At 39.6% G+C, this 254,589-nt stretch overlaps 16 protein-coding genes and 2 long non-coding RNA genes across 36 annotated transcripts; 8 read left to right on the top strand and 10 right to left on the bottom strand.

Annotated features, from left to right (window-relative positions):
• Window positions 1-1,297: 1,297 nt before the first annotated feature.
• Window positions 1,298-18,369, bottom strand: sec24d (SEC24 homolog D, COPII coat complex component). Of its 3 annotated transcripts, none has more exons than XM_027015033.2 (24): window positions 18,291-18,369; window positions 17,435-17,654; window positions 16,066-16,262; window positions 15,488-15,590; window positions 15,226-15,371; window positions 14,851-15,120; window positions 14,380-14,519; window positions 14,076-14,187; window positions 13,757-13,884; window positions 12,437-12,575; window positions 12,247-12,362; window positions 10,759-10,883; window positions 6,364-6,555; window positions 5,886-5,979; window positions 5,483-5,599; window positions 5,177-5,347; window positions 4,871-4,967; window positions 4,613-4,758; window positions 4,299-4,437; window positions 4,036-4,154; window positions 3,662-3,841; window positions 3,174-3,365; window positions 2,745-2,834; window positions 1,298-2,509 (listed from the first exon to the last, which is right to left on the bottom strand). In XM_027015033.2, the coding sequence occupies exons 3-24, from the start codon at window positions 16,214-16,216 to the stop codon at window positions 2,369-2,371; spliced, it is 3,108 nt and encodes a 1,035-aa protein (XP_026870834.2). In that variant the 5' UTR covers window positions 16,217-16,262; window positions 17,435-17,654; window positions 18,291-18,369; the 3' UTR covers window positions 1,298-2,368. The 3 variants fall into 3 exon arrangements, with proteins under 3 accessions (XP_026870834.2, XP_026870833.2, XP_026870835.2); XM_027015032.2 differs by lacking the exon at window positions 18,291-18,369 and adding an exon at window positions 18,002-18,221; XM_027015034.2 differs by lacking the exons at window positions 16,066-16,262; window positions 17,435-17,654; window positions 18,291-18,369 and having other exon boundaries at window positions 15,226-15,351; window positions 15,488-15,586.
• On the top strand, window positions 18,319-37,399 carry LOC113580471 (synaptopodin-2-like). 2 transcript variants are annotated; one of them, XM_027015031.2, is made up of 5 exons: window positions 18,319-18,490; window positions 26,017-26,168; window positions 26,787-27,508; window positions 29,082-31,807; window positions 35,546-37,399. In XM_027015031.2, the coding sequence occupies exons 1-5, from the start codon at window positions 18,383-18,385 to the stop codon at window positions 36,113-36,115; spliced, it is 4,278 nt and encodes a 1,425-aa protein (XP_026870832.2). In that variant the 5' UTR covers window positions 18,319-18,382; the 3' UTR covers window positions 36,116-37,399. The 2 variants fall into 2 exon arrangements, with proteins under 2 accessions (XP_026870832.2, XP_026870831.2); XM_027015030.2 differs by lacking the exon at window positions 35,546-37,399 and having other exon boundaries at window positions 18,321-18,490; window positions 29,082-33,890.
• Window positions 37,400-37,948: 549 nt separating this feature from the next.
• LOC113580479 (myozenin-2-like) lies at window positions 37,949-47,350 on the top strand. Its single transcript, XM_027015056.2, has 6 exons — window positions 37,949-38,224; window positions 39,109-39,196; window positions 40,684-40,850; window positions 41,056-41,203; window positions 46,168-46,351; window positions 46,733-47,350. Exons 1-6 carry the CDS (start codon window positions 37,964-37,966, stop codon window positions 46,986-46,988), a joined length of 1,104 nt encoding a protein of 367 aa, XP_026870857.2. The 5' UTR covers window positions 37,949-37,963; the 3' UTR covers window positions 46,989-47,350.
• A 5,402-nt stretch (window positions 47,351-52,752) lies between these two features.
• LOC113580468 (inactive ubiquitin carboxyl-terminal hydrolase 53) lies at window positions 52,753-87,353 on the top strand. 3 transcript variants are annotated; one of them, XM_035519809.1, is made up of 18 exons: window positions 52,753-52,917; window positions 53,173-53,289; window positions 61,358-62,016; window positions 62,894-62,986; window positions 63,110-63,244; window positions 64,469-64,582; window positions 65,123-65,205; window positions 65,382-65,466; window positions 66,018-66,164; window positions 67,413-67,562; window positions 68,856-69,024; window positions 70,500-70,649; window positions 72,324-72,446; window positions 75,325-76,048; window positions 79,722-79,789; window positions 86,003-86,054; window positions 86,228-86,856; window positions 86,957-87,051. In XM_035519809.1, the coding sequence occupies exons 3-18, from the start codon at window positions 61,873-61,875 to the stop codon at window positions 87,028-87,030; spliced, it is 2,940 nt and encodes a 979-aa protein (XP_035375702.1). In that variant the 5' UTR covers window positions 52,753-52,917; window positions 53,173-53,289; window positions 61,358-61,872; the 3' UTR covers window positions 87,031-87,051. The 3 variants fall into 3 exon arrangements, with proteins under 3 accessions (XP_035375702.1, XP_035375703.1, XP_035375704.1); XM_035519810.1 differs by having other exon boundaries at window positions 52,835-52,917; window positions 53,176-53,289; XM_035519811.1 differs by lacking the exon at window positions 52,753-52,917 and adding an exon at window positions 87,288-87,353 and having other exon boundaries at window positions 52,953-53,289; window positions 86,957-87,060.
• A 1,849-nt stretch (window positions 87,354-89,202) lies between these two features.
• frem1a (Fras1 related extracellular matrix 1a) lies at window positions 89,203-111,916 on the bottom strand. 4 transcript variants are annotated; one of them, XM_027015053.2, is made up of 38 exons: window positions 111,680-111,916; window positions 103,323-103,439; window positions 102,980-103,238; window positions 101,615-101,709; window positions 101,167-101,480; window positions 100,694-100,890; window positions 100,232-100,555; window positions 99,932-100,040; window positions 99,699-99,830; window positions 99,243-99,587; window positions 98,993-99,135; window positions 98,617-98,813; window positions 98,373-98,463; window positions 98,121-98,288; window positions 97,707-97,915; window positions 97,456-97,549; window positions 97,114-97,366; window positions 96,639-96,842; window positions 95,522-95,707; window positions 95,055-95,251; window positions 94,641-94,863; window positions 94,209-94,353; window positions 93,856-93,997; window positions 93,449-93,644; window positions 93,074-93,338; window positions 92,379-92,796; window positions 92,074-92,275; window positions 91,813-91,957; window positions 91,605-91,734; window positions 91,309-91,381; window positions 91,021-91,170; window positions 90,700-90,905; window positions 90,519-90,566; window positions 90,245-90,415; window positions 89,947-90,078; window positions 89,677-89,792; window positions 89,509-89,594; window positions 89,203-89,415 (listed from the first exon to the last, which is right to left on the bottom strand). In XM_027015053.2, exons 3-38 carry the CDS (start codon window positions 103,220-103,222, stop codon window positions 89,213-89,215), a joined length of 6,552 nt encoding a protein of 2,183 aa, XP_026870854.2. In that variant the 5' UTR covers window positions 103,223-103,238; window positions 103,323-103,439; window positions 111,680-111,916; the 3' UTR covers window positions 89,203-89,212. The 4 variants fall into 4 exon arrangements, with proteins under 4 accessions (XP_026870854.2, XP_035375699.1, XP_035375700.1 ...); XM_035519806.1 differs by lacking the exons at window positions 89,203-89,415; window positions 89,509-89,594; window positions 89,677-89,792; ... (5 more) ...; window positions 91,309-91,381; window positions 91,813-91,957 and having other exon boundaries at window positions 91,611-91,734; window positions 92,066-92,275; XM_035519807.1 differs by lacking the exons at window positions 89,203-89,415; window positions 89,509-89,594; window positions 89,677-89,792; ... (13 more) ...; window positions 94,209-94,353; window positions 94,641-94,863 and having other exon boundaries at window positions 95,202-95,235.
• A 3,572-nt stretch (window positions 111,917-115,488) lies between these two features.
• On the top strand, window positions 115,489-116,998 carry LOC113580478. Its single transcript, XM_035519972.1, is given in 5 exon segments — window positions 115,489-115,768; window positions 115,970-116,445; window positions 116,448-116,578; window positions 116,710-116,781; window positions 116,881-116,998. Coding segments are annotated over 5 exon segments (1,008 nt in total). The 5' UTR covers window positions 115,489-115,557.
• A 111-nt stretch (window positions 116,999-117,109) lies between these two features.
• On the bottom strand, window positions 117,110-117,593 carry LOC113580481. The gene is made up of 3 exons (XR_003410967.1): window positions 117,503-117,593; window positions 117,331-117,368; window positions 117,110-117,199 (listed from the first exon to the last, which is right to left on the bottom strand). It is a non-coding gene; the product is annotated as an uncharacterized LOC113580481 (long non-coding RNA).
• A 90-nt stretch (window positions 117,594-117,683) lies between these two features.
• Window positions 117,684-138,292, top strand: tspan5a (tetraspanin 5a). Of its 3 annotated transcripts, none has more exons than XM_035519927.1 (10): window positions 117,684-118,077; window positions 129,833-129,883; window positions 131,504-131,650; window positions 131,927-132,097; window positions 133,288-133,413; window positions 133,940-133,987; window positions 134,537-134,653; window positions 134,834-134,895; window positions 136,630-136,675; window positions 136,773-138,292. In XM_035519927.1, exons 1-9 carry the CDS (start codon window positions 117,994-117,996, stop codon window positions 136,640-136,642), a joined length of 819 nt encoding a protein of 272 aa, XP_035375820.1. In that variant the 5' UTR covers window positions 117,684-117,993; the 3' UTR covers window positions 136,643-136,675; window positions 136,773-138,292. The 3 variants fall into 3 exon arrangements, with proteins under 3 accessions (XP_035375820.1, XP_035375819.1, XP_035375821.1); XM_035519926.1 differs by having other exon boundaries at window positions 136,776-138,292; XM_035519928.1 differs by lacking the exon at window positions 133,940-133,987 and having other exon boundaries at window positions 136,776-138,292.
• A 1,056-nt stretch (window positions 138,293-139,348) lies between these two features.
• Window positions 139,349-172,163, bottom strand: rap1gds1 (RAP1, GTP-GDP dissociation stimulator 1). 4 transcript variants are annotated; one of them, XM_035519942.1, is made up of 15 exons: window positions 171,752-172,163; window positions 167,674-167,781; window positions 164,815-164,937; window positions 162,388-162,513; window positions 157,468-157,614; window positions 152,868-152,996; window positions 149,760-149,885; window positions 147,676-147,819; window positions 146,174-146,305; window positions 145,385-145,519; window positions 145,105-145,230; window positions 142,039-142,178; window positions 141,788-141,914; window positions 141,349-141,477; window positions 139,349-141,148 (listed from the first exon to the last, which is right to left on the bottom strand). In XM_035519942.1, exons 1-15 carry the CDS (start codon window positions 171,753-171,755, stop codon window positions 141,021-141,023), a joined length of 1,824 nt encoding a protein of 607 aa, XP_035375835.1. In that variant the 5' UTR covers window positions 171,756-172,163; the 3' UTR covers window positions 139,349-141,020. The 4 variants fall into 4 exon arrangements, with proteins under 4 accessions (XP_035375835.1, XP_035375834.1, XP_035375836.1 ...); XM_035519941.1 differs by having other exon boundaries at window positions 167,674-167,784; XM_035519943.1 differs by lacking the exon at window positions 171,752-172,163 and adding an exon at window positions 171,365-171,473.
• Window positions 172,164-177,002: 4,839 nt separating this feature from the next.
• On the top strand, window positions 177,003-185,847 carry slc1a1 (solute carrier family 1 member 1). The gene is made up of 12 exons (XM_027015591.2): window positions 177,003-177,250; window positions 179,611-179,751; window positions 180,852-180,944; window positions 181,034-181,148; window positions 181,308-181,350; window positions 181,449-181,556; window positions 181,654-181,838; window positions 182,011-182,118; window positions 182,652-182,774; window positions 183,028-183,222; window positions 183,681-183,815; window positions 184,197-185,847. Exons 1-12 carry the CDS (start codon window positions 177,151-177,153, stop codon window positions 184,435-184,437), a joined length of 1,587 nt encoding a protein of 528 aa, XP_026871392.2. The 5' UTR covers window positions 177,003-177,150; the 3' UTR covers window positions 184,438-185,847.
• A 454-nt stretch (window positions 185,848-186,301) lies between these two features.
• spata6l (spermatogenesis associated 6-like) lies at window positions 186,302-191,412 on the bottom strand. Its single transcript, XM_027015592.2, has 13 exons — window positions 191,200-191,412; window positions 190,741-190,878; window positions 190,566-190,614; window positions 190,358-190,399; window positions 190,106-190,230; window positions 189,763-189,846; window positions 189,309-189,503; window positions 188,801-188,897; window positions 188,640-188,671; window positions 188,348-188,490; window positions 186,979-187,072; window positions 186,759-186,856; window positions 186,302-186,562 (listed from the first exon to the last, which is right to left on the bottom strand). Coding segments are annotated over exons 1-13 (1,146 nt in total). The 5' UTR covers window positions 191,248-191,412; the 3' UTR covers window positions 186,302-186,561.
• A 2,130-nt stretch (window positions 191,413-193,542) lies between these two features.
• On the bottom strand, window positions 193,543-197,740 carry gabarapb (GABA(A) receptor-associated protein b). Its single transcript, XM_027015596.2, has 4 exons — window positions 197,498-197,740; window positions 195,725-195,803; window positions 195,132-195,250; window positions 193,543-194,967 (listed from the first exon to the last, which is right to left on the bottom strand). Exons 1-4 carry the CDS (start codon window positions 197,585-197,587, stop codon window positions 194,902-194,904), a joined length of 354 nt encoding a protein of 117 aa, XP_026871397.1. The 5' UTR covers window positions 197,588-197,740; the 3' UTR covers window positions 193,543-194,901.
• A 1,211-nt stretch (window positions 197,741-198,951) lies between these two features.
• Window positions 198,952-206,634, bottom strand: ctdnep1b (CTD nuclear envelope phosphatase 1b). Of its 2 annotated transcripts, none has more exons than XM_027015554.2 (7): window positions 205,966-206,634; window positions 204,494-204,551; window positions 202,453-202,571; window positions 201,825-202,013; window positions 201,591-201,702; window positions 200,378-200,462; window positions 198,952-200,279 (listed from the first exon to the last, which is right to left on the bottom strand). In XM_027015554.2, exons 1-7 carry the CDS (start codon window positions 206,077-206,079, stop codon window positions 200,219-200,221), a joined length of 738 nt encoding a protein of 245 aa, XP_026871355.1. In that variant the 5' UTR covers window positions 206,080-206,634; the 3' UTR covers window positions 198,952-200,218. The 2 variants fall into 2 exon arrangements, with proteins under 2 accessions (XP_026871355.1, XP_026871354.1); XM_027015553.2 differs by having other exon boundaries at window positions 204,494-204,560.
• A 426-nt stretch (window positions 206,635-207,060) lies between these two features.
• On the bottom strand, window positions 207,061-210,071 carry elp5 (elongator acetyltransferase complex subunit 5). Of its 3 annotated transcripts, none has more exons than XM_027015605.2 (8): window positions 209,813-210,071; window positions 209,608-209,668; window positions 209,004-209,084; window positions 208,588-208,799; window positions 208,002-208,057; window positions 207,819-207,914; window positions 207,616-207,716; window positions 207,061-207,483 (listed from the first exon to the last, which is right to left on the bottom strand). In XM_027015605.2, exons 1-8 carry the CDS (start codon window positions 209,865-209,867, stop codon window positions 207,375-207,377), a joined length of 771 nt encoding a protein of 256 aa, XP_026871406.2. In that variant the 5' UTR covers window positions 209,868-210,071; the 3' UTR covers window positions 207,061-207,374. The 3 variants fall into 3 exon arrangements, with proteins under 3 accessions (XP_026871406.2, XP_026871405.2, XP_026871404.2); XM_027015604.2 differs by having other exon boundaries at window positions 208,002-208,177; XM_027015603.2 differs by having other exon boundaries at window positions 208,002-208,180.
• Window positions 210,072-210,594: 523 nt separating this feature from the next.
• phf23b (PHD finger protein 23b) lies at window positions 210,595-217,479 on the top strand. Its single transcript, XM_027015626.2, has 5 exons — window positions 210,595-211,202; window positions 212,592-212,623; window positions 212,722-212,814; window positions 213,002-213,617; window positions 215,963-217,479. Exons 1-5 carry the CDS (start codon window positions 211,175-211,177, stop codon window positions 216,154-216,156), a joined length of 963 nt encoding a protein of 320 aa, XP_026871427.1. The 5' UTR covers window positions 210,595-211,174; the 3' UTR covers window positions 216,157-217,479.
• Window positions 217,023-218,170, bottom strand: LOC113580818. Its single transcript, XR_003411002.2, has 2 exons — window positions 218,052-218,170; window positions 217,023-217,860 (listed from the first exon to the last, which is right to left on the bottom strand). It is a non-coding gene; the product is annotated as an uncharacterized LOC113580818 (long non-coding RNA).
• An 8,302-nt stretch (window positions 218,171-226,472) lies between these two features.
• Window positions 226,473-236,176, top strand: LOC113580820 (phospholipid scramblase 2-like). 2 transcript variants are annotated; one of them, XM_027015629.2, is made up of 9 exons: window positions 226,473-226,634; window positions 227,605-227,675; window positions 230,118-230,360; window positions 230,795-230,895; window positions 230,981-231,023; window positions 231,286-231,506; window positions 232,977-233,138; window positions 233,488-233,649; window positions 234,912-236,176. In XM_027015629.2, exons 2-9 carry the CDS (start codon window positions 227,663-227,665, stop codon window positions 234,969-234,971), a joined length of 1,005 nt encoding a protein of 334 aa, XP_026871430.2. In that variant the 5' UTR covers window positions 226,473-226,634; window positions 227,605-227,662; the 3' UTR covers window positions 234,972-236,176. The 2 variants fall into 2 exon arrangements, with proteins under 2 accessions (XP_026871430.2, XP_026871431.2); XM_027015630.2 differs by having other exon boundaries at window positions 230,139-230,360.
• Window positions 236,177-237,921: 1,745 nt separating this feature from the next.
• On the bottom strand, window positions 237,922-249,513 carry tnk1 (tyrosine kinase, non-receptor, 1). 2 transcript variants are annotated; one of them, XM_027015607.2, is made up of 14 exons: window positions 249,424-249,513; window positions 245,382-245,572; window positions 245,142-245,212; window positions 244,856-245,047; window positions 244,261-244,413; window positions 243,453-243,730; window positions 242,607-242,733; window positions 242,257-242,403; window positions 241,825-241,919; window positions 240,400-240,618; window positions 240,216-240,280; window positions 239,542-240,002; window positions 238,810-238,905; window positions 237,922-238,730 (listed from the first exon to the last, which is right to left on the bottom strand). In XM_027015607.2, exons 2-14 carry the CDS (start codon window positions 245,539-245,541, stop codon window positions 238,581-238,583), a joined length of 2,214 nt encoding a protein of 737 aa, XP_026871408.2. In that variant the 5' UTR covers window positions 245,542-245,572; window positions 249,424-249,513; the 3' UTR covers window positions 237,922-238,580. The 2 variants fall into 2 exon arrangements, with proteins under 2 accessions (XP_026871408.2, XP_026871409.2); XM_027015608.2 differs by lacking the exon at window positions 249,424-249,513 and having other exon boundaries at window positions 245,382-245,658.
• Window positions 249,514-254,589: the final 5,076 nt, after the last annotated feature.

The raw sequence follows: 254,589 nt of genomic DNA on the forward strand, positions 1-254,589 counted from the left end.
TGTGGCTTTGAAAACAATGAACAATGAACACTGCTCTTTCATGATGTTCTGTAGTAGGACTGCGCTTTCACGTCTACCCTTTTACATCTAACCAAGGCAGATTCATATGCCTTTTCCACCCTCTGCCTTCTTATTTCTCTTTTTCATTCCTCCTGTTTTCCAGCATTAGCACTGATTAGCTTGCACTGTCTAAATCATAGATGCAGGGCTGTGATAGTCTACAGCACAGAGAGAGCAGCAAGCATGCTGGGTAGCAGGTGTAAGCGCTGCATCGCCCAGTTGTATCCACAATCCACCTGGCAAGTCCAAAGGCGTCATTCCCCACTACTTCAATTACCACCAGCAACATTGTGTGCACTGGGCTCTCTTGAGCAAATAACTTGGATGTTAGTATATGTGTCAAAATCACTTATGGTTCTTTTGCCAGTACAGTCTATATAGAATGATCCTATTTGTAATTTTAAATGTAGAAAAATCAACTGTCCTTTTTTATTTACATTCAAAAATACATCTTTTAATGATTTACTTTTAGATAATAAATCACTTGATTAGTAGTTAGTTATATCAGATCAGTTATAGTTAAATTGTTTTCTTTAACTAAAAGGGCCATGCAATTACCTAAAACCCCCATTAATGACATAATTGTATGTTGAAAGGTCCACAGTATGTGACTGACGTAGTATTATATGAACGTGGTGCCATCTAGTGGCCGCACATATACGCAGGTTCATCCTGTTCAGCGTAATCTTGCATGGGATTTGTGTCCCACCAAATTTAAAGCTTATCATATTTAATTAAAATAAAAGAACCAAATGGAAAACGTATATGAAGCATATATGACACGTATTTGGGCTTGGAGTTTGTTTACATTATTTTGGTGTACATTACATCCTTTCTTGTATAAATCTTCCAACAGCCTTTGGAAACCTAATATAGCATATATGCTGTTAGAGATACTGCGATAGTGTAGATGGAAGATACACAACACACACTTTGTGAAGCCCTGGCCGCTGCATGTTTTGTGACTGAGGCTGAACACTCCACCACGCTAAAGACTGGCCACCGGTGAGGGGCAGTACTGAATAAAGCAGATCTAGTGCTCTCTGCATTGCCTGTCTCTATGATACTAGAGTACATAGAGTCATTCTGTGACATAGATTCAATAAACGGCTCCGAATGTATGTGAATGTGTTTTGTTTGCACATTAATTTGCATCTGTTTTATAAATCAGTGAAACTTACTCTTAAGCATGTGCAAAGGTAAGCATGTGCCCGCAAGAAAGAAGTTTCACATCTAATTAAGAGTACACTTTTAATCAAAATGTTTTATAAAGGCTTTAAGCAGAAATGTAAATGGAACATTATGCTCTCCACAAATGTATCCACCTTTCATAAAATAAAAAGCAAAGAAAAAGAACAACCTATACAACCACCCAGCATCAGTTCTTAGAATCAGGTACATGGCACATGAATGGCTCTGCCTAGGCTCCACCATGGTAGTACATGGATTACCTGAGGTATGTCTGCAAACAAATCAGACTGTTTCAAATATATCCCAAGTCGTAATAAAATATTGAGAAAGAGAAGTACCATTCTTAAAAAAGCATTAAGGCAGATTTAATATGATAAACAGCTGTCGCCAGCTTCATTGCCAGACTGCTAGAGCAGCACTACAAGCACAAACTCCATGAGTTTTGCTTATGGCTGTCTTGCTTTTGGTTCTTAGTTCTTAAGATTGTAGGGTTTTTGTCATGATGCTAAACACAGAAAATAAATATTCATGGTTTACAAAGTTACTGTATAATTAGCTGTAAAAAGATGAAGACAGTTCCAGAATAGAGTGTGAGGAGTTAGGCATGCAAATGGGTTCCCTCTTTGTAGTGAATAAATATCACTTTTGCATTATGTCTTTTTCAGATTGGGTAACTATCCAGTGGTGTCATCTATTAATTTAATAGACATAGCATTATCTTTCATGGTAAGTTAAAGAAAAAAACTTTTTTTCTTGCTTTCATGAGGAGGTTTTCTTTATATAGTCATGATATTAAAATATAATGTTCATTTTAATTATCACCTTCATTAAAAAAAAACAGGATATTTTTCCCTTCTTTTTTTCCTTACCATTTTTTCTGTATCCTATGTTACACATCAGAAGACCATAATATATAACAGTACACACAAGAATGCCAAGAATGGAACCACTTATTTCCAAACTTGAATTCTGATTGAAATGGAGAAAATAAGCACGCGTGCACCCAGGAGGGGAGTACAGTCATTTGAAGGGACCAGAGAGAAGCAAGTTCAAGATGTGCGTTGTGTTAAGACACATTCTCTTTGTATATAAGTGTGTATGTGCGCGTGCACACATATTAAGTGAGAAGCTGTCTGATCTCCCGGTGGACATAACACAAGAAGTCCATGTAGGATGCTCCTCCATACAGACCCTTATCCTCCACTAGATGCTGACGGAACAGCATTTCTGATCTGTCCTTCTGCTTCACAATCACCATCTGCAAACAAGCCCAGTGCACATAACTGGAAGCACTCCCACTAGTCCTTTACAATACATAGAGATTTTCATATTTCAGCAAATCGCATTTAAAAAAAATCTTTTTAGCTTTGCCCGTCAAGCCTTTTAACTGTATGCATTTGAGACAAACATTTTCTAAAGGAACATTTTTCTCTTTGGTCTTGTGACCCCATGGCAGTAACAAACATATGAATGTAAGGGAAGAAGGTGTGTACCTTTGTGGAGCTGGAACGCTGCTGGGAGATGGCACAGATGATGGAGTGAAGCTTCTTGGAGTGGCCGTTGTCCAACTCTGGTAATGAACTCTGCAATAACATTACAACTCATCAGTGATCAACTGGAACATGACACAGACGTGGATTCTTACATGTTTGTTATCTATAGCTAGGGGTGATAAGGGTATGAATTCTTGTCTTGAATTTCATTCCAACTACAATTCAGTGGTTGCCAGTTCAAACAAAGGCAATTTTGTGTGGTTTGGAATGACTCGGTCCAATTCGGAACGCCCAAATGTGATTCCAATAAAGAAAAATAGCTGGGATCAGTTTAGCGAGTGGCAACATGATTCAGCAACATCGAGGGAAATCGCACTGTGCGTGATGAACATTTGTTGCGTGAGTGTGCGCGACAGTGCCGTCACTGACCATGTCGGTGCCGAGGTGGGCCAGGGAGGGTACGTTGAAGAAGTTCTGGATGATGTCTGGAGGGCAGGCCTGACCCAGCCACAGGAATATGCACTGGCCGTTCTCCAGCAGGAAGGCCCCGGTGTCACTCAGGCGCTCCTCGGAGCAGCGCACCGCACTGGGCACCGCCTCGCTCGCTACATCCATGGAGTGCTGAGGGGTGGACCGAAGCCAAGCGATTCACACTGGTTTAACAGTAGTTTCAGTCTTTCGGGGAAATACTAACATAGGTAAAAGTGGATACATATGAGGTCTATATAAGAAATGTTCAGCTGAACAAAAATGCAGTCTATGTCAGGCTGTGTGTGTTTGTGTGCGTGTGCGCACGTGTGTGCGTGGTGCGTGTGTGTGTGTGTGTGTGCGTGCGCGCATCGTTATGTTATTCCGAAGCAGCGCAAACTCTTCCCTGCCCCTTTGCCCTGTGTGTGCTTGTGTGAACGTGCCCTCACCACAGGAATGAGTCGAGGGTAGAACAGGACCTGGCTCTCCTCCACCCCCATGGCCATGACGCTGAGGCGATGAAAGGCCCTGTCGTCGGTCGAGAGCTCGGCACTGCCCACCAGCGCTGGGGTCTTCAGCAGGCTGTTCATGTACACGGGGAATACCTTCATGGCATCGGGCAGGATCAGCTGTGTGTGATGACAGCGGCAGGTGGCAGGAATCTCATCATGTCATTGCTCCAATTATGCTAAATGTTTATTAACATTAGAATTATGTAGCAAAGCTGGGAGTTCACTTGACGACAGAACGCAACGTTTCTCCCCTAATTGCTGGTCCCATAACATAAGCGTGGCTCTGCGTGCCTGCGCCCTCTCGCTTATACCTGACTCGCGGCGGAGGGGCTGGCGCAGTTCTTCCTGTAGCAGGCCAGCATATGGGCCGTCTGCTTCACCAGGATCTCCCTGACCACCTTCACAGGCTGGGCCAGCATGGCGTGGTACGCTGGGGCACAAGCAGAGACAGACAGAGTTATGTGAGAACACGCACACAAGAGTGGTGTTTCTGCTCCACTGTAATGCTGGAAAGCTGTTGTTGTTGTTGTTGTTGTTGTTGTAGGGAAAGGGGCACGTGGGACAGTGGGGTCACCTGACTTGGCGAAGAAGTTGATGAGGGCATCTGTCTCACAGCTCTTGTAGAGGTCAGACAGCTGAGAACTGCAGGCCAGGCTGAGGTTGTGGACACGCAGACGTCTCTGCCCACTGATGGAGGTGTACAGTAGAGCACACTGGGAGAACGGCACAGGAACGTGTCACAGCTCAGTAAAGGATCTTCTGGGTTTGGTTCAGGTTTTTTTGGGGGGGGGGTTCTTGATTCTTAATTGTCACAAACACTGCAAGCTAATCTGCATCATGTGGAGTTGGTACACAGGGGCCACTGATTTGTAGCATAAGCTCACCGACCTGTATAAGTGCCCCAACGTCCTCGCTGAGTGTGTCGTCATGTTTGAATTCCACCGTAACAGCCTTTTCACAGTCCACTGCGGCCATCTCCACATCTGTGGTGTTGTTCATATAGATGGCACCATAGAAGTCTGTGGCCCTGAAACCTTAAGAATGCAACTCACGATCACATACAGTTTCTTCAAATCTCTGACTCTGCCTTTAACAAGCCAATGCTTAATTGCTGACTTGTTTACTGCTTGGCAGTGGCTGTCGTACCTGTGCTGGTTCGTACACGCATCATGGCATCGAATCCTATAGACTTCTTCACATCTTGCCTCAGATCACTGAGGAAATGTTGACCATCTACCTGGACCTGAAAGGAGTGATGTTGGACACTAGATCACAAGGGGGCAGTGTTTCACAACACTACAATTACAATGGGGAAACAACTTATTCAAAGCTTCACTGTGGACTAACCCAAGCGTGGCTTTAACCTATGATAACTGAGTCAGGGTGAATGTTTAACTAGCCTATTTGAATGGCGTGTGTCGATGACACTTGTGTGGTTGTGAAGACACAAACCTGGAAGTTGCTGTACTTATACACTGAGCCGCCAGTGTGCGCAGGAACGTCGGCCATTGTGGCCAAGTCCACATACTGGTTTGGGAACAGGAAAAGATCCACACAACAACCCTGGTTCACACACTCTTTAGTCAGCTGCTCATAGATGCCACGCTGTGCCTGGAACAGGGTCTGCAAACACACACGCACATACGTTAGCCTTGCGTTCCAAAAGTACTTTAACAAATGTGCTTCCTTTTGTAAGACCATTTTTCCTGCTGTGCTGTGTTCAAAATGTAATTTCGATGGAATTAATTAATGGGCCACCTTTTCCTTCTCTGTGTTCACCAGCTTTCTGTCATCCCTGTTCTTCAGTTTGCCCGGAGCTTCCGCCATGGGGAGCGAGGAGTGGAAGATAAAGAGCTTACCGCTGCACTCAGCTGCCTGAGGACAGAGAGTGGGTTCAGCTGCCATCAATGGTAATTGTGCTTTACATTAGCTTCAAGGCTGTGGGAGGTTAGTGGGACATTGCATATTATAAAAATCTGTCACACAACAGCAGAACACTCTCCAAATCCACAGAGCTGGGGGAGGGCTGAGTAAAAGTTTATTTCATAAAGGAACCAAATAAGCATTTTGGTTAGCTAAAACAAAGAATCTGCTATATAAATGAAGCATCCCAAATCATTTTGAAGTTGGAATATCAAATTGCATGGATGTTTGGTTCTACCTTTAGTGCCTCCACTCCGGCCTGGATGACTGGGGCAAAAACAGTCTCACTCTCGTTGGTGTCAGAAAACATGTCTGGGATCTGCTCCAACAAGCTATAAAAAAACAAACACAAAAAATATAAGATTCTCAACAATTAGTATGATAATTCTATTCCAAGTGATATTTATTGCTTCTATTCTAACAGCTTTGACACAGCAAGAAGATCTTGTATTTTATATTTAGAATTGACCAATTTGGTATTGGCTTGGAGTGAAATCACATTCTTGCTTCATATCTACAAAGGTATGCAAAAAGTAAGGCTTGCTTTTAACAAGAAAGTTATGTTTTAGTACCCTACAACAGTATAATGCTTCTACCACTGCCCAGAAACATTTAAGACGCTACAGTGGCTGTTTTTGCAAGCCTCACAACACTTGTCATGTCTACCTAATGTATCCAGCACCTTAAAGTTAAGAAGAATAGTTTTAAGACCCTACTTGTTGATGACAGCTCGTGACTCCTGAAAGTTGACAAGGAACCCGTCGAGCAGTGGCACAAACATCTCAGCCACGTCCGAGACCACCATCATCTGGGGTTGAGCCAGGGCACTCTTCACATTGTAGAAGTGCAGGATCTTGTTGTAGGTGACGAAGCCCACCTTGATGGCTGAACCCTCAGCCCCCTCCTCTCTAAAAACCAAATGTCCCAAAGAACCGTCTGTCATAAGTGTGCGCGTGCACAAACAATATATTTTCATGGATTCTCCAGTCCTCATCCTAGAGTTCAAGGTGTGTTAGAAGAATGGGGGGGAAAACGTGCAGGGCAGTGTTACTACCAAGGTCAGGACGGGAAAACGCCAGATTGTGTAATTGTATATATGCCATATACATTTTTATTAGAACAAACGATGATGTCTGTCATTAAAAAGATCTTAGAGATCACTGTGGGTCTTAGAGGTCCTTTGGTGACTTGTCCTGCATTTAATTCCATTGGTTTGAACCGATTCCATTTAAATCCATGTAATTCCATCCGATCCGACATCATACAGTTAAACATCCGCAGATATAGATACTGATATGATATCAAGCTGTTTGTTCAGTTGTTTGGGGGAAAGGCATGTTTTTTTTTTTTATTGCCTTACAGTTAGTGTCTCTCTTAGTGAGACTGCCTTATTCATCACCTTGGTTCACAGCTGTACTGTACTCACCCCTAACACACACGAACACACGCACTCACTCACTCTCACCCTCACTGCTCAATACGGCTGCCTCACTCACTCGTGAAATTGAGTTTTTTCCACTGCCTTACAGTCAGTGTCTGTCAGTGAGATATTATTGCCTTATTCATCACTTTGGTTCACAGTTGCACTGTACATACCCCCCCAACACACACACACACACACACACACACACACACACACACACACACATATACACACATACACACACACACTCATTTCACTCTCACCTGCACTGCTCAATACAGCTGCCTACCTGTACTCTGAGTGTCTCTTCACTTGACCTCTGCTTAAAACCAATAGAAATTTAATTCTGATAACGATTACAAGATGGCTATTCTTTTTAGTCAAAAAAATACAAAGCTATGGATAGTTAGCTTATTCTCTAGCTTCTTATTCAAAATTTCCAGTTCACCTTAAAACTAACTAGGCTAACGACAAACAGCAGTTTTAATGTTTTTTTCATGTGGTTTGAATACACTAAAGCCATACAGTAACTGACTTTATGAATTTAAGAAAGGGAGTGCTTTATATGTTCGTTTATAAACCGAATCAGTTTCTGGCAGGTTTGTTTTCTCTTTCTCCTTTTCCAGACTCTGAACTTCCTTTACATCACGGTCAAACTGGAAACATATTCGTTTGTCCTTTTAAAGAACAGATTAATACCTAAATCACTGCTGGTCGCGGATCCATGGCAGTGAACGGTGTTAAAACCCAATTTTGTCTCGTTGAAATGCGCTCACTAGAAGGCAGATAACGTGTTCTCCAAACTTGATTGTCAAAAGGATTAGCAATGGAAAGCAGGACACACGTGCGAATGCATGGATATTTGTAATTTGTAATAATTGTTTCTGATCGTCACATGTGAAGAAAACTACCATTACAACAGTGTATAAACTGTGCTCAAACTAGCCTGCTGATGTGTGACCTGCTCTAACCTGACTGCTATCACATACGGTGCGCTGCTACAAAGCACTGATGTCCTATTTTCATGCTGGATTTCGGATAGCAGTTTCCTTAAAAAATGTCTTTACTGATATACATTTCAGCATTTTTTGCTGTTATAGATCCAATTCCCATACGTGGTATCAGATCGGTGCCATCTCTAATCCATTCCATAAAATGTCAACATCTTGTGCTAATAGCACAAAATGAGCCAATAAATGAATTCAGTGAACTCAATTAAACAAATGTACCAGCGCTTTGATCACATCTAACCAGAATATCAAAGCTTGTTTCAAATCATGTCCTGCAAGGAAGCTAGGTTTCTGGGATTGATTATGGTGGTTATCATCGTGGTCTTGAGTTCCATAAAACCTAAGAAACAGGCAGCGCCAAACAATTTCATGGAGAAAACATTAGTGGACAGAGCAAGGTAGACTGGGAAATATTTGTCAATATGATCTATTTGTCAGAATGATGTCAGATTTGAAGTCAGGGTCAAAGAGAAATGTTTTCTTTCATACTAAGGCCAGTTCAGAGAGGCTTGTGTATGTGTAGTGTTGAAAGCCACTTCCTTAACATAAATCATTGCTTGAACGCTAACTTAAGACAACGTGCCCAAGAACACATTCCAAGAACAGCAAAAAAAAAAAAAAAAAAAAAAGGAAAAAAAGAAGTGAGGTCATTTGGATAAGCAGCTCTTAGATTTGACTCCCAATTAGACAAGCCACTAGGACAACATGCCCACAGCAACAGAAAGCCAGAGCACATACGAGCTGGTTTATGCTGTTACACGATATGGCAAAAATGAGAACAAACCTTTTACGAAGGAAAAATAATTACGTGAAGAACGTGATCACTTGTATGCTTTCAATTACAAATCACTCTTATCTCTTCTGCCTTATCACTGAAACAGAGAGCAAAAGTCAAAAGTACACGCACACACACCATGTAGAAAGTAAGAAAATGTCAAATAATATAGTGTTAACAACTGCATAACTGCTTCAAAATGGTTCTGCAAATGGTCAAAATGTTTTGCAGTATAAATTTGATTTATTAGGCTACCTGATGTTCAGGATGTATACACTGTATTAACTGGTAGAGTTAACAAGTCTCATGTGAGCAGAACAAGGCTGCAATTATTTGAGCTTACACCCTGTGCATGATATAGTAGTCATCCAAGAATTCTGTTTCTTTTAAGAAAACTATGCAAAAGTGACTGACTTATGCCCTGTTATCATGTAGCTAATATCCAGAGAGCAGAGACTGCATTTGACCTCTTCAAGTAAGAACATAAAAGATTTCCAAATACAAATGACATCTGTGTCTGAGATTTGCATTTTTCTCTGGCTTAAATTTGTAAGATTGTAAAATGCAACTGACTGGAGTCACACATGTCCACAGGCCAATCCTGCCATTATCCATACAAAGAACAGATTCAAAACCAATGCAACTCCAAAACTGGGAATATCAGCCCCTATCAGCTCAGCACATTTTCAGGCTCAAGTCCAGATGAGAAATGAAATTGCCGACATAAGTTGTACTACCGAGTTCAGCTCCCAGCTGCCTGCCCTTTCTAATGTACTCTATTCCTTACTGTTGATTCTTGGGGCAAACCCCGAGTCACAGAAAGACATTTGGTGTTCAATGTGGTTTTCATTAAATGCAAGCGCTCTAGTGAGCAAAGCCAGAAACAGAGGGGAGAAATCAGATTTAATACCGCAGGCTTATTTGGAGTGCACTACCGGAGTGCTTTTGGGGTGAGGTCAGTTTTCCAAACAAATATGGACGTACCCGCAGGAGCTGGCGGAGGACGAAAAGGGGGTTTCACAGGAGAGAAATACACACTCCTGGATCAAAAGGCCACTTTCCCGCAGGCCGGAGGAAGCGGCACGGACCATTCAATGCTTTGAGCTAGCTGCAGAACCTCCACCCACACCATTTACACACCCCTACCTTCCTTTGTCATCCCCCGCAAAACAAACAAACAAACAAACAAACAATAACCTTGCAGGCAGGAATTGTCGAACGATGAGATACTGGAACACTCAGCTGCATGGATTTGGTATTTGTTGTGTCTTATTGCTCTCTGTCTTTTTTTTTTTTTTTTTTTTTTTTATGTATGCTCTTGTGACCATATTTGGCATGGAACCGGCTGCCTTTTCCTGGTGGACTTGGTTGCGTTCCAAGCGGACAACAACCGAGACGCAGCCCCGTTCCACCTGAGAAAATGTTGGCATGACAGTGAGGGCTTTCTCTGGGCAACGCAGCAGAAGTGTGCTCAACAGCCCGCACGCTGGCTTTGTGAGTGGGGAGTGCAACGATGACAGCAACGCTTGATAAGGCTAATGTTATGCTGATAGGCATCGCTGCATGAGCAATGCTGGACTGGTGTTAAGAAAGCAGACCCTGGACAGTTAAGGTTGAGAGATGACCAGGACTTTTGATGAAGTGCTTAAGTTGAGGATGATGAGGGCACGAGCAGACCCATTGTGAATAGCAGCTCAATGCGAGCTATTGGTCAGTGAAGTGTTTCTTCAGATTACATGCTGAAACCACACTTAAACAACAAGTTCCACTTCTGTTACCTATGGCAATGGATATGCTTCACATACAGTTTTGCTTCGTAGTGAAACACCTACTCCAGCCTGTCTGAACGGATCAACTCAAAGTAACTGTAACAAACAACAGTAAAAAGAGCCCCCTCACTCACTTTGGAAGTTGATCCAAAAGTGTCTTCAGTTCATCGCATATCAGTTTGACAAGGCCACTCTTTATGTTGTTGTAGGAGACGTCAATCACGAAGATGTAAGCCGGAGGATTGGGAGGCTTATTGTTCTGAGAAAGGGAAGACGAAGACATAAAAATCACCACATACATACACAGAAGCTGAACCTTCCAAAAGACCTAATTACAATCCTGACAAAAACCGGAAATGCACATTCATTATAATAAATTCTAACTGGCTTTGACACACCATCAGACCTGCAAAGGCCAATGGGCCATACCACTTTTTGAGACCATATTTACAGACCTGCTGCTGATACAGACAAAGAACACAGGACCTTCTAAGCCATATTCAGTGAACTGCAACGGCTTACAAATATTTTTGGCCCTGAAATCTGCAATCTACCTGAAACATTAAAGAGATATTAAAAGTTCCTATTAGGCCAAAACATAAGCAAGCATGGACACGGATGAAGCCATCTGACCATACACATTCCAACCTCGACATTCTTATCAAAAGGAGAACAGTGGGAGGAGGCCTAACTGCACACTGTTTTGTTTCCTGGGTAACGGTGTGCAGCAGGGACCACCTCCAAGGTTTTTGTTTAATACAGGACTCAAGCAGAATTCTAAACATTAATAAACAGCAGAGAGGGAGAGAGACAGGCAGCTAGGATCAGGCAGGAGGAGTGGGGTCATTTAAGACTCTTAAGAGAAGGAGCAAACCCAAAACCTTGACTAGTCAGCTTTTAGATTTGTTGCAAGTACATTTTAATTGTACAATTGCCAATGGAATCAATTTGCAGTTGCTGACAGTAGTTTAAAAGAAGACAATGCTTCAGCAAATATGCTTCATGGAGCTTCAAACTCACTAACAAGACATTTAAATCAGTTTATTGATACTTAAACTGCCAAAATTTACTAACAAATGTTGTCAAATGTGTAATTTTGTGCATGGCCACTGTGTGAAAGCTTGTAATAAGATACCTAGGGCATTCTTTATGAAAATAATCCTTTGTAGGCTGTAAACTGCTACAGTGCTGGGCCTTGGATTTAATCACCCATCCTTGAGTAAAAAATGACTGACAGCCAAGAAATTAAGTTCCTTCAGTTACCTCCCAGGGCATACCGACTGTGTGCAGGAGAATCAAAGAATCCAACTGTTTTCTCAAATGTTTTCTTGTCTGAATCCCTTTTGTTGATATTTGCTGATTAATATCAGATGTAATTCACGGAAACATTTTCGATGTCCAGCGTATATGTCACATTCTACACTCACAAACAGTATTCATTATCTATCCTAAAATATACCTGTATTAGCCATATTTTATCTGTACAAAGCTTTAACATTATAATAGTATGTGAAACATGGGTGATGCCATAAACGTTATTTAGTATTAGGTTTATCCAGAGCCTCAGTGTCCATGCTCATGTGTAAGGTATTGTTTAGAGGGGGCTGAAAACAGAGTGTTACCTTGCAGTAATCCAGAGTAGCGGTAAACTCATAAGAGCCCAGGGATAGCTCGGGCCTTTCATACATGTCCAGTCTGCGGCCCATGTGGTCCAGGTGCTGGAAGTACTGGACAGGAACTGGGGGGGGGGAATACAGGTTTTTGCTCTACAGTCTTTAAATTGTTAAAGCTGAAATACTGAGCAGTACCCACCTTCATTAACACAGTTACAGAAACCACACTGGTAGCGTCGCCCACCGTCGATGAACAGCATGAAGGGACACATGTAGGCCTTACAGCGGTTACAGCGTATGGGCCCTGCCTCTCCATGATTTACAATGTACAGGGGAGTCTGGAACAGAAAAACAGAACCGAGAGAAGACACAGACATACGTTTATTGCTTTGAACTGCAATGCACATTCTCTCAGTGCTTATTATTACTATATATAATGTCGCATATGAGGTACCACTGCCTGTAATGCAGTCTATGAGGCATTTATCCACACTCATATGGTTCTTATATCTGGTAACTAAAATGCAATCATAAGTTTAAGAAGCAGATGCAAAACTAATTGGTATAGGCTGTTTCCTGCATAAAAAAAGAGGAGAGGACATCTTTCAGTTGATTCTGGAAGACATGCAGCTGATTAACATCACTTGTTTTAAAGTATCGTCATGCAGTGCACATTTCTGAGATGAAACAGAGATGGGTGAGGCAAAGTCAAAGGGAAAATGAACAGAAATCAGTGTTTACAATAGGCAAGACAAAAGCCCCCCCCTGCCCCCCCAATGTCTATGCATGCATAATATACCGTGTGGCTGTAATGTTGTTGTAACTGTAGCATAAGTAAGAAGTAATGTAATATAGCCACAGTCTAACATCATAATCCCTGTGTATTAACCATGCTTGCACTGTCTTCTTCTGGCCGGTGGCTGGTGCTGAAAGAGTGGGATGCAAGCCTGATTTAGCTCTGTTTTTATTGACAGAGCTGGAAAACTTTCATCTGACGTGTTCTCCAGACACTGAAGATTAGACTAATTAAGGCTCTTCAGTCCGAACACAATAACATTTCCTAAAAAGGCTGTGTGGCACGGAGCTGTCACATCCAGAATGGTGAGACTGACTGAGAAAAGACTCCTGGACCACACAACACCTGCAAACCTCAACAATACATGGATGATGGAACAAAACCATCATACTGTCACATACAAGTCACAAGCCCGTTAGCAGAAATGGTAGTAGCAGTGGTGGTAGGAGAAATGATAGCAGTAGTAGTAGATGTAGAAGTGGTGGTAGTAGTTTTAATAATAGTAGTAGTATTATTAATGGTAGTAGTATTAATAGTAGTAGTAGTATTAATAATAGTAATAGTATTATTAATGGTGGTAATATTAATAATAGTAAGAGTAGTATTAATGGTAGTAGTATTAATGGTAGTAGTAGTAATGACGACACATTCTTTTTGACGAACTTCAGAGAAACAAACCAGTTTAAGGTAAAACATAAGAACCACTGAAAAGCAACTACGTACTTCATTCTTGGGGACACTGGCTAAAGGTTTGATGATGGTTGCCAGAGGCACCTGGCACTGCTTGGCAAGGTCTGAGGTACAGGGGAACGAATAGGTGGTGCACCGCATAAACCTGGGGCTAGCATTTCCTGTAACAACAGTAAAACATTTTACCCAAAAATAGGTTATTTTAACTTTTTATAAGATGTCCTGCAACTGTTTAAATCATATAAAATTTGAATCATATAACCTTTTTACATTATTATAATTAATCTAGGTCTTCAAATGTTTCATGGTTATAGCTGGATCTGAGAGTCAGGCACTTTGCCACAGCACTCACCTTGATCCTGGACTGAGAAACTGGTCGTGACAAAGGGTGGCACCTGACCCCTGAGGTTTGTGGTGTAGAGCTGACCGCCTCTCTTAACCTGGTCATCTTCAATCACTTGAGTCTGTTTAGCAGAGAGTAACATCATTTTAAAGGGCCATTGTAAATACTGGACTTCTTACCAATCAAAATGATATTTTACACAATCTACCCGGCTCATCACAAATTAATTCAACATTTTCAACTCCAATCATGATACTACCACCATAAAACCACACTTTACTGATCATTATATATTTTTGACAAATGTTCTTACTGTGCTAGGTATGGAGTCGGGATCCAGTTTCTTTTGAGGAGGTCCAGCCATCTGAGCAGCACCTCCAGGAAATGCTCCTGGGAAAGCGCCTGCCGGTGGCCCTGCCATCTGAGACCCTGGGACCTGGCCGCCATACGACCCTACAGCCAGAGCAACACTTAGGCTGGATGACAGAGAATCTGCCGCACCTCATGAGTGTATTATCAGGCTTCGCTGTTATCCGATAATGATTACGCAACATCTGGGTATATAACAGTGGTTATGACGGTGAATGAATGTTGATGACACATTGATTGCATTTTCCAAGGTAGAACACGTAGTTGCCAACATGCACTTTTAAAAATTTAAGGTATTCAAATCAATCATGTTTTTACATTTAGTATTACATTTGTTCACATACATGATCCCAATAGAGTATGCTGCATTTGCAATGACACTTAAAGTTTTGTAAAACTATCAAGCCCCTGTTACCTGGCTGCTGAGGAAATCCCTGAGGTCCTGCTTGTGGCTGGAATCCGCCTCCACCCATGAGGGGAGAGCCTGGCTGACAGTTAGGCATTACCATTGGTGGAACACCCACAGGTGGGCTAGCAGCCATTGGTGGACATGCACTTAATGGAGGAAGCTGAGGGCCTTGTGGAGACAAGGGTGCATGTCCCATTGGTGTTGGTGGAGACATTTGGAAAGGCTGCGGTGCTGCTGAACTGGTGGGTGACTGAGGAGACTGAATGGGGTTTGGGGCTAGATAAAGAAAACAGATACATGTTCAGAAATCACGTGTGCAAAAACTGTACATTTCATCAGAAAGGAAAAAAGTGCAAGGAAAAAGAGTGTCACTAAACCTACCATATCCACCAATGTTCATTGCACTCATCTGATTGGTGATCTGCTGTGTTGGAGGTGTGGCCTGTGGCATGCTGTGGTACGGTCGTTGAGGGGGCTGTCCATAGGGAGACATGGCAGGGGCAGAGTCTGCAGGAAGAGGTGGATACCTAAAGGTAGGAAAAGCTTATTTGAGATTTTAATCAAATCTCCAAAGCGGTCACCTTAACACAAGAGGAAAAAACCATGGATGAAACTGTTCAAACTGAGGGCAGAGTTAAGTTACTTCTGAGGGTGTGCGCCATTCTGCTGAATGGAAGACCCATGTTGGACAGACACGAGAGATGGAGGCATCCCAGATGGACCGGATGCTGCAGTCTTGAGCATACCTAGAACACATTTATGGAAAGGGCCATAAGATAACCACATCACCAAGGGATTACTGCCTACTAAAATTCAACTTGAAAACTTTTCCAGCAGCAAGCAATTAGGCTATGGTGAGAAAGTGAAAATTTAACAGATTACAAGTTTAAAGATTAGTGTTTTATGTTTTAAAATGATTCTCGTAATCTGTGTTCAGTCTGAGTAGTGTAGCATGGGGAAATGAGAGAAGACTTTTATACATCATGGGAGGAGGGCTTTTTAAGTATATAGTTAGCATATCTGAAATTGAAATATATTAATATGTAAAATATGTATATTTATTATAATATAACTATAATACATATGTAATGTGTGTATAAATACATAAATATGAAAGCACAGCCAGCTTGTATCAGGTTAGTCTGCACAGTCACATTTCAAACGTGTAAGGACAAGACGAGACCTGTCTGAAGTAAGTACGAGACTTGGGGAACTTCATACCTGCTGCCTGGGGAGCAAAGGGCTGTGCTGGGGCTCCGTAGTGGCCATAGTGAGACTGCGGAGGGGGAGCCCCAAATCCAGTGGGGTATCCTCCCATTCCCGGCTGGGCCTGGGAATAAGGCGGTGTAGCAACATAACCCTGCTGGCTCATCTCCTGTTAGAGTTCGCTCATTCCAGACTCCGAGAAAAACAGCAACCTGTAGTGAGGTTTTGAATACATGTTTAGTTTTGAACACTTTTAAACTTGCAATAATACACATACTGTTTTGTGTTAAGGAGAGCTGTATGATATTGTCAGTACCAATGGCACGGTACACTGTTTATGGCTTTTACATTTACATTAATTACATTAATATCTAGACATCCACTCTACCTTTAGTGGTGATGCTCTCTTTGTGTTGCAATGCTGAAGTTTCTACAACTTGAGTAAATATCAGGTTATTCCATCTGTACTCTGAAATTACAACCTTCCGAATTGCTCTAGTTCCGCTCATACCATATTTTATACCAGGTCTTGGTGATATGCAAGAGGGACTTTTACCAATGGACTATTCAGAGATAATGGAAGTGAAAACATTGCCTGTCAATCTGTTTGACAACGTTCAATTTTTTTTCTTTAAGGGGGGGGTGAGGGAATGATTATGGTTCATCTTCTCTGTCGTCCTCTGTGCAGATTTAATATGTCATCTAAACCACAGGCCTGCAAATTGGTTTTTAAATTCAAGTCCTCCAGTGTGGCTACAAATTTAGTCAACAACTGTCATAACTCACAAACCAAATAACACCTTTCCACAAACATAAACATATGCCAAAACATTTACATTAATAAATAAAATAATTAATCAGTTAATTCGCCTTGTCACGTATGAATCGAGTCCTCTAGAATAGTGGCCTGTGCAGATGTTTCACACATCAAGCTGCCATCAGCTGAGTGAAGGTCCAAACACATAGCTAGGTAAAGTTTATCCAAGAAAACCATATAAAAAATTGTTTCCTGGGAGGTAACAGTAGATTGAATCACGCTTTCGGTATACTTCAACAACAAAATAAGAGCATCGTTTTGCCAGGACTGCCACGTCAAAGAAGACTTTAAGCCCAATTGCGGGTTTAAACAACAATAACACTGCCACATATGTATATGGTTGTCATTAAAAGCGTTTTGCATCCGTTCAAACACTGCTATACGGATAAAATTGGATTGCAGAAAGTTGAAGTTAGCTAACATAACCTATCTACCACAGACGGAAATGAACAAAAGCCTTAAACTTTCCTAATAATTTACTGCTGGAAGACGAACGATCTTATACTGCCTAAAATGAATGAACCGTGTGTCTAATATTACAAAAAAAGAAAAGAAAAGAAAACTTACCTGAAAGGTAAAACAATGTCGAACGGCCTTTCTGGTGGCAGGCTCGAACAGCGTAACGGGAATGCCACGTCAAGCCCACGGCACCGGTCTCTGCGTACGAGCCAGCGTTAGTCTGCTGCTGCTACTGCGCACGCGCACAGTGATGAGACCCGCTACACGTCAGCAAAGATGCAGAAGTACGTAGTAAAACCATCGACAAAACGGAGCGGAAGATAAAATCCTGGACAACAAATATAAAACATAATTACTCGTCTTACGAGTCGTTTTAATTACGCCTAACACAAACTCTTAGGGAAAATGTGTAAGAATTTCGAGATGTTACGCTTACGTTAAAAACTAAAACGAATGTACTAAGTTTAGTCTAATGACATATAAAGCAATGCAATGCAATGCATGAAAATAAAAACATTTCAGTGTAGTCGTCTTACTATTCACATTTCACTAGCAGATGTAGCTTTGCAAACGTAAAGACCTGATGTAGGAAGTAACGAGCCGTAGCCTAAATGTAGGCTATGTATTTCTATAAATACTGGTCTGCCAACAGTTTAATAACAACGCTAACCTTACCGTAACCAAAGCTATATTCTGAAGTTCAGTTACTCTTTCAGGTGAAAGCTGTATTTTTTCCCATGGGTATCATCAAAACATTCCCTGCTGATTAAGTTTTTGTTTACCACACAGAGTATGCCTTCATAACCAAACGTTTATCTGATTTGATTTAATGTGATTCCGAAATTCCCTTAGATTTTCCAGGCTCTCAAGTTCAAGCTTGGCCGATAGACTTCTATATGGGCAGGCCTCAGAGTAATGACGCTAAAAGTGGGCTGGACATGATGTGTTGTGGCTGTATACTTACCTAAACCACTTGAGAGATTCTTCCGAACAAACTTCATTCTTCCTAGGCTTGTGAACAGCGCAAAGGTGGAAGCCGGGGGTGCGTCTTAAGGAATGGGAACAGGGGACTACGTCTGTATAACGGTGCGCGGCCGAGCGCCCTGGGGGTTTCTTCTGCGTCAAAGCGACGCAGAACCTCACCATCCTCTCCAGGTGTATCAGGTGAGATGAAGTTAATGGTAATAATAACGTAGAACATCTGGCATTTGCTTAGCGATGAGCAACACAGGTTCAAAAATTTACAATTTCAGAGCGAGATAATTATGACTGACATTGCTGTATTGCTTCTTGGAGTTTTAAAAGTACAGCGGATGAACTCTTGGTTTATTCAAATGATACCTTTTTGTTACACGGTGCAAAACAATTCGTACCCGCTAAATTGGAGTTGAGGCAACTATGACAAAGTCAGTATTGCTTACAGGAAAACTAAGCCTACCTAAATGACTGCGTAGTTATGGATACTACGCAAAATGCACTACAAGGTATAATACTTTAACAAAATGTTAGGTAATATGAACTTGAGATGTGAGCCTGCGCTGGTATATCTTGCGTATGTATCCTTCAGCAGTTTCAGCTACTTTTAAAAATATAATGCAACTCTAGTATTAGTAGGAAAGTGAAGTAGTAACGGTACAGTTATAAGCGCTCTTTTTCAGGCTTGAGCAGGGCTCCTTATATGGTAATGGAACAGCTGTTCGTCAGTCCAGTGCTGACTGTCTGTTATCACTCCCAAGGATATGATCAAAAAAAATCTAAACACGTAAAAACTGTTAGTACTCGTGGGGGGGGGGGGGGGGGGGGGGAAATTATTAATGGACTTTAGGAGTTAAAGATATGCCTTAGTACTGGAGTATTTACTTTAGTGCAAAACAGTTATGCCAGAGATTTTACATGCACACTAGATATCCTAATAAATTACAGACTGATAGGGTATGACAGATATGACAGATTTTGTTGTTTTCTCTCCACGATTCTCATCTTGTATAGTTACTTATCTGGACAATGAAGTCAGTTTTGTTGTATATGTTGTATACCCAAGCAGATATGGTTTGACCTGAAAAGAGAAATATGAAAAACATGTTCAAAGTATGACTGTTTATTTTGGGTCTACTTTGGATATGACTTCACTGTCCCAATTCTTTGGCAAAGTACTAGGCTACAAGCAATGAAGGTGTTTAGATTTCAGGATTGTCTTTAGCCAAAATTTAACGCATGACAATTGAATAAAGAGAGAGCTGACAGAGAGTGCAAAACTCAGACTTTATAAAGAGCAGCTCAGGCAGTTTGGGAGAGTTGGCAAAAGATCCTGATATTAACCCAAACTGTAGTGCATAGGAAAATACACATTTGGGAGACCAAAGCTGATTACAGCTGAGCAGTTTGAAACAAAACAAGGAACAATCTCTTTTCACATAGCTTTATGGGCTGCTCCAGAATGTTTACACCAAATATTGCATTTTTTTTGTAACCCAACATCTTAAATGTCTGCAGTAGTTGCCCAGCGTACTCCACTCTGAGTGTAATGGTTTCCACACTTTAGTTTGGTGCCATGATTCTTCCTTCATTCCGTTTCTTTAGTAATGCTCAAATAAATTTGGAAGGCATATTCTAACTAGCAGAATTTGCCTGAATAAAACCTGAAAAAGGTTCAATACATTAAAAGACCTTTTATTAAAACATATCTTAAACTTATGGAGGATATTGTGCAGTTCCTTAGAGGGAGCACCATTTGGTGTTACATGGAACTCTTTCACAACAATTTATTCATCCACCAAACAATAGTTTGATCAGGCAGCACTCCAACCATAAACTGTGATCACTGAATGTGATGATCTCATTGTGGCCTTGTGTTTATAGATTTGAAGCTTCATTAAATAGTATCATTCTAATACTGGTATTAGGTATTGTTCTTTCAGGCTGAGGACCCCACGATGGATAAAAGGCTTTCTATGTTTAACTGGTTGAATGTGCACAATTGCATTCCTACAATGACTCGTTAAGGCTTCTGTGTAGTAATTTTGTTTTGTTCTGTATCAGAATTTAGGTTTTTCTTCTAATCTCAACCTCCAGAATCTTATATTATTAAAAATCGTGTCGTTCCAGATGGCCAAGGCTGCTGTGTGAGGGATACCTTGCTTAATGAGTCTGACCTAATGCCTTAAGTGCTTGGTTTAGAACAGCTGTCATCAGCTCGTCAACACCAGAGAATGCTAACACTTTTCAAAAACATCTGCATTCCACTGAGTTGAAAGCTGGACAAGGCTGAAAGCAAAACACTCTTTAACAGTGCAAAATGGCAAAACTTTGGGGTGTTTGGTTTATATTCACATTGCGTATCTTGAGAGAGTGCATTTAGGCGCATTGTTCTGAAAATTGTCTGCAGTAGCACTAATGTTATTGACAATGTTAATGACCAATGTTAAGAGGTCCTAAATAGCAATGTTTTTCTCCCCAACTTTAAGTGTTAGAAATGTCATCCTACATTTTGCTGAATCATCTCCTTGATTCTGAACTGAAGGATTACCAGAACTATTAAGTGTTGTTCTGCAGTATTTTACTGCAAGGCTGAAGAGAAGAGATCCTCTATTATCTGTTTTATTACTATGTGGTTACTTAAACATAACTACACCCAGTGTTGAATTGACTCCTAAAGCAATTACATAAGTTTGTCACATACATTGTTGAATATAATTGGATGCAGACCTATTACACATATATAGCAAATCTGTGAGAAGCATGCTGTCTTCTTGAGGAACCAAAAGGGCATTTCCATATAGTGCCTACCTTAGTGCCATTGCTTTCTGGAACTGCACCGCAAATGTTGTCCCTCATATTATTAATAGTAGCAAAGCCTCAATACTTTTAAGTACCTGATCACTTAACATTGCCACTAAGGCTTTACAGTACCAAAAGAATTGTGCATACACTAATGACAAATCTGATGATAATGAATGCAATTGTTGGTCTGGGCTTGAAATGTTCACTGGTGAAAAAACTGCAGCATGGTGTAAGCAGTTGACCTCAAAATCAAACTGAAATGGTGGTTCAGCTCTAAGCCAGCCAACTGTGAAAGAATCCATTCTCTTTTTACAAAGCAAGGCACATGCAAAATGAAAGGCAAGTTGAATTTGGGGATAAAAATGGATCTTTTCAAAAGACCAGTTATAAACTGACATCTCTACACGATTTGTTTAGTCACCCACCACATTTATTCATTACTGAGACTAGTAGTTTAGTTTTTTCTATTCTAGAGCTAAGGGTGCTGAACTGAAACTGGAACTTGACTCTCATTTAACTCACTCTTCTAAGTCCTGTGTGCATGCAGACATTTTAGCTGAGAAGTTAAATATTTGCCGGCACTTCTAAGAAGGGCCTTGAAGTGATGTGATGACATCTCTCACAGATATTTGCTTCTGCAGAATGGGTCTGTGGGGTGATTCTTCTCTTCCAGCAAGTCATCTGGAAGACATAACTTTACCTGGACTGAGGATTTTTTAAGGAGATGAAATGCAAATCTGTCAGGAAAAAAAGAATATCTGAGAAAGGCATGGGAAGAACATGAAAAATGTTTTCTAAGAAAGGCCAGTTCTGATTATGATAAGCAACTTCTGATGCAGTGTTATCATTTCAGAAGGACGTTGACCATGTAAGGGTTGGCATTTATGTTCTGTGCATGTGCGTGTGTGTGCATGCATACGTGTGTGTGCATGCATGCGTGCGTGTGTGCATGCGTGCATGTGTGTTTATCTGTCTGTGTGTATCCATGTATGTCTGAGTGTGTGCTGTGTGCATGTGTGTCTGTGTGCATAGAGGAGGCTGTTTGCCTTATAAGGTAGTTGTTGTTTTTTTTTCTTTGTCATCAGTCTTTGGGGGAATTCTGGCTTCATCACAGAGCTGGTGAAGTCAGATCTCTTCAAATTCTTAAAGGTGCAGAACCACTTGACTTTTTGCCAAAATAAATATGACCTTTGGACACAAGGAATGCCCCCAAGGAGGAAGACAGAACCCTGAAATTATCTGCTACCACCTCACATGGACCTGTACATATGATCAATTTGTTTCGGTTATCTTCACTACGCATACAATGTATGCAGTATTGTTAAAATACCGGTGTGTCCATATCGTGCATATCATGTGTATATCATGAACGAGCGTTTTGCAGAGCTCTTTAATTTGCAGATGCACATCAGTGCTCAGTAAGATCAAGCAATGATACCATTCCAGTACAGGTACAAAATAAACTTAAAAGAGCTTGTTTACTAGGTAGAAACATCGGCCTTACACTTATGATGTTATCCATTTTGAATACATCCACATACGAATTCTTACTAGAAATTTTTTCTTATTCAGCAGAAAATGTAAAATTACCTTAGCAATACACAAGAGCAACTAAAAGAATAAATGAAGTACCTGGGAATGTGATGTGATTAAGCAAATGAAAAACTGGTCCTGGATGCCTTGGAGACTGCTGAAGAGCCCGTTGCACGCCACCAGCTTTCCCGCTCGACTGGATTTAGATGTTTACTGTGCAGACTCTGAATTAGTTCTCACTGAATAATCCAAGTGTCAAATATTAGTCATTTCTTAAGGCTTATAAGGTACTTTTATAAATAGTTAAAGTTAAAAGCAAAATACATTTTATTCACTGCATACAATTAGTTTGCCATCTGGTGTTGACCAGAGGAAGATGGGTTCCTCTCAACGTTTCTTATTGGTGTTATCAGCGAGTATTTCCTTGCCACCGTCTCCATGCCTTGCTCATTCGATGGCTGTAAACGGATTGTTTGTATATGATTTCTGTAAAAAGCTACTTTGTGACAACATATGTTGCAAAAACCGCTACACACATCTATTTGAATTTGAATAGCTAGTGTTGCTGAATGGGTTGTTTACATGTGTGCATAAAACAAGTTCCCAATGGCAGCCACCCTAGAGCTAAAAAGCTGCCATCGCTAGGGTTTCCAAAATGAGATTAAAAATGATTGGCCAAGGTGGTGGAGAGTTCAGGTAAACACAGATGGCAACTATTATCAATGCCCTAGCCATCTAAATAACGGTCAGTATCACAGTTTTACATCTCCTGTTAGCGTTATGCCACCATCAGATGTCGTGTTTTATATATCCCCTATAGCAACACTGCAGTTAAAAGCTAATATAAATTTAATGGGAGCTTTTGCTTGGGAACTGAATGGTTCGTTACCTGTACTATTCCGAGAGCGAGAGAGATATTTTTTTCTGTGGGCAAGAGATTAAACAGATGCTTATGATTTTGGTATCATTATTTAATATTTTCTTTCAAGATGATGTTGTTTATGTCATTAGTTGGGCCCTTGACCGCGTTCATTACACGATAGTTTGGAAAATCTGAAAACGGGTCACGTCTTTCTCTAATGGTCACCGCCGAGAGGCTTCACGCTGCCATTAGGCGTGCTACGTCCCACTCAAAGAATCGGCTCCGTTTCCTTTTCATATTTTTAGGGGGGAGGGAAGGCCGGAGGGCTTCTCCTTCTCACCATTCCCGTGTGTCCGTTTGAGCAGTCTCCCTACAGGCAGCGGAAACGCTGTGAGCGATCCATATACGGGTAGACGAAACTCTTTAAAGCTGTTAAATCCAATCCCACATCATCTCGGTTTTATTGCTCCCTCACGTTCCTTGGTGCCCATAAAACAACCATATAAAGCTGTCTAAACAATTCCCTGTAAATAACTGTGGTTCATCCGTTATGGCTAAAGATGTTATAGTTACTTTACTGTACTGCTGTAACAGGGCATATTCCAAATCATTAGCTTGAGCCTCGCGGCCGTTTACCATGTTGAAAGTACGGTTGGTTATTGTGAAAAAAAGTTCAGTTTAATTATACTGCTATGCAACTCGCACAGCACTTTATCCTAATGTAGTAATATTTTCGCTAGGAAATAACCGAGTAATTCGTAATCCTAGGAGTCATGAGACATTTGTAATAACGTACGTCTGTGTTGAAGTTCAAAGGATCTGACTGTCCGATGTCAAACTTGTGAATGTTTCATTGACGGAACACTGCCCTCTTGTGTTACCGTAGAGAAAGTACCATGCAAAGTTAATATACCGTGAGGAGTGAAGTGTAGCAATTTGTCTCATGCAAGTCATGTCAGATGGCACTAAAATGTAAAATTATAAAGGATGTCTATAAATGTGCTGAAAAGACACCTACCCAGTGATTCATCAAGGAATAATGAAGCCAAAATAATAAAGAGTAATAAAGAATACCTGCATAACTACAAATAGTAATTTGAATATTCATAGATATTAAACATACTGTAATACTGTTCTTTGCTTCTTGAAAACCCAGCCAAATAATAAATGTATAAGAATTATTGGTAAACTCACTTATACCTGAAGTACTTTCAATCGAGGGATGATTCTCTTCATGCATTCTCTTTATGGTGTGACCTGATCCAGTGTAGAACAGAATGTATGTATATGTGTGTGTGTGTGTGTGTGTGTGTGTGTGTGTGTGTGTGTGTGTGTGTGTGTGTGTGTGTGTATATATATATATATATATATATATATATATATATATATATATATATATATATATATATATATATATATGGGTGTCATTATATAATATATATACTTGGCCAGAGTTGGACAATTATATATTAGAGTTAACGTTAGAGTTGATATTGTGCTTTTAATGCTCCTGACCTTCATGGTGACTAAACTGCCTAAAGTGCAATTACTTTAAATAAGAGTTGCTTTAAAAAAAAAAAAAAAAAAACTCATCAAAAAAGCCATTTACACTGCCACTTTCACGATCATTTGGCCATCATACAGTGAGTAGCCTATATGATCCACAGTAGAATACTTAGTAAGAAGAGCTAATCCAATGACAGCTACACATTTGCATTACACATACACAAACCCCCATACATCTCTCTCTCTCTCTCTCACTCTTAACTGCTTTAACTGGTTAATGGCTGTTGTACCTAAGGCAGTATATGCTTACCAAAATGTCTTTGAATTGCATTGGGTGAAACTGGTTTTAAAAAGGTTGCTTCTACTTGTTTATATTGTTATACTAAAGCAAACATGGCAATGTGGTAGCTGACAAATCCTTGACAAATCGTTGTTTTTGTGTTCAAAGCTGACCTCATTTCAGGATTGATTTGTGATATGTACAGAGTCAAAGTAAAGGTCAGTGTTAAATCTTACACTAGACTGCCACCATTAGTCCCTATTCTGGACTTGAAGCTGACAGCCTTCCATAACCATGAGCATTGTATGGTCTTGCAGCTGTTGTGCTGTGTATAGCTCTGAACACTGACTCACTGGTGCTCGGCAAGAGCTTGGATTATATAAAAAGTGTCATGCACTGCCTATATGAATCTGTTTGCATTGGTTTTTTTCAGGCAAATGTTGTGTTGCTGATTCAGTTTACCAAAGATGGATCAAACCATAATCTACATTTTCTAGACTTGAGCTGCTCTGAATGATGTTTGCCTCAGTCTTACCTTTTTTATTTCATCTCCTCAGCAGTATAATGGTGACAAAGCTAGTCAGTTTGGATAAATGTTGTTTTGGCCTTAAAAAAATACAAATGGCATTCTCAAGAAAGCATTCTACTCAATCAATATAAAAATGGTGTCTCTGTTATTGTAGATAAAAGGCTTACCTATTGCTGTGATTGCTCTGATCCTTTCTTCAGGTTGAAACAAACAGCCATGCCTCCCTGGCTGGTTTGTGTGAGAATGATGAGCTGCTGTCTGTGAATGGAGAGCCCTGCTCCACACTAAACCTTTCAGAGGCTATCGCTCTCATCGAGGATTCAACTGACTGTCTGCAGCTACTGGTGAAGAGGTACCTCCAAATCACTTAAGTCAAATACTAAGAACTTAAATTCAACTCAGATCCAAGCAATATAGTTCATCCTATGATCAACGATTGCAGGACTAGCACAACTAATACAACAGCACAGTGTATTTTTATATTTTTCTGAGGCCCATTTATCTGTGGTCCACTTTGCATTTTGATTGCTCATTTTATAGAGCCATGGCTATCTCAGTGATGACTGATTTGACCTTTGACTGAAACAAATGGCAAAACAGTTTGTCTGTGGGTCCCAATGGTAACTATCCAGCTGAAGGTTGCTTCAATTGGTGACACACCACTGGGTTGTGCCCATTCACACAATTGAGTACAAGTCAAAAATATGGTGATTAACTGCTGAATGGCTCAATTGTCTCTCCCTTTGTTGTAATGCTGTGTGTGACTGTTCATGCAATAAATCTATTCATAAATATTGTATAATAAATCATCTTGCCCATTACAAACAGTGACCTTTCTGCATGGTGTCTCATTGGACACAGTTTATGATTCGCTTTTTCGATCCATTGCTTGCATAGATATGCTTTTGGTAGCTGTGGAAGTATTGCACGAATTACATATAACATTTTAACCAACAGTTTTCCCTTGCAGATGCTGTTCTCACCCCCAAGAGAGTTACCAGTCAGTTAGTCCCACTCTCCAGATCCCATCCCCATACCAGGATTCAAGGGAGATCTACATCTCAGAGTCTCAGGATGAGGCCTACTATGGGGAGACAGATAGTGAAGCGGAGTGCCCTGGGGGTGCTCCTATGGTGCGAACCCAATTTTGTATTACAGCTCCCAAGGACAAAGTTGGACCAGACTCCGTAGAAGGTGGAGATCCCAAGTTAGCAATCACCCCAGGGTCCATGGTGGAGTTGCAGCTGTCGCTCTCTAAGACCACCCTGGAGGACACACACTGCGCCTCCCTTGGATGTGCACGTGGAGTTGAAGGGGTCTTCCACCATAAAACAAACAATGAGAATGACAATAGTGGTGCCCCAAGTGACCCAGGCTGTTCTTTCTTTATACCTCGGCATGACAGAAAGCCCCTGGCACAGCGGGGTGTGCTCGTCAGCTCCCCTTGTGCCTTGCAGGGACAGGTGGAGGTGGTTGTGCAGTCTTCTGGGAGGGGCTCTGGGACAGAAAGGGTGGGGGCCTGTGGTGCTGAGGAAGGGACCAGTGAACGGCTGGATTCTAGTGAGGGGGAAGGAGGGCAGACAGAAGAGGCTCACGTCACCACTGTCTCCTTTGGAATTGCATCAGAAGAGGGGGACTCTGAGTCAGAGAGAGAGCAGAGCAAGCCCAACAAGCACCGGGCAAGGCACGCTAGTAAGTGACATCTTCACATTTTATTGCTATTTCTTATGCTTTATGACAGTGCAGTTTGACATCTTCATGATTTCCAAACTGGATTTGATCTCTTGTTTTGCTCCATGAGTTTAAACAATTTAGTTTCAACAATTTCTAAACAAATCATAGCTGTCAACCTGGAATGACGTGTGCCTGTAGGACTACTAACACTAATATAGTTTACAAGAGTATGAAATCCTAACCAAAGAGTGATATATTGATCATTCTCAGTATGAGCTGGACAATAAATTAAAATTTAAGATCTATCTATAAAGTAAGAAATATTACATTGCTTGTTATCAGGACTATATTTGAACAGTTGCTTTGTGTCCCATTTCCTCTTGTTGTAGACTTGTGTGCTAACAAAAGAAAATTAGAGTTAATTTTATTCTTAATCTTGACTGTAGTTCATTCTAATTCTAATTCCTTATTAAACTTGTAATCTTAATGCATGCAAGGAACGGGAATGGCGCATGGACGATGACATGTGGAGGATAAGAATAAAACTTGGGCATGCTCATGCTGCCTTGTGGAAGGGCCCTTTGACAGACACCAGCATGTGTGACACTGGCTCGTTACCTGATCCTTTAAAACTGACCATCTTAGCAGCACTGAAAAGGGAAGTGTTCTGTTCTCATCTGTGGCTATTCCCACCTTGAGGCTGTCATATTGAGTATATAAAGGAGACAGACGCTGAATGTTCCTTTGTTTTGCTTGTTGAATCTAACAAGGTCAGACTGCTTTGAAAAGAGAAGTATGTTTTATCTGTGATGTTACTTTGATGTTACTTTCCATATAAACAGACAGAATAATGTTTTTAAGAATCTATAGATAAAGGCTTTCATTGTGATTCTAATACAAGCAATTACCATGTGTTGTTGAAATCTTTTTGTGTGTGTGTTTATTTTGACTGTTTTCTGAGACTGTCTTTCCCTCAACTTCAGCAGTACTAATTTAACGCATTTTTACAGCTGTGAATGAGGTACCATGTATCATCATTCAGCAAATGAGAAAGAATTATTCATGGATCAGTGATTTTTCTGACTATGATATTAACAATTTGCCTATAGAACTGCTTTAATGGTGTAGTTGAAGGACATAGCTGAGTTACCCATTCCCTCAAGAAGAGCCCCTATTCCCTTAAGACTTGACAGAAACAATTATGGACCATGTTATCCAGTGCAGATAATTTAGCACTTGTTTCAAATATCTCTAAACAAATTGCCAGTTATAAGAGAAAACATGTTGTAATCTGAATTAAAATAACATTTCTAATACTATGTACAAAGTGTACAGTAAATAACAACAACAAAGAATAACTCTGGACCCATTTCATATGATTTGGCTTCTTAAAAGTTTAATCATAAGACATTTTTTTTCTGAAAAGATTTTTGACTGCCCATTTTTACCAATGCTATTTATACATGTCATACTGTGCATCTCAATGAACTAGATCACTATGAGTAACCATTTGTAACCAATTACTCTCCTCTCACCCCACCATCTCTACCCTCCATTTGTTCTAACCCCCTCCCATCTTTTTCTTCCCAAGGGCTTCGCCGGAGTGAGAGCCTGTCTGAGAAGCAGGTGAAGGAGGCCAAGTCTAAATGCAAACGCATTGCTCTCCTGCTCACTGCTGCTGCCCCCAACCCCAATAACAAGGGGTTGTTGATGTTTAAGAAGCACAGACAGAGGGCCAAACAGTACACTATTGTAAGCTACGGAACTGGAGATAACGAACCAGAGTTTGAGGACGAGGAGGCAGAAGAAGACAATAGGGAGACGCATGCTGTTGAGGTCACAGTTCTAGCTACCAGTGAAGCTGAACTTGATGAAGATTTCTTCACGAATCCCCCAGGCCACAAGAGCATTGTGACCTTTGACTGGGACACCGGATTGCTTGAGATAGAGCGCAAGATTAACAGTAAGGAGGATATGAACACACTCCCTGAAACCAAGGGCAAAGGTGCCCTGATGTTTGCTCAGCGCAGACAGCGCATGGATGAGATTGCAGCCGAACATGAAGAGATGAGAAGGAAGGGGATCCCTGTTGAGGGGGTGCAGGAGGTTGAGAATCATTACCAACAGGTGGAGCCGCAATCTTACATCCAGGCTGCTGAGAGCCAAAATTACATGGATGTAAATGCACCCCACCCACATCAGCACCAACACTACCAGCAATATCAAGAACAGTATTATCAGCATCAACAACAGCAACAGTATGAAGAATATCATCAGCACATGCAATACCAGCAACAACAGGAGTACCAACAGCAACAGTATCGACAGCATCAACCATATCAAGAGCAACAACAATTGCAACAGAGTTCACATCATTTGAATGGTATGTCCAGTCACCAAACCACTGTAACACAGTCATCAGTAATGAACAGAAGTGCAAAGCCATTTTCTGTTGAGAACAGAGCAGCTGCTCCATTTACTCCATCTGCAAATCAAGAGCAGTCCAGCTATTCAGTGGGACAGGGTGAACAAATTGCTTCCAGAGATGAGCGTATTTCTGTACCAGCAATCAAGACAGGAGTTCTGCAAGACAAGAGGAGGAACAAAGCTAAGCCTATGTTTACTTTTAAAGAGCCTCCAAAAGTTTCTCCAAATCCAGAGCTTCTAAATCTCCTTAACAGGGGTGACAGGAAAGCAGGGTTTGAGTCTGGTCCAGAGGAGGACTACCTAAGCTTGGGTGCAGAGGCCTGCAACTTTTTGCAGTCTCCTAAATCAAAGCACAAAATTCCACCACCAGTTGCTCCCAAACCACACATAAACCCAGCCTCTCCACCATGGTCTCCACAACCAGAAATTGCAAGCCAGCAGTTCCCCCAACATGCTGAAAATAATGTTCCAGCAACTGCTGGGGTTCCTGGGCCTGAAGCCGACCCTGCCCCTAATATAGAGTCCTCAGCCATACCAGAGCAAGAGCCCTCCCCCACACCTGCTCCTGAACGACAGGAAGCTCTCACCAAATCTCCATCACAGCAACAGCAAGAAACAATCAATGCATGGGGTACATCTGAGCCACAAATACAACCAGATCAGCAACCAGAGACTTGGCATGTAAATCAATCACAACAGCAAATGAACAACCCTATCCAACCACCTCAAGCACATGCAAAGCCAGACCCATCTGTCAGCTCATGGGGTCCATCTCCGACTCAGGCCCAGCAGCAGCCACCAATGAGTGCTTGGGGTCTATCTGAGGTGCAATCACAACCCCATGCACAGTCACAGATGCAGCCGGTTTGGGTGAAACAACCCCAAGTCATTTCAGATGTACAACCAAGCACAATCATTCAAACAAAATCACAGTCCCAGCCTCTTTGGGTGACACAGAGTCCACCTCAAGCTTTGAATCCACCGCAACCACAGCCGCAAATAAATTCATGGGCAACAGCCCAAACACAGTCACCACCACAACCTCCCTGGACCCAATCTCAAATGCCAACACAGCCACCTGTCAGCACATGGTCTCAAGATTTAAATCAGACCCAAGGAGAGGTACCCTGGTCCCATCAACAACAACAATCTCAACAATTACCATCTTGGACAGGCCCTCAACAGTCTCCCCAGAATCCTTGGGCCCAACCTCAGAGCCAGCCACAACCCCTGGCTCTGAACCAACATCAAGCTCCAACAAAGCCACCTGTAAGTGCATGGACCCAACCTCAGAGTCCAGTTCAAGCACAGCCTCCATGGGTTCAACAGGCTCATCCACCCCCTCAGTCTCCTCCACAGATGCAGCAATCACAGGGTCCTTGGCCTCCCCAATCACAATGGGCTCAACAACCTCATGAGCATCCACAACAGATGATGAACTCCTGGGTACCAGAACAGAATCAAATGCAGCCACCCTGGACTCAGCCACAGCTTCCAGCTCAGACACAACCTTCATGGTCTCAACAACCTCAGCGACAGGCTCCACCCCCATCTCAGACTCAAACACTTTTAAGTGCATGGACACCACGGCCCCAGCAAGGTCCGGTCAGCATTACATCCCCTGCTGAAACTCAGAAGATGCCCCAGCCAGTCAAACCATGGAGTCCACCTAAGAACACTCATCCCACTCCTCCACAACGAATGCACTCATACACAGTGGGGACAAAGCTACCATCACCCAGTCCCATGAGTAATACAGCATCACTCTCTGGGATGGGGTCAGCTTTTGAGATGCCAGCCTTACGAGGGAAAGGGGCTGAACTCTTTGCTAAGAGGCAGTCCAGAATGGAGAAGTATGTGGTCGATTCTGCCTCAGTGCAAGCAAACAAGGCAAGACCTTCATCACCCTCTCCTTCTTTGCCAACCTCTTGGAAATATTCAACTACTTGTCGTGCTCCTCCACCTTTGACATACAATCCAATTCAGTCACCCTCATATCCACCAGGGGCTATCAAACAACCTCCATCTTCTAGCCCTTCTTTAAAGAACAAAAATAAGGGTAAAGAGAAAGACAAACCTGCCCCTAAACCGCTTCATGTTCTGGATGTCATGAAGCATCAACCATACCAGTTAAATGCATCCCTTTTCACCTATGGTCCAGCAGCAGAGAAACTTGCTGCAGAAAAGGAGGCAGCTGAAAAGTTCGCTGCTCAGAAAGCAGCTGAAGCCCAAGCCCAAGCCCAAGCCCAAGCCCAAACCCATATCCAGGCCGGTGGTCCTGCAAACCTAAACCAGCATTTGAGTTATGATCAATCTCCTGCTTCCTATGGTTTTATACCACAGCACCCACAGCCGCCCCAGCTGCACTATGGCATGTCTGGTCCCTCCACTGCTATGCATGATGACCCTTATCACCACACTCCTCCTAATAACTACCAGCCCTGCCCTAATCCTTATCAACAAGCACCCTATCAACAAATATACAGCCCCCAGCAGGTTTACCAACAATCTCCCTCCAGTCCTTACCAACAAGCATCACGTTCTCCTTACCAGCAGCCCCCTCCATATGAAGCTGGCCCTAGCGCACCCTATTCAGCTGTTCTGACACCATGCTATCAACCAGCTTCGAGCTCCTATGTGGTACACACTTTTCCAGTAGCAGCAAGAGCAGATTCCACCTCAGGAAGTAGCATCCTAACTGCTCCAAAGCCAAAGTTCTCGGCAAATAAAAGTGCCGCCCAGGTCTGGAAGCCTAGTGCTCCTGAACGTGTTGAGAAATAGTGTTTAGTACTTTGTTGGCCTAACAAAGCTGGAATGCAAAGCTGTATATGAAGAAGTTTCACTAAAATGGTGCAGGAAATATTTTTGAAAAGTTACCATCGACAGTGAAATTCAAAACAGAGAGTTTTTTGAGACAAGCAATTACAAAACATAAATGTATCAGAAAGTATTTTCTGCATATTAAAAAGTTGTGTTTTGTAACAGTATGATATGTACATGGGGCATACGTCGATTGAGATTACACTGACATAGCTTCACTATTTAAATGTGTGTGGAACTTGAGCAGGTGAATAAATGTTTTATGTGATATGGCAAGAAAAAAATGTAGCAATGATCCATCTGGTGATGGAAGAGAAATACTCATTTATGAATGTTTGATGAAGGAAATCGAGTAATAAGTAAAAGGGAGATTGTTTGACCAGGTAGAATAGCCACAGAGTACTTTAGAATGTATTTAATATTGGCTGGCTGAATGCTCTTGACATTATTTTTATAATCTAAATGACAGAAAACCATACCTGTCTGTATATTTTATAGTATCTCAGTGGTTTGAGATAATTGATATACATCTGTATTACATCATTTGATTGACCCATAGTTTGATAGAAGGTGCAGTGCAGTTTTGGCAACTTTATAATCACATAACTTACGAAGGAGAAATCTGTTGTATTTTTAAGAACAGAAAAAAGTTTCATTTTTTTAGGAAGTAAAAAATGAATATACGTTATATTAAGTGTGGTCTGTCAAAGATCATTTTTACAATTATAAAAGCTGAGTGTGTTTGATATTACTAAATTTGTAGATATGTGATACACAGGCAGAAGGTCAGGCAAGAAGTAAGGTTTTACAAATTTTACAACTTTTAGACTTCTATTCTTTTGTTCTGCATTGTTTATTTTCAAATAGGAATTCACGCCTGTTTCTTTTCCTGCTTCACTATTTTTATTTGTTTCTACCAGCCTTGTCTTTGTGACAAATTAGTTTAAATTCCAAAATTAAACAGACAGAACAAGTATCAGGGTTGTTCTAAATATAAAAACTTCAAATTTGGGGGAAAAACTTTATATTTGCTTGCATTTTGTAGTTGTTGTCTTCTTCGTGTTCTTTTATTTTTCATTCTTTTGTGTGATTTTTCTTCATAGTGCACTTCCTGTAAAATTTGCCTCAGTGCAATTAAAATGACTCTCTGTTCTTCTGTTTTTGGTTTCTTTGGGTTCACATTTGCATGTTTCTGCCTTTTCCACCCTGTCTTACCTCAGCTTCTCACTTTGTCATATTCGTGTGCAGAGTTCTGTGTTTAATCTATTATCACAGAAAATGTAAAAAAACAAACAAACACCTACAGCATAGTCAGTAGAACAGGATGGTGGCACCCCACAGCATGAAACGAGGTATTAACAGGCAGGAAACCTCTCTGAATTATACTTCATGGATCACAAGCCATTAAACCCATTGAAAATTATTTTAAACATGTATAACTTATTACATTATTAGCTAAAATGTTGTATAGACTCTGTTAACTGAGGTAAGTAGTAGAATACCCAGTTCAGAGGAAAAGTTATTAAAAAGCAAGTTAAAAAGCAAGTTAAAATGGACTTGGATTGCATCATGCACTTGAGTGCAGAGCCTTGTAATTTGTGAAATATGGAAGTGATCTGACTAATGGCCTACTGCTAGGCTAGGCTCTGGCTATTTTTGGAAGAATTTGATACCTCATCCCATGACCTGAAAGAGCAAAGGACACTCATATGATACCTGTCTCCTGATTTTTTTTTTTTTTTTTTTTTTTTTTTTTTTGAAGAAGAAGAAGAAGAAATAGGAGTTTTCATATGTTCATTTAGGGTGAACCAAGTCATTCCTTTCAATATTATTTAAACAAGTAGTGCTGGTACATAAGATCTAAAATAAAATAAAAAAATAAAATAAAAATAAAAATAATTTAAAAAAAAAAAAACAGCTAAAATGAAAAGTGCATTTGATTTATAAACCAAAGTAAATTAGATGCAATTAGATGTGATTAGAAATAAATTAGATATGATGAGATTTGATTTTTGAAAGAGCAGTTTTTTTCTGACTAATATCACCTATTCTTTGGCATCACTGGTCATTAAAAGGATTATAATGGTTGTGCAGGTTGTTAAAGGTTGTTGAAGATCCTAGTGACTCAGTGCAGCTGGACAAAATGCAGTCTGAGTTTCCACCTCTTAAACAGCAGGTGGCAGCACAATCCTTTCTGTGTAACTTCTGAGTTTTGGCAGCAGATAACTGCTTTCTGGTTAGACGTGGCTCTGTTTGCTATTTGCAAATTTTAGTGGAAGAATTGTGGAAAGAGGTGTTATTTTTACGATTGTGGTAAGAGATCATGTCCTTCAGGAACCCTAGGTGGTTGGTACTTTACACTGAACACATCCACAAGGTCATGCAGCTCCATTAAACAGGACTAAATCTGGATTACTCAGGAATACCCTCTCCATAAGCTAGTTGTTCAGAGAAATCATGAGTGGGTGAGCAGGAGGCTAAGTGATGTGCTGACACATCCTGTATCAATGGCCACTTGATGTAATCCCTGCTCTTTCTCTTGGCCTGCAGGTGACAGACTTTTTCTTGGAGTTTAATCTGCTTTGTCTGACTCATCCATCCGTCCATTAGACAAAAATACATCTTCACGATTCCAGCCTGTCCTCGCAACAACATTTCAGCAAATTAAATGCAACTTTAAAATGTAACAATAATTTCGAGGCTCTAAGGAACCTTGACCTAAAAAAATGTTACCACTTCATTTAATTGCCACAGTTTGTCAAGTGTTGCTGCCATTTTTTTTTCGTAATGCTTTAACTTTTTTTTCAGGCCCTTGGAAGGAGTTCATCTCTATCTCCGCCAATCAGGCTCTCACCACTGGGCCTGAGTTCCAGGTCTGCCTCCGTCTCCCCCAGACCTTCCTCCCACATAACATACAGTTCGCGCACCACAGAGAGACAGGCCTTCTGGGTAGAAAAGAGCCGCAAGCCACCCACACCGTGGGAGGCGGCGTCACGCCACCCGCTGGGCCTGGTGGATGAAGCCTTCGCCCCACACGACATGCAGCAGTCGCTGGCTTCCAGCTTACGCTCTGCCGTCCATCGCAAGCTGCTGCCCGAGCCCCCACTGGAGTGGAAAGCCAAGGGGGCGCACGTGCCCCGCCCTAAGAGCCAGGGCTGGAGCACTTCTCGAGCACCTCTTCCTTTCTTTTCCCCGGCCAAAAGCACCGCCTCGGCGCCTGAGGCTTCGATGCTGTACGGTCCACCACTGGGGCAGTTCCAGCCCCCTAGGTCCATCACTGAGGCAAATCTCTTCGCCTCACAAGCTGGTCAGGGGAGCGGCAGGTTTCCGGGACAGTCGGGCAATAGGGCAATGTATAGTAGCACCTGGAGACGGTGAATCCACATTAGATCATTTTTTTGATATTCGGGCTATAAAAGTCAAATACAGCAGGTGCTGCTGAGGCATGCAGACATGAAGGAGTTGTTTTAAAAGGATTGTCGTGAAGTATGGTGGAGGTGTCAGAGAATGTGCTGATGTAGGAGTTAGAAAAATGTTGGAATGTTGACTGAGGGACTTAGAGAAGTCTGAGGAATAGAAAATTGTTCTCAAAGGTTCAGAAGAATATAAGCAGTTGATGATGATGCACAGCTAGTTAAAAAAGCTTCCACAAATTGCACCAGAGCTTTATATAACATAACTTTAACTGTTATATTGTCAAAGTAGTAAATACTGTATAACACTATCAGCTATAGTATATGTATGCTTATACACATGTAATCACACGTGAGTCATATAAATAATTATGCCTGTTGTTTAAAAAAATTTAGGAGAGAGTTCAGTAGGGATCCGTATCTCATGGCATGTTAAAATTGCAGTAATGTGGTTTATTCCAGTAAAATAATCATAAACTGTAGTGGGCTTATGGTATATGCAAATTTAACTGTACCATTCATTTAACTTTCCAAATGGCTGACGATGCATGTGTTCAATCATGTGTGCAGATGGAAAATTCAGCACCTACTTTTAAATGGCATTTTTTCAATGTGTTGTGAAGAAATACTCAAAATGCAACAGCTGAATCAGTATAATGCATTTAGTTACTTTAAGAGATTAAATCTTTCGTCTACTAAACCCATCTGTACTTTATTTACTAAACATGGTTTGACCCTGTTGCTGGGACAACATGAATGATTCATTTGAAAGCACTGCATGAATACCAAGCTATTGTGGATCTTGCTTTCGTTTATTTAGATTTTATTTCCTGATTTTACCACACATTAGGGATTTCCCTTTTGTTGAGGGGAAATAATTTGTGCTTCCCCTCCATGACTGTCATGATGTAAGTTACGGGACCAGCATCTCAAACGCTGCACGCTCTCTTGCTGTGTTCAGTTTTCTCTGCATTAACCAACTGTAAAAGAGCCACATTTGTCAATGAAACTGAGTAAATTTAATCTCGTTTTCTTTTATTTCCACTCCAATTCACAAATTAATCTGTAATCGACTGACAGAAATGATGTTTTGTGTTTTCTGCCTGGTTAACTTCCCTCTGTCCCTCTTAAATAATCCAAAGTTAATTACAAAATATTTGTTTTATGGTGACAGATCCTTTATGGTGATGATCCTGATGATCCACAAGATTTTGCTTTTCACTTTCATTAAAATGAAATATACATTAAATTCCTCATCAGCTGGTCCTTTTTTCAGCAAAACAGTTTCAAACATCTGTGTTGTCAAGAACAGGCCAGAGTGACAGAGAGAAAGACTATAAGACTGTAAGTATTCAGCCTATGATAAGGTATATAACAGCATGCTGCCAATATGAGGATTATTTTAAATAATGTGTTGCCTCAATCTGTACTGTTTATAATGTAAAAATGTTTTAACTCACTAAATGTCCTATCAAAGGAGAAAAAGAAGAGGAACAAAACTAGGATGTAACCCCACAGAATTGTATTGCATATAGTTTTTATTTTCACATTTACCTAGCTCTCTATAACTACTGCTGCATGGGCCAACAGCAGCAGTGACTAGCCATATAGTCAGCATACTGAAATGTTACCATTTACAGTTAAAATGTAAACAAAAACAAACAAAGAAAAAACCCAGAATTCCTCAAAATGCTAAGATAAACTATAAAAACGCACTACTACTACTGCTATTAAGAAAATTGCTTAATTACTTCAAAGTTTTGCACCCTGTTAATCATACAGGAATGCCTATTAATATTCCCACTCCGCTGACATGGTGAAGTCATACCTAGAGGAGACATTACACCCCAAATGCATGCCGATGTGTGTGTTCTCACTGCTATATTTAACTGTATACAGCCCCACCTTTCTCCACCCGTCCCTGCCTGCACGATCTGATCCCATCACTTCTAACAAGAGCTTGGCCAAGCACAGGTCACATTACCCTGTCTGGCTCTCACACCTCTCCCTTAAAGGATACAGGTACAACCGACAGGTACCACCTGAGACACCTACAGACACCTCCAAAGCACAGGTAAGGACCCCCTACATGTATTCAACAATGCCCCTACAGTTATCATCTATTGTCCAAACATAATACTGGGATAGGTAAAAGACCTTCCTTTATCTTAATCATTAATACATAGGTGAAATATGAATTTTATTAGCCCTTTTCATTATAGAATAAGTTGCTGCTTTGTTTTTCTGCTTTTTGCTGTATTTCCTGACATTTTCAGTAACTTTGATAAATTTCTTGCAGCATTTTGCCTATGCATGAGGTTTTTAGATACAATAAAAGTATGTTTTCTCAGTTGAAAAAAGGCATGTTTAAATGTTTAAATGCAATTCTGCTTAGACTTCATTGTTGATAATCCTACTTTGGAAATTTATATAAGAAAAATTATGAATTCTGCTGATTACTTACTTTGTGATTCTCTGGGCCAAACATTCAAGGACCCCTTGAACAGGGACATGTGTCTAAAGAAGATTTGGGACACCAATACACATGAACCCACACTGTTACCATGGCCAGGACACATGAACCCACACTATTACCATGATTTGCTGCACCATGTCTTACCTGTCTAACGTAACATCACACATTTGCCTTGGCGACATTGCTCCAGCTAGTCAAGGTTTGATCAGGCACTTAACCTGCCTAATCTCTCTGTGAAATGGTTTGTACATGAAAGATGAATGGTACACATGAGAATTGCATTTATTGTCTAAGGTTATTTAAGGAATATGCAAATTTTTCCCACCAACGGGTACTAAATAAATGTAATAAATTTTATCTGCAGAACAGTATGTACAAGCGTGTACTCGGAGGTGGTCCTGGATTAGCTGCAGAAACATAGAGTTCTCGAGTCAGTGCATGCAGTGTGTATGTAGCTGAGTGAGGCTTCCTCTGCTGTCTAGAGCACCATGTCCCAGCACTCCTTCCTGACAGAGAGGGAATGGAAGATGCAGGTGGCTGCGATTTGCAGAGAAGTTAATGCCACTGATGGTATGATGACGTCCCATCTCTTTCATTTCCCATGAACAAGAACAAACTGAATACATACTGCATGAATTTAGCCACACACTTTTGTCAAGAAACTTTTTTCCCTGAAATCCTTAGAAATAGATGGCAGTGAATGGCACTGTTAGGTCTGCTGTTAGGTCTACACAGGCTAAAAGTATTAATGGACTATATTTGCTCATAGTTCTATGTTTTGTTCCAGTTCCAGATTGTGCATGGTATCTACCTGCGCCTAGTTTGAATGGAGTTTATAACGACTGGAAGTATGTCATTCATGAGAGTGGAAGTTTGCAACATTGTCATCTCAACCTCTAAAACCTGAGACAGAAATAAAGGAAGCTATGAGTAACCTCCAAGCAAAACTAATTTTAAAATATGCAGAAACTGTCTAAGGAGAGTAAATAATCCACCTGCACTTGTATATGGACGTCTCTTTATGAGCCAGCCTTGTAGCCTCCATACAAATGCGCAACACAACACTCCTGATGACAGAGCCTTTCCGTTTGGAAGGTTTATTTTTATAATTACCCCTCTGCCCCACCCTGACTGGGCTGTAAATAAGACAGACTTTTTAGTACTGTAAGTAACTAATCCTTTTGTAGTTGTCCGTTTGAAATGCTATTCTGGGTGAGCACAGACAAGCGCCTGGGGCATGAAGATTCTTAACAGCTGTGCTAGTGAGATGCCTTTGCAACCTTTGATAGACCCCTAACATCTCCGTAATTAGCCAGCATTAGCGCATTCAGTTCGAATGGCCAAATGAGGCCAGAACCTTGACAAATGGCACACCTCCAAATTCATTGGCACTGGCTGTGACCAAGCCACTGGGAAAAACTCAGGTCAAAGGTAGTCATGTCCAAGTAAATGATTAATGTTAAAATGTGCAATGTTAATGTCATGTGAAAGAAAGCCGTGGTTATGGCGACGCATCTTCAACTATTGTGTTAAAAATTAGAGGTGAAAATGTATAAAAAATACTTTAAAGGGAATGATACATTTCTGTTTGAAACCTCTGTTTGAGAGGTGTTTTTGAAGCTTCTGTTAACTGTTCATACAGTGCATGAACCAAGGTATTTTTGGTGCAAACTTAAATAGCCTTTGCTGAGGGGAATGCACCAGATTCATAGCCACACTGCTTTATTAAATATACCCCAAGAGGAGCAATCTTTGGAGCTTTGAGTTTTGAACGACATTTTAAATAGTTTGTAATAATGTTCAATAACAATGGCTGCTCAGGCACTGAAGACAATACTAATATATCTAACTTAATTTACAACGCTGACAATTCCACATGCTTGTGTTATCAAAAGCATGTTCCATTTTATGGTCCAGAGTGTGAAATATTTAAAGTGTGACAGAAAATTTGTCTTGACTTCAGTAATAACACTGCAATGCCATTGCATGAAGAATGCTTTGCTTGATATTTTAACAGGAAACCACTCACTCAATCTAGGATTTGTTGACTCTTGCAGAGTTGGAAGCAGCCCTGGGGCGAAAGGTAAACGCTCCGAAGGACATCATGCTCGAAGAGCTGTCTTTAGCTTCTAACAGAGGCTCTCGCCTCTTCAAGATGCGTCAGAAACGTTCTGAGAAATACACCTTTGAGAGCATCCAGAATGAAGTTAACACTCAGATCAATGTAGGTATTACCAGCATGCTGACTTGTCAACCTTCTGGAGCACTACAAAATTTACAGTGAAAAAGCCATTGTGTATCTCACCTACTGTGCCATGATGTTAATGACTGAATTAATTCACCACACATTTGGAGGATCCTGCCCCTGTGACTATCCTCTCACTCTTCTTTTTGATGCTTGTTTTCATTTTTAAAAAACTTTATGGCAGAACCTTGTGATCCCGCCTGGTATCTCTGGTATTGAAACCACAGATCCGGAAAGCAGTGGTGATGGTGTCCAAGTTGATCACGCCGAAAAATGTCATCCAAACACACCCAACCCATCTGCCATGCCATGTCTCGATTGCATAGCACCAGGTCAGTGTTCATTCAAGTGAAAAGGCCTTATAACTCTAGTTATAACACTCAGATCCGGAGTGCCGTGTTTCAGGCAGCCTCACAGGAAATTCAATAAAGAGTACATTGGATTCGTATTAGTATTTTTGTATGCCTGCTATAGTTGTCTCTGTATTTGTCAATCCCTCTGTGAACATTCCTGTATAATAGCCATGTCTCCCTACAGGAAGCTTGTTGGGCATTTCCTGTGTCTTCTAAGTGCTGGCCCTAAGCCGCAGCTGTGTGTGATAGCATCTATAACAAATTCCATCTTTCCATTTCCATACCCTGATCTGGCTTTGTGCATGCATTCTCTCTCTCTAGATGAAATGATCAGTGCACTTCAGCAGAGCACACTGTTACTTTCATAACTTATACAGCGCCACGGAAATATTAGGAAGTAGTTTGGTCATTACTGTAGTGAAGCAGCATCACCTAAGAAAAATGAGATCAGCAGTGTGCAGCTACAAAGACTTCTTGTACATGTGACTGGATGAAAGTGTGAATATGCAACAATCCAAAATATGTGGCAATTCAGTAATTTATTTTTTGTATGGAATGATTTAGTGTGGAACAAGTCAAATACCTTTTGGTGTGCTGCAGATGCATGTGATTTATCAGTGACATGTTGGACATTGCACAGACATGGTGGTTTCAGGCAAGGCAAAGTTATCAGAAAACAATCTCCAGAAGGATCTATTAAAATAAACTTAGCCACATCTGGTTAGGTATGTTTTGAGTGGGCTGCAGACAAGCATTGTCAGGGATCTCTGTTTGTTTTGTCAACTTCTGGGTCCTCTTTGCGGGTGCTGTGTGATCCCTTACATAAACCTTATAATGAATTGTTCTGTGAACACTAATGCATAAAACCAGTCTTCACTACACAAAGCCATTCTCACGGGGCCCTAGAGTGCTTTGTGTTGCTTCCTTGGGGCCAATAAACTAAGGGAGGAGCTTGTCCACAGCATGAGGATGATATGTGACAGAACACCCTCTTTACATAACCACTGGGCTGCTTCCTGGTGCTGGCAGAGATTTGAGGGATAATCTATTGGATGATTCTCCCTGCTTCCCCAAACACAGTGTAATTAAAAGACTTAAAAGACTTTAAAAGATTTTTTTCACACACTTAACACTATTTCCATTTTAAATCACAGTTAGCAATGAAAATAGTGTTTCAAGACTATTCTGGATCTTAAACATCTACATGTATATTCTGTGAATGATATTAAATTTGATTAACTTATAACAGCTATTATAAGATATTATAACATCTCATTAATTTTCATATATCATTTGCCACTCATCATGTCGGACTGGACAGATATAAAACCAGAGCTTTACAATCTTGCTTATATTTTATTATACCATCTTTGGAAAGAGCGGAGAGGCAGTAGCCAGCCTCCTTGCTGTGTTGTAATTCTGCACTTGCAGGTATTTTAAAAATGTGTCATGTAGATGACTAAAAGTTTGGATACCCTTTTTATATCAGTGTTGTGCTATTCCATTAGGACTGCTGGTAAGGATGAGTTATTATAAAATGTTATTGAGCTATATAAAGTTTACACACAGTTATTCTTTTCCTGATATATGTGCAGAGTTAGATTTACAAGTAAATCTAACAAATGGATTGGAAATCGTTTCCTGTATATGACTCAGCTGGATAAATGGTATGATTGCTAAAGGAGTATCATTGATGTGGAATATCAGCTTCCAAGTATTCTTTGCTGTCATCTGCCGGTGATGGAATGTTTAATTTGTCCAAAAAAAGAAAAACCCCAAAAACCCATAAACCCATTTTAGTTCCCTTTTCCCTTTGGGATATGTACTGTTATTTATAAAACTGCATAAATTCCAAATGAATGAATTTGGGCTCTTTGATAATTGTATAATTAGTCATCTGTAATGATCTGTACAATTCTTTTTAAATTTGCCATGCCAGTAATTTTCCAATTTATCCCAGTGTTCATAGTACCACTGCTTAGTTCTAAGGACACTTTCTGCCTCTCTAGTGTGTTTCTTAAACTAATTTCAATATTGTTCGTTTTTCCAGCACAGCATCTTTAATGTTTAAAACCTAGTATAGTGTCCAATGATGTAATGATCAATTGCAAAGGCAAATGAACAGAGAGAGCACTTGCTAAATATTCATGATTCAATCAAATATTCACTTCTCTTATGAAAAAGAATGAAGTATATTCTTTAGAAGCTTTAATGAACATGAGAGTACAATGAGAACTCATTTTTAGATTTATGTAGAGATCTCCTTATATCTACCAAATGCAAGACTGTTAAGTTTTATGGCCTTAGTTGTCATACTCAAAGTTACTGGTCTGGAGGCTGGCCTATCTACTTTGTCCAGAACAAGGCACCATGTGAGCTTCCAGGGTCATGTCGTGAGTGGAACCAGTGCGGAATTCACCCCAGGAAATACGGATTTGGTGTAGTGGTAGCCCATAGCCTATGAACCGTCACTGAGCTGTGGGGCTTCCTAACAAAGGCATCAGTACTGTCCTTTCACGTGTACAGGATGAGGTTGAGAGGATTGTAGCCTACTACAGCCAGTGCTTGAGCAAGCCATTGTGCAACTACTGCGTGACTAGATGAGAGCCAATGGCTGTAGTTGCGGGGGCTACACCATTTCTGTCCATACCTCTGTCCTTACCTCTATCTCCTTCATCCAACATACTGATCACAGTTTGCGGATTTGGTTCATCCAGTCCAAAGAGCCTGGGGGTCTGGTCATGAGGTGGATTTCGATGCTACAGAAGTAGCACATCACCGTCCAGCAATGTGCTGGACACCTGCATGGTAATGCTGACACCCATGTCTTGACGTCCATGTGCTATGAAGAACACCAGTACTGACGAATGCACGTCTTGAGGAAAGAGTGGAGGCACCTGAGAGGAGTTATGCATGGTGTCTTGGTGCTGCATATGGCAAATGCTTGTTCCACACAGCCTGAGGAAAACTGTGTTGGGCACTGTTTATGCACCAGTTGGTGTGGCTGGATACTGCACACTGTAACATTTAAGTGAGCGAGACCATGGTGGTGTAGCTGTTTTTGAAGAGATGGGAAGACTTGTATCTTCTTGGAGAGAACTATAGACATGTCACAGAAGATCTTGATGTACGAATTGCAGCAAACAAGATTTTCCTCTCTTGTGCAGTATTGATTATCCTAACTGTATCCCTGTAGCAAAGCAGTCGGATCACAATACCCTGCAGCTTCTCATGTTCTGCTGGCCGTTGCTGAAGTGTGCAGTGTGCTAGCTCCATTTCAAACAGTAGATCTTGTTCTATGCTGAGGATTTTAGCTAGACACTTTTCCATGAAGGAGACTGCATCCTTCCCCCCAACTCCCTCAGGGAAGCCAGACAGGTTTTCTCGCATAGAATGATTTTCTAGATTGTCAATTTTTATCTCTCAGCATGTTCATTTTGTTCTCTGTAGTTCTTGTAATATCAACAATACCTTTGTGAAGATCCATGATGCTATTCTTGAAATCACTCTCACATTCTTTGACCTCACCCAGTTGTCTTATTTCTTGACAGTTATTGAGAAATTTCTCCACAGATTTCTCATATCTTGAATTTTCTTAAAACTTCTTTCCATCTCTGTCTGAAACTTGGGGTGTTACTCCTGCTAAATTAACAACTTTGCAGGATATTTCACCTTTTTTTTGGTTGTTTTTAAGGTAGTATCATAAGATATTACATGATAGTGTATTGGTAGCCCCCATTAGACGGCGATGGCATAGCACGTGGCTTTTGTTTGTTTTGTCTTTTGTTTCACATGGTCTTTGTTTTGAGTTCTTTCCATGCCTCCCTCAGGTGGTATGCATTGCGCCTCTTTCGCCACACCACCTGGGTGTTGTTATGTTATTATGTTGTGCCTTTTATAAGTTTTATTTCTATGGCTATTTGTCAGTCATTTTATGCTACATTGGCTTTCTTATGTTCCAGTGAGTGCACTTTTATGTTGGGTTCTATTTTCGTTAGTTTCATTAAACTCTTCAATTGGAGACTCTGATTTGGTTTCTCCTTTTTTCCAGTACTTAAATATTTTATAAAACCAAAAAGTCTTCTTTATGTTATCTATGATCTCAATGTCTGATTGGTTTGTGATGACTTGCTTGTCTGGATCTGGAGGTTCCACTAAACTTTACTATTTTTCATCATTTTCTGTGGCTCCTCCTATGTGGACATAGGGGGCATTTGGTTCATAGGTCTTGCATATGCTTATGTATATCATCCCTTCTTCTTAGCGGTGTCTCCTAGTGTATTCTCTTCCTGCCGGTTTCTTTCACCGTTCTACTAGGTTTCTTTGCACAGACTGCACATTGGGTTTTGTCTAATGTAATGCACCCCTGCTTCGATTGACTTACTGCTTTTATATACTCTATATGCAAGTATGAAATTGTATAAGAAGAATAATAATATATTGATTATGTTGAATTCATTGTGAATTTGATTTTCAGTAAGTTAGTAATGAAATTGAGATCAAATGTGATTTTAGATAAAAGGAGAACCAAGTTAAAATCACGAGACAACATTTAGTAATGTTTTCACAGAAAGCATTTTTTAAAGAAGCGAGCAGCTGTGGAGTATTCTTTTCCCATGATAGTGCAGCAGGGAATGTGTCTCCTTGACCTGTGGCGGTCTTCTCACTTAGTCTCCTAAGGCCCATTTCTCATCTCTGCTGTCCTGGGCAGAGTCTGTCCTGAACAGACCCTCCCTCTTCCACATATGAGGTCCTTTAAGACCATCTTTCTTCAAAGTGTTCGATTTACTGTCTGTCGTTTCTTCACTTCCCTCTGACTCATAATAACACAAAACCTATGACAATGGCAAATGGCTATTTCACCCCAAATAAAATCTCATCTGCCTAATGCAGCACTTTCCACAAGGTCCACGGGAGTATTCAATTTAATGTCTCCTTTTTAGGTAATGGCGGTCCATTGAAGGTGATCCCAACAGAGAAGTTCAACTGCACAGCTGTGCCCAAGTCCTACCATTCGCCCTGGGAGCAGGCCCTCATCAGTGATCCTGCTCTAGCTGAAACACTGCATGTACAAATACCTGAACTGAAGGCCCAATCCGAAAAACCAGAGTACAAGAGCTTCAACCGGTGAGCACTGCTGGCCATAAAGAATGCACAAAACCCAGCTGCCTTATTCTAGTGAAATATAGTCTCATCAGCAGTCTTTGTCTCCTCAGAAGGATAGTGCTGAATCTTGAAGTCCTTCCTTATGGGGAAAGTAGGTTGTATTTTTTAGACAAAAAAATGCAGCTCAGCAATATATGAAGTGTTTTGAAGTTTAAAGTACTGAGCAATAGGTGAGACTTTCGCTTCAGATTAACCAGGCTTGCAGTTACAATGGGTGAAAGGTTTAGGGTGGGCTATTTTTTAAGGAAACTTCCACTTTGTAGCAGCTGTGTCCTCAGGCAATTATTTCCCTGTCTTCTTAGAACAGAAGCATTAACATCTAACCTTTCATCTGATTTCTAGAGTGGCCACTCCGTTTGGCGGCTTTGGCAAAGTCCCTAAAGTCTCAGTTAAGTCCGTTAAGGAGGACATCGTCCCAAGCAACCCCAGTCTTTCGCCTCTGGCACTTCCAGCTGTCCCTATCCCCATACGTCCCTCCTTCAACAGGACAGCATTAGGGTGGGCGTCAGAAAGTGTCTCTCTGGTCCATCCCGCTGTCACCCTGGAGCCCATGCTATCCATGGTGTCCAAATTTATCCCTGAATCTGATGAGCTCTGAGTTTGCACTTCACATATGTGAAGTACTAGAGGATGTGTATGGCTCTTTACAGTGCCTCATTGCCTGATCACAACATGCAGACAATAACATCAATCCATATGTTTAGGTCCTTTTTGTATTAAGTTATTTAATTGTTATTTAATTGCAAATCTAAGTAACATTTCTCTGTCATATATGTATCATAAAAATACACCAGGAGACCTCCTCACATATATAGATCTATAGGCTTTTAAACTGCCTTGTAAATTGCAGCCACACACCCCATACACAACTGTAAATAGGCAAGTTTAACAAGCTGTGAACTTATCACTATTTATACACTGAAAAAATGAAGAAAATAAATGACTAAAGGGTGTAGACAATTGCGTCCTGTTTTTTTGTTTTGTTTTTTTTGTTTTGCTTTTCATTTACAGTACTTAAATTAGCTTAGCTACAGGCATGATATCTCAGGCCCGGATAACTCGTGCAGCACAGGCCAGCGTGTTCTGTATGTTCATGTTCTGCATCACCACACATGTTCAGCATTCTCAAGGTTACAATCTCCAGACCTGACAGATCAAATCTGTTATATGAATGGGACAGGGATGAGTGATGAGCCTCTTGCCTTTTGGCAATGCTGCTGTCACTTGCATTCCATCAGGCGGGTGCTGATGGCTTCGGTGAATGTCCGTCGCAGCCCACTGTGCTTCCAACTTAACTCTCTCCGGCACCGGCGCCGAGTCAGCAAGCTTGTCATCGTCACAGAGACGGGCAGCAGCAACAGCCCCATTCTGCTGTTTCTGCTGCAAGGACCCAGTGGTTTGCAATTGCTTTGTTCTAATATTAGAGCGATTTTGCCAATGTCCATTAAGGCAAAGATATTTTATGGTAACGTATGTAATTTTAATTGAAGGTTTCTGTGGTTTTAAGCATTACTCACTCCCTTTGGAATCACTTTTAAAATGTTTTATTTAGAGATAGATTTTTGCATTTTCTTGGTAGACCTAGACAACTGTGATAACACTTGAATATATTTTTTAAATGTTTTATAAAAATTGAGACTTCCAGTTTGTTGGTAGGCAGAGGTTGCATTTTATATCAGTTTAAATGTAATTTTATTTCTGCACATAAGGTGAAATAAAATATAATGAGCATAGCTTTTAAAATCCGTCTAACAGAATGGTTAAAGTCATTTTGCTTTGAGTGAAAGGGCCAGACCCATCATATTTTCCCTAGGATTGAGTTAACAGTCTAATTTCAATGGATAGTATAGTTATACTCAGTTCTATTTACACTCAAGAATCAAACTAACTTCATGCCAGTTTTAAAGCTCTTTTTTTCCCCCGACAGTAAGCTTGTATTTGTAACTGAACCTTTGGGCTTGAAAAATGGGGACTTTCTTTACAAATATTCACATTATTCAATGTGGTCCAGCAGCATATTTATTCTGTGACTAGGAGGGTAGCTGCTGGATTTATTCTGTGACTAGGAGGGTAGCTGCTGGATTTATTCTGTGACTAGGAGGGTAGCTGCTGGATTTATTCTGTGACTAGGAGGGTAGCTGCTGGATTTATTCTGTGGCTAGGAGGGTAGCTGCTGGATTTATTCTGTGACTAGGAGGGTAGCTGCTGGATTTATTCTGTGACTAGGAGGGTAGCTGCTGGATTTATTCTGTGGCTAGAAGGACAGCTGCTGGATAGAAGCCAACCAATTAGCCCGAGACTGCTAGCTCAGAGGAAAAGCTGCTGATCTTCGACTGCATGCTTTTTGTGTTTTGAGTGTCTTTGCATCAAAAAGAGATTGCAGATTCATGCAGCCAGATAATAAAAGCTAGATAATAAATTATGTTTCCGCACTACAGTGTGGTCTATGCTTTATACCCCCCCACACAACATACCGTAACGGACAAGTGAAAAGATGCTGAGGTTGACAGTTTGATTTGTCAGTTATCAGTCCTAGTTCTGGGTACCCAAACACTGCATATTGTTTTTGGGACTGGAAAATCACTTGATGAGTCAGGTTTGCAAAGTTATTACAGTAAAAAATTCAAACAATTGTAGCGTGCGGTCCACAAGATTAAGGACTCAGGACCAGTTGGTTTTGTACAGTCAGTGGAATACAGAGCATGGTTTTGTTATATTGCTGTCAACATCTAGTCCACAATCATTTCTAAATAACCACAGGTTAACCACAGTTAACAAGAAAACTCACAGGTATTTTGAGGAAATCCAGTAAAAGTATAAATGAACTTCATTATTTCTCAGTTATCCAGAATAGAGTGATAATAGTACCACTGCTGGTTCATTACTGACTGTCACTTTATTTGTAGCAGCTTTTTGATTCCTGTTGGGATTCCCTGGAGCTAAACGCCCTTAGAGCATATTCATCAAATCCATTCTGTTTGAACTGTTATTGCACACCATAACAGAGTATGAAAAAGAAATATTTTGAAGTATACTTTAATCTTTCAATATCACCTGGTTCTCATAAAGATGTGTTTTGGGAAACAAGCAAGCTGGGATAACCGCAGACTTACTGTGGTCTGGAGTTCTGATCTAGGCATCTCCTGTTTGGTCTGTCTGACACCAGGTCTCAGCAGTTCTTTGATCATTCCTGAACTATTCTGCACATGGACATTCTGTGCCTCTACCACACCCTTAAACATGATATTAGATATAAGGGTGGTACCAAAAAAATAAAAAGTACACCAGTGTATGGGATTTTGCTGAAAGCATGTGTCTAGTTCCTTACCACCTGTGCTTTCAGTTTATTGTTGAAGAAGTTCATTTGGCACATACAGAGACATAGATTTGAGATCTAAGTAGGGTGGGTGATTACACTTTCCATTATCAAGTCTAAATATGCTAGTCTTGAATGTGATCATTTCCCCCATTTATACAGTATACTGCCTGACTCCAAGTCTATAGTTCCCGACTGCCCGCCTTTACAGGTAATATGTAATTCAAAGGAGCAGCAGTTCTTTTGTTCTTTGCGATAAACCATGCACTTCAAGAATTAATGGCCTAGGGGTGACTGGTCCTTAGTTGGATTCTGAATAGCCACAGCAGGTGGTCAGACACATGAGAAGCAGGAGACTTCAGACAGACTTCCGGTACACCACGCATCCCAAATTGGGTTCAGCTAAAGCAAAAATATCTGTGGTGAGCATGGTGGTGTCGCATTGCTGTGGCAGTTGGCAGCAAGATGTAAGTTATCAGAGTCAGGTGAGCTGTTTTAACACTTTTAAAGCATTTTTGTTCTGAAGCTTCCTAACCTGGCATTTGTCTAGCATGACCAGGTCCAGCTAATTGCTAGTTTTATTTTTACTAACATATTTCAAAAATATTTTTAACTAATATAATCATAAGCAAATGCAAACTTCTTTGCCATTTGTTTAATCTTGCTAGTGAACAGCATTTTCTTCCTCCTGTGGCATTGTATATGAACAAATAGGATTCAGGCTGGGCAATACTGAGTCACAGTCAGAATTCTTCCCTCCTGGTTAAATGGAAACAGTGTCCTCAGGAGGTCAATTCCAGCCTGCTCAGTCACAACCAACTAGATAATAACTTGTCCTCAAGAGGTGGGGTCGATGCAATCCGTATACCTATGTTTTAGTTGGGTGAGCTGCCAAGAAGCTTTAAAGATGTATGTATATATGATATAATGACATTAGAATAGTATTTAATATTAATATTATACAATATTATTACAGCATACTGTCCCAACAAAGCACTGTATTGAAAGACTGTCGTCTAGTTTTACTCAATGTTGCGTCAATGGAAAAAAATTTATTTCTATCTTATCCTAAATGTCACAGCCTGCTTGTCTGCCCCAACTGCCAGTATCAGTGAAAGCATATGTTACTACGGCTACAGGAAACATGCAAGCAAAATACATCACTGTCACCACTTACCAATGTTCCACAAAGAATATAACTGTGACAAAAAAATAAGACATTTAGAAAAAGATGTGTTGCTACAGCTTCCAATGAGCCCCACAGCTGTTCAGAAATATAACTACTAGAACTTTGCATGCGAAGAGTAAGGAAACAGAACCTGCCTCTTAGCAATTCATTAATATCATCCACTTTGAACCAGAGTTACCTACCTAAACAAATAAAAAAGAATAGGTGCAGTCAAAACAATAATAATATGTCATATCATTTGCTGCAGAACTACAGTTTTCTTCCCACAGTCCTAGTCCTTGCAACATGTGACTTTTCGACAACATTACACCTTTGTGGTAACACCTGAGAAGTCTACATACAGGAAGATACTGCTGGTACAGAAACTTCTGGTACAGTCCATATTCCTACAGAACAAACAACAACACCTCTCTCATCTTACTCATCTGTTTCTCAGCTTTTAATCCTTAAAACATCTAACACTGAATAAGGAAAACATGTTGATTACATAACCTTTTAACCTGCCATTCTAGTTTGGAAACGTACATGCATGAACATCTGCAGAAGGTGGCCTATACCATTTCCTATGTGTATGATAGTAGTAAGCTAGTGAAATATTTACAGAATTCTTATATTAGACTGATATACCTCCCACAGATATACAATTAAGCCAATTGTTCACTTATCTCTTGTATGGACATGCCTCATGGTGTTTATAGTCAGAGTTCATCATGTTTAGAGAAAGTAGAGTGATCCCTGCATATCTAGTAGTTCACATAGGGATGGCACACTTTGAATATTGCATTTGCATCTACAATAGGGAAGATTTTGAATACTAATCATTCCATTCCATTTGTGATACAGTATATAGAGACTTATATAAGTGAAGTATAAGGCTTTATAAGGGTACACATGGACTCTTACAATCATATCCTCAATGCAAACAAGTCTCTCCCTCCTTTTCTGTCTCTAACACACTTTCACTTTCTTTCTCTCTCTCTCTCTAACACACAAATGCTGAAACATTCAACTCATGACATAACAAACATGCAGAAAAGTTGTTAAATACTAGTGGAGGAAGTATTATGTATTCCACTGGGACTGTGTCTACAGAGGGAAAATGCATTGTGCCCCCAACTGGCTTCTCAAGTACTTCCTGGTAAAGGCCTGGTCCATTCAGATATCCATTGGCCTCTCACTGAACACACTTCCTTACTTTTTCTTTAAATTAAAACAGCTTAGAGACACACACATAAAGGACAGATCGGGACACTTGCTCTAGTGTAAAAACTATTAGGCCAGGGTCTGTCTATGTAATAGAATCTGTGTATATGTAATTGTTTTAAAATAGTACAAGCTAAACTGTAATTTTGGCTATTTGAAATCACTTATACAGAGGTTTGACTGATTAACCCCTAGACAAACCTTGTAATATAAGCCTTGAATTCAACTGTGTCTCAAGAAAACTAATTAATGTTGAATATTATCTTAATCGTAGAAATAAATCAAACTAAAATAAAACTGATAAAGTTCATATCAGAACATCATATTAAAATTAGCCTCATCATAATTAACATTATCAGAAAAAACTTAAGTGTTTTGAGTATTTCTTTTCCTACATTATTTTATGCACCAAAATTAAACAGCTGCTGTTCGGATAATGTTGACCTTATATCACATCTAGTGGGCGACAGGATTTGTTTTTTTGTTTTTTTTCTTTCTTTCTTTCCTTTTTTGGAACAGTCCGATTTATCATTTTTATTACACAGCTACGTAAACCGCCACAGGCTCACCGAGCAAACTCGGTGCATCAGTCAAACTTGCCAGGAATAGGATCGCTGAACTACACAACCAAGGTATGATGTTTATTACTGAAAATAGTAAAAACGAGTGATCAAAATGCCAAAACAACTCTACCCTTGTAAGCCGTGTCTTATTTGCTTCTGTCTGAGAGTGTGTACTAGACTGCGGTGAAACACAGCTCCGTACGCCAGAGGCGGGGCTCGACCTCAGCGCTGAAACATCACTAATCCAGAAATTCAGGTGCCTGCAGTCAATTCCGACTCACTACTGCCGCACACGAACGGTCTAGATAGTGGTGGTTACACTTGCTACCAGGACGTTGCGATTCAGTGTGACATGTAATGTAAAGTTATAAGGGAAGCAGTGACATCGGAGAAGACTACCATAAGTTACTACTTGAATAAGAAAAAAAATACATTATTTTCTTGGTCATTACTTATCCTAGTAGGTTACATCTTTACGTAGCTTTCGTCTCTTCCGCCTATGACAATTCAGCAGTTGACGCCAAACTCCAGTTGAGAAACACTGTGGATACTTGGGAATTTTCGCTGATAATTTGCTTTGGAAAGAGGACAACTTATTGGAGAGCTGCTGTCATAAGCCCTTCACATGGTGAGTAGTGTATTCTGCGATGACTGTTCGCTTTGTTTTGAGTAAACTTTCATCGCCATTTTTCATTTGCCAATGCGCATGTGACGGAAATCTACCTGATTCAGGTAAAAGGCTTTGTCGGTTTCATAATCCGTGATAATAAAGGTCATTTACTACAGATATGTTATTAAAATAGAGCCAGGTGTTTAGTTTTTGTCTTTTCATTATTTTTCAAATGCATGACTTACGGAAAGGCTACTTCTACTTCTACTCAAATCTAATGTACCCTAATTGAAAAGCAGTGGTAATAGTTTACTCGCGAATGAGATGTTAAAAAGAACACGTGAGAGATTAGGGGACAATATTATGCCGCATATCTCTGGTCCAGTGTTTGCTTTTCTCTCTTCAGTAGGGTTAACAAGGTGCGTATTTCCATGGTGGAGCGAGTTTTGGAGACGGAGAGCACTGATCTAGGCTCTTCTCTATTTTAATTCGACGAATCGCACGTCGACACCCAGCAATCGTTAGATGTACATTGCGTCCAAGAATTTCAAAATGCAGGTCCTTTTTCCTTGTGTTGCAATGGCGCTGTAGTCTTAGTCACAATTACGTCGTCAAATTCTGTTTACACACTGGGCATAAAGTAAATTATAAGTAAATGTTATAAGTCTAGTCCCAAGTTGATAAAATAAAGTCTAACATTAGTAAGTACTGATGTATCTTTTAGGATACTACTGAATAGCTTATTTTTTCTACTAAAATACCGAAATCTAGTCTGGGCAACCAGTGTCAGGGTACGTTATGAAATTAGGATTTTTCCTTAAGTAGGAGAGGGATATAATCCAAACTGTCCAGTGTTTTTTTAATTGACAGATGTTTAACACAGTAAAACGCGTGTCTAAATTTCACACTGTTGGCACAAATAACCTACAGTGCATAGTTGTTTATATAATATTGTTTTTTCTAAAAACAGTTGAATAAATATTTCCACTGTCTGTTCTTCAGTCTTGTGGTAATTGTCTACACAATTAAAATGAGAAGCCTTCATTTAAACATTAAAAATGTGGTATACTTGTGCATTATACTTCAGGTGTATACATATGCATACACCTACATGTGGAAAAAATGGTACAAGCATTTAGTCATTTGCCTGGTTTTGGCTTGCCACAATTTGCCCCCTATCACTTACTAGGATGGATAAGATCCTGGAAGAATATTTTTAAGTTAACTTTAATTTCAGCTCTCTTCCCATTTTCAATACTGGCCAGCAATACAGATCACTTCAACTTAAGCTGTAATCAATTTATCCTTTCTGTAGACAGATATAGAGGAATATTTATATAACTAGAGCTTATAGAGTCATAGTTTTGTTAACCTCAAACATGCATGCTTCTTTCACGGGCTGAACTTCGCCCTGTGTTACAGTACAGAGTAGATGAAAATGTGCAGGCATGTTGAAAAACCGGCTGATGTCTGCCACACCACCACCACTGGATGAGCGATGCTTCTACTGTTTTGACCTCAGCCATGTTTAGTTGTTCCATAGTACTCATCTAGAGCAATGAGAACATGCTTACAGACCCACCCCATCGAACAGCTGCACAATGACTGTTTCCTTGTGGAAATGAATGAAATGGTGTAAGGAGGAGGGGAGGAAGGCTTTTTTTCCTCATTTTTTCTGTGGATTGCTGTGGAAAGTAGAGTGATCATACATGGGTGTTGCAGCTTTTGCTTTGAACGTATTTACCAGTGAGGACATGTGCACGTGCCATTTGAGTGCCTGTCTGTGTTAAAGTTATCAATGATACATCGCCTGTAAGCACTAGGTCTGGGGAGTGACAGAATATGGGATTTTCTCTTTTAATATGGGATACCTAGAGTAAATTATGTTAAGCATTAACTAGTAATCAATGAGACCATCTGTTTCACTCCATTTATATTTATTTATGTCCTACGGATTCATTTGTTAATAAAAGTATTAGAAAAACAGTGTATACATCATAACTAAGGCAGTCTGTATCAGAAAGTATTGAATACATACAAGGTTATTGTAAAAGAAAAACTGAGTAAATGAGCACTGTTAAAAAAGTCATGTAGAGATTGAGAGGAAAGGAAAGTCATTGGCTTTACTGAGGCTCTGGTGTTTATTGACAGGCCTCACAGAAGAGAGGATGCATTTAGGAAGTGGCTTGCCACATTGGGCACTGATATTCTACTTCCTTGAAAATGTTATAGGAAACAGGCAAGGTTTTGCTCTGTGCGCTACCGGTGAGATTATGTGTCTGTGAGAATAGCCATGTATCAGCAATGATGTCTAGATCTGCAAGGGGGTGTGCCTCACAGCTGGGGACTTTGTGATTTGAAGTGTGAGTGAGGGAGAGGGGGAGAGATTTTTTTGTGCACGTGCAAATGCATGACCTGCTCTGTCTGCTGGCCTGAAAATGCTGACCACGTGCGGGAACGCGGAGCGCAGCCGGCAGGAAGCCTACACAGGAAACGGCCGCTACATTGTTGCTGGAAGCCCGAGCCTGCCGCTGCTGTCCACTGGGAATGCCACCTCTCCTTCACCGCTGGTTGAGAGTTTCAGGAGCGTGTCACGTTTCAGACCCACACACTCCCCCTCAAGGCCTAAACATGCTTTTTGTCTTTGTATGGGGAACCAGGGTGTGAAGGAATAGGATGAGGTTGGGTTTTTTTTTTTGTTTTGTTTTGGGGTTTTTTTCCCAAGAGAGCGTTGTGCGATGGTTCCATGTACAATGTAGTTCTACTTCTTAGGATCCTTATGTTAATGTTTTGATGGAATGTAAAAACGTATGTCCTGCTTGATCACATACCGTCTTAAGGGTAGGTTCTAAGATTTCATACCAAACTTGACGTATTAATTATTCATGGCCAAACAAATTCCATACCTTGTATACTGTAATTACTTGCTTCTGACGGGTCCTTCGGTCCTCTTCTGTTTTCCAATTTGCTTTATTTTAGAAGGATGATCTCCCATCACTTCCTTGATGCAAAACAGTGAAACTTTCACTGCCTGAAGGATAGATGATAGATGTGTGTCTTGTGATGCAAATCTTGGTTATTGTTTTTATTATAATTTTAAAAAAATCTTCCATCCTGAGTCATGGATATGTTTTCACTAATCTGTATAGCACTGTGATTTTTGGTCTTTCATTAGTTACAAACTGACACTTGGAAGATTTTTTTTTTTTTTTTAGATCTGGTAATAAGTGAAGTTTGAAGATGTGGTGAAATGTAGTGGACTTCTCTGTCTGTGAAGTTGTTTATTTGGATGTATATTTCTGAGTCATTTGCTCATATGGTTTTAGCATTTGGGCAAAAAAATTTGTTAATGAGGTAGTTCATTAGGATCATGAATCGGATCAGTATGAACTTTTGAGTTGCTTTCAGAAGTGCACACCTGTTAAACTCTAAAAGAATTCTGTTTTTCAGAAGTAGTAAAATGTTACAATGAAGGAACAGATTTACGTGGGATTTCTACCTCTACAGCTTCATCATTGTGACAGCATTTAAATCATAAAAGCAAACTTTATTAATTACATTATTTAGCATGATCACTTCTGGACAGTGGGAATTCTTCTGTATAATGATGAACAGGCTTAATTGACAAGCAGCAGGAAGTGATGTCATATGCATGCTTGACTTTGGTGGGAAGGGTGTGGACAGGTTTGTTTGGGTAATGCGAGGGCTGATATGGTGACCTCATCTGGTCTGGCTGGTCTGAGCTGCTAGAAGTACACCACAGTACTGCATGTTCTGAAGCCTGCATGTTGCTTCAGGGTGGGTACTAGAAAATAAAGAACTGATTTCACGTTCATTGTATTACATTTAAGGTGCTGCACATTGTGTCTGTGGACTTGAATATATGACAAGATAATATTTTTATTTTTATGGCATTTATTTTAACCATTGTGAAATACCAAAAATACTTGTGCAATACTAAACTGGAGTGTTGTATTAAATATGCAGCAGACATTCCAAAAAAAAACAAAAAAACAAATGGATAAAACACTGGAAATATGATGGAATACTTTACTTTAAAATCTAATTGACTCATCAGCTCTAGCAGAGAAAATCTTGTGTGTTCCTAATATTTCATTGAGCATGCTTGATTGACAGCCTGCTATCACAGACTTGCCTGCTATGCTGCTAGATTAAAGTTGAATATAATGGAGCAGTCATAGTGTCGGAATCGTCCAACTATATGTGAATTATTAGCACTGACATTTTGGCACCAGTTTTCAGTGAAGTCTACTCTGGCAAAAGCTTGTAGGGTTTTCCCAACATTGTTAACCCAATTTATATCAGAAAAGTCTGGAAAATTAAATTGGTCGTTTGGGACCGTAATAACAGGACACCTTTTGTACAGTGTGTGCCCAGAAGAGCAATATTAACCCATTAAAATAATAATAATAATAATAATAATAATAATAATAATAATCTACAGTTGAATAACACTTAACTTTCCTTTAAGCACTTATTGATCAGATTTTACAGATAAAGGTAAAGCCTAGAGCTTGAATCGTTGAATTCTCAGTGGTGAGTTGACTACATAATTCAATCTTAACATTCGACATAATCAGAAAAAATGAATCAAAGAGTTTGATCTCCTCCTGTGCCCTGGACGCTGTGCAGGCCATACCCGCCTGCGAGAGGTGTATGCGGAGTTGAGCTCCATGCCTTTCTTATGCACTTGCCACGTTCTTCCCATTCGATCAGGTCAGGGTTGCATTGGACTCGTGGAGCGCAAACCGTGGCTGATAAAACGAGAAGCGCCGCTTTCGCTGTCGGTGCAGTGCTACTTTCCCCACCTGCATGAGGAGGCGCTGCCTGACTAGTGGCTATACTTTTGCCATGAGATGTCCTGCTCACAAAGTGGGGTCACCTCACAAGTGGCCTTTCTTACGGTACATCAAAACTAATTAAGCGATTAGCAATCAAATAGACTAAATAGCCTGCTAAGATGTTAGTGATTTGCCACGTTTTCGATGGGAAGGAAAATGGTTTTTGTCTCTTTGTAACCAATAAGGGCCTGGGTAAGGAAGCATTCGCAGTTTTTACACAACCATCGGAAGCCAAGATCATGGCCTGTTGCCAGTGTAATCTACACTTCTCATATTCATTAGTAATCAAAGTTTGTTGACATTTGTTGCAGGATTTAGGTCAGTGTGCATTGGAAGCTGTACCTTTTGTCTAATAAGCTTTCTCATTTTTGCAGTTTAATGTGTTTATTAACCTCTTGCACACATGTAATATCTGGTAAATGACAGCATGAATATAGTAGCAGGCTGTGTTGACAGGATTGAAAGCCCTAATGGTAGACTCAGATATTTTCTGAATTTGTGTTTCAATCACAATTGATTGCTGCTGTGTAAAACATGAATAAAGAGATGGAACATATGAAGTCACAGTTTGTAAATGGGTATCTTACAGTACATCTCTTTCTAAACTCATGCAGTCTCTCTTAATCCATTTTCACTTAGTTCTACGGCATTGTTATATGGTGAAATTAATAATGCTGTTGGTTCTGTAGCACCTATAGCACACCACTGGAAATGGAATACCTGCTCTCCAGTTTGGAGGTGTATCAGCAGCCTGAACCTTGGAGTCTAATCCCACAGGCAAGAGCGCTCTAGCAACACCAGGCTTAAGTGATCACCTTGGAATGCTGTTGCCATAGCAGGCAGTGGCCATGTTACAAATGTGCAGAGTTTCAGAGTGTCAAAGTGTGGTGGTTGTGGTGGTGAAGGGGGGGGAGGGGTGTTTTTGTTTTTTGGCTTATGGTCAAGTTTCCTATTTATTTTCCCTTCATACTTTAAGAAATGTTGAAATCTCAGTGCAGTGAAAAGATATGGCTGTGGGTTAAATCAGTGAAACTTTTGGTTTTCATTTCTGGCTTGGTTACTTGTGGGAACTTTTTAATTACCACTGAGGCAGAAATGTTGCCGAACTGGTCTTTTTTTGCACCCCTGTACAGACACGCTGAGAACAATTGAGCTGAGCTAGAATGACCTAAATAAACGCCATTTTAATTGCATATGAATTAAAACCCAAACTTACTTTGGAACTACACAGTTTCACTTAAGCTTAAAGGGGTTGCTGCAGGTTTATATTTCTCATACACTTGCAGGAAAATGCCTAATCCTAATGTTCAATAAGATGTTATTTGCTACTGCCATTGATGTTCACCAGATGTCCATTCCACAGTATCAGCCAAGACTTAACCACAAACCAATACTTGTGGATTGCATGGACATGAAGGGAAGTGCCTAAAGTCTACAGAGGACTATTTATCTCTCACAGTTTAAAAGGGCAGCTTGTAAGGGTACATGTCATACCAACATGTGGTGTAAGACAAAAGGTTTGTCAAGTTAACTTAACCTGCCAGACATGATGTTGAACTTTCAGGGGGAAAAAAAAGCAACAGTTCTGCATAGATAAATCTATTTCTAAGCCAATTTAACATGTCTTTTTTTCCCCCACACAGCAGGGTTTAGAAGGATATACCTTATTTGCATTGTTCCCCAGACTTTTACTTGGGTCAATGAGGAATGCAGACCCACTAAAATTCGAGTTCTTTTTTTTATACTCTGACAGTCCACATAGGCCTTAGCCAGCCTGTGGTTTCTTGTTCTTACAATCCTTGACCAAACACAGTATTTTATGTGTATATCTGTGCATGTGCCATGAGCATTCTGGCACACCCTGGATGTTGCTGATGTGTCTTCTGTGGGTGTTTTGATGAAAGTAATTTAAAATGTTCAGAATGTTAGTTCCTAGATATCCGTGTCACAATATATATTTATGTAGTCAGTCATGGGAAAACTCTGAGTGACCAGTAAGATTGAACTAGTCCTCTATAGCCAAACCTCAGTCCTCTCTTGCCACTCTACATTTTGTTAAGGTTTTTGTTTGTTTGTTTGTTTGTTGGAGAAAAAAAAAAATGAAAGGGGAAATCTGGCAACAAGACCCTTGACCCTTGCTCTGCCCATCTGTCTCTTCATGGAGGAACCACAAAGGTTCCATCAAATCTACTGAAAAGGCAAACTGGGGGACGATGACGGTAGTCGAACTGGCTTCAGAGTGGCTTTGTGAAACACTCTACTAGTGGCTTTTATGCACATTTAAACGTGACCAAGATGAGAATGCAAAAACTGGTAGAATGTCAAAGTGGGATATGTAAGGATATGTCTTTGAAATCAGGCCTGCTTTCTAAATCTGCACACTAAGCCGCAATTGTTGCTTGCAGTTGTGTGATACAGTTGTGTGATACTTTACCCACTCTAGCCTGTCCATCCAAATCGCTACATCTGTAGTGCAGAGGTGAGCCCTTTTGTTGTGACCTGAACTGTGTGTGACCCTTAGCCATCTGTGGCCAGGCTGCTCACTGAATGGGAAGGATGATTGGCTGATTCTATACAAAATCATGGGTGCTTAACACCATATAGTGCAGACCTGCTTTTAGGTATCTAAAATACTTCTGGCTATTTGTGAGGATTCAGTATTTTAACATTTTGCCCAGACTGCCTTTTGTTTCTATTAAACAAATGTCACAATTTATGTTCAAGCTATAAGAAATTGGAAGCTCTGCTTATTTAAGATATTTTAATAAGAACAAAATGGTTGTAATTAGATCTTGCAGTTTTGTTTGTTTGTTTGTTTGGTTTTTTACAAGTGGTTGATCTAATTTGGAAGAAACATTGACCTCACTTTCTTTTGAGAAGTTACCGAGATAAGGTTGTGTCATCAAATTAGGTCACATTTTCAGTTGGGAGGGAGGGGGGGGAGAATTTGAATAAATAAACAACTGTTTAAAATTCCTGACCTGTGTCTTGACTTTATTCAGTTTTCCTAACATCACTTGATTTGTAATAATGTCACAGGTATAGAGAGAATCAGGTGGAGCTCTTAGGAGCTCTTAGAAGTAAGAGTATATGGTTAAGTCCTTTGAGTAAAGTGAGTTACTAAGAACTGGTTATAGTTAGAGCTTCCACAATTTATATACGAGTTTGATGTAAACATTCTGTTCAAGCATAATTAACAACTTCTGCTCTCTTCTTTGTTTTAGGTTGGATTTATTTGGCTTCCATTTATGGAGTACTAATGGACCCACATGTGAGACATGGATAACCCTTTTGAAAGGTTATGTGGTTTCTACTTGCTTTCAGTCTGAGTTTTTAAAATATGATCAAAAGCAATAAATGGCCATACATGGCCAAGGACCTCTTAAAACCTCCTAAAAATCAGCTGACTTCATCCTATTCAATAAGGCAATGACAAAACACTCCAGTTCATGACGTGAGTGTCTACTTAATTTTTTTTTTTTTTCCTTTTTGAAACCTCTGTTGTTTTTGACTAGCTGGTGTTACCTTGGAGACAAATTTTAGAATACTCCCAAGAGGCATCTGCCTCATCCCTGAAGCACTTATGGGATTCTCTTCTCATGTTCAGCAACACTGCAGCTTTTGTTTGTGGAATTACATAGCCTCCCTTCAAAGAGGCTCCTAATTCAAGGAAATAACACCCTGCTATTTCAAGAGACCCTCCCTTAGCTAGAAGACATCCTTCCCCACCCAAAGTCCAATGGCATGGGTAAAGTTCTTCAGGAAACCTGGGGGCAATCTCGGCAAAGTGTACCAGCCGGGATCCATGCTGTCCCTCGCCCCCACCAAGGGACTTCTCAATGAGCCAGGCCAGAATAGTTGTTTTCTCAACAGTGCGGTACAGGTATGTGCTTTTGTTTGTTCTTGTCAATATTTTTTAGGCTTCATTTGTCTTTCTATAAAGGTTTTGCCAGGCATTTTGGCACACTTAGTGTTGCCTTTAGTCTCTTCTTGTTTCCACTTCACTAGTTTTGCTGCATCACTTTTAGGAGGTGTCATGTTCCTGAACATTTACTGCATCCTAGCCCCCACCACCACTGACTCAGACTACACTTAGTCATTTCCCCAGTCCATTTGTCTGGGCGGAAGTATTTTTCCTAGTGTGGGCTGGTGGACGTGATATTTGAGCGTCTCTCTCTCTCTCTCTCTTTCTTTATCTTTCATCACCATAACACTGAGGTCATACCAAGAGTATGATTTAGTCTGGTCTGTCTCTTAATTAGTCATAACCTTAAAATGACCTTTCTTGCACAAAAACACACACAAACAACTCCCTGTAAACTCAGCATTGTCATAGACCCTTAAGTCTTATCTGCCAAGGACGAACTGTGAATCACAATCTGGTCTTCAGAAGAGCCTTATGACCAAAGGAAAATATCGTCTGTGAGTTGTCCACTTAAATTATAAGTTTTAACCCTCAGTGCAACCAGGATGAATCCTCGGGATTGTAGCGATAGGTGTATTAGCAGGTGGACTTGCCCTGGGAGAGGACAGTCACTGTTTATAGATCTTCTGCCAGATCTATCAATAAACATCATGTATTGATCTTGACCTTGCATGCGAAGACAAGATTTCCCTAAATAATGTTCTGTTTATTTATTAAGCTCATTACTGAGGTTGGGTGGTGGTGTGCAGGGCTGCTTACCTTTTAAGTGTTGTGCTGCACATTGTGTGGTGAGTAAATTTTAAACGTTGCATCTTTCGCAATGCTTTTTGCATAGGTGCTATGGCATCTTGATATCTTCAGACGGAGTCTACGACAGCTGCCCACTCACTACTGCTTAGGGGAATCCTGCATCTTCTGTGCATTAAAGGTACTCTCTTCAGGGCAACTTTATGGGTCATTTTATCCTAAACCAGGAATTAGGGTCTCAAAAGTCAGTGGATAGTGCAGTAAGGACTTTTCTTTGGGTTGTCATTTGTTTGTTTCCCCGTAGGGAATTTTCTCTCAGTTTCAGTTCAGCAGAGAGCGTGTGCTGCCCTCAGACAACCTGCGACATGCCCTTGCAGAGACTTTCAAGGATGAGCAGCGCTTCCAGCTTGGCTTCATGGATGATGCTGCAGAGTGCTTCGTAAGTGTGTGCGCAATCTCGAAAAAGAAACATGGCAAGCATTTTACAACACTCACACATACATGCTCATGTGAATTGCTGTAGTTAACTAATGATGTGCCTGCACTTAAGCCTAATCCTAAATAGTTATTTAGATTAAATAATTTAGTTTAAATGGTTTAAGACAAATGGAAGCTACATTTTTGTGAAATGTAACCAACCATGTGTCCTCACCAGGCAAAAATGTTCATGTTTTTGCTGTCATCTTGGGAACTTTTGAGCCACCCAAGGAACCCCCCCCCCCCCCAAATTCCCTTCATTCCTACTATATGAATTTGTGTGACTATCACTGTGTCATGAGTTTTGTTCGTCATTGTGATTTGGTTCAGCAACAGCCTTATTAGTCTCGGTGCTGCAACAAGCCTACTCGCCCTCTCTTTTACGTCCGGTGTCTGCCCAAGGAGCCAATACAAGCACGGTCCTCCCGTAGGCCCGTGTAGGGTTTTTTCCTCTGGCAATATAATTGCAGGAAACCTGCTTAGTACGAGGACCTGTGATGGTTTTCTGTGTAGCACAGCAGGACGGAGGAGCAAGCCATCAGCTCAGTAAAGATTAATTCACCATGCTGCTGCCAAACAGCATGGTCAATGATGTCTCTTTATCAGGGCTCCGGTGGGAAGGAGTCTGACCAGTACGCGAGTAAGTCGTTGCTTGCAGGCCACTGGTTTTTACGGCCTCGGGTAGAAATCGCACTTCTCGTGATCTGACATCAGAGTTTTAAAAGGTAAACTCTTCTGGCTGACTGTAGGTGCCTGCCAAAAGAAACCTTCCATCGCAAATTCTGACTTTTGTGTTCTCATGGCTATGTATTTGATTTGATTAGATAGCAAATTTTGGAAAGCTTAGCGAAGCATACCACACCCTGTTAAAGGTGAGGTGGAACTACCAGTGTAAACAGAGCATTTGGTTATGTTTGGTTATGACAGCTCTGTGCAATTTAGCATGGTCTTTCCTGCTATAACAAAGCTGATTCAGAGAATCAGCTCACTAGCAATACGGCTCAACAGCAGTTGTGTGTTGGATGAAGTGTGGTAGAGCAGGGAAAGCTAAACTGTACAGTTCTTGAAATCCATCTCTCTGTTTTTTTCATTATCAAAGTTCTTAGTCATGGTTTTCCTTTTTTGTTTGTTTGTTTTGTAGATCTCTATCTAATATTAATGACTTCTTTTATCACTGTGTCTGAAGGAAAACATTCTACAGCGGATTCACCTTCATATTGTTCCTGACGTCGAAACGGACAACTGTACGTCCAAGACTTGCATCACCCACCAGAAATTTGCCATGACACTTTACGAACAGGTACTTCTTCTTCACTGTTTCTCACTTGCTCACCTGCCCACACAAGCACACACATTTCACACAGGCTATGTAATGGTGAATAGATCACTGTCCTATCTGAGCAGGTTCCAGTTTTTCAAGTGAATGTCTTGCATAGAAACTAGAGATGAAGTCCTGCTTTATGGACCGGGTGCTTTCCCCTAATATCGGTGTGCTTCTAGGTTTGCTCCAGCTAGCTCGGTTAGGTTACTGTGTATTTCACCTGTATATCAATTGCCAGATAGATTTCCTTTTTTGTGTGTGCATTATTCAACATGCAGTGTGTATATCAAGACAATAAGAAATACAATTTAAAAAAACAAACAAACAAAAAAAAAAACCACACACCTACAAAAAGAACCTTTAAAAAAAAACAAAAAAAAAAACACCCGAGTCCCCACCTATAATGGCATACTCTCAGAGGTAATTAGGGTTTAGTTGTTGCCAGGTGACAAATAGCTGAGCTGATGTATGTGTCTGCATGTGTGCATGTGCCTGCACACGTCTGGGCGGGTTCCGCAGTGTGTATGTCGAAGTTGTGGAGCCTCGTCTGACCCTCTGCCTTTTACTGAGCTGGTGCACTATGTTTCCACTACTGCTCTCTGGTAAGCTGGACCCTTCTACAGCCTGTGCTACATAAGATTTCATTTACAATTTAATTTAATTTGTTCTGTTATCACTACCTTGATCACTGATCAACCTAATGTGACTAATTTCTCTCCCTCTCTCTCTCTCTCTCTCTCTCTCTCTCTCTCTCTCTTTGTCTCTCCCTGTTCCTCAGCCAACAATTCTTTGAGAGGAAAGATGAAAGGTTTAGCGAACTGCTCCAGACAGCCAGCACCATTGGAGACCTGCGTAACTGCCCAGTAGGTGCTTGCATACAGAAAATTACTGGATGGCATCATAACATCACATTGCAGCATTGCTATATTGAAGACTGTTAATACATCAGGGAAATGTTCAATGCCTTATCTTTGTAAATGAAAGATTTGGCCCAACTAATAGTTCTTCCAAGGCAATGTACACACACACAAAGGTTTGTTTGTTTTGCAATATTTGTCAGAGACCCAAAGCCCAGTTTAATAGACTGACAAGGGTGGTATGATGAATGAGACCGCTCCTGTCCGATATTAAAAGTAGGAAGTTTGCTTCTTGAACATGGAACTACATTATATAAATTGGAGAATGAAAAGAAATATTACATCAACATTGCATGCTCATACAGGCTCCACTTTCTCTGTTAGCATTGCGGATGTACACTGTAAGTGTTGATCTGCACCATCTTTGTATTTCGTACCAGTCTGGAGAAACATTCTGTGCCCTGGCGGTTTTCAGTGCTAATCTGTATTGGCAAAGTTCCCGAAATAACCCTCAAGCAGGGTTCATTTTCTGCTGCTGTATTGTCCCCCTCCACCAGAGTAACTGTGGCCAGAAGATCAGGATTCGACGAGTGCTGATGAACTCACCGCAGATCGTCACTATCGGTTTCGTGTGGGACGCCGAACAGTCTGACCTCACGGAAGATGTCATCAAGTCACTGGGGCCACACCTCAGCCTCTCAGGGGTGAGGCCATGCCCCACCCACCTGCCTCCAGCTCTGCTCATTCTACCCATTCAGTTACTTCTTTTTGGGGCTACGAATACAAAAGTATTAACGCCAAACAAAATATTCTGAAAGGAAGCTAGTTAAAAGATTTTGCAGTGTCTTTACACGCTTTCTTGACTAATGCAGTAGTCTGATTACACTTATGACATATGGTCAGAAGAGACTGTTGTCAGCAACAACATGGAGCTTGTTTCAGAGAAAAAGAGAGAAAAAACAGATTGTGTATAATACTAAATGTATATATTTTTTTGAATTCAATATTAATTGAATCATCCACTTAATTTTTTTTGGAGGATTCATTCAGTTCTTTTGTTTTTGGTGTTGCCAGTTGGACTAGGTCACTAGGTGAGATCATTGGTGCTGCATGGGTGTGAGGCAGAATAGCTTCGGCAGCCCACCATCACGGTGAACCTGCACTAACAGGCTCCTTCGACGTCACAACACGTTTGTGCATTTTATTTGTTTTTGTGGGAGTCCAACTGGATAGAAGGATGGTTTTGGTGTGCTGGGGCTCATGTGAGAAACTCTGACCTGATCTCCTTTATAAGACTGAGGCTCCGTAACTGCATCAGGGGTGTAAGTGACCCACACTGATGACCAGAGCTCTAGGGTGCACGGTCATCGTGTGTGTGTGTGTGTGTGTGTGTGTGTGTGTGTGTGTGTGTGTGTGTGTGTGTGTGTGTGTGTGTGTGTGTGTGTGTGTGTGTTTGCGCGCGTGTGCTTTTCTCTTTTAGCCTATTTCTCGGTCACTTAGTGAAGTCTGAAGGTACTGCCCCCACCCAAAGAGAATGCAGAAAGCATGCATTGTTCCCAACGCCCCCTTTTCTGGATCTGACCACACTCCAGCAGTGAGTTAGCCTTACAGGGGGCCCACGGGCCACTACAAAGCCCTTGATTCATGCTCCAGCCCTTCATCTGATGGTAAAGGGTGTGCAGGAAAACAACTCTCCCCTCCTGCTCCCTGGCCCATTGTTTCAGACACTGCAGGAGAAAACCAGGGTTTGGGGAAGCGGAGCATGAGGAGAAAGTCACCCTGGCTCATTGTACACTCTGTTGTATCCTTTTTTTGTTTTTTCTCTTTATTGTATAGAAAATGGCTTTAAAATATTTTTTTGGATCAGATAAACAAGGCACAAAGGAGAAATGAGCTGGTAAATCCTGTATTAAACCCTTCATTAAATCCTGTGCTCTCCCTCTCTCCCCTAGCTCTTTTACCAAGTTACGGATGAAAACGCCAAAAAGAGTGATCTGCAGTTAGTTGGAATGATCTGCTACTCCAGCAGACACTACTGTGCCTTCGCATTTCACACAAAGTCTTCCAAATGGGTCTTCTTTGATGATGCCACAGTCAAAGAGGTGGGAGCTCTATGCTTATAGAATAGATGTTAAGGAATATCATTTTTAAAAAATCTGAATGAGAATCCATCTGAATATAAACAAATTGCACTAGACATTGATCCATGCTGTTAATCCAGGCACACACACACGTACTGTATATGCACTACCCACACCTCATTCCCATCTTAACTGACATGCCTTCTTTCAAATTCATGTCGTCTTGTTCAGCAGATTTCATGCACAACCAGTTCTCTCTCAATCTTTGTCCGTAATGCCGATCACCTTCATTCCTGAACCGTGATTACATGATTTATTTATTTATTTATTTTTGTCATAAATTTGTTAATCTAAACACTGTGCTGACATGCAAGCCTTGCTTCCTTAGTAATGGGCTATAGTGCATTATTGTGCGTGCGTGCTTTTTGTGTGTATGCACCGGTGCCGTGATGCTCGAGGCTCCTGGCCCGAGTCCTTCATCAGCTCATCAGCAGTGCAGCACTTGTGCTGCGTGTGCACTCCAGAGCACACAGGGCCGGCCAGCCGATCGCCCACATTAAGATGGATTACCCCTCTCATTCTCTCACACACACACACACCACTACACTGAGCATTGCTAGCCTATGATCAGCTTGTAAACATTTGCTTTTAAAGTAGTAGAGAAGGAATTGGGACGTTCAGTCTCTGAGTAAATTAAATTAGTATTTGGTAATAATGCACCCAGGTGCTTTTAAGCATCTTTTTGTCTGTTTTTTAATATACTATAAAGGCTTAAGTAGTACTTACTTTATGTCGCTGATGTATTCACACAGGCCTCTTGGCTGTTCAAAGAATCCCAGTCCACTGTAAGGGTCCGAGAGTGTGTGTAGTGTTCTTCACTTTCTCTCTCTTAACCTCTTTCTCTCTCTCTCTCTCTCACACACACACACTCACACACACACACACACACACTTGTTTTCTTAATTAAGAAGCCAGGTTCCATCTGTTTGCCTGTGGTGCAAACACACATGTACGTGCTCGCATGCATATAGACAGACAGACACACACACACACAAACCCACCACCTGAACCTTTCTGAGTTATTCAGTGTTTAATCTCAGTAATAATCTTTGCGTGGTAATGGTAATGGCAACATGCCCCTCCTTTTCGTGCCTTCCAGGATGCATTACGTGCTGACTGACTCTGGTTATTACCTATGGCCATTCAGATATTGCCCATAAGGTATAGATTGCCATTAGTAGGACGTTTTATGGTACTAAAGGTGCTAATCTTGCTTTGTTTTTCCCTCTTGCTTATGTTGGTGTTCTTCAATAGGTGGGCACCAGGTGGAAGGATGTGGTCACTAAATGCATCCGAGGACACTTCCAGCCCCTGCTCCTATTCTACTCCAACCCTGAAGGTTGCGCTGTGTCTGTCGACGATCCCTCACGGACAAACAACGCTGCTACCCACACCAAGAGCGCGGTCAATGGGGAAGTCCCAGGTAAAGTATAATCCACTGTGTCACCAGGGCTTCTGTACTGACTAAATACTTAACACTCAGTTTTTTTGATTACCTCACTTCTATACTCACTGGCCACTTATATTTTTGCAATTACAGACAGTAGCACACAGGCTTTCCTGTTCAGTGTGTCACTTATCCTCTACTTCATTCATTACATTTGTTTTTTAAACACTAAGGAGCGCTGCTGACCAGATATTATTTAGGTGGCAGGCCACTATTATTAAAACAGTGGCACTGGTGTGGTAGTAGCGTGATGGTGAGTGCTGTGCTGGTATGAATGCACAACAGTGTTGCTAGAGGTTTTTTTTTCTCATCCTGGTTATGGATGAAATATCCAATAAAATAACCAGCCAACAGCAGTCCTGTGGTCAGAACCATACCACTAATGAAGGGCTAGAGTATAACCAAAAACTGTTCATTGCAACACATGTACATTGGCCACCAACATGCAAGGTATTTTGTAGGTGAATGCAGGTTATATAAAGTTTTAAAGCTAATTTCTGTTCTGTTGTAAGCAATAGATTAAAACTTATAAATTCTACCAAAGAAAGTTGCACTTTGTGTATCACAGTATTGAATATGGTGTTTCTCTACAGTGGCTGAAACAATAGATTATACTGCTCTAGCATCCGAGGGATGCGAGGTGGTTATCTCCTCGAGTGTCTGGTGACCTGGCTTGACCCAGGCAGCTGGGTCCGAGTATTACCGCAGGGCGCCCCCGCATCGCCTCAGCTGGGCGGGCATGGACATGGCTGCTGGTCATGAGTGCTGATTCACACATGCTGCCAGTTCACCTTCCTTTATGCTTGCTCTAATGAACCACAGAGCTGCAGGCCTGTGAGCCGGTTGGGTGATGGGGCTTGCCCATGTGTGAGGAGGGCGGGGCTTAAGTCTGCATTGATTGACTGCTGTATTCCAGTTTTAGAACCGGTACAGTCAATTTGCCACTTCAACAGTGGCTGGTGCCGTTCAGAATTTTTTGGTGTTAAAACATACTAAATATATATTTGGAGGCATTAGTATTTTCTCCATACTTCTCATTAATGATAACCAAGGCAAACGTACACATAATGTAAATTTACCTTCAAATATATAAAGTTACTGCTGTCAAAGAGTGGTGTAAGGATGCCACTGTTGGTAGTTACCCCTGTTTGTTTTGCATGTTATTCATGTGCAAACTTTTCTGCTGCTATTTGAGAGAAGAGAGACAACCCAACGCAAAGCAGTCTTGACTTGCATTCATTTGTAAGTAACGCATTATTGATCTTGCGTTCGCTGGGAGCCGAGCGTCACCAACCCTGCAGAAGCACTGTGCTGTTTTCTCGGTTTCCTTACATTGCTCCCTTTCTTTCTTGCAGTGGAGAAATTTGTATATAGTTGCTTATGTAATCTATTTACCACCCCACCCCCCCCTCCTTCCTGTGCCTCTCCCACCATGATGCATCCTCCCACAGACACACCGCTGCTCTCTGGCAGGAAGCTGGAGCTGACCCGAGAGAACCTGACCGCTCTGTTGTCTGGTCACGGCACCCTGAAGCGCACAGGCCAGGCCCTGGCAGCATTCAAACGCAGCAACAACCAGACGAGTGGCGGAAGAGGGCCAGGTACCGGAGCGAAAAAATTGCAGCAAAGCTAGCCCCAGCCCCTTTAAAGCACCCAGACGAATTAACCGCCTTGAGCTGCGATCTTATTTCCAGCCAACGTGTTTCTTAAAAGTGTGCTAACCTTTCAAAACTGCCTGAAGGAGTCGATATTTGGTTTTAAATTGAGAGAGATTTTTGGATGAATGCCTATTGGCTCAAGCTAAAAACGAATTATCTGCTAGGTCCCTTATATTACTGTGGCAGGGCTTGTGTTCATTGTGTAGTGCCTTCCTCTGGTATGCAGTTCGAAAGACATAGGTATGGAAGAAAGTTAGAGAGTTCAGAAGACACACACAAGGAGGGTGAAGCACATCTTATGTTATTACTCAACATTCTTTTCTTAATACCTCTCATAATAATGTCTTCTCTGTGATGTCAGTGTCGTTACAGCAAACTTTGTAGTGTCTTTTCTGGCCTCAGGCGATGCGAGTTGTGGTTTTTTTGGGTTTTTTGTTTTCTTTTTAAAATTGTGTGTGTGTGTGTGTGTGTGTGTGTGTGTGTGTGTGTGTGTGTGTGTGTGTGTGTGTGTGTGTGTGTGTGTGTGTGTGTGTGTGTGTGTGTGTGTGTTTGTTTTGTTTTTGGCTCAGAAATATATAACCAGTAAAACTAGGCCGAGATTTTTAAAACAGGGTCTCAGCAGTTTAAAAGAAAAAAGCAGATATAATACTGGATACAGAATTTTATTAGAGTATGACCAAATATTTTGATTCATGCCATGACATGTGATGTCCAAGGAGATGTCTTTGGGGTGTGCTGGCTGTTCAAATCATATTTCTCTGGGAAATTCAGTGAAGAGACAATCTACAAACTGTTCACTTACCCTTTTTTGTGTTTTATGTTTCTACCTAATCCCTAATGCTTGTAAGCGTCTCTATGACAAGTACATATACGCAGGGAGGGAAAAGATTATATATACCTCTTTAAAGGTGTAGATGGGTCCGCTTGGAGTCTGACGCATTGTATATGTTTGCACGTTTACTTTGCTTGGGCAGATGCAACTGCATTCCTGCAACACGTCACTGCTTTTTCTCTGCATGCAGCTAAATAAATAAATAAATAAATAAATGTTCGCACTCATCGATCGCATTTAAGTTTCCTCCAGAAGCCTGGGGGTGTGCCATGGCCACAGTCTTTCCTTACATTGCAGCGATGTTCGCCATAAGACAAACGATAATGTACTGTAAAATAATACACCGAGGCAACAAACGCTCCGCATAGGGGTTTTACGCTGCAGCCATTAAACAGAAGTGATACTTTTATATTTGCCATGTTTTTAGCATTTTGAATGCTTTTGTAGCCAAGTCGCTGGTGCACCTGGGTTGTGATGCACAATTGCACAAGTTTACAGATTGACTGACGATGCCAAAGAAGTAAAGAGTGTATTTTATTTTGTCAGAAGGAGTGCTGATCTGCCTATCACTCTAAAGCCAGTGTTGTGAGTCACAGAGTTTGCAAGACCCCAGGCTGTTCACATAAGCTGTAAATCCAGCGAGAGCGAATAAATAGAAATTGGACTCGTATTCGGAATGGTACAGATTACTGCCACTGAGTCATGAGAATTTTTATTTTGGTGAGCCATGTGGTTTGTGGTCGCTCTTAATGTGATACAGCTAAAGTCTTTTATTCCTTCTACAGTGAAGCTGAACACTGATCCCAAGAGTTACTTACGAGAGCTTTCCAGAGAGCCCCAAAACATGAACATCATAAAGAAAGACTTGGACAGACCCCAAGGAAAACCAGAAACACAGAGACACACAGGTGAGATGAGACATGTGCATATCGCACGCACGCACGCACGCACACACACACACACACACACACACACACACACACACACTTGAAAGTGGGCATGATGTGATTTTAAAGGTCATTTTCCAACATAATCAGCAATATGAAGCTAAATGGCTGAGTAAAAGCCCTGTAGTTTCATATTTAATGATGGCCACAGCACCCCCAGCCAATATCCGACCTCAAACCACAGCACCTGACTCCGTCTGGCCCTGAGCTGCTCTGCTTTCAGCATCTTCATGAGCTAAAAGCCCAATACCTCTTATTCCTCTGCATTCTAATCAATCTTAGATCCTATGAACTGAATTGCAAGCATGTATGATGCACGTGCACACAAAATCATTTTTGCCTTTACGTGCATAACAACCTTTTAATGCAATATGAATACCAGAGCATGATGAAGGGGAAACATTCTTTTTCATGTCACTGGTAATGTGTCCATAGAGGAGTTGTTTTTAATTTTGCCCTGAATTGCTAATGGACCATAACAGTGGAGACTCATTTACATGTTTGTGTGGAAGAGATATGGGTTTGTATGGATTGTGTATATGTGTATGCAGTGTGCATGCTTGCATCACTGCATGTCTGGAACAGCATCCCTTATAGGGCTCAGTGTCAAAATAAAACATGGCTAATGCAGGACGAGCGGACGTCGGCCACTGAATGTCCTTGTCTGTTTGCATAGCAGGATTGATGTACACGGGCTGAGGAGTGGCACCTCCTCATGTTCATTCACACATGCATGCAACATCATAACACGATCATGGCACCAACTTGCTTTAATGCCTTCATGATAAATACCTATAATGTATGATGGCAGCAGTATACTGCAGTTACTCGCCTTGACTCTTTTTGTGTGTGTAAATGAGTTATTGCAGTGAACTGTAGTAAGAGATGTAGATTTTCAAAATTGTAGTGAAGTACACAGTTTCCAGAGAAATGGGACATTTCGGACAGAGGTCCTTCATCAGCTGTGCAAGCAAAGTGCTTCTGAATTTGTATCTTCTGAATTTGAAGGAACCAGATTATAATCTCCTCTCTCGTGTGTGTGTGTGTGTGTGGGGGGGGGGGGGGGGGGGGGGGGGGGGGGGGTTGTGGTCATCAAAATTGCAGTGAAGTACACAAGGTTGTGCAATTTTGACTACTTCTACAGTGCAATGCAGTTACTCCCGTGTGTATGTGTGTGTATATATGTACGTACGTATGTGTGTATGTGTACATTTTTATATATATATATATATAAAAATATTTAAAAAATGTACACACAACACAAATACTATGTATTTAAAGAAATATAAACACACACTTATTTGTACTCCCATCAACTACAACATTAACACTACTGACAGGTGACGTGAATAACATTTGTTTATCTTGTTGCAATGGTGATATATTATGCAGCAAGTGAACAGTCAGTTCCTGAAGACGAGTGGGTCAGAGCATCTCCAAAACAGCAGGTCTTGTGAGGTGTTCCTGATATGCAAGTGTTAATACCTACCAAAAGGGGTCCGATCCCACAGATAAGCTGCACAAATTTCTGAAAGAGTTCATGCTGGCTGTGTAGTCAAATGGGGCTGTCTACTGGCAAACTGGTCAGGATACCCATGCTGACCCCTGTCCACCGCTTAAGCATTAGAACCCGACCATGGATCAAGAAGAGTTATATGTATGTACCCCCTTCCTAAACATTGCTGCAGACCAAGTACACCCCATAATGGCAATGGTATTGCAATGTTAGTGGCCTCTTTTAGGAGGATAATGCACCTTGCCACACTGTCATGTTCCTCAAACCCTTCCTTTTTTTTGCAGAGTTCAACCTATTGGACTCCAAATTCCCCAGTCTCAGTCCAATATATGCTGGGATGTGCAGTATAAACAAGTCTAATCCATAGAAGCCTCTCCTTGAATCTTACAGGATTTAATGGATCTGCTGCTGTCATCTTGGTGCCAGATACCACAGGACACCTTCAGAGGTCTTGTGGACTCCATGTTGCAATGGGTTAATGTTATGGCTGATATCTCTCTCCCTCTCTTTCTCGCTCTGTCTCTCTGTGTATATATAAGGCAGGGGGGAGAAGGGAGTGTAGAACTGCAACACTGATACTGAAATTGCTGTTATTTTACAAACCGTCTCCATAATTCCTTGTGATTCCTTCTAATATGCTTGAAATTGGCTGCAGTAGCCTACCCTGAGCCATTTAAAAAAATTAAAATAAATAAATAAATAAAAAAAATACACTGTACATCTCTCCACATGAAATAGTGACCTGGCACCATTCATTTTAAGTACACACACAGACAAGCCCCATAAATATCCAACTGATGAGTAGGAGCCCCTCAGCATTTGTCCTGCTGCTATGCCTGCCGACGCTAAACAAGGCCTTTGCCTTTCAGTCCAGGGCAGAAAGGGGTCTGTGGACCAGGCCACCGCAGAGTGACGGCAGATCACTGCTTGTTCACACTTGGAGCAGGGGAGCTGCGTTACCTTGAAGGCATGCAAAAAACAAAAAATGTCACTATTATTCAGCTTACAAAGAGGTCCTCTGTCATTGGTTGGTCAGAAAGATATGTTTGCCCCACAGATGTAGGTCATTTCCTCACATGCTGTGCTCACACCAATATGCTCTGCCTGCAAAAAAAAAGCCCCTAAAGAGCATTAAGGATTTGTGTGTTGGAGCTGTGTTTGAGTCCAAAAGTAAAGGAAAAGACAAACTCATGTTGTTTAAGCGTTTTGTGGAAATGCATGGACTATCTAACGATTATTAAATTTTATTTTTTTAAATTTATTTTTATTTTTTTGCAACAAGCTAATGGCTATTTTTTTAATTACTGTTTCTTCTCTCCCCAGACACAGCCTCAGAGAGGTCGTACTCGTACTCGCGCTCGCTCTCGCCTCCCGAGAGCAGATTTAAAAACGTGGAGTCACGTCTGTACAGCAGCCAGGGCCGGGGCCCCACGCGGGTGGAGCGCTCGCCCCGCTCTGTCCCACGCACCGCCCACGCACCGCGCTCCCACTCCCAGCCCCGTGCTTCCCAGCCCCGCATCGCGCTCCAGCCACCGGCTGGACGCCTCCCGCTGCGGGTGGACTTCTCCAACGGCTACGACACAGACAGCAGCCAGGACTCGCGAGAGCGGCCCGGCGCGGCCCGCCGCGGCAACCGTGCCTGGAGGCCCACGCGCGAGGCTCTCAACGTCGACAGCATCCTTGGCGGTGGAAGCGACCGCCGCCTGCCACCCGGCCTGCGCCAGCGGACCTCGGCACCGAGTGAGCCATCCTGGAGTGGGCGTGATGACGGCAAACCAAAAAGCCTGATGACCATTTATGAGGATGAGCAGAGAAACGATATGGGCAGCAGGAGCTCGCTGGACTCGGAGGGCCGAGAGAAGGACAGGCCCAAAGGGGCTGTCAACAGTCTGGGCTTAAGAACCGATACCTGGAAAGCCCAGCGGATAGAGTCGGGGTACGAGAGCAGCGACAGGCTGAGCAATGGTTCCACTAACCTGGACTCGCCTGTGGTGGAGAACCCAGGCAGAAAAGAGATTCGACCCTTTCCCGAGGCGACACTGTCAAGGTAAGGGCGGGTTTTACTGTAGAATCCTATACTTGACTATTTTGTGGGGAGGAGTGGTTTGGTTTGCTTTGGTTTTAAAATGTATTTATTCATTTTTTGCAATACACAGTGATACTATCCAGAATACTTGACCATGATCTTGCAAATGGTCTCCTGATCCGACAGTTCCTGTTGTGTATTTGAGTGAAAATGCTGTTTAAAATGCTGTCAAATTACCACCAAATCCAGCGTTAAAACGTACTACTTAAAATATTTGATGTTTTTGCTTAATTTCTGATGTTGCCTAATTTGTTTGTCTATTTTAATTTCTGGTATCTAAGTTTGCATCATAATTTTGAGGGTGTCTTGAAGTGCTTCACAGTGTATGTAATTACACGAACAGTCCCAGTTCTATGTGGTTCGGTGCGGTGCATACCAGTTCTGGACTGTATAACTTTGTGTCTGCCAGCTTGTAACTATGCAGTCATTTGTTTGGTGGTGAGTGGGGCCCCTTTTGATCAAACTTTGTACAGCTTTTTTATAACATTTTATGATACTCTGTTTAATTCAGCTTGTGAAATCACAGTTGTGATGTTCATGCCATGGCTGGGTCTGTAGTGAACAGTTTAACTTGCCAGTAAATGTCCCCCTAAAATTACATCTGAACCAAAGTGAATGCTGTTTTGGTATTATTGGATTTTACAAGAAGTGTGTGTTTCTGTGTGTGTGTATACATCTATGACCTCTATGAACCATCCTGTTTTTCTGGGTACTTCATTGCAATTTTCTCTCTCTCTCATATATGTACACAATAACTGTGTGTGTGTGTGTAATATACATACATACATACATACATACACACACTACTGTGTATGCATTGTGTACCGTGCACACACATATGTATAAAGTGTAGCCCAGTGAAGGACTCTGCTTGCACAGCTGATGAAGGTTCTCTGTATGGAATGTGCTGTCTTTGGAAACCTTGTGTACTGCACTGAAAACTTTACTACATCTGCATGCATGCATGCGCACGCGCACACACACACACACACTTAAAGTACTCTATTGCTGTATTTTCTTATGTGCTACGAGTAAAAGGCTGAAACAGTGGAGGTGGGCTTGTCTCATTCCTGCTCATCAGCTCCAGGATGCATAGGCCAGACATGAAGTGATTATGGAGTGTAAGATGGCAGCTTTGGTCCAGCCTGCAGAAAAGTTTGATGAGACTTGCTGTGGTAAATTAGACTTACTCGTTGAAATTGAATGTCTACCATGCTTGGTATCATTCCACAGGCTTCAGTTTAAAATGTTTAAATTGAAATGGATAGATTGTCATATTTATGTAATTTTACATTTTATCAAGACTGCGTACCACTTTTGGTCCTACCACTATCTAAGTTGATATTTTTGCAGTATAATTACACTAAGTGGCATATTGAAGGTGAGAGAATGAGATTTACAATGCTCATGCAAATGTCCAGTGAAATTGTTTGGGGTTTTTTTCCATTGTGAACTTCAGCTGTATGATTTAGATGAATAGAAATAGATTAACTTAAGTTCATACTCTTTAGGAAAATAATTGTTTAAAAAAAGGGTTTTCTGTTCTTTCAGTTGTTGCCCTTAGTACTGTACTTTCACAAGCAGTGAGGTATTTTGGAGCATCCTCATTAACATCTCTGGTGAATATTGGAAAGCTTTTTTTTGTTGGGGAACTTGCCTATATTTTGATGAATAAAGTCCCAAATGTTCATCAGGTTTTTTTTTTAATGTATTCATAATTCAGTTCGTTATTTTTTTTTAAATAGAGTAACAATTTATCATGTCAGAATGGTGATGAACTTACAGTAATGGCATATTGATCTTTTTGAATTTACAAAGACCAGTAAAAGCAGTGCTCTATATATATAATATATAAACCATGAGTCAGTGAGAACAGCACTGTTCAGAGCTGATCCTGTGAACATAAAGAAGAAAAAAAGACTTGCAAGGCGAAGGCTGCATTTTAACAATAACATGCAAACCAAATTCTATACAGTTAAAAAAAATAGAACAGGTTACATCTTGTATGTTATAATGAGTAGGAAAAGAAGATCTCAGACAATAAAATCAGTTTCAGTTTCCTCAGTACACTGTTCGCTGGGGAGCCGGATATCACGGCCAGCTTGATGCGAATGGGGTTAAGGGTCTAAAGGTTCTACACAAAGCCTTCTCATCTTCTGCTAGAGAGTAATCCAGCAAGATCATCTTAGGCTTAAAGCATTTATGTAATGTCTGTGTGTGTCGAGAGTTTTCCTTCCATTACAAAAGTCACAGAGGATGACGTCCTATTCTATGCAATTAACATCACAATTACAACAATTAATGTTTGCTAGAATTTTGTGCTCAAATTTTAGTCCAGCTTTTAATATTAAGTGAACACACATTTTATCTTTTCTTTTAATAAAGAGATTACAAGACCTTAAGATTGCTGCTTTCATTATGATCACTGAAGATCATCTCCAACAGGCCTCTGAGAGTTTATGAATGGATAATACCTCTGAGAAGGTTTTTATTAATACAGTAGGCATACAAGATTGTCTCTCAACCCCAGCCTTATTTTTTGAAACTACAGAATGGCAACCATGATGGGTGGACAAACACTGTGCAAACAGTGGAACTATAGAGTTGAGTGCCAGAAAAACCAGGGAGCTTCTCATCTGAGCTAAGCAGGGCTTTGAAATACGGCCTGTTTTAATTGAATGACTATAGGCTGAGATTGTGAACAATTTTAAAAATACTTGGGAGCAATTTTTAACAGCAGCCTGTCTCTGGGAATCCTGACTGTTCACAAGGAAGGCATGCATGCACATCTACATTCTCACACGGCTCAGCAGCTTAGATGTAAGCCAACATACTCAAAATTGATATCTCTGACAAATTGTGCAACTATTTAACATGACTGCATAGTATGGGAATCTTAGCAGTAGGCTAAAATAATAGGCTGGCTAGATTGGTAGCTATCCTACTCCTTCTGTATATCGGCACAGACCACAAAGCCTGGAATGGTCATGTCCTGTTGGGTATATCTGTGAAGCCTTCAATTTCTCCAGCAATATACAAAATACATCATATTTTAGATGTTTGATAACTTGTTTTGGTAAAGAAGCCTTATTTATGATGATGTTTATAGTTTTTGTTGTTGAGTTAAGGTTATGATTTCTCATGCTTGTCCTGTTTTCAAACATTGTACGTGAATAATTATCAGATGAGCAATATTCAGCATTGTGTGGCCAGCTGATTGGCTGCACTGTGGTATATTCCTGTTGGAATAATTTACTGGAAACATAATAATTGTCATAAAAAAAGTCGGATTGACTGTAAATAAATATTAGTTGCCACTAGCACAGTGTGTTCTGAATTGCTGTTCTGGGTCCAGTCAGGTTTTGCACGTAATTTGATGGAGTTCCTATAGAAAACTTATCAAATTCCTATGCAACCAGTGAAGATAGAAATGCTAACATTTGTAATGTGAGAGGGGGTGAAAGGCCTGGAATCAGGTTCCACTATGGCGATGCAGTGTTTTGGGTCAGGGTGTTGAACTCTTGAGAACGCTGGGCGTGGGAAAGCACTGTATGCATGCATATACACTGACGAAGCCACCTGGGGAGTTGTTCTATTGTGCTGTCACTCAGTACGCTTAATTGTATATTTCTAGGGAGCTGAATCACCAGCGGAGGTTTGAGGATTTGAAGCCGGAGGTTCCACGGATGTCGTTTTCCTACGGTAAGCACCCTAGACGGTTAGGCTGTGGCCAATGGCGTTCATCCACAAACTAAAGTTTGGATGCAAGATGTAAACAGATAATTGTAAAAGAAGAAATTGTGTTTTAAATGTTCTGTCCTTTTTTTGTTTGTTTGTTTGTTTTGTTTTTTTAAGGAAACAAGTAAAGTTATGGAATTGTTTTTACTATACTTGTTTTACTATATGCAAAGGCATATAGTGGACTGCTTCTGATAATTACACCTCATCAAAAATCCCAAGAACACCACATACCAAATCTGAAAATGCATGAAAAAAAGGAATCAAAACTGTTACAAAAGTGAGTTCACTTTTGAAACAGAAAGATTGTGCAAGTGTGTGATTTGGAATAGAGCAGTAGGAACATTATACCAGCCAGAGCAATGTTTTACCCGTCCCATTCTTTAACCTGACAAAGCCAGTGCAGTGCCCACTACCACCACCGCTAATTGGACAGGGAAAAAAAAAATCCCTGCAAATGTCACCAAAGATGACCAAACAAACAGTTCCCAAATCTCTGATTGCCAGTCTTCCGGGGAGGATGGAGCTCTTGGCGGAATGGAGTCCAATTCCTATAAGCCCTGGGTCTGCCCGCCTGCAGCTAGCTACAGAATGGCGAGCGCAGGGTTGACCGCAAGGTGGCATTTAAACCCGAACCCCGTGGTGCTCAATTTTTCAATTTGCAGATGAACTTGATTTAAAGGGTCTAATGGGGTGATGACTGACAGCAAGGCATTTGTCCTGATGGTCAGCGCTTAGAAGGCGGAGTTAGGAGTCCCCTTCTCCCTCCTCCCCAAACCCCACCCCCGAAGGTAGATTATGTAAGCTTTATGAGATCATTAATTGAAGCAGAAAGGAGCTCTGTCTATGCTGGTCTTTAAGGGTCTCTGGACCAATGGATGTGTTTGTTTTAGATTGTGCTGCCAGAATATGCATCAAAACATTTTGTTTTTCAGGCTTGGGAAACAATCTGTGGGTTTTATATGCTGTTCTTTCTCTCCACAACCCTCCACCCAAAATTGCACACCATGGTTTAGATTGTACTGTTATTACTACCATTTGGTTCTGATGTCATATAGGAGTAAAATATCAGCTTTCATGTTTTCCTGTTGATATTGACACAGGTTACAGGGGTCTCTCCTGGACTTAGGTTCAGGCTTCTCTGTGCAGTATAGCATGTCTTTCACATATCACACACACAAGTTGATTCTGGTGACTATAAGTGACCAGATCCTTTTTTTTTTTTTTTTAACAAGGCCAGAGAAAGAGGCACCAATAAAAAAGAAAAACCAAACTCAAATGTCTGCCATCCTGTATGAAGCTATCTATAGTCCCTGGTTCTCTAGGAATTGTGGTTCCTATTTTTTGATGGCGCGTTGCGAAGGGAGGGATGCTTCGTCTTGCAATTGCTCCCTTTCCTCAAATGGCGACTATCATGTTTTCTGCCTGTGTCTTTTGTTTGGTCTCAACACTGTGCTCACCAGTTTTCAGGCTGAGAGCTGCACTTTGCTTCCAAGAAACTGCAGCTAAAGGTCAAGTCAGCAAGAACTTACGAGTGTTCAGCCTGTTAAATGGACATCCCCCCAGGCAACCGATCTGGCTGTAGACCCCCTTTACTGCTGCTTTGTTTCTCTGGTTTCAAAGAGGCATGTCATTGCATGCTCTCCCCATTGTGGCTACAGTGTCATTCCAACCAAGCAAAAGCACATCCAGCTCAGCTCCTTAATTGTTTGAGTACTAAACTGAGGCTGTTTGGCTGGGATGAACACCTGCGGTCACTCCGGTCCTTTGCAAATGATATTGCCTACCCCTGCTTTACAGTTTCATCACATGGGATGTATTTTCAGCCAGGAATTCTCCTGACCATTCCAGAGCATACACTGACATGTTTACAGGAGTTGGCACATTACTGCTACTGTGTTGCTGCATGAGCCCTGTGCTAAGTCACATGATGCAATTTGTCATTCACACTGAGAAATGCATTGAAACAGATCTTTATATGTAATTTGTTCCTATATGTGCACAAATAAAAAAATATTGCAAAAATATTATTTGATAATCATATTGTTGAAAAAAACGGATACTTTTTTGATATTGTGCAAATATTATTATAAAATCATTGAAATGTGTTGAAGGGCTAATTTGAATAATGCAGCCTTCTGTGATGCTATAATTAACAAGCAATGTGTTGTGGAGGCCTGTTTTCATGTACATGTAATGTTTCTCACTTTGGCCTGATCTCTGGTATGAGTAATATGTTTGTTAGTTTTAATACTTTTGACCTAATTGGCTCACCTTCCAAGTGTACGGATTGAGCATGAAGAGCTGTAACGATGCCAGCACTTACATCCAAAATGAATTGTAGTAATGCTAGCCAAACCCATACATTGCAGTGCCATAACAGTGAAGCCAAGCTATTTTTATTTAATTATTGACTTAATTATTATTATTTAGGTTTACATAATGATTAGCTTTGTTGGTGTAGACACAGTAGTGTAGTGCTGTAGTATTGCGCGTGACAGAGATCTTAATGTGTCATGAGATCTTTGTACCTAATGTGCATAAATTTAAATACTGTCTTGCTGCATGCTGGAAAGTGGGTATACTTGGACGTTGATAAATATTCTTAACAAGTAACCTGGTCCAATTCAGATTAGTCCAACGCTAGACATAGTGCTGTAGTGAAGACTACTTTGGGAACGTGTGTGTGTGTGTGTGTGTGTGTGTGTGTGTGTGTGTGTGTGTGTGTGTGTGTGTGTGTGTGTGTGTGTGTGTGTGTGTGTGTGTGTGTGAAACCTACCTCACTTCAGCCCTGAGCCCCCAAATACATGTCTGCTTCTCTTTTGAAGAACAAGATTGTGATGCGTTTGTTAAATAATTCTTTTGCATGTTACAATGAATGAAATTGCCACAGTCCATAAAAACAGAACTGTGAAGCATCCGGTATATTCATGATTTTCTTTTGTACAGTAAGAGTGTATTTTTATATTTTTGTAGGATGCATACATGACACTGAACTTCCTGATTACCCTCCTGCTTACCAACTATCCAGGTCCAGGTAGCAGTCTTCAGTGAAGTCTATCGAAAATAGGCAGCTTTGATTTGTCCCTGCAAAAATCACCCATATTTTTTTTTAAAGTAGTGAGACAGCAAAATTAGTTTCCTTATTTGGAAGCTGCTAGCACCTGAGCATGTAAATTAGAAGCTTACATTTTTTTAGGAATGTTGTGGAATCCCTGCCACGTGCTTTAGCCCTTCTTGGCCTGCACTAAATCTGCTTGGCAGCCCCTTTTCAATATGCAGCTTTTTATTTGCTTCCTGGTTCAAACGGTTATTTGCTTCCTGGTTCCTGACCAAACATGCAAAATGTGTTGGTGGCTGTGTGTGCAGGTGTGAGTGACCCTCAGCTCTGTAGCTGACGGTGATCTCAGTCCGGGCCGGATCAACTGACTGGTTGATTTATGGGTTTAGCAGCATCACCCACAGCCCCCACATAGAACCTGTCTGTCTTAAGCTCCTCCATAGAGGAAGGCTGTCAGGCATAGTGCCACCAGCCTGCACAATGATATATGCCTGGCCTTAATTAATTCTACTACATGTGAGATTTTAGAATTTTAGCTTTCTTTGCATGGCTCAGTATTCACTCTCAGTGGGCTTTTAGGGGTCTCGATGACTCTTGGAGAATGGCAATGTGGCTGGTGGACACTGAGAGGGGGTTTGCAGGTAGTTTGGTGATGATCGTGTGTACTGCTCAGGAGAGACAATTTTCTTCCATTCTAAACTCAAACATGAGCTGTCTAGTCAAACAGGCCTTCCCAGATAATCAAAGCCAAACCCTCTAAGTTTCTTTTGAAACCTTTCAGTTGAAGCTATGATCAATGTTCGCTGACTAATGACTCAGTGACCAGTATTAAGGGTTCCACCTGGGTGTGAGCTCAGTGATGACTTTTACTGAAATGAGAGGTGCAGCCTCTGAGTTTTCCAGGAATGACGTGGCGAGATTTGGGTTTGGACATGAAAAAGGTTCACGATGGTGTGTGTGGGGGTGGGGGTGTGTGGGTGTGTGTGTGTGTGTGTGTGCGCGTGTGTGTGTGAACGTTTTTCATGTCCAAACCCAAATCCTGCCACGTCATTCCTGGAAAACTCACAAGCTACACCTCTCTTTTCAGTAAGCCATCGCTGAGAAATGGAGAGAGAGAGATTTTTAAAACTGTAGTAAAGTACACAGAGTTTCCAGAGAAATGGGACGTTTCGGACAGAGGTCCTTCATCAGCTGTGCTTCTGAATTAGTAGGGGGAGGAGCCAGATTGTTTGTTTGAAAAAGTAGATGTTTAAATCATTGCATTCATTCCATGGGTTATAAAGTTCCAAGAGTTCTTTTTCTTTGAGTTTCCTACTTTTATTGCTGCTATTTCCCTGGAAACTCTGTGTACTTTACATCTCTTACTACAGAATACTACAGTTTATATTTTTATTTATATATATATATATATATATATATATATATATATATATATATATATATATATATATAATGCTTGCCACTTTTTCAAGCAATAGTATCTTAAAAATGATGGGCTTGGGGGGGGGGGGGGGGCGTCCAATCGTCTCATAACTGAGTGCAAGCCCGAGGGATTTGGCTGCTAATGCTTGGGCTGAAAAAAAAACAGAAGGCGGCAAAATGCTGCAAGTGCTGACGCATCACATCACAGTCTCTAACACACACACACACACACACACACACACTGTAATCCAGAGCAGGTTCAGCTTTGGGTCTGCAAGCTGTATCTAAAGAGAGAACTGATATCTGTAGTCACTGCCTAGCTTTAAGTGTACAGCTGACCATACAGGCCTTTTATATTCAAGGGGTTTTTTTTGTTTGTTTTTTGTTTTTTTTTATGTACTAACCCTGTGTACTTTTATGTGTTAAATTATTTACATAAGTAAATATGTTAAATGCGTCACAAAATTGCGTTATATCTATATGGAAAGATGCTGTAAAAGAGGTAACATTTGTGCTTAACTTTAATGTACCTCTTAAGGTTATTATTGTTTTTATACTCTATAACCATTGGCATGATCATGTCCTTGGTTTGCAGACTGCGCTCGTCTTGACGATGCTTCTGCTGTTTTATGGCGCCCCCTAGTATCACATTTTCCCATATTTTCCTTACTTTTGATAGTCATGTGATAAATCTTTTTATCGCTTAGTGTTTTTTATTGCGCCGTACTCTCGTAATTAAACACATCTGTGCAACCTTGACATGTTTCTTTTGTTTTTCTCTGCACATAGTATTCTTTTATTTATTTATTTTATTTTATTTTATTTATTTTTACTGCCTTGCTTGCTGCTGAAGTGATCAAGATCAAGGCAGAGGGGACCAAGCCAAGGGGCCCATGCAGGGCCTCTCAGTTCAGACTGGTGTGGAAGGAGACCTTGTTCCTGGGCCCCCACAGAGTCTGGCTGCCTGACACCCCACTGACATGCTTCCTTACTATAGCGAGACAATACCCCTCCTCTATCCCCAGTTATATATTTTACCATAGTTACAAGCAGTATTTTCCCCACATGCTTCCACGCGAGGTGAATGTATGTTGTGATGTTTGATATTTTACCAAGCACAAGTTTCCAGAAGTGGTGTGTGTGTGTGTGTGTGTGTGTGTGTGTGTGTGTGTGTGTGTGTGTGTGTGTGTATGTGTGTGTGAAATTTATTTACTATAGATTTTTTTTTTTTTTGCAGAGAGCAGTGCAACTGAGCAAAAAAAGTTAAACAAGCACATTTCTCATTTCTTACACGACATTAGTAGTGTGACGTTGCCAAATTCGGATCACTTCTTTTTTGTTTAAACACGGCTCTAAGGAAGTAACCCATTGCTGAATTAGAGTTCCAAGGAAAAGGCATGTTTCATCCATTAATGGCAAATCATGTTGAGTTTCCTGTAAAAAGGTACCCCTGCACAATTTCCTTACCACCTGTTAAACTGAGTTGGGGGAATAAAGCAGAGGGGTAGCGTTAGGAACCTCAGTACAAAAAGCTCGAAAAAGCCTTCCATTTCCTGAAAGTCCGTGACCTGATGGATCTATCAGAGTTTTATTTATTTAAGTTATTGTGCTGACATTTTTAGGAGAACTTTGTACACGAAGAAATTTATGAAACTGTTTTAACATAGTAATACTTGTCTTTTTTTGTCTTGTAGGTAATATTCATGGGAAATCTCATTTGAACCATGAACTTAATCACGTTCAAAGGTAAACTGATGCTGGAGGGTTAAGAATGTGCTGTGTTTGAAAGCTGCTGGATCTATTTCAAACTGCTAATTACATTTAACATTTTTATTTTATGTCTTTGCCTAGTTATGCTCTTACCATAAATATTTAAAATATTTTTAGTAACTTCTCCTCTATCTTGCTTCTTGTAAAAGACGAATTTTTCAACGCACCCCTGATCATTCGGAGAGAATGGAAAAGCCTGTGTGTGAGGCAAGTGACCGCACCGTTACTCCCTTCCTGCACCAAACCAACATCTCTGCCTGGAGTGCATCGCAAAGGTTCGCCCACTCCTCTGCTCCACCCCTGCCCCCTAAAACCTACGCCCTAAGAGCTGAGAACAGAACGGGACTTCTCCAAGACTCCGCTCACATGGGGCTTCTCTCTCCGCTCCATAAAGGAGTAGCTCTATCACGGATAAGCCCCGAGAGATGGATGGAAAGCCCTTCTGAACCAAACATGCTTTCTTCTTCAGACACCAGCTCTAAATCAGGCTCCTCTGACCAGGACAGGGCAGACCTGTCTGCCAGTGAGAGCGATGCTTGGGTTGACTCCCCTGTCACAGGGGAGTGTGTAATCCCCACCACCTACTTCTCCGTTGATAACTGCATGACAGACACTTACCGGGATAAGTACCATAAGAAAAGGCCTGCCCTTTATATGATGACCGATTCTAAAACAGCAGACCACACATCATCTGGGGAGAGTGATCATGGTGAAACAATGTCCCCAACTCCTTCAGATATAGGGATCCTGGATCTCCCCCGAAACAAGCAAGAAACAGGTAAACTTACCACTATGTTCAAAGTCTTTAACCATACAAATACTCATCTTCATCGCAGTAAAGAATTGAATGTGATCCAAGAAATTGAATCTTTCTGCAGCCTACACCAATAAAACCATAGCAAAATGGAATCCTGTTTCTGTGAAGGAACTAGACGAACATGGGTTCCTATGATGGCAAGCATCATGATCGGCAGACACAATGGTAATGAAGACTGTGGAAGTACTACAAGTATGCTACAGCTCCGTTGAGACCTGGGCGGACACTGCATGAACATAGTACTAGTCTAATACTACGTAATTAGACTATGATTGAGTTCTTCACCCAGTTTGCATTGTAAATATATTGTGATTGTTTTGCCACTCAGGCAGCCCTGAGTTTAAGAAATACTGAGATGTGAAATGGTGTGCTCTAAATGTTTTATCCAACAGATGTGAAAAAGTGAAATTCAGAGGTGGACCTGGTGCCAAAAAGATTGACTGGTTGCTCAGGTAGAGACATTAGACACCTGTGGTGTGTCCATCTACCTGTGGATAGTATCGCATCCATGCAGGGACCTCTTTTAAGGCAGTATGATTGATTTTTTTTTTTTATTAAAAATGTATATTGCACATTTATGAGCCAAAAGATAAATCATTCTTTTTAGTCTTAAATGTGAGCTTGTTGGGATCTGAGAATGCAGTGAATTATTACAATGGCCAAGATGTGGATCATCTGCTGTATTTGCACCCCTGCGTTCATAAATGTTCCGCTTGCAACTACATATTGGTTATTGAAACAGACTGAGGATGTTTTTCCTTTGTAGTATGTGACAGAAGACTTGAGAATGGTCAAGGATTGGAATACATGTTCATATTCTCTTTATTGATGCCTTGTAAAGAAAATAAGGTCAATCACGCCCACCACCAAGTTTAGTTAGAGTTCATATTCTCTTGGACCTTTTTTTTAAACTCCTTTTTTGCCTTGGTTTAAAAAGGTTGTCTTACATTTAAACCCACAATAAACCCTCATGAATTGAAATATTCAGCAAGACAGTATGGTTACCATCATAAAATATCAACATGACTTTGATTTTGAGTGAAATGTCATTCATGTCTCTCTTAATTGAAGGTATGTAGATTGAATTGGGAGGTATAATAGAGGGTGAAAGAAAAACTGAACTATAGACTTATTAAAACTTTTTACCATGGCAACAAATACAATTCTTAAAATAAAATCTGCATCTCTTTGCACTTTGTACCTATTAATGTGGCAAATTCTGTCAGTCGTTTTTGCTGCAAATCCAACTTCCAGTGATGTATTGCTACAAGTGTTTCCAGACACTTGCACTATTAAAGCAAATTCACATTTGACAATGATGTCTTAAACTGGACTAAATCTTCTGCTTGTTTTGTAGATTTTTAATGGATACACTTTACTGGTTAATTTTGTTTCTCCTTGTTACTGTTCCTAAATTTGTCATAGCTATTATGTACATTTTTCATATTTTATTTTTTAAGTGTAATTACGTTTTGTACATTGCTATGCAGGAACTAATTAACTGTGCCTTATTTTGTATGTAAATCAATCAGAAATACCTGATTTTATTATAACATTCAAAATTCTTTTATATTTCATTTCTAATGGTTAACAAATGTTTAATAAAAGATTTTCATTTCATCATGATGCTGGCAACAACTTTTCCTAACATTTTTCAATTTATTTAAACCTGAATTGATGAGGACAAATGTTTTTATGACTGGTTGATGATCTTTATTATCCAGTCAGCAACTCATTTACCTTTTGTCTGTGTTTATGTTGGCCCATTCAAGTTCAATAGTATAGTAGATAGTGAAAACATTCTTGATGTGTTAATGAGTTTGAATGTTAAAGGAATCACTAAATCAGGTCTTCCTCACATTAACGTATATAGTACACATTCATAAGTAAAATAAATATGCTAGAAAGTGTGTATATGTAGCCTAGATTGTACATTTACATATATAAGAAACTCAAATATTGCTTACACTAAATTTTTGGTTCATCATACTGCGCAATATTCTGGTTGTACAATTAAACATCAAATAGACACTGATGCCTGTGCATTATACATGTATGGGCCACTACTCTATAGTTTTATGAATCACATAACATCTCTGACACGTGCCATGGTGAGAATTTAGGTTTTAAATTGAAGTTAAAATACTTAGGCCATCATGTCTCATATTAGGCTTCATTGTGTATCTTTAAGCTGCTCGGAACATCTTGGTTTGGTTGCAGTTTCATCATATACCATGTACAGTATGACGTTAGACGGACTCAGACTGGGACGTTAGCAGCCTTGGTAGAGGATTTAAATGATTTGGTAGTTGTTCGCTCATGTTTTTAAATAGCATACATAATGATGTCCCCTTCCCATCTTGCAGTCTCGTATTTGCCATTTTGTCTTCCTCCAGACCAGCGCACACTTCTTGTTGCCCTTCCTCCTGGGTTGGGGAGGACTCCGCCTCCAGTTGGTGTAAGTGACTGGTTCTCCATCCACCCACTCCCAATGGCCTTTGTTCTCCCGGTCATTCAAACCTGCAGCAAAAGTGGTACAAGTATCTGTTAGGATCTAGTTTAGCATTAGCATCTTCAGAGTTCGCACTAATAAGGAGGAGGAGAAGGGTGTACCAATCCAGAAGGGCTTCCTCTCACTGAAGTCCCAGAGCCAGTCCATATCTGCCTTGGACAGGACACTAACGAGACTGCCTTGGAAGCTGGGTCAAACATTTAAGCGACAACATAAGGCATAGCGGGGAACGCAGCTGATGGCAGCGTGTAATGGCGGGCAGGTCCTACCTCTCTCGGCATGCTCGAGCCGCAGCGTTCCACGTGGCCTTGTGCTGATTGCTCAGCAGATAGCAGTGGTGGTTACGGTACGTCCATCCCTGTGGACACTTCTGTGCATTGACTGCCTGGATGAGCACAGAGAAGACACTATTCATTTTGGGACAATTCGTTTCGCAACTTGTATTGTTTCTCATAAAAGCAGCACAGTGTTGACTGCTAACAGTCGTTGAGATCAAGTAACAGCAGGTGTTGCAACCCAGTGAGACTCGTGTTGAGTACCTCATCAGTCACCACCCAAGGTTTCCAGGAAACCCCATTGCAATGGAAGAGCTGCAATAAGCTCTCATTATAGTGGAGCAAACCAATCACCTCTGGAGTACAGAGTTTAGACACAGGTCTGGAAGAAGTGTTCTAGAGAGAAAAATGGATATTACGATATATAAATTGAATATATTGGGACAAACCTGCAGACAGATTTCTGTTTAACAATTTATAGTAAATAGTTATTATATTTAGCTGTTTATATTACATTTAAAGTAAAATTCTGTAAGCTCCACAGGTAACATTTAACTACTACCTGAGCAACAGATCCCCTTCGTATATTTGCAGGCAATACTGGAATCTGCCTCATGCGTTTGGCTGGTATTGAACGCTGCTGCCCTCTGCTGGTCACTTGCACTTGTGCCTTCCTCCCGGTCTGAGAGGTCACACTGTCATCTTCCACAGTCAATGACATGATCCCATGATACTGCAATACAAAGTGGTCCTTTACAGTCCTTTACAGCATACAGAAACTGGTTGCTGATTGCAATTATGTCTGTAGGTTGTCTGTAAAACAGGGATCAGCTTACAGTGTAAACAACCTCAGATCCACTTTGAACAGCCGAAGAGGGTCGAACCTGTGGGTAAAAAAAACTATTAACCAAATAATATATGTCCTGTGACAACAATGCCCCAGATGTATAGAAATCTGGTAAAATATGTTAATTTAATAACTGATCACATTTTATTGAATATGACAACATAACTTACATTCTTGCCATTGCCATTGGTTCTTAGCCTTTTCTGAGAGACTGGAGGAATAACTTGAGGCAAATTGTCACCTCGAGCAAAGACATGTCCCTGAGTGATGGGTAAAGTCTCCACCTGGATGGAGCCATGTTTGGGGTAAGGCCCTAACTGGATCTCCTTACCCTGAAGAGTCGTCCCTCCTGGGGTGAGTTTCTCACCACACTGCCCTGTAGAGGTAGTCAAAACCCATAGAAACTACAAATATTACACATTATATTATAATTTAATGGCACTATGTAGCAAAACCTCTCTGCGTGGATGCTGTGTGTACAACAGGCTGACCGTTCCTGATGTCCACTATTGTGACCATGGCTTTGGTATTTCCTCCAAGTACTGCACCTACAGGGGATTCCAGGGTCACCTCAAATATCTCCTCTGCCTCCTCCAGAGAATCCTGCACCAGTTCCATCCTCCACAGCCGACTGGCCATGCCTAGAGAAACAGAGACATGGGGTGAACCTAGAGCCCAGCCTATAAACATACATCACACAGACTTCATCTTTAGGGCAAAATGACCACAATCAAAGACTAAAAATAAAAATACAATTTGTCAAAGGTAATGTACAGTACCAGGGTCAAACTGAATCAAAGCTGAGGGGGCAGGTATGTAGTCCTTCCCAACAGCTGCTGTCAGTCCGTTTACCTGATGATTGAAGACAATGCAGCAATTAAACTGTGAAACAGACTGTGCATTTTAGGCACCAAACTTAATTGAAACTGCCATGTTTACAGAAAACCACCTGGGGGCTAATGTCTAAAACAAAATTTACTCAAGTGAGAATCCAAATTAGAATTCAAAAAAACTTAATTTCCACAACCTCTTCATTTCAGGTATGAAATGAAAACAGATGCCTACTTGTTTTTACCTTGACAGTTACATATGTTGAATCCTGAGTATTGCCCTTCCTCTGAATTGTAAGTGAGAGTGCTCCTTGGTCTTCACACACATGGTGCTCTGTCTCAGTCAGCTCCACTCTGGCCCAACTGAACTCTAATCTACAGAAATAGCACATTTCCCAAGCCTTTAGTGCGAGCTAATGCTATATTAATGACCTTTTCATTAATAGCACTTACTTGTGAGATGGTCCAGTGTTACCAATCAGGTCAGAGACTGCAAATTCTAGGCTATCTGTCAAAACCTCTAGAGCAGTGTTAATTACATAGAGTATATTCTTCCTGTTCAGATCCCTCTGAGTGAACCGTTGATGCACAAACTCACCTACAGACAAAAGAAGAAGCCTGACATTCTCACAGTCAAACAGTTGAGTTTTCCTGTCGGTCGTATCGGGTCATATCATGTGTAAAGGGGCTAAAGAAATATTTAAACCTTTATACCATTGGTGGAATTCTCCAAATAGCCAAAGTGAGGAACTCTAAGTATGTGAAAGGTCAGGTCCTCATCTGGAGAGTTTGCGTCCTGGGCCTTCAGCTCTCTGGATGAGATGTAGATTCCATAACGTCCATCTTTAAGAAGCTTCACCTTCCACAGAGTCTTTAGCACTACCACACTAGGAGAAGAACTGTCTAATGCTTCAATCTGAAAACACACACAGATCCACACAGTATGTATGGTCATTTATTCATTCATTTATGTTCAGTGTTTATCAATGGTCAACAAATTTCAATACTTAACCCCACACCTGTATGGTGAAAAAGACTGGTTCTGTCAGCACCTTCCCTTCCACCAGGAATCCTCGCTCAGCGCCATCAGCAGCAGTGAACAGAAAACGGTCGATCTGAGACGCTCCACCAAAGTGCCTGTAGGCAACATCCAGATCCCGTAGGTTCTTCTGTGTGAAGTTACTCCCCGCAGCTAAGGGAGCACCTTTCACAGTAAGCTGACCATACTGTGGTGGCTGCACCAGTCTGAAGATCAGGGAATGGGGCGGAGTGTCCGGGTCATACAGGTACAGGTTATCAGATGTGACAGTAATGGTGGAACCCTGGGGAACCCTTAGGCCAGCTTTCTGGATCAGCTTAGGGAGAACCCTGTCTGTCATCTCCACCAGAATCTCCAGAGTACCGTTACAGGTGGATTTTCCATTACTGACGACAAACCTAGATTTTTGAAAAGACATTTCAATTTTGTACAGAGGATGCAAGCACATGTTATGCAAATTAATATATTAGTAAAGAACATAACTTAAAACATACAAAGAACTACAAACTGTAAGGCTTGGAATTATTTTGCATATCATGTACAGTTGAAGGTATAAGAAGGTGTATCAGACATTAGACACTCCGTCATTAATTTAACCCAAGGAGATGGACCACATGCACAGAATCACATATAGTGACACAAGCAAGGCCAAGGACTCAGCCATGGTCTCCTTACTGCAGCGTCTCTCTAGGTGAAGTTGCTCTGTTGTCATGGACGTAGCACACTAGATTAGCTGCTACATCCAGCTGGCTGAAAGAGTGAATGGGAATGCCAGTGTGCCTGATGTACTCCACATGACCATGCACCGGAGATACAGTGATGACATAGAGCAACTCTTCCGGCATGTCTGTGCCATCTGCAGCCAGCAAGACGTCTGTGGTGATCACCACACGCTCTCCACGGCTAGCTTTCAGTGGCTTTATGAGCAGTGATATGTCTCCTGAAGAAAAGTTACGAAATGCATCAAAAAGCTTGATATGAAACTGACATATGTGCTTCATATATCAAAAAGCACAATTTCATGTTAACATCAAAAATGCTCATGAACACCTTTCTCAAGCTCCTTTAGTGAGATATGGAAGTATTGTTCAGGGGAGCGATTTTTTCCATCTTGCAGATGGAAGACGAAGGAATCTTGCGTGTAAAGTCCAGGTTGGGCTGTGTGCACGTAGCGCAGCAGGTTCATTTCCAGAGCCTCCTGGGAACAGTTCATACCTGCTGACATGGCCACCCAGTCCAGGCCTACCTGAGAGGACACCGCAGAGGTTTGTATGACTCTGTGACTACTTGACATTCTCTCACATTTCAGGTTATGCACCATCATACCAGGTAATCAGCAGCTACTGTTTGAAACTTTGAAGGCTTGTGAAATATGTTATTATAACAGATGACTATAAAACAACCACTGGGGTCTTTGGAGTCTACTTTGGCATCCTATCCATCTCTCACACACTGACCTTAATCTGAAGCAGGCCGTGAGTGGGACAACTGTCAAACACGTAGATGATGCCAGTGGGCGGAGTGTCGTTGTCATGAGCACTCAGCACAGCACTGGATATGAGCCTGGCCTCGCCTCCTTCTACCTGAACCCCAGTGTTCCTGCACCACAGACACAACAGTAGATTTCATTACAGCTCACTTTCACCTGCTTCACCTGAGTCACCGCTGATGGCACCATCAATAAAGGTGTCCTAGCATCATAAGATGCCATCGTACTGTTTTATGGGCCAGTAAAATTGTGCTTTGTTGATGCCTGGATATGCAAATTAGATGAGCCTGATGTCAGAGTTGGCGTGGACATATCGAATACCGAATAACATGTGGCTCTTCGTCATTCACAGGCAGAACAGTGACCGACATGCGTCTCTGGAGCTGGTGCTTCCCATCAGAGAGCTGGATGATGAAGCCATCCTGCTCACTCTCAGAGTCATCATGCATGTATATCAGAGTCATACCTGAGGATAGAGTTACCAAGACCCTGCTTTAGTCTGCACAGATTTAAGTTCTAAATAATAAAAAATAGAATGGTTAACTGGGAATATAAGAATGTTTTATGGATTATATGTCATTTGCATGTCTCAAGTAAAATTACAGTTGACGGAATTCGGACATCATATACATGTGATGTCATTATTGAGGTAAACAGTGAATGCAGAAGTGTACTCTATAAAATATGTCAATTGTAATATAGGTCTAAAACAAATGTACTATAAATGTGAAATGTGAAAACACGACTCGGTACCATTTCTGAGATCATCCATGGTGAAGTCTTGCACATGGACCCCCTTCCCATGCTTTTGGAGGGATCTTTTGTAATGGGCCACGTCGTTCACCTGAAAACTGCCCATGATGGCACCGTGTTGGGGCTTCTGGATGATGCTGAAGGTTAAACGATCTCTGGGAATGTCTAGATCCACTGCATTAATAATAGATGGATCCATCTCCTTCGTGTCTCCCTCACGGACCTATAAAACACACAACCGTGTTCAACAGAAAGACACTTACACCTTTTCTGGAAAAGGACTTTCATATATACTGTATGGCATGTTGCTTCCTTAATTTAACACCTTAAAATTTCTTTCCATATAAATTTTTCTTGGAGCCAAGAAGAGGTACAACCATTTATTTCACCTGACTCCAGCACTCTTTGACTCACAGTAATGTTCCTGGTTAGGAAATCAGGAGTTTCATCATTAGACGGATTGATGATTATATAGAAGGGGATTGCAGAAGATTGGTGTTTGCCATCAGACACACACAACATAAACTGGTCAGCAGTTGGCTCAACCCTTTGGTGTCTGGATTGCACGTAGTTTATGTGTCCATTCATTACATCCCTGTAATAGAAAGAAGCTGAAATGCAGAACACGTGAAAGCCAACAGAGTTAGCAAATACAGCACATCTTTATCTCAATTTGTTTTATTTGACTTAAACTTCATACATTTTAATCACATAATTATCATAATTGGCAGTGCTTCTTAGAAAATAACATTATCTCTAAATCTATGCAACATATATAGTTATGTTATGATAGTTATGTAACTATAGTTTAGGTGAAATACAGTTCTGTGTAGTCATTGGCTGAGAATTTGTTTTGATAGTTCAAAGGTCAGAAGACTGACCAATACTGATGCCCATGTTGCTCTTCTCGAAGCCTGGACTGGGCAGGACGTTCTCAATATAGCCAAACTGTGGTGGAGAGACCAAAATAAGATGCAGCTCCTCCAGAGGAGAGTCTAGGTCAGAGGCTCCTAAATGGGTAACAGTGATAGCTGCAGCACTCCCCTCCTCCACACCAAGGACCTCACCTGTGGAGAGAGGATGAATTCTTCAGGAATAAGGCTGCTACTATGCTGACCAATCAGGAGCAGCCAATATATTTTAAAAAAACATAATAATAATAATAATAATAATAATAATAATAATAATAATTTAGATTTAATCAGAATAATCAAAATCATTTTTATTTGGAAACAATAACTTTACTGCAAAATGGCTTGACCATTCTTCTTCTAATGATAGAAACATATTTGGTAGTGTGAACCTCACTAATGAACCTACTGCAGTGGATTATCAGACTTCTTTGCTGGGTTAGAAAACTTATCACTTATCCTAATCCTGAAAGGATCATTCAATCTGGTGTTATGCCAGTGATCACTCTCTTTATATATATATATATATATATATATATATATATATACACACACTTTACATCAGCATTTCTCTTCTATCTGTGGTTCAATTTAGCTCCTATTGTATGTAATGGCTCAATCTCCCTTAGAAAAATCTATATGTGAGTTACATGTTAGTAGTAGTGCTGGTTCAGATGGTTTAGAAGCTAAATTTGTTAAACTTGCTGCTCACAGGACCAATTTGAAAATGAGAATCTACTGTACATCTCAAGAGGATATCCTTCAATTTAAATTCATGTAAAATATGACAATCATATAATTACATAATTTTGGCTACCTCATGTTTGCTAGAATCATCTTGGATCCAGTTCTCTCTTATTAGATTAATACATTTATTTAGTATGTTTAGTAGCTTTTTACGTATTAGGATATTATTTGATATTAAATGTACAGTATGTTTTACTGTATATAAGTACAGTTTGGCACTTGTAGTTTGTCTTAAAGCCCCTCCAAGCTTGAAATGAAAGTAATTAAATTTCCCCCAAAATAAGAATTGATGAAATAATTGAAACAATTACTTGTTTCAACCAAAGCAAATTAAGGTTACCAATAACAATAGATGGTTGTTGGTTGTTCACAGGATAAACAGTAACATTGAGGTCGTAGACTGGTAGGGAGTCGTGTAGGCGAGGTGGTGGTTTGTTAAACACAGGAGTTCTCTCATAACAGCAAGCAGACACTGGATGTGTCTGTCCATCAGAGACCACAAGTGTGATGGTGTCATGACGAGGGAACAATCCAATCTCCTGCCCTTAGGAATGTAATTTATGTCAGTGTGTTAAAGCATCGTTTAAATACTGTAGTTGACGATAGCATAAAGCCATGGCAAATCTATAGGTATGCATATATATATAGAAAACAGTCCAATCATTTTGTAGAACTGAAATAGGTGCAAATCTGCCTGAGGTGAGTATAACATAGCTGTTGCTACTTAGTGTAATATTAATAAAAACAAAGAAAGTAGGAGCAAAAAGTAGTAAACAAGTAAAAACAGAAGTAGTCAAATGTAGCAGCTTTAGTACCTGTGTGTTTGTAAGTGATGATCATAGCTTTTAGGTCCTCTTGAATGAACCTGTCCACCACAATACCATTCTTTAGAACAACACCATGATATGGCTGACGGGCAATCAGATAGGTGAGGCTGTTGTCATCGCTGTCAACATCTGTTGCAGAGATATACTCTACAGTGATCACAACTTCCTGTCCCTCTGCACACTCCAGAACAGGTTTCAAGTCTGGCACCAGCAATGGTACCTCATCATTGATTAGTGTTACCTGTCATTGAATGCACAAGTCTTAGTCAGACACAGTTTTAGAAGAAGCTATGCATCAACACACATTTTGAACTTTGGAGTTTCTCTTACCTTGATATGCAGAACAAAGTCAACTGAATTCACCCCATCTGAGGCTATGCATTCAATGTCATCTTGCTCAGTCTCTGAACCATCATGATGGTATCTGTGAAGAAGTATGCATCAGTCATACTGCAGAAATGTTAAGAAGTCTATGTTATATGTTATGTTATAGCTCTTTATAGAATTTGTGAGCAAAGTAGGAAAAATCCTTTCCTAATTTTACTAATGAAAATGGTACATAAAACGCTACCATATCTGACCTAACTTTTAAGTTTCTCAGGTCCCTAATGGTGAACGTCTGGCCCTGACTCAAGGGGGCACCATCCAGATACACGTCCCCGTGCTGAGGATGTCTCTTCAGCTGCATGTGCAGAGAGTCCTCCGGAGAGTCCACATCCGTCAGGCGCAAGTGGTCGACACTCACCCAGCTCTCAGCCCCTTCCTCTACTGTCAGTGGACTCGCGTGCACCTGATGCAACGATACATCGCTCAGAGCCACACTTGGCAATAATCAAAATGCACTGTTAGTATTAGCTGTGTGTGCATTAACTGCAAATGAGAGCAGTTGTCAGTAACAATCATGGCTATCTGTTAGCTAAAGGGCGTGCTTCACATTTAAATCCATGGGGGGGGGGGGGGGAGGGGGTTGTGCTGAACAAGTGGTTCCAGGTCACCTCAGGGGATTGGTTGTCTACAGGCAGCACAGTAATGTTGAAACAGACTCCAGTGGTGATGTGACCCTGCTGGTTCGTCACAGACAGGACAAACTGGATGTGTTGTGGGTAAGGCCCAACGTCATGGATAGGTGGCATGTAGGCTACCTTCATGTAGTTGACAGCATGCTAAAGAATGAGAAGCATGCTATTAGAGGTCATGTTCACCTTTAATTACCTTTTGGGACAAAGCACAGGCACGAATCATTTTACCTGTGTGAAAAGTCTGAGCACTGGGGCACTGGGGTCCTTGGTAAATTTTGGGATGCTGTCAACCAGAAACAACCTCCCTGCATCAGGTCCTCTGATAAATAAAAGAATGCAAGCACATTTCTAAAATCAAACAATATGGTAACTATCAAAAGAATGCAAAAAAAATATATCATATAAATACATGTTACTTAAAGTTCTTTTAAATGTTGCATTAAATGTTTGACATAGTCAAAATTGCACTTACCCATAGTTGTTACTGTAGAATGGTGGGGTGGTGACAGTGTAGGTGAGCTCACAGTCTGGTGATTCCAAATCAGTAAAGTGCAGCTGCTGCTTGGTCAGATATACTACATCTGTCTCTTTAACAATCAGATGCCGTGTGGCTGCTGGGCCTTCTTTAGGTGGCTGATCTGGCACAGGCTGGATTTGAATCACAATTATCTGGGAATGTTGAGAAATAATAACACATTAAGTGTTAGAAATAATAACACAAGTGTCTATTAAAATCAAACAAGTCAGTAGTTATTGTGATAACCCTTTTTACATAATAGAGTGGGTTTACAAGGGCTAAAAATATGAAACTCACTATCATCAGTGCAGGATGTGTCAGTATTTTATACCTGAGGGTCTGAGAGATTGGGTGGGTCATGAAAATCAGACAACACCACCTCAAACGAGTCGTCAAATACTTCATTACCAAAATGCCTATAGTAGATGATGGAATGGAATAGATCCTTTTGGAGAAAGCGCATTACAGGATAACCTACAAAGCACACATGAAAGTTCCAGGACATGAGACAGCAGAAGCAAATGTAAGGTATAAGCTAAACCAGTGTTCCTAAAAAAGAGGGTGAGCTAAACCCTGTTCACCTGTAATTCCTGGCCCTGCCATCTTCATGATCTCCCCTGCTTGAGGTGGCCTAGTGATGTTAAACAAGATGTAGTCATCACTGGAATCCATATCTGAAGCTTGAAGTATAGACCCACGAAGGAGAGCCCTTTGCCCCTCAGATAACTCCAGGACCATGTTGGTGATGAGGAAAGGAGGACTGTCATCCTTGGGTAGAATATTGATGGGGAATTTGTGCCTGGTCTGGTGGCGGCCATCGGTGATCCGGAAGGTCACAAAGTCCTTGGTGGTATCACTGTCATCATGGTGATAGTGCACCACCCCAGCCTTGATGTCATTTGCAGTGAAAATGAACCCTTTCCCACCTAAAATCAGGCCAGGTAAAACTGAGTTACTAAAGCACTATTTAAAAGTGAATATGAATATCTTTTTTTCATCTGTTACTTTTGGTGGAGAAGTAAACAATCATCCCCCACCTCGGACAGTCAGCCTGCCATGTTGTAAGCCTTCCACAGTGATGATTCTCACAGCCTGCAGATTATCATTATCTACAATCTGCAGCTGGTCCCACGTTATGGGACGAGACTGGCCTTCCAAGAGACTGAGACCTATTTACATAACAGCATAATCAGTATATATATGTAAATTATTTCAATAATATTGTACTGCTGTAGTTAAAATGTAAAGGAAGACAGAAGAGAATACTCACCCATGTTCCATGACACTCTTGGTGCATTTGTGTCTGCTGTTCTGACTGACACATGTACCGTTACAGGCTGGCTTTTCTCAAAGTAGAAATCATGGACCTCAAACTCCACCTAGTGAAGTAAATGATAAAGAATCAGTTATAGACAACCAATAACTACATTACATTCTACATCCAAACTATTTACATAATAACACTACATAATTTCATTCCAAATTATACAGGCAAATAATCAACGTGTCAGGTTTAAAATCCTGGGGCTGATGTCAGAACTACAAAACTTGCCTAGCAGGTATGAGATACCTCATAGTTTCTGCGTTGTGTCTCACTGGAATTGGGGGGCTGAAAGCTGATGAGCATGTCATTGAGGTCCAGCCAGGTGAAGGAGGAGATGGGCTTCGTGTGGTCAGACAGATGAGTGATGAAGCCCTGACTAGGTGGACTGGTGATATTGAACACCAGCCTGTTCTTAGGCGTCTCATCATCTTCTGCGTCCAGAGTGGCTGTGGAGAATGGAGTCAGAATAAACTGATCCACCTCAAGGATAAACCTGGACATGAAGGCAGGCTTGGGGGGCTGGTTAGGCATTGCTCCTTTAACTGTCACAGGAATCCAGGCTTCCTCTGACTGGGCACAGAAGATGTTTGCACACTGTGTAATCTCACAAATATTGTCATTGGATGAGTGCATTATGAGACAAAGCCAAGAACAGGTGAACACTCAGTTATTATTAACGAACACCTTAAATACCGTATGAAACTTTACCTGGGTTATTCTCCTGCTCCTGGTGTCTGTAAGGTCCAGTCTGATAGCAATGTAATCAATGTCAGGTGATGGAGGATCAATATGTTGGTAGCGAATGCCCATCATTAAGAATTCATCACAGGGCACTTTCGTAATCTTTACCAGTTTCAGTCCTTTTAAACAATCTTCGCTCTTGCAGTTGGCTCTGGCCTTATTATCTAAAGGGAAATGTGTAAAAAAAAATAATAATAATTTGAAAAAAATTCAATGTGGACAAAAAGGGTTTACTAAGAATATAAAACAATTAAATACAACACTACTGATCTATGTTGATCAAATTGGTACATAAATATGTACCGATTACATATGACCAATTACAGAAGTAACAATAACTTCTAACAGTGAATATCCATAGAAAAACTGATTTCTATATTGAAAAATAAAATGTGCATATGAGAGAATTGTTTACTAGTTAATATTGGAAAATGTTATACCCAAATGCTGTCGAATAGATACAAAGCTATCTGGTTCATCTCCTCGTGGCCCTTCTATCTTCTCGGGTTCCCCAGTGACCAGCTGACCGTGTCCAGGTAGATGTGACTCTGACGTGATCAACCTGACCGTACACTCTATGTTGGTTTGATGCTCATAGTGGAAGGACACTACATTACCATCCAGCACATTGGAAAAGCCATAGAACTCTGGAACTTGCAGTGTCTCTGGTCCCAGCTTTATAATATTGCAGTCAGGTTCCATAATCTCAACATGGAGTGAAAACAGTTCACTATAGGTCTCTGTCTCTGTGAATCTAAAATTCAAAAATATGATAACAATTAAATGTCCATGTGGACAAAGAACACTTTATTTATTTGTCCTAAGATACTTGTAAAATTGCTGGGCCATAAATGCTTCTTCTCTGACATAAAAAAAAAATGTAAATACTTGTACAGTCGTAGCTTGATAATATCCTTTTTTAAAATGGGACAGCCATTGTGAGTGTATTTCACCTCATCAATCAAATAGTGGCAGTCAAAAACCTGGAAAAAAGAACAGTAGTTAAGCAATGCAGAGGAGATTTTACTGACTGGGCAGGAGTAACAAACACCACAAGATATTTGTTAAATCTGCAGATGTCTTATAAAGACACATGAAAGAGCAATAACAACACCTTAAATAACTGACAGATTGTGTTTCTATACCACATACCCAAAGTAGTTTTGAAAGCCACATAAAAGAAAAATACACAAATGCTGCCACAGAAACAGAACTTTTTAATATTCTGCACATAATTATTTCAATGGGCCAAGACACATAACATGAAGGACTTCGTTCCTGTGGTCACTTTGTTGAATAATTATAAAAACATAACCCACAGGCTATAATGTTAAGAGAGCTGAAACAAACAAAATACAATGGACCTCCATAATAGCAAATAAATCTTGTAAGTAAATAACCGATAATTGACTTCATAGTTGCCTACAAATGTGACTTCGAAAGCAATAACCAGGCAATGGCATGCAAAGCATCGACAGCCACTTTCTACAAGAAGATTATTCAGAATCCAAAAGCACAATACAAAAATCAGTGTTATTATTATTATTCATTTTCTTCAGTGTTAAGATGGAGTCATTATGTGTCAGTTGTCACTGATATAAATCACTGTTAATGTATCAAATATCAAAATATGTATCACTTTACAAGTAAGCATGTTTCCATCACCACATTCTCATTTGGGTTCACTGTGCATGGCTGAAGGTACGTCTAATTAGAAGGCTGTCCTTTTGAATGACAATTCAATGAGAGCAGAATGGACTACAAAAAGACCATGATGAACAAGGCAGAATGAACTACAAAAAGACCCCCAAAGTTTTTTAGCAGAGTTCTTGTGCAGCTGTTCTTTGTACAGGGTCATAATTATTACTCTCCAAAACAGGTGGTTTGTCTAATTGTGTGTGCAATGACCTCAGTCTATGCAAATATCGGACAGAATGCACCAAAACACCATTCATGTTTTTACATACAACACTGCATATGTCAAAGATTTTATTTATATCTATATTTATATCTATTTCAAAGAAGTAGGCTACACTGATGCTACTCTTCAAGTGAAGTCTGATGGACAGTCAATTGACTTGTGTCAGAGGTTAAGAGGCAGAAGATGAAGCCTACAAGCCTTAGAGGGGAATTAACATGACTTCACCTAAAGCAAAATTGAAAATGATAATTAGATGGACAGGATTTTCTTTACAGACTTTCTGAGCATAAATCAATATTTTCTGGGATAGAAATGAAGAGGAGGGGATATACCTGCGGGGAAAGTGTGCCAACACGTTGTGTAATAGGCTCATTCAGAATTACTTCCAGCTTGCACGTGTCTTTATCCATAGGTATATGGAACTGCAGATCTCCCTCTTGCAGAAAGACCGACTGGCCCCTCTTTACCCGTAGGCCACGGTTGCTTTTCACCAGGGAACCCCAAGTCCAATGCAAAAGTCCCAGCAAAAGGAAACACCGAAATAGCCACACACAGGTCCTTCCTTGAAGAGCCATTCTGAGCTTGTAAGTCCTGCATAGATTGCTTGGTTTGAAGGATTTCATTTTGGTGGTTATATTGCTCTGTTTTTTGAACTTTCAAATATGAAATCCTCACCTTAAGAGATATTGTCTTGCTTACGTTATGATAGGAGTTTATCAGATTCACAGTGGATGCTCTGTGTCCATCTTCTCTCAAGGTATTTAGACATCGTATCAAATGCTCAGAGGAGATCTGCAAAAGATTAGCCAATTTTAAAAATTCATACATACTATATATTTTTGTGTTGTTCTTGCTTAGTTTACATTAACATGTTAGTAATAGCTTTGCTAGCACATTCACATAAAGAAAAGGAAAGCAGACAACTCTCTGTGTGTGTGGACTATAATATCGAAACCAATCAAAAAGCAAAGAATATAGTCTCCTTTACACGTGTAGATTGTTTCACAAAGTGCTTAGTACTGTTTATCTAAAATGTAAAACACCCATGAAAGAAATCCATACTAAATACATATGGGTAATGGCTCCAGCACTAAACTAAACTATGCAGGACATAGAAGTACTCCACTGCGTAGCTAGCCACTAGACGCCTTAAAGATGAAAGAATAATGACATGGCCCCCTTCCTCACCTGACCTAAACCCTAAAGAGAACTTGTGGGTCCTTCTTAAATGGGAGATTTACAGTGAAGGAAAACAGTACAGCTCTCTGAACAGTGTCCGGGAGGCTGTGGTTGCTTCTGCACAAAAAAGTTAAATCAACAGATTACGAAACTGACAGACTCAATGAATGGAATTGAAAAGAAGGGTGGCCATATTAGCCACTGATTTTTTTTTTTAAATGTCAGAAATGTTTATTTGTAAATTGAGTTCTTTGTTTATTATTTTCACATTAATTTATGAAAATACACAAGTGAGATGGGAAAAGTTCCCTTTTTCATTTAGCTGCATAATAATTCTGCACACTAATATTTGTGCAATAATTATGGACACATATTCAGAACCTCACTTTTACTTTCCTAAATATTCAGGGTTGGGGTTTCTAAAAATTTTGGATTTACCAAGAGCACTGTAGTTGTTCAATAATAAAATGAATCCTCATAAATACAACTTGCCTAATAATTGTGCGCACAGTGTAGTCTTGGCTAAAATTACTGAAATGCACAAAGAAGGGCAACAGGTACTCTAAAATGTCTCAGCCTTGCAGACATACTTCAATGACATCTCTGACATGTTTACTGAGAAAGAGCCAAAAACACTGCCCAGTCCCACCAAGGTGAGATGTCAACTTGAAATATGACCTCTGACCTCAAACAGGCCTCAGATCCTAGGTTTAGTGAGAGAGCTGTCTCACCCATCAGCATCAACAACATGACTAAATGGGGATAATGTCTCCCATCATAGTTAATTGACAAAGCCTGAAGGACAAGACAAATTGCCTTCACCTTGCTGTGGCATGCCCAGAGACTGTACTGCTATTAATTTTTTTCAGTAAGCCATTCTTGTCTTTTACAATTTACAGTACATTGTGTTAATTGTTTATGTACAAACATAATCCATGTACAAAGTTTTCAGAAAAATGGTATCCAGGAGGAAAACACTTATCAGTTAAACTTCAATACTTTTATGCTGGCCTATAAGCAATGACAGTAGAAGCTTAAAATGAAGCTGAAAATTTCCCAATTTCATTATCTAAATCAGTTTCTTGTCAGCAAACAACAATATTCCCAAATATTTGGTTTTTATTATCAAAAAAGGAGGAAGGCAGAAAAACAATCCAGGGATATATATACACACAGTAAATCTCAATGATCTAGTGCACATTGGATATATACACAGTAAATCTCACTGATCTAATGAATGACAGATCAGTCATTCAGGAACTCATCCCCCAACCCTTGACTTTTGCATGTTGACCCACTACACTTCTTCGGTTTCTCATTTAGTTTCCTCTGTGTGTACTTCTCTTCTCTCCTCATTCGTTAGCTTATTCCTTACTCTGTCTTATATATTTATGAGGCTCGTGAAAGGAAGTCATTTGGCCCATTTTTCTTCTGTTAGATCAGTCTTTAGGACCAGTGTTGTTTTTAAAGTAGTAGTATTGGAGAGCAGGTGAGTTACAGCGAGGCTTTAAGAGCACTGGGAAGGTGCAGTAAACAGTAAAAACAGAGCATTACATTTTCCATTTTAGCACAAAATTCCATTCACATCCTTTAGTGCCTAAAATTCATACAGAATTACTACCCTCATAATGTTTTAAAATGACAAACCCATAAAAACCCAAGACAGGCAAAATAGATGAAGTATTTTCAACAGAGATAATGTGGTCAAAGCAAGGAATATTTTCAATTATAACTAACAAACAAAATTGTGTTAGTGTTATATCTTGCAGTAGAGACATCAGGATCTGTCAACAGGAAATCTAGACAATGTCACTCTTTAGGTCACCTTCTGTAGCTCCATTGATGAACTATTGATCAGATAGTGAAGGAGTGGTTGCATGAGCCTGATGAGTAAGTAAAGTGAGTAATGAGTAAGTGCGAAATATGTCATGCACAGTTCATATATAATTTTACAGTGTAGAAATTTACCATATATAGGTGGAAATTGACATCTCTCAAAACCTTATTAAAATTTCATGGTTCATCTGCAAACACTTTAATTACCATTACATTTTGCTTGGTATACTAAAATGTTTGCATAAGCGTGTCAAAAGACATGCCATGGCTAACAGGAATGTGCATCTTGATTTCCGTTCCTGACTGAACGAGCATCATTGTACATCTGTAAAAAAATAAAGAACAATAAACAGGCTACACTTCTATAGGATACTTCTGACATACTGAATCCACAGAAGAGGTGTGCAGTTAGACTGCACTTGACACTGTCAAGGCGGTGGAGTATATCTTTAATTACAATACATAAGTGGGTTGGTGGTTGGAATGCTACAAGCACAACGCTGAAGGCCTATATGTCAAAACGTTTGTGTTTTATCTGAGTCTAATAAATGCACTGCATATTATACAAGTGCTCTTCAACTGCTCTCACATCCGTAAAGAACCCTTTAAGACCTCAGTCATACACTTTGTCTGATCAGAAACACACTGAGAAACACGTGCTCAAACTGTTCTCCCAGTGGCAAACTGTTGTTTTACTCTCAGAGTCTTTCCATTGGAATTACATCATACTTTTTTTTTTTTTTAATCATCAATACCAGGTTGGTCACACACATGGTACACACTGAAGGGCTCCTAAGGAAGTAACTACTGTACCAGACCTGCTTAAGTCATCTGTAATTTTAAGACAGCCTTGAGTCATTGTATTTTATGTATATGTAATAGTATTAGTATTATATAAATAAAATAATTAGATTAATATATTATTGTTATAAATAATCAATCATTCTTGTTTGAAATTCTGGGGACTTTTTTCTTCTGACTTAAAAAAAAAAAAAAAAGACATTTTCCTCCCTTTCTTGAAAAATGACACTGGGTGTATTTCAGTAATGACCCAAGAAATGACTTTCATGTCCATTTCTTCCCTCTTATCCATGCCAGAACCTAATTACTCCTGGCGGACAAAAGCATGCCTGGATGACAAAACTACTATAACGACTGATATATCCAGGACTCAGTCCAAGAGAAGCAGAATATTCCGTTGGGACCATCAGGTTTGACTCATTCATCGCCCTGATTGAAGACATGAGAGGAATATCGTATAGAATAAAATACCAGAAATGTGTTCTGGCCCAAGAAAGTTGACCCACACTCCTCAGATAAATCTTTTAAAGATACAGGACCCGTTGTCCAGAAGCTGACACTGATGAGGACTGTGGCATCATTGTATCTTGGACTTTTTTGTTCTTCAAAAACTGAAAGTGTGAAGGAGGTACAGTCGTAGCAAAGGTTTTGAGACTAGCGCAAATATTGGTTTTCACAAAGTTTGCTGCTTCAGTTTTTATGGTGGCAATTTGCATTAACTCTAGATTGTGAAGTGATCAGATGAATTGCAATTAACTGCAAAGTCATTCCTTGCCATGAAAATTTAATTAATCACAAAAATTACTGCATTTGAGCCACTTCATTTCAGCCCTGCCGCAAAATGGCCTGCTAACATAATTTCAATGATCTTCTCGTTAGCTCAAGAGGAAATGTTAACAAGGACAAGGCAGCAGATATCACTGTCATGGTGATTACAAGAGCAGACTGGTTGCTTTAAAAGGGTGGTTGTGCTTGGTTTTCTTCTTCCTCCAAGGTAACCATGCATTGCTGTCATACGTGCAGTCATCATTGCATTGCATCAAAAGGGCTTCACAGGCAAGGACATTGCTGCTTGTAAGATAGAACCAAAATCAACCATTTCTCGAATCATCAAGAACTTCAAGGTGAGAGGTTCAATTGCAATGAAGAAGGCTTCAGGGCACCCAAGAAAGTCAAGCAAGTGCCAGGACTGTCTCCTAAAGAGGATGCAGCTACAGGATCAGGTTACCACCAGTGCAAAGTTTCCTCAGGAATGGCAGAAGGAATCTGTGTCAGTGAATCTGCACGCAATGATGCGAACGCTTTTGGAGGATGGCTTGGTGTCAAGAAGGGCAGCAAAGAAGCCACTTCTCTCCAAGAAAACCATCAAGGACAGACTGACATTGTGCAGGAAGTACTGGACAGCAGACTGCAGAGGACTGGGATAAAGTTATTTTCTCTGATGAAGCCCCCTTCAGACATCTGGACAAATGATTGTCTGAAAAAGAAGAGGTGAGCATTACCATGAGTCCTGTGTCATTCCAACAGTGAGGCATCCTGAAACCATACATGTGTGGGGTTGCTTTTCATCCAAGGGAGTGGGTTTGCTTAAAATTCTGCCTAAGAACACTGCCATGAATAAAGAATGGTATCAAAAAGTAACTTCTTCCAAAAGTAACTTCTTCCAACGATCCAGGAGCAATTTGGTGATGAACAATGCTTTTTCCAGCATGACTGAGCACCATGTCACAAGGCAAAAGTGATAAACAAGTGACTTGGTGAACAAAACATTGAAATTTTAGGACCATGGACAGGAAACTTCCCAGATCTCAATCACATTGAGAACCTGTGGTCAATCCTCAAAAAGAGGGTGGACAAACACACAAACTGTGCTCAACTCCAAGCACTGATTAGGCAAGAACAGGTTGCCATCCTTATGAAGTGCTTACACCATATAAACATCTGACAAAAGGATCTAAAAACTTAGGCAGTAAACTTTATGAAAACCAAAATTTGTGTCAGTCTTAAAACTTTTGGCGACGATTGTAGTTTTTCAGTCAGAGCATGTCACTGGTAGAGACAGACAACTTCTGCAGTGCCCCTTTCCTTAGGCTGAACAGCAGCTCCCTTCTGTGTATCAGGGAGAAACTTAATTTCCCTGCTGGTTTTCAAATTCAGCTAGAGTTTCTCATTAACATTGCAGTCACGCTATGTATACTACATAAGGAGCACAATAAGGCACTCTCTTTGAAACCTCCTTAAACTTCTCAGTGAGGAATTTAATTAAAGCTTGAGTTGGGAAACTTTGTTCTTTCTGAGGACATAAATATGCATAGCCTTCTGGTATACATGCATAGCATTCATGTATTCAAAGGGTATTGTACAAACTCAATTTGCAATTCAAGAAGAGCAGAAGATTTGATTTATATATAGAGGTACCTTTCCCTTATTGCCAGCCAAACACTTTCTTCAGACCTTGTGTAAATTGAGCCCCCACAACTCTGCACGCCTAGGATGTCTCTAGCATGGAGGAGATTAAGTGTGAGCTTCATGGATGACTCTTCAAAAAAAAAAAAAAAGGGCCAAATTCCTTACTGTGCTTGAGGCAGATTAGAACTGGGACCTTTTCCCATCCACATGGTCCTCTCTGACAACATGCTCTTTATCCTAAATTAATCCAGGGGCTCTCTGTAGAATAAGTACCACTTCATGAGTCTAGGATTACTCCACTCTGCCCAGTGCCCTCTGGGATTAGTTGTTCCATCCCCCATAAAGTGATATTTGTTTGGGAAAATGCTCTAAATTGCCTATAGCTTTGAGAATTTGTCCTTTTTATGCATATGGACATTGCTAGAGGCATTATGTGTTAAAGTGCATATTTTATCTGGTTAGCTACTGTTCAGTGCTGTGCTTCTTGGAGAGAGCATGTTCTGATCATATCAGCTCTAACATTTATGCAGATATTACATTGGGGTTCATCAGATTCATCTTTTCAGCCCCAAATAGTCCATCTACCTCATAACCTACTAGATGCCAAATATAAAATCAATAACTGGTAATTGAATAAAAAGCCATGTTATTCCCCAAAAAAAAAAAGACATGCCATTATGTTCAAATAATATGATGACTAAAATGTGCTTCTATTTGTCAGATTCGCTTTCAGGAGCCCTACTGTGAAGTACAGTGGGTGCTCAATACTTTGTCTCTTCCTACTGCACTCCCTATGCTTCAGCTAATAATACAACATGATCTCATAGTTCCCAAACCACAAACCTTGTTCTTCTGGGCAAGATCCAACATGCTGGAAAGATCTTGTCTATGATTATACCATTCACCTCGTTTAAAGGTGTTCACTGCAAGGTTTGAAGCAAGTTCAGTATTGAAAGGAATCTGTGTGAGCTCAGGTAAATACACAATAGTAATGAGGTCTGCTTAGGGGAGATTTCCTGTAAACCCATTCTCAGAGGGAAAAAATGTAAAGCACAGTCAACAGAAAAAAACTAAGTACAGAGCCTTTGAATGGATATAAGGACCACTGAGGATAGTAGGTGCATAGACAACAACTGGGTCTGACTATCCAGTGTAAAATCTGCATAATTTCTACTCCCCCCCACCCCCCTTTTTTCCAAAATTCAAATCACATTAGGCATAATTATTATTACAGCATTACACATCATACAACATTAAATATACATTGTATTCAAAAAATGATAATGGGAAAAATTGTATAAGACAACATTTTATCCCATTTTCAAAGCCTGTACATCCTAATTAGACATATTTAAAATAAATATGAAATACTTCTATTTCACACTAATGGAAAAGCGTAGCTCTAACTGCATTAATAGGGAACCCTACACAACACAGAATGGGATAAAATGCTTTGCACTTCAAGAAAGACAAATATACATGTGGTTTTACATGCACAGTGGGCCTAATTAGGGACTGAGATTGAGAGGTTCCGACAAAGGAAACCCCAAGGCAGGCTGGGTGGGTGGCCTGTACCCTCTGCACTCTCTCTGAACTGTCACATCTTAGCCTCAGATTCCATTCAAGCATGTGGGGGCAGAGAGGAACAAGATATATTACCTGATCTCTCCAAAATATTCATCATGTGTTGTAAGCAACATCTGAGAATTACAGAGATATACATGGCTGACATATTGCAGCTGCACAAAAACACTAAAAGCTAAGTTCCCCACTCAAGAGCAATTCACACTATAACCTCCAGAAGAAGCAATTTTGGGTAAAATAGTGGGGGAAAAAATCTTTAGTGTTCCTCTCTTGGCAAGTGTTCCCTCTCTCAGCAGCTGGGAATGAGTGGAGACTATGGCTGGAGTCTTCAGAAAACACTGCCTTTTCTTCACAGCGAAGAACCCTGCTTCTCATCTCACTAATGATAGACTCCCAGGCAGCTAACTGTTTCCAAAGCAAAGATGAGTAAGGCATGCAGGGGGTGGGGGGGTGAGGGGGAGGCTAAAGCTGCTCCTCCTCTTTCTAAACATCACTGGACCCCATTTGGCAGCATACCAGCATGCCCTTCTGTGTGCAGGAGAGCTGAGGACTTCCAGGAGCAAAGGAGTAAATGCAGATATCAGTTGGGTAACTGTGACTCCAAGCACAAAGAAAGCTAAATGGAGGCTGTACACTTGTCCAATAAGTAAGACCTGACACAGAAGGGCACCCCTACATAGAGCACTGGGTCTTACACTTGACTTTGAACAAAAATGAATAATGGATTAACTGGTCTAGTTAGACATTAAATGTGTTAGGTTGTGATATGACACTGAGCAGAATATGAGGTAGGGACCCAAATATAACTAAAGATGAATGAAAATGCCTAGGTGACAAAGGAACACGTAGAAAGCAACACACTGGTAACATTCTTTGCACTAAAATACAATTGCAGAAAAAGTGCCATACAAACAATATTTAATGGTAAATGATTTTTCCACAGCATCTTTAGTGGTGAAGCATAATATATTACCTTTAAACATCTCTTAAGTTCTAGTATATTACATTTTTTGGCTGAACCTTTGCTTGACAGCTGTGTTGGCAGATGAGGTTCTTGATGTGGTCTAAATCACACCTCCCCCAATATATGAATTTCAATTATATCATTAAACTACTGCAATTACCACACACATTGTCATGTGCTAACACACACACACACACACACACACACACACACACACACACACACACAGAGAGACAAAAACACAATACCTTGTTCTTACCTGAAACACACTGGGCAGGAGCTTTACTCAGAAATGCCAGCTCTCTGTTCATTCTCCGAGAGCACTGGGCTCTTTGGGAATGGTGCTCGTCTTTCCACAGTAACTGCCTAATTGAAGAAGTGGCTCCACCAGCCCCGATGGCAGTCCACACCCCTGCACACAGGCCAGGGGAGGGAAGCAGCCTGTAGGAGTTGGGGAGGGAGGCGGAAGTGATGTCCCGCTCCACAGACTCCAGAGGGAGGGGGACATCAGCGTACACAGTTTCCCAACAAAGGTGAAAAGAAATGCAGACGCAAACAGAACGGAGGGATACAAACACAAAATAAGATCAAAGAGAAGGTAGAATGCTTTTACTGTCACAAGCTGTGACATCTCCTGTAGCATTAGATAATTAAAGACTGTGGACTAAGTGCACTGTTTCTCATCATAGTAAACAAGTAATCTCGACAAGAAGTGTGTGTGTGTTTTTTTTTAAACATTCTTGTTTTCACACTCAGTGCCGTTTGAGTTGCTTTTCTGGTATCCTTACTGGTTGTATTCTGTCCAGTCCTTGAGAACTGACCTGTAGTGATGCAATCTGAGAGGAGATGAAGAATACTCCCTTTTTAAAACAAAAAAGTTTGTTTGTAAATCGAATGATTAATGGCCATATCTTATAACCATGTTGCTGACACCAGTTTCCTGTGCCAGGTGACCTCTGACTTGATCATTTTGAGTTAATAACTCATGTCTAATCTAGAAGATTGTTATGCTAACAGTTCACTTTGTTTTGTTAGTGGCAGAATTAACAAAAAAACAAAAAACAAACCTTATGTGGAGAGTAAAACACTACTATTCTCGATAACCAACTAATATTTCTGCACTAGTTAATGTCCTGTAAAAGCACGCCATAGACTTAAACACTCACTATTAGATGAGAAGCCACTGAAGCAACTGTAGGAAGAAGAAAAATGAACAGCTGTTCCACTGCCATATATGTATTTGGCTATCTAGAGGAAATCTGTATAGAATATAGTAAACACAGCTGCCTCCAAACTAAAAGCAATTAGCTGAAAAGAAGAACCCTGCCCCCACCCTACAAGCCTAGATCCAGTCTAGCCCTCCCCACCAACAGGGAATGAGTTCACACAAATATACAAGCTATTATCTGCAGCATTCTCTCCCTGGGGCCTGTTAGCACATGACAATGTTTTAAGAAGTAAGTGGATCCGGGTTCACCCTCCCCACGCTGATAAACCACAGGTTCCTAGTATTGATTTTCATAATCAACAGGAATCATCAGAAAGAATGAATCTGATTACTAAACCGAAGTGAATGCAAGCATTTCCCACAAATGACGCTCACGCTATGTAGAACACATGTCCTCCAAGCACTTCTACACCGTGTTTTCCATTCAGATGTTTGGTCAAAGTGGATTTTAAGCAACACCATTCTATTCTGTAGGTGGAATTCTCATTTAGCCTGTTTTAAGTGGATTTTCATGACAGTGTTGTTTCCAATGCTGAGGCATAACATTAATCCTTGGCTGTTCATACAAAAATGTTCTTAAATGCTTGAAAGACGCTTTGGCAAAGAGCCTCAAATACCAAACAAAACACTCCTTTGAAGTAAAAACAGCAGACATTATGGATCTATTGTGGTTTATTACAAGCTATATTTTTGCTTTTTAATTTAGTATTTCAATGCAACATAAATAATTTACAAAATCATTGCTGACCTAAAAGCCCCCATAAACCAGTACAGTAATGGCTGGGATATAGCTTACATATCTTCACGGTTTATGATTATTCATTCCCCCTACATATTGTATTTGGAGAAAATCAGTCATACTGGAATACCACCTCCCTAAAAGCTGAAATGTGAGTGTTTGATCCCACAAGAACACTTTACTCTTCAGTTTCACTTGAAACAGGTGGAAACCATTTTCTTTATAACTATGCTGCTAAAAGGTGAGGTTTCTTCCCTTAGGCTTCTGTTTGGATAAGAGAGGATTAATGAATCAATGCTCTTGCTCCTCACAGCTTTAAGGGAGGCTGGCTAGTCCAACAAAGCCATACTCATCAGAGAAGGGAATAGAGCAGAACAACAATCTTTATTCACTGCAATGCTCTAACGAGAGCTGTACCTGAACTGGCAAAAGTCACCACACAAATTACAATTTCAGTTCTTTGTCTGCAACTTAAGGGAATTACAGGTCTTGGTAGCTACTTAAAAAAAAAAAAAAAAAAAAAAAAAGTTTCAACATTTTATCTAAGAGTTATATTTATTTATTGTGCAGTAATTACTTTCTCTCCTAGTTTGTACATCACATAGAAACACTCTGCAACTATTAAACATCTTTCTTTAAGCTACATTTCACAGCTATACAACTAAAGCCATGTACAATACTGGCATTGTAGTGGCATGGTAATGGGTTTTGTGATGGTATCAGGTACCAATGTGCTGGAGTCTTGTCATGGTCGCTCTGAGACTGAGTGGTCTGCCAAACAAATATCCAGCCAACAGCAGCACTAGGAGCAGGAAAAATGAGCAAGCCAAATTGTGCTCAGTATTAGGCTTAGGTACATAGTGATCCAACATCTATATGGTGCTATAAATAAATAAATATTTTGTGAACATTCTGGAGGTAGTATGCCACAGTAGCAACACACTGGTAACATTTTCAAGTATTCAGGTCTGGCTGCACATGGAAGTCCATACAAGTTTTGACTGAGTTTTTAACTCAGTATTTCCCCCCCCTACTGGTAACTTTTATTCCAGTCCAAAAGTCTCTAGTGACAACACAACAAATCATTTTAGTAAAAGCATCAAATTAATTGATATATAGACCCATTTAAACTATGTTTCATATGTAAGCTGTATACATACATGTCATTCCACATGTTAATGAAATTGTCACTAGCAAATTTAATCTCCTCAGACCCATTTGAGACCCTTTATTAAGAGTGCTAGGAAGTCAACCTTCACATATGGAATGTTCCAAAAAGACCGACTCAGTCACAAGCATGATCGCCTGTGACAGTAACAGCACCTCCCCTCTGCAACAGATTACTACAACACCAGAATGAATTCACCAGAGGGATGAGAAAAGCATCAACTGCAAAACAGGAGGGTCACAGAGCAAACCATATGGGGGGGTGGCGAATAAATAAATTATATATATATATATATATATATATATATATATAAACCATGAGTAAGCATATGCATTCTTAAGGAGACTATAAATTAATTCCTTTTTTCTCTCAAACAAACTGAACTAGTCAAAAAACACCCAAGCACCAGGAAATACAAAGGCTGATAAAATGAAACCACACTGACACCTTGAAAATGAAGTTTTTTTACTTCAATCATAAATAAGATACAAACGTTAGCTGCTTAAACTTTGAACAAATACATAAATAAACAAACAAACCCACACAACTACTTCCATACAAGTGCCCTCATCACTTAAGAAATGATAAGAATCTTCTTATAAGCCAAACCTTTTTCCATCACCAAAGAGAGAGGGGTTTGCAGTTAAAAACAAGGAAAAAGTTGAAAAGAGCCTTTGAAAAGCAATCTTTAAACCAAAACAAGGCTCCCTGCTTTGCTCCACTGCCAGGAACAGCAAGGGCACAATGCCTGTCAAATGGACTGACATTCCAGGGGTTTTCTGTGTGCACCGTAATTATGTTTTCTCCAGCTCTGCTGTGGGGGTCGCGGCCTGTGAATCTTTCCCACCCAGCAATTAGCGAGCGAAGTTCGGCCTCCCTCTCCTGTACCCTCATCTAGTTGTGAGGCACAGTCAAGAAACAAATCTCCTTCTGTTTATCTCTCTCGGAGTTACGATAGAGCTTTGGGGTGCTTTTGTGCAGCTCTAATCCTGGATATGATTAATGCCACAATTACTAGAGGATCTCGCAGGGGATATGGGCAACAGGGATCTTAGCAAAGACATTTTGGAAATGCTACACATCAGTAAGCTGTCGGTGCCACACCCGGCAAAACCACACCCATACACGAAGTGCATTTACCAGCTGCTGGCGATGCAAGAGTCCAGGCACAGTAGCGATGGTCCCGTGGTGCAAAGTTTCTGCAGTATCCAAGGTAAGAAGCTTTCTCCAACGGGTCTGCCGAAACACTGAGAAATATTACAAGGTGCGTTTTATGAAACATTTCTCCTCCCAGCACAGCATCATAAACATCACAATAAACCTTTTATGACTTTGCCCCTTCCTGACCTATAAACAGTTAAAATCAGCTGTACCAATAGCTAATAATGTATCGACTTTTATGACTCATGAGCAGGAGCAAAAGACAACACATCAGGTTGGACCTGGTTCAGTGTGTCCCACCTGAGGCCCTCCATAACCGTTGCCGAGCTGGTCCTACTGAGGAGGTCTCTGCACCCTGAGCCCCTGAGTGTGATGGTAGCTGTGCACAGCCTCTCCCCTGGAGCCGGCAACAAGCGCATGAGTGGCCTGCCCTCCGATCAGCTGCTGAGCTTGAACGAGCTCCCGCCGTTGGGCTACGACATGTTCAACGTGATGGCCACACTGAAGCCTCCCCGGCACCGGCTCGATATGCTAGGATTCCAGCTGCGCTTCGGGGACAAGGGGAGCAGTCTGGTGCTCCATGAGGCCCTGACACAGAGCCCGTACTGCCTGAATGGGAGGTCGGTAAGCCAGCCATTGCTGGTGGCCTATAGGGTCAGGCCAGCAGAGATGCTGCCGTGGCCGAACTCAGAGCACAGACAGAGGCACCACTTTGGGGCCAGTGCTCAACACGAGGAGCAAGGCGACAGAGGAGCACCATCGGAACTGCATGCAGGCTTTATGAATGCCACATTAACATTCATTATAGTGAACTCAGTCAGTGGATCCTGCAGCCAGTGAGGATTAACCTCAGTTTCTCCAGGTGTGATTTGCAAGCAGTTGCTTCAGTCACTTTACCTTTTTTATTTATTTATTTTTTTCCACCCTGTCAAACTGAATCTTCCCAAACTGAATGATTAAACATTTAAGGTAAATTACCTGTCTCTTTTGTAGGGGTATGTGCCTAACAGAGAAGTCAAAAATCTGTGTTGAAACACAAAAACAAAATAAAAAACACAGTGAAATGTCATTTTAAAGATTCTTTCTAATTATTTCTCAATATATTTTTTAAATGGCATAAGTGTTCATTATTTTACCTGTTTGTAACCTTGTGTACCATTCTAGGTCAACCTGCACATCACAGGAGTAGTCTCCTGTGATGGTGATGTATCGGAGCACCACAGATGACATCATTATAAAGGAGTTGAAAGACCTCAGGGCAGAGAGCTGTGCCTGCCCATAAAAGACAAAGCAATAACACCTGAACAGAATCATTATTGCTGGTTCTTTGGGTAGTATCCATCCCGATCACGCAGTCTTTACCCAATTTATATAATATAATAATTACCTAATTGGGGTAATGACTAGACATCGTTGTAGAATCAGTGAGACCAGCTCGCACAGAAATGTATATTAATTCTTTTGGCCACGAGGAGGCAGACGACTGCGAAGGTAAAAGGAGTAACATATTTCACACAATTTTCCAGCCATTTATCGTTCTGCAATGTGTAACCGTTTAAATAATAAAGAAGTGCATGCATGTGGCTATGTTGTGCAGTGATACTCACAACTCACATGTTATTCTCGGTAATGTTGAGAACATCCAGATTAACCTATGAAAAACAATTGCAATTTATGTCGAGGATTGTAAATATGACAATGAAGCAGTAGACGTAACTTTTTTCAGTAACTAGGTCTACTTTCAGTAGTTTCAAAAGCTGTTTTTAAAAACCAAAATGAACATCACCTTGGTCTTGTTTAATCAAGACAGGATATAAGAAATCAGACAATATTTGTAAAATAATGTATCTTTGTTAGACTTTCACATCATCTGTAAATATACACATTCCCACAAATCTTCTGCTGTACTTCCTTTAGGGAACACTACGCAATTGGCTAAGGTTACAGTCCATCAAAACCAGCCATGTCAAGTGTAGGGAAAACCAAGGGTTAAACTAACCGCAAAGAAAGGCCGTTGCACGTCGGGCTATTTTGTTTTGTTTTTTAATCAAACAGCAGATTTTTTTTTAACAAATGGCATGTCCAAGTCGTATGTATCTTAGGCGCTAATATTTAACTGCGCCGAGGAAGACGATCGACATTATGTCGCCTTTCTCAGGATACTGACACAAGGGCAGTTTTACATCGCTTTCCAAAAAGGCGAGCGATCAAACCGAACCTGCTGCTCTGCAGATTGTATCTGACCCAGTAGTTAGTATCCTATGTGGAGGAGCACCAATGATGTCAGGAAAGCATTACAAGGGACATGAAGTCAGCTGCTGCATCAAATATTTCATATTTGGATTTAACATAATATTTTGGGTAAGAACATTTAGCCACCACGGTGCCTTTGTTCAAGTTTGCTGTTTTTATTATTAAATCTGTGTCACGGAATTTAAACTAAAAGCCAAAACGCTCCGCTTGTTTTTCGGCGTTTGTTCTATGAAACGTTTTTGATTGAAAACTTGAAAAATACGAGTTGTAGTTTGTACAAGCATGCTGTCAAACCACAAAAGAAGTGGGTCGGCCAAGGGTAGACTGCGCCTGCCCTACCGAGTCTGTTCATCGTTTAAGTAACGCTTCGCTTTTGATAAACTGTTATTTGTAGTATCTTACATTTTGGTGGAACTATTTCTACGGAAAGCCAGTAGTTTATTCATTGTCAGGTACTGTGTCAAGTGCGTTTCTGTGGGCACTAATCGCCTTTATCGGCGACTACGGACAAGTGTTTCTGGGCTTCCCCAAATCTTCCACCCAGTAAGGTGATTCTTTCTTTCCTTTTTTTTTGTCTTGTGTTCATAATTTCTCGCTGCATAATTTAAGTCGATAACACCTAACCAGCCTACGGAAAATATTCTCTGCAGTGATTTTAAGCGAAACTACAGTAACTCATTCTTGCCATCCTGTGTAGATGCGATATTCAACTTTGAGATGACGTGAACTGATGGGCAATAGTTCCGTCAATTTAACACAAACACTTCGTTTCAGAAGGTTTATTCTCTAGAAGCCTGTAAAGAAAATCACCTCTTTCTTCGGTGTATTGGTTTTCTGTGCCTTCTCAGGAAATGTTGATGTAATCAAATCATAATTTGAATTTGAACATCGGTCGAGTTTCATATTTTGGGAAACGTCGCATCTGCCAAGAGATCTGCTCTACTATACATCATGTGGATCATGTGCCTAATGAATACAAGCTTAGGCACGGTATTTGTTATTTATTGCCACTTCACAAAAATAAGTGCTTCCTGATGGTCTCCAGCAAGGTATAATGATTATAATGTTAGTTTTGTGGGTTCAAATGCATTAAAGATTAATAAATACAGCTGTAATTTACATCAATATGGTTCACGGAACAGGCGATTATCACATAATACAGAACATAAAGTCCACAGCCTTGTTCCTTCCACTTAAGGAAATGACCTCCATTTTCCCCGTTTCCTCTAGAAACAAAGAGCAAGCATACAAAATGTTCTGGCTCCTTATGCTGAGAAAGGAGACAACACAACACATTCCTGACATGCTTGGTCAAACCCATGATTAAATATTTCATTAGTGTGTAGGAGTATTATACATACTCTGACCTTTTACTTTTCAGAGGGAGAGTTAATAAAAGGTCAGATGTCACCCAAAATGTTCCCTTTCTTTTTTAACTTTTTAAGATGAACTTAATGTTTTCCTCATGATTTAGTTGCATCCATTGTATGTGTCAGCTCTATCAAATTCACACGCATCCTCCAACAGAGCAGCAGGGTCCCAGGTCTGAATTCCAGTTGGGTGTGCCACTCGAGGGGCTATTTCTTACCGTCTGTTTTTCATAATTTGGCCATGTGAGCGGGCAATTTTGTATCACTGATACAGTGTGATATCAGCACCAAGCAGTGCTTGGTGCTTGGCCTCAGTTGTGAGAGAATCATAAAGTAATTAACCTTCCCTTACTAAAATATTTTTTGGTTTAGTGAGTTCATTGAGTTCAATGGCAGAGATTAGTCCACCTTGAGGATAAAACAGGAAGAAAAATGCATTCATTTATTTGTCAAACGCAGCACCAAACATATGTGATAGTCTAATAAAAACTGATTGTTTTTATCCGATAACTGATTATCTGATATCATCAGATAAATCTTATGTCTGATGTGATTAGCAGACAGAGGTTTTTTTTATGCAGACATGATTTATTGTGTACTCATCCATTTTAACATAATTTAGAGTCATATTACAGGACTGTCCAGAGATGATCTAGTAATCTATGGATTTGTAAAAGAGGTGAAGCATGCAAAGAGATATTGTAACATCAAGCACATTTTGCAGCAGTGTTTTTTTTTTTTCTTTCAGTTGCAATGCTTGTGTATCCGCTAAGAAAAGATGCCAGGTACACAAGAGGGCTTTTTTGTCTCTGTGTGTATTGCATATGTACTGGTTCTGTACTAGTACTTGGAAATAAAATGCAATGAAAAGTCATAGGACAGTAATGGGGGAAAGAAAGCAGGAGAAGAAACTTGAAAGATTCCTGGTTATGGTTCACATCAGTGATGTCTTACACCTGAAGAACAAATCAAATATCTGTGCTGTTGCCAGTGCCAACAAAGTCACTAATCCATCACAACAGCAAATGAAATTTAGTTATTTTTTCTTTGTCCTGAAACATTCTGCTTTCTCTTTACTGGTGTTGTGCATGTATTTTGATGGATAGCGTAGTAGTCCACCCTAGAAGAGGTATTTATTCCTTAATTGACTGACATAGTGGTTATTATGCACATTATTGAAATGTGCATGCATGAGGGGTCTCAGCACATCTGTCCAGTAGCTATCTGGGTATCACACAGTAGATATTTAGCAGAGAAGTAAGCGATATACAGCCTGATTCCTGTAAAGAGTCATTTGTGTTCTCCCATTAACCATGGGTACTTAAGTAAGTTGTTATGCAGGTGGACTACAGTGAATGATTGATTATTTTAACGAATGTTAGCTAGAGGTTTTGTAGGAGATAGTTTAGGTTAACATTCTATCTGACTTGCTGTATTCGTGTTCATGGCAGTTTCTTAGGACTTGCAAATATGAGCTGCTCTTAGCAAGATATATTTATGTAGCTATGTAGTATGAAAGATCAGCCGCATTTTAACATAGAATTCATTTCTCTGACATGCCAGTCAAGCCCATCAGGGGGGGAAAAAATTATACCTACCTTACTTTCTCTAGGAAGAATATTAAGTAGCAGTGTATATTAGCACCTTTTTATGAGTGTATAAACTATAGTATATATTGTAGTGTAAAATGATTGTGTGTGTGTGTGTGTGTGTGTGTGTGTGTATTCTATTGTAAAAACTGTCAATTGCAAATTACAAAGAGGACCAATGGTTTGGCACACAGGAAACAACTCAGATTCTCAAATATCGTACCGTTGAAACAATAGTGATCAGTTCCTTGGAGTGGATGGAAGTCCAGTGAAATCTGACTTATCAAGTTGTCCTGTTAAACATGGACAAGGATTTGTCAATCCTTGTCTCTTTGTCTCTTCCTGTTTTTCTGTTTCTCTCTCTCTCTCTCTCGGGATGTTTGGTTCTTTAGGACCACCCCCCCCCCCCCCCCAAGGGGATAAAGAGACCAAAGATTTCTTTTCTTTCTGTGAAATGCACACCAGTTCTTTTTTCTCCACAAGTGAATCATAGTGCCAGTTCAACTCTAAGGGATACTAGGGATATCTAGGGATACATACCACCAGCACACAGAATCAGAAAACACATTTGTAATGCTTATTCACTCAGTTCCAAAGAGAATTAGTAACATTTCAATCTAACTAGCCTTTTTGGTCTTGTTCTGTGAAACATCTGACGTGATTTTTAAAATTTTCAAAAAACAGTCTGTGACTACAAAAATCTACAGTTTACTTTGGATTGGTTATGAATACCTTAAAATTTTAAGGTAAACTGGTGGAAATGTATCATGCTGGGGACCTCCTCACAGGAGGTGACATACTGTATTGGACAGAGCTTTTGGTTGTTGAATGTGGCTTGGAGAGACATGCGTTTATACCTACCATATCATCTGACTAAAATGCATCTTAAACCATCTCCTGAAGTGCTTTGAGTGAATCTGTTTTAAATGCGTCTTGGGTGCGTTTAGATCTCTATTTTTATGTGGATACTCAAGCTAGATTTGACCATCTGTAAATTTTGTTGTTATTTGTATATTATTCTAATACTCAAGACAGATGAAATGATCAAGTGTAATGGTTTCATTTGTTATATTCCCCTTGATCAAGCTTTAGTATGGATGTAGTTTAGTATTTTATACTTTATAATTTGTGGTGTTGGTACGCTTTTTTTTAATTCTTCTTTAATTTATTATCCTTAATGTATAATGCATTTAAATTTAAATTATTTTATTATGTAGCACACCTTTTAGATTTGTTTCAAAATATATAATATGTATAAATGTAATAATACAATTTTATTAAAAGTGAAGACAAAATTAATATATAACCTCTAGGATATATGTAAAAAAAAAGAATGAGTAATGGCAGGATGCACATTGTTTATTTTGAGCAGTTCCATAATCAGATTTGTGGTCAGTCCATAGCTGAACCAAGAGGCAGATATATATAGCCAGAGGACATAAAATGAGACATAGCAAAACTACTGGGAAACAAAAGCAAGAGGTACACAGAGAAATACATGTAGAGAAGTACAATGTCAGACAAATCAAGACAGCAAGACCAAGGGAATATATATATACAGGCGATTAGGAAGGAAATAACACAGGTGAAAAACATTTATAATTGTTACAATTTCAAAACACAAGACAGGGAGGAGACTGGACAAAACAGAATCAAAAACAAAACCACTTCATGCCAGCGCAAAGCAAACTATAACTGAAGTAGCAGAATAGTGTTCATGCAAGTTAGTTTTCTCAGACATCCCTGAAACATTCTGCTTTCTCTTCACTGGTGTTGTGCATGTATTTTGATGGATAGCCTAGTAGTCCACCCTAGAAGAGGTATTTATTCCTTAACTGACTGACATTGTGGTTATTATGCACATTATTGAAATGTGCATGCATGAGGGGTCTCAGCACATCTGTCCAGTAGCTATCTGGGTATCACACAGTAGATATTTAGCAGAGAAGTAAGCGATATACAGCCTGATTCCTGTAAAGAGTCATTTGTGACTTGCAAATATGAGCTGCTCTTAGCAAGATATATTTATATAGCTATGTAGTATGCAAGATCAGCCGCATTTTAACATATAATTCATTTCTCTGACATGCCAGTCAAGCCCATCGGGGGGGGGGGGGGGGGGGAGGAATTATACCTACCTTACTTTCTCTAGGAAGAATATTAAGTAGCAGTGTATATTAGCACCTTTTTATGAGTGTATAAACTATAGTATATATTGTTGTGTAAAATGATAGTGTGTGTGTGTGTGTGTGTGTGTGTGTGTGTATGTGTGTGTGTGTGTGTTCTATTGTAAAAACTGTCAATTGCAAATTACAAAGAGGACCAATAGTTTGGCACACAGGAAACAACTCAGATTCTCAAATATCGTACTGTTGAAACAATAGTGATCAGTTCCTTGGAGTGGATGGAGGTCCAGTGAAATCTGACTTATCTAGTTGTCCTGTTAAACATATTAATGTTTATAGGCTATGTGTGTGTTTCCTCTTTGTATTCAGCAACTAGGCAAAGGTGAGCAAGCTTAAGCTACTTGAGAAAGCAGCAACCTTCATTCTTACCCATGAAAGGATGTCAGAGCATATTACTACTATTTTATTCAGTTTACACTGGCTTCCTCTCAAGTTTCACATGTTGCTTATGATGAAGCTTTGGCTGAAGCTTTTTGTTCTTGCTGAACAGTAAGTCTATCCCACCCACTTTGCCCAGCCACAGAATGCTTAACAGCTAATCCTCAGGATCGCTTTCATCTCAGATGGTGGAAGACCTTTTTCATCTATAACAGTGTTTTAGATAACACTGGGGGTACAAATTTTGTAGGTCTAGAAAGAGGCATTTACACTAACTGACTGATTGAATACTGATGTTTTAATTTTAAACTCATTTTAGCTCGTGGGCAGTGAGGGATGATAACGGACATTTGGTGATATGCATGCATCTGCTGCTTTTGGTCGTGCTTTAGTAGACCCTAGGTTAGCTAGTTGTCTTGTTTTATGTGGATATTTGACTTTTGGGGATGTTGCATGAATGAGTTTGTATCTATATAGCTACTGAATTTATTTACCTAGATTGTTGTTTACTTGCATGAATAAGTGTTCTGTGTTTATTCATGTAAGCTATCTGTTAGCTATCTGCCAGTGATAATGCAAATATCTGTAGCATTTGTTTGCAGGTTGCCTAGCTATAACTATGGCATTTACCAACACTTGCAGAGATGAATGGCTAGCTGAAATTGTGCAATTTCATAGGAATGTGTGAACTTGCATGATTTTTCTAATACTGTAATGAAGGGATGCATAGCTGTATTGGAGCATAGATGTGTTTGTAGCTACATACTGGCCATATTTATCTCTTACGATGTTTACTTACAGATACATGATTGATAATGTTTAGTAACATTTCAATCTAACTAGCCTTTTTGGTCTTGTTCTGTGAAACATCTGACATGATTTTAAAATTTTCAAAAAACAGTCTGTGACTACAAAAATCTACAGTTTACTTTGGATTGGTAATGAATACCTTAAAATTTTAAGGTAAACTGGTGGAAATGTATCATGCTGGGGACCTCCTCACAGGAGGTGACATACTGTATTGGACAGAGTTTTTGGTTGTTGAATGTGGCTTGGAGAGACATGCGTTTCTACCTACCTTATCATCTGACTAAAATGCATCTTAAACCATCTCCTGAAGTGCTTTGAGTGAATCTGTTTTAAATGCGTCTTGGGTGCGTTTAGATCTCTATTTTTATGTGGATACTCAAGCTAGATTTGACCATCTGTAAATTTTGTTGTTATTTGTATATTATTCTAATACTCAAGACAGATGAAATGATCAAGTGTAATGGTTTCATTTGTTATATTTCCCTTGATCAAGCTTTAGTATGGATGTAGTTTAGTATTTTATACTTTATAATTTGTGGTGTTGGTACGCTTTTTTTTAATTCTTCTTTAATTTATTATCCTTAATGTATAATGCATTTAAATTTAAATTATTTTATTATGTAGCACACCTTTTAGATTTGTTTCAAAATATATAATATGTATAAATGTAATAATACAATTTTATTAAAAGTGAAGACAAAATTAATATATAACCTCTAGGATATATGTAAAAAAAAGAATGAGTAATGGCAGGATGCACATTGTTTATTTTGAGCAGTTCCATAATCAGATTTGTGGTCAGTCCATAGCTGAACCAAGAGGCAGATATATATAGCCAGAGGACATAAAATAAAACATAGCAAAACTACTGGGAAACAAAAGCAAGAGGTACACAGAGAAATACATGTAGAGAAGTACAATGTCAGACAAAACAAGACAGCAAGACCAAGGGAATATATATATACAGGCGATTAGGAAGGAAACAACACAGGTGAAAAGCATTTATAATTGTTACAATTTCAAAACACGAGACAGGGAGGAGACTGGACAAAACAGAATCAAAAACAAAACCACTTCATGCCAGCGCCCTGGAAATCGCAATGCCAAAGGGGGAAACTGACAGTAATGGTTAAGGAATACCTTACTTGTGACACAGGGAACAGAAATGCCCTGGAGTGGATTCAGAGCCACACCTCAAAATATAGCTGGAAGCATGTCGCAGGAGGTATAGCATGGTTAAGACGTTCTACAAAGTAATGACACAGGAATTGTTAGTTTTTACTGCTAGTTTACTCATTTCAGTATCATGTGTTCGCTGTTGTCCACAGAACTGCATATAATTTGACTTCTTATTCAAAAGCAAAATTTAATCATTACTGGCTTCTCTTTCAATTGACATAAAATATACTTTAAGACTGGTTATAAACTAACCAGTCTTATTAGATAAATGTAGAGGAGTCAAGATGGTAGTATCAATTGATTAGAAATATGTGATAAGTGAGCCAAATTTTACTATAAGCTTTGGAATTGGGTAATGGTCACAATACAAAACTGCATACTATGAAAAACTATACTGAATATTACTAAAGAGTATGTCAAAACAGTACATCATTCAGATTTTTATAGATATAGATTTGTAGCACACAAAGACATAATATCTCTGAAAATAATATAAGGCCTGCAATAAACTGGAAAATTACACTAAGGGTAAGTCTATAAAAATAAAAGGGTAAGTTTTTTTAAAAAATTAAAGTCATACTCAGTCACCTCCATCAAAAGAAATGTTAGACTACAGTAGCTGTTACTACTTAGATTACAACCTGGCATTTTTGTATCTGTACTTGCCTATCTTAATACTTTTGTGTCTTTACCTTAGTATTGGCTGATGCTGCTCACAGAAAATCAGACCAACCTCACAAAACATTGATCTCTAGTATCTACATCTAGTATACATTTCTTAATTTTATTTGAGTAAATGTTCACAGTCTTCAAAAATATAAATAAACAAGTAAAATGTGAGTATTCAAAAAAAGAACAATATCAGGACTCTCCAATCCTGGTAAGAAAATGTGTCTTTAGCTCCAAAGTAGCGCAACCAGCTCTCCAACTAATTCTCTCCTGGACTAGAATTCCATGAGATTGGTCATCTTCTCAGTGGCAAAAGATGTCTTTGTTAATGAACCCATCAGCTAGCCTGTTTTGGCATCTGGAGTCACACAGATCTTTAAGCAAGGACGGAAAAGACCATAAATCTGATTAAGAAGAGCTAATGTGGAGGAGATACTGTCAAGGTAACCTGTAATCCCAGAAATGTACCCTAAAACACACAGCAGTGTACAGGAAACAGGAAGGTCCTGCAATGGAGCTAGAGCAGGACTTCAAAATATAGGAGACATGTAGCATAAGATACCAAGAGGTTAACTGCTTCCACACAGGAGTTAATGGTCTTAATGTATAAAAAAAAATCCTTTCATTTTGCGAGCATTCAAATAGACAACTTATATAGTTTCCTAAAAGTTCCATTGTCCTTCCAATACACAGAAAGGACAGAAGAGTATTTTTTTGTTCCTTCACTCTTTATTCAAAGCGAACCTTTATAATGCTTTTGCTCTGGCAAAATGTGGTTGTGATTTGTTTCCGCATATTGTTCCACTTACTTATACTAAAAGAAAATATTGAATGAGGATATTACTTGCTTCCCACGTTAGCTAGCATGTTCAAGTCTTGTCAATGGTAAGGATATTAAAGAGTTTAGTGGGTAATTGTTTTAATGCTGACTTCTGAGAAATATACACATCCCTTTTAGTCTTTAAGCCACTAAAATCCTAAATGCCTAAAATCCTTTAAATCCATCTGTGAAAGATGTGTTTTTGTTTTGTTTTTTTTATTATTAATGTGAGCTAGGAGAGTGGTGACCAAATGTAAAAATCAATCATAAACTTTTCACTTCTTCCAAAAAAATGCTCCAAACACCAGCCTAGTTTTATTTCTTGAACAAAAGACTCTGTCCATAGCTGCATTTACATGAATAGTTCATGCACATAAGAACGTCCGTGTGAAGTGTGGGCTTGAACCCATGGGGGCTGTCGATGAAAAGAAAGTCATTATGAGACACAAAAATGGTTATTTCAGTTGAAATGACTGGGCAAAAAGGGGTAGCTGGGAACAAGCTGAGTTGTGAACAGTACTCTGGAGTCTTTTTACATCTGTGTTGACATCAGAAAAACAGACTCGGGCCCATCTTCTACAAGACCCACCGTGTACTTTTCAAAGCAGAGGCAGATCTCTTGTCTCTGGTACATCTGAATGGGAACTGAATGACTCACTTGGTTCTTGTGCTCTACTTCGTTGCTTCGTGGTCTTACCATTTGTCAATCCTTGTCTCTTTGTCTCTTCCTGTTTTTCTGTTTCTCTCTCTCTCTCTCTCTCTCTCTCTCTCTTGGGATGTTTGGTTCTTTAGGACCACCCCCCCCCAAGGGGATAAAGAGACCAAAGATTTCTTTTCTTTCTGTGAAATGCACACCAGTTCTTTTTTCTCCACAAGTGAATCATAGTGCCAGTTCAACTCTAAGGGATACTAGGGATATCTAGGGATACATACCACCAGCACAGAAAACACATTTGTAATGCTTATTCACTCAGTTCCAAAGAGAATTTAGTAGATCAAGCAAAGTATAACTGAAGTAGCAGAATAGTGTTCATGCAAGTTAGTTTTCTCAGACATCCCTGAAATGCATGTTGGGATATGGTAGAATAATTTGGTGTAAAACATTTCATTAAGCTCTGTAGTGAATATGTGAATCCCAACTTTTCTTCATAAGGGCATGTAGTCCATAGGAGGCACCCAAGCTCAGCTGGATAACGCATCTTAATTTACAGAGCTCAGTGTACCGTGAGGTCCCAGTGGAGCCTGATAAAACTGGGTCAAGAAGTACAGCACACTTTTTGCTAGAGTCTCAGGCAGGGAAGGGGATGTCTGAAAATTGAAGACTCCAACTGAAAACGGACAGAACAGCATGAGCATTGCCCCAGGCCGATCCCTATTTAAAGCATTGGATTTCTAACATCATGGAGTACCAGTGCCTAGCCCACTTTAGTAGGTAGAGTGTTGCAGTGCTGCTTTGGCTTAAAGGAGCCTGCAGTTAATTACCAAAAGCTGACCTGCCAGTTGCTGTGGTTCCTAACAGAGCTGACAGAAAAATGGTTATGTGAGGGAAGCAACTGGGAAAACATCTTTCTTGTGCATACTTTGGTTATTAGAGGATAAGCCTTTTCCAACCTGATAGAGATGAGTAATGGTTTCAAAAGAAGGTAATCAAATCATTGCTTCCTCCATAGCTGTTTTTCCATTCTTGCTGGCTCCTGAGACAAACGAGCCTCAGTGAAAGTTAAAAGTATTTGAATGTATTTGAATATATGAATGTATTTGACTGAAGTAAAAAGTATTGTAGGGGGGCATACACAAAATGCTTCCCAGTAAACCAATTTTTTCATTTCTTAATTTCTTCAATAGTTTTTGAAATTGTTTAATTTCATTTCAAAAAGTCTGACTTCTGCTGTATTCCAACCTTAATGTATTACTTGTTTGGTCTCAGGTCTTGTATGTTTTCTTAAAGTTGCCATGCAGTGTTCACAGTTGCTAACTTCTGCCAAACTTGGCTTCCGAAGGAACCCATCACCTCCCTTCACTGTCACATCCTCCAGCCAAGTGTCTCTTCAAATCTCCTCCATTTGTCTACCCTTCTATGTGCTGTCCATGCACATGCAAAAATAATTGAGACCCAGAGGACCGCCTCCTTGTTTTGCTTAGAGCTTTTATTTAGTGATGGATAAGTGCTTTTAAAAAGCTTACATCAGCTTTTAGACATATAATGTGTCTTTTTTTCTATTGGTGTGAGTGTGGACTTTGATGGTGTTTCAGGAATGATGGTGTTCCCACATCACCTGTACTGAAGTTGGATTGTTTGCTTGTCATCCTTTAGACACTAAAGCTAATGTTTAGGCTGATGGGCAATTCCTAAACCAGGGACTATCTCTATACTGACTCAGAGTTATAATCTAGTCTGTGAATGCTAAATAGCATTATTTAACAGATTAATAGATTAATAGTATTTTTCAAAGGTTTATTGGTTCTCAGGCTTTCCAGAGAGCTTGGCCTCTTTATTCCAAAATTTATTCCAAAATTAATAAATCACTGATAATTCTGATACTCCCCAAATTTTTATGTGCAGAGACAGACATTTTGTCCTAGTTTAACTTAAACGTATCCAAGTGTCTTTATGAAACCATGTTAGTGAGGTTGCATGTTATTCAGTGAGTCTGTACACGACCACTGTAGTCTTACTTCTGTCATTCTCCTGCATTCTTTTTTTTTTTTGTAAGTGTAAGGAAGGTACTTTCTTCCTTTTACTGTATTTGGTTTTTTGTCTACTAGCCATTAATGGGGATTCCCCAATATGGAACACAACCAGGGAATGTGCAAATACTGGAATAAAATGGTGAGTAAGTCAACATATTTTCTGTTTTACAGTTGCTCGGGGTGGCCTTCCTGGGGATTGGCCTGTGGGCATGGAGTGAAAAGGTGAGAAACAGTTGCTTGAGCAAAAACAAGACAACTGGACAAGCCTAGTTTCATAAGACACTGCACAGTGTTTTTCATGCAAGGGTCCACAATTCAACATTTCAACAGTTCAACAATGCTCGGAAATCTGAAGGAAGCAAAGAATTTGAGAGGTTTTATTGTGGAGGAAAATGCCTCTCTTTCTAGAGGCTTGCTATCTTGCAAGCTAATCTACCGCAAAATAATTGTCCACTATGTGCTTTGCAATTGTATAGACTCAGTTAATATAAAGACTGTCACCTCTTTTGGTTAGGTAGTCACTCATGAAAGGATTTACACTTGAGAGAATGGGTTTCTTCCCCCTAAAAAGTATAACTGCAGTGCCTAGAACCTGTTAAAATGCTACCATTTCTCATGTTAGATAGCTAATAAATTGGTCTTTCAAATAGTATTTTATGTTCATAGTATTCCCCCAAATTCTGTACATTGTGTACTGTTAATATACAGATTTCATATTTTAGTCTTTTTCCCCTAATTAACTCATAAACAGTTCCCAGTATAGTGTTTCACACCTATTTCAAGCAGAGAGGGCTAACCCTTCCAAGCACGAGACTGTCCCCATAGCTTTTCTCTCTGGTGTACCTGCAGGAGAATGCTTCACATTCAGACTGACCATGAAATCTGTACCTTCCTTATTTACTACAGGGGGTAGAGAGCAACTCTGTTCATCATAGCTTTATCTAGTGTGATATGTACACAAACAAGTGAAATATCACAGAGGAGCACACCTGTAACAGAACATAGACAATATGTATGCCCCTCCCCCCACAACAGAACATAGACAACATCTATGCCCCTCCCCCATGTAACAGAACATAGTCAACACGTATGCCCCCCCCATAACAACATAGACAACATGTATGCCCCTCCCCAATGTAACAGAACATGGACAATATGTATGCCCCTCCCCCATGTAACAGAACATAGACAATATGTATGCTCCTCCCCCCCACTGTGTTCCACATATGTGAGTACAATACGTACTCAGGCATACATCACTTGCAGGCATGGAAAATCTTCATTTGGAAATATTGTTATGCCTCATCTGACTGTCCTTTTCTGTATTTAGCCTCTCATTTTCACGCAAACACACTCAATAGGAAGGTACTCCAAAAATGTATGAATAGGGAACTAATGTGGCAATGAATGAATAGGGAACAGGGAACTAGGCAAGTGTACAAAGAGTACTAACAGGGAACATGTAGCTGTAAAGATAAGTGTGTCAGTTAAGCGCCTCACTTCTACACTGTTTGGGTGGAGACCAAGGAGGATTTTTTGGAGGATTTATGCTGGTACAGTTTGTGAGAAACCTCAGTTTTATCTCAGTCAGCCTATCTGTAAAAGAAACAGTTCTGGTTGTGGAGTTATGTTAAGGTTGCCCCTATGTTATGTTAAATCACCCTTGGAAATTTCAAAGCTAAGGCAGCAGCTTGTTTAAGTGGAGAAATCAACATGTAGAATGTAATTCCATTTTTTGATGTTCATTGACGTAGGTAGCCTTCATTTCACTGAAAACTAAAGACATGCTCAGACAGACCATATATGTGTAACCCTCTCTCTCTCTGTCTGTCTGTCTGTCAGGGCGTGCTCTCAAACATCTCCTCCATCACTGATTTGGGTGGATTTGACCCCGTTTGGCTCTTTTTGGTGGTGGGAGGGGTGATGTTCATCCTGGGCTTTGCTGGATGCATTGGAGCTCTGAGAGAGAACACCTTCCTACTAAAATTTGTGAGTCCCGAGTTCATGGTATCTCAGGCTACTTGTAGAAAATCTTAATCTACAACCACAGCAATCTGGCTGTTATCACAGCCAAGGCTTTTGATGTACATAGGGATCTTTAGGAACAGATCCTCAGTTGTGGCCCATGCGCTCATGTCCACAGTAAATGTTTGCGTATGTTGCTGTCTGTTTACCTCATTACCTTGTCACCCTTGGGTTTTGTACAAGGTTATACTTGGACACACAGTAATGATGAGAGCTTTCTTTCCTTTGCTCTTGGCACAGTTTTCTGTGTTCCTGGGAATTATATTCTTCCTGGAGCTGACAGCAGGAGTTCTCGCCTTTGTCTTCAAGGACTGGATCAAAGACCAGCTCAACTTCTTCATCAACAACAACATCAGAGCCTACAGAGACGACATCGACCTCCAGAACCTTATTGACTTCACACAGGAATATGTAAGAGCCAACATACCTGCTGTATTTAAAGATCAAGTAAAGGAACCAAAGAAACATGAGGGGAAACCAAGAAAAGGTGAGTTAGTGAACAAAGGCATTAGGAAGAAAGAGAAAGACAAAAAGAGCAAGCGCCATCGCTGCATCTCTTGTCACTAAGGAAATGCAAGGAACCAGTTACCATAGCAACTTGATCTACAGCTTGCTAGGACTAATGATCTGAATCCTCACGTTATTACTGAAAACTTCTGTTTGCCTCACAGGACCAGTGTGTTCACAGGGAGAACACGGCAGTGGGCAGCTTAGGGTTCCACCTAATGAAACTTCAGCAGCTGTTCCTCTGAATGCATGCAGTCTTAGAAAAAACAGCATTTTAGCTCTGAGAGAGAAAAAAAACAAACAAACTAAACAAACCAGTAGACAACCGTAGGAATTTTACAAGTCAAGTAACTGTGTTTCTATGTGTTTCACTAAACATGGCATTCAATTAAGAGATTATTAAGCAGTGGGTTCTTAAAAGCAAATCAATGCAGATGAGTTTTGAGCATCTCCAAATGTCAATAAACTAAATTCAAACCAGTTTATACCACTTAATGAAAACAATTTCTATGATATTGTAGTATTTGGTGTAACTGTTAACAAGAAGTCCTAAAGTGCAAAACAGACCCCCCCCCCCCCCCCCTTGACCCCCATCATCTTTGGACACGAAGCCTGACACCTAGACAACAGGTTCTAGACATGTGATCACTCGCACAGCAGGCACTGTGTGCCCTTTGTGCCTTCATGTGTTTGCTCTTGACAGATGACTCTCCCCAGGCAAATTTAATGCATTAACAAGATCAGTGGTTCTGTCAGCCGTGAGGCAGGACTCAAACAGTGTCTGAATGAGGGTCACAGATAACACCGTAGCACTCTGTTAATATGGGCTACAAACATGAGATACCATGGCAAAAGATTTGGTCTTGTTGGCATCGTTTACAGGCAAATTTGTTCATTTCACCTTGAAGAAACAATTAACTTGATGATGTCTGCCCCTTTAATGTTTTTTTTTTGTTTAATTGTTTTAATTAAACAATTAAATAATTTAATTAGTAGCATATTTCTACTAATACTTCTTTCTCAGATATAGTAGATGTGTGATGAGAAACTGCGATATTCATTGCTGTTTCTTTTTTTATTTATTTTGTGCACAGTGGGAGTGTTGTGGAGCATTTGGTGCTGATGACTGGAACCTCAACATCTACTTCAACTGCACAGACAGCAACCCCAGCAGAGAGAAATGCGGGGTTCCCTTCTCCTGTTGCACCAAGGACCCAGCGGTAAGCCAGTGAAAAGATGCCAGCAGTGAGCCAGTGGTAGGTTTGTGAGTTTGATTTGCCAGGGGTAACAGAAAGTGAAAAAAGATTTCCACACCAAACATGGGCCTGGGAGTCGGACGAGGGAGTCTGAGGTGAACTGCACCAATTACCACGTAAATCATCAACTGAAAGCTTTAATCAACTGGGGCTTTTTTACTTCTTGCGTGCAGTTAAATCCCTTCAGCAGTCAGAGTGAGACACAGGCATCTGCAGAGAGGATGAACAATAACAGAACAGGCCAACATAAGCCAGCGAAAACTGTGCGTCTTGAAGAGCTGTGGCAAGTCTGGAGCTACTTTTCAAAATGTGCGAAAGATGTGTCCATAAAGGTCCAGTGGGGAAATGTCTTTCCTGTTTGCTCTCTGTAATATCTGTACACCCGCGCCACCACACTGTCCCAGTGCCTCCTCAGCAACAAGTTCCTGTCCACCTTCTCCGAATATTCAGAAGAACGGTTATTTATGGCCCGGTTTCCTGTTGTTTTTAGGAGGATGTCATCAACACGCAGTGCGGTTATGATGTCCGAGCCAAACCGGTATGCCAAACACGTTCTTTCCCCAGTCCTTGTCTTATTTCCTGGTTGTAAACACAATGTCACTGCTTCTGCATGCAACAGTCTCCTGCGCCGAGCCGTAGTGAGCATTAAGTCACAGCAGAAACATCGTTCAACCTCCCTGATATAGCCCAAGTGTGTTTCAGTACTTGCTCGTTTAGTGTGGGTGACACACAAAAAGTACAACTAAGTGCATGAACGCATACCCAGAAATAACAATATTAAAGGTGTCCTTTTGCCACATCTGCAAGACTTAATTATAGAGTTATATTGGATGAGTATCCAGGAAAACCAAGGTGAGAGTTGGAGGGCAAAATCTGACACACAGAGCCATCTGAAGGCCACAAGTCACTGCATGGCAGGCAAGGCTAACAGTAACATAGCAGCACTTACGTTTAAGAGTGACCCCTGTACAGCCTTTTAATCATACTAAAAAAGGAAAGAGTCAGCATGTCGGAGAAGTGCATTACTGCATTACTTCCTTATTCGGTGATGGTTTTGGGCCTTGCGGTTGCTGTCTTGTTTCTTTAGGATCCTGAGCAGAAAACCTACATACATGTCAAAGGGTGTGTGCCTCAGTTTGAGAAGTGGCTCCAGGACAACTTGACAGTAGTAGCAGGCATCTTCATAGGAATTGCTCTCTTGCAGGTGAAATCCTAAACTTTCAAAGTTGCTTCCTTATATGCACAAATAACCACAGCAATAATAATAAATACCTTTTTTTTTTCTTATTTACATTTAATGATAAATTCTACCTGAAATGAATGCTCTTTTCTGTATTTTTCTGTAAAATAAAAAGGCGCTCTGAATTATCTGTGTGTCTGACAGATATTTGGCATATGTCTGGCCCAGAACCTCGTGAGTGATATAGAGGCGGTGCGAGCTAGCTGGTAAGTGAACACTGGTGCACGTCGAGGTGGCTCTTGTGGTAATATCTTTTAGTTCTGCCTCTGCACCCCCCGCATCCACCCACAGCCCTTTCCCTTAGTGGGCTGGTAGCAGGGCCTCCTTTGTTAGCATCCCAGAACAGTGACTGTTGTAGCAGACATGGGTCAGTTTTTAGTGCATCCTTTTTGAGTTTTTGAAGCCATAAATCAGACAGGGGCACATTCAACTCTCTAGGCTGCCACCATGTGGACAGTATGAGAACATTAGAATAAGCTTCCCCTACATGTATATTTAAATATTAAGTTGATAACTGCTAATTATCTGTGCTCTGTATTATTATATTTATTATTATTTATTAATTTTTTATTCAAATGAATGTAAGACAATGGTTATTTTAATTTATTTCTAGTGTTTTGTAAAAGGTATTTAATGTATTTCCACATACTGATATTGAATCATAGGTAGGACACAGCATAGGATACTGAAAAGCATTTGTTGCAGTCTATTCTTTAAAACACATTTCATTAAATACATGTGCACTATATGGGGACTCGTCTCCCCCTTAACAGACCTTGGCTTGGTGGGCACGTCACATGTTCTCCATCACTTCTCTGTGCTGAATTCAGTCATCCGCCGTAATCTCTGTGCACCCCTGAGAAGGTCATGCACCCACCCTGCAGGTGCCGGAGCGTGGCACTCTCTGATCTTCCATGCATCTGCCAGGTTTCCTGCCATGGACGGTCCTGCGAGTCTCTCCCGTTTCCTCCTCGGTTTCCTATCCATTCATCTAAGGCTTGGGGAATCATTTAATAGTCGCAAAAATGCTCTACCATAGCATATTAAAAAAAAATCTTAACACAGAGGATATCTTTGAATGAAATGATGTTGTTAATGCATTAATAATTGTTTCATTTCAAATTGTACATTCACTATTAGGTTAAAGTGCTAACAATCAGCTTTACTATGTTGGTATTTACAAATGAAAAAACGTCCATTTTTATACATGGTTTATACATGGTCCCCACGTTTTGGGGGGAAAATTCCATGTTAATGTAGTGCCAGGCCATTTTCAGTTTATGTTTGGGCTTTCTGCCTGCAGTCTTTTCTTGAGTGAAACGCGTGCTCTTGAAAGGGGACAAGGGTTACGTCAGGTGATTTACTTGGTCAATTAAGAACATTCCATTTTTTGGCGTTGAAAATCTCCATAGTTACTTTAGACGTTTGTACTGAATTACTGTCCTGCTTTAAAGTGAAGCCCAGTCCACCTTTGTTTTGAGGTAGCTGGCTGGATCTGATCACTAATGATGCCTCTGCACACATGTGCATTCATCCATCTGTTGTTGGCTATTTCTTCACTAAAGACTAGTGAACCAGTGCCATTTGTCTTTTATTTAAAAAAAAAAAAAAGATGGTCTGCTCTGAATTACTGGCTGTGGATGAATAATTACTTTTTTTTAAAACAAAAATGTCATTGCTTTGGGTAAGGAATGCCACAGAAAGGCAGTTTTGCATGGTTTCCAACTGTCAACACAACTGATTGGACTAAAAGCTGATTAGCACTCCATGAGATGAGGTAGATGAGGGAGGCCCAACACCAGGCTCAGAGCTGTATTAGCAAACCATTTATTTCCTGCTGCTGGCTAGACAGGTTCTGTGAGCCGAACAAGACTTGAGAGACTCGGGGCAACTGACCACATTTCACTTGCTTATTCATGACGTCCTTTTCTTTTCTGCAGTTTGTTCACCTGAAGTTGCAGCTCATGTTCCCACAGACTTTCAAAGGTAAGAGACTGAACTTACACTGAACTTTTACAAAACTGTCTAGCTAAAGTTATTGTTTCACATCAAAGTTTGTATCTAAACTTTGTTTTCAACCCAGTAGCCATACGCCCAAGTAACAGCGCCAACCAGTACAAGTCTACATGCCAAGTTCACTGGGTCATTTGTAAATGTGATATGAACCATTATCTTTTATGCTGTGTAAATGCGGGTTTATTTCTCTTGATTTTTACATCAAACACCCCTGTAAGAAATGTGTAAAAAAAAAAGTGTGGCTATGCGCATGATCCTCTGTGAGCATGAGTGTTTGTTGGGGTCGATGGACTGTGAGTGTGGTTTGAGCGTGGGTTTTAGTTTGTGAGTGGTTTGGGTTGGTTTGGGGCTGCGAGAGTTGCCTCTGAATGCAGTGCATGCCTCTCACAGTGACAGTGAGTGTCCCATTTTAGGTTTTTGATGAACAACATTTCCCTCATGTATAAGGGCAGTTGTAAATGTGGTTTTACTCAGCGAGATATTAGGGAAATAGTAATGCTATGAGAAGCTCTTGGGCCAGTTAGTGGACAGTGGTCATTGTGCATACTGCTAATTATCTGCTTGTGTTTTTTTTCATTCTACACAATTTCAAAATGTCACTGTCTTTTTTCTTTCTTTTTTGTAAACTCCATTTAAACATTTATGATAACTACTGGTGTCCGAATGTCTGAACAGGTTCATTTTACATTTACGGCATCAGGAAGACACTCTTATCCAGAGCGACTTGAAATTATTAAAGTTCACGAATATTCTGTATATATTCACAGTCCAGTCTTTTGTGAACAACTTGTGGTACAGAATCTAAATGTACCATGGCAGAAATGTCAAATGGTTTAATCAGAAACACTATTTCAGAGGTAAGGGTTATAGATAACATAAGATGCAAGTAGACTTTTTTAAAATATATTTTTGTCACATTCAGGCTGCATAGTCATTTTCATTTTGACAGCAATGTAAATAATCTGTAAAGAATTAATCTGAATTCAGAATATAAAACTGCATTCACAAAAGACTGCACCCTTTGAAGTCTCCTGAACAGACTTCAATAGTTTCTATAGAAGTCACGTATTTTTGAAGTAATTTCATCTGTAGTTTTGCATACAAAAATCACTCCTTTCAGATACTTTATTTAAAGCATTAAAAAAAGACTGTTGAATTGAACATAATTGCACAAAGTCTTAATGTATTAATTTTAAGGACGTTGAAATGTATAAGGAAATGTTTCTGTAATGCAGGCTGTCATTAAAATAATCATGTGGACTATTTGTATTAGAGGAGGCCAGAGTTTGGGACAATCCCAGTAAGAGTGATCAGTGCTGAAATCCAGTTTGTCCTTATTTATTTTGTCAAATAAACCAAGATTATTTAATGTGCTCACCTGCTTACATTGTGAAAAATAGTAATAACATTAAAACTGAGAAAGGGATCACTAGATGGGGTTGGTGTAACGATTCCAAAGCAGTATTATGGGATGAGGACTTGCCCGTATAGTCTCTGTCCCAATACTTGTACACTGACAAAAGGTGTGTGCTTTTGCAAAAGATGTTAATAAATGCACAATTTAAATAAACAATTTTTCCAACTGTACATTGAAATTTGTCAAATAATACATTTAATGTACCATATTCTCTTGTGCTGCAATGTGCTTTTGTACACATTTACAAAAAGTGTAAAAAGCTTAGGCAAATTTGTTTGAACCAGATCTCTCACTGAAATAAGTCACACTGCTGTCTCATGGGACCTAACTTCCAGTGTGTGATGCACACCATCATCAACCAAGTGTAAATATATGTTAACACATTGTCAGGTAAAGGGCAGTGCATTCCTTAATCACACTATATAGACTTCTAACGAGTAGCTCTGCTAAAACATGCAATTGCCTGGATACTAAAAGGGAGACATAAACATACCCTCCCAGGTTCCACAAGTATTGTCCAAGCATCCTGTCTAGCCAAGTGGTGCACTGGTTACCAGAGAGTAGACCAAGGGTTGCGTCCCCGAAAAAGCCACTGAAGAGCCTCTCTGACCATGTAACCATCTGTTTTTCATTCATATTTTTCCACCAATTTGCACCAAAAAAGATGCATTTGGGAACTTAGTGCCTGAATGAAAGGGTGTTGCTCACTCTCTTTAGCCATGCTTGTATGCGAGATGGCGTGGAGAGACAAACAGAGAGATTAGCTGGACATCTTAGGGCTTAGTAACTGACAATCCTTCCCTGTGTTTTTTAATGATGGGATTTGTTTTGATTTTGCTTTGCCATGGCCACTGGGGAGAAGGTAAAGTACAGCGTTGGCATTTCCTCCATGTTCAACCTTCATCTTTTTCTATGGATGCTTATGATTTCTACACATCTCCTTTTTGTGTTCAGGTATTGATCTTTTATGCAGAGGTAAGTGTTGGAGAATTCCCAACTAAACATGCGGATCAGGTTCCCTAATGAATAAGAATCCTACAGATAAGATGGCGATGGGCTAGATATCATTCTAGTGACAGTTGGTATATGTTCCAGTCTGTGTTTGTACTAAAAAGGGGGGGGGGGGAGAGAAAGATTATGGATCCCATGCAGTTTTTTTAAAGTGGCTAAAATTAATTTGCAGAAACGTCCATAAATCTTGGATTGACCCAAAAGTCGGACAAGGATTCATCGCCAGCAATCATCTTTAATAATGAGTCTCAATCTCCCAAAATTTACAATTCATCAATTACATTTACAACAACTAATTGGGTTTATATTTTGAATGCAGTTGCTATGAATACATCGGATTGCTGTGTGGTTCATTAAGGGTACAAACCTGACACACAATCATTTACTGGAGAAAGAAAGAAAGGCCACACGGGGCTCGTGCAGCAGCCTGGAGTGCAGCTGAACCACGCGTTCTGCTGCGTGGGGCTGCGACAAGGCAAACCCGGACACATGCAAAATCCACCTCGCGAGAGAAGAATGGCCCACAGTATCAGATGCACGTGTGATGGAGAGCACAGGAATAGAGCCCATAGAGTCAATTCTCTAAGACACTCCAACTAGGTTGCATGTTCATTCAATGTTCGCTCATTGTCTGTAGAGTTATTGGCAGTATTTCAGCCACCTTTGAAGAAAACACACGCACGCACAAACGAACGCTTGCACGCGCACATGCACACCAACTTGTCTGAGCCCTTTTGTCTTTCATATGATGCATTCTTCTATGGATCTATAAATGATCCATACACCATTTTGCTAAACAGTGTTCTTACTCTTGCTGTAAATGGCAGTCATGCTATACATAGGGCTCCTTCCCAAAAAAATCTTTACAGTAAAAAGTTATTGACGGGTGAAACTGTGCTGTCACAAGACCCAGCTGTTCCTCCTTTTCTTGCAACAACCACTCAACTAACAACCATGATCATGATTAGGGTTAGGCTGCCCAAACGATATCCATGAACTCTTGTGACAAAAAGTGCCACTCATTCATTGGTTCCAAGACAAGATTATTTGTTCAAATGTCCATATGACAATAATATTCTATTTCAAAAATGCAACAGACTAGTGAAATTGAAGTAGCTCTTGCCAGTAAAGTGACTTCATAAATAGGAACATGGGTCACACTAGGACCAGGAGGTATAACATAAAGGGTCTGCTCAGGTCCAGATGTCCCATATACAGTACAAACACATCTTGATCTCTACTCAGACAGATCAAAGGCATGTGGGGGGTGGGGTCCATGTATCGTACGAGCGAGGTCTGGATAGCTGAACATGGATACACCATTAAATAAGACTAGATAAAAAACATGCAGGTCTCAAAATTGGCTGATACTCAAGCTACACGCAACACGTGGGGTTTACACAGCATGGGTGTATGGCTGCACTACTTCCTCCTCTAGCCCTCATGTGGTTATTGTCTAGTTCTTTGTGTGTGTGTGGTTTTCTTTTTTGTTTTTTATCTACTTTTAAATTTTTTTTTTATTATTATTATTATTTTTTTTGCATTTTCAAAACCGTCGTCTTCGTCCTCCATGAGATGCGGATGCTTCGTTCATATCACAGCTGCGGTCTGTTTAAAAGAAAATGCGCTCTCTGGTATCTCACAGAACCTATTTGCAGGAGTCAGGAACGCATGCACAGGCAGCATGGGGGCAGGGAGGAGTCGTTACAGCAGGGAAGGGGCGGGGGCAGAGGAATGGGATACCTTGGCACACGACAGTGGGAGATGGTGAGGTCAATAGGAGGTTATGGGCGTGTACAGGAAAGGTTGGCAGGCAGAGTGGATAGAGTGTGTGTGTGTGTGTGTGTGTGCACATGTTTGTAGGAGGGCGGGGTGTACAAGAGTCCTTTAGCTCTGTGCCGTTAGCCTCTGTTCTGTGAGTGAGGCCTGGTGGGACACCGTTTTGTTCTCATGGGTGCGTAGCTTGGACACCACGTCAATGAAGGCCAGGCTATGCACTTCTTTATGAAGCGGCTCTGTAGGCAGAAAGACAGACAGACCAGAAGTATGGTAAGTGTACGAACCCAGCAAACTTCAAAAACAATTGTTAGAAATCTTGCAAGCATTGTCTAGTTATGTATCCAAGACTATAAAGTTCCCATCAATCATGCCTCTGATACCATTCCAGCATGTTAGGAAGTGCTTCCTGTCCTTGATGGGAATGCACCTCCCTCACCTGAGCCCATGACGGAGCAGATGAGGATCATGGAGTTGTATTTGATCTCAGGAGCGCTCTTCTCCTCCATCAGAAGTTTGTGCAGCACCTGCACTAGTGTGGCCCCTACAAAATCCTTCTCTGCTGAATCTATCACAAGTCAGACAGAAACTTTGACGTTCAAAATAAAAGGACATTTCAAATAAGGAAAAGGTTTTGCTTCCATTGACAAAAAGCATTTGAAACTGTGTGTGAAATTGTTCATGATTTCATGGAATGAGATGGGTAATCCATACAGGAAGCAGCAAGCATAATCCAGCCAGTGGTAATATGAGAAAAGACTTAAAACCAACCCTAAGGGAATGTTTTATCAGCATGTCATGTAAATTCACTAGTATTACCTACCTAGCACATGTAATGTTTTTGTTTTTTGTTACCCAAGTTTTGAGTCCTTTGTTACCTAAATCTAGTGCTGCTATGAGACCCAAGGCCACCAGTGCTTCATTCTGCATGATCATGTGTTCACTCGTTGCCATGGTAACCAAGTGCTTTACACCACCATACTGAATGACTGTCCGAACAACTTCCTGTTTGAAAGCAAAAACATATCAACAGCAATATGAATTGCTACAATACATTCTATGGTTACACAAGTGTATATAGATTGCTTGAGCGTGTGTGTGTGTGTGTGCCGGTGTCTCCCTCTCAGACCTTTGACTTGCTGTGTCGAATGAGTGCTGAGAGCAGGCGGTTGGATTCTCCCATCACGCCTGCATGGTCCTTGGCCTCACACCACTCCACCAGCCTCTCTACCAGCTTACGGTTCATACCCAACTGTTCTGCAGCATCCGCTAAAACCACGCATACACAACACACGCACCCACACACACAATCATAAAGGAGGCTAAAACATATAAATATATTAAACAAACATGGGAATACACACTCAAGTGACAAATTGTGGACTAGAATCTTCCATCAAAAAATATCTGTGGAACACAGACATAAAACATATTGATAAACACCTCTCCTTTAGGAAAGGCCCATGTCTCCCTTCCACACCATACCACTTCAAAACAGATTAAACCTTTTGCAGCTTCATCACACTTCTAGGTTTTTTTTACTTTCTCAACATGTCCTAAAAGCAGTGGAGTGAGTGTAGAGCACAAGTGTGGACAGCCTCGGCAGCTCACTCTGATTTCCTTTAAAAGCTCCATGTGAGTGTGGGTTAAGGCTGCCAGTCCCACTGCCCACACACTGCCCACTGCGCCCCCACATACCCCTTGCTGGGGTAGTCTTCTAGGTCTCAGCATTCATCCCTGTATTCTACAGTATTCTGGTTCATTGGTATGTTTGACTCTAACCTACTATACTGTACTTGGATATATTCTATGAGTAAATGACAAAGCACTTTTGTAGGTCGCTCTGGATAAGAGTGTCTGCTAAATGCCGTAAATGTAAATGTAGTCTGCTAGGACAGCCTGTTTAATTTTTCCCCAAATTCCATTAGATTTTTTATCGGCATTTGGATTTTTTTTTTTAAGAAAATACAGATAGAAAGTAATGACTATGGCTGAAAACCAGTAGATTCTGTTCAGACTGATGCATAAAATGAATAATTAATAAGTAAAAGAGCTATTTTGTGACATCACTACTGATACGGATTTAGTTTTTTCCTTTAAGAAAATACAACTAGAAAGTAATGACTATGACTGAAAACCGGCCAAATCTATTCAGCAGCCAATCGATCAATGCATCTGTAAAATCTACATAAAAAATTCAAAAGAGCTTTAACATGGGCCTTAGAGGACGGAGGGGTGAAAGAAATCGATAGATGAGGGCCTTCAGTGTAAAAGTGCAGTTGGCAGCTTGCAGTTAGCTGATGAGTCTTTTTACCAAGTTACTAACAATTTTGTTGTTCTCTCTATTCGTCCTTTGAAGAGCACATACTGGTTGAGCTTGATTAGGCTTTGTTCTTGAGGTGTGTTTTAGATTTGCCTTAATCACCACAAGTGTCTTTTTGTGTCCAATCTAGAGTATGCTGGCAAAACTTGAAGAAAAGCTGTTTAATGCCAGACCACCACGATCAGAGTACGTGAGCGGTACAGACTGAAAGCGAATCAGGGAGAGGGACGACTCAATTTCAGAGGAGCGGGGTTTCATAAGATTGGAACGTTGGCGTTTTCTCTTCGCTCCAAGATCGCTCCAGTGCTACAGGTCATACATTTTTACAAGCTTGGAATTCTCTAGATACTTTCACACAGACCATGAAAATGAACAAAAATATAAATACCTATTTAAAATATATCCCTAATTAAAACTCCTAACGGTAAACATAAGTACGGTGAGGCTATCGCTACCACAAAGGATCCGTCGTGGACTCTGAAACGGCATGCATCTCGAACACAGTTTTCCAAGAAAAGTTGGAGCGGAACTGAAGTGGAGCGGAATTTCCCGCCACTCCGTTCAGATCATATACTGCAGCAGAATGTGTCGTGTGACGCACTTTTAAAGGTTTGATGTTCTTCAACATTTGCAGAATGAGACTGTTGATGGCATGTTAGTGGCTTATTCCTCCCCCCCCCCCCCCACTAGATCAGTTGACAGAGAGCATTAACAGATAAGGCTGGGCTAATGAACAAACCACGAAGGGCCTATTCATTGTAAATTCCTTCATCTTAATGTCATTTCTTCCAGCATTAAGGAATTTGAGAAAAGGGCTTTTTAAAAACAGACTGCTTTAGAATTATTTTGCAGGGTGCGGTGGGGGGAGTTAAACATCAAACATAACATTGGGACATGTGATTGTGAATAATGGTGGAGGGGTGAAATGATGATATCCACGTCTGAACTCCGAGATAATGTTACACAATAAGTAAGAGAGTTAGTGGTGTGATATCACTACTGATGTGGCATATTTGAGACAACAGTAAATGAAAATGGAGGTATGGAGTGTTTGTAGGTTTTGTGATTCTGTTGACTTTTACTTGGCTATAATATGTTGCAGCTTAGCTGATTTAGGACTGATGGAAAAAGGAAGCTAGTCCTGAGAGGTTGAAAACACAAATATTGTTTGGAATAATACTAATCTTAATAACTGAATTTTTTTTTATTTTTTTTTACTGATCATCAGTATTTGAACTTTTCAAAGGAAAACTATAACAAAATTCCCCAGAACAGAGGCCGTTTTAAAGTAAACAACACGGGCAAAATGCATTCACTGTTACTGAGTTGTTATGCATTTTATTAGCCATCATTCCCACGAGAGTAGGCTATGGTAAAACTCATCCCTATTCCCACTGTCACTGCAGGAATATTTTCCATGGTGACCTATACACACACAGAGTGAGTCACATCCAGAGTGAAATATCTAGCATTGCAGAGGACTCTGTACTGCTTCTTCTGTGAAATGTGCTTTTTTCAGAAGCATGTTTGGATTTGGATTTCATTTTATTTTTAAATTCCACCCATTTCCATCTTTATATCCATTTTATGCCTCAATTCTGCAATTCCCTGTGTTCTCTGCATCACAGAAATGGGGGACCCACTTCGCGATCACTTCCAGACTACCTCATTTCAGCTCTCCCGCTGCCACTTGCCAAGTAAGGACACTGTGTGCCTGAGAGAGCTTTTGCAAGAGGAGACATGAATGTGGTCCTGCTCTCCTAGAATGAGGACATGTGTCGTTTCCCCATGCCCCTCTTATCTGAGTAGTCCGAAGGAAATGGTCAAAAGCACAGGTGAACTGGGGTGTTCTGGGAGTTTGCCAGCAGCTACCTTGTGTGTCGATGAGCATCCGTAACGTTCCCAGCAGCTTGAACTGAACCGGTGGCATCTCGGACGGGAGGAACCTCAGCACCACGTCGGTCACGCCGGCCGTGAGCATCTTAGACTTGTTCACCACTGATGAAGAGAAGGGGGATGTGAAAGCAAATGTAAAGCTCCGTCGATAAACCCAGAAACGGGAGCGGCACCAAACTGTGACGCCCCACGGGATTTGTCTAGGCACGCCCCCCGCTGGGTGGAGCCAGGTGTGTAGGCGTAGCATGGCACTTACCTGGGATGGCCAGGTTCCTGAGGGCACTGAGAGCAGCGTGCTGGACGGTGACGTTGCCCTCCTCCACATGCCTGTCCAGAAGGTCCAGCAGCATCTGCACAATGCCCGTGTCCACCATGTGGATGCAGTTCCCATCTGATGACAGGAGGAGACAAGGCACTTCAGAAAAAACTGCTCAGGCTAAGACTCTAGAAGTAATTTCTTTATAGCGTTGGGCTATTGTGTGAATTATTCATGAATATATCCATGTATCCTCTGAAATTGTTTTCAGCATAAAACTGTAATTCTATATTCGGGTTAGTATTCTAGCTAGTATCCTGGCTGTATTAACTTCAAGTTGCCTGTATTGAACAGAAACATGTGGAAAATGTGTTTGCATTTCTTTAAAAGTTGAACTTTTCCTTTAAAAGGTTAATTCCAATTTATATGGTCATATAGGGATATGTCTTTTTGAGGTATGTATCTTTATAAACATTAAGGGATCTCAAAGGAACCCTCAGTACAATGTCCAGGCCTTTATTTGGACATTCAGCACCAGAGCATGCACGACTTGCTCTGCATGTCTGCATCTGGTATGTGTAACACACAATCACAGTGAAGGTGAGGGTAGCAAACAGACATCATCGATATTCAGCACTGGAGCAACACACACAGCCTGGAAAGCTAAGGATGTTATGCACACTAATGCAGAGCAACGATTTATGAGTACATTCTATTATGAAGAAAACTTTATTTCACTATTGCTTTTGTCAAACTAGAACTGATCAGGACTCCAGCTATAGAACTCACCGTTGCGGGCGAAGTTTGCGATGGCCAGGGCGCCAGCTAGCTGAAGCTGGTGGCTGTTAGACGGAACCCAGGAGAGAACCCTCTGGAACACGTTACCTTTACCCCCATCAAACAGTTTCTGCATTGACTCGTCTGGGGAAAAAAAAGAAGGAAAGGATAATCTGCCACGTTCATCCACATTTCCAGCATAAATGTAGGTGAAATATTTCCAGTTAACACTCGCCGTCTGGTCAAACCCAGGTCACTCAGTAAAGAGACCAATTAATGTTAACAACTCAGGGTACAAGACTCCAGTACAGTCAGTCAAACGATTTGTACAATAGTCACTAGAGTATACTCCAGTAGTACCAGTAGTACTGAATCTTACAACTGTAAAAGGTGTCGCATTCAATTAGATAGAGCAATAGAGTAGATTTATCACTCAGTGTACTCTAATATAAGAAATGGTTGCATATTATCTAATTAATCCTCAAAGCATTACTCAAAAGTACTATTGTAGTCAAGCAGCTACTGTAGTATAAAATAAGGCTCTGCATAAACTGGGTAGCTCACCAACAGGACCAAAACATAGAGTTAAATACGGCACTCTGATCTGAGGAAGTATCCCAGACACCCCTCCCTACGCTAAGGGAAACCCCAAAGAAAGCATTCCCCTTCATCCATCAAATGACATCCATAAAATAAACACCCAGTGGAAGTGTTAGCACCCCACACGCCATTCAGCCAACATTAATTATTCAGCCAGAGATGAAAAATGCATCGTGTTCCTGCCTGCTAAGCAGAGAGAAGGGGGAAACACAGCACAACATTGTCAACAAAGGGGCTTCACTGGCTTCCCCCGTGTCAGGACTACTGCTGACCAACTGCACATCAAATCTGTGCTGGTGTATGAAGTCCAAACACAGACGTTATGGACCGTCTATGATGTAGTGAAGGGTGCCAGTGTAAATGAGGTTTCAGTTGTGGATGTGTTTACTGTATAAATCTATTCATTTAAATAAAATAGGATTCACAGGTCAAGATTTGTTTTGATTTATTTATAAAAATCTAATGCATCTTAGTTGATACTTCAAGGAACTTCATCTAAGCCTGAGACAAATCAGTGTTTAGCTGTTAGAGTAATCCTAATATGAAATTAAAATATATCTAAATGTTTCCACATCATTTGTTTGTTTTTACAGACAGTGAAGACACCATGCATTTCATTCAAAAGGTAACCTAGATGCTTTTAACCCACACAGAGTTAAATGCGGTCACCAACTACCACCTGCTTCTGACTGAATTAACACAGTCCTCTATGCATTACCATTTCTACTGCTAATGCCTAAGCCTTGCAAAAGGAATTCTGCTGAAAAATATTTTCTAGCCGTCTGTAACAGAGCTCAGTGCCCAGTTGCTCTCCTGGGCATTGAAGATCTATCCAAGCGCCTAATTTTTCCACGGTGCTCTGTATTGTACATCGTGAAAGCGAAACCAGGGCCCAGAGAAGAGTGGCGCGGCACCTCCCAGCAGCAGCAGCACCATGAGGTCAGAGGCGGTTTTCAGCTGAGCCGTGTCCTCCTCTCTGTCACTGTCCACCGTCTGACCAACCACATCCAACAGACACTCCACCAGGCCTGCCTCCACCAGCTGTAGCTTGATCACATCTGAGAGAGAGAGAGAGAGAGAGAGAGAGAGAAATGTGAGGGAGAGAGAGAGAGAGAGAGAGAGAGAGAGAGAGAGAGAGAGAGGGCAGTTAGTTTAAATGGATAAACTTTGATTAATTCTACAGGGCTGGATCTCTTTAGCACATTACTATCATCTCAGCAATTACCCAGAGGATTTGCACCCTCCTGAAGCACTCCCCTGTTTGCATTGTTAGGTACTAAAGGAAGTATAACATTTCTAAGTGTCTAGTATTTAATGTGCTACATTACATAACATTCATTACTAAATAGAGACAGACACAAACAAAAAGATTAATATGCCATAATCAGAAGTGAAAATTATCCTAACAAAAAGAATCAAATATTAATCCATCAGCAAACAATTTTCCTTCATGGACAAAATCATAAACACACCTGAACACATGAACAGGGGTTAGGTGTACACAAATCACTGCTTCACTCACTCTCCCCCGTCTGGCTACAAAACCTCCTGCAACACTATAACAGGTATTCTACCTCCATCTCTCTCACTCACACATGCACACAGATACATGCTTCCCCCCTCTAGTTGTGTGTTGTGGCTTTAAGTAGGACGTTGTCTTGGAGACCGGCAGTCAGGGAGGGCAGCACCGTGCATAGATGGGTAACAAGCAACCAGCCAGTCGGCACCTCGACAGAGACTCTGTGCCCCTCCCTCACACTCACACTTTCACACCCACTCGCACCCTCAGCCCTCGTCTGGAAATCAGGACCATCCTCTCTCTCGCCATCCCTCTCTAGTCATTTCCATAGGCCCACAGGCCTGTAAACACCCTCTGCTTCATGCTCTCTCATGGCTTTACCTTGTACCACATGAATCTCTTGACAAGCTCTCCTCCGGAGGTTTATTTACTCTTTGGTGTTTCACCCACACATACACACTCACCAGCATGCACATGCACAGCATACACACCTCCCTTTCAGTGTGTCCCTGGCCTTTTCTCTCTGTCTTTGTCCATCAAGCTTTGAAAGGCATGCATCTCTCTCAAAGAAGCCTACATGCTCGCCTCATCTCTCTTTCACACACACACACACACACACACACACACACACACACACACACACACACACACACGAGCTGATTTCATGGCACAGAAGCAGTGCACAGCACAGCTGTTCCCAGATCCCAGGCTCCCACTGTGGGTGCCGTGACACTGGGGCAAATGACAGCACTTATTATCCTAACACAGACGGAGCTGAAACAACTCCAGCATCTGGCTAATTGTAGACCAATCTCTAAAACTGGTATGTCTGGAGAGACCCCTATGCGTAACAAGCCTATAATTCCAGTGGTTACACTTTATTCCAAATAGCAGATTCTAAGTCACAAAGTTATTCTAGACAGTGTAAAAACACTGTGATATTTCTTCTACTAATCTAGCAACATTTTCTAACCCTCCTTTTAGATACTGGCAACTCAGAGCTCAATGCTTGCAGACACCACACATGTTTATACACAAAACAGGGTGATCATAATTCTCACATCCGGTCACAACAGGGAGGCATGGAGTGTGGTATGTCACACTAAATGACAGGCTGCACTTATAGTTCAAATGAAATGTCGTGGAGGCTCGTGGTCTGCACTCCCCTATGTTCAGTTCTCAGGCCGTGTGTCAGTAGGACATGGACTACGGTGTGCACATTTACATTTAGTCAGGATACAACACGCAGAGGTTTCACATTATGCATATCACCTGTCCAGCAGATTCATCAATGCCATGCAGTGCTGGAACAATGATGTTTTCAGTAAAACCTTTAAAAATCAGAAGACCACCAAAAGATCTTCTTGTAAACAGTAAGAGAAGTCTTTCTTCTGACACCAGTGAAAGTGATTTCATTTAGCCTACTACTCTACTTAAAAGGTCCTTTTTTCTCTGTGCAGTTCAACTTCCGCATCTTACCGTTCTCAGCCAGCGGAGCCAGCACCTCAAAGATCATCTCCTTCTTTTCATGCTCCACCTGCTTCCGGAACAGTCTCACTAGCTCCTCTGCGATGTTTGTAGACGCAAACTGCTCCTTACTCGATTCTGCAGGAACAAGAAAACAATAACCACCTCACTGATGTCAGAGTAGTTAACACACACTGCTTCCAGCATAATAAAATCACAGTTCACCAACTGATATGATACAATATAATAAAATTATAATGGGTGTAATACCATTTAGAAGTCTTGAGTTGGACTGGATAATGAAATATGGCAGGCCACAAGGCACCTGCTAGGGTTGCAAATTTTGTCAAGTCCTTTGTAACTTACAACACTAAAATCAAGGATGGGGTTCAGGAAAAAAAAATTAAAATCAAACAAATCAAAATGTGCTTTATGTGTAAACAAATGGAGCTTTCCACCGCACCCTTGTGTATGATTTAAAAATGTTCCTTGTGACATGAATAATAAAACCTGCCAATTCAGATTTTAGTCATCGTTTATTTGAAATTAACTCTTAGCACTAATCAAACAATGTTATTCTTCTGTTACCGGTTAATCAAATTTGTGTTCATTAGGTACTTTGGACAACATATTAATCATAAATTTGATTACATTTAAATACAATAAATAATACACATCATAATTGTTTGTAAGCATGTAATCTGATCAAGTAGATCCTCGGCGGAACTAAACCTTACCTAACAATTTTACTGTCTGAGCCAAACACCAAAAGATCTCAATTTTTAGAGCTTGGTTTTCTGGGTGTTTTTTTGGGTGGTTTTTTTTTTTTGAAACATTTGAAAAAAATTATCTGAACAGTCAATGTATGTGCAACATGCAATGCAACTCTGTCTCTAGTCAGTCTTCCTAGTGTTGTCATTGAAAGCAGACACAACGTTGGCTGTTGCTCAGGATGTCACAAGCACATCAGCATCAGGTATCCAGCAAACAGACAGGGTCAGATGCTTGGAAGCTCATGAGGTCCAAGCAGATGTTATGCCAGCTGGTTAGCTGGGCTGGCAGTCCTACCAGTGAAAATCAATCTTTTATATAGCTGGGCAAAAAGTATACAGTGTCTGGCTAGGTTAACAACCAAAAACTCATGTATGATTCATATTGAGAAAGATTCAACTAAATTCACATTTGGTAATTATTAGCTCTTTAAACAACCAACAAAATGAAAACTTGTCCAAACTCTAGGTAGCATGCCTATACTCTCTGCAAACTTTATAACGATATATTAATTAGAAACACCTTGGTGTGCAGAATATAGCTCATACAATACCACATACAGGTTGTATTACCCATCCTCCTACTCTTCAGCAGGGGCCCGTTTCTGACTACAGAAACTACAGGTGTTTGGATATTTTGGGGAGACAAAACATCTGTCATCATATCAGCCACCTTCTCTGGTTAGTAAAACATCTGCCATTATATGTGACTGGGTAGTTTCTGCCCAAAAGACCACTGCTGGCTGGATAGTATTTGGCTGATAGACTATTCTCAACTCAGTACTGACAGATATAAAAACTCCAGCAAGCACTGCTGTGCTGTGCAGCTGTGTCTGACAGCAGTGCACCTGCTGTGCCGAGAATAGTCCGCCACTCAACAGTGCAAACAGTGGGAGATGCTTAAGATGGGAACTCACTTGACTGAAATGTATTATCAAGCCTAAAGAAACATATGATGAAACAATGAGTCTCATGCAAGAACCAGTAGCACAGCCAGAGTAATTCTTAAATCATTTACACAAGTGAATTAAAATCACTTTTTGCATGTGATAAATAAAATTTTCTCTTTGGCTCAAAAAACATTTATGAGATGTTTACACCTGTTATACAGGTCAAGTACAGCTGTTCACAAGGAAAAAACATATTGACTTATGGGCTGTATCTGTCAATAGATTGAATACCTTTTGTATTTTACATTTTTAAATTAAACTTAATGTATAGTCATGGTGACAGTTACATTTTGACATTGGCAACTGACTTTTTATACCACTATACGAATTGTCAAGTTACAGAGATACAGATTTCAAAAATGACAACCCATGGCAATCTAAACTGCAGCAATAGTCATCTGTCTTCCAAAAGCCTGAGGCGTTACGCAGTGACACGGCAGACTACACACTGACGTTTTTACCAGGTGTTTATTAACTACTAGACAGTTTTAGTTCATCTTTAATCACGGACAATAGGAGCAAAGCAACTATACTACTACGGCATTTTTGGGTGGTCAAAATTCTTATGACCTGTGTCTGTTTGGATCAGTGACAACAAATGTCTGATGTTGCAAGCATATTCCAAATCTGACATGTCAAAGATTTATTTACAGACTTTATGAAAGAAGCTCGAGGGATCTGAGATAGCAATATGAAAGTGTTCTTGCATGAAGCTACTGCCCTAATCTCCAGCAGGAAAGCAGCAGACTGCTATCCCCAGGCAACACTGCTCTGCTGAGCAACGCTGGGCTCCCACTTGAGCATCGTTAGGCAACAAAATGACAACTTTCTCTCTCACAATGGACAGTAACTTAACACCTCGTCCCCACTCTGGGAGAAGCACAGCAGCTACACAGCTACAGCAGTAACTGTTTTCAGGAAGGGTACATCAGTACCAGTTTCTCACTCTACCAGCAGCAAGGACAATTCCATGAAATCCATATATCCATCTTTGTTATATGTTAAAAAATGTTTTAAATTATGGAAAATTTTTCACAGAACTAAAACCCCTATACCACCTGAACCTTCTTATTAATACATTGAAAGTTATTAGTAAAAACTAAACATAGGCAACAGTGGCCAACACTAAATCTAAATTTTACTGACATGCTCAAGTTCTGGTCATTGAACACAGCTGACAAAAAAGCTGCGCGGGAACAGGCATGGCTCCTGACAGACCTGCCACAATTGAGCAAACGTGTACAGCTTCCTCTGAACAAATGACCTGCATGGTTCTAGGCCCTGTTTTTCGAAATAACTCCCCGCCCCTCTGTAAACGAAACCAGGCATTACCCAAGCCTGCCGACAGCAACAGAGAAGACCGGGAGCTGCGGTGAGTGACGAGCCTGTCGGCAACTTACCCAGTTCTGCCAGGTTTCCGAAGGCAATGAGGCACATTTCTGTGAGGGCCGTATTCTGGGAGTGGACCCCGAGAAGCTGCACCAGAGTGGGGATCACCCCCATGCTGATCAGCTGGGCCTGCAGTGTGTCTGGGGACGCAAAGAGATGAGACATGCGGTATCATCACGAGCGATCGGTCGCACCAGTGCACCAACATGGAGGTGCAGTCAGTGAAGTAGATGTGCCTCAGCCATTATCTCTGTGTCAGTATAGCTGCGGGTGCTAAACCCGCTAAATGAAGGATGCCGTATCTAGCATTGGCATTTGGCAGTTATGGTTTGAGGTGGGTGTTGCTTGATTAGCAGATAGCTACATTTGAAATACATGTAGCCTAGTATACACACGCTACTGATAAAACAATTAACATATCTGAATCCAGCATCTTTTATGCACATGCCACTGTGAATTCACTCTTGACTGATATGTGTGACAGGTAAGCGGTGTGTAAAATCATCTTTTCTATCTGAAACCTCTCACATTAAGAACAGTTTTACATACATCTGAATGGTGACGAAAAAACATCGGATCTAGCTTCTTCTTTTTTTTTTTTTTACTTGGGAATAACACACATTTTGGCAACGGTATCTGGATAAGTGCATCTCTTGCTGCTGCAATATGGGTAACCTTGTCACCTTTGTTTTCATTACATTATCAGCAAGCTGATATCCAACACCTGTCTGTATTGTAGCAAAAGGGTTCTAAAGGCTGAAAGAATCTTCTAGCGCACTGCCAGCACTGAATAATGTATGCTCATGGACCCAGATAGAAAGACACTGGGAAGGAGGGAAAAAGGAGGTAAGCCAAGAGGGAAAAGTAAAAAGAGGAGCGAGACAAAGGCACACAAAAACAAATGGAGGAGAACGAGAAGAAGCTGATGTATGGAAACTTTCTGACATAGAAGCTTTAAAATATGGAGTGTAGCATGGAAAGAAAAGCAGGGTAACAAACAAATGGGACCAATAAGGAAAGATGGAAAGATGATGTGTGACTGACAACTATGGTTGTCAAAAAACATTAGGCACCCCCTGCGCAGCACCCTGGCCATCCACACTAAGGATACGGGGCTAGCTTAGAATCCTGAAGATGAGAGATGATTTGTCTTCAGGGCTCTGTTTGCATGCAAAGTAAATATCACTCAGCAGATCTGTGCACAAACATTGAGTGACAGTCTCTTTTTAAACAGCCTTGAGTTGTAACTTAGCTGTATGCTTTCATCTGCCCACTTATTTCCGACTTTTACAGAGAGGATGCTATTGAGGCAGCTACGTCAATGGTAATTAACAGCCTTTGCAGAGGGAAGAAAACCTGTCGAAAGAGGGTGAGCAGGAAACATTTAACCACGATTTCACATCTCTAAAGGAACATTTACTAGTATTTATTAGTGCTCATATCAAAGGCTGCCAAGAAACAGAGTTTTAATATAATGACCTCAGAAAAAATACAGACTGTCTGCCTGTTTTTCAAATTATGAACTAGGCACTGAGAAATTCTCTTCTAAAACCATGCCTGCCACACTCCAGCCTCACCTGTTCAGGTGGGAAATGTGCAGATATTTCCAAGGCAAGAAGCAACTTTTTCTGCTTCCATTTGGCCTTGATCTGGCTGGTAGGCTTCTGCAGCTCTGGAGCCTTATTAATGAGAGCTATACCTGCCACAGCGACAGTTTACCAGCACTTACTCATTTACACTGTGCAATTGCAAACGTATCAATGCTGCATAATAAAAAAGCCTGCATAAGACCAGGGACATGGCTACTGACTTTCACTATTGTCAGGGTCTCTTAAATCAACTATGAGAAAAGCATTTGGTAGGCTGGTTTAGCACAAAGAATTTACACACTTTAATGAAATAAAATGAAAAGAAATGAAATGAAATGGTCATGGTAATTTTGCCTATGTAACCATCAATTATCAGCTATATTCCACAAAATAATGGTGTAAAGTTGTCAAAGAATGTTCAAGCCTCATGATTTCAATAGTAATGATAAGAACAGCATTAAGGCATGTTCAAGTAATGCAGTTAATATAGGTACTGCATTCTTAAGCAGCATAACATGTTGTTAATGCCAATATAATGCTTATAAAGCATAAAAAATATTAAATGGCCAGGGTACTTCTAGAATATCTTCAGGAAGAATTAAGAAAACAAATATATTAAACTTGTAAGAGCTTTAAACAAGAAAAACAGTTAAACATAACTGTTTTAGTATTAAATTCCTATGGATAACAAGGCTGATTTGTTGTCAGTAAAGAATGCTTGCCTAGGTGAAATACCGGTCCAATTTACTTACTTGAGAATATGCTTGCTTTAAAGTTGGATTTTCTTATTGCACATATTCACCTCAGAAGACTAAAGACCAGAGAATTACACCATGCAGACAGAAAGAGACACACAGACAGAGGCACAGACTGGCAAAAGCACAGTGCGAATGTGGAGTGGACATATTAAGTAACAAGTGGCTTGTGCACTTTTCAATTAAATTCTCATTTCACTAGATAATTTCAAACAGCAAGAAGAAACGAAAAGGTGCGATTCCAATTTAGCTGCCCTGGACAAAGCCACAAGACACCAGAGGTAATATAGTGAGACTTAATTACCATGTCATGCCCAGCCAGCAAGAGATGAAATGGAGCTCGGTTTGACCACTGATTATGCAACACTGGAGCACAGAAGTAAATACTCTGTGTGAATTCTCTCTGGATATTACTGAAAATACTGAGGTTTCTGCACAATGCAAGACAAAAACTTTGGCCGATCCACCTGGATTACCTTTTACTGTTGGACTCAAGTGAAAAAAGTACTTTTATATAATAAATATAAATAAACAGAATCAGGCTTTCCAAGAGCTACATTACTTTGCAGTATTTAAGTACCTGTAATCACTCATTACCATTAAACAAAACACAAATTGTGCAGAACATTAATCCTAAAGCAGCAAACTAAAACAGCAAGGACAATCAATAACACCTACATGGACAGCTGGTGGTTTGAATTTAGCATACAAAACATTTACCTGAAAGAACTGAAGGGCAAGATCTAGAGCAACATCTTAGGGTTAGCTGTTCACAGGCTCAGTGGCAGCAGCCACCAGATGGGATCAAATCCATGACCTCGTCAATCATGGCTATGTTCCCTGGCCAGATGCACTACCACCACATCTGGCATCTAAATACTAAACAATCCTGTGTGGAGAATTGAGGCTAGCTCTAAAAAGACAAACACCCTACTTGAGCCTCAAGGTCTGTGTGGGCAGGACCATAGCACTAGGGTTGCCTAAGGACCGAGGTCCTTAGTCATGGCACCTTCTAAACAGCACACATTCTCAGTCATCTTCCCTCCACCACACCCACTTCACGCAAGACCAAGAAAATGTAAGCGAATTTCATTTAAAGTTGCATTCTGTAAGATTTAAATCACCCTGTTTGTTCACCTTTTATAGCCTTCAAATGCTTGTTGGTGCATTAATACTATTATGAACATTTAATAATTAGCCACAATGTTAGTGTTAGCATTCATGTATTAATAGTAATAAATGTATATCAGTGATAAATTAACTTAAAAGTGCCATGCAATTTACAAATGGCATGAGTAATAGCCACTTTTTTTTAAAACATATATTCGCTTGTCATCTCTCCATGGTATACTAGGTTCTTGTTATATAGTTTGCATTAAAGCAAACTTTTTTTTATAATCCCGTCATTTATAAACGTTTCCACACCAGTCAGTGAAGGTTATGCATGGATCTACGGCACAACCTAATCGAGGTAAAATTTATATTGCATGTTTGACATTTTCCACGTATTAACAATAACAGGTCCACAGACATTTGCTGCTAAAATGTGCAGCTGGTTACATTTGCACAAAACCAGAAGAAGAAATAGAAGCTTTAGTACACTAAATTGAGATTCAGACACCAGTGAAATGAACTAATATCCTGAGCATGACGCTTACAGTTCAGCCCCAATTCAAAGTTGTCAAGCTGCGATAAGTGTGATGATGCTGAATGATCTCAAGAGGTGTGCTTTTAATTACTATCTGTAAATGTCAGTTTTAAAATCTTAGAGAATATTTCTTTAAAGCCAATATATGAAGTCAAATGAATAAGTTGGTGAACAAGTTGTGTAGGGAAAAGGAAATATTTTTATATTTCTTTTTTTTTTCAGGATGTCATGTCCAATTTAGGTAATGTCACTCCTGCTTTACTAACAGTATGCAGGACGTTTCCCGCAGACTGAATAAAGAGCGCATTAAGAAAGGCATTAGTGACCCAGAATTGTTAAAAGCAAGTTCATCACCACATATTTTGATTTGGATCGTCCCCTAGAGATTTTAGCATTGGTGCTCAACAACCTGTCACCCTACATGTGACAGCGTATGAAACAATACAAACAAAATCAAATATCCATAGGCTCATAATCCAAGCCTCTAACTGGCACAATGAAATACCAGTAGCTCCAACTAGCCTAATGCATCATTGGCAGTTTGTTGAGCATCTCAGGATACATCTGTAGGGAACCATCCAAACTATATTTTTGTTCCCTGTTGAGGGAAGGTCATTACCATTATCATTGCTATAGTTCATCAGCATGCCACAAAAGACAGTCAAGAGCTTCCCAGTGGCCGAGTCAGTGTTAGGGGCCAGAGCCTTAATGTGCTCTGCTACTATCTGTGCCCCGCCCGCCTCGTCAACTGCACTTCTGCCCTCATCTGCAAAACAAAGAGGTCACGTAAAAAAGAATAAACAATAAACAAGACAACAAAGGGCACAAAAAGAATAACAACCTGTAAATCATAAGTGACAGGAAAGAAGAAAGGGAGGCATTAAAGCAACTAAAATCACACACAATGAGACATTGGGATATAATAATAATAATAATCATAATAATCATAATAATATATAAACCATATGGATAATCAATAGATCAAGAGATCATATCTACCATATCTACCAGACGACTGCTGGTAAAGATATGGCTAGTTTGAGGGGTAAATAAAAAAAAAAAAAAAAAAAAAACATTGTAAAGAAGTAGTTTAAAAAATAACAGAAAATTGAACACAAATTTCTATCTGCAGAACATCCAGTTCCTTCTGCCTGGTTGTGGAGCTTTTCTGTGTCTCTCAGACTTGGCTGGCTCCTGTCAGGGTGAAATGACCTAATGAACAAACGATGGGCCACAATGCAACACTTAGGCATGCCCAGGTGTGTGAAAGAACACCTGGAGTCTCTCTTGGCAGAACTGAATTCCAGACAAAGTACAATATTAGGAGTGTGAAGAGGGGCTGAATAAGCACATGCAGGTTACAAATTGTGAGTTAATAATAATACAAATGTCTGCAACTCTAAACGTAGACCTTAGCGTGTTACAGTAAGTAACTAATACACTGAGGCACACTAATGCTTACCGTATTAAATAAAATGAGGGAGAAAAATCATGGCTTCACAAACCTTTCTAAATACGTTCTCTCCCAGGGAACATGACAATTCCAGGGAATATGGCTATTAGACAGCTGGTCATATGAATCATATCAACATAGCTGCACCTGTGCTCCTTTCTGCTCCTGCCCAGTCTCCTTCATTCCACACCACCTCTCCCCTCCTCTCTTCTCTTATACCGCCTCTCCTCTGCTAGTGAATGGAAATGACTCTTTTTCTCCATGACTCAAAGCTAGAGCACCAGCAGCACATCAGCAGCAGGGCAAACAGACCCTGGGGCAAGCTGGCCAAGTCAAAGACGGTGGGGGGTGGGGGGAGCACATAAATCAAATGCATTTTACAACACGCTGAATTGGGATTTACCCAAGTGCATAATATGCAAGGCTGACAGCTACCTAAGCGGTGACAGACTGAGGCTGCACAGTGGTGTGCAGTGGCACACTGCCAATTAAAGCATCAGTCCACCGAAAAAATAAAAGCCTTCTTCTTAGAAAAAAATGTAAACAATTTAAAAACAGGGATGATTGTTATAACAAAGTGTGGTTGATGATTCTGTGGATGTGCTCAGGCATCAGGCTGGCCACCTGCATCATTCGCCACCATCAAACCAGCTGGGAGAGAAAAGTGGGGGGGGGGGGGGGTGGCCAAATCACATCTGAGCAGGGAAAAAGGTCTGCCAGAGACTGGGCTCCCTGTGCAGCTTCCAGAATGGAGTAGGCGAATTAGAGTACTGGCAAGATGAGATGCACCATGGCAGAGCTGCACTTTGGACTCAGTTTCTGTATGTCACTGGGATCAGTACAAAGTATCGGCAGTAGAAGAGCTGGGCTACTGTAGGGCTTTGGACACTGTTGCCTGATGAGCATCAACAGCCTTTAGAGACACTAATTTAAACCTAAATTAGTTTATGGAGGACAAAAACTTCTTTGGTCCAAATAAAACAATCTGGGGTCAGAAACAAAAATGGACAAATGCCAAATGGTTTATTAATTTGAGTCACATATGGTGTTATTTGGGGCTAGGCTTACACAACCCACACAACTAAAAAGGCCCACACACTATTCTATTACACTACTAACTACTTTGGGCAGAAACTGATGTATTGAATCACAGAAACATAAGGTTTATTTACTGTTCTGTGTTACTCATTCACAAATGCATGTACACGCACTTGTGCGCGCACGCACACACAAGCACACACAAATACACTCACGCAAACACATTCACATGCACGCAAACACGCATATCCTTGAAGCTATGGTCATTAGACTAGGAGAAACCTGCTAAGGTTATTAAATGGCTTCTTTGTAATAGTCAAGTACGTCATAGACTCATCTTCCATTGCAAAAATTCCTTCTTTATCTTACTGGCTGCAGACAGAAAGCATCAGTTCATGGGCTGAATTGGTAAAACCTAAAATCTAAGTCTGTGCATGAGGAGAGTGGTCTGCTGCATATACAATCAGCTGTAGCTACTGAAAGCACATCCTTGCGGCTTGGTCAGACATTGGCACTGCTGTCCAGGCCTTGCCTGGGGTAAAAATACCTTACAGAACTTTTGTCACTACTTCTGCACTGCACAGGTATTACAAGCCTTTCCGTGAACATTACCTTACAAGGCAAAGGGCCATGTAACAGATTGAGCTGCCCCACCTTTGGTTATTACTCGTCACTGTACTAGCACTCACAGATGTGGGTTTTTAGGCTGTTCCCACTGTAAATACCATGAGGGTTGGATGGTATCAAAAAACCCATACACTGCAAAAGCTCTGTTCTTGAGAGAACACCCTCTTTTTGAGCCAAGACTTTAGTAAACCAAGCTGTCCAACATCTGCCAATGTTTCAGGCATGTTACAGTAATTGCCAAGGCCATTATACAGGCAACACTTAAATAGCACACAAAATAATACATTAGAGTGAACTGTACTATTAAGTGGCATGTGTTCAAAAACGTCTCTTCTAGCTTAAAGTCTATTGAAATACAATGTATATATGCCGAAATTTGTAAGATTGGAGCTGGATATTTGGATATTCAGATTTGGTAGTATCGAAACACAATACCAATATTATTTCTTTATCCTATCATATGGTATTTGTGGTATTTTACCCCATTCCAATGACAACATTAAGAAACAACAGCATGGCCACACATTTGTGCCTTACATAATCAAGCCACTGATTGATGTAATTGATGGAAATTATGTTAGCACATGAATGCATCTTATGATCATTACTTAAGGAAGGACATATATGGCCAGGTTTAGAAAATTTAGAAAATGTGGCATTTTTAATTCTCTGATATTATTCTTGCTTTAAAAGTCCCAAAGAAATACAATTTCTTTATTAGGAATACACAATATGTACAAAATACTACATCACAGATATATTGCTATGTATACTGATTATGACAAGCTTTGCAAGATCCACACACACACACACACACACACACACACACACACACACACACACACACACACTGGTGAGTGCAGCTTCCTGCCATGTCAGTAATGCTATGGCACTGCGATGACTTACAAACACTATACTGATCAGCCACACCTCTCATACCCTGCTTAAAGGTCTGAGCATTATATATCCACATTTAAGTAAAGTGCATTACTGTATAAACCAGTACTGACTAAATCTCTCTTGTACATAGCTGTGGCTGCATGAGAGCTGTGAGTCACTCCATTTGGCATGAACAATGCTCCAGGTTTCACTAACCCATGCCCACACAGTGTCTAGGACTGCTGCCCACTAGTCACAACCCCCATGCCAACAGAGCTCATGAATCATGAAGAAAAGGGAATGAGGAATAGCTAGTTAGGCTCTCTGATTGTGTTCCAAAGAGCAAGTATTAGTTCTGTCAGTCTTCTGCTATGAAAAAAAGCCTTGAAGCTTATTAATCCTTTCAGTCCTTCAAAGGAACAGCTAAGGGTAAGAGTAGAGGGTACAAATACTGTAATGTAATTCCTGGAAGAAGGACATGCATGTAGAATTTCTGGTTAAGGAGATTCAGCAGCCTTAGACGCTGGCAAAGATTAAACTCAGCTGGGCTTTTCGGTTCAACAAAGCCCTGGAGTGGGCTGGCTGACTCTGCGATTGACAAGTGTTGGCATTGTCTCAGGGTCCCTCTCAGATGGGCAACAGTTCAACTTCCCCATCACTCAGCACACCACAGCGTAGGACACCAGCTGACTCCTTCTCACAGAGACAGGAGCAGCTGCCTGCCTTACTGTTTGGTAATGACCACATAACTGGTCTTACATTTGGGCTAATTGGGTCTAATGGTCAAGAGCAAATTTAGCTCAGCTGAAACTACATGGAGAAATGAATCACAAGTTTTACTGCTGGTTGTTCAGGGGACTAAGGGACAACAGAGGTATGTGTTGAGTAGAGCTGGATGACTGGTTGCGTTTTCCAGTCTTCCCATTCGTGGGTGGGCTACATTACATTTCCATGCAGACATTCTAGGGCAGAATGGACTTGAAATTTCCTGTGACTTAGCCAAAACATATTTCTCCTCTTTTCTCCAACCAAACACCATTTTCATCACTACTTTACACTACCATGAAACACGCAATCAAGGATGCACCAAGTATAGTATAGTACTTCCACCTTGTTAATACGCATTAACTAAACATACAAGTTATCATAAAGGCACCGGCCTGTTTACCAAGCAAAGAATGATGAAAATTAGTTAAAGAGAGCAGTAAGCAGAGATCTAAAGAAGTAATAAGCAGTAAGCAGACATTGCCTGAATTCACATATCAACTCACATCCATTAGGTACTTCATAGTAACAAAGCAATTAAGACGAGGTAAAATGAGTGGGAAAGAAGTTATTTGCTGTGCGTCTAAAAGACAGACTCTAATGAGTCATAAAAAGCCAGCAGTGTCTGCTGCACTTCCAGCGCCATCAAACGAAACGGCTGTGTCACTGACTTGTGCCTCCAGTGATCCTCTTTATATTTGCCTTTAGATTCTAAAATGGCTCCTTACAGACCGGCCAGCAAGAAATGGGACAGGTGTAGGGGGGAGGGGTACTTACGGCTGTCATAGCAGATGTTGCCCAGGGCTCGACCCGTCTGAAGCAGCACCTCCTGGTCTTTGCAGTTGAGCAGCTGCACCAGAGGGGGAATTAGCCCTGCCTCCACACAGGGACTCCGCATAAACTCTGAGGGAGAAGCGCAAACCTTTCAGATTTATTATGAAGGTCTCCCGTCATCCAGATGATTGAACTGTCTAATGGAAGTATGTTAAGGTGACTGGACGTTTGAAGACAATTCGCTGCTCATCTCTGAACTTTCCTCATTTCCTGATGAAGGAATCCACATCCATGAAAACATCAAATGTGCTGTTAAATGCAAAGTCTTACAGATGTTTAGAAACTGATTTAGCTCACGTTTCACTTATAATTTGAAATTCCAGATATATATATTCAGGCACTACACTATATTTGAGCAATCATTTCCTAAGATATTTATTAGTGACAGATGGCCTACAAGCTCTAAAGACAAACAGCCAGCTTACAGCTGAGTAGTTGTGTGTGTGTGTGTGTGTGTGTGTGTGTGTGTGTGTATCTGGTGCATCCGTGTTCTTTGAAAATAAGGTCACATTTGTTGGGCAGATTTCAAGTACCTTCAAAATGGGACACCAATTATAGCACCTTTGAAAAAGTCCTCATTCCCTAAGAACACCAATGTCCCTGAAGTACTAATGTCTCTCATGGGTGGAGCAAATATACAACAGAATTCAGCTAGATGCATGTCAGTGGGAGACTGACAAAATCCTGCCAAAACTGTGTGCTATTGCCATTAGCTTGCCCTGCATGCTGCTAAAAGCCCATTCATTATTTTAAGCCTTTTTACCTTACGCAAAAACTCCATTCTTTTCCAACATCTCATCTCATGCACTTGTTAAGGCATGATTTAAAGAAATGCTTGTATAATTACCCTAAAAGCACTGAGTGAGGTGGAGCACTGACTCAACAGAATTGATGCTTTATGGTCTTTGCAGGCTGGCAGGACGGTGGAAGATAAAGCAACTGAACATAGAGCTATCCAGCGGCTAGGGTGAATATGGAGGTACTTTTATATAGATAATGTTTTGTCTGATGGATGTTAACATTTTTGTCAAGAAAGTCATTATTCATGTAATTTCTTCTTCTGACTAAAAAAATGCACAAAAACTGAATGAGGGCATAGAAACCGTATCAAAGACTTCAGATGGTGAGAAAAATAGGGAACGCTTTAGATTTTTTCAGCTGTACCTCCATCCCAATTAGAGTGAAAAAGTCCTCAATAAAGAGCAAAAAACAAACAAACAAACAAACAATAGACCTCCCAAAAAGTGTTAACCTGCCAAGCTGTCATGAACAGTGCAATTGTGTCTGCATGCTGAGCAGCAGGGAAGGCTCACATCGACCTGAGACTACAGAATTTAAAGAGACGTCGCAAAATATGACTCTTATTTATTCAAGTAGAAAGTGATGATTGCATAAGACAAAGCGCTTCCCAATTGCATTTATCTTACAAATCACACATCTCAGTATCATATAAATGTGAATGCATATTATTAAATGACAGAATATTATTAAATAATGGCATACGGTGTGTCTCGATATTTGATATATTGATTCCTTCTGAAGTGCAGACATTTCACACGCAACAATTAAAGTAGTAAATACTGTGGTCAAGCTATGGATGCCAATGCCAGGGAAACAGTCACTTCAGATCACTCCTTTTGTTAGCCAGCCAAGCTCCATCTTGTCTGGCAACAGGAGGACCAGGCATTGCTTACTGGCAGAAAGCAGAAAGGTATGCTGTGGCAGGGATGACAGGGATATAAAAGACAGCAGATGCATTCAAATGTATTATATTTCTCTTTTTTATAATTAATGAATTTAAAAAGGCACCGCTGAATGTAAGAAAGGTGCTACATAAATGAAAGAATAATATTAGGCCATAATTTACAACTGTCAGGTATTCTGGTGCTATTAAAGATTATATAAGCAGTTTTTCTAACTTTGTCATGCTGACAGCAGTCAATAAAATAGATGCTCTGAACAAAACATTTCTATATATACATGTTTTGTCAGTCCTGAGCTATGTAATCAGCAACTAAGAATTTCTACATGGTCTAAGTGTAATTAATCAATGAAGAAGCATGTCTGTATGAGGAGGCTATTTTCCCTGCATGTTTTGTGCATGAGATGTTTTTAGGAGGTGGTGGATTCCTTCAGCAACTGGGACAAGTTCTGAAAACACTGCTTACAGTAGCTTTAAAAATCCTTGGTGAAAATCCTGATCTAGAAAGTACACCACAATCAAAATAAATAAGATCTTGAGAACTATACTGCCCAGATCCTCATCTTCTACATGACAGATTATGAAACAGCAGGATCCAGAAACGCAGACGTATGAGTGTATGAAACACTAAGATGATGTGTGTGTGAAGCCTGATCGTGCAGCCTCACCGTTTTTCGCCAATTCTGCTATGATGTTGGCTACTTTTGGTGTGCAGGAGTTCTGTATAGCCAATAATGAAGGCATCATAGGAAGAACACCCATCTCCTGAATCTTTTCACTCGCTTCCACATCTGTTAATAAAGTGTGAGAATGGATTAATATTGGGCAAAAACAACACAGCATTTAGAGCAAATCCATGTGAATATGCAGCATAATCTTCATACATGTTATTTAAGGATATCAATTATATTGGCTCTCCTTTATGCCACAATTTATTGAAAACATTTGGGTCAATAGAATGTACCATTTTAATTTCAGTATTTCAAACAATGACATATGGAAGCTACAAATTTCCATAAGGCTCAGTACATACACAATGAGGTATTCAGTAATTTGAAACTGCAGGAAGCTGATGCTTAATGATGATTACATAATGTCACCGGCTAATTATCTGCAGCCATAAAACTTTTGAGACATAAAAGACTAACTTACATAGTAGAGTTTCAGTTGGGAAGAGAGCTAGGGCATAGGGACATAGGCAAATAAAACAAAGACCACCAAGTTGGCAATATTTTAACATTTAAGTATCCTCTCCCTATCTTAATTAACTGAAATGTATTTAAGTATAAAGGAAAATGTTTCTAAACTATAAGCTCTGCCCACTGAATTCAGATCATTGCCGTTAGACTGTACACTAATCCAGTCAATATGGGTTGGAAGGTCTAAAAGCCGCAAAGTCATTCCATAACGCTCATCAGTATGATCAGGCAAATTTGGTTGAACTCACAATATAATTAAAGCAATTAAAGTCAATCAAGATTCCATAAATAAATATAAGTAATTTAAATTCAGTGAGCATCAGCCATTGTACTTCTCTAGAGATTTTATTTTTATTTTATGTAATACTGTTAACATCTAACCAAGTTTTCTGTGTTTGCTTGGTGGGAAACCAAAATATTGCCAAACTGGCATGTTGACATGCTTCTTCTGAACAATCTCATCCATTTTTTCTGTCCACCAGAGTTTTCATGTTTGCATGTAGTATCCCAGCATGCTTTGTGCCAGACAGAAAGGCTGTCCTTAATCATTTTTAACTAAATATATAATTTAGAATGCTAGCAAAGGAAATGGTTAAATAAAGGCAAAGGCATGTATCAGTGATGCATGAAACAGCTTATAAAAATTATTAAAAGCTTATATCAGCTTTAATTTAAATTATCGCAATATTGGATAATGTGGCTTATTGGCCCAAGGCTAACTCCTAGTAATTACAATACCAGCAGGGTAAACACAGACCATATTTTAAGGACCCATGATGCTCATAGATGAAATTTTCCATCCATATTTTTATAGCAATATTTTCACAGGTGATTCTGAGGTTGCCAAACCTTGTGAAGATGGCCTTATAGCTCAAGCTTAATTATTGGTTTGTTTTTCAGAAGTCCAAGAGTGTTGATGCTAAATATAACTGGACGGTAGGGTTTTTGTCATCTGCCTGTAAGGCTATCATAGCACACTGTTTTAGGGCTTTTCAGTAAGCTGGAGCAACTGCTAGCAACTGTTCTTGAGATTTACTAATGGTTTGCATTTTGTGGTTGCAATGCTGTCGAGGTCTTCAAATATAGTTTTAAAAGTAGAGCTTGTTTGAAAACCATTTACATGCCACGAATACATTTGGTGTTCCCAAACTAGCTTACAAATCTCAACCCCCAAAATACAGAAAAGTTAAAAACTATACTTCCATTTCGTAAATTAACCATTTTGTTAGCATAAGCAAGGTCACTGTTGTAGTTCAAATTATAACCTAGAATCCACAAATAAAAATATTAATATGGTGGTGACAGCTCAAATTAACTTAAATATGTCTTGGAGTGTTTGAAAATGTATATGGCATGTAGCCTACCACGTAATAAGCCTGCTCCAGTAGGGATCACTGTATATCTACATCATACTTGTCATGCCTCCATGGTACACAATTTTCTTGTCACATTTCCTCTATATTTTCCTCTGTATATTGCATTTCCTTATCATCTGGTAATTTAAATTGTTCTCACACAGCTAAGACGAGGCTATGTGAATGCATGGGTTTAAATGCACTAGAACTAGACATGACTTTTATAGACTACTTCATGTTTTAAAAATATTCCCAATTGAAGCTTAAAAGGCCTGCTGAATTTAAAAAATATATATATTTTTTTTTTTTTCTTCTTCAATATCCCATATATTTCAATTGTTCAGGCCACTGCTATAGTAGGAGTTCAGACCACTCATACAAGTGTTAGTGTTCACTGCAGATTTGTTTAGTTTCATGTAGGCCTGTTTGGTAGTGGCAGGAATCGTATGTGGGCTGAGTCACAGGGCAGCAGTGGGTGTGGGTGTGGCCAGCATGCGCAAGTGAGGGGGCTGACACCACGCCCCCTTCCGAGACACACTCCAGCAGCCTCACGGTAATTTATGAGCGTCCTCTGCATCACTGCAGCAGCAACGCTCAAGCCCACAGAAAGAGCTGCACATCAATTAGATACCTCGAGCAATCAACCATTACACTCATCAAATCAGCACACAGACTACAACACACCGCTGCCCCGTAGCAATAAAGCAGACTGCAGAATCTATCAGAAGTTTACGGCTCTGCATTCTCTTCCACTACTCTCCCCCCAAAAAAGATAATTATTACTTAAGGCTTAATAAAGTCCATTATGACATCATTTATCAGGATCTGACGCCAGCATACAAATTGCCAAAAATGGATCCTGCTTCTAACTTCTCATCCTCAAAAACAAAATACGTAAACAGGTGAAGTGAAAGCACAGGCTACTCTCATAAGAAAAAAAAGCGGATGTAATAAAGGAGTCAGTCAGGCTTACTGTTTTGGGCCAAGGCTTTCAGCAGGCAGTCCAGGCAGTTCTCTACACTGTCCGAGGTGCTGTCTGCTGAGGAGAGCTTCAGTGTCTTGAGGGCTTCACTCAGGTTATCTGCTGGGGAAACACAATATAGCACAGTGTACAGTTCATAAAAAGCACAAATTCAAACACGTTCCATTTCATTGCGCATAAAATTCCCTGAAAGATGCAAAGATTCTGAAGGAGTTGTTTTTTTTGTTTGTTTTTTTTTACATCCGCTTGTTCTGTTGAACTTTGTCTGATACAGTGCTCTGTGATATAGGATGTGGCAGTATCCATACAGAGATCTTTAGATGACTTCCAAAAATCAGGCTTTGTACTATTTCATCCTAAGGCGATATGCAAATTTAGAACAACCTGCTTTTGACCTGAGGTCTTGTGAACTGAAGTCAGTGGCAATGTTGGAGTCCAGTTTTAGAGAAAGTCATTGCAGGTAAATGTTAAGTACAGAGCCTATTAAAGGGTCTCTACCAATCTACTTGGAAATAAGGACAGCAGGAATACTCAGCAGTTAAAGAGGATGGGCTCTGATTCAAAAGGTTTGCCACACTGCTTTATTCCACAGAAAAATCCTGGCTGGAAGCCTTGAGTTATGTCTACTGAAGCAGCATCATGCTCACCAGGGGCTAGCTCTCTTGAATAAAAGAAATCTCAGACTTGACTAAATAATTAAATACATAAACAAATGAATGATTCGACCATGGCCATATGGTGAGGAGGTGACTCTTGGCAGATAAATGAAGAGAACACACTGGAAAAATGGATCATTGCATCACTTTCTAATGAAAATAAACGAGCATCAGCTCATTTGTGTCAGCCTTACAAATCTTTACTTTTTAAACTTCTGGCTTGATATGGAAGAATCTTATGCAGCATCTAGACATAACTAACTTGTTGGTCACCAGACATAAAATTAACTCACTGGTCAACACAGACCTTTTTTTCTTCAAATGTGACGAGAAGTCTGTTCATTACCACTTAAATTATACAAGATAAAGGGGGGGAAACAAATCAGCATAAATTATAGTTAACCTAGAAGAGTTCAAGTTCAGTTCAACTCAGACAGGCAGTCTACACAGGGTTGTGCGATATGACCAAAACATCATATCCTGATATGGATAACTTCATACCCAGATCATGATATGTCATGATATAGCACATTTTCTATAAATTCAATAAATAAAAAGTTTATGCAAAATGACCACAAGGAAAGACCTATTTCTTATTACATTATATCACTGTATAATGTATAATGCCTTATGTTGAGGTCATTTTGAAACAGTGGAATTTAAATTGTTCAAAGTGGCAAAGTATTACCTTTACATTAACTTTTGTAAGGGAGGCAGCTAAGCAACAGCTATGCCAATGTCAAACTGAAGTTTTTGCTGTTAGTTAGCTAGCTAGTTAGCTAACTGCTTACACACTTCCCTCTGACAACATTTAGCTAGTTAAAAGGCAAAACTCCATGTTAATAGAAACTGTGGATCTGCAGCTTACTACTGGTCAGACTCCTTCCCCTGTTCAGAATTACTCCGTTATGCGTCATGTCCATTCTCCCCCACTATATTTATTATCAATCAGCCAACCAGTCGTGCCCTCCCCGCACCCTCGGCAGTACAAATGCAATGCCCTGCCGCGTCTGAATCCCAATCACGTGGTTCTCGTTACCTCCTCATCAGCACAACTACTTAAGCACCTTTCCTTTACCAGTTCTACGGGCAGCTTTGCACCATCCAAATGCTCTTGCTCAGTATATTTCTGTGTCACTGTAACTTTAGTGTGGTCTTACTGAACTGAGCAGCCAAACACACAGGTAACCTAACTAAACTGACCAGCTGAACACTGTTAATGTCTGTCGCAGTCAGAATAATTAATAGACTACCTACATCATGCAATACTATCAGGAGGTTTGTTGGCATAACAAACAAAAATGCTAGCAAAAAAGAAACTTAAGAAATTGTGACAAGCCACACAATTAGCATGTTTTAGCTTTGCCAGACTAGCTAGAAGGAGCTCCTGCCATGACAACATAAAACACATCTCGTTCAACACAACAGCCTTGCTGAATTTCAAAGGATGCACACAAACATTGTTGGACACTGAAGATGGTTGCCAATCAAGTTTTTGAAAATTCAAGTTTGTAAACACAGCAATAACCAGGCCATCAGTTAATCTTCTGATAGGAACATACAGCTAAGGTGAATGTGGTGACTTTTAATGGCCCAGATGCAAGAACTGGAAACAAGGTGTCAGACAGCATGGGTGGCGATTCAGTGGGGTTATACATAATGTTGATGTTTCCATCAACAAAAGGTGTTTGTTTCCAGTCATGGGACATCTGACATGCTTTCTGGAACTGGTATACTAACACCATACACACAAGTCAAGTGCATTTTCCCTGGCCTGATTCAACCCTTTGGTTAGGGTCACACTGACCCAACTACCTGTTGTCAGACAGCAAAGGTCTGTTAGAAAGAGTCGCAATAAACCACCGTGTTCAGCTCTTGGCTCTTGCTGATAATTTTCAGTACTGTTTTGGCCAAATGTGCACGTTAAAGCAGCGTCTGCGGTTGTTAAGGAGAGTTTTCTGTTTGACTGTTCATTCTAAATTTGTCTTGAAATGAGATAATACTGACAAACTGCATTAGATTTTTTGGTAGCTTGATCTACTGAGGCAGTGTGCTAGGCTAACATATTTTGCAACACAGAAGGTTCTCTTTTGCTAAGAATTTAGAGAACAGGTGAAACATTTGTCATTACCTTGATGTTAACGTATGCGGTTTTATAGAAGAAAGGAGCTCACGGAGAGGTGGGAGTCACTCTAAACTCGTTAACAAGGCAACATTTACACCTTCAGTCTCAGAGTTGTCACCCAGGGACAGTGCCTGATCCCCAAACTACAAGTGACAGACTGCAAGGCAGTGAAATGACACCTGGTCTCATGTGCCAAGTTTAATAAATGAGTGATTTAAGGGCAACAAAACCTCAGCCTTAGAGGAAATTAAAGCAACTTGAAGATAAAAAGGTTGCCCCATGTGTATAAGTGAGTGTGTGTATGTCTGCGTGACAGAAAGGGACAGAAGGGAACATAAAAGACAGACAGACAGACTGATAGATAGAAATATTAAACCACTTTGAGACCATAGTGAAAGAGAGTTCTAACTGCGTTTTCAGCTTCCCCGACTTAGTGGACAGAGACTGGTTCAACCCCGATAGCAGGCCCGCAGTTCTGTTCAGACAAGCTGCATCTCTAAAGACTTGAGCGCATCCCTCCATCAGAAACACCAACGTGGGCGTGTGCGAGTTCTCCAAAGAAACGAGCGCATCCCTCCATCAGAAACACCAGCGTGGGCATATGTGAATTCGGGGCATAGATGACTGTGACCTCTTTTCTGCAGACTCACTAAAGCCTTTCCATATTTGCACATCTGCAGAACAGTGCCCTGTGTCAAACTGCTGTCCAGCATTAGACCACATCTTTTCGAAAAATGTGATAGAGCACACACTAAAAGGTGCTTGAAATTGTGTTTTATGGTACTGGTGTACAGCAATCAGCAGTTCTTTTAGCCGCTAAGGAAAACAACTGATTATTTTTACAATACACTAGTGTACGCGAGCAATGTGACTTGCTATTTTGCTTGGGGTCGAGCATTACCTTACTGTGCGTGGATGCCCTCATCAGCAACATTTCTACCGTATGGAGATGAGACGACACGTTAGAGACTCTGAACTGTAAACTCTCTTCTGAAAATCGCGACGATGCTCCAATACATGCGAATTAAACTGTTTGCAGTATACATTGTCAGACTGGACACGAACACCTAAACTGCTAGTTGATGGGTTTTTTTTCTTTCCTCCTCCCTTGATGACATGACCACCACATCCCTAAGGAAAGCGTTGGGATAGCTGTTCGCGTAAACGAGCTCGACTTTCTCGCTCAAGCGACGAGCATCCCGAACAAGTGAATCTAAACCTCGACTAAGAGTAAAACACACCATGTCAGTGTTTTTTGGGTTTTTTTTTTTTTAAATGCAAGACTTACCCATTTGTCTTGGGTGCTTTCAGTCCAGTGCTCTTCGGTGTTGTATAAATGTATTCAAATATATATAAGCTGTATTTATATATATATTATCTTGTTAGGCAGTTGGTATAGTAGAGGTGACAGGAGCAGCTAGCTAGCTAATGGTTTTGATTTGCTTGTCAGATATCCGGGCAAGGCCCACCTTAACCCACGCTGCTCCGTTCCCCGGCAAAAATACAAAGGCAACTGTAGTGTAGCTATACTGCACACCCCAACGCCCCTTCAGCTCCAGATGCAGCTAGGACGGGCGGTGCATAAATCTTAGCACCTTACTTAGCTGATGTCTGCGATGATGTAATTTTATCCGTATACGATATAAATGTACACGGACACTCAACGTTAACCTGCAATGCACTTCCTTCTACTCGAGCGGTCTAGTTCCCAAAGCAGTGAAACTAAGCGAGGCGAAATGCCGCCTTTCTCCTTGTTGATTGGTTCGTGTCAGGCACAAAGGCCCTCGTCGATGTTGTTGATTGGATAAAAAAAAAGATGTCATGCGCTAGAAACAACGCCCTTCGTGAATGTAAACCCCACCCCAGGTTTGATAGCCACAATGTGCAAGCAAAGGCGCAGAGAAAGCTCTCAAACACTGATAATTAAGTACGAGGTGGCCCTCAAATTAGGAGATGATAAATTATTTAATGTATTGATCATTTCAATTTTTTTTTTTAAACTAGGGTAACATAAACTTTGACGAAAATCTCATAGATTTTAAATAAATAGCTCAATTTATAGTCGTCATAATAATTTTGTTTTCATAATAAACCTTTTTGCTGCCAGTGCATAAATCATATAATGTGAGTAGATATATCGGTGATGCTGCTGAACTCTACATCTCAATATACAATATCTCGTTATAGTATCCCACATATTAGAGTAGTATTTATGACATCGTCCTATTTTCAGAACTTCCCATGACAGGTACGTTTGCACGAAATTAAAAATGTAACCGACGATGTCTTGATATGAAATCTGATAAACCATCAGGGTCTGAAGTCTGAGCTCAAGCCTCACCGGGACTGTGAAATGGCGCCCCCCAAAGGCCATTTAGTGCATTATATCTCACGTAAATGAAGTGAAGACTTTCTAAAGTCCATTATAAAGTTATAAAGACTTTCTAACGTCCATATATGAAATACAGTTAATGCAGCGCTAAATTCCATTCCATTCTTGGGGAATCTTAAGCATCTTCTAAAGGCAAGACCCAATGCGGTGTGCAGGGCAGACTTCATTAGCATTGTAGTTTGGTTTGGCTGTGTGAGGTACAGTAACCTGCTACTATACAACCTACCTACTGCTAACTTTGAAGACCTGGAAATATGCCAGATGTTTTCATGTATAAAAAGGAGCAGAGTAAGATTCATTGCTATCACGTCAGCAGATGTCACAGGTGTTAAACATTTCCTCCTTGGTTAATGTGTATCTAAATGAACTCATTCAAATGTACACTTCTTTATAGGGTAAAAGTGTGTTATAGGAGTAAACCAATAACAGCATATGACCTGCACACATTATTTTTCTCAGAAAATGGTAGTGATCATCACAGTGATCCATGCACTATGGGAATGAAATTGATAATTGCGCTGTAAAATTGAGACCTGTATGCTCACACTTTAGTTTTATTCATCAAATGAAAAATTTCTTCTGTCTAAAATCCAATTAATTTGATAGAAAGCACAGAATATATTAAACTTGTTGACCTTTTTCCTATTGTCTACAAATGTTCCATCATACTGATAATATAAGTATCCAAAACTGCTCCATATTTTTTAATGTTTAACTTGTGCCATAAATATTTTATTTATGTATTGTTCTTGCTATGACATTTGAAAATGAAGTTTTGCATCAAAATCAGATTTGTTCATTAGTCATAATTCAAATTACACTAAATGAAAAAAAAAATCATTAGTTTGTGTTATTTTGCCTTCTTTTATTCAATAACCAAGACAAGAATGTTAAGGGGAAAAAAAATTTAACAAAAGCTCAGAGAAATTTGTAAACCATGGTTAAAACCATGAGCAGCCACAGTCATTATTGTACAGGTATAGGTACTGTGAATAAATACAGCACCTGCATGTTAGTGCTCTTAATCTGTTACTGATATCAACTCCACTATCCTCTACAGTGGCAAAATAAGAACAGTGACAGGGTATATATATAAAATCTAATTGATTTTGTATGTTTTTGCAAACTAAGTTCACTTCAATCAAAATGAATAACACAATGTTGTGCTATTCATATTATTAAGTCCCAAAAACCATTGATCTGCATTAGCACAAAAACAACATGGCAGATTTGAGCAGGTAATTGTAGCATGTACGGCAATGCTGATGATGGAACAATTTCATCAGAAGTCTCCCCTTCATTAGGCCTATGCATTTGTAATGGAACTTATAGACAACCTTTGTTCCTGTTGAAAAGTCAGTTATATTAAAACAGCATTATTACTCAAAACAAAAACATTTTACTTAAGCCAATGGAGTTAACACATCACACGGAACATTTCTTCCATTGGAACAAATTCAGACTGATTATGCATTAGAGCAAAATCTATGGCTCTTTATTTTCTACTGTCCACAAATATTTTTTATACCTGTGAAAATATTCCATACAGTTTTGCTAAAGGTATGACACTCTTTTCTATAAATAAAGACAAACTCCATGTATTTATTAATATTTAACTCACATGTAAAATCATAGATTTTTTTCCTTAGTACGTGGTGGTGGTTTTGAAATTTTCTGTCGAAATTTGTGCAATAGTCACACTTTATTGCACACGAACCTAAAAGTTTATTCATTGCCCTTATCTGGATTTTATCCAAGGTCATAGCCATGAACAGAACATTCTTCTCCACTGGGCCTATCTTCTCTTCATCTCTCCAGTCATCTATTCTCCCCCCATTTCTTTTTAGTTATGTATTTAATTGTTTTTTAATTACCACTCCCCACTCTGGAGGACTTAATGTTTTTTTTATTATTATTTCAAATTAGGGCTTTTCTTGATTAGTCATATTTAATTTCCATGTACTTCTTGTTGTTGTTGTTGTTGTTGTTGTTATTGTTATTACTACTACCTTGTCCTTACCATCATTACTTGGTCTTCACTATCAATATTTGCTCCTTTTCGCATTCATTTCCATATCACCTGCTCTTCTTGCCCTGTCAGCATCCTCATACTCTCATCCTCATACTCACTCTTTACTATGAATGAACAAGAACAAAATAATTGGTAAATTGGTATTTCCTACCATGATGAATGGATTATTGTCAATTACTTATTATCAATACATTATTCAATGTTATGAATGGTAATTATTTTCACGCCTCCCACATTTTTTTTTAACTTTTGTCTGTTTGCCTCCTATTTTGGCTCTGCTACCTGGATTTTTACCTGTGCTTGTTTTGTGACCATGTCTTTGTTTTATCCCTTTTATATTAAACTATGTCTGTTTTCCTGTGATCAGTTCCATCTCTGTTCACCAAACCCTGACAATTATGTCAGGAAATGCTGATTGAATTCTTGTTTTCTCTTCTGTACTCATTTTCTCACAGCTTAGTTTTCTTTTTTTCTGAGGTTGCCCAAAAAACTGCTGCATGTCCTAGCCACCCTTCATTTTACTCATGACTTAATGTGAATGAAAGTTGACAAAAGCTGATTAAAACACTTCTTTCACTTTAATCAAACAAACACTAATGCCATTTTTCATAAGGAAGTACAGCTACACAGGATACTACACGAATATAGAAGAAATTAAAGTTGCTACTCTCTACGTCTTCACATGCATTACTACAATGATTAACACTTTAGTAGGACTTTAAGTGGGAGCTAACAAATAACGAAATATAAAAACTTTCACATTAGCTGAATGTACTAAACCACTGTTGGACGCTGCATGAAAAATATGTGACTAACTTTCCAGGAAACTTAGCTATGATAGCTATCTTCAGTAGTAATGGTTGACTGATTTAGCATTCGCAAATTGTCCCGTTCTCACCAAAAATGTCTGTTCCTACTTCATACAATTACTGACACTTTTTAGCAACATATTTATTAACGTTACAATTTCAGCGCAAAATGAAGTACTGACGCCAAGGTTACCTTTTTCCTGCAAATCGGAGACGTTAAGCCAGTCAGCAGTGGTGGGTGTTACAATAATTAGTGTCTCATCAATAATAGATGGGAACACTAACGGATCCTAACATTGCGCAAACCTAATGAGTGGAATACTTTCTTTTTTTTACCTCGATCCATTGGGAGAGACATTTTGAGCATATCTGAATACTGGGGGGTTGTGTCCCTCCTAGTATGTACTGTGACTACGACCTTGCTTGTATCTACTTCCCAGACAAGTATGATAAGATCAATGTGCAAAAAAACGTTTAACGAGAGTACAAGATAACGTTTAACCATAGTTAACATCGTGAACAGTCACTGTTGATTGCAGACTATAAACAACTCCATGTTTGGTGTATAGTAATGTAACATAGCAAAAACTAAAATAATGAAGGGAAATACGCACAAATCTTGCCAATTTTCTGTTTTGTGTTTTAGTATGCCTTTATCACCATGAACAAACCAACCAAAAATTATTTTTTAAATTTAATTTGCCTATTTCCTAAATTTGTGTTCTTTGCGTTCCCTGCAGTCATAACAAACTACTTTGTAAAAAATAAAATGCAAGTCATTAAAAATATATTTGCATTAAGTAAGAGCGTGACATATGACGAACTAATTTCATCATTTACAGCGATGCTAATAAAACAATTTCATCAGAACTGTCTTAGCAATAGACTCGAGTTGTTCATGTTCAAAGTTCAGTTAAAACCTGACGTATTAAGAAAATAGCTGCACTTTTCATCAGTTTGATGTTAGACGGTATAGCACAGTGATAATCACAGAAACATTTAAGACTTTACAGTAGCATCCTTAATAAGTAGAAATATTTCTCTACTCCTACGGGAAAACGCGGGTTAAAACATAAATAATGTGCTGTAATACAGTCACATTTAAATAGGCAAGTAAATAGTAATTACTAAATAGGCAAGCGTCAAAGGCTAGAATATCAAGATGCATAACATTATAACGTAGTTTGCTTTGTTTTATACAGGCTGCATAAACGCTAGCTAGTGCATTCACGCACACACTCATAGTCAGGCGTTTAGCGGGAGCTCCTCTCTCCCCCTCCCTGTTGGATACTGTCAGCATCTTTTTAAAGGAGACGCTGCGCTTCTAACCTCTCCCACTACTTCTCTAGGTGCCCCCGTCTGAGAGCGAGAGTGGAACTGCGGAGAGGCGATCGTCTTCGTCTCAGTTCAGCCTTGTGTTTGTTCGCCTCGGTGCCTTGTTCTGGACTATCACCATGGGTATGCTGGCGAAGAAGGAGCGTAGAGGCAGGGATGTAAAAAGCTTCCTGAAGAGGAATTGGATTCTCATAGCAACCATTGCTTCTGTGCTATTAGGTAAGCCTTAGTGTAGGGTTGAAGCTGGCTTTGAATTTAAAGCAAGGCAGACAGCTACGCTTCTCTAAGTCTATCTTATGAGATTTAGGGTTATAACATGTGGCGTTGTCGTTCAGTCGTTTTCTAGTCTATGGTTTTATTGTCTTGTCTGCACTGAGCATGCAGTAATAGACAGCGGCTATATCCTTACGCAGCTGCAGCACTGTCTGTCTCTCTCTCTCGCTCTCTCTCTCTCTCTTTCTGTCTCCTTCTCCTGTCCCCCTACTCTAATTCTACGTCTTCCTTGATTTTTAGCGCTATCTTTGTACAGTGCAACGTTTTTAGTTTGAAAAGCATTAAATTGGCCACAGACAGTGACAAAATTTGAGAAAAATTGTAAAATGATGCTGTTTTTTCTCATTCATATGGACATGTAATTTATTTTATTTTGTACTATCTTTATAGCACAGTCTATGTATACCTTTGATATAAACAGTGCACTTTCTGTGACACCATAATTTTTGGTGTTCCCTACTTGGCTATTTTGCAAGAAAAGAATGTTAAGCAATGATTCCATGTACTCAGTGTGCATGTCTGTGAGTGTATGTCTGTGTATTTGCACACACGGATATGTGTGTGTGTGTCCATGGCCAGGTTAATGTGCCAGCCTCACACCACTGTGCAGACATTTTTTGTGGCCACTATTAACAAGCGAGAATAGACATAGTCTGCAACAGTAAGAAACTTTATAGGCTGGCTTTCCAGACACTTTAACCAATGTTAGTCAGAATTATTTTGCTAATGGTGATTTCCCATTGAAAATCTTTCACAGCCCAAGATTATATACTTGTGTCTAGAAATTCTACCCTTTGACTTGACTAGTAATAATTACAGCAATGGTTTAGAGTGCCTGTTGTGTAAGCACTGAGCCAAGGTCCAAAAAAAACAAGAAATATATGGAAAAATATGTGGAAAATATATTACATGTTTATTTAGTGTAGTGCATGTTCAATTGTTAAAATATATACAGTCTGTCAGAATAAATAAAAATGTTGTCACCAGCTAAATTTAGCAACTGTACTTTGGTTTGGACTGCCCTGTTAAAATCTGAATATGACAAATTCAAATGGTTATCCAGTCATCACTAATATGGGATTATCACTAACAAAGAAAGAACAGTATTCAGATAAACCAAAGATAAACAAGAGTTGTGAAATGTGCTATTGAGGTACTTTGCATACAGTTGACTTCCTGACTCGTGGTTGGGTTAAATGGATAAGAACTGCTAAAACTGAAGATAAGAAATATTTTGAAACATAAGAAACCACATTTTTAATGAGTGGCTGTCATGCTGATGCATGATTCATATAATGCTGTTATCATTCTGGATTATTTGTAAGATGTTCTAAATTGTTTAGAACCACATAAACTATATTAATTGCCACATAAACTATATTAATATATATTACTGCACTTGTTGGCATGTTAGATGGCCCAGCTCACACTTGATGGTCCAGTTCTTGTAGTGAAGCTATTCACTTATGGGGCATTTTAGATGATGTGACAATGAAGTGGATCTACACTGTAGGAGAGCCATAAAAAGTTCCACTGAAATGTCATATTTAAATCAGCACACATAGTACAAACATTGTAGTTAGGCATAATTATGTTACCAATTTGTCACTTTTGTGAGAACAGGCATAAATGGAACTTGGACTTAAAATCAAATCACACTTAATATGTGATTTGCCTAGGGTTGTTCATTATTATACACAATCATAATAAAACCTCAAAGATATTATTTGGACTTACCAGCCCTATATATTTCATATAGGATTAAAAAAAATAGAAAACACTATCACATGACAAACTGTAACATTAAGGTATGAAGATTTTTGCAAGTTTTTTGCAATCAGTATGAAAGCACTGATCACATGAGGATCCATCAAGTTTTCTGTGTTAGTCATTAACCTGTCCATGCCACATTACTTGTTTTCATAGAATGTAGAGCTGTTGGCAATTCTCATGGCTTTGTTTTAAATAGGCAACAGTACTGAGGGCACAAAGCTTGTTCATGTTAACTGCTTAAGAAGGATTTGAATAGCCATCTTCTCTTTACAAATCCCAGATCAAAGGAGGTGATATTATTCTCCTTCAACAATCTCCAAGCACTACACAGATGGCACTGCACTGATGCAATGCAAATTGTTCTATTACTGGATATGTAGGACCCATAAACCAATAAAACAGATATATAGATTTATAGATTTAGAAGTTGTGTTGATTACCTGTAGTTTCACTCAACTGAAGAGTTTCTCTTTCTCTCTCTCTCTCTCTCTCTCTCTCTCTCTCTCTCTCTCTCTCTCTCTCTCTCCCCACAGGAATTAGCCTGGGACTGCTGGTGCGGGAGTATGCTTCTCTCTCACAGCTTGAAAAGCAATATTTTGGCTTCCCTGGAGAGATCCTGATGAGAATGTTAAAACTAGTTATACTGCCACTAATAATTTCCAGCATGATTACAGGTATTTGTGAATGTTGAGTAACATGACTGCATTCAGTGAGACCGGATGCAAGTATGGATGTAACCATGCTGATAAAATACTGAGTCATGGTATGCTAAACCTCTGGTAATACCAGGGACACAGAGGGATTTGCACTGAATAAATTTACATTTTTAAAGTCTCTAATGAACATCTGCATAATGCCCCCTCCCAACCCACCCCATCAAAGGGCCTCTACCAAGTATCATGAATGTGTGTGCTACCCTTAGCCACCAGAGGGAAGCACAGAGCCTCTCCTCATTAATTAGGGATTATCAGTGACATACTCCCACCACCTCCTGATGTCCCCTCCTGTAGCCCACCACACCTCCACCCTAGCCAGCTACTCCTCCATTGTCCTTAATGGACGTTCTCTTATGGGATGGGTTTTGGACACATGCTCACCATTGTGACAAGGCTAGGATGTCTAGAAAGTTGGACTAGACATTCATTGTTTAATTTTTCATTATTTATTTATTTTTCTCTTAAAATTGTTATTTTTGTGGTGACTGTTGTCGGCCAGAGGAGGATGCTCCCCCAAGTCTTGGTTCCTCTCAAGGATTCTTCCTCATGCTCTAGGGAGTTTTTCCTTGCCACTGTCACCCATGGCTTGCTCACTGGGGGCTTGGGCTTGGACATTTGTAAAGCAGCTTTGTGACAACATCTGTTATAAAAAGCACTATAAATAAATTTTGATTTGATTTAATCTGTGTCTGTCCCTACATAAGAGACCTCACAAACTGAGTTAGGGTTACACTAGTGTCTGGATCCACAGGTCTGTAAGTGGCATCCCCTCCAGATGCAGCTCAGTTTTCCCAAGACTTATTAAAAGCTCTTGGAGCTCCCACCTGTCCTACCTACTATGTATTTTATACCGCTACTCCATGTGGGTGGCTCACATTGTTGCTACTGGTCTCCAGTACAAAGAGACCTGAGTTTGTTTCCACCTTGGGTTGAGCCCACATGTTACAGTAATTTTGTTTCAAACACATTTAATGTTAAATCTTATCTTAAACTTTATTATTTAATTAAATGCTAATATTAAAAACCGAAAATGAACATTCTGGCTTTCTCTTTGGCAGGAGTGGCGGCTCTGGATTCTGAAGTGTCAGGCAGAATTGGTCTTCGTGCAGTAATATATTACTTCAGCACCACCATAATAGCTGTCATTCTTGGTGGGCAATAGAAGCATGTCCATTCTAAATATAGCACCATGGTTTTACTCTTCAAAGCACTACACTAACAGACCTATAATCTCTAACAGGAATTGTCTTGGTAACAACTATTAAACCTGGAGTGTCTCAGACTGCAGACAGTATCGACAGAGCTGGAACCACTCCAAATGTGACCACTGTTGACACCCTTCTAGATCTTGTCAGGTGACCAGTCACTCTTAATTCTCACAATTTCCCTTTTCATAACAAATATTACAAACCAATCTTTCCTGTGATGTTTTATTGTAATTTTATATGCTTTTTTTAAAATCAAGTGAAATATGAAGTGATAAAAAGATTAATGATTATATATTTTTCCATTAGGAATATGTTTCCTGAGAATCTTGTGCAGGCATGCTTTCAGCAGGTAAATGACAGGTCGCTTCTTTTAATGTAAATTAATGAATTAACTTTTCTCTTCAGAGATATGCTGTAATATGATATGTGTCGATATCTCTCTTTCAGTACAAGTCACAGCGCAAAGAGATTGAAACGCCCATGGGCAACGCAAGCAGAAATGCAGTTACAATAACTTTCCCACCTTTTACTACCGTGATGGCAACAATTGCACAGGTAAAGGTGACTGGGTTAAGAGAAGCAGTTCCTGCAGCATACTTCTCTGCGAACAGTCATGACATAGTAAACATCTTTAGATGTTTTGTTTCAACAGAACCTGACCAAAGACTACACTTTAGTGGGAACATACTCAGACGGGATCAATGTTCTGGGCCTCATTGTGTTCTGTGTGGCATTTGGCCTGGTCATTGGGAAAATGGGAGAACGGGGTCGAATCCTGCTGGAGTTCTTCGATGCTTTGAATGAAGCCACTATGAGACTAGTGCAAATCATCATGTGGTCAGTACTGATATTATAGACAGAAGATGTTAGTAGTCCGTTCTGCCAAAATTTATTATCATTACATTTTTTATGTTTTTAAAGATTGCTCAAAGGAAATAAGATGACGTTGTTGAGGACATTGTGTTTCTAATGTTTTTTTCCCAATGTGTCATGGCTATTTTTGCTGCAGTTACATGCCATTGGGTATCCTATTTCTGATTGCTGCTAAGATCATTGAAGTAGAAGACTGGGATATCTTCAGGAAAATGGGTCTGTACATGGCCACTGTGCTGAGTGGGTGAGCCTCTGCTAACACACTAACATTTTCTTGTTGATTTTCAGTGAAGAGGATTTACTATTGCAGTCACAGTAGCGTTTTCCTGTCCAGTACTGTTTAATTTGAGCCCTGTCCCTGAACTGATAAGGGCCAAGGACTTTTAAAACTGCTCAACCCGCAGATGTGGTAATGGGACCTTTTGCGGCTGTACAATCCCTTAAATTTCCACTGACATGAATGATGCAGCTGACTGACCAGCCATGAAGAGATTCTTTAGCTGTGGCCAAATGATGTGGAAAGGAAAGGCGTTAGACAACTGCTATGGCTGAGTCATGCTGAGAACATTTAGATCTCGTATAGCTGGAGATAAATCCAAACTTAACATGCCCTTGGCAAAATGCAGTGTTTTCTTAAAAGTGAAGCCCACTGTCCCCTCCAACATATTACAGCCCACTTCAGCGTCGCCTCAAACAAATGTGACCATGTTTGAGTACTAACAAAGTCCTATATTGACTGTCATATATATATATATACATACCTCTCTGGCTTTACAGACTTGCCATACATGCCATTGTATTCTTACCTTTGATCTACTTGGCCTTGGTAAGAAAGAATCCTTACACATTTGCTCTGGGCATGGCGCAGGCGTTGGTGACGGCTCTCATGATTTCCTCAAGGTGAGCCCAAGATTATAGTGTGTTATAATGTATGACTTGGAGGTACTGTAATCAGTGGATGAAGTTGGAAACTGCATGAGAAATAATGAAAAAAAAAAAAAGAGTACAATTGCATTTGCTGTCTTAACCTTTTAGATAAAATACTGGGTTTATATTTGTTACATATAATAAAGTCTGAACAGATTTTATTTTAAGTAGGAATTCAGTTTTTTATGAAAAGCTGTGGAGTTACAGGTGAATTTCTTATTTTTAGCTCCGCAACCTTACCAGTCACCTTCAGATGTGCAGAAGAAAATAACAGGATCGACAAGCGGATCACGCGCTTTGTTCTTCCAGTGGGTGCTACCATCAACATGGATGGTACAGCACTTTACGAGGCAGTGGCAGCCATATTTATTGCCCAGTTAAACGGTCTCGACCTTGATGTGGGAAAAATAGTGACTATTAGGTAAGTATAGCTTAAATGAGTTAGAGTCACATCTGAGTTGAGATTCCACTTAAGAAACATTGTGACATTGCACAATGTCTTCTTTCCTCATCCTCAAAAGAATGGTTCAGAGAAAAATCTAATTTATACTTTTTTTCACTTGTATCATATTTGTAAGCTTCCATTACAAGGTGGCTAAATTATCCTCAAAGCGCTAGAGCAAAAAAAACAAAAAAACAAAAAACCTAAACTAAACAAAAGAAGCTAACATCTTGGATGAATGACTATATTTAAGGTAAGTGAAACAACTAAAGATTTTCGCTCTAAATCATCCTTATCCTTCTTAGCAAAACAGAGCATTTCAATCATTTACTCTCCAATATTTTACAGCGATATAAGTGCCACAGGGGTTTTAGTAAAATATCCAATAAACAGAAAGAGCGGAGAATGTAACAGTAATTTATTCCACGGTATTACAGTATCACAGCAACAGTAGCCAGTATTGGAGCTGCAGGAGTCCCAAATGCTGGTCTAGTAACCATGGTGATAGTGCTGACTGCAGTGGGTCTTCCAGCCAGTGATGTCACCCTCATCGTGGCTGTGGATTGGCTGATGTAAGTACCTGTACCAGACAATTTATCACATATTGAATCAGTTTGTTTACAATTGCTTATGATACTTACATTCACATTTGCCAGTTTTAGCAGACACTCTTATCCACAGCAAGTTACAGTATTTTCACTCTTTGTGTCTTATTGGAAAATATACATCATAAAAGCATTGTTGTTTGACTTGTTGTTTAAGGTTTGTTCCTCATTTCAGCTAAAGTTGTTCATGCAGTCAGCCTTGTTATTGAACTATTGCCTCTTTTGATATCAAATCCACAGTTCTCTTTCTATTGTATAACCAAATCTTTACAAACTGGCATTGCTAATGATGGAATGGCGCACTCTCATTGTGAAACGTACTCCCTCTGTCCTCACTGTCTCATTTAGCGACCGCTTCCGCACTATGATCAACGTACTGGGGGATGCCTATGGTGCTGGGATAGTCCAGAAGCTCTCGAAGCGAGAGCTGGAGAGGATGGACATCACCTCCGATGTGGATGTTGCCAATCCCTTCGCCCTTGAGACCACTCTTGATGATGAAGAGTGCGAGAAGAAATCCTACGTAAATGGAGGCTTCACCGTAGACAAGAGTGATGCGATTTCTTTCACCGAGACCTCACAGTTCTAGTCCCACACAGTCAGTTATGGAAGATTGGAGTGAATTACCTCTAGAGGGGTTGAGGGTAGTGTATACAGTTCATGAAATCAGTGCCATTATGAAGGGAGGGGGGACCCATTTCAGAGGACATGTCTGAACACAGACATTATCAGTAGCTGCCATTACTGTCCTCCCTTCACATTTCCTCTATCGCTGTGCCCTTGAGTTGACTACTACTTCTACTTTGTTCGTGCCAACAGAAAAGGCATTCATGGAAGTGAGGAAAAAGGGGTTGTGAGCGCTTCCAAAATGCATCAACTGGTTGCCAAGAATATGCAAAGGCACTTTTTACACATTTTTCTTACCTTCATTGTTTTTAGTGGCGTCACAGCATCGAGTTGTTTGTGCAGATAATCAAAAGTCTGTATCTGATTTTGTATGTATGCTGATGGAAAGGGTCGATATCATGTCAGTAAAGCAGATTTGTGTATACTGTATAAATTGCAACAAAGCGCATGTCCTTAACAAAATTATTATATTTCTCATGTGCAGTGTATATACACAGGCAGACATCAAAGCAATATGCTCAGCATTGTAACTGGTTTTTAGTAAGTTAATTTAACCTTCTTCTTTTTCTAGTCTTAAATCTGGTGAGTTGTGCCTACACTTGCTGTTGAGAGCCAATTTTTGTGAGCTTTGAGCGTCTTGAATTTGCAACTTGTGCCAAACTTGAACATTCTGATATGAAGGGAACAACTCCTAAAACCCTGCGACATTTAATCAAGTATTGCATGAAGCAATATGATGAACACCACAGGTGTGGCCTTTAAAGGATGAATGGATCTTTGATTTTTTTTTTTAATTAATCTTTATTTTCTCCCACTAACTAGTTCCCAATTCAATAGCTTTCATCGATACCATTGATCTGGGAGGGCAAAGGCCAGTGCATGCTCCCTCCTTTACATATAAAGTATCTTTTTAAGCTATTACCAGGGAGCATAGTGGACTTGAAAGGAAACATGCCATTTTTCTTCCTTTCTGTCTCCATTTTTGGGTTGTAGAAACACATCATTAGAGCTATTGGGCTACTTTACACAGGTGCAAAGGGGCTAGAACATGAAGTGTTATTAAAGAATTGCTCAATGTGTCTACAGTTTATTTAGCTATGTAGTAATCAGTGCTAATTAATTTGCTGTTTTGTAAGTCATGGTTAATTCACTGTTCAAGTCAATTCTGTGTGCTAGACTGGAATTGGAAAGAGGCAGTTTTCATTGTGATATGGTTAACATTAAATGTTGACAACCAGAGTTTATACTGTACAGTCTGTTCCAAGCACATTTCTGTCAAACGCAGTCACTTACAAACATTTTAAAATTAGCTTACAGTACAATGCAACATTATGAACCTACAAATGAATAAAATCTAGCACATCTGAGTACATACCCTTTGTTGTTTTGCTGTCTTTGGTTACTACAATAACTTTTATTTGTTGGGGATGAAATGTGACCTTTACTGTATTTCCAAGAAAGCTCTATTAAAGGGGTGGGAAGTAGGGGTTAGTTATTATGTGAAATAGGCTATAGCTGTATTTTACCAGTGAAAAAAAAAACAATATCAACCAAAGCGATCAGTAAGACTGTAGTATTCACAGGGATAGAGTATTACACTTAATAGTCTCCTAGGCGACACATCTGCAGACTGCTCTTAAGAAACAATGTTATTTTTGTGTCTTTTTAGTTTCTATCAGTCTGAGTTATCAGATTAAGGTCTTGCATGTGGAGAAAGGGTAAGGCCCTTGCCCATTTTTTATTTTTCCTACGAAACACAATCTGCCAATTTAATGAATAATTACAGATAACACCCGCAGCACCAAATGTTTGTTTTTTATTCCCACATTATCCGAGTACATTTTAAAAGCAGAACAGGGCTTTTCAAACCACAATCAATAACACAAGGTGTAGGCAACTCGAATATTCATTTCACAACTATGACAGACTTCACACAGATGTGTACACACACATAAACACACGCCCACACAGAGAACAAAACATGGTGCAGATGACAAAAATCAATGCTGAAATGGGTTGGGCATCTTTGGCTGCTTTAGAGACCAGAGAGGAATGGCCTTCAAGAATCCATGGATACACTATCATATCTACAAAAACAGTTAAACATTTCTTTATGATTTTCCCACTTTGTGTTAAACACCTACTCAGAGAGCTTTCAGAAGAGAACGTTTTTCTTCTGTGGTTTTTTTTTTTTTAAACAATCATGGTTTTAGAAATCTTTGATCATTTTTACACTTTTACTATTGAGGTAAATGAACTTATTAATATACTTATAAATATTACCATGTTTTTTTCTTAGATAGATGTTTTTTCTCTTGGCTTAAGGTGTATGAAATAGACCTCCGTGCTAACACCTCATCTATTTCATCTTCTGTGGCACCCTGCCAGAAGTAGGTAAGGGACATATAATCTAAGGCACAGTCATTAATGGTATATCTTAACAGCAAACTCTGTGTGTTTGTTTGTTTGTGTGTGTGTATGTGTGCATGTGTGTGTTACTTACATAGGCCAGCCTGTGCACTGCATTGGGAGATGTGAGGAGACTCTGTACTCGCTCCTGAACCTCCTCCCATGCATTTGTGGCACATGAGAGAGGACTGTCAAAATAAAAACATAAGATGTCCACTGTGCAGTAATAATGGCCAGTTTTTGAGATGTTATGTCCTTGGATGTTGTGAGATTGTAATTTGTGCTGTTATACTGGGAGGTTTCTTTATACTAGTCATCCACATGAGGTGCTCTAAGAGGAGCCAGTGAGAAAGTGACTCATGTGACTCATCTGTTCTATACAGACAATCTGATTGGCCAACAGGACAATGAACTGCTCTTCAAATGTCTACTTTGCTCATGCCCCATGGTCTCTTGATCAGTAGTCACCACGCAATCACGGTAGATGCTGCACTATAAGGCTTTGTGTTTGTAATTAAGAACTTCTGTAATAATTACTTTAAATGGGGCCTTTTGAGTTTTTACTTCGCTGTCCATTTAGGTTCTTCATGGAGGCCTTTATTAGCCTTTATTTGTGCTTAACGTAATGTTTTGTAGGTTTGTTAGATAGAGCCTTATGAGTGTGTACTGGGCTATTTGGAAGTCTTTCTTGCATGAGGCCTTGGGACATCATACTTAAAAGTTCTTATACTGAAGCCCTGAGTGATTACAGATAGCAGATGCAAACACTCTGGATTGAGAGTAACAAGATTTACAGATTCTATTTTACTACTGTCTTGTATATTGTAAATATTGTTCTTTTCTTTTTTTGTTTGGAGTTGTAGGAGTGGATGCCATGCTTCTTTTTCCTTTTCTATATTCCATAGGGAGTTAGGGTAGGAGTGTTGTATTTTATTGAACTTTTTAAACTTTTGTGTGTGGGGGGGGGGGGGGTGAATCAGGCTTGCGTTAGTTTTTTTGTTTGTTTGATGTGTTGGCATAAGCCCACCCTGAAGAAATTCTTGTTTGGTTTGGTTTATATTATGATTATGTGTTTTGTGCATTGCATTACACAGATCAAAGCAAACATGAGTGAAACCCAGTGGACTGTGCATCTCAGTGATTTTTGTTTTATGTTCCACCTTTTGTTGGTTCTAGACTAGCGAGTACCCAAGAGGTTTCTGCAATAGGGTCATAACATTAGGCATAGAATAACAATTTGGATGACACATTTGACTTGCAGTAATTTCAACTGAAATTGATACTTGGGTACATTATGATTCAGAATTAAAAACATACTAAATATAGAACATCTGATAGTAGTCATGTAGTATTTGGTTCCATGCACTGATCTGAAACAAAAACACAATTGCATGCACACTCTTATGAAGATTCACACAGACATACACACACACACACACACACACACACACACACACACAAACCTGTTTGTCTTTGGGCTTGTCATGTTAGAATGTTTTGCTGTGTTGGAAGATCTCTCACATCCCAAGAGGGAAGTGCGCTGGCCCAGGTCCTCACTGGAATAAAGGTGATCATCTGTGTCTGAAGAGGAGCCATCATTAGGGACCTAATATGCAAACAGGAAGGTAGGTTATTAATATGGTAGTCATTTCCAAACCAGCAAGTATTTCACTTGCAGGTGGCACAAGAAATGACTAAAAAAATATATACTTTTTTACTATTATTTTTTTTCTTCCATTAATAAAAATAGCATACCAAAGGACTGGAGTGACTTCTTCTAATGTTTCCTACATAGGAATATAAAAATCATTTTTTAAATGCATGTTTTATTAATTTACTCCAACTATGTTGTGTACAGTGTCACTCTGAAAAGCGTGACAGTAAAGAATCCGTGCTCTGAGATTAAGTCTCAACACCTGATTCCACGGTAGAGTCATGAGGCGATGGGCTTCTTATCCTGCTGCTTCTACCTGGTGAACAGTGAGATGTATCCCTAGACCATGAATCTTTTCTCTGGGCATAAATAAATAAATAAATGTTATGCAACATCAAGCTTCTCTTTCTGCATTATTTATTTTCGGTGAGTGCATGATTTGACTATTTTCACTCATTATTAGTTTTCTGCCCTCTGCTGGTTGCTACATACTAGAAGAGGTTTATTTATGTATTTATTTAGGGCAAATGCCTTGTCTGGAGCCCAGATCCTTTTAAAATCATGAAAAAAAATGTTGCAATGCTCACTAAAAACATCCAGTTACAACGAATAAAATTATTTTGGAATCATTTTGTTAGTTAATATAGTCCTAGAAAGGTATAGGTATATTAATCGACAACCAGTCAACACATGTCATTTTAATAGCTAACCTACCTGGACTTTGGAAGAAATGCTTAAATATTGGTATGAAATGCACCTGCTAGGCTTACCTGTCTATGTGTTTGAGGAGACGAGTTGATCTTGTTTGACCCAGCACTCAGAAATGGGGAGAGCGAGCGGGAGCTAGGTACCTCTCTCTCCCTCCCTGTGCTCCAGAGGCCTTCATGCCTCCACGATGCAGAGGAATGGTGACAAGAGTGGCCCTGTGACCTGGGCTTCTTGGCGCTTTTCCTAGTCATTACTCTCTGATTAAAAAATGATGTAGTTACTGAAATGTATGTGTTTTGACAACGTTTTTTGAAAGATATTGTGGAATAAATTGCATACTCTGTTTTTAAATTTTGTTCAGGTTTCCTCTGAACAAAATACTCACGTCTTTTGCGTAGTATATGCTAATTGATATTTTCCTAGTTGGTATCAAAAGAATTTCTGTCTATACTTAATATACAAAATAGAGAAGTTAAAAGTGTTATACATTTTTGGTCTGAAAGAGCATAATTTTACCACAGGGGCACTCTGGAAAGTATCTCTTTCTGAGCACTCGCTGATTGTCGTCCTAGTAGAGAATTCTAACCTTGGCGAAATTCCCTATGGATGAAGAGCAAGGCACACTTATCTCTATGCAGAAAATCAGTAGACATTATTATACATACTAGTTTGTGGAGCAAGCTGATTTTTGTTATTACAACAAAATTCAATTTATAGTTTTATTTTGACATGCCTTAAGCACATATCATACACAATAAATATATTTTCTAAAAGTACACATTCTTGTCCTTAATTTTATTATTATTTATTTACCTTGACTAAATTATGACCATGAAATTACAGTTAGAGATTATCTTACAGGAAAAGAAGGATCCCTCGTCATTAGAACTTCTCGGCCTCCCCCAGAAAAAGATGGGATCAACTTAGGCTCAGGGAAGAGAAAACTTCGAGCATCTTCCTCATAACTGGCCAGTACATACCCAGCTGCAGCAAGGAAAACCCATACTATTGTTTCACTGGTTAAATTCCCAGTGCTCTTACAGAAGTAGCCTATTCGTTGTCATGGTGAAAGTTATGTTATGAAGCTACCGGGTATCAGCTTTAGATTTACCTGGAGGAATCAACTGTATAAGTTCAACTTTAACTGTTTCACCTGTAATAGAGAAAACAGAACCTACAGCAACAGAAGTACACTTGCAGAGTATAATATATGATTGTTGTCTTTGCAAATAATAATAACTTTATTAATAATTAAAAATAAAGCCCATTGATGTTTAAACAGCAACAAATAGAATGGAAAATGAATAAACTCTGTGTACATTGTAAGATTTCAGCAACAGCTGCAGGATCTATAGCATACTTGAATATCTGTAAGAAAAGTGAAGCCGATCAAGAGGTATGTGTACAATTTAAAAACAAACCCTTTTAAAGTATGTAATCTAACATTTAATAATGATCACACTGACAACAAAATAATGACATGATTCATTCAACCTTTTCAAACCTCATTTTCATCCTTAACAGTAATGGAAATACTGCTGGTAGACATTCAGACTTTTTGTACTGGCTCATCAGGCGCAAGCTGAGGTATATGTCATCTTTGGCTGGTAAGTGCACACCAGGGCAGGTTATCTGCAAACAAAATATGTAACTAGCTAACTAAGTTACTCGCCTCATAACTCACAGTCATATCTCTCGCTCTCTATAAATATATATATAGAGTCATATACAGTTACAACAATGTAATCCTCAAAACGTTTCTTTAAAAAAAATACTGACATTTGACTAGTTTGTAAACTATGCACACCAATTACGTGATCTTATCTCTGAAATCTCTGATCAACAGACTAATTGAGCTAATTGGTTTTGCGGAGAAATTTAGCTATTGCGTTCCTTTTTTAGCTTAGATAGCTAACGCTAGCTAATGAAGGGTTAAAACGAAATACTACTTACTGCTCTAAGATGTAGTTCGACGACCACTTTGAGTCCTTTCTGAGACATATCCTTATTGTCACTTATTTAACATTGGCTTCAGAAACTGCGAGGGGACATTTTTCAAAGCTTCCTAGCTAAAGTGACATGTATATAAATTCAATTCAGCGTCACGTTACCATGGTGTTTAAAGTGTCCGCTGTCCGAAATCGCACCCTACTCTGAAGTGTTCAACTCAACGTCAGCCGCGTTGTTGTGCTGTTCAGTCTCAGTTTTTTATATATATATATATATATATATATATATATATATATATATATATATATATTTATATATATATATATATTTATATATATATATATATATATATATATATATATATATTTATAGATAGATAGATAGATAGATAGATAGATAGATAGATAGATAGATATTAGTTGTCATATTTAATTGTAGATAACATGCTATAGACTGAGAATGTACACAAATAATAATAAAATTAAACAATATATGCATTTTATAAGGCAAATGATGTGGTGGTTTAATGACTGTAAGGTAGAGGGTCACATGGCTCCCAGAGTAACCACAGAGCACTTAGGGCGAACACAGAATAACATGGAGAAATGATGCTAGACATTGTGCCTATAGGACAACGTTTTTTGTTTAAAATTAGATATATTTCCTACTGCTAATTTGATATACTGAATTTTGCAGTGCATCATGACAAAACAAGAGTGCTGAGGAGGTAGCAAGACTGCTGCTGCAAACAATTCCATCAGATTCTTCATGTAGTGACTCTCAGTGGGTCACTGTGAGGAAGGTTACGAGAAAGATCAGGGCAGTTATAGGGGATCCAGGAATATGAAAATGAAATCTTAAAGAAAAAACGTATGGCAATGGGGGAATAATGCTGTGACCACTCTTATCTCTTGATAGAACCATCTTGAATGTTGTGTTCAAAATGGCCCTGCTGACACTGATGGATTGACCAGTCCAGTGAACTTTTTCTTGTGCTTATTTGATGAGGATCTTTTTGAGCAAGACATCTCAAATTAACCTGTATGCCACCCAAGCAGCCTGGCACCACTGAAGAAATGAAGTTTTTATGGCAATCAGCATCCTCATGGAGGTTAAGAAATCACCCTCATATTGATTACCTGTCCTCTCATGAAGAAATGAGAGACCTGTACATTTCCTCTCATATGAGTGTCAACAGATTCATCTAGATTCTAGCCAACCTGCATCTCAATGACAACATTCTCATACCAGAAAGAAAATGCCCAGTCTATGACAAACTATCAAATTTTACCTCTAAAATGAAAACTGAAAGGAAATTAACAAAAGCACTATAATCCAACCATACAGCAAGATGTGAAAGAAACAATGGTGAAATTCAAAGGAAGATCTTTTTTCACAGTATCTTCCACTGGAGCTTGTAAAAAAAATGTTACAAAATCTGGACAAGCACAGATATGGCTGGATCTGTGATGGTGTACACTGGGATGACAGATGGCAGGGCAGAACAAGACCGTGGAGGTAAAGCGGAGATTGCTTTGCACCACTGCAAGGGAGGCATTATCACATTTTTTTTAATAACTACTTTGCATATGTGCCTTTACTGCATGCTATATAGCAGAAAAGCCTTTACTGCTATGGCAAGTTTATTAAGATGATAATTAAATTATCTTCCACCTGCACTCATTGCATTTTATCCAAACCAGGTTTTATATCTTTGGAAAGGGTTAAATGAGCACACTGAAATGTAATTATTATAGTCATTACTTATTGATTAATGTTTTTATTTATTGTTACTATTGCTTTTGAGTAATCACTTACTGCCCAGATAAATAGCTTACTAAATCAAATTTTCTAGGGTTGTCAAACTTTCTACAGTACTGTATATTATGATATATTTAAAGGATTTATTTACTATATATTATTTTAAATGAATACTCTGATGGTATTTTAGGGCTGTGCTGAACGACATCACTTTGGCAGGTGTTATATAACGCGACAGAGCCACAGCAGCAAAAAAACAAAAAAAAAGGGGGGAAAAAAAACAAACAAACTACAAGCTAAGTTCTATTCCAACTTGTACTCTGTTGTATGATCATTCAGAATAATAAACACATCATGTTTACATACACAATAACGGCTTAATATTAGTCTATTAGTCTAAGAGATGGTCATGTAAACAGCACGGGCCAGTTGGCAGTGTCTGACTAATTTTTTAGTTGATCTAAGATTAGTAAGATTAAAACAAATAAAAGCTTGGCATGGTAATAATTAAATCTCCTTTGCAGTATCGCGTCTGGGGTTCCACCTGAAATTAATGTGATAGAGTAAAAATTAAAATGATAGTGATTAAAGTGAACATGAATAGTTTTATTATTCTTTAAAAGTCTGGCACTTTAGAATTACTGAGCTCTAGCAGTACTGCTCATATTCTTGCTCTCACAAATCCACAGGATGACCGTTTGGAATTCCTATAGTGAAGAGGATCACAAAAAGCAGTTTTGTGCAGCCAAGTTGTGAACAACATGAGCAGAAATATGAACCACTATCTTTGCTACACAGTCTCTAGATACCAAATAGAGGTATTTAAAATACGTCTAATTTGTTCCATCAGCAGTAAGCCAAATTTATCATTTTCAATTTAGTTTGTTAAGCTGTTTTTAAATAACGTACTTTAACATAAATACACAATTTGCTTACACTGTGTTTTTAAACAAAGTATCCGAATGTAATGCCTAGCTTTAAGTAATGGACACTCAAGAATGAATTCTCGAATTGAATCAGTTAGGACAACTTTCTTGTCCCAGCTTCCGGAGACACACTGCCCTTCACAGTGCAGATACGAACAATAATAATAATAATAATAATAATAATAATAATATTCAGCAATTTCTGTCATTCGTTCAGAATGCCATGAATGTGTGCAGGTTCTTCCCATTTTGTTTTTTAGTAATCAGGAATCAAATAATCTAAACAAACATACTTAAACAACTGTGAACAGAGAGATAGACAAATTATGTGTGTTTAGTTTTTATGGTCACCACAAGGGTACCAGAAATGCAGCTGAATACCGAGTTCAAAAACAAACAAAATCTGCTAAATAAACCAAATCTTCAAGGTATACAATCTCATAAATCAAGATAAAATCACCTAAAATCATATAGGTACAAAACAATCCAACATTAAAAGTACTTAAACCACATGAGAGCACAAAATGATTGACTTTACCCTGCTCTTTTATACGTGATTGGTCAGTGGATGCCAAACAGCACTCAAACACAATGCCACCCTAAATGTTTCAAGGTCATGCAAAAAAAAAAAAAAAGTACACTACATTAATACACTAGATTTTGGTGCAGCCAAGATACATTTCAAAATCCAGGCAAATAAGCAGTATATCCTTCAAGTACTAACCATTAGAGCACTGTTGCTGAATTGGCAAAAAAGGAACAAAAATCAGAATTACTTTATAGTTATTATATAAATTCTGGAACCAAGCTTGTACAACAGAAAAATTACTTGTCAACGCCACCATGTAGCAAAAATTAAAAATAAAGCAACAGAGTGTGATGAGACTTTAAATCATATATATACATATATATTTAAAAAAAGATAGCAAAGTGCATCTGATTTAGCTCTGAGAACTCTAGGCTGCTGATATGATTTTATATATTCTTTTAAAAGGACATGAAGTTTATCCCTTTGGTTCTATTTTCCATACACACTTTCATCACTGTATGCAATATACAGGAAGAAATCCTCTTCATGATGCTCCTAAAAATGGGGGAGAGAGAGAGAGAGAGAGAGAGAGAGAGAGAGAGAGAGAGAGAGAGAGAGAGAGGGTTGACAAATCATATTCATATTGGATAAACCAACAAAGAGATGTAGTAGTTGTGAAAGCCTGAGAGAGACAGACAGAGAGAATATCAATAGCATACCTGGTATAGCAGGCCCATGGTTGCAGAGGTGGGAGGAATCACATTGTTTACAAAGAAGAATAACGCATCCTCGGCCCTCAGGTGGATTCGTTTTCGGATGAGAAAGTAGAATTGGCCCACTACCATGACACACAGAAATGACAGGTGACTAAAGCGTTCCTGACACCAAAGCTATTAAAAAGGATGTGGACAGGACACCAATTTATTGGATCTTTTCATTTCAGCACCATGAAAAATCAATTCTTTCTAGCAAATGAAAGGTAATTATTATTCACAGATGATGGCTGTATAAGGCAAACACCCAGCGGATTAAACCACTCTGCATGAAGTCTAGCCAAGAAGTTCACAGAACACTGTTACACAAGTGACAAACGGTGTTGTCTCACTTGTAATTATAAATCCTACTTAAATGCGTAAAATATCTATTTTAAAAACATTAGGTATTTGTGGACAACAATTAATAGTTTTAGGATGATGATGATTTCAGACATTTTCCACCACTGTTTTGCTCCTTGATACCGTACGCTACTGCAGATAAGGATCTATACCATCTGACTTGAAATATTGGACATTCAAAACATTGTATTGTTTACCTGTGAGATCAGAGGGGACAAGGTATTTCTTTTTGTCCAGATCTCCTATTCTGGCTTTGGGGGCTTTTTCAACAATTACCTAGAAAAATAAATATCAGCAATTAGGGCAACACCAATGCAGTATTTTATCAATATAGGAAGGATGGTTTTCCAGACATGGATTAAGCCTAGACTTGAAATAAATTGCAGTGCCAACTGTGAATAAGCAATAGAAATTCTTATTAGCTGGGTTTGGAAACTGGCTGAAACCGATCCAAGTTCATATTCACACTTGCACACATTTGAAAATAATTTAAATGTTTATTTTTTACATGACTACATATTTTAAATTATTACATACAATTTACACCTTTTGAGGAGCTTTTCAATTTGTAACTACTTAAAATGTACGTTTTGCACACTGTTCCTGGCTACATAAATGCATACATGAAAAAGAACCACAAATTTGTTTATTTATTCAGTTTTAACAATAAGTTACACTGCTGAAATACTCTTAATAAATAAAATACCCTTTGAAAAAAAACATCTTCTTAAAGAAGTACTTTTATATTGACCCACCCATATCTCATATATATATATATATATATATATATTCTATTGCAATCGAAATTCTCTTCCACACCCACATATTCATTTTCACAGAATGCGCTTATATAAACATGGCATGACTGAAATTCAACATCTCAGCATGTGTTCATTGCCTTCATGATAAATAACAGCATAAAGCATATGGATCCCTGGGAAAGACAAGTTTCCAACCATTAAATCTGATTTTAGTCATACCCTTAAAATAAGAATTACCATATGAACTGCTTCAGTATTACATTTGTAGCATTTAGCAGAGGCGCTTGTTCCAAGTGATGTTTTCCGTATGACAGTATGTGCGACTTTGCTCTACTAGCTTTGCACTGGTGTATGCGTATTATGCTAAGATGGAAAAGAGAACTGTATTAGTGGTCAAAAAAAGGTTTACTTAGTTTGCAAGTCGGTCTTAAGATTTGTCACTTCACATTCAGCACACATACTGAATTTGTATTTGTCTAGAAACATCCAATTAGGTGTTCAGTTAAGCACTATACCCAGTCCATTGGGTTGCGGGTCATTGTTAACACAGCAGTGACACCGACATGTGTAAACACTGTGCCAATACACACCTAGTAATGCAAACAAACATTACTTGTGCAGTCTACAATTACAGTGTTAGCTAGCTAGCTTGTTTAGATTACATTAAAGTTATACTAAATTTACGCTATACCCAGCTAACTTGTTAACTTATCTAGCTAGCTACTTTAGCTACCTAACGCTAGCTAGATCGACAGTTATTCTGGGCTTGGCCTGCTAACATAGCTTCGATAATGCTACTGTCCGGTTAAAGTTAGCTAGCTAACGTAATATTGATCTGTTGTCATGTTAGCGAGCTAATTATAAACACGATGCAATTACAAAGTCGCAACCTAGTTTCCTGTTCCTCATTCAACCCGTTAGGGATACTTAGCTAAGCTAGGTTAGACAGCTAGCTTTAACGATATACTCTGCGGCTCGCATCTTTTATATCCTCAGAAGATAAATAGATAGCTAACACTACATTCGTTTAATTCCATTTCGACTAACCAATAGTAAGATTTTTTTTTTTCGCAAACATGCTAGCTACACCAGCTAGCTTTGTATTATAGCTACCGAGATAAAGAGTTCAGGACGGTAGCTGCCTAGCGTCAACCTAGCAAGTGTCCGAGGTGGGCGAAAGGGCTAGCATTAGCTAACCTAGCTACTTACAGGAACCCTATCGGGATACTTCTTTCTTATTTTCTCTCCCTCGGATCGCCTCTTCTCGAACGGATGCTCCTCTTTATACTGGAACTTCATTGCAACCAAATGTAAGAGAGGCTGCAGTATAATAAATTGTCGGTCGTACAAACACAGCTTACAAACTACACAATTAAAACAGTTTAACTGACTGCTCGCTAGCCGACAACGTTGTTTGCGAAGGTGTTCAGGAGCGGATGAATACAATAACAACCGTTGCGTCAACCAATGTTTCCTTAGAATTAATCAGTACTTGGTATATATTTTCCTAAGTTGTTAAAATCTAATCATACGAAAAAGATAAATAAAGACAATTAAATTAAAAATGCTGATATTTCAGCTCTCTGTATTATAGTAGTCATGCAGGTACTACTTTGGCATAACCCTGTCAAAGAGCGCAGAGTACATGTAAGTAGATGTTCGGTTGGTGTTTACGTAGTCGTCACGAGATGTGGGGGAAATTTGTAGACTCAGTGAAAATTTCCCAATTTGTCAAATGCAATTCAAGGCAGACGTAATTCCTAATCGGGGAAAGCCAAGTACTTCACTGTTCTACGAAAATGGCCTAAATTTTGTTTTGTTTAATTTGAATCCTGAAATGATTAAAATGATGGTGTGACACAACAGAGTCAAAGTAACCGTCACATTATTCAGTTCTCGAAGGGCTCCTTAATAAGTCTTGTTTGTCACATGGAGACACACTATATGTAATTACTTTGTGCTCTGTCCTTAACATGCTGGGGGGGGGGGGGGTTGGAAACTTTGTGCACTACAGTTTTTTATTCCTTTACGTCTTTAACTACAGTAAAAGGTACTTACTCGTTGGAATCGTTTAAATATTTTTATATGATTATATATGTCCCTGTTGCATCCCTCTGCTGAGTGATCTCTGGTGTATTTATACTGCGCCCAGAACTGCTCTCCTCTGTACTGTTTGTTGTTGTCATGCCTGGAGTCTGTTAGATCCACTCTTAGGAGACACAACCCAAATGCTCTAGTCACCACTGGAACAATCTTGGTTTTAATCTTCTACATTCTCCCTGGCTCTTCTTTCAGTCCCTGTTATTGCTCATATAATGTAATCGGAATCATTTGTTTTTACATTACCTCCTCAAATTCAGTCTGAAGATATTTGAATCATATTAATTAGTTTCTGTTAATTCCAGAAATAGGCATGGTAACTGAAGAAGAGAAAAGTGACCACATCTCTAGAGATGATATTATTATTATTATTATAAAAATCATATGCTGCTAGTACATGCATATGCACAAATAATTTCCTATTGGGGTAATATCCAACTGAAACTGGAATGAGGTTGTGAAGGTCAGGATTTTGAAGCATTTTTTTTTTTTTTTTTTTTTTTTTAATACAGAATTACTCTGCAGTACATTGTTATAATAGGGCTGGAAAAAAGAGACAAACCTCATACTGACACGTGTTTATTAGTAACGTGCAGATCCCCAGACTGACTTTTAAGTTAAGTTAAAAAAAAACAAAAAAACAATCAACCCTTTTCAAAAGTTGTACGAAACCAGCCTGGGTCAGCCACTTCTCTCTTTAAATGCTCTACAGTTATATACTTTTTAGGGCACTGAAAGAATACATTGACCAGAGGTATAAAAATGTTATAAATTTGCGGCTGAACAGTCCAGGAGAGGGGGAACGACACAGCTGCATTATGCAAACAATTTATAGTGAAAACTGTACATCAACAATATCCCTGTGGCATTAAATTTAACCTGAATTCAGCCACGTTGAAGAGGTCCATGTGAAAAAATAATTATTCTATTAAATGTCACAAAAACCTGTTGCCCTTTCATTAGCAGGGACCCATTTGTACCTTCTTTTTTTTGCAATATCTTCTCCTAACTAGTATATTCTGATTAAAAATCTTCCTTGCCTTGGGTGTATTGTTTAAAAAAAAAAAAAAAAAAACACACAATAAATAAGTCTCAGGCATCTTTCTCCACAAGTATATATGACTGTGGGCTGCAGTGTTGCCCCTAGAGACTTGGATCTTTGTCACTTCAGGACAACTAGCTGCTGTCCAGGGTGCTAAAACCATGTGACCTCTGACGTACTTCAGCACCCATGTTACATACAGACGGTGCCCGCGTGGCTACCTGGTGGAGACTCCCATTTCAGCAATTCTGCCTACTACTGTGAAGAAGCACAGTACCGACTTTCAAAAGCCGGCAGTTACAAAGACTTTTTTTGCCATCGACCCCACTGAGATGGAAGCAGAAGATACTGTCTGCTGCCTGTAACCTGAGAACAGCAGATCTGTTGTCCAGAATCTTTCCCACAGAGTTTCCCCATTTTCAGTCAGTAGCTTTACATATGTAAAACCAGTCACTTTGAGGGTTCACACTGGTCACCTTGGTGGGCGTTCACTGGTTTTATGTGCAACCCTTACAGTCTGAGTACCTCAATGTGCACCAGACATACAAGACAGCCCCAATGCCATTCCTGGAGAACTGTAAGGCAGAGACTCCATTTTGTTCCCAGTTGCCTTCTAATTTGGCATCTCTGCCATCATTTTCCTCAAGCCTGTTAAGTTGAGATCTGGGCCACTGCCTGATCACCCTCGTGCTGGGTGTTGTAGGAAGAGAGCATCAGCACTAAGAGAGGGAAGATAAGGCAGAAGTCTTGTAGAAAGGAGATGAACACACAGTGTCCCATCTGGACAATCACCAAAGTCGATGCTGGTGGAGATTTCGGCTAAGGACAGACCGGACATCAGAAGTGAATCTGCAGGTAGAAGACACATTCAAGTTCTATTACAACAGATAATGAAATCTAGTGTTGCACAGGTGCGAAATGTTTTAGAATTATGTTTAAATCAATACCTCAGTGCATCCAACATTGGCAGCAGGTTAAGAAGTGCTGTGTCACTGGGGTCACTGAACCATGACTTTATGGGTATTGCATTATCTGTGGGAACAAAGAGAAAGGATTAATAGTCCAAAACTGCTCTACTAAAGTCAACTCTCTGTTAAAAATACAGTAAGGATGAGTCAGGAGATGGTATTCAGGCAGGAGATTATGTTCAGATTCTAGATGTTTATTTGCAAGCATGGAGACCGGTTTTCATTTCTTAATGTTGACATGTTCTCCCAGAAGATATACCATGGCACAGAACAGGTATCAGAATTATCGAAGCATACAACATAAACCTTAAGTGTCAAACTCAAAACAAAACACCATTAGAAATAATCATAGACAGACATGAGCATATAGGATGGGCACATGAAAAATATTTTCATATGCCCATCCTATAAATACAATGCTAAAGATGACATGCACTCTATTCTGATATTGTGCCAATTGTGTGATTTTTTAGTTACTGATTCAGTAGCATCTTTTTTACTGTAGGGCCTTGTTAGGCTATTCTACACAATTCCACCCCTCCTGAGACCAGTTATGGTTACTTAAAAAAAAATATATATATATATATTTTTTTTTTACACAAGAGTTGTACTGAAAATCAGGGACATGAACATTTGTGCTGGCAATGGGTCCTCATTATGTCACTAAGCAACTCCTAACTGCTGCGTGTGTCTGACAAGGTGGACTAATTTGAAGTTGTTTTACCGCTTTTGTGTTTCTTTTTATTTGTGTCAAACACAAATACCTGTCTATACCCAGATCCGTTTGGCCTTGCAGTGGAAAAGAGGCTAGTGACTACAGTTGAGCACCTGTGGTCTAGGATTGAGTGGAAAACTCAGTGTTTTCACTGAGGCTAGTACATGTAAGAAATGACTGTAAAATAATAAACATTCAGTAAATACCCTGACTAATGGAAGGAGTCAGAAATGAGTTGGATTTTTCAAATCAACTAGTTTATGTTCATTATTTGTTAAACTCAATCTGTGTGTATATGTATCATCTCTGAGCTGTTAATCATATATGAGATGTGCTAAAAGTAAAGGAAGTAGCTACACTTGAGCTACTTGAGCATATCACTACATAACTTAGAACATTTCTTATTTTTAAAAGAAATGGAAACAAATAAGATATACTTCATTTTAAACTGTCCCTATTCAATTGATAATATCTTACCTGGATGACTGCGATATGCTCCAGGTGAGTTGTCAAGGATTACTATACTGGAAAGGTCACCATGCACAAGGGACAAGTCTTTTATATAACTACCTAAATCCAATGTGCAGTGCTGTGGAAAAAAAGACAGAACTGTGCATGCATTATCTGTGGAGATGCACTGTAACCAGTTTGCATGATTATATGTGTGCAAAATGAACAACCAGCATAAGGTACCATGGGAATGCTAGTTACCTGTCTATAGTATCGTCGCTTCAGGATGCCTTTGTTGTTGTCTAACTTGTCAGCTACTGCCGATCCATAGATTTCCATGCTAGCAGTGAATACCACCAGCTCGTACCACTGACTGACTACCTCTAAGAAAAAGTCCACATGGGGCCTTTTATGCACAAAAAATCTGACTGGGTGTTTGTCTATAACAACCTGAATACAAAACAAAGTGAGAAGAGGGAAAGAAGAGTAGTAGTTAATTACTAGTACTGAGATAAAGACAGACAGAGAGATATTTCTTTGTAAATACAACTGCACTGAGAGACCCTGGTAGGGATACATTCAAACAAGAAGTAAGTGGTTGCTTAAGGGGCATATGGCCAACAAGATTAAGACCTGGTAAATACAGTCCTGAAATTTGGTTCAAATAATGCTGCGGACATTAAGGAGAGGAGGCCTATCCTGCATGCAATTCCAAACAAACAACTTTCTGTAATGGTTTTCCTCAGGTATGACGCACTTGGCATGACTTCAAGGAAAATGAGTTCATTGGTTTCTTTGGTGTTATTGTTTGAGTGTAGAAGAAGTACATGCATTATGTATTACTTTTTTAATGTCATATACTTAGCTCCTCGGTATAGTGTTTTCTTACTTTGAGGGTGAAGTCTGGTGGAGTGCCAGGCCGCACCGTCGGTCTCAGGACCCCATCATGATGAGAGTGAATCAACGTCTCATCAAGGTCTAAAACCAGAATTTTCCGCTTCACTGCACCTGCACAAATACACCAATGCTATTGTCAGAAGCCAATACTCATATACAACCTCCTCTATGCACTGCTGCCCCTCTATGACCACAAAGCATTAAAAACCGCACTTGAGTACTGGTGGCACGCAGGGTAATTGGTTATCTACTGCCTATTCCTTCCATTTACATTGAAACCAAGTGCATCTCCTGCTGACAAAGAACGTATTTGTTGATTTTGTATTTTGTCCATTTCTTACTCCTGAGTATTTGAAAGATTCAGTAAACCATGTTTGTGTGTGTTGGGGCAAATTATAGATTGATGCAGTTAAGGTGGGAGAAATAAGCCTCAATTTCAAAAGCTTTAATATGAGTATATTGTGATCCATGTGTGAATCACCTACAGTGTATAGCCTAAAATATGTAGACACCTTCCTTAATTATGCAGTTCTTGTGTTTCAGCCACAACTGTTAACGGGTATATAAAACCAAGCAATTATAGACAAACACTTACAGTAGATGTGTCATATGGAACAGCTCAGTGACCATGCAAGGCTGCAATGTAGCCCATAACAATGGCCTTTCCTATGTTGCACCACTCACTACAGAGTTCATATTAATTCCCATGGTTTTGAAATGGGGTGTCCAACACCCACCTAAATGTGATGGTCTGGTGTCCACGTGCTTTTGGCTATATAGTATATGACTGCTACATTATTTTCTTGTCTAGTGCTTCTTTGATCATAAGATCTAAAGAAATGCAAGTGCCAGTAAAGCAGGTAATTATGAGAGTGAAAAAAATGAATTAAGATGAAACATAACCAAAACAAGTCATCTATCCCGTATATTGTTAAGCAGAAAGAATGCACTGGCATATTTGGTAAACATGGTCCACCACAAGACCACATTAGTGGGTTACTGTAAAAATGAGGGGGGGAAAAAAAAGCATGTAGACTTTTAGAGAAAGAGGAAACTTCAGAAAAGAAAAGGAACTGCTCATTAACACAGTGTTATGGATGTGCATGGCTACCAGTAAAACTGGCTCACTTGTCCTTACTTATGACACACCAGGAGCAAGCCTTGAATTTTGTAATTTTGAATTCCAAGGTGTACAAAAGAATCTTAATTATGGGTATGGTACAGTTACCAGAAATAGCTGAGGGTTTTTTCAGAACCAAATACTGGAATGTTCTTAACAAGTCAATCATCTGACTTAAACCCCAATGAGCAAGCATTTCGCTTACTGCAGTGAACACAAATGTTAACAGAAAAAGCCCTGAAACAAGCAATAACTTAAAATGGCCACATTACAGACCTGGCAGAGCTACACCCAGGGAGATATTTAGTGGTGTCTGTGGGTCACAGACTAAAGACATCAGCTGCAAAGGGTTACAAACTCAGCCTATAAACTTTACAATTTTATTTAGGACTGCATACTTTTGTTTTACTATTTTTTATTGTTTCCCGTTAGAGTACAAACCTAAAACATAACATTAAATCATGCCAGTGTAATGTAGGAAAACTAAATGTTTAACAACAGTAATATGCATTATGCCTTCATAATACCTGCCCAGGTCTAATAAACCTTTTTTATTAAAAACAATCAATTTATATTAGAATACACATTTTTATACAAAAATGTTGTATTAAGGATATCAGTTTTTATTTTAAGTTTTGCTGATATTTTAATTGGGTGATTTTATTCCCCTTTTTAAAAAACCTTAATTGGGTGATCTTTTGAGGCAATGCAATGGCGGTAACCACAAAAGGTCAAATCTGAGTTAGGTACATCATTCTCAATTCTCAAAGCATTCTTAATTTTCCATGTTTCATGCATTCTTGTACTTGGTTGACCCAAAACTCTAAATTATAGTGCATCTAATACACAGATGATTATAGAATTCATGACAGCAAGAGACAGACAGGGATAGAAACAAGACAGAGATACTCACTGAGTCTGTTTCTGGACAGCGGTGACAAGGGTAATGTATCATATCGCACTGTCTGATACTGGATTATCTAGAACAGGGATGAGACAGGAAACAGTATAATGTGGTAGTAAACATGTAGTTCAGTACAATGTGGTGTAAAACATGACAATTTTTGGACTCTCATACAGAAAAACGTAATATTTTGTTTGCCTGTATTTTAAACATAACACATCAGGAAAAGTCCATCTGTAAATTAAACAAATTACATTTCACATCCAGATTAATGGCAAAAAAGATTTTTGAGGTTTTCCTAGAGCTGGTTGTGCACTTTAAATTCAGATGAACATTTTCACTCATCAATTATGAGCCAGGCAATTTATAAACAGCTGTACTTTGACTCAATTGAGCCAATACGCACGTCAAATGCACAAATACATATTTACAGTAGTCTCAGACCGCACAAGTTCTAAAATGCCATTTTTAATTACTTTTCCCCACACTTTCTCAGAGAAACCTGTACCACTGTCTACAAGGTCCACACACCAATACCTCCCCATCTACCACCAACATCCAATCTTTTCCAGCCTGTCTGCAAGTCACAGTGAGAATTTAGGGTGGCTCTGGTGGAAGGGGCGTTCCAGCATTTTCTGGGAGCTTTTCACTGAGATATATTGTACCCACCCTCCCAGCCAACAGACCCAAGGGACCTGATCAGATATTGGCTTGTATTTACTTGCCAAGTAGGCCATACCTTTTCAGATTCTGTTGGATGTTTGTGCATCATAAATGGTCATTCTAAAGATTATTAAATAGTCTGAGTGTGCTGCAGCGGACCGGTAGCGACCCACCTTTTGGCTTTGCTGATCGCTCATATGGGCTACTTAAATTCAAATAGCTAAAGACTTAACATTCATAACTTCCTAATATAATAACTTTTTATACGTTGTTATTAAGTTACAGTCCTTACTAACAATGCAAATTATACACGCACATTAATAATGCCCAAGGGCTGCAATATTAAGCCTACGTAACATTGGTTGTAAACTGATTACACTCCAGTACAGATTGCACAGCTGTAAGGATGTAAAAAGTACGGTTGGAAAACCGGACTGGAAAGGCTGGAAATCGGGTCTTTGTTTCGAATATCACTCAATATGTGCCATCTAACCGGAATATCTACTGCCAAGCACAGAGAATTGGGATTTATGTATCTAGCTAAACAATTATTAAAAAAACCCAACAACAACTATGCAAGAAGACTGCATCTAATTTCTTACTTCGTAAAGCAAAAGCTTTAGATAGTTAGCCAACAGTTATCTAATCTGGCTAATGTGTTTGACCTGACACGTATACATTTGTCCAGTACTAGACAGAACTGTAGCGTTAACAGGAGGGATCTTTATGTATACACACTTGTACAAATTATTGTTGTCTTTGAGCCCCGATACTGAGGACAGGCCACAATTGAAAACCATTTCAAAGCAAATGCTCACCGTCCTTAGGTGTTTCCTGAGTATGTATAGAAAGAAGCCCCATATTTTGGACGTCACGCCAAAGAAAGTGCGGATACTCAGCACACACTCACGAGTCTTTAGCATGTCAACCATAACACCTATGTCCGCAGTTTATATGAGTGAAATGCAAGCTAGCTGTGCAAGTCACTCTTTCCGGACAAGGAGATCCGTGCGTCCAAATATTTATCTTAAAACTTCAACGTCCAATTGAGCCTTAGCTAACTTCTGAGTCTAAGACATGGCTCACTGCTTAAAATGAAGGAAAAGGAGCCTCGCATCATTAAAAAGAGTGCATATGCAAAATTTCACTTTGGTGGACGAAGCATTTCTGTCTTTAAATAGGCAGGTCGCTAGCTTGTTTTGTTCAATTTAATTTTGTTGTTGGAATGCCAGCTCACGCAGAGCCAGAAGATGCAACTAACGTTACCTAGCTAGCTAGCTTTCCAACTGGCTAGTAACACTCGGAAACAAATCCACTTTTTCCAAGGAATACATGTGACATTAAGTCCAGAGTGCTTCGATTTGGAGCGCGACGATGGTTCAAATGAACTGGTGGTTATCACACCAAGTTTGATTTTGTTTTTTTGTTTTCCTCCTCTCAACTGAAACGTGTGACTAAGCTAATAAAGTCAAGCGCTATAAGACAGTTCAAAGCAAATCCGGAACTGGACTTGAGCATGCCATCGTCATCCAGACGTCACTTCCGGAGTAACTATAACGTTGACTTGCATTTTTAAGGACGAAAGGTAGAAAAACCTTTTTTGACCCTCGGAATAGATGAGTAGGCTGTTAAGGTTTAAAACTAGCCATAACGCCCACATAAATATTTAACAAACTGATGTCAGATTTCTTTTGTAATGACCTAAATACAAATATTTGCATATGCTCATTTCAGGTTTTGCTGGTGCAGACAAGATAAGACCAGTTCCATTAGCATCAGTCACCAATGACTAATTGGTAGCAAGAGATGAAACACCATCATTAAAGCATCAATGACTAGAAATGATTTAAGTATTGAAAAGTGTGCATTTGCATACAAACAGATGACAAGTTGGGAAAACCACTTAGGTTTATTAGAATTACTGATAAAGCAACCTGTTTGTTTACCCACTTTCTGTAACAACTATCACAGCATAATTAGGAATACTCCATTAAAAAAAGGAAACTGCAGAAATATTTTGTTCATAAACAAAATGGACAAAAATGCAAGCAACAGCTGGTCATTTACACCTGTTTCAAAACCGCCACTTCTTTTATATGCTGTTATTTTTAACACGGTAGGGTTTTTGCAGATAAGTTTTTCTAATATTTTTTTGTTTGCATATCTCTAGCACCAGTAAAAGGTTTAAGTGTTTTATCCACCATTAGCAGTAGCTCTGACACATCTTTTAAACATCAAGGTCATCGTCTGGGTCTTCTTCATCAAAATCATCACTGGCATCAGGTTCATACATAATCTGTCCAGAACTCTGACTAGGCCTCAACAAAGCAGACTTCCTGTTTATAGGTAAATAATAAATAAACAGAAATAAATAAATAAATAGTAGAAAAAATTCACAACACTTCTAACTTTAACATTTATATTAAATGTTAATTTTTTGTGGTGGCTCCATCATAAATGTAACTTACTTTTCTTGGCTAAAAACAAAGGGTAGAGCAACTTTTTCCTTTGCTTCTCTTTCTGCTTCAGATAAACGAAGATTAAAGGTCAAATTTGATGCTGGATCTCCCTACAAAATGGACGTGGACATGGAAAAACACATTTTAACCTCCTAAACTGTGTGAAGGGAAATTCAAACATTAGAACCAAGTAGCCAAACATTCACATTTACCTCATTTGTGTCCAAATCTGCCTTTACATGTCCAGATTGGCTGGGCTTGTTCTGTATGGATAGTATCAAATCATCTTTTATGCTGAAAAAGTTATCCTAATAGGAAACAGAAAGACTGCATTAGACAAAATTAAAGCTTCAGAAACGTCACATTGTAGTCCTCATAATTAATTGTTTAATTACCTCTTGCATAACCTTTCCAGATTTTTTCCGTTGTGTTGTCTTGGCCACAGCAGAGTCTACAATGTCCAAAGGTGCCACAGAAATGACAGTGCTGGCTAAGTGGCATATACTTCCCACAATGCCCTGCTGATGAAGGTCTTTGTGCAGGAGACCAAAAGTCATCCTTATAGAACCTTCTGCTTCTCAGTAAGAAAAATACTTGTATCACAATCCAGATGAACAGTAATATATTCAGGATATGCTGTTTTCACAGAGGAGTTTTAATTTCGAATTAAATTTTACATCTGTAAATCAAATGTATTTGTTTAAATATTTTATATATCTTATGCATTTGTCTTATTGCATGATGTCAAAATAACAAGATGCAAGAGCACAGATATCTACACAATGAGAGCATTACCTGATGCTACAAATCTAAAACTGCCCAAAAGTTAAACGAGGCTGAAATGAATGAAGGTCCAATGCAGAAAATAAAAGAATGGATATTAACAGGTGAATATACCAAACCCTCTCCTAAGAAAAGTTTCACTTAACCAAGCCATTTATGCATTAAATATGTTCACATCATATGTAAAAGATAACCAACCTCTTTTAAGCTTCTGAAGTTCCTGACAGATAACAGCAGGGTTATGGTGCCTTAGAACCCAAGACAATGAGTCAATGACAAGTATCGTAGCTTTGGCATTTTGTGTCTTATTGACCAGCTGTATAATGTGAGGTGTGGTGAAGTGCTTCACTCTGAATGAAGACTGCTTGGTCCAGCCCAGAGGGTCACTGTATGCATTGTGAAAATGAAACCTATTAAAAGAAAAAGTAGCAGGTCAACATCTTTCTGCGATTTCAAAAGACACTGGAAGTATGTGTCTGATTAGGCAAGACAAAGTATGATATAGTCTGAGTCATCTTTAATTGGTATCATTCAGTGCTGACATTTAGTGCTGACAAATGTTTGTAAAGTTAATCATTTTTATGATTATAAAAAAGATTAGAGCCATGACTTACAAGTGCACATAATTCCTGTCCAAGCCCTTGCGAATCTCCTGCTCAGGAACTTCAAAACCCAATACATGAACAATCTCCTCGCTTAAGAGATAAAATTTGATTCAGTTGAGTTCATTATGTAGACAGTGTTGGATAGTGTTCAAAAAATATTTCATGTTGAATTTTTGTTACTTCAGACAAAATCTACATTTATAGTAGCCACTCCTTCAATAAACAACTTTAAATAAATAAAGCACTGCTGTTCTGCCAATAAACTGTGGCCAAAAAAAACCCTTCACTTTATTTCGCATTTAACCCCTTCTAAGTATATTGACAGACAGAGTTTTTGCACCAATTGTCTAAATAGTTTCTTAAAGCTAATTCAAATAAAACATCTATCCCTATCCCCAGCGAACTCCAGTCAATGGCAAAACACACATTACACATCTACACATGCCTTAGTTCACAGGGACATACATTATTATTATTATTATTACTATTATTATGTCAAGATTATTCCTCAGTAAAAGCATTGTGCAACACCAAAGATTTTAATTGTTTTTTTCTGCCTCTGTATCAGATTTGTCACAACTTTCCTTTTATGTGCATTTACGCTGTCACATACCTCTTTATAGCACAATTTATGTAATACTTCAGCAGTTGCCGTCCTGAATAACTAGCTGTGTCTGCAGGGCAAAATATATTAAATACAGAAAGCTATTTAAGGAAACGTATGTACAATAAACTGCAGAGCTAAACTTAATTAAGATTTTAAAAGAATCCCCCCCCCCCCCCCCCCCCCCAGTTTAGTAAGGAAATCATAACTTTACCCTGGATGACAACGAATCCCCCTGCTTCTTTTTCTTGTAATACACTTAACAACATTATAAACTAGCCAGATAGTTAGCCAGGTATCGATCTTAGTCTACAGTGTTATATCGAAATGTTTGGCCAGTTAGCCAGTCAACCGTGTCAGTCCTTCTAATCTTAATGAACTTGAAGCTTACAAGTCAACAAACATTCATATACTCAACATAAATGAATAACACAAAAAATCCGTTGTCTGTAGTATGACAGAAGCGCCATCGTTTCTTCTTCAGTGATATTATAGCAAGTTACGAACCAACTTCCTAGCGCACATCGCCATCTAGAGTGTGTTCTCAAGCTATGACTTTCGTTGTCTTTTGCTCGCACACCAGTCATTTCACCATTAAATGCACTAGTTAACGCTATGAGCTATCCACGCTACACTGCATGTTTTTTTTCTGGCCTACACCGCGAATAACAGCTTTGATGTGTTTGTATCTGTAGTCTGCTCTGAAAACTCTCTGACATTATCGGCTGTATTCCTAGGTACTGATGAAGAAAATAACAGTGCATTTCAGTATGACATTGAACGCGACTGAGTCTTTTTTGGAGTCACCTGCAACAGGAGCAACTGCTTTTTATTTTTTAAATAACGTGATTTTCGAGGTAGCCGTTTTACATCCACGTGATAATTTGCTGTGCGGTTGTTGACTCCGTGTTGAACTACATTTCCCAGAAGCCCAGGGTGCGCGGTTTGCGTGGTGAGGATCGACCGTAAGGGGCTTCAGATACGCAACGATGAGCGCCTGCGATCGGTTGACACCGACGGCTTGAGTGAGGCGCGGTGAAGACGACACGCAGACGTATTTTAAAGTACTTCGGTCGTTGTTTTCTATGTTTGAGTTGAAATGAAAATCGTCCGATAAACCGATCACTTTAGAAACAATGGATACTGGGAAGATTGTTCACATGTGGTCCCGGGAATGCGCGTTTACTCGAATTACCTGGATTTAGTTTATCAAACTGTCTTGATTGTCAGGATTATTTATGCATCGCCGTGACGAAGAAATTATCCGGCTAGCTAACTAGCTACCTAAATAACTGTCTTACGGACTAAAAAGTTGAATCCATAGTTTAGGCACAGCGGGAATTTGGGAATTGTGTGAAAATCTTTGGTAGATTTGTTTAACGCAAAGAGCGAAGAAAATCGCCCAGTTTTGTCGTCTGGGGAAGAAGTCTGATCTTCTGTTAGCTTAAGCGGGCTGGTTAGCTATTTTAGCTAACTAGTCTGCAAATCGCCGGCCGGGGTTTGCGCCCAAGCCAGGTGAAAAAAAGACGCTGTCCATTGGCACCGAAGTTGCGAGGACCTCAAAGCTGAGGTGACAATGCTTGAAATAATGTCTGAGCACCAAGGTAAGTGAAACAAATCGAATCGAATTCAAATCCTCAATGTAGGAATGGCTAATCTCGCTAGCTAGCTAACCAATTTAGCTGGCTAGATAATACAAGTCATCGGTCTGTTGGCTGGGTGTTATTGACCACTGAACAGCTTGCCAAGTATTAGCTGCTGTAGCGTGTCATAGATAGTAATCTAGCCATGATGTATATTTGACGGTCATAGTTTTCGAAACTTTGTTTTACTAGTGTTGAGGCCATTGGCGTCAAATATTCGTTAATTTGCAACAAATCGCTAGCCTAAAACTGGATGGCCGGTCTGCTAGCTAGTGTTAACGTTGGTTTAACTGGATGTCATACTGCTGTTGCTACTGGTAATTTCTGACTAAATCGATCAACCAACTAAGAATTAACGCTAGCTAAATCACATTTAATTCTAAGCAAAAATATTTCGGCAACCACCCATTAATGTTAACCCATCACCACCTTCGTGCAAAATGTTAAACTACTTCAAGTAGATCGCTAGCGAGCTAACGAGGTAGCAGGCTAACTTAAATCACCTTCGACATAATTGCGTTGTTCGCTAGTTAAGCTAACTAGCTATTTTCCAACAGTTGGAACAAGTCAATTAACTAGCTAGCTATCTTAGCTACTAAAGTTGACTTCCCCGTTTTTTTCTTCTTAGTGTCTAAGTATGATGTGTCCGGCTTTATCTCCAAACAACCAACTTCCTTGCTCACGTCTCTCAATTTACGTTTATAGCGATTGCTGGCTAAATGGCTAGTAAACTTGATAGATAGCTGACTACAGTCCCAGTCCCCGAATGTTCCGTGTGCTCGCTAATGTTAGCACTTATTGTCAAGTTACAGATAGCAGCGGTGCTACACGATGGGGTGAACGTATCGCCATACATTTAATTCATATTGTACAACTGTTTCATTAATTGTTTATCTTGGACCGAAAGATATTGGAATAAAGCCTGAAAACCAAACAGAAAAACTGTTACTTGTTACTAGCCAGGTTGCTAAATAGCTAGCTAGCTAAGGCTACGTGTATGCGCGTGTACATTGAAAATCATGTCGTCATACGAGATTGGTATTAAGCGATGGATCATCCAAGTGTTCTATTGTATAGCAATGTTATTATTTTCTTAAAAATAGGTAAATGAAAGCTCTAATCAGTGTCCCGAGACCTGGCTAAGGTGTTTCAATGTATTGCAATGCAACCCTATCGTCAAACTTTCGTTTGTAAACGTCAACTTAGGATAAGTATGCTTGTTTACTTATCTGCTAACAATACCTGGCAACACTTTGTAAAACTCTTAAAGTATGAGGTGACTAATGTAAAGATACTTAAGAAGTAAACAGTCGAACTTTTCAACCTGTATTTGCTTTCTTTTTGATGCAGATTCATTACTGAAATGCAAGGCAGAGCCCCTGGTAAGTTTAGGAAACTTATCAGCTTTTCTTCAGTGGGTAGACCTCATCATGATTCTTAGGGTATGGTCAGAAATAGTGATTGAGAATCTTATTTTCAGCCACCAGAGAGACGAAAGAGAACAGTAGAGGACTTCAACAAGTTCTGCAGTTTTGTCTTGGCCTATGCTGGGTATATCCCCTCTCCAAAAGAGGTTTGTCTCAGTAATTCCACATTGTTTTTTCCACACAATTTCTGCTTAAATGCACCCCCCCCCCCCCCCCGATTTTAATTTTTTTCCCACCAGAACTTAACTTGGAGTAAAAAACATTAGATTTTATGTGACCAGTATTAAATATGCTTGCAGTTAGCATAAGTGTATTATTCTATTGCCTCTGTAGGAGAGACCGTGGTCTCCAGCCTCTTCCAGTTCTCCCCATAGCTCTGGCACCTCAGCTGAAGGTGGCATGGGTAGTGGAGCCAGCTCAAACATGGCTGCAAACTGGGGGGGTGGCACCTCAGACCTCCATACTATTCACACCTTTGTGCGAAAAGCCCGTGCCAACAAGGGCGTCAAGAGCATGCGACGCCTACCTTCTGACAGCACTCTGCTTGACAAAATGAGACTAAAGGACTCCCTTTACGAGGGCCAGGCAGGCAGCAAAGCCGAGCGCAAGAAGGACAAGAAGCTTAAGCGCCTTTCTCTTGGCTCGGGTGCAGGCGATAGCAGCAGTAGTGGTGGTGAAAAGCGTGCCAGAATCAAACGCTCTAAAAACCCTAAGCAGCCCAAAGTCCTTAAGAAGTTTAAGAGTTCTGCGCCCAGTGAAACAGACTCTGAGACTGGCCTTGGTCAGGGAGAGGAGCATTCAGATCGGGGAGGGGTACCTGTGCATGGGCTGCAGGCTCAGGGAGCCGGGCTGGTAAAGGCTGAACAAGAGGAGGCAACTAGAGAGGCAGAAATGAGCTCCAGTGAAGGGGAGACGTGGATAGCCGATGAGGATATCATGGTGGAGTCAGGTGAGTGGCCGTACCTACTTGCATTAGATAAATAAAGGGTGCTTAATGTAGTTGGTCTGACAACACCAAAGAATTTTTGTTATTATGTCTGTCCAGTCATTGTTAATTTAAATTGCTTTTATGAACAGTAGTGACTTTGTTCATTTCAAAGTACATTTTCATTACTTTTTATATATAATAATTTCGCATTGCCAATTATTTCACAACATTCACATTGTTTTTATAACTGGCTTTTGTACTTTGTTTAACTGAATTGTGGAAGATTTAAAAATGTAAATTAAAACACTGCATAAAATGTAATTTGCTGTAATGTCTGTGCATATATCATGCCATAACTTGAACCATAATCCACTTTATTGTTTTGTATGTGTTGAAATACATGTTTTCCAACATAGGTTTTCCTAAATTAAATGTATTTTTACAGCGTTTTGAAATACAAATGTTTGAATGAAATCCATGAATCTGTTGCATTTCACTCCCAGTTTAGGTGAATGCTCCAACATGTACTTTGCTGTTTATTACACTTTATTACACTTCATCAGAACATTTGTCACAGGATTGTGACTGGAATGTTCTTATTTTTGTGCTCCTTACATTTAGGAAAAGCAGAGGTATGGGGGCAGAGTTTTCCAAGCCTCACCCTTTACTATGTGGAGGCAGTGAAATGCGATAGCTGCTTGGAGTTCATTCAGGGGTTTGAATTGTATTTCAAAATGGCATGAAAAACATGTTACATTTAGGAAAAGCAATGTTGCAAGAATTGTATTTCAATGTGTACATGCATACACAGCAGAACAATAATGCTGGCATTTAATTTTTTAGTGGCCTGATAAGTGCACACATTGCAGAAAAGCAATAACTGAATTCAGCGTTTACTCTTGTATCTTGTTTTTCACTTTTTAAAATCTTCTATAATTATTAATCATTGTATATTTTAACTGTGGGTTTCATGGATGTGTTGGTGATTTATGATGTCTTGGAGCTTTACCAAGCAAATTGTGTGTCATAAATTATCTATCTTACAAGATGGCTAAATCTGTAAAAGCACATAATCAAAAAGTAATCGGTAATTATGAGATGAATGTGCTGAATGTTTTAATTCATGTCTGAACATCTATATTGGGTGAGCCATACAGGAATTTCAACCATTTTTTAAATAAATCCTTTGCAGTCTACAAGTGTCTTAAGTCTGCAGCCCACAGACATTACCATGTACTTGGTATCTTCCCTGGGGAGGATTTGCTAGGCATGTGATCCATCTTTCATTTTATACTTGTTTTCAAAGGCATTTAGCTTTCAGTATAAAACTGTAGTTGCTCTGACGGGTGAATGAAAAAATAAACATTCCACTTTTTCATTCTCAAAAACCTCAGTGTAATTTTGTCCCCATGTTTAGGGTGATTTGGGAGGAATTTGGCTTAGAGTCTTTCAGATGCTTCTGTGCAAATTATCCTGCTGCTGCCACGGGAAGACACAGTATCAGTAGAGGCGAGTGAGCCAGGTCCATTGGCAGCCCAGTGTGTCCATGCCAGCACATTTCACACATACTTTGGTGTACTCTTTTTCTTCGTACTTAATTCTTTACGCTTTCTGCCACACTGGACCAGTTTAGACTTTCTCACCTGCCTGGACTGTGAACTGACTTTTTTGTTTGTAGGCAACCAGTAGTAAAGTGCTGGTGATCTGCAAATTGTGCTAGTGTTTCTTCTCTTTATGGAAGTATTTGACACATCTGTGGCTACATCCTAGATTGTGTTCTTGGTCTATTTTTTCTTTTTCTTCTTTATAATTTTTTTCTTTATGAATCTGTTCTTCAGACATCTACTACTGCGGTCTTGTGGGCTGTAATGTTGTTTTTTCATTTTGCTAAATTCTTCATGTTCCAGACAGTTGATTTGACACATTATTTTAACTTGGACTCTTATTGATTCTTTACTGGCTCTGACTGCTTTGGTTCCCATGAGACAACAGCAGCAACCCCAGATGCCAATACCGTGTGTATAATCTACTCGATACTTTATGCTGATTCTCTACTGCATGAAGTAACAATGCACATCTGGCAAAATCACATCTGGGAGGCCAAGTGTCCAATTATTTTCGGTCTTCTAAAATGGAAATGGTTGTCCTTTCCACATGGTTCACTCAATATGGATGTACACATCTTCGAATAGAAGCTGACAGTCATCGCTTTAACATCATAGTTATAGTTTCATTTTGAATCCAATGTTCAGGAGTACAGAGCCAAAACAACCAGCTATTATTTACAAACTTTACATAATAAAAACTATCATTTAAATGTTGTTATAGTGCTTAAAATATTGACTGCAAACCCCCAATCTATCCAGGTGACGACTCATGGGATTTGATCACCTGCTACTGTGGAAAGCCCTTTGCTGGAAGACCCATGATTGAGTGCAACCAATGCAGCATATGGGTTCATCTCTCCTGCGCTAAAATCAAGAAATCCAATGTGCCAGACATCTTCTACTGTCACAAGTGCAGGGATGCTCGACGGTCGAGCCATAAAAAAGACAATTAAAGAAGATACCCACTTCCTGAAAGCCCCGAATGATCCCGTCCTCAACACCATAACCTCAAAAACACTGTTTTTGAGGGGGAACGTTTTTCTCCAGTCCGTGATGCTGGTTGGTGTCCCTCCTGCCCATGTTGCAAAGTTATTTACATATTTGACAATCATAAAGATCACTAAAATCACGAGGGTAATTTCTTTATGTTCACAGGCAAACTTAGAGAGTGGTTACAAAAGTAAGGTCTGACCACCACTTTGGTCTGGTTATCAGGACTCACTGATGTTTTATGGTGATGCTTTCAGATTGGAAAGCTTTTTTAAAAAGAGAGAACAGTTTTGTCTGTCCACATGATGGAACAACCCATGTACAGGTTATTAATTCCAGTGCTCATTTTAGACATCTCAGTTTTTTTGCTTTCAGCATAATTTTTAAATCTAACATTTTGATTTGTGTGTTACAAGCTATTAACAAGTAGGCATATTGAAAATGTCTTTAGGTTGGTTACTAGTGCTTTATGATCTCTGTATGATTGTCAGCTCCATGGCAAGCCGGTCAATACCTAGCACTTACCAATCAACCCCAGATCACTCCGTGCTCAAGAGAGGGAACATTTTCTTGGATTTGTCCTGTCAGACAAACTTTACAGTATCAGATTGCTTTTTTTTGTTGTTGTTGTTTGTTTGGTTTTTTGTTTGTTTGTTTGTTTGTTTTTTTGTGGACTTTATTGAAGAAACTAACTTTAATATTTACGGTGCCCCATCCCTTTCCCTCTGCATAGAATTAGCAGTTTCGCATTGTGTTAACTCTTTATTTTTGGTTTACTTTTGAAGGAAAGTTTAAGTTTTGTGAGTTTTGAATGAATGGTGTTAAGATTTGGAACAGCCATCTGCTTTCTGCTAACACCCCCAGTTGTAATTACTTTTTGTTCAATTATTGTTTAAAAAAACAAGGTAAAAGGGGTTTTAATCTCTTATGTGAGAACTGCTTCAGATCACACCCAGAATATTAGACATTGTGTAACTCTTTCAGGACATTTGAAAGTAGTTTGGAGTCCAGATCTCTTGTGTACAGAAAAGAGTTTATGCTGCAAGAGTTGTGGCATATTTTGTTTGTTGATTTTCTTTGTTTATTGGTGAGGTGGGGGAGTTTCTTGAAATCCCCAAAAGGTAGACTTTGACCCCCACCTCTCCTATTTTTTTACTCTGTAAATATTATATCCTTTGAACTGTACATATATGAAAGCAAAGAGAAAAGCCAAGCAAATGTTATATTTTTGGCATCTGATGTTTCTTTAACTGTATTGGAAGAAATAAAGCCTTTTCTTTATTGGGGATTATATCAGCCACAAATGTCTTCTATCAGTGTGCTTTTGTTAAAATTATATTTAGTATAGGCACACAAGTACAGTGATTTGTCAGTTTGAATACCACTAGAGGGCGATATTAAATAGTAATAAATAAGGTATGAAGGCTGCAAAAATAAAGTTAAAAAGTAACACACAATGTTAAAAACTGTTAACATACAGATTTCGGGATACATATCAAGCCTAACCATAGATTTGAAGAATTTAATAGTGAGTCCCTGCTGGCAGTCTAATTTAGTTTAAGACTACAACTTGTCCAAGTCTGTAAAACACGCTGATGTTGGTCGAACTATCTTGTCCCCATAGCTGATCATTCAGTGTAGTGGTCCCAGTGTTCCTCTGGTTCATCCTGAAAGAGATAAACATTAGCCGCCTTCTTTTTACATTAACCAGTTTGGGAAAACCAGCTCAGCCGATACTAGTTTATTTAACTAATCAATTGTGTGCCTCAGTTTTGTAAAAACTACAAGATATTCTGTAATATATTTAAATGCAGCATGAGCCATATATCAGTAGAGGTGTTTAGGTTGACAAGCTCACCTTTCTGTGTCTGCTTGACAAATATGAACTACCAATCCGATCCAAAGGCACAGTTACCCTCACACTACAAAGAGATCGGAACAAAATGAGTGGGCTGTTGGTTTACAATACAATTGTCAGTTGGACAGACAATTATTTTAAAATGTTTGTTTTGTTTTTAACCTGCATTAAATGCATTAGTGCTGGATCTTTGTCTCAGTTTCCTTCACTCACCTCTTTTCCTTGTTCTTGTGGCGGTGGGTGTTAGGGAAAGGTGCTGAGATGCGTTCCACTGTTGAGGGGAAGGCAAGAGGCGACCGAGCTGGGTTGCGCTCCCAATCCTGGGTCATTTCCCCCCCATTATCGGGGACAAACTCTGCCAGATCAGAGAGCTCAGACAGGTGAGCGGACAAATCCTCATCAAGCCTGTGGGTACTCTTTGGGGAAAACAGAAATAGCGGAACAAGGTTATTTAAAGACCCAAATAAAAAGGCTCAAGCTTCTTTTTCAGACAAGAAAGATTTCCTAAATATTTTACAGAAGAAAAAGATCACTAAAGATGACATTTTTTTAATACATTTTTTATATTTGACACCACTGGTAAGAATGATGCTATAGCTAAACATTCTATATTTAGCTACATATACAGCCAGCAGTATAATAACTTTTTTGGTACGTGGCACTTACTCTGGTGAACCGTAGCCTGTCTGGTAAAAGGAATGAATACAGTTCATCTATTAAACAACAAAGAACCAATTTTGGCAGCAAACACTTGGAGGGCCTCATCTGTGGGGGGGTGGACAGAAACACAATGGACATACAAAATACTATAATTACATTAATACATTAATACATTTGTAAATGTGAATGCTCATAGTTAAATATGCAAAACATAGTGTTCCTTAGTGTCATTGTTGCAACACATTTACATTGTGCATATCAGTCAACATCATTTCTCTGCTTCATTTCATCATTTTTCAAAAGATATATTTGTAGACTACATGATTTCAAAGAATGTAGCACTTTCCCGCATTACCTTTTCAGTATTCTTGAGGAATCGTCTGCAGTGGAACCCACTCAGTCAGTGTCAGGGTTGTTGTAAAGTTGCCCTTTGCCTCTTTGGCATGACTGTTGGGGTATTTGTAGACCTGAAACTCGGGTGGGTTTATATATGCCGTGGATGGCAGGATGATTATGGATAGGGTGGGTGGGAATGTGTGTGTGTGCGCAAGATGACTTTACCCACCCTCCACTTTAAGGAGAACAAGCACAGATGTGAACGTGCTGTACAGAACTGTTTACAAATCTGGTTTCAATCTGGATAGAGAAGGTAAAGAGGTCAACGACTATCTTAAGTTAACTTTAAAAATATTAAACAATTTGACAAGAGTACAGTGTCACAGATCACTGAGACATCAACAAAAACAATTAAATATGTCACTAATGCAGATTTAATACCTTCACTTTTTTATGGATATATCGAATGCCTGCATTCTGCATCCTACATTGTTATACATTTAGTAGCAACATGCAGTTAAAATAAGTTTTTAAAAACCCAAATACAATCATAACTCCGGATCTTTCATCTTTTTCCACAAAAGGCACGAGTCATGAGCAACTTAATCTGCAGTCACTTCAACCCTTTGTCAGACTGAACACCCCTAGATTAATAACACAACTGTGTATTTATTGGCATATATTGCTTAAAGTCTAGGCTAGAATAAGTATTTAACCCTGATAGAACATGAATTCTCATCTGTTTTAAACCATTCTGTTGTTCCTTTGCTCCCCTATTTCAGCTCCTATTAAGCTTGCATTGTCCCAGAAACACTGTGGAATATAGTCATGGCCAAAAGTTTTGAGACTAGCACAAATTTTGGTCTTCACAAAGTTTGCTGCCAATTTGCATTAACTCTAGATTGTGAAGAGTGATCAGATGAATTGCAATTAATTGCAGTCATTCCTTGCCATGAAAATTAACTTCATCACAAATATTTCACATTTCAGCCACTGCATTTCAGCTCTGCCACAAAATGGCCTGCTAACATCATTTTTGGTGATCTTCTCGTTAGCTCAGGAGAAAGTGTTAATGAGGACAAGGCAGCTGCTATCACTCTAGCATGCTGATTAGAAGAGCAGACTGGTTGCGTTAAAAGGGTGGAGGTGCTTGAAGTTTTTTTCTGTTAACCATGGTTACTGCCAAGGAAACTTTTGCAGTCATCACCGCATCACATCAAAAGGGCTTCACAAGCAAGAAAGCACCTAAATCAACCATTTATCAAATCATCAAGAACTTCAAGGAGAGAGGCTCAATTGTAGTGAAGAAGGTTTCAGGACACCCAAGAAAGTCAAGCAAGCGCCAGGACTGTCTCATAAAGAAGATGCAACTATGGAATTAAGTCACCACCAGTGCAGAGCTTGTTTCGGAATGACAGAAGGCAGATGTGAGTGCATCTGCACGCACAGTGAGGCAAAGGCTTTTGAAGATGGCTTGGTGTCAAGAAGGGCAGCAAAGAAGCCACTTCTCTCCAAGAAAAACATCAAGGATGGACTGACATTGTGCAGGAAGTATAGGGATTAGACTGCAAAGTTAATTTCTCTGATGAAGCCCCCTTCAGACTGTTTGGGACATCTGGACATATGATTGTCTTGAGAAGAAATGGTGAGCACTACCATGAGTCCTGTGTCATGCCAACAGTGAGGCATCCTGAGACCATGCATGTGTGGGGTTGCGTCTCATCCAAGGGAGTGGGTTTGCACAAAAGTTTGCTTAAGAACACTGCCATGAATAAGAAATGGTATCAAAACACCCTCCAGGAGCAATTTGCTGATGAACAATGCTTTTTCCAGCATGACCAAGCACCATGTCACAAGGCAAAAGGGATAACCAAGTGGTTTGGTGAACAAAACATTGCAATTTGTCCTGGCCAGGAAACTCCCCAGATCTCAATTTCATTGAGAACCTGTGGTCAATCCTCAAAAGGAGGGTGGACAAACACAGAAACTGTGATCAACTCCAAGCACTGATTAGGCAAGAATGGATTGCCATCAGTCAAGATTTTGGCCAGAAGCTGATATCCAGCATGCCAATCTGAATTGCAGAAGTCTTAAAAAAGAAGGGTCAACACTGTAAATATTAAGCCTTTGCTTAAACTGGATGTAATTGTCAAAAGTTTTTTAAAAAAAAACCTATGAAGTGCTTATAATTGTACTTCACTACAGCATAAATATCTAATAAAAGGATAAAAAAAACTGAGGCAGTAAACTTTGAAAACCAGAATTTGTTAGTCTCAAAACGTTTGGCCACGACTGTATAGGTGGACCAGTCAAAGAAGCAAAACCTACCACCTAAATCCATCCAAGTTCACAGGTGTGTGCACCCATATAATAACTAAATTTACTTTCTCTTACGCACTCTTTAAATGCTCAGTAGCAATATTCAACCACAGGGTCAGATCAATGCACAGACATTTAGGGGTGCAGTGGTTCAGAAATTCCTCCATACAGTTTGGTTTTGTGGCTTGATGAACATTCAGGCCTTTAGAATAGCTTTTGCAACCTTTTTCATCTTTAGGTAAATCTACAATTTTTTTAACACGTCCTGAAAAATCCTCTGATCACAGCATAGCCACTGATAGTTTTAGAAGCTCAGTAACTGAACATTGTGTGCCTCCAGTCTCATGACATTAAATGTAACACCTGACTCCAGTTCTTAGTCGTTTGCCTTGAACTCAAATTCTGAGTTATGGCCTTTGAATCCAAGCCTGGTTCACAAAAGTTGGTTGAAGTGATTGGTCAGTAGGTTATCATACCTGGAGTCTAGGTACAGACAGGATGGACAATCTGCAGCAGCCAGCCTTTAAGCAACAAGAATCCCAAAAGAACTAGAAGTTCAGCAGTTGCCTGGACAGTGAATTTTTAAGCAGTGTGTTCAGTTTTTACAAGGAGAAATCTAGCAGTTATTAATTTATGTACATTGTGTATGTCTATTATTTTGACTACTGCAGAAAGCAAGAACAAAGGATTCACAAGCTTTGTCTTGCAACAGTATAAGGTTATCAGTCAAACTCATCTCAAGTGAGATGGGAACGTTCTCAACAATATGTATATTTGTGCTATTAGTTGACTGTACCTCTACCCTACAATGAAAGTTAAGAAAGAGTTATTGGAAAGACATGAGCATGTGCAATGAGTAGTTCATGTGTGTGGTCATCTGGAGCATCTGATTATGCGTTTCATCGCTAGATTCCCATCCAGACACTTGTTGTCCACCAGGAATAGTAGTATTGGCAGGCATGGAACATGCACATTGAGAAAGGAAAGAGGACGAGGCCTCTCCGGGTAGCTTACCAGCAGGTTGACACGTTTTCTCTCTTCCTCTTTTCCCGCCCTCTCCTAATTAATGCTATTTTTGGCCTCAGGGACCACAAAACACTGAGAGGCTGCTGACAGATAAAGAACAGTGTAAATAAACTTGCAGTACTACACAAGCCCCACGAGCCCGCCCAGACGTCTGTCAACACAATCTCAGAGCAGATAGGTGGCGCCGATGGCTCTAATTAGTACCAGGGAAAAAATTTTAAAAAGAGAGAGCAAACAGGAGAAAGTGTGCAGGCGCGTACATGATCATCTCTGCCCCCTCCACCCGAGGTCTCTGCTCTATAAGTACCCTGATGATCAGTCGAGCCAAATATAGAACAGCTGTCCATGAAGCATATTGAAATTGCCACTGATTTTCTTCTATAGATCATGTTTCACTGTATTATTGATCAATAAGGATATGCTTAATAATATGTAATAGTGTTACAGTTTTTTTGCTGTATGTTAGGCCTGAACAATTAACCCAATTCATATTAAAATTGCGATATAAAATGGATGCAGGTTTCAAATTGAAAGAGTTGCGATATTCATTTGGAATTAATGTTAAATAATTTCACCCGATTTTTTTTTTTTTTATGTAGGAACAAGATGTGCGTAATTATGCTGGACAGATGTTTAATACTTTGTGAACCATGAATACATACATGGAGATTAACTAATCTCATCTGAACACAATCAAAAATGGCTGTATTGGTCAGAAATGTTTTAATTGGATATTATTCCCTCATCACTACTACCAAACACTGAATTATAAATTGTAAGAAGGCAGCTGGAGGAAGAAATATGCAAATTATGTTTTTCTCAGCTTCACATGGCACACGTTAAAATATTTATTTATTAATACACAGTACATTGCACAAGGCCCTCATTCCATTGTTGATTTTCAAGTCACTACATTTAATATTTTGTCTTTAGTCAAAGAAAAGGTTTCCTTCTTTATCTGCCTGTAGTTTACTCCCTACTCTGTATCTTTAATCCAGAAAAAAATCAGTTCCTGATAAGACACTGCCTGACTGATTATCTGGTACTGCAGTCATAACACTAAATGGACTGCTACACAAGACAGTACAAGTGGACTTGCACCACAAATAATGCTTGAATTGTTTTGTTTCCAGTTTGCTATTTAGTCTTGAATAATAATAATAATAATAATAATAATAATAATAATAATAATAATAATATAATAAATATAAGACCCTAAAGCATTTTCATATTTTGGTGAGCTTTTATTACTTATACCTAGTCATCCTATTACATAAAGCAATGTTTGTTTAAATTGTACTTATTTTATAGTTTATATTTTACAAGACATTGTTTACAGAATTTTGGCTCCACTTAGCGTATGAGCAAGCCAACAGTGGGCAAACTCCCAGGAGTGGAAAGAGAGCGTGTGCTTGTGTTAGCTCAGTGGTTAAGGTAGTTGACTTATAATCAAAAGGTTGATAGATCAAGCCCCACCACTGCCAAGTTGCCAGTGTTGGGTCCCTGTGCAAGACTCTCAATTGCTCAAGTTGTACTCATTCATAATTGTAAGTTGCTTTGGATAAAAGCATAAGGTTAATATTGATTAAACCTGTTTTATATTGTTTGCCTTGTACTGCTTTACTAGCTGCCCAGGTTCAAGAGTGGAGTATAGTATAATGCTCACTGTACGTTTTATTAGCAGGGAGTTTTAAAAATTGTAATATATTTGAATTATTTCCCTAATGAAAATGTTATTTGTATAAGTGTTTTTTTCACTGTTAGTAATTACCTTTCATTTGCTGACTAAATAAATATTTTCTTATTTGAACACAAAATGTATAGCCTATAGTGTCAGAAAAAAATTAGTCTTAGTCTTAAGGTTAAAAAAGATAGGGCACGTAGGTATCTGATAAATATTGATTGATTTTGGTTTTTGTTTTGTTTTTGTCTTTTTTTTCTTATATGTACAATTAAAAAAATAGAGTTTCTTTTTCTGCCCATTGTCCAAGTAGATCACCAATGCTTTGCCTCAGTTCTGTTTGTTTAACCTACTCCATGCTGATGGATGACAAAGGGATGTGTTTCACCATTGTTAGGGAAACAGGATGTTGCTAAAGTACACACATTAGTTCCTTCAGACAAAAGTGAACTAAAACAAATATGGACAGGTTTTTTTTTCCTTCATGTTTGCCTTTGATGGGATCTTGAGGGGTGCCAGCAAAAAAAACATTTTAAAAAAGCACCCAAAAAAAGGAGAATGAAAAGGATATTTTAATGTGTACACAAGGTCATTTCTGACAGAGGTCCTTCTTCAACTGCAAAATGCTTCTCTCTCATAGATAACATGCAGAAAACAGCAGTGGTAAAAGTGATGGAATTTGGAAAAAAGTTGCAAACTAGGGAGTGAACGAAGAAATAGAGAGGACATGGAAAAGTTAATACCAAGGCTAATTGTCCCACTGAAAGTTAACTGTGGTGATGTGGCACTTGGGGCTGCGACCCATAAACTGGAAGAGTGGCTCCACAGTTCCCAAGAGATCCCAGGAATGAGTGCAGAGTGCAATCCTAGGAACAATGATCTTAATATCTTAAAATTTTGTGTATGTATAAGTTAACTCAGCTGAACAATTTGAGAATGTTTAAATATATGATTTCATATATATATATATATATATATATATATATATATATTTTTTTTTTTTTTTTTTTTTTTTATTATTTTTATTTTTTAATTTTTTTTCTCAAACATTCTCAGTTTGTGAAATATCTGCCCTGATGATCTGCAAGTCCAATTATTGTGAAATGGAATTGTGTATTGGTGCAACAACTGCTAAGCCAAGTCGTAGATAACGTAGACTCACAAATTCACAAAGCAGAGCTGCCAAGTGCTGAAGCACGTAGCATGTCCTCTGTGGCCTCACTCACTACAGAATTCCAAACTAACTCTGGAAGCAACATTAGCTCAAGAACTGTGGATCAGGAGCTTCATGAAAACGGTGTTCCATGACCGAGCAGCTGCACATAAGGCTGAGTTCGCTATGTGCAATGCCAAGCAGCAGCTAGACTAGCACAAAGAATGCTGCCACTGGACTCTGGAGGGATTCATTATCTGGCAGTCCGATAGACGAATCTGGATTTGGCAGATGCCTAAACAACGCTACCTACAAGAATACATGGTGACAACAATAAAGTTTGATGGAGGAGAGAAAATAGTCTGGGTCTGTTTTGGGGGGTTTGGGGCTAGTGCCCAATGTTTTGAAGAAAGCGCTAAAGCACGTGTATAGGCATAAAGCCGCATGAATTCCGTTATCGTTCAAGTGGCATGACCACGAATTGGATACGAATCTGATCTAGCATCTCAGAATAAAGTGACTCAAATCTGATTTGGGATGATAACATTTTTGTGACATTAAGACAAAAAAAAAAATCGGATTTGAATCGCTGTAATGTGAACGTAGCCTTATTGTGAGTCATAAGCTATATATACGATTTCCATATGTCCTCTTCCTGGACATGTTCTCTTTTTGGGACCTAAAAAACATATTTGTAAAATGTCCGAGATTTTGGTTTTCATTTCATGGTGACATTACCTACACGAGTGCTTCTCACCGTGTGTGTCGCTTATTTCTATTCTAAATCACTGGGCCACCCCGGCTATGTGACGCTGTCATTGTGCTTTTTCTTGCTGATGCTGCCCTCTGGTGGATTGTTGGTATATTTGCAAGTAAAGATTGTTCTCAAACTCACAGATTCCTCTTCCTCGGAAGATGGCGTCCTTTTGCACGTTTTATAATTGCGATTAATTAATTTCTGCAGTGTCAATATCTAATTTTTATTTATATGCACGGCTTATTGTGAAAAAACACACTTTATGTAAATAAAATATATATTATTTCAAATATAAACGATTAGAAAACTGCATAATTTGTAACGTGATTTTACAGTCATCTGATTAATACATAATACATGTTTATATATTGCTGTAAATTAATGCTTTCTTGATTAGGTTTAACACTGTATTACTGCAGTTGGATAGTAACCTATTAGTCAGACTTTCTCATGTCTTCAACTTAAGGAGAAAAAAACATTTGGGCGGAGTAAGCTTTTCAACGAACATGGGTCAAGCGCATTCTTGAGTCAAAAACGGTTCAACGAAAGTGAAGACGATTTTTTTTGTCTGTTTTTGTCGAGTTGCGGAAATTAAAGGTGCACAGAGTTAGGTTATTCGTTATTAAGGACCATCAAATTACTTCCTAAGAGGTGAGACTTTATTTTGCTACTTATCGGCGTTTTGGTGTCAGGCGTGTTTTTATTGTCGTATGAGCTAATATATGTCGTATTTTGTCTTTGTTTATAAGCTAATGGTAGCCTTTTATTTAATAAGTGCAATATTTTTAGCTCTATAGGCGTGATTCTTCATTCCTTTGTTTTATTCTTGGGAAGTCTACGTTTCCGGAACAACTCGTTGAGGTTTTAAAGATCACTGATACCTTCTGTGAACTAGAAATGTTACTTTTAACATTTGTACAGGTTATCTTAAAGTTGGAGGTTCACACCTGCTGGCACCCGTAGCTAGCTAACAATTAATTACAAGCAGCAGACGTTTTATGTCCTTTAGGATGTCTTATCCTTTAGGATAAAATGTATTCGATTTTTCAAATAAGCCAAATGTGTTTTTAATATATCTGCTGGGTTTTGTTTTTGTTTGTTTTGTTTTGTTTTTAGCTTTTTTTCGGATTTTGTTCACTCGTTTACTGATATTAGCTTGAGGATAATGCAATGATGTTATCTAACCAACTGTCTTTTCTTCTTGATTGATGAAAATATTAGAGAACCAAACAAGCTCTCGCTGCAGTCGCCGCACCCACTCACATTCACGCCAAGTTGTTCTATCTTCACGCATGTTGTGCGTTTTGATTAAATAGGCCATGCGTGTTCCGTGTTGCGTGTGCCAACGTCTCCAAAAACAGACTAAGTTTTCTGATCAGGTTACAGTGTATTCAAAACCACTAAGGTATTTTTTCATGTTTTCCACAAATATTCGACTTCCGCATATGCATGAAAGTCTTTGTTGCCACATCTTTGTTGCCACATCTGAATAATGGGGCTATAGTTCTGGCAATGCCTTCAACCAGTCTTGCTCTACATTGTATGGTTGTTTCTATAGGCTCTGACACAGTGCCAGTAGGCAACACTTTAAAACATTTTTGTTCGTTTGTTTTTGTGCTAGGTTTATTTCAGACCAATCTCCCTGAGGAGGAGAAGACTTGCTCATAGACCTCACTAACATGTCCGTTCAAGGTAATTAAATTTTCCTGCTTGCTAGACCTTAAATTTTCCTGCTTGCTAGACCTGCTTCTGGCTGACTATACTTGTTTTCTTTAGAGAAGGCGCCCCACACCTCTCAGTTCTTTCGTGAGCTAGTGGGGGGGGGGCGGGTTTAAAATCTGTTTTTGTTTTTTAATTTTGGTAAAATATCTGTTACTGCACAGTCGTGACATTAATACTCATAAAATATTTCATATTATATTATGGACTTGTAGGAAAGTAGCAACTTCATATTTTTGAGCATACATTTTTACACATCAGTATTTGTGCTTGAAGTTAAATTAAATAATATTTCCAGACCTCTTTCATTTATAGCATGCAATAGGTTCATTTGGACCATGGTGAACTATATCCCTGTTTGTCTTTTAACCTTAAGGTTCTATCTTCAGTGCATCACTGAATCACAGATGCCTACTAGGCCTCCATTTAATAGAAATAATGCTTTTGTGTTTACACATGACACAGTGTAAACACCAAAGCAGTGTGAACAGAAACAGTTTTTTAGAAAGGTTGAATCTAGGTCTGTGTTGTCCTGTGTTGTTTTGCTGTTGTTCATGTCTACATTCAAGTCATGCACAATTTTCAAAATGTGTACATGTGTGTGCTTCCCAGACAGAGCTTTTTGCACTTGTTTTCAGTGCAACTTCAAACTACTACATCAGCTCTCTGCTCAAGTTACTGTGATAAGAAAAATATAGCTAGGTGCATTTTTTAAAAATTATTTTTGTATGTTTTATCAAGTAGACTTCAACAGATTTTAAGGACAGCACAGCATAGGTGTGTGCTTTATGCACAAATTGCTGTATTTAGGCCAAAGGGTTAGGAAACAAACGCAAACATGACAATAAATGGTGTGGTTAACAACCAAATGGTATGTGATCTTCAGATCTCTTTAGACTGGCTGTATGAGGCTAATATAGCTAACAAGTAAGGGAAACTTATGCTCAGCAATGTTCATTTTGCAAACTGCATACTGAGACTGAATTTGTCATTAGTTTCACAAAGACCTGCAGTTGTGGTTTCTGAATCTACATCGCATATAAATGTATTTTATATAGTCAAAGTAGTAGAAGCCAGTATCTTTGTTTTTGTGCATGGATACCGAATAAGCAAGTTTATCTGAGATTACTTAACAACACAACAAGTCAAGTGCATAATGATTTTGGTGGATCTTCTTTGAGTTGTTGGCTAGATTAGCCCTGTAACTACAGAATTTAAACACCACAGCATTTTTGGCTAATTGAGTGCATTTGGAGTAAAATGAAAATTATGTGGATTTCATTGTTCACATTGTGTGGATTTACATTTTTAAAAAATCTTTTATATTCTGTTATACCAAAGGTGGGCCACAACAAATCCTTTGTAATGTACCAAGAGAAGAATGAATGGGGTTACTCTGTCGGCCCTTCCCCAATCTTATTTCACTTCTGCACGTTGCAGAAGTGCATTGTATTGATGATTTGTCACACTGTCCCCCTAGCTGAAGGGTGTGATGCAGTTCTCTGCTAAACCACTGCTACCTCAAACTAAAATATAGTTATTATTGCGGTGTTTGCTTGGACCCTTATTCAGTTAAAGGACCCAGAGTGAATCTTTCAGATTTGAGTAGTTTTGGAGTCTGAAACAGCTGCTTCCAAAACACATGGTTGTTTTAAAATCACTTAAGTGTATGGTTATGTATATAATACAACAATTTGATTGTCTTTTGTTGTCATGCTCTATCTTAAAACTCCCAAGTTTGGCAGAGTCACTTCAGACAGAACTCAGATCTGATACCGTTGTCAGCTAAACTCTTAACCGTTACAACGAAAGCATAAACGTTCCTCAGCTTGGCTTGAAAACAGTGCCTTTATCTACCACCATCAAGCTCTCTCTGGCCTTCGTCAGACACAAAGCAGGGCCAGTTTCCTAGTCTGATTAGGTTGACTTAATTATTTCACATATAGTCAAGTGACTTCCTAACCCTTATTTAGTGGCCCTGTTAGGAGTCCTTGTGTGCTCTCAGGAGAGCTCTGTAACCTGACTCAGCTAGAGAATTTTTACTCAACCAACACTCAGACAAATGCAATTTTGTGAAATATACTTGCACAGGTAAACATCTTTCTCGGATATTAGATATGACCTCTACAAAATGTATATTTATATTAACCTTTTCTGTAGGTCAATTACATAGACCTCAATGTGTTGGCATTTTTATTATTTTTAAAAATCACTTTCACTCAATGTTTCTAGCTCACAATAAGGCAAATTAGTTATTTATTCTGTATGAATAATATTTCAACGCTTCAGAACATGTTTAACTCATGTTACGTTTAAATCTAAATGAACATACCTACAAAACTGTATCTGGTTATTTTTAAAAGGTCCCTTTGTAATCTCATGACTGACTGCGTTCTTGTATAATGGCATTATTAGTTGTTTCTTCATTTCCTTCAGGTTACCAATCCCCAAACCAGCCCCCACACCCCATACTCCAGGAGGGTGGCTACTCCATGCCCCCCTACCCCATAGGAGGCTATGGAGACCCAGGACAGGCCCCACCTCCTGTAGGATTCAATATGGGTTACCAGCAGGGCCCAAATCAGCCGGTTATGTACCAGCCAGGCCCAGTTAGCCCACCGCAGCATCCGGGTCAGGTGTCCATATCTACCTATGGAGGTAAATATCAGGAGAGAAATGTTCAATTCACCTGATCTCAAAAAGACATTATAAAAGGCTGTTTTTATTTTTATGATGTATATTGTTATTTAAATTATGACTTGAAAAATGCAAGAAAGTAAATGCACTGATAATACCTTATGTTTGTGTATAGCAGGTTAGATTAAAACCAATTGTATAAAAGATATTAACATATTCCACTCCTGATTTATGTTTTCGTAAAGGACCGATTAACTTTTCAACTTTACAAAAATGGTAATGATTATACGTCATGCATAGTACTGGATGGATGATTGTTTAAAATCACCTATCCATTCATTGCAAAGTGGGAGAGTTTCCTGAACACGGATTAAACCCAGTGGGTTAGGGAAACTTTCCTTTAGTGTGTTTAATCTTTCGTGTACATCCCCTGAATCTTTTTCCGTACTGTTAAGGTGGTGCGCCGTACTCTTCTGATCCAGCTACAGCAACCTTAGTACCAGCTCCTGTATCCGTACCTGTGGGCGTTCCCCCGGGCCTGGAGTATTTAACACAGGTAGAACCCTTTCTTGTCTTCTTTCTGTCCCTCTCTACTTTTCATCTACTGTCAGTAACTTGGCCTGATTGCTTAACTTTTGTAGATTGACCAGGTCCTGATTCACCAGAAAGTGGAGTTGCTGGAGGGTGAGTTTGATTTTTAACCAGCCATTGTCATTCTGTTTGTTGTAAAAGAGCTGTCAACAAAGTGAGGAAATCCTTTCAAAAAAACAATGTCAAATAAGATGGTGGGGAAATGACTAAAGACTAAAAAGTCAGCATCTTCATGAGAATATACCTTGTGAATTCTTGAAAGGGAACATTTTATACAGTCTTACTCATAATCCGGTTAATGTGTCAGGCGCACCTCTTTATAATGGAAATCAGAATTTACTAATTTATCTCATAGTGTTCACTAGCTTTGAGACAAACAACAATTATGAGATCAAGAACACCCTGGGCCAGAAGATCTACAAGGCTAAGGAGAAGAACGACTGCTGCACACGAAACTGCTGTGGCTCGCTGAGGAGCTTCGATATGAAGATCAAAGATAACACGGACCGCGAAGTCATTCGACTGATCCGACCTTTTCGCTGTGCCACCTGTTGGTGCCCCTGCTGCCTCCAAGAGGTACATGCATCAGCCAGGGCTGTTTTTAATGTGGCATAGAGGGGAAAGCACACCTGCTCTGAGATCAGTAGTAGTAGTTACAGATGTATTCTGTCTTTTGGTGTTTGTAGGGGGATATAGTGCCTTAGTGTAATGGTTTTCTCAAGTCTAAATAGGTTTGCTTGGTGTGACCTTTTTGCATGAGTACTGACTTATCTTGCAATGTTGGGAATAGTGCTGGCGTGTGTTGTGGTTCAGAGCTGCATCACAGCATTGTCTGCAACCCGCACGTCCTAGCAGCTTAAAACTACTTTTCCATAAATTAAGTGTCAGCTCCTTGGCTTCTTCCATTTGCTTATTGAGCCAACATAGTCAAAATGGACAATCTTGAATTGGTCTTAACTGGCTCATCTCCTTGGTCTTGTCATGAGAAAACATTTAAAAAACAAACTCCCTAACATTGGCTTCTAGTCCGACTGCTTATCATGTGAAACACTTTCTCTTTTATTGTGTGCCAATTCACATCCATTCCCAACAAACATCTTAACAGGAAATCAAGTCAGGATGCCAGACTATTGCAAAGCTGCTGAGCAGCGATTCTCTCAAATGCCTTACATGAGCACAAAGCATGTGTTTCTAGGTTTAAAAGTTGAAGGTCAATCTATTTCCACTTGTGCCTGACAGTAAACTTGACACATGACACCCTGGCATGGTATAAACGTACACAAACGGCCACTAATTTAAACTCTCAGCAAGCACTAATTACAACTGAGTACTTATTTTTGTGGTGCTTTTGTTTGTTTGTTTGTTTGTTTGTTTTTATTTAAATTCAGTTCACTTTTTGCATGTATATGCCTTATAGCACTTAAGGAATGAAAAGGGAGGTGCCTGTTCTAAAATAAAGATTGCTTTGTCGCCAGCATTTTATTCTAGTATTGCAGTAAACGTAAAAAAATAAAAATAAAAAATAAAAAAGTATAACTATATCTTTGCAGACACGTTAAAAATATTCATTTTCTCAAGTTTTGAACGCCTATATTTTCATTTATAGAAGCTGCTGAAGTCCACTTCAAACACCCACCCACCCAATAAATAAATAAATAAATAAATAAACACCCCACATGTCCTTATGCATTTACTGTATGAAAAATGAGTGCAAAAGGAAATTGGTATGGTCGCCCTTCCGTTTCAGACCCATCTCCTAACCGCATGATTGTGTGTACAAGAATGAGCTTGTATGGGTTGTTGTGGGGGTTTTTTTTTTTTCTTTCCCTTTCTTCTTCCATAAATACTCAACCATAAGATGTTTACTGCTGTAACAAGAATTGTGTGGCTTCAAGACCATAACATTGCTATAATGAAAGATTTGCTGGCTGTGATTTAGATAAAAAGTACAGAATTTGCCTGTTTATACTCAATTTTCTGCAGTTTCAGATTTTACATTTGCTGTAATGTGAATAACATACCTGTGATTTTTTTTTTCCCCCTTAGATGGAAGTGCAAGCACCCCCAGGCACCACCATAGGCTACGTGTCTCAAGACTGGCACCCCATTTACCCAAAATTCTCCATCCAGGGTCCTAACAAAGAGACTCTGATGAAACTGGAGGGCCCTTGCTTAGCCTGCAACTGCTGTGGGGATGTCAACTTTGAGGTAATAATAAAGAACTGAATAGAGAGTCAGTGTCTTTCATGCACTGCCATTATGTTTGTAAACTACATTTTGTAGTATATAAATTAGGGACTTGACAGCTTCAGAAATCTGTGTGGGTTCTAAGTAAATGCCCTTTGTATTTTTTAATCCAGCTCCTATTTGCTTATCCTATTATAGCTTTTTCTTAAAACTGATGTTTCAGTAACATATTGGATACAATTCATTTTTAGTTATTTCAAAAGTATAAAGCTGCAAAGTTAGCTTTTTTTTTGGGGGGGGGGGGTTAAACTTTTCCAAATAAACACAGTTTGTATCCATTCTCCCATGAGACATCTCCACTTCTCCTCAGCTCAAAGGCAACAGTGGAGGAAAACGTATCGGCCGAATTAGTAAGCAGTGGAATGGCCTGTTGAAGGAGGTCTTCACTGATGCAGACAACTTTGGCATCCAGTTCCCTATGGACTTGGATGTGAAGATGAAGGCTGTGCTAATGGGAGCTTGCTTCCTTATTGTGAGTGTCAACATCACGACACATTGTAGTGCTACATGTACCACTATCTGTTCTGAGCTTAAAGGAGCAAGTCATTTTTCCACCAGAAAGAAGCAATATTTATGAAAGTGATTATTTTTTACATTTTTTTCTTATAAAGTGCAGCACCGAGATATGAAGGACCAAATTGTTTCGTAGTCCTCAAATGAACCAGTTTTATGTTCCAGTGAGCAGGTCTCATGGAGGTGTTTAAAACCCCTGAAACATTCAGTGATGGTGATATTAGGTATCACTATAATGGCTGGTTCATAATTTGAAAAAGGATCATTGGAAAAATTACTTAATGTTCGTTTACCGAGTATTGTGAGCTGCCTTTGTTAGGCTGCAGTGGTCATTCAGGTCATTTTGCTGCTGATTGAGTTATACATTTTTCCATTTCAAGCAGAAAAATGATGTGCATCATGTGTCACTTTTTATGTGGTAACTAATCAGAAGAAGGGGATGTATAAATGTGAATCAGAAGTCGAAGTCAAAACAGAGAGGGACAAAATTGTATTAGCTGTGTGGGAGCACAAAGGTGTATGAAGCAAGCTCTCTTGAAGCAATTTCTGCTGGAATTTTGGGCGTATTACTGTAATCAACAAATATATAGCACTTTGTTTACTGGTGATGTTCAAGGCAGCCAGGTTAGCCAATGACTTGAACACATACCCAAACCCCTGACTTGCCAGAACGAATAACCAGCGACATTGATCAGATTCATAATAAATTATTGTAAAGAGTGACTAAAGGTGAGAGTAAATGAATAATAACTTTCCGCCAAAACACTTGCCATAAAAATCTGCTCTACTTTTTCTCAGCTTGGTAAAATGATTTTTCACAGTATCCACTCTGCCGTGTGAATGTACCCTCAATCTCTCAAGTGGTTTCTTTGAGCAAACCACTTTCTTTATGAAAGATTCCCACATTACTCACCTATCCAGTGTAAATGTTGACTGAGCTTCATAAAAACAGATTATGGGGGTACATTTAGAATTCATACCCCATGTATTGCCATGCACAATTTGTTAACTGCGACTGGCCACAATGCTATGGGCCTGCATAATTTTAAGAACGCACCTATAAGATTGTTGTACCTAATTAATTGGCCAGTGATGCTATGTACAAGTAGGATGTTTGTAGTGAAGAAGCTGTGTGTGTGTGTGAGTATGTGGGGGCAGTAAGACCTCCTGTACACCCTACACAGTGGAAATGCCTGTCATAATTCTGTTTTGTCTTTGCAGGATTTCATGTTCTTTGAAAAAGTTGGAGACTCCAACCAACGTAACACTGTTTTCTCATAAGGAATGAGAAGGCATTCTTCAAAATGTCTTAGTCTATAGATATGCTTCTTTGGACTTGTTTTAGATAACAACATTTTCTGACAGTCTCCAGTATGTTGAGGTAACTCCTACCCATTTAACAATACACTCCTGAAAGCTCGCCGAGCTCATAAGTTCCACTCCTTCAAGTAACTGGAATTCTTCTCCTTTCACTGTGTCTGTTTTAAGACCTGACCAAAATCTAGAAACCAAAGCCTTGGACAAAAGCTGAGTGACTAAACCAGTTTTTCCAGTTGCTATGTAAATACTGACTACACACAGTCTTTTAAACCACAAGCTATTGTATTTACCCTCATTGCTGATAGTACTATATTGCATTAGTCCCATGTAGCTTGGTGTCCTGTTAATAATTGATGTGATCTATTTGTATAGTGTTACATAAATCAGGTTAGGAATGGTTTATAAGATGTTTGATTTAATTCCAATGCCATTTATTACATGGGTGTTTTCAATACCTCCCAAGCTGAATAGAAGCAACATATTTTGTATGATTTGTTTGATATAAAGTTACCTGTGCAACTTTTTCCTCTATCAAGAATTCTATTCAGATTTTATTACAATTTTAAAATATTTCAATTGTAAACAACTAGAAAAATCTTTTTTGTTACTTACTTTGTGTAAGTAATTTTTTGTTTATTGATATGTCAATAAGTGAGATCACCAATGTATGCCTATGGATTGATAGTTGGGAGTATGTGGAGGGGGATCAGTAATTCTTTACTTTGTGTGGTGGTGGAAATCCCTATGGTGGATGACAGCATGCATGAAGAACTTGTTCCAGGGTGTGGGGAAGAAGCATAACTCCCCAGATTTTCAAAACATATGGCTGTATTTATTATAATGGGTAACACGTTGCTTTTGAAAGTGACGCAGCATTGTGTGGCTTACTAATGTAAATTGGTAGAAGTTTATTCTATTCCCATGGATGAACTAAATGTGTACCAACAGCTAGAGTCTAGTATGTTTAAAGTATTTGACATGTAACCATGCTTAATGAAAATATTTCCATACACTCACACACTAAAATAGTAACAAATTGTGAATTCTCATTTTACATCTTGGTCGAGTTTAATCTGTGTAAAGAAAATGAATCATTACATTGGTAAATTTAGATTAGAAACAAGCAGTATGTGATGAATATGAATAAATACATACATGTAAGTGTGTGTGTGTGTGTGTGTGTATTGCTACTGTAAAATATATTTTTTAAATTGTAAAGGCACGGGGGGCATTCTTGGTTATACACTTTGTGTAACGAACATTTTATTTATTAATATACCAATAAGTGAGAAATCACCAATGTATCCCTAGGGATAGATAGATAGATAGATGGGGGGAGGAAAATAAATTCTGAAATCTTTCCTTTCTATGGTGAATAACGGTATGCAGGGTAAAGTGTTTTAGTAAAATGTCATTGGACCTTAAATCTTTGTGCTAAATTTACCTGATCAAAAGAAACGACCTGGTGATTCAGCTGGTGATCACTCCAGGAATATGGAACGTGATTGTGATGGTCACACGTGGCTTGGAACTGTAAACTCAGGGAGAACCTTGGAATGGTATTTAAGGTTTCTTTGTAATATATTTATACTGTAAATATGATGGTGGGACTGCGAGAGAAATTAAGCATCCTCTAATCATCTGAACACCTGACTTGATTTTTTTTTTTTTTTTTCCTTCATTCACAGAAAATTGCCAGGAGGAAGGCCGAATGAAATACCCAGTGTCATAGAGCTAAGATGCATTGTTTAAGTACAGTTCATAAAGCAAAACCCAGTGAAAACTCTTCCTCGTTTTGCAAGGCCCTACATTATATTCTTTTGTGAGCTTCAGGAACAACAGTTTGGTTGGATTAGGTGGGGGAGATGTGGGGGGTGCACATTTAAGTGCCAAAGGGAGTTTTCACAGATTTCTCTTTCTAATTAACTTTATTAATGCCCCAAGCTCCATCTGCTTTTGGTTCTGTGAATTTACAAAAAAAAATGTTGCAAAGGAAATTGCATTCATTAGCAGTACTACTACAGTAAAGTGGACACTTCTGTTGACTTAATCCCTTGTCTCTTTGAGGGCTTTTCATATAATAAACTAATAGAATGGCCCTTATGATGGCTTCAGTTGTTCCTGGAGGGGCCATGGTGAATCCAAGTGGATGAGGACTTGGTAAAAGTGAAACTCTTGGATGGTCTTATTTCAGATACAACTGAACTGTAGTAGCAGGGCCAGTAGTTCTACTCCATGTAGTCTATATATAGAATGTGGCCCAGGCACTGGCACTGTTTATGACTGGAGACCCTTAAATTGACCACCTGGGCTTTTTGTGCGAGTACAGGGATAACCCATATTTCAGTTATTTTGTTGTTATTTCATTGATATTAGACATGTAAATATTTATTATAATCTTCCAGAATATCATGATTAGTGAATGAACTAAGTATTCTTTACAGTGTCAATTTCTGCTAATTCTGTAGTACCTCTTTCTACAGCTACCAATAGTTGTTCATTAACAAAGTGACTGAACCATACCACATTATAGGCTTAATATCCAACACTTGGCTCTCAAGAGGGTTTAAAAAGGATTGCTGTTAGACAAAAAGACAAAATGGTATGTACATTTAAGAACGCAGAACTGATGACCTCCTACAACTGTTCTTTAAAACACGTTCACCATTATTGTCTGTTGACAACAAAATATTCATAGTTCACTGATGGATTCAGATAAAAAGCTCTAAAGATTTTACAGAACATGAATCAAAATCTATTTCAGTTAACCTATTGAACAGATTCTCAACAAAAGTTACTACTTTAATAAAACATTTGCATATAAAACTGTAAACACAGTAAGAGGGTGCTCTGTGGCGGCAGGACTCTTCTGAACTCCCCCCCCCCCCCCCCCGCCCCTAAAAATAATATTCCTTCATTATAAGCATATTAGTGTTGAGCATTGAAATAATCTCAGCACCTTACAATACATCTGAAACTCTTAGGTACCGCAAACATGCTTCACTCATTCAGCTGGTAGTGGACAATACCAATACAATATATTCTTATATGTAGGAAGCAGGACAAGTGGATTGGGTTTGTTGTCATAGGAAGATATAATTTGAGGAAGCATCTTTCATAAGGCATGTCTCTTGATCAGCCGTTTCAAAGTAGGCTAACGGAGTAGAACTGACATTGTTCATTTCCTCATACAGCAGGGATAATTATTCTACGTTGTATAGCACAGTTCATGGGCAATGGCAAATACCAAAGTGTTTCCAGTTAGTAGTTCTTCTATGACACAGCGTTTTAACTCCCATCTTGCATTTTCAGAGTGGTACAAATAGGGATTACCAAAAATCTGCTCTCCTTTGGCTCAAGGCAGTGTTGGACTACGCTACTCCAGTGCCGCAGGTGTCCGATATCCATGCTGGTTTAGCATGGTCGTCAAGGAAGTTGAGATGCTCTCTTTTAGCTCCAAGGCAGTGGCTTGCCTCAGGTCTTGAACTTCTAGCACCTGCTGGTTGTGAAGTTGCGCCGAAATGCACCATAGGATGGTTGGTGTGGACAGAGCTCAGCAAAGTCTCTTTTCTAAATTCTGTCCCCACGTCTTTCCAGCGCAGCATCTCTGGCCATGCGGAGGACAAAGCGACTGGCGTGTTGCAGGTCCCAGTTGTAGCGTGCTAGGATCTTATAGCAGTCCTCTCTGGAGCACTGGGTCATTTGGTACAACTGCTCGGTCTAACATGAGGACAGGAGTGCATGAGTGAAAGTGAGGCATATATGAATGTTAAGATGCAAAGGGCAACATGATTATCACCTTCAGTTGCTGCTCTGCTGAAACTGGATTCCAGTCATTGCGCTGTAAAGCTCTCTGAACCTCTTCAATGGTTACTCCATGGACTGCGTCCTGGACCTGTTCAGGCACAATTTTTACCACAGGATTAAAAAGACAATTTCACTCTTACCCCAAAGATCAACAAACAGAAGGTAAAAATATTAAGTAGCCCAATTACATTTTTAGGAATCTCTTATAGGCTGGGCTTGTGTGACATCTGCTACTGTACGATATACTGTTGTCTAAAATGGACAAAAATACATACTCCTTGTATTTCCAGCTTCCAGGTGGCTTCTGCTATAGGTTTTAGCTGTGGACATGCCCCCCCTCCCTTTTTTTAATTGATAATTATGTAATTGGAAAACAAAATTTGTCGCAGGAAATGTATGATGACTGTCATGCAGTATGCTCACCCAAGAGGCGAATGGGTGAGGAGAAGCTTCCAAAGTAAACTAGAGAATCAGCATTTGTACATCTAACATATTTGGGTGATGAACTACATTTGGCATTTGTGTAAAAAAATAAGATATTTTCCCATAATTGAGTGATGAGGATTATGAATAAAACAACAAACCACATTTATGACATTTGGTTCAGTTATTGTGTTTGCATTGTTTCTGTTAGTACCTGGCTGGATTAAATATCTCAGGAGAAATTGGTGACATCAAAAAGGCAAACACACTGACTAATTTCCAAAGAAACAAGTGATCATACCTGCGATACGAGTGCCTCCTTATCCATCGCTACTTGTGGTGGATACCTTTCCTGTAGCCTCTCTCTTACTTTCTCTCGTTCTCTCTCCTTCTCTCTTTCCCTTTCGAAGGCATTGTCTAGTTGGGAAGCAGATTTGGCCAACTGGGCCATCTTGTCTAGGTTGCTAACACCCATAGCCTGCTGCTGTGCTTGTAGCTGCAGGTTTGGATGGGCAGGAGAAGGCCAGGGAGTGGGGACTAAGTTTCCTCTCCAATCACGCATTAGCTGTGGCTTGCGTTTGAAGTTGGGGGGCGGCGGTCGTTTAGGAAGATTGGCGCCACTGGCATCACTAAACCTCCGTGGGTCCTGGATTAGGTGAGCCGGGATGCCCCTACGGAGGTGAGTTCTCTGAGCTAGGCTACCACCATCCTCAACCTTGTTTTGATTAATGCCCAGGACTGACTCAAGACTTCGAGACATACCTAAGGAAAACATAAGGATTGGACCGAGCCTTAATGTAAAGTAATAATTTGATTACAAAATAAAAAGACATCAACTGATTTTACACAGGAATTTGGAAAACTTAGCACAACTTACTACAAAGTAACTATCACACTTAGAAACAAATATTCTAGAGCATAGCATTTGGAAGGATTCAGCTATGATACGATGCATTTAGTAATGTGTGCTCTAACCTGCCATTTTCTTTAGATTAGAGCCTTCCTTCTCTTTTGGCAAAGAAATCCTTGCGTTTCTAAAACTGAAAACATGATTGACAGTCATAAGTCAAACTCCCATTAAAGTCACACTCACCAGGATGGTTTACTTAGTATTTGGCATTAAAAAAAAGAAATGAAGAAATCCACCAGCACCACTCACTCATCGAGCCGTTCTGGGGTTCCCCAAGTGCGCTCTGGTTTCATGTCTCCGTGTCCTGTGTGCTGCAAGCTTCCTTGGAGAGGAGGAGAGATAAGACCAGCAGGGGTAGCGGGGCCTGGTGCACCTGCTGAAGACATGGGAGGAGCAGTCAGGGCTGGGGGAAACCAGCCCACACTCAGCGTCCTCTGGTTCTGACCCTTCCACTCACACAAATCCGGCCTGGGCAGAGCACAGAGTAGAGAAAAGCACAGCCAGTAAAACACACTCATATATTCTGCAGGCTCACTTTAATCAGTACCAGCAAAAGGGGATAGGCTTATGATTATCATCTTTGTAGAATTTTGGATTCTTGTCATCAGTTATTAGGTTGTTGTTTTTTTGGGTTTTTTTTGTTTTTAAAGGTTTTTAAATTTAAATTTGGTTATTAGTAAACAGTGTATTTTCCTATACGTATAAATGTCTTCTCAGTTCAGTTCCATGACACAGAGTGAAATAAATAAAACACTGCTCAAATAACAAATAAATTTGCTCATCATCATTCCCTTCTGTGATAAACTGGGTGTGGAACTAATATTCCAATGAGCACACTTGACTGACTGGCTGTTGTGCTAGTCAGGCCGAGCTATTTATAATGGCACAACAAGGGAGAAACAGAGTAACGATGAGTAACTGATGATAACTATGCAAATAAGTCTAATTTTAGGCACCAGAGATGCCTTGTTCACAAATCCTGATGAAATGGTAGGTTTTTTTTGTTTGTTTGTTTGTTTTTACCATTGGGTTGAAAACACTGCTTAGACACAAATGGCTAGCTCTGTGGATATTTAAAAATTATGTAGACTTCACTGCAAAAAAGCTTATAGCTAGCCTAGCACTGACTACCTTTTTGTTTTCCTATTGTTAATGTCAGTGCAGCCTGATACAATGGCTGCTTTGAAATATAAAATCAAATTTAGGTCTGGGTAGAATCTGTTACTCCAAGACAAATCATTACAGTCTGTTAATCCACATGAGTAAATATTACAATCGGCGTTTCAGCCTGACAGCACAGCTACATCAGAATGGGAGAAACTCTGGTGAAATAAATTAGTAATTTACTTGACTTTGTGATGGTATTTATAGGACATAGTTTTTACATGTACTTATACAAAGAGCAAGATTAATCTAAACAACAACAACACAGATTTAGGCTCCCTAGATCTTTAAGTAAAAACTATGCTTAAAGAAAAAGACAAACATTTGCCTTCCCTGTTTTGCCCTTCAAAGGCCCACTTCTCAGCTCTTCGCAGGAGGCCCAAGGACAAGAGGACAAATTATGAAAACTGCCTTAGAGGGGCTGGCGCAAGTTAACAATCTCTCCCCGTTCACCCTTAGCGTTCCTCCCACTCCTGTTAATGTGTGCTGGTCCCCGGGCCCCTTCCTTACCCATGATCTATGACGATCACTAGGTCATTGGTTTGTAGAGTGAGCTTTCTGGGAGCTGAAAAATCCCGCACTGCACGGACCTCCTTTGGCTGAGCCTAGACACATACAAGTGAGAAATTACCAGAGCACTGTATAGGCAATCAGCATAAACCTCAATCTAATAAATTACTACAGCTGAAATGCTTAAGTTTATTGTTTGTTTTTTATCCTAATGTTTCTGATTTGTTTTATGAAAATCAATTCTAAAAGGTCCAAAGTATCTTTTATTTCTTAAATTTATATATTTCTTTAATTACTAAACTTCCTGAACAAAGACATCTGTTATTTAATGCGTGTAATGAGTACTAGTGTCAAATCCCTCTCTTGAAACCCTATATAATGTCACGTATAGATCCAATTCAGACCCCAGTCTAGTGTTCCTCAGGCACTGACCTCAGCAACCATGGTGGTGAGTCGGGTGAAGGTAGGCCTCTCAGAAGGGCTGCAAGCCCAGCACTTCTGCATCACGCAGTAGAGCTCCTGTGGACAGTCTGTCGGCCTCAGCAGCCGCTCACCCTCCCGCTCCACCCGAAACAGGATCTGCACACAGATCAGTTGTACACAGTTGTTTTTCCCCATGAGTTTTCAAGAATTTGTGCTGAAGGTGCCAACCGAGCACAGCATAGCACCCAGTAGGCATATAATCTTACTGGAAGTCACTTTAAATGTTTATACATTTCTTATTCCGTGGTCTCATTCTGGTTAGGAATTCTCATAAACACAGTAAACAGCCACATACTAACCTGTCTCCCCGACATCCCGAGCCAGGGCTCCTCACAGTAAGTAAACATTTCCCACAGAGTGACCCCAAACATCCAGACATCTGAAGCATGTGAGAAAGACCCCACACGCAAACTCTCAGGAGCACACCTAGGGGGGAGGAGCAAGGGAGAGATCAGACTGTGGAATCAAAATGTCTTCAATAAGTACTTATCTATTTGGCAGTTTGTTGCACATGTATCAGAGAATCATGTCCATGAATTCAAGGCTTCACAAAATGACTTTTTACATACATAAAGTCATACATTTGCTATTGTTTGTTGTCTTTAATCCAGGAAGATGTCATCCCTGGAGGGACAGATCTGTGCTGTTTGGGTATGCCTGACTAGTCCTAGTTTTGCTGGTATGATGTATCCAGTTAGTCCTAGTGCTCAAACAGTATAAATCTGTTTGTTTCCCCCATAGACTTTCATTCCAATAACAAAATATTTTAGTCTATATTTGTTTTATTGTAGTAATTCTTTTTTCCATGGATTGTTTTTGGGGGAAACGCAGTGATACTCTATACTCTCACATGAGCTATGTATTTCAAGCCAGGACATTGGGGGGGGGGGGGGAGTGAGTTATACCATCTATAGTGCCATCAACCAATCAGCATTGTTAAATGTTACTTCTCAGCATTTCAGTCTATTGGCTCTAATTAAGTAAGACCTCGTGAAGAGAAAGATGGCACTATCCAAGACCTGTATATCCAAATTGTATTACTTTCTCTAGATCCTACAATATCTTCTATGTCATCCATTTAATAAACTATTAAACAACAACAACAACAACAACAACAACAAGGATAACCCAAAATAGCCTCTCACCAGGCAAACGGGATGCGTCTGTGGGGCCCCATGATGTATTGGTCTCTGTCCTGGCCCAGATCCCTCATCAAACCAAAGTCTCCAATCTTCACCAGCTCTCTGGAGGCCAGGAGAACATTCCGGGCTGCAAGGTCTCTGTGAATGAAGCGCCGTGCTTCCAGATATTCCATCCCTGCAGCGATCTGGGTACTGAAGAGCCAGAGGCGGCCCAGTGGGTAGTTGCCCTGCCGCAAGCGCAGGGTGTCGTACAGAGAGCCAAACAGAGCCAGCTCTGTTACCTGAGGTGAACAAGGCCATATAGGCAAGAACAAAAGGAAAGAGGGTAAGGTGGCTGTAGAGCTGGTTCATCAGCCGGCTCATAAGATGGCTTAATCTTCCACGGCCTGGAGGGCACGGCATTTCCAGGTGATGGTTAGTCAGAAATGCACTCAGCAGACGTTTTTATTAGACACACCTTGCAGATGTAAGGTTAGTGTTCACAGCCATCTGTTGCTGCATGCAATTTGTGTTAGCCATTCTCTAGATCCTCATCAATTATTAGTCTCTGATCAGAAAGCTGAAGCTGGGTGGATTGTTTCATGTGGTGGGCTACTCTAAACCCAGTAGTAGCAGTTATGTATGAAAAGACAAAAACAGGAACCCTTCTGTGCCTAAACTTTACCAGCATACTCACTACCATGTCACTATTATTGCTGTGTTGAGAATGATCAGCCTGCCAAAAATATCTGGTTAGCAGGTTAGCAGTGATCCTGACACCAAAAACCAGCCAGTGATGAAAAAAGGGTAGGCTGTTTCTCATTCATCTCACCATTTTAAGAGGCTGAGTGAGGACCACACCATAGAGGCGAATGATGTTGGGATGGTCCAGAGACTGCATGGTGGTGACCTCCTGCAGAAAGTCAGTCACTGTATCTGCCCCCCTTGACATACTGCTCCTAAGGGACTTCACAGCTACAGGCAGCTGTGGTGAGTATGAGAAGGAGGAATAGGGTTAAGTGACAAAAGACAGAGACATGGAAGCAGTCTAGCATATGGGCAGCACAGTCCAGAGATCACTCTGTTGTGATTCCATTAGATACTCCAACAATGAACACGTGCTAACATTGGTATGTTTGTCCATGTTTTGAACAGGATCATTAGCTAGTTTTATCAATTTCTGGAAAATCTAGTTTCCTTGATATAATGATAGAAAGCCTGAATGTGTTACACTGACATATGACTAAGCTAACAAAACAACAAACAGTTGTTAATTTCACTGTAGAATTAAATAGTCTATACAAGCCTTTGAAGTCAGATGTCACTAGGGAGGTTAGCAATGCAGCCAAAATATTTCATGTCTTGTTTTGGCTCGAGGTGCTTATTGTCTTTGGGTAAAACATCTTGCCAAAGGGAAAGACTCTTACCACTCGTCCAGTAGGTGTGTGCCATTCTGCCCTCTTCACCACACCAAAGGAGCCTGATCCTAGCTTCTCCCCAAAGACCAGCTCACTGTCCTGTATAAGGCACGTAAGTGCTCGTCCCACATCCGGCCTCTGACCAGATCCACCAGCAATCCACTGCTCACCTCCTTCTGGGCCACGCCCCCCACTGAAGACCTGTTATGGTATTGGACAGAATGACTGACACATTGTCTAGCTAATGCCAAAGAGATGTCTAGTGAGAACACATTGGTGGGGTGCAAGAGTCTACCTTGGACATCCATGACCGTGGTCGCATGCTGGTTTTGTAGCGCTTGACTGCTTCCCATAATCGTCTTTGTCCTGTTGATACAACAGCAACGATAAAAAGACTGTATTAAAGAAGCTTTAAACAACTATTAAAGATAGTACTCACATAGATTATGCTACATAATTAGTGCTCTGAAGAAAATATAGCTCATATCTTCAACTTCAAAGTTACACGAAAATAATCAAAATTAGGAGTAAAAACCTGGTTTACTGATGCCAATCTGTTCCAAGTCAGACTCCTTAACGTAGTCCAGGTGCTCAATGCGTGTCACATTGAGTCCATCGCGCATCCTCAGGTAGAACCGCTCCAGCTGCACCTCCGCCAAAAGCTGGTACAGCCACTGACTGTCTTGATCCATCATAATTACATGGTCCTTTTGCGCAGCAGTCAATCTAAACAGTGACAGGTAGTGTTGGTAGAAGCTGCACTTCTAGGATTTAGGCACTGGTGCTCTCTCAGAGTAAAAGGGATACTATACTCAAACTCATCATGAGCTTAAGTGGTTGTACATGCAGATTGGTTGCGTTGTTACAGAGGTGGTGTCACTCATGAAATAACAAATCTAAAAATAAAGTATGCAAAACATATCATTTCTTTACCACATCCTGCCTAAAGACCCCAGCCCACAACAACAATGTAAGGCTAGCTTGTTTTATAACTTTCTGCTAAAACTTTTCTTTCATCACTACAACATTTAAATAGAAAAACTGTTAATCTACATACAAAGGGGATTTGGGTGAAGTCATCTGATTCCACTCTGATGACTATCTCAGAATATAGGATATAACATGGGCAGCATAAGACTGAAACAAAACAACCAACATGTATCTTACCTTAATCACAAATTTTAATTCTATCATCTCTAACCAAATGCTATTCATGATTCATTTCTCACTATAGGAAGTAAATAAATAGCATGGTATATATAAATATAAATAATTTGGATCCGAAGTGAAAATGGAAAAAATAAAAATAAAAATTGAAAATAATGATTCCTAATGCTCTAAAAGCTAAAAGGCTCACTCTTGGCAGGCCTATCTGCACATGACACTAGGCTCCTGTGGCTGATCCAGAAGTCAGCTATACAACTCCTATCCAATCTTGTTAAGATCATACCCGTCACTGTTGCATTCCCTTCACTGGCTTCCTGTAGTCATCCACATCAGTTTTAAGTGCCAGAAATGTACCTGTTCCTTCCTACTTGAAAGCACTAATCTCACACCACACCATAGCTCATACCCTTTATGCCAAGTACAGCTCGTCTTGAATCACCACCTCTCAACAGACAGAGAAGACGCACCTCAAGAATCTTCTCTGCAACAGCACAGAAATTATGAAATTAACTCCATTACTTATCCATATAGTGGAGTCCATTGCCCTCTTCAAATGTAGACTGGACCTACCTCTTCAAGAGGCACATGAACAGTCCCTTGGCACTTCACAGGCACTCAATCACTAAGCCTGCATTTACTAATATACATATTTTTAAAAGGTCTACTACTTGTAATTAAATGAAATGAATTCCTAGAATTCAGTGTACAAAAACTCAAGTCAGAAAGCAAAACAAAACAAGAAAGAAAGAATAATTATAGGTATAGAATGCAGGACAAGGAAGAAAAGGGTAGCTTTGCTATAGACAAAAAACCCAAGGCAGGGGCATAATGCCCCTTCACACATGGCATGATTACGACACACAGTGCCTTGGCTTAGAGTACGCCCGGAAACAGCAGCCTACTGGGATTTACAGCCCACAGCAACAACCTCTGCTTCACTGGATATGCAGTGATGTGGTCAAGCTTTGTGTGTACCTCTGCTTGTTAATGCATTTTTATGTGCATTTCAGAAAAAGTATCTATGGGATGAAGCACCACTAAAAAGTCACTAAAGAGGCTAAAGGCAACGGCAAAGTCACTGTAGACTTGGGCAATAATAAACATCTGCCAGAACTTCATAATTAAAATAATCACCTTTTATTACAAAACATCATCAAGAGCAAATGAAGCTATATAACAAAAGATATTCTATCCAGTAATAACTTCCAGGATGGAAATCGTGACTCAATTTGGTTTTTGACATCCACGCTCTGAACATGCATTTACAACTACCTGTAGTTCCTGCTTTTCAAAAACTGGTCTTCCACAGACAAGTGTTGCCCTTTCCATTAGAAGCATCAGGTCGGTGTAACAGGACAACTTCCACCAGTATTGAAATGTAGAGGTGCACAGGTGCTGCATACTTTAATAATTTACTAAAGTTTTGAACAAAAGTGAAACCAACTGACGAATCAATTAGTGCGTACAGAGACCGAGTCAAAATGAAGGGGCTTGTTCAGGCAGGTATAGGATAACCAAGAGTGTCAAAATAAGATTCCCAAAGACTACACCCAATTACCCACACCCATCTGCAAAAGAAGCAGCTATGAGTTAGAAAACAGAGTTTCAGATACACTGTGTGACATAATAGTTTGCCAACCCAAGACTAAACATAATCTTTGACCAAAACAACCTCTCAATGGGCCAACTCCATTTATGCTGACTTACATTAGGTTTCACATCTATCTGAAGAACAGCCATACAAAAAAGTGAAGACACACAAAAGAAACACTCAAAAACATTCAAATCACATAGATCACTTCCATTATAAGCAGAAAATACAGCATACAGCATTTCTAAACTGACATGCCAAGGTTCTTTTTCCTGGAACAAAGTGAGCATGATAACAGGCATGTCTTGAAACATCTACAAGCTTGAAATTGTTTACAAGCTTGAAAAATGCACGGTGTTTGTTAATGAGTCATATAGGTAAAATGTAAGTAACATCAGTAAAGGGATTATGGGTACAGCTGGCTCTGGCTCATTCAACACTACCTTTAACAAAACTTCTAGTCACTTCATAAGAAAATCCAAAAAGTAAATTAGGCATTATAAAGAAATCAATTATTTTAGTTTATTAATTTGATAAAGTAAATACTGGGGACCCCAGTGAAGATGGTTCTTCATTATCTCATTTCCCACAAATGTAGAATGTGGTAGTATGTTTATTTAGAGACTCAACATAACACATCCCATATGATGGTAGGAACCATCTTAGATTGTACTATGAATGATCACTGGTGACTATATGATTGTTCATTTCTCAAAACATGGACTTCCAAAAAAGAACCTGGTTATCATGTTTAATTATATGTTGTAAAAGGTGACTACTGTGAGAACATTTGTGTGGGGTCTGCTGCTGTTTGTGATACCTTGATTTATTAAAGGGGTCAGAGGTATCAATGTTCTTTCTGTCCCATGAACATTTTGACACTCCGCTTTTGACGTCATCTTTTTTTATATGGCCACTCCAAAATATGCGATTGGCAGTGTCATGCCTGCGTAATATGATAAAGAAAAATTCTTACGTGTCCACTAGTAAAATCTATTCATCTAGTAAAATGTATTCATCTAGTTTAACAAGTGATAATATCCTCTGCTGGTGGACATTTAAAATTTATTGCATAACTCCTCTTTATTTCTAATGGTGAATTAAAGGAAAATAATTAAAGGGAAATATTTGTTTACAGGTGTTATAAGTACTGTGAAAGTGTAAATACTTTTGTCAAGTCCATGGATTGAAAAAGCCTTTGATATTAATTAAGCAGATACTAATTATATTTAGTATAGACGTACTACATTAATAATCTTGACAAGCACCAAGGGCAAAAATAAAATATCAAGATTTACAGCACATTTTAGAATAGATAACTTTCATTTTGTTGGTGCTATTTAAAGAAAACATTTATTTTAAAATTAGTAGCATTAAATATAAAGTAACCATGTTTTATTACGGTAAACAAGAATAAACGCCAGTTTCGTTTCATTTAATTAGAATTCGTTCAAAGCATAGCAGGCCAAACACACAGACAAGGCCCCGCAGGCACGCCTGCCAGTGTGACGTAAACAAACGCACAACACGGTGGTCAAGGTGGGCTGTTCAAACGAGAGGTACTTAGTTTATGTGCAGCTCTGCTTCTTATTAAAATGGATATGGGGTTGATCCATGAAATACATTCCCTCCCCTCTCGAAAAAAATACACAAATTAGGCTTACGGGGTTCTGTCCACAACCTGTCACAGGCCTACCCAATGTTCCAGCTTTCGAGGTCGCCGCTCCCTGATATTATTTTGTTACGTATTACTTCGTTTTAGATTTTAACAGTTTTCGTTACAAGTGAGTTGTCCGTAATGAATTCGTGTTTCACTTACTAAATGTCTTCAGCTCTTGGAAGGCTTCCACGAACTCTCCAGCACTTGCCAGTAGGCGATCGTTCGCCAGAATTTCCTAAACTTCCTCAACTCCACTCCACTCCGCCTCCGCCTCCTCATCTCTCCGCCCATCCCTATCTACCTGTAGACTACGTACGCAAGCTAAGCGTAGCTCAACCTACTCAAACTCTGAGATTTACAAAACAGCGTGTTTTCTGTAGCTTGTGAAGTTGCACTGCATCAAACCTTTTTTTTTTTTTTCGAATAACCATTTAAAAAATAATAATACTTGTAGCTAATCTATGAACTCAATTTGTGTTTGATTCTCAGTGCAAAATAGTCGGAAATATAGAAGAATGGTTTTAAAATGTTGTAGTTCTTGGCAACAATTAGCTTGAATGCTTGAATTCGAGTTTCATTCATAACTTCCTGATCTGGTTCTGCCAGTCTTACCGGAATTTTATAGTTTCTCATAGACACCGCCACCCACCACACAAACAAACAAACAAACAAACAAACACACACACACACACACACACACACACACACACAGACAGACACACCACTGTGCCTTTCAACACTTAATACAATGCCATACGTTTACAGTTGTCCTAGGAAAAAATAAATCAAAGCAAAAATTGGAAGAAATATAAGGGAAAAAATATAAATACTCTTTTGCTTCTTATAGGTTGCAGCTTACTTCTCTGTGTGATTATAAAATGCATATCAAGCAAAGAACGATATGTTAGAGATATGTTTAATTGAATGAGAAAAGTAGGCTATATTTCACAATTACTTAAAAAATTACTTTAAAAAAGCAAAAAAATTTACAGAAAAATAATAAAACCAGGCATGGCCCGGTGCCTATGTTGTTCCTATTATAAAAACACACTCCTATTATCTTTGATTTTTGTATCCATCTCTTAGTCTCTAATACTGGGGTTTTAACACACTCCTCCACATAGAACTGATCCATATCTCAAGGGACCTTTGTATATACATTCCCCTGACATTCCCCTTTAGCCTTTCAGTTGGATTCAGATCTGGTCTTTGACTCGCCATTTATTACCTTTGGGTGCATTCCTGTGCTTCTTTTAAAGCTTAATGCTTTTTAAATTTTTATTTTTTTTTTAACTTTTTTTGACATGGCGTAGGTGAAATATTTGACTCCATGATGACAAGCTCTCCAGTAAGCTCTCTCGAATTATGCAGTTCTGATTACTAGGCCATAATGGTTATAGGTTAAGCAACAATAATTATTACATTTAACAAGAACAAGCCTACTCTTCTACTGTGCTACTAAGGAGTTAATAATTATGCTGATGATCTTGATAACATAAACATACATTGATAACACATACGTTTTAACAGTTCATTAATTTTTTCACTTACTCGGCTCTCATTAATTGCCTACTACTCTAGCCTATTTCCCAAATCAAAGCCTACTATAATTTAAATTTGAGCTATTATTACTATAGCCATCACTTAGCATTGTACTAAAGTTAAAGCTAATAATTTAACTGTCGACTAGAATCGTCCACCAGCAGAACAATCAATAAACCAACCAAAGTTATGTACCATCTACATTTCCACAAATCCTTCAAACTGCACTTTCTATCACTTCTCATGGACCTTGATTGCCAATGGTGGAGTTACGGCTAACACAGCTGAGTGGCCAGTGCTCCGAGTCACTGAAAAGAGTTGTTTTTAGATACCCATCATCAGAAATAGGCATCGTTTCTGAAAGGTAGATGCCACAATCAAGTGGAAAGTGTCACCCAGTAACATTATTAATGGTGGATGGCATCCTCGAAGTAGAACTAGAATTCTCAGACTGCCCCTCAAATGTGATAGTTCTTTGAAAAACACAAATTAGGGTGTGTAGATCATCAAGCATCATGATGGAATTAAAATGACTCACACCAAAAGACAAGGTCCAAGCAGGCCACAGATTACCAAAAAAACAAGCACAGTGCTAATGTGAGAATAAACTCATGGCAGACATTTCAGTCACCAAAGTTTCAGCAGTGCCAGTGGAGACATTGTCGAAAGACACTTTATACAGGAACTCAAACCAAGATTATGGCTGGACCCGATCCCTGAGGTGTAAATAATCAGAGACATCCAATCCATAGAGAAAGAGCCATTAAAGTGGATAGAAATATGTAGCAATCCAGTTAACCACTGTAAAGCCACAATGGTCACTCAATGGTTCATTTAAATGTAGGAGCCATCAACCCACTACATAAAAAAGGAAATGAATCCAATAACAAGAGTATATAAAGATCTGCCATGAAAGTAGCTAAAGTTTCATTAAGCCCCAACAGATTTTGAGTTCTGAAATTTAAAAAAAATCCATCTGCTTTCCCATATATAAGTTATCAATTTTCATTATTAAATTTTGTTTTAAAAATAAATTTAGGCATAAACCATTAGATTCTAATGCTTTTAAGACTATGAAAACCTAACATTCAATCAGATGTGTCCAAACCTTTGACTGGTACTGTATATGTACAATTAATGTGGGGACTGACAGGAGTGTATTTGGTGCATCATAATACATTTATATTATGACTGGACCTGGTAAATGACCTGGGTTGTGTTGAATGGTTCCAGGCCTTTATAAGAACTGAATCAAGCCAATTTCTACAGTACCTCCAATAAGTAGATTTTGCTGGCTTACACCTCAAAACGACTATAGACCAGACTCCTTTTAAGTGGTATGGTATGAAAATGTTTAGCATGAAGTAAGATACTTTTATCCATTGGTTTAACATACAAAGTAGTGGACAGAGTAAAATCAGTTTTACTGATTTGGGTATCTAAAATTAATGTTTTTTTTTCCATGTTGAAATTTATGGTATTATAGAGTTAACATACATATAGACTTTCAATTCTGACAGAGAACCTTTAGAAAATTTGAAAATGTCAATGTATTGTTTATATAAAATCAAGTTGGGGCTAAAATGACTATTAGAGTGTGTATATATATATATATATATATATATATATACACACACACAATTCATTTTGAAATCCCATAAATATGTAGTGAATATAACTCCCATTACTGTACCTTGAATTTGTAAATAGAAATTAGTTATTAGACATGTTAAACAGAAATTGTGTGGGTGCCTTGAGATCTACACACTAGTCTAGAAAAACTGCTTGACCTTGTAATGGAAATTACATTGCATTTGTGTTACAAGAACACAGAGCAGAGAGTTCCTTTTTCTTCAAACTCTGTGCGCATTGCTAGAACATTGCAACAACTACACCTAGTATAATCTGCCAATTTGGTTTCTGAGAAAAACCCTGTTGCATGTCAGAATCTGGCAGGGAACAAAACAAACCCTTTTTAGGTAGAAAGGGAGCAAAACCCCAAACTTTGTGTTTTGCTTGCTTGAGAAAACCAAAACTAAATATAAACAAGTGGAAAAGAGGATCCTGCCTCTCTCTTATAGACTCCTTGTGTGTGTAACTGAGATGCCCTCAGGCTGACAAAACATTTGTTTTTGCTTTACCCATTGATGTCCCAGTTATCTTTATTGTAGGACTGGAGATTTCCACCACAGACTCCAAACCACTAGTATGAGAAATTTCTACTGAGGCCAACTATTTCACCATCAGGGTAAGCAACTGTGGATAACTGTTCAAGGAAGGGCACTACACTGCATTCCTAATTATGCAAATGCTATTTTTCTGATTTTCCTAAAAATGGTCGATGCAAATGACAATATAATTTTCAAGACATCAACCTTTAGAGTATAAATCAAATTTTATTGAACAAACCTCCCAAACAGTATTTTTTCAAAAATAAACTCAATGCACTGTTCCAAATTATGCACAACAGTTTCACAGGTTGTAAAGAACTGAAATTGTATTGAATTTGCAGTATTAAGAGGTTACATTTACTGAAATCAAAAGCCATTTCAATAAACAAATTAACAGACCAAGTTACATGTTAACATATCAAAGAAGGGATTGTACCACCTTCACAATTCTTGCATCCATTGAACTTGAGTTTTTGGAAAGTTCCTGCTTGAAGTTCCTTGCAGTATGTCAGAATAGCCTCCCAGAGCTGTTTTGATGAACTGCCTCCCACCCTCAGATCTTTTGCTTGAGGATACTCCAAAGGTTCTCAATAGGGTTGAGGTCAGGGGAGGATGGTAGCCATACCACGAGCTTCTCTCCTTTTATGCCCATAGCAGCCAATGGCACAGAGGTATTCTTTGTAGCATGAGATGGATGCATGAAGTTGATTTTGCTATGGAAGGTACAGTTCTTTTTGTACCATGGAGGAAAGTGGTCAGTCAAACTCTATATACTTTGCCGAGGTCATTTTCACACCTTCAGGGACCCTAAAGGGGCCTACCAGCTCTCTCCCCATGATTCCGGCAGGAAACATGACTCCACCACCTCCTTGCTGGGACATGGTGGCCATCCACCAGCCATCCACTACTCCATCCATGGTTGCATGGCACTCATCAATAAACTAGACTGTTTGAAAATTGTCTTCATGCATGTCTGGGCCCACTGCAACCATTTCTACTTGTGAGCACTGGTTATGGGTGGCCAAATAATAGGTTTATGCACAGCTGTGAGCCTCTGGAGGATCCTACACCTTGAGGTTCACAGGACTCCAGAGGCACCAGCAGCTTCAAATACCTGTTTGCTGCTTTGTAATAGCAGTTTAGCAGCTGCTCTCTCAAACTAAAGAATTTGTCTGGCAGAAACCTTCCTCATTATGCCTTCATCTGCACAAACCCGTCTGTGCTCTGAATCAGCCACAAATCTCTTCACAGTACAATGATCACGATTGCAGTTTTCATGAAATATCTAATGTTTTCATACCTTGTCCAAGGCACTGCACTATTTGACACTTTTCAGCAGCAGGGAAAGCCTTTTTCTTTCCCATATTGCTTGAAACCTGTGGCCTACTTAATAACGTGGAATGTCCTTCTTAAGTAGTTTTCCTTTAATTGGGCTCACCTGGCAAACTAATTATCACAGGTGTCTGAGATTGATTTCAGTGATCCAAAGAGCCCTGAGTCACAATACCATTCATGAGTTTAATTGAAAAGCAAAAAGTAAAATCTTTATGACACTTAAATCCAATTTGCATAATAATGTGGAATACGGTGTAGTGCCTTTGAGCGATAAAAG

The sequence above is a fragment of the Electrophorus electricus genome, chromosome 19 (assembly GCF_013358815.1).
Source record: "Electrophorus electricus isolate fEleEle1 chromosome 19, fEleEle1.pri, whole genome shotgun sequence".
NCBI classification, from domain to species: Eukaryota; Metazoa; Chordata; class Actinopteri; order Gymnotiformes; family Gymnotidae; genus Electrophorus; species Electrophorus electricus.

Excerpts from the sequence above, each read along its gene's own strand:
- sec24d (XM_027015033.2), bottom strand. The coding sequence starts at position 16,216 with ATGAGCCAGCAGGGTTATGTTGCTACACCGCCTTATTCCCAGGCCCAG. Across the intron at positions 15,591-16,065 it reads CTTTGCTCCCCAGGCAGCAG|GTATGCTCAAGACTGCAGCA; the intron begins GTATGAAGTTCC and ends AATGTGTTCTAG. Across the intron at positions 14,188-14,379 it reads CCGACTCCATACCTAGCACA|ACTCAAGTGATTGAAGATGA; the intron begins GTAAGAACATTT and ends TCTGCTAAACAG.
- LOC113580471 (XM_027015030.2), top strand. The coding sequence starts at position 18,383 with ATGGGAACAGGGGACTACGTCTGTATAACGGTGCGCGGCCGAGCGCCC. Across the intron at positions 26,169-26,786 it reads CTGCAGCTACTGGTGAAGAG|ATGCTGTTCTCACCCCCAAG; the intron begins GTACCTCCAAAT and ends TTTCCCTTGCAG. Across the intron at positions 27,509-29,081 it reads GCACCGGGCAAGGCACGCTA|GGCTTCGCCGGAGTGAGAGC; the intron begins GTAAGTGACATC and ends TTTCTTCCCAAG.
- LOC113580479 (XM_027015056.2), top strand. The coding sequence starts at position 37,964 with ATGGTGAAGTCATACCTAGAGGAGACATTACACCCCAAATGCATGCCG. Across the intron at positions 38,225-39,108 it reads CAGACACCTCCAAAGCACAG|AGCACCATGTCCCAGCACTC; the intron begins GTAAGGACCCCC and ends TCTGCTGTCTAG. Across the intron at positions 39,197-40,683 it reads AGAAGTTAATGCCACTGATG|AGTTGGAAGCAGCCCTGGGG; the intron begins GTATGATGACGT and ends TGACTCTTGCAG.
- LOC113580468 (XM_035519809.1), top strand. The coding sequence starts at position 61,873 with ATGGCATGGGTAAAGTTCTTCAGGAAACCTGGGGGCAATCTCGGCAAA. Across the intron at positions 65,467-66,017 it reads GAGACCTGCGTAACTGCCCA|AGTAACTGTGGCCAGAAGAT; the intron begins GTAGGTGCTTGC and ends CCCCTCCACCAG. Across the intron at positions 66,165-67,412 it reads CACACCTCAGCCTCTCAGGG|CTCTTTTACCAAGTTACGGA; the intron begins GTGAGGCCATGC and ends TCTCTCCCCTAG.
- frem1a (XM_027015053.2), bottom strand. The coding sequence starts at position 103,222 with ATGGCTCTTCAAGGAAGGACCTGTGTGTGGCTATTTCGGTGTTTCCTT. Across the intron at positions 94,864-95,054 it reads TCCTAACCAGGAACATTACT|GTCCGTGAGGGAGACACGAA; the intron begins GTGAGTCAAAGA and ends TGTGTTTTATAG. Across the intron at positions 91,958-92,073 it reads TTTGGAGAATTCCACCAATG|GTGAGTTTGTGCATCAACGG; the intron begins GTATAAAGGTTT and ends TTTTGTCTGTAG.
- tspan5a (XM_035519927.1), top strand. The coding sequence starts at position 117,994 with ATGATGTCAGGAAAGCATTACAAGGGACATGAAGTCAGCTGCTGCATC. Across the intron at positions 118,078-129,832 it reads GATTTAACATAATATTTTGG|TTGCTCGGGGTGGCCTTCCT; the intron begins GTAAGAACATTT and ends TCTGTTTTACAG. Across the intron at positions 131,651-131,926 it reads ACACCTTCCTACTAAAATTT|TTTTCTGTGTTCCTGGGAAT; the intron begins GTGAGTCCCGAG and ends CTCTTGGCACAG.
- rap1gds1 (XM_035519941.1), bottom strand. Across the intron at positions 164,938-167,673 it reads GAAAGCCTTGGCCCAAAACA|ATGTGGAAGCGAGTGAAAAG; the intron begins GTAAGCCTGACT and ends CTTTATTAACAG. Across the intron at positions 141,915-142,038 it reads TTCGACACAGCAAGTCAAAG|GAAGTTGTTCGGACAGTCAT; the intron begins GTCTGAGAGGGA and ends GCTTTCAAACAG.
- slc1a1 (XM_027015591.2), top strand. The coding sequence starts at position 177,151 with ATGGGTATGCTGGCGAAGAAGGAGCGTAGAGGCAGGGATGTAAAAAGC. Across the intron at positions 181,839-182,010 it reads CTAGTGCAAATCATCATGTG|TTACATGCCATTGGGTATCC; the intron begins GTCAGTACTGAT and ends TTTTTGCTGCAG. Across the intron at positions 183,223-183,680 it reads GGAAAAATAGTGACTATTAG|TATCACAGCAACAGTAGCCA; the intron begins GTAAGTATAGCT and ends ACGGTATTACAG.
- spata6l (XM_027015592.2), bottom strand. The coding sequence starts at position 191,247 with ATGTCTCAGAAAGGACTCAAAGTGGTCGTCGAACTACATCTTAGAGCA. Across the intron at positions 190,879-191,199 it reads TCGAACTACATCTTAGAGCA|ATAACCTGCCCTGGTGTGCA; the intron begins GTAAGTAGTATT and ends TTTTGTTTGCAG. Across the intron at positions 186,857-186,978 it reads CAGTGCACAGGCTGGCCTAT|GGTGCCACAGAAGATGAAAT; the intron begins GTAAGTAACACA and ends TACTTCTGGCAG.
- gabarapb (XM_027015596.2), bottom strand. The coding sequence starts at position 197,587 with ATGAAGTTCCAGTATAAAGAGGAGCATCCGTTCGAGAAGAGGCGATCC. Across the intron at positions 195,251-195,724 it reads TGTCCCCTCTGATCTCACAG|TGGGCCAATTCTACTTTCTC; the intron begins GTAAACAATACA and ends GTGTCATGGTAG. Across the intron at positions 194,968-195,131 it reads CCATGGGCCTGCTATACCAG|GAGCATCATGAAGAGGATTT; the intron begins GTATGCTATTGA and ends CCCCATTTTTAG.
- ctdnep1b (XM_027015553.2), bottom strand. The coding sequence starts at position 206,079 with ATGGTTGACATGCTAAAGACTCGTGAGTGTGTGCTGAGTATCCGCACT. Across the intron at positions 200,463-201,590 it reads AGCATATCGCAGTCATCCAG|ATAATGCAATACCCATAAAG; the intron begins GTAAGATATTAT and ends TTGTTCCCACAG. Across the intron at positions 200,280-200,377 it reads CCAATGTTGGATGCACTGAG|ATTCACTTCTGATGTCCGGT; the intron begins GTATTGATTTAA and ends TTCTACCTGCAG.
- elp5 (XM_027015603.2), bottom strand. The coding sequence starts at position 209,867 with ATGTTGTTAAGTGTATTACAAGAAAAAGAAGCAGGGGGATTCGTTGTC. Across the intron at positions 209,085-209,607 it reads ATAAATTGTGCTATAAAGAG|CGAGGAGATTGTTCATGTAT; the intron begins GTATGTGACAGC and ends TTATCTCTTAAG. Across the intron at positions 208,800-209,003 it reads GACAGGAATTATGTGCACTT|GTTTCATTTTCACAATGCAT; the intron begins GTAAGTCATGGC and ends TTCTTTTAATAG.
- phf23b (XM_027015626.2), top strand. The coding sequence starts at position 211,175 with ATGCTTGAAATAATGTCTGAGCACCAAG. Across the intron at positions 212,624-212,721 it reads AATGCAAGGCAGAGCCCCTG|CCACCAGAGAGACGAAAGAG; the intron begins GTAAGTTTAGGA and ends TCTTATTTTCAG. Across the intron at positions 212,815-213,001 it reads ATATCCCCTCTCCAAAAGAG|GAGAGACCGTGGTCTCCAGC; the intron begins GTTTGTCTCAGT and ends TTGCCTCTGTAG.
- LOC113580820 (XM_027015629.2), top strand. Across the intron at positions 231,507-232,976 it reads GCCCCTGCTGCCTCCAAGAG|ATGGAAGTGCAAGCACCCCC; the intron begins GTACATGCATCA and ends TTTCCCCCTTAG. Across the intron at positions 233,650-234,911 it reads TGGGAGCTTGCTTCCTTATT|GATTTCATGTTCTTTGAAAA; the intron begins GTGAGTGTCAAC and ends TTGTCTTTGCAG.
- tnk1 (XM_027015607.2), bottom strand. The coding sequence starts at position 245,541 with ATGATGGATCAAGACAGTCAGTGGCTGTACCAGCTTTTGGCGGAGGTG. Across the intron at positions 245,213-245,381 it reads GATTGGCATCAGTAAACCAG|GACAAAGACGATTATGGGAA; the intron begins GTTTTTACTCCT and ends TTGTATCAACAG. Across the intron at positions 243,731-244,260 it reads TCACTCAGCCTCTTAAAATG|GTAACAGAGCTGGCTCTGTT; the intron begins GTGAGATGAATG and ends TGTTCACCTCAG.